At 43.4% G+C, this 275,305-nt stretch overlaps 2 protein-coding genes and 1 long non-coding RNA gene across 7 annotated transcripts; 2 read left to right on the top strand and 1 right to left on the bottom strand.

The window, feature by feature from the left end:
* The first annotated feature begins 33,272 nt into the window (after positions 1 to 33,272).
* On the top strand, positions 33,273 to 165,441 carry CYGB (cytoglobin). 2 transcript variants are annotated; one of them, XM_020806489.3, is made up of 6 exons: positions 33,273 to 33,399; positions 37,642 to 37,725; positions 94,455 to 94,617; positions 133,427 to 133,658; positions 140,365 to 140,528; positions 162,952 to 165,441. In XM_020806489.3, exons 2-6 carry the CDS (start codon positions 37,674 to 37,676, stop codon positions 163,001 to 163,003), a joined length of 663 nt encoding a protein of 220 aa, XP_020662148.1. In that variant the 5' UTR covers positions 33,273 to 33,399; positions 37,642 to 37,673; the 3' UTR covers positions 163,004 to 165,441. The 2 variants fall into 2 exon arrangements, with proteins under 2 accessions (XP_020662148.1, XP_020662149.1); XM_020806490.3 differs by having other exon boundaries at positions 140,365 to 140,496.
* On the bottom strand, positions 36,814 to 89,269 carry LOC140704551 (uncharacterized). Its single transcript, XR_012083801.2, has 4 exons — positions 61,732 to 89,269; positions 40,887 to 40,937; positions 40,231 to 40,417; positions 36,814 to 37,282 (listed from the first exon to the last, which is right to left on the bottom strand). It is a non-coding gene; the product is annotated as an uncharacterized LOC140704551 (long non-coding RNA).
* A 27,813-nt stretch (positions 165,442 to 193,254) lies between the features above and the next one.
* On the top strand, positions 193,255 to 274,363 carry RHBDF2 (rhomboid 5 homolog 2). 4 transcript variants are annotated; one of them, XM_072990482.2, is made up of 18 exons: positions 193,255 to 193,523; positions 230,179 to 230,331; positions 232,297 to 232,427; positions 238,244 to 238,436; positions 239,114 to 239,326; positions 240,821 to 240,949; positions 242,604 to 242,734; positions 243,368 to 243,553; positions 245,168 to 245,279; positions 247,002 to 247,076; positions 247,374 to 247,535; positions 248,626 to 248,735; positions 248,918 to 248,981; positions 249,685 to 249,779; positions 251,160 to 251,235; positions 253,725 to 253,825; positions 254,417 to 254,570; positions 272,829 to 274,363. In XM_072990482.2, exons 2-18 carry the CDS (start codon positions 230,203 to 230,205, stop codon positions 273,246 to 273,248), a joined length of 2,481 nt encoding a protein of 826 aa, XP_072846583.2. In that variant the 5' UTR covers positions 193,255 to 193,523; positions 230,179 to 230,202; the 3' UTR covers positions 273,249 to 274,363. The 4 variants fall into 4 exon arrangements, with proteins under 4 accessions (XP_072846583.2, XP_072846585.2, XP_072846584.2 ...); XM_072990484.2 differs by lacking the exon at positions 193,255 to 193,523 and adding an exon at positions 193,920 to 193,969; XM_072990483.2 differs by lacking the exon at positions 193,255 to 193,523 and adding an exon at positions 193,976 to 194,125.
* Positions 274,364 to 275,305: the final 942 nt, after the last annotated feature.

Genomic DNA, 275,305 nt, shown 5'->3' on the forward strand with positions numbered 1-275,305 from the left:
CGAATTCAATTCAGATGATTATCATATCTACTATTGTGGGCAAGAATCCCATAGAAGGAATGGAGTAGTCCTCATAGTCAACAAAAGAGTGGGAAAAGCTGTACTGGGATACAATCTCAAAAATGATAGAATGATTTCAATATGAATCCAAGGCAGACCTTTCGACATCACAGTAATCCAAGTTTATGCACCAACCACCGATGCTGAAGAGGCTGAAATGGACAAATTTTATGAAGACTTACAATACCTTCTAGAACTGACACCAACAAAAGATGTTCTTCTAATTATAGGGGATTGGATGCTAAAGAAGAGACTCAAGAATTTATGCTTTGAATAAATTACAACTGGTAAGTTTGGCCTTGGAGTTCAGAATGAAGCAGGGCAAAGGCCAATAGAGTTTTGTCAAGAGAACAAGCTGGTCATCACAAACACTCTTTTCCAACAACACAAGAGGCGACTCTACACACGGAAATCACCAGATGGGCAATACCGAAATCAGATTGATTATATTCTCTACAGCCAAGATGGAGAAGCTCTATACAGTCAGCAAAAACAAGACCTGGAACTGATTGTGGCTCTGATCATCAGCTTCTCATAGCAAAATTCAAGCTTAAACTGAAGAGAGCAGGAAAAACCACTGGGCTACTCAGGTATAATCTAAACCAAATCCCTTTTAAATACACAGTGGAAGTGAAGAACAGATTTAAGAAACTAGATTTGGCGGACAGAGTGCCTGAAGAACTTTGGATAGAGGCTCATAACATTGTCCAGGAGGCAGCAACAAAAACCATGCCAAAGAAAAGGAAATGCAAGAAAGCAAAGTGGCTGTCCAACGAGGCCTTACAAACAGCAGAGAAGAGAAGGGAAACAAAATGCAAGGGAGATAGGGAAAGTTACAGAAAATTGAATGCAGACTTCCAAAGAATAGCAAGGAGAGACAAGAAGGCCTTCTTAAATGAACTATACAAAGAAATAGAGGAAAATAATAGAAAAGGAAAAACTAGAGGTCTGTTCAGGAAAATTGGAGATATTAAAGAAACCTTTTGTGCAAAGATGGACATGATAAAGGACAAAAATGGGAGGGATCTAACAGAAGCAGAAGATATCAAGAAGAGGTGCAAGAATACACAGAGGAATTATACCAGAAAGATATGGATATCCCGGACAACCCATATAGTTTGGTTGCTGACCTAGAGCCAGACATCCTGGAGAGTGAAGTCAAGTGGGCCTTAAAAAGCATGGCTAACAACAAGGCCAGTGGAGGTGATGGCATTCCAGTTGAACTACTTAAAATCTTAAAAGATGACATTGTTAAGGTGCTAAATTCAATATGCCAGCAAATTTGGAAAACTCAACAGTGGCCAGAGGATTGGAAAAGATCGGTCTACATCCCAATCCTAAAGAAGGGCAGTGCCAAAAAACGTTCCAAATACTGTACAATTACACTCATTTCACTCACTAGCAAGGTTATGCTCAAAATCCTACAAGGTAGGCTTCAGCAGTATGTGGACAAAGAACTCCCAGAATCTGCCAGTATTTGAAGGCAGGGCCACAGTTTCTCCATTCTCGGAAGAGAGGCTTCTGAGCTCCTTACGAAACAGCAACAACTCCCATGGTCCATTTGTAGACATCCTGACAAACCCAGTTTGTATCTAAATGGAGAAATGTCGCCTCTGCCTCCCACCCACCCCGACCCGTCAGGACGATTGTTTACTCTCACGCAACATACACAGCACTGAGGTGATGTTCCAGACAGACTACCCTCTCCATTGCGTCACTCGACCTAATTCATTGCTCTCCGATACATCTGGTGGAGAGCTCTGGCAATTCGAGCAGCACACAAGCAGAAACAGCACGAATAGCCACCAGAAACTGTGCCACTCTTTGACTTCCCAGAGGGATTATTCCTGCTTGGAGTCTGCCAGCGTCCCAAACTACTTTATCTCAGCAGTGCAGAAATCTTTTTAATATCTGGGACTGGGAAAGATTTCAAGCATGCAGCACAACCAGGCACATAACTCAATAGTGGTGTGCATGCAGCCAGTTAGATAATTTGTTCTGAAATAAGTTTTTGTTGGCAGTCTTCGAGGAAACACATTAAAAAGAGAGAGAGAGAAAAGAATAAACTGCTCTGGTTGTGTGTATAAGGAGCTGTTTGTGTCTTCCCTTCTGCTTTTTCCTTGCCTTGTTCTAAATTCTTCTTACCCTGGATGCAAAAGCTACACACGGGGAAAGGACAAATTAGATACCTTTTTAAAAGGGTCTCTATGTGAAGCTCCTGTTTCATACATGACATGATGTGTGTGCACAGCTGGCCCTATCATTAAGCAGAGTGAGGCAACTGCTACAGGCAGCCGATGTCTTGAGGGGGCCAGCAACTCCCTGACTACGTCTCCTGAGTCCCAGGGGTATTCCTCTCTACAGGAGGACAGAGCTGTGTTTGCCATAGGGCCTGTCCTCTACCCCTATGGGCATTCTTGTCCTTTGGCTCAGACATAAAAACATGTCATGTCATCTCTGGAATCAGGATGAGGAGGAATGCTTCCTTTGCCAAAATCCAGTATTTTTGTGGACTACCTTTCCAAACACCCAGTTCTAATTTTTAGGCCAGGCTAGGTCATCTTAAGACCACAAGTAGTGCTGCCAAGCCAACAGCACCCCTTTCTCTGCAATCTTAGCTACGGGCAAGCCCTTGTGATGTCGGGCAGAGCAGACCCGCAACTACTGTATTGCAAAAGAGTATGTACAAGAGATAAATGGGCAAGGTGGAAATATAGGAAAGACCTTCATAGACAGTGAAGTGGTGCCACCAAGGGCCTGCTTCCCAGACCCTGTTTGGAGGGATTTGTGGGCAGAAGGCCTAGAATAGGAAGCAAGCATATCTTTAAAAGGGAAAGGAACACTGTTTTCTAAACTAAAGCTGGGACAGTAATAAAAGTGGATCTACTGCTAGATCTCTGGGGGATCCAAAGTATGTCAGGATGAGTCTTTGAACCAGATCAGGGTTGTCATGTCATCAGAATCCCATTCCTTGTGATATGAGACAGTAAAGCTGAGACTAAAAGAATGAACCCCAAAATCTGTGTCTCAGGGCAAAAGCCTGAGCCCTGGTAGCCCTATAGGGCTGTCCATGGCCTATCTGGTCCATGAGGTCCTTCAGTAAGACACTTTCAAGAAGCTCTGTCCTCTCAGAGAAGAGCATGAGGGTAGGTAAGTGGTTCCTGAGTCCTTACGTCAGCAGCTCAGTTGACTTTGCCTGCCACTTGCCCTTTCCTAGAGGAAAACACCCAACAATTTGGTCCTTGAGCTGGAAAGGTTTTCCCTCATAAATGGGGCGTTACAGACTTCTACCCAAATTAAGGGGCCAGGGCCAGACTGCAGAGAGAGAGAAAGAGAGAGAACAAGCTATGATGCCCTGTTTGCCCTTACTGCTTCACTTGGGAGTCTGTGTAGGAACGTGGCTGTCTGGTGTTGACATGAAGCCTAATAGGAATTTCTTGCATAAGGCCTCACAGGATTGCCAGTGTGTCGTTAGCTTTGCGGATAGCATGGTCAGCTTCTGCTAGAGGTCCCTGAGGCATTCTGTAATGGATGAATGAATGAATTTGCTATAACTCATCACTAAAGAATTAGCAACATAAAAAAAGAAAAGAAAGAAAAACAACCGACAGCCATTTGGATGAAAAGCCTCTATAGCACGCCAAGGTCCTGTCTAGCCCTTGTCATACGATCTGTACAAAACATAATGTGGACTCTTCAGAGAACTGGGTCTCAGTTTAACTTTATTTTCCAAGGTTATGTTAAGGGACACATAAGAGGTCTTTCCAGGACATAACTTTTTGGAGACAGTATATTACAACTAAATTATCGTGTAAGAAAAAATATATAAGTACAATGGAGTAAAACTATAGAGAAGCTCCTTTTCTTCTATACCAGCTCAACAGTCATGACTTCTTCCAAAGAATCATGGGAAGTGGGATGTCAAGAGAGGACTGCAAATTCTGTTAGTGATCCCAAGCTCTCTTACAGAACTACAATTCCCAGGATTCCCTGGAGAAATAGGTTCAACACCATGTCTGTGCTGTAGATATGATTTAGCAGCCTTATAGTGGCATAGATGGGCTTGGAGATCATGGCTAAAAAGACAAGGAATCTTGAAACCACAGAAGTGAAGAGCTGCCTTGCATAGTCTTGAACTGCCCACTGACCCACACTTGACAGAAGAAAATTGGTCTGCAAATTAGGTGTGTTCTCCAAACAAGTGATGCAAGTGGAATCAGAGAAGACAGATGAATGAGCTTTATTTGTGGGGTTATAGTGTGTTGCAAAGAAGCTCTAGGTACAGTTGGAGGAGGAGATTGCATATAGGCTAGGAAAGCTGGGTGCTTGATGGCTGTACCACCAGCAAGGGGGAAAAGCTGTGAGCAGGCATTGCAACAGCAGACATAGGAACCAGGAGCCGTAAGGTTAGCAAAAGACATCAAGCTTGTTTTGCTTTTATGGCAGCACAAACAACATCATTTCAAGCACTTCTGGCAACAGATGTCAGCCTTCCCTTCCCTTGTCTTTCCAACAAAAGCAAATACAGCAAGAGAAAGTGCAGCGCAGCTTAGAGGTTCTAAACGTCTTCAGCTGCTTTTGTCCTTTCACATTTTTAAGCATTTTCCTTTTTTTCCCACAGCTGTCATCTAAACAGTCTCGCTCGCCTAAGACGAAGAGGAGTGGGAGGGAGGGAGAGAAAGATGTGCTTCATGCGAGAGGGCTGATCTTTTCTGGCATCTGTGTTTATTTGCAAAGGAGAGAAGGGAATAACTCACGAGTGGCATCCTCCTGCTGCTCTTCTTTCCCCCCACCCCCTTCAATTCTGGGAGACAATGCCCTAAGGACCATCACTCAGCATAGCCATTTGGTAACCAGCAACCCTTATTTATGCTGTTTGTTCCAAGAAATCCTCTCCAGGGTTCGAATAGGAAATCTTCTTCTGGCTGGGTGCTCCGCTTTGGAGAATGTACAGCTTTGCCCTCTGGTTCCTCCGTCATTTAGGTGTATTTCGTGGTTCACTCTTATACTCGAATGGGGAGCCAGATTCAGTCAGGGACACTCTGCAGAAAGGCATCCCTGATCTTCTGTGGATGGACAGGAAGACCACTTGCAGCCGTAGTAGGAAAGGGTGGGAGCCTGAGGTAGCTTTTCCTTGAAGACCAACCTTTTTTCCCTAAATCGGCTATGGAAAGATGTGAAACCTTTTTTTCAAGCAAAGGCAGCACAAGCCTCAAGAAGCCAAATGCCAAACATGGGGACCTGAGGTGATGTGGTCTCCCAGCTGGCAGCCTGCTGCAGAAAGTAGGCCACAGCCTCATCGAGGATATTGCCCCGGCTAGGCTGCTTGCTTACACATCACCAAAAAGGAGGAGGAGTGCATGGCAAATGCTAATTTATATGGACAGATCCAAAATTAGAAACAATTTTAAATAATTTAAACAGAATTGCAATGTATCTCATTCATAGCCCTGAAATTGCAACGGCACAAATGATAGTTGCTAGGCTGAGGAGTGTGGAGGCAAAGGCAAAGGATGCAGTCTGCTTATCCGGTAGGAAGCACTGCTGGTCACTGGCTTTCCCTGGCATTGAGGCTTGTTGAACCCCTTAATACATCCATCAGGGCTTCAAAGCTGAATGTCAAGAGGTGGCTGAAGCTTCTCAACAGTGACAGTCCCAATGCCCTTCATCATCTCCACAAGTTGTACAGCTTATAGACAATTCTCTCTTGATTCAGCTTCGGTCAGTTGGCATTGCATTCATCTTTCTAAACATTTAGGCTGGGAAAACACAACCCTACATTATGATCTTCTTTTGTGGATCCACAGTCATATTAAATAAGAGAGTGGACCCTGCAGGAAGAAGAAGATTTGTCCTTGCCATGCTCTGTAGCCTCCTTTGGGGAGCAGTAGAAATGTTTAAAATCTGTTTCTTCTATACAGTACTTACCAAAGTCCTGCCAGCTAAGGAAGTGCAGACCTCAGAAAATTCAAAATTCTTCTGCATGGGAATTCTTTCTCCATCTTAACTCAAATCACATTTCACTTCCTTCCCTTTCTCCTTTTATTCAAACTAGCATTTTTCATCTGTGAATGTGCAGTAATGAGAGCTAGACACCACCAAATGGGGTTCATTTTGTACCATTCTTTAAGGCTAAAGCATAGGTTGGTTTTCATGATCTTAAAAGCATAAGGATTGCTGTCCTAATTAACAAAGTCTTGTGGCACCTAAAATGTTTATTTATTTGTGAGCTCTTATGGATTACACTCCTCCTCCTTAGCCACACAGACTTTTATCCAGCAATAAAGTGCAACTAGAGCAGACTCACTGAATCAGTGGAGATTTGGTAAGTCACCACCTCTACAAGTTCCACTGATTCAACTGGCCTACTCTAGTTGTGACTTACTACTGAGTTTTAGCCATAGAGTACAATAGCTACAGGTTCATCTACACAATATCATGGTTCTGGATTGGGGTCAGAGTGAAATGGGGTGCAGATTATAAAAAATGCATTATTAACACTGGTAATACACTTTCAAACCACTGATTACATAAACAAGCGAAGTGACTTGGTAATCCTAAATGTCATGTTATAGCACAACAGAAATTTAGTAAATATGAATTATATCTGCAGTCCATGTTGATATCCATAAACTTTTAAACAGAAAATAAGTCCTCAGCCAGACTAAAACCCCAGTGTTGAAACAGAAGGGTTTAGGGAGGAAACTGAGAAGGATTAAGCATTTTCAGACACCCTGAATATGGCATCAGTGTCTCATGTTCAGAGTATAAAAGGCCACCTATTTGATTTTGAGCTGGATAGTTCAGCAAGAGGCTGTGACAACATGGTCAAATACCAAGGGATTTGCTCTGCTTATAAAATAAGTGAATTGAAAGTATTATTTTTTACTGACTGTGCGACATCAAAGCTGATTTGAATAAGTCCAGCCTTTTTTTTTTGCTCCCAAGGTGGCTTTTTTTCCTCTGCTGCTGGGGGGCTTCTATCTTTTCAGATGGTAACGATTTGAACAGAATTTTTCCCATGTGGTTAGTTGTCATACGTTCTTGTAAATATGGAATGCTAGTGCCTGTAGATGGTGTTTAATTGACATAGGCAGTTGGTGTATGATGTTCAGGACCAAGGGAACACTCTGCTGTATTCTTTCCTCTCTCCAAATTGTTCTCTCCCCTTTAAAAAAATATCTCACATAAGCACTAGATTGCCCAATCACTTTATCATTGGATAATCATCATTATTATTCCCTGTACTGTATTTACATGCTTTAAAGGGATTGGCAGAGGCAGGACCAGAGGAAGGAAGGAAGGAAAGAAAGAAAGAAGGGGGAGCTGTAGGCTCCAGTATGAGTGGTGAACTCTCAAATCAATCCACAGCCCCTGTGTGAGCACTGACTTTGATTTGACAGGCTGTGAGTTAAATCACAACAGAGCCAGTGTACTCACATCCTTATCAAATACCTAACTGCAGGATCAGAGGTCAAGAGTTTGATTCCTCACTGTGCCTTCAGGGTGAAAAGCCAGCTTAGGGCCTAACTCTGCCCAAACTTACTGTTCCTGCTCCAGAGCTACCTGAGAACTATTCTTTTTGCATAGAAAGTTAGGGCATAACTAGACATATGCTGAGCCCCAAAGCCTTCCCTAAATGTGAACCACATTTAGATGTTTTTAGGTGTGGGCCTGTCAGGTGGAACTGCCAGAATGGAGAATGATGGGATTTGTAGGCGGTTTTTAAAACCCAAATGAAAATTCCACACTTCACTCTTCCACATTTGAAACTCTATAAGGTATGTGTGTGGGTGCTTGGAATATGCGCAGTTGTGACAGGGAAACTGGTGAGTAGAGAAAAATGATAAGCACTGGATGTTGTGCTGCCTTCTACTCCCTGCTCCTTTGTCCAGAAGCAGCTTTCCCTGCCAGCACTAATTGGGTGGCATATAAATTTAGATAATAATAATACTACAGTATATTGTTTTGCTCTACTATTTGAACAAGGAAAGGTAGTCTGAGCTTTCATTCCGGTCCAGTCTAATCTCACAGTTTCAAAATAATCTTAAGTGCTTCGGAGTGATAGGTGCAGTTGAAAATATATATATGAAATTATAGCAGTTTGATTTGAGTGCCATGCAACAAGGGGTGGGGGAAGAAAAGAGATGGTAAATGCACATTATATGGACTGAAAACCAGGCTTAGCTAGGATAAAAGGGTCAGCAGGGGCAAGCTCTCAGGGATATGTAAACATAAGCTGAGTGCTGCCAAAAGCCCTCTTGTGAGGATTTACTTATGATCCTTTGTGTAGTTAGTACCTAACTACTTCGTAATCTGTGAACTGGAACCATTCAAAATCCTGCCAAGTTCCTGCACGAGGGTCCTGTTAAAGGCGCTGATGGGAAAGCTAGAGCAGCTTTTTCCAACCCGGCACCCTCCAGACATGTTATGTTACGAGTACAACAGATAACAAATAATTAGAGCTGAAAGCTATTTGTGTTAGAGAGATGTGAATGAGAATGTCTCTTGTGTTTGAAAACTCAGACTTCAAAGGAATCCTGTGCTTACGCTATGAAGACCACTTGTAATACACAGCAAGCAAATCTGGAAATTATATGAGGTGAGAAACTTCTACCATGCACAGAGATGGTTTCAATGGTTTCCCTGTGCTAATCATGGGCTATCTAAAATTTGCCCTAAGTGATTTACAAGAATGATGCAATATAAATGTGACAGAAAAAAAATCATCCCTCTCACATTGTGTGGTGTACCTTTACAAAGTAGTTAACCCGAATTTGAGCACAGTGGTTCTATATTAGCAATGTTTTTTTTTTTGCAAGACCTTAAAGCTGCACTTTGAAACCTCCCCCCCCCCATTTTCAGGGTAGATTTTGTGTTACTTTTTTATTTTTTGTAAGTTAAGAAAATAGCTTGCACACCATCATATATGAAACACTGGTCAACTGTTTGATGTGGTCATCACCATATATATCAGATATAAGACTGACAATCATAAAATAAAGATGGGCCTAACTTCAAATAAAATCATCCAGGAATAGCCATCGGTAATAGAATATAACATATAAAGAAAGAAGCACTTTTTAGAAAGGTCATCAGCGCTGAACTGACGACAGGAGGCTTGATATATTTGATATATTAAGCAGACCATAAAATGCCAAGGTGTTCTCTCCTCCATCCCAGTAGAGGTGAAAAATGCCCTAAACCCATCAAATTAATTTGGCATACAAGCTAGAATGGCAGTGCCTGTCTCAGCTAAAAATATAATATTTTTCAAGAAGCACATACTGTATTTTAAAAGCAGTCTGGAACAACCATCTCTCTACATGGGGCTGCCTTTGGAAAGTGTTCAGAAACTCTGGTAGGCCCAAAACACCACAGCCAGATTGTTAGCTGGGTCTGATTACAAGGAACATATACCGGTAACTGCCATGTTACAGCAGTTTGACTGGCTTCCAATCCTTTTCCAGGCACAATTTAAAGTGCCTTTTTAAACCTATAATGCCCTAAATGGCTTGGGTCCAAGTTATCTAAAAATCCTCCTCTCCCGCAATGAGCCTGCATTAAGATTATTAGGGGAAACTTTTCACTAAGTCCCACAACCCTCACAGATGCGCTTGGTGGGGACACAGGAGAGGGCCTCCTCTGTTGCTCCTGCCAGACTCTGGAACTCCCTCCCACAGGAGGCCAGGCTGGGCCTCCTCCTTGCTGTCCTTCCGCAAGCAGGTGAAGACCATTCTCTTCAGGCAGGTTTTACCTTAGTGGCTCTCTGTCTAAGAGAGAGGTTTTTAAAATGGATGGCTGTGCTCTGTTGTTTTTAAATGTGTTTTAGTACTGGTTTTTAAAACAGTTTTTAAAATATAGTACTTGTTTAATTCTTTTTAAATATTTGCATACATACTGTTTTTAACAGAGTAGACTTTTGTCTAGATGGGTGGGACATAAATTAATTAATTAAATAAATAAATACACTTAAGAAATTTAGCTTTTAAATATTGTCTTTTAATGATGTAAGGGTATTTTAAAGAGAAAGGTGGGGGGAGGGAGGGAGGGAGGAAAGAATAAATAAATATATATGTGACGTTCGCACCTCTTGGCCCTTGCCTTTCTCCCCAAACACAGAGCACAGGAAGGCAAACCAATACTCCTTTTTACCCGCTGCCACCAGTTGACCACTAAATCAACACTACTTCACTGTCTCAAATAAAACTTCACTGTCTTTTAAATAAAACTTGTTTATTGATTACAGATGTTTGATGATTAATCGTAGGTAACTTCTACAAGTTTATTTATCATCTGTCTCAACCTTCTATTGGTTATCACAGTTCTTATTCACTCTTCACTCTAATCACAACTCAGATCTTCCAAATACCACATCTACAGTGGTGCCTCGCTTAACGACGTTAATTTGTTCCATCAAAATCGCTGTAGAGTGAAAAATCATAAAGCGAAATTTAAAAACCCATTGAAACGCATTAAAACCTGGCTAATGTGTTCCAATGGGCTAAAAACTCACTGTCCAGTGAAGATCCTCCATACAGCAGCCATTTTCAGTGCCTGTATAGCAAGGAATCCATCCCTAAGCACAGCGGGGAGCCATTTTGAGCACCCGGTGGCCATTTTGAAACCCCAATGATCAGCTGTTTTGATTGTCGTAATGTGAAGAATCGGTTCCCGAAGCAGGAAACCGATCTTCGCAAAGCGAAAAAACCCCATTTAGACCATCATTTTGCGGTCGCAATTGCGATTGCAAAAACATCGTCGTGAAGCGGATTCATCGTAATGCGGGGTAATGTTAAGCGGGGCACGACTGTATCTCCTTCTCCACTCTCCTCTCTCCTCTTTCTCTCACTTACTCTCTCTGACTCCGCCTCTTTATTACATATCTCTCAGCTCCGCCTCTCAGCAATATTAGTCTGCAACATGAATATGCATGACTACTCAACATAATAAGGGTGAACACTACGATATATTTCAGTACAGTAGAAAATATACATTCATGATGCCCTAAATCTGCTGCCTGTTGCCACTACCTCATTCAGTCAGGAAGGCCTTGACTGGAAGAAAATTATGAGTAAAAAAAATCATTGCAGCTGATGTGAGAGAAATTATAGGTCAAAGTGACTGGACCTGAAACTGTGCCCGAGAACAGGAAAACTAAGTCTGTGATTTATTGCTTTTAAAATTTACCCTTCTTATATGTGGGCATAAATAAGATCAGATCAAGACATTTAGTTGCTGCAAGTGACACAGCACACAGCAAATCTCCAGGTACATAACACCCTTACCTTGATACCTGGGGTAGAAAATCTTGCATGGTTTTCCTACCCACCCCTTCCCTGGCAGTAAAAATACAACAACAACAACAACAACAACAACAACAACAACAACAACAACAACAACAACAACAACAACAACAACAACAGATTAAATGGCAAACATTTTGCTTCCTTTTCCTAACAGATTCTAATCTGCTTCCTGAGGCAACCGCCTCACTTTGACTAATGGTAGCGCCAACCCTCGTGAGATGTTCTCCATCACTTTTAAAAGGAAAAGTAAACAGTAAAGAAACATGATAACAGCAACCAGAGAAACAAAACAAACCCTTTCTCCAGGGTTCAGAAAGGTTTCAAGATCAAGGGCATGAGCAGGGGAAGGAGACAAGCAGTGACGGTTTGGGAAAAACAAAATTGAAGGGAACATTTTGACACTGTCAGGAAACATGAAAGGCAGGTTCACAGTGGCAGCTCTGGGCTTTTGGCTCTTTTTTTTGTTTGTTTGTTTCATTTAAATCTTTCAGGCAGGGGCAAGGTGGATGAGTGGGTTGGAGAAAGGATCATTTGAAGGTGTGTTTTTCCCCCCAGATACAAAGCCCACAAGCTGGCAAAGGAGGCAGGGAGGGAGGGAGCAGAACCCCTGTTTCCACATCTCCAGGGAGCCCAGCCATTTCTTTTTTGTCTACAGCCTTTTGAATTAAGGTTTTGCCACAAAGACATTGGTTTACCTGGTTCCCCTCAAGCAAAGCTCTTTCCTTAGAAGCTGCGGTTAGAACACTCATCAAAGTGTGCTGAAAACAACTCCACCACTGCCCACAAAACGCTGTGAGGAAAAACCCATGACCGGAGCGAAAACTCAAGATGGTGGAGATGTTATTATCCTGCAACAATGTCTACAGCCACCCACAGTTTTAAAAGTCTGCTAACAAAACAAAGTTTTCTCCAAAGCTACAGATGGTTGGTTTCTTTCACAGTTCAACAGTATATACACCCCACCCTTCCCTCCCCCCACTTGTTTCCCAGAAACATTGGCCTCATTGAGGACTGGCCCTCACCACCTTCCAGAGCAGATCCAGTGTTAAATCAATTAATCTTCAAGGCATCCTAACTTTGGCTTTGGTATGTGAAGCATTTCTGGAAAGATGCACATCTGTTCAGAAAGGAAATAGGCTTTCGTTTACATGAGCTGAAGACTGACCAGATTGCCCTCCACTATTAGGCTCTCCAACCCAACTAGTAATTAAGCTATATAGATCTGGCCAGAGGATGTTATGAGCACAGAGCAAGTGCAGTGCAGGAAGCAAACATGACAGATTGTTCATGAACCCAGAGCTAGGCCTTGGCATTCTGCCACCTGAGGCAAAGTTCAAGAGGGCACTCACTTTGCTTTCCACATTGAAACCCTGAGTGGAACACAGCTGAAATATTGGCAGTGGAAGGGTACCTGCCACCACAACCTTGGGGAAGCAAGGATAATTTATGAAAGTATACAAGTTTTTCCTACAGAGGGGAATGAATACTCAAGAGGCTCAGAAGGAAGAGCCATGAAATTTCTATTGCTGCCACACAATTTCTGTCTTCTGAAATTGATGCCTCCCTCTACTCATCAGTCACACTGCCCTTGCCTCCACCTTTCATTCCTCCTGGTAGACAAAAGCCCCTTTTCAGCAGTAAGCTTGTGGTAGAGTTCGGACCCCTTAAAGACACATGAAACTACCATATACTGAATCAGAATCATCTGCTTTGGTGGTCATTGACTCCCCAAGGTATCAAACAATACAGCAATGCTGAAGACTGTAGTATTTTTTTTCAATTGAGCTGCTGCCCTCCATTGATTTCACACCTGCCCTCAAAAGATACTGCCAAGCCCCTCATTGCCAATATGGACGGGGGAGAGATGTGGAAGGCAGTGCCATGCTGTCAGTAGAATCTACGGTATGGCCACACTGTCTTCTTTCACATAAAATGGCCCTGACCAGGATTCTATTACTTCCACACCACCAATAGTCTCACACCTGTCATATACACTGTTCATGATAGTCTAAAAATATAAGTATCGGATGAATACTAGTCCTTGGTTTTTCCCTGCTTATTCACCATATCTCTTATTTTCCTTCCTGGAAAATGAGCCCGTGTGAGTTATACAATAGCTTCTTCTGCCTTTCTCACTTGCATCATCCCTTTTCGTCCTTCCCTCTTCCCAAATCCAAAGTAGCAGCAGTGATTTATAGGCTACCACCCAGAGATTGGTTCTTAATCTCTGTTTATTTGAAAAGCAAGACTATTAATGGAGAGCAAGAGGATTCCAAACTCCGGCACAGCAGGTGGAAGGAAAGGGGCCAAAGGGGATGCCAGAGCAAGGGGAGGGTGGTGGGAAGAAGCCATGATTGATGTGGAATCTTGGCCAGAGGTGATAAATGGATCCCAGAGGGTAGCTGCCAGCAAGGCCACGACCTGTTGCTCCACAAACTGGCACTGGGGACATCATGGGTGGCTTTTCATCTGTACTTCATAGCAATGTAATGTTTTTCATGTCAGCTGGAGTGAGGAGAGACTGGTATGTTTGAGTCAAAAGTCTGAGAAGTAGAGAAAACAGTTTTTCCGTCATTTTCAGCCCATATGTAAATGCACAAAACCTAGGGAAAAGATTAGTCTGCTGGTACTTTTCAGGTGTTTGGGACTACGTCTCCCATAAATCTCACATGTCAGCCAGCCCGGCTGGTGATTAAAAAAAAAAACATTTACTTGGCCTCAGGATTACACAGACATGGGTTGACGGGCCCAGGGTGGGGAGGAGGAGATGGTGGGGCAGTTGAAGTAGGAATGGGAGATGGGAGGAGGAGAGCAGGCCAGAGAGTTGGAAGGCCCTTGAGTCCAAGGAGGACTCAATCTAACAAGGAGGACTCAATCTAATCTCTTGACTACTCCCATGCCCTGCTGGTCATTGGAGGCCTTAGTGTCTGAAAGGGTATGCCAACCCCACATTGACCCACAGGAGGTGCTGGAGGTGCAAAAGGCAGAAGGAACAGCAGTGGCCCCGACAGGAGGAATTAGGGCCCCCCCCAAACTGTGACTGAGAGTCTGTAAAACAAGTCATCCTTACGGGGCATTGGCTGGCTGGGGCAGGTGTGGAAGCCAGGTTGCCTGCAGACCATAGAGACCCCAACCCCTGTGAAGACAACTTGGGGACTGGAAAGGACTGAGCAACCTGGGAGGCTAGTGATGATAACTCAGCTCACCCCCCCACCCCACCCTGTGGGAACTCACAGGTCTTCTTTCTCTGTACCCACTCCCTGGCCTCACTACAATCTGTAAGTCTAGACTTTATAGAAACTATGTCAGAGGACGGCCTGCCCACAGCCCCAGCACTTGGCAGGGACAGCATGGTCACAGATGTATACCGTATATGGTTATTATAATTATGATTTTACAGCATATGTAGATTTATGAATGGATGTTCCATGGCAGGTGGGATCAACAGGAAATGGCATGTTATACTTGCAGGAGAACATGGGGACAGAGGGAGGCAAGTACTTAGCAACTGATATGAAAGTTCATGTCCAACCCGTATGGCTTCAGTGTCCCACTGGTAGTACATAGCCATCAGCTGAGAATCACTAGCCTGGCCAATCTTACAAGGTTGGTTCCACTCCCCAACTTTTTTCTCCAAGGGTGACAAACCACCATGCTCTAATCAATGTCCCTGTATCTAGTTCCCATCAAACCATACCACCCACATTCTGTCTATGCTTCCTGCCTTGCAAGAAAGTTGTCATTATCAGAAACTTCCCACATCAACTTAGTTCTTTAGTGTTTGAACAAATGTTTTCTTTGTTAAGAAAACAAAGGGTCTTTAAAATTAGTTGCCTCAGGGCTCCTACCAAGCTTTCTGTAGCACTGTGACCACCTTGTTTCCTAATGTAGCCTCTCCTTTCCTTGCTAGGTGAGGAGGAGATGTCTCTCTCAATGTATCAATATATCTTTCAAAATCTTAATAGTAGCTGGGGTTTATCTTGACTATGACACAGGAGAGCGACAATTCAGGATGGAATCTTTCTTTACATATACTTTTTGTTTTTGGAGATTTAACATTAAAAAGATAGATAAAATAGATTAAACTAAAAAAGAGGGAGGAAGAAAACAAAAAAGAACAAAAATAACAACAGTAAATACAATAATATTAGTCCTCACTGTAAACCACCATTGTAAATTTGCTACATGTTTATAGTTGTAACAATCACTACATACATCTGAATTTGAGCATATAAATCAGTGTAGGCCTTCCAGATGTCCAAGTAAATGTCCTCATGAAATTGGCATTTGTGTGCTATATGTTCAAATGTAGCTAGCCTTAGCAAATCTGAGAACTGTGCAGCAGATGTTTATCCTTCTGAGCTTGGAGTATAAGTCTTTTAGCCACCGTAAGGGTTCATAAAGTCCAGTTTAACTGCCCATTTGTTAGACTCCCCTGTAGGACAGAGATATAATTTAAGAGAACATGTACATCTGCAAATATCAGGGATGTGCTCATGCATCCAGCAGAATTTTTTTCCTAAACTCCACACTTAAGCAGACACAAAGTGTGAACACATTTGCCTTAGGTCTTGCTGCTCCCTGTTGCAACTCTGTAAATGTCAACTCCCTTTCAATCACAAAAGGCCTATTTCTGCTTGGTATGCCTGTTGCTGGCACCTAGGAATCCCTGTTTCTGCCTATTAGCCATCTACATTTTATATAGCTCTCTTCGGCAGGTTTAGCAAATTGGAAGTGACTGAATTAATTATGGGGTTACATAAACATCACAAGGAATCTGCAATTGGAAGTCTGAAGCAAATTATAGACAGTTTTGGTTAAGAGAGTCTTGCTTTGAAATGTCTGGGAATTAAAAAGAAGGGAAATGGTCAAGAAAATCCTCCAAGGGATCTGCAGTAGGCAGAACAAATGATAATGTTTTCACTCAACATTAAACAAAGAGGCATTCAAGATTGCATCTGAAAGCACAAGTCAGCATTTGCTACAGCTTGTAGGGGGTGGGAAGAATTCATCAATCTTCCCTAGATTTCCGCTTGGATGCAAAAACCCAGACAAAATTAATGTAGACTTCACAGCAATTTCTCATCACTTCCTTGAGAGAGTTTTGGGAGCTGTCTCTCCCAGGAGATGCTGAGATGTCATAATATATAAATTGCTTAACCCACCTTCTCTGGGTGCTTAAATCCAGTGATATGCTTTAAAAGGGGAAGTTAGTTTTCTGGGATCTATAATTTTCTACCATACCAAAGAGATCAGGAACGCATGCAGTTGTGTCTGATTTTGGAATCAACTCTGAGTGCTCACTGGAAGGACAGATCCTGAAGTTGAGGCTCCAATACTTTGGATATCTCATGAGAAGAGCTCCCTGGAAAAGACCCTGATGTCAGGAAAGAGTGAAGGCAAGAGGAGAAGGGGATGACAGAGAACGAGATGGTTGGACAGCGTCATCAAAGCTACCAACATGAATTTGACCAAACTCTGGGAGGCAGTGGAAGGCAGGAGGGCCTGGTATGCTCTGTTCCATGGGGTCATGAAGAGTCGGAAACGACTAAACAAAACAAAGAACTTCTAAACCTTGATGGTTTAGACCTTGGTGGCCAAGCCACCAAGAATAACCAAGGTATTTCCAGGTTAAGCTAGGATCAAATCTTGCCTAAACAGTTTGAGAGCTTCTACCACTCAAAGCTGATGATGCCAGGTTAGATGGGCCAAGGGTCTGACTGAGTGTAAGACAACTTCCTATGTTCCTGTGATAACCTATGCCCTTCCCCACAGCCAAGATCCTCCTCCACTGCTTACACACATGTACCTTCCCTTCACCAAAAGGTCCCTGGCAATGCTAATTTGTAGCTTCTTCCTGGCCTGTTCTGCCCCCTTTTATCAGTTCCTGTTCAGGTGGTTTGTGGGTAAGGGACGAGCTGTTCTTTAATTAGATTTTGTTTCCTTTCCTGAGAAAGTACTTTCATTACACATTTCCTTTCACTGTTTTTTCTTTCATCCCCTTCTTTTTAGCAGCAAACGCTCCAGTAGCCCTATTCAGTTCTCCGTATACAGTACAGGCTTATGCTGCAATTGCATTTTCCTCCCCCCCCCCCAACAACATGTGATGAATTAGTTTTGGGGGGAAAAATGGTATGAGAAGAGAGGAAACACCAGGCTGCAGGAACCAAACTGTCTATAAAATCTGTAAGTGATTTCAGATGAGGCTTTTATCATATCATTGTCCTGGCTCATTTACTTAATTTTATTGGATATCATGGTATTTCACTCATAACATATGCTTGTTTTTCAAAGGAGACTTTTTTTCTTTCATCTTTTTTCTTATCACATGGAGTGTGTCAAGGGGAAAATGATCAAATGCTTACAGTACTGTGAGTGACCCTCCATTTGGAAACACCTTTGTTTGGGTAAACAAAGTATATTAATTCCAGAGAAAAGAGCTAATTGGAAGCAGCATAGGAGCAAAGTATTCTCACACTTTTGCAGTATTGTGCACACAAAATAATACATCTTTGCATAAGTACCTCCACTGCAAACCTGAGGTGGTTTCAGTCAAATGTCCAAGCATAATGGAGCACAATGCAGGGTGGAACACATGTTTTGCATAAAAGAAGCATTCCAACAGTTCCCAGTAGGGCTGGGGAAATTCCTGCCTGAAATCCAGGAAAGCCATTGTTGCCAATCAGACAAAGATGGCCTAAGGGTCTGACTTATTCTGAAGCAGTTTCCTATGTTTCCTTACCATGTTATGGAACATTTTTGGGAAGGCTTGCAATCTGACACCATCAAGGTTTAGAAGTTCTTCGTTTCGTTTAGTCGTTTCCGACTCTTCGTTACCCCATGGACCAGAGCACGCCAGGCCCTCCTGTCTTCCACTGCCTCCCGGAGTTGTGTCAGATTCATTCTGGTAGCTTCGATGACACTGTCCAACCGTCTCATCCTCTGTTGTCCCCTTCTCTTGCCTTCACACTTTCCTAACATCAAAGTCTTTTCCAAGGAGTCCTCTCTTCTCATGAGACGGCCAAAGTACTGGAGCCTCAGCTTCAGGATCTGTCCTTCCAGTGAGCACTCAGGGTTGATTTCCTTCGGAATGGATAGGTTTGTTCTCCTTGCAGTCCAGGGGACTCTCAAGAGTCTCCTCCAGCACCACAATTCAAAAGCATCAATTCTTCAGTGGTCAGCTTTCTTTATGGTCCAGCTCTCACTTCCATACATCACTACAGGGAAACCATAGCTTTGACTATGCAGACTTTTGTTGGCAAGGTGATGTCTCTGCTTTTTAAGATGCTTTTGATGTTTGTCATTGCTTTTCTCCCAAGAAGCAGGCGTCTTTTAGTTTTGTGGCTGCTGTCCCCATCTGCAGTGATCATGGAGCCCAGGAAAATAAAATCTGTCACTGTCTCCATATCTTCCCCTTCTATTTGCCAGGAGGTGATGGGACCAGTGGCCATAATCTTAGTTTTTTTGATGTCAAGCTTCAGACCGTTTTTTCCACTCTCCTCTTTCACCCTCATTAAGAGGTTCTTTAATTCCTCCTGACTTTCTGCCATCAGAGTGGTGTCATCTGCATATCGGAGGTTGTCCTACTGTACACACAGTTTTGTAAAAATTGTATTATAATTTGAACATAAAATAAGGTGGGGTTTTTTTTGCTATAAGGTTGGTGTGGTTTTGTTTTTTTTTTGCTAGATACAAGCTGGGCTGACTGCTCCCAATATAATGTTATGTTTTATTTCATTTTTAGAAATGAAAAAGGATGTTGCCATGAATCACTGGAGGGTAGCTGGGCTGAGGGGTCTTGGACCTCAATCCCGAGGTCCAGCTGTGAGTCTGGTTTGCTCTGTGACCCTATTCAAGTATTCAAAATTAGGTTGATTCGAATTGGGGAGTAAAGAAAATTCCTTTGCCTGTTATTGCCTCCAGGTGAAGGACAGTCTGAAGAGAAGCCAATCTGCTACACACAAAATGTCTCCACAGAATCAGAAACCCTGATTTTTCAGGATCATTCATTGTGTGTAGGAACTCCATGTATAGCAAGTTTCCTCTTCGGTTTCCTGGGGGTAACTGCAGCAGGCAGGAGATGGCATTAGAAGTCCCTTCCTGCACCTTCTCTCAAATCAAACCTTTCTGGAGTGGTTGAATAAAGCTTGTGCTTACTGCAGCAGAGAGCTTGATGATTATGGCCCCCATAGCCAGACCTCCTGTTAATCCATATCAAAAAATGAGTCGCATCAAAGTTCATCTCCACCAAGTTCAAGTCCTTGGTAAAGCTAATGGATGTCACTTTCTCATTTGAGACCAATGTGCTCCAAAACTGAGTGACTAAAAAGCTAAGTTCAGAGGGATCAAGGAAGTTCTTGAGAGGGAATGAAGATGGCATCATCATCACCACCTCTAATAAAAAAAGGGTCATGCTTCTTTGACCCTGTGAGCCATGACTTCACTACAACACTGATCTCAGGCAGAGAAACGCTTATGTTTAACCAGGCGAACTGCCAGCAGTGTTACTTTTCAGTTGCAAAGCAGACAAGTTGAAAGCTAAGTGTTCACAAGTCAGTCAGGAAGGGTAGCAGAAGAACTGAGGTCAGCATCCAAAAGCCAAAAGTCAGTCACTTAAAGGGGAGTGAGCTGTAAACAGAGTTGAAGATGAGCTACTCAAGGTTCAAGGAGTCTGAAACAAAAGATGTCCAGAACTGGGACAATGCAAAATGTGGTTATTGTTTCCAGCAAACAAGCTCTGTCTGGGAAGGCTTTTTATAGTACTTGTCCTCCTCTTTCCTCAGCCTCAGGTAATCTCCTCTGAGCACAGAGTTCTTCCCTGGGTATGCCTGCTGACTTGCTGTTTTTGCTCTAACAATCGGAGTTGTCATAATTCTTTGGGACATGAGCAGGGAGAGGTCTGTTATCTACCTTGCTTTCCTTCTTCTTGTTCTCTGGCTCACCATCTCCCCACAGCTGCCCTGGACCCTCCTGATCCTCTACTTCTGAGGAGGACTCATTCAGGTAAGTAACAGCATATAGTATAACCAAAGTAAGTGCCTATGTTCATAAAGGTGGTGAATTTAGAGGCAGGGAGGGGGGGAGCCCTCTAGTCATAAATCACAAGTAGTAAGGAACATCTGCATAGCCACCACACAGAGACACACCTTAGAAACTACTGCACTTCCTTAGAATGCCCCCCTTCACTTGTAAAATAGAGCAAGGGAATGCTGCCAAACTATGAAATTAAAAAAAAAACAACCACCAACCACAATCACTGTCCATTTTTTTGTCTTTAACAGCAACATAAGCCACAAAAAAGCAGAAGACAGAACTTTTCAATCTCTGGAAATAAGTGTGTCAGCACCAACCAATGTCTCCCTGCATTAATAAAAGCACAACTAGAGACTAAAAGAAAAATTGGTGATGCAGAGGTCTAAATTAAATGGGTAGCCTGAGCTAAAGTAGACACGGAAGAAATGGGATTTCTGTAAGTGTTGACTTGCTATTCCATAATTAATTTAATGGTTCGAATCCTGTTGGCTGTTTGCACACTTGTAAGAGAAATGGTGGAACGTGCTGTGGATCATTGCACATTACCAGCCTTGTGCTATGCAGGTGCCAAGCAAATGACCAGCCACACAACCAGCATGTGACTGCTGCCTTGCTAGTAAGCAACTTCTCTTCCCCACATATGAATAGTCAATGGGAGTCTACTCAAATTGGGATTTGCCAATGTATTTAGGCCAGTGTCTTACTCTAGGACAGCTTTCTCCACCCTCAAGTCCCCCAGAGGGATTTGACTATAACTCCTATCCACCTTCTACAGTCAGCATGGTCACGGGGATGGTAGAAACCATCATTCAACATATCCAGCAGGTACCAGCCTAGGCTATCCTAAGACGACGGCAGCTACAGGAGTCATTATTGACATAACCCATGGCAGAAGGCTTCTTCCATTAGCAAGTGGCAGCTCCTGATTCCAGCGAAATGAAGCGTTGGGGATCCTAGCCATGCAACTGTCAGGGCTTGGAAAGATTTGTTGAGATGAGAATGATGCCTTTTGATAACAACCAAGCTGCTGGAGATAATTCCTAGAACTGCATTTGGGTGGTAAACTGACCGAGACAGAGTTTCTCTGGTAAGTGAAATGGTCTCTGGATCACAGCTGGAAGCCACTGACCAGACAAGACACAACAGGGTGTGAATTATAGCCTAGACTGTTTGGGAGCCAAGTTACAAACAGCATTTATTCTTTAGGGCGGTGACCCCATATTTCTGTGTAATCTGAACGATTATGGGTTGTTCTTTCTGGTCTTTTAAACTTAATGAGGACAAATTAGGTATTGCCTGAACAGTGGTAGTGAAGCATGGATACTCAACTATCCCTCTATCTGGAAGTTGAGTCATGGCAACTGGACTTCTTTCTTATTAGGTTGAAATGTTTCACTACTCATCCAAGTAGCTTCTTCGGTCTGAGGAGAGTTGGTAGGAGATCCCTGATATATCCTCCACATTGGTTTCACTTCCCCCCTGGTCTGAATAGGCTCATTAGAAGTGAAACCAATGTGGAGGATATATCAGGGGTCTCCTACCAACTCTCCTCAGACTGAAGAGGCAACTTGGATAAGTAGTGAAACGTTTCAGCCTAATAAGAAAGAAGTCCTGTTGCCATGATTCAGCTTCCAGATAATCTCACCTGGACGACTGAGAATCTTCACAGATATCCCTCCTTTAGTTCACTAAAAATAAGGAAGTGTCAACCAGGGTGAGGCAAAATGGCACCCCATTTTGGAAACAGATACATTACACAATTAAATCTCTTAGAAATTTTGAATAGGAAAAGAATCCAGGTCTTATTCTGAAGTGAAATTTTTGGGAATACTTACAAATCACCACCAGAAAAGTCTGTCTCCTTTGTAGGTTTCAGGTTTTACTCCTGTGTAGAAGTAAAGAAGAACAGCCGAAGAATACTGCTGTGCTCTTACGTAACTGGGGGTAGGTCACTTATGCATTATCTCCCCAACCCCAAAAAGAGGAAACAGACCATGCACAGATGTTACTTGATGTAATTTAAACAGAAATATATCATCTCACAGCGGTGAGGAAACAGAACTTGGAAAAGTATCTTCCTGGGATTATAAACAAGTTAGCATGGGTATCTCCCTCCCTCCTAACATATGGCATACATTGTTTCCTGGCACTTACAGAAGTTATCATGGTTACCCAAACTAGAGTTGGGAAAAGTTCCCTTTTTTTGGATCACAACTCCCAGAATCACGGCCAGCATGGCCTACAATATTTAACCTCTTCACAAGCTAGAATGCAATCAAACCACCAGCTGGTGGTGGTAGTGTTGGAGTTTTGTTTGTAACCTTACATGCAGTCTGTACAGCGGTATCTCTGTTTACAAATGCCTCCGTTAACGTAATTTTCGGTTTACGAATGAAAATCCATTGAAAATAATGCCTCAGTTTGAGAATTTTTTCGCTATACGAAGCAAGTTTCCCCAGGATGCATTGTGCCTGGGAGGTTTATAGCACTGCCCCCGTGCATGTGTTCCTATGGGAAACCATGTTTCGGTCTGCAAATTTTTCGCAATACAAAACATCTGGAACAATACATTAAATTTGTAAACTGAGGTACCACTGTAGTTTGTATAATTGGGAGAGACTTTTCTTGGCTGGGATTGATCATCTATCCACCACTAATCAATTGTTCCTTCCAGCCTTTGAATTCAAAGAAAGCCCCATCTGAGTGCTCAGTGTTCTCCCCCCCCCTCTTTTTTCGGTTGGAAGCAGTCAAGTTGTTTTGTTTGTTGTTGATCTGCTGAATTGGTTGCTAAGTATGTATTCAGTAAAGAAAGCAGTATGTACAAGTCTATAATTTCAAACAATTCTAAGTAAAGAAATGTTTTTTTATTCTTTCTGCAACAAATGACTGAGAGCAAGTTATTGAGACTTTAGGTGTCAGTTAATGGGACGTGGTGGCGCTGTGGGCTAAACCGCAGAAGCCTGTGCTGCAGGGTCAGAAGACCAAGCAGTCGTAAGATCGAATCCACGCAATGGAGTGAGCTCCCGTTGCTTGTCCCAGCTCCCGCCAACCTAGCGGTTCGAAAGCATGCAAATGCAAGTAGATCAATAGGGACCACCTCGGTGGGAAGGTAACAACGTTCCGTGTCTAAGTCGCACTGGCCATGTGACCACGGAAGATTGTCTTCGGACAAAACGCTGGCTCTATGGCTTGGAAACAGGGATGAGCACCGCCCCCTAGAGTCGAACACGACTGGACAAAAATTGTCAAGGGGAACCTTTACCTTTACCTTAATGGGAAAGAGGTAGACTCTGAGGAACCAATAGCTATTATCCTTTATGGGTTTCTGTACTTGTCTTGCATAGCAAAAAAGGGAATTTTACTAGAAATTCAAAACTTTACAACAGGTAGTGGATAGGCAGCCCCAGCTGGATCACTAGGTAAGCTTGGGTGGTATTAGCTAGCATGCTGGTTGGCTAAAGCAGGGCTTTGCCCAAGCATTTCTAGCTGTCCAGCAACATCTGCTTCAGAGCTCTAGAGATAAATTCTCTTGCCTCCTGTGCAAATCCCAAACCAACCCCATATGAGAAAATCTGTTTCTAAACCTCAGGTTCTTCTATCAAACAGAAATGGAATCCTTCAATATTTGCATCAGCCATTGCTTCAATAGACCCAGCACAGCAGAGACCATGCTGTTGTCTGTAATCATCATCATCATCATCATCATCTGGCCTGATGAAGGGTTAGATCATTCATTAAAGGAAAGGCCATCACCTTTCCATTACGGCAGTAGCTATTTCCATCTCTTTAAAACTTGGGTAGCTATAACCTGGTCACCTGCCTGAGACATCAAACATGCAAACAAAGCCCTGTTGTCTCCCAATTGACCAGTTAGAAAACAGAAGCAAGTGTGCAGTAAGCCAAGCTTGTGTCAGAGTCTGTAAACAGTCTTCTTAAGGACACTCTGTTTCTAGATATGTAAACAAAGGTGTTCTGAAGAACTTGCAAGCTTGCACACTTCTCTAGAATTTTAGTTGGTCCTTATAAAGATGTTAACCCCCTTCCCTGTGGAAGCTGAAATGAAGTTCTTACCCCTTCATGCATCCTTTCCTCTTGAGTGTCCTGGCTATTGCAGAAACGTGCTATCCTGTATTCTCCTTGATCCTTCATCTGCTGGATATACGACAGTTCTGTTGGAATCTGATCTTCAGCTTTGCTAATACACCTGTCATCCTGCAGTTTGGCTCTGGTCTTTAACCTGCATTTATACTGCGATTGGCTTTTCTGATTCTGTTCCTAGCCAAAGATACTGTTAAAAAGCCCCTCTCAGTTTTTCCATGCTAGTTACGCCTGCTCCCCAACCAGCTGCACCAGAAGCTCTTTCCTTTCCAGCTTTTGTGGCCTGGTGTCTAGCAATCCATCCACCAGGGAGTCTGTACTAACATTAAGGGCTTGCACTCCAAAGCCATTTTACTGTTATGGGAAATGTAGTTAAAGGCTGCTGGAACTCATGGCTGTGCCTCTCTATCCATTCCCATAAACGAGAGCCATATAAACCTTACACTCTATTACAGTTGTTTTTAAAAAGTCTTGGAATTCTCATTGACTGTAAACATTTTCATCCTTGCTAGAGCATGAAGAGCTTTAAATGGAATGGTTAAAAGGTTTGGGGCCAATCACAGTTCTGATGTCATTCCAATGGGTCAGGTTCCCCATTATCATCAGTGATGAGTTAGATCTCTTTCAGCTCTTGGTTTTCCCCCCTCAAGCACTAGAAATCCAATGTGTGCTGTTGTTTCTCCAAATCCCCTTCCCCCTTTTGATTTACTCAACTAGATCAGGGTACATTTTACATCAATTTATGCCAAAGTCTGGTCCTGTAGCCCTTCTCTCCTTTGACTTTGCATTCTTTTTGAGGGATGGTTGACAAACCAGCCCTGACAGCTCACAAGACCTCCAGTCAGTGTATGTCTTTTTATTTGTCTGAAGGGTCAGGGAACTGCAGAGACAAAGGTCAGCTTTTGAGCTTCGTGGCTCTTTTTGCACAGAGCTAAGTGCAAAGGACCAAAAATTAGCCTCTATCATTTGCATCTAGTCATCTGAGAGGGTTAGTGAGCACAAGGTTTCATATCAAGGTGAAATCACCAGTATGACTGCTCATGATTTATTATGAGCAATGCTCTGCTATTTGTATATATATTCTGTAGCCTATATTAGAGTGGTATGTATTAAACTAATTTGAAAACAGTCTCCAAAAAAACTGCAAAGTCGTGAGTAAATAAAGCAAACTAAGCAGATGTTCATATTGGTTTTGGTTTGCAGATCATAGAAGCAATGAATGAGTCTTGATGGTGGTGGGGGAGATTTTTCATTATCTTATATTAGGCTACGTGCCATCAAGTTGGAACTGACTTATAGCCACCCTATTAGGGCTTTTGTTGGAGTTTTGTTCACAACCTGGTATGCTATCTAAAGTTTAAGTGATTGGGAGACACCTTTCTGGGCTGGGGTAACTGTCTATCTATCCAGTACTAACCAATTGTTCCTTCCAGCTTTAGAAATTCAAAGACAGCCCTGACTCTCTGTTGAGTGTTCTAATCCTCTCTTTTGTCATATGGTGGCAGTTGTTCATTGCTGTTGATCAGTTCGGTTAGTTGCTAATATGCGCACAGTAAAGAAAGCAGTAAACACCACCCCTTAATTTCAAACAACTACGTATAAATAATGAAATGTTTTATTAGTAATTCTTCTGCAAGTGTTTCACAGTGAGTTATTGAGACTTTAGGTGCCAGTTAATGAGAAAGGAGTGAACTCTGATAAACTTTGTAACTATTCTCCTCTGTGGATCTCTGTACTTCTACTGTGTAGCAAAAAGTGAATTTTACCAGAAAATCAAAACTCTGGAACACTTTCAAGGTAAGTGAGACATCTAAGATATCTACCCCCCTGCACACACTCCCCCCACCGTCCCTTTGCACATGTGCACGAGTGCCCCCCAAGCACCCTCACAATTTGTGCGTGCACGTGAGTGTGGGGGGTGCCCCGTCTTCAGGGAAACATGTTGTTGTTGTTGTTGTTGTTGTTGTTGTTGTTGTTGTTGTTGTTGTTGTTGTTGTTGTTGTTGTTGTTGTTGTTGTTGTTGTTGTTACATTGATTGATTGATTGATTGATTGATTGATTGATTGATTGATTGATTGATTGATTGATTGATTGATTGATTGATTGATTGATTGATTGATATACCGCCCATCGGGCAGCCAGGGGCATTCAAGTAATGCAAAATCTTATGTGTGCCTGTGATACATTATTAAAGGACAACATAACCTTTATGGACAGTTATTTCCCTTAGCAAATCATATGGAAGAGCTAGCTTCAAAGCTAACTTTCACATCAGCTGAAGCCAAATCTGTATATGTACTTGAATCCGAAACCATAAAGTCTGATTGATCAAAATTGCCAAGACAAAGTCCCACATTCAAAAGTATTATATTGCAAAGGATGGCTTTTTCTACTTCGTGGGGATTCAATGAAAGAAAAAAAAAGAAAAAAACTATGCTGTCTTTCTATCTAGCCATTTCCCACATCTTAGAACCTAAATCTGAGGATCAAAACTTTACATAATAGTTCAATTCTGAAGGATAGGGGCTTCAGTTTAAAGCCTGGCATTATGTTTGTCCCCTGAATCAAAGAAAGTAAGGCCACAGATCAGCTCTGTCTTCTCCTCTCCACCATTGGTTCCCAACCTTGGGTATCCCAGGTGTTCTTGGACTACAACTCCCAGAAGTCTTCACCACCCGCTGTACTGGCCAAGGTTTCCAGGAATTGCAGTTCAAGAACACCTGAGTTACCCAAGCCTGCAAACTATGCACTATAGCATAAACCCTCTGGCCATGCCATTCTTTATAGAGCACATCTCTAGAGATAACGACAACGTGAAATGAAACATCAGTTTTGACAGTCTGTATTTAGAAATGACAGATTTGCATCCAAGTCTTCTCTGTACTTATATAGTGTTTACTAGACCACTCATAGAATTGATCAATATTGATTGGGAGAAACCTCATTCCATTTAATTGGCTTTGTTTTAGGAAAGTAGTCCCCCCCACCCTTTTAAGGAGTTGAACAGTGGACTTCACATCTTGTATTTAATCGGATAGAAGTTAAGATTGGAAAAGGATCACCAGTATGTCCAACTTTTGAGTGGGGCTGATTGGTGGCTTGAGTTTCTCTACTTTTGGGGGTATTACTTCAAACATAACTTTCTGTTTTAAATGTTTTGCTTTACTCCGTCGCTGCTTGGAGTAAACAAGACAACAGGATTTACTGATGAGTACATAGAACTACTAAGCATGGCTAACAACAAGGCCAGTGGAGGTGATGACATTCCTATCAAACTATTTAAACTCTTAAAAGATGACGCTGTTGAGGTGCTACACTCAATATGCCAGCAAGTTTGGAAAATTCAGCAGTGGCCAGAGGATTGGAAAAGATCAGTCTACATTGCAATCCCTAAGAAGGGCAGTGTCAAAGAATGCTCCAACTACCGTACAATTGCACTCATTTCACACACTATCAAGGTTATGCTCAAAATCCTCCAAGGTAGGCTTCAGCAGTATGTGAACCGAGAACTCCCAGAAGTACAAGCTGGATTTCGAAGGGGCAGAGGAACTCGAGACCAGATTGCTAACATGCGCTGGATTATGGAGAAAGCCAGAGAGTTCCAGAAAAACATCTACTTCTGCTTCATTGACTGTGTGGATCACAGCAAACTATGGCATGTTTTTAAAGAAATGGGAGTGCCTCACCACCTTATCTATCTCCTGAGAAATCTATACAGTGGACCCTCGACTTACAGACGGCTCGACTTACAGACTTTTCGAGTTACAGACTTCTCTGGCTGCAAAATTTAGGTCCGACTTGCAGCCGGAGAATCGACCTACAGACCAGAAAAAAACCAAAATGGGACAAAAATGGAACAAAAATGGCTGGTTACAGGATTAATCTGTTTTCAATGCATTGTAGGTCAATGGAGATTCGACCTACAGACTTTTCGACTTGCAGCCACTGTTCCAATACGGATTAATTCCGTAAGTAGAGGGTCCACTGTATGTAGGACTGGAAGCAACAGTTAGAACTGGATATGGAACAACTGATTGGTTCAAAATTGGGAAAGGAGTACGACAAGGCTGTATATTGATTCCCTGCTTATTTAACTTTTATGCAGAATACATCATGCAAAAGGCAGGACTGGTTGAATCCCATGCCGGAATTAAGATTGCCGGAAGAAATATCAACAATCTCTGATATGCAGATGATACCACTCTGATGGCAGAAAGTGAGGAGGAATTAAAGAACCTCTTAATGAGGGTGAAAGAGGAGAGCAACAAAAATGATCTGAAGCTCTACCTCAAAAAAACTAAGATCATGGCCACTGGTCCCATCACCTCCTGGCAAACAGAAGGGGAAGATATGGAGGCAGTGACAGATTTTACTTTCTTGGGCTCCATGATCATTGCAGATGTTGACAGTAGCCACGAAATTAAAAGGCGCCTACTTCTCAGAAGGAAAGCGATGGCAAACCTAGATAGCATCTTAAAAAGCAGAGACATCACCTTGCAGACAAAGATCCGCATAGTCAAAGCTATGATTTTCCCTGTAGTGATGTATGGAAGTGAGAGGTGGACCATAAAGAAAGCTGACTACCGAAGAATTGATGCTTTTGAATTGTGGTGCTGGAGGAGACTCTTGAGAGTCCCCTGGACTGCAAGGAGAAAAACCTATCCATTCCGATGGAAATCAACCCTGAGTGCTCACTGGAAGGACAGATCCTGAAGCTGAAGCTCCAATACTTTGGCCATCTCATGAGAAGAGAAGACTCCCTGGAAAATACCCTGATGTTGGGAAATTGTGAAGAGGTGAAGGGGATGATAGAAGACGAGATGGTTGGACAGTGTCACTGAAGCTACCAACATGACTTAATGACTAAACAACAACGCAGAACTACATGGATAGTATATTTGATAAAACTATTAAACCTTTAGTTTTTGTGGGTTTTTTGGGCTGTTTGGCCATGTTCTGGAGGGTTTTCTTCCTAACATTTTGGCAATCTCTGTGGCCAGCATCTTCAGAGGACAGGAGTTAGAACTCTGTCTGTGTTCTGATGTAGTGTGGGATTGTTATTTGTAGCTGTGGGATCAGGTTTTGTTCTTTTCAGGAGATTGGGTCATTCCTCAGGGTGTGTTTTTTTGTTATGGGTGTTTTGTTGTGATAAGGGTGGAGATTATCTGTCACTGTGATTGATGGGTGTCTTTAGCTAGTCTTTTGTGTGCAATGATCGCCAGTCCTTGTTGGGTAGAGTTCATTGACCTTTTTGCAGGCTGTATTTTTCAGTGCTGGTTGTATTTTTCAGGCTTTGTTGATTTTTAGACTTTCTTCTTTTTTGTTGAAGCTGTGCTGGTGTTTGTAGATTTCAATGGCTTCTCTGTGTACTCTAACCCAACGATTGCACCCAATTTCCTGTAAAGAACAAAAACCTGATCCCACAGCTACAAATACGCAACATCCCACACACTACACCAGAATACAGAGTTCTAGCTCCTGTCCTCTGAAGATGCCAGCCACAGAGACTGGCGAAACGTTAGGAAGAAAAACCTCCAGAACACGGCCAAACAGCCCGAAAAACCCACAACAACCATTGTATCCTGGCCATGAAAGCCTTCAAAACATATTGAATGTTCCTTTGATAATGCAACATAGCATGAAAATGCAGCTATATTTTTCATGCTAGAAATAAACAGGGATAATCTTGTTTCTCTGGGAATATTTTCAAACCTAATCTCTTTATTAAGTAAGACATATGCTTAAAACATCCATTTCTATCCATCCACACCCAGTCTTCATGGTTAATTAAAGATTTTCACAAATTACAAATTTCCCCCCCAAAGACTAAAGGATGTGGCTCATCACCACCCCCATGCATTCCTTTAATACTCTCTGTTGAGCATCATATTTTCTAGATCATGTAACTCACCTCCAACTGATGGAGGTATGGGGAGATAACACAATTACACCATTTCCCATTCCCACCCATCTAGAGGGAAGTACACAAATCTTAGTCCAGACAGTAACAACTCAGGGTGGGCCAGAAATGTTTGCTCACACATATTTCTTTAAACCAAATCCACCCACTATTAGCTCAGTCTCTGGCTGCAAGTGGTCAAAATAATACCGGGCAGATTTCCCAGAGGATTGCTTTCCATGAAAGTGAATTAGCAAAATGTTGCCTTTTCTCCCCAAGTTTGGGGATATACTTTGCTTCTAACTTACTATTACTGAGTATAAGGCTGCCATTCTTGACATTAACACTTATGTCATGTGATCTGGGTTCCAAGGCAGAACCTGGCAAGAGAGAAGAGTGACTGGGAGTTACTGTCTGGACTAAAAAACATGGCACTCACATCTTTGACAGTTCACAGATGGAAGGGGGAGCTCACCCTGAAATGGTGAGGATGCTAACCCCTTTTTCTTGGTCTACAAGTCATCTTTACCTCACATAAAATGCTCTTTCCATCCACAACATTCAGCTATTGTATGACTTAGAAGTTCTCTTCTACCAAACAATCCACACCTGAAATCCCAGAAATCAACCTAGTCCAGACTGGAAGTGTGCTGTGACTAAAAAGCAGGAAGTAGCTTATTTTTCAGTTACAGAAAGCAGGCCAAGCCACAGACCATCACTCACATCATAGGCATTGTTTGGTTGAGGCCAATAGTTTCCGACATTTGATGAATGCACATAATGTCCCCTGCTACACAAACATAGTACAGTATCACATTCCCTCACTAGAGTTATGTCTGTGTAACAGGGCACATACAGAAAGCAACCGGACCCAGACTTTTGTGTCAGGCAGAGGCACAGCAGCAGAGTCTGACCTGGCTTGTGGGTTCTCCTAGGCTCTACCTACTGTTCTGGGTGTCTGCTGCCAGGGACAAGCTGGATTCTTGGAAGCAGATTTGTTACATTAGTTTATGTTATATGTCCTCAAGTCGGAACAGCCTTACTGTATATGATCCTAACAGAGTTCTCAAGTTATATGATGTATTTAAGGCATAACTTTACTGATGCTACCCACTACCCCATGAGTTTCCATAGCTGAGCAGGGAATTGAACCCAGTCCTAGCCAGTTATTTTATCCATACACCACACAGGGTCTCTAGTATTTTAAGTGGCTGTGAATTTCATACGTTATTTATGCGCTGTATAAGAAAGTATTTTCTTTACTTTTTATGGCATTGCGACCATAATGTTATAGTTGGTCTTCACTAGATAACACCCATTGTTTAACTTAGATTAACACAACTCCATATTTTATTCAATGGGTCAACTCTCACTAAGACGATCAATCAGAATTAGGCCATGATTTCATGACTGGTAACACTGAGCCCAAATTGTGAGCCTCAACTAGAATATGCTTATTGAATCAAGGGGGGTTACACAAGGGTGGTTGACTCAACAAGTCACATTCATTTAGCGGGCCAACTTTAGTTTGCAGTAACAATTGTTCATCAGGTTCCTCATGATGTTAAGAGGCCATCTTAGTTTGTTTCTTCCCAGTTTACAAACCTGCAAAATGGCAAAAGGCTTTGGCACTTAGGGTGCACTGTCTGATGATCATACCCGTTTGGTTGGGGCTGCCTGACACGCTAGGAATATTTGCAGGGTGATGGAGACACTCATTAACTGATAAGACTGGCATTCCCACCTTGGTATCTTTGGCTTTTCCATTAATCACAATGACTGATACAGACTGAATGAGTGTAATTCAAGCTCAGGTACAGTACAAAGCTTTTTTTTCAAGCAAATATTCTGGAGCCATGGTTGGTGTTTTACACCTTTATTTGCTTTTGTTTGTAATTATTATTTCAAATGCATGAATACAAAAAGAAAGAAATGACCTTCCCATCACCTTGTAAATACACAGTTATGAATAATGATTCAGTCAGAAAATGCAGAAACTCTTATATACACTAACATATTAGATTCCCATGTTCAATATTTCTATGAACAAAATGCATGAATTAACTCTCTTCATTAACTTTAAAAAGTCAAGTTTCGTTAAACTCTGAGAATACTGAGTGCCCTCTCTTATACATAGGTATTCTGTTAGCTTTGTCATTTTGACAATTCCCTGGGTTCTGTGTTATCTGTATAGACGGGATTATGTATTTAAGCCATTTATTGGCTATCTGTATTTTTATTCTTGCTCTTTTTAACAACATTCTACTTAAATATCCAAAATAAAGTAACAAAATCAAAATATATCTTTTATACTGGAGCACCCTCATTATACTGTATGTGGTCAATATTAACCAATTTTTGTATACATTACCAACATTGATCTTGTACAGTTTTATTTCATATACACATGGTGTTAGGAGCCTAGTATGTTTAAGCTACCGCCAGTCAGCCTTATTGACACAGTCTTTTAAGTGATATCAGTGCAGCAGATAGAAATGGGAAGAACTACCATATGCATCCAGCTTGGGAAGCATCGTGTAGAAAGGGGTGCCCCAGGCTACTTGTCCAGAGGGCATTCCAGACAGCCTACAGACAAGTTTTCACTGTCCATCTTTCTCTGCTTAGATTTCTATTTGCTATCTGCAGACTTTCTTCAAAGCCTGTGATTGCCTTTTAAGCTGCTGTTTTCTCCTCCCAAACTACCCCTAATTGGGTGCACCTTCTGTGTCCTCCTTTCCTCCCCCCACCTCCCTGATTGTAATGAGCTGCAGAAATGGAAAAGGCCCCGACAGAGTAGTGGCTTTGCTCCTTCCTAATGAGAGAGACATTATTTCCGGACCAAAAAACATCATTAAGAGTATGGAGCCAGTGTTGTAAGGACTTAATTACATGCTCCAGGAGGAACAAGAAAATCTTATTAAAAGAACTTGGTAGTCATTAAAGAAAAAGAAATCTAAGCCCTGAGTAAAAGAAGAAGTGAGAGCCTCTGGAAAACAAAAGGTAAGCTTTTATCAACCATCTCTTGTAGCTGGCTTTATTAAATAACACAATTGGTTATCTGCATCTAAGATTGCATCAGTAGCTTGTACCAACATCAGCCCTTGACACCACACCCTAGAGAACCTAGTTTGTACCAGAGTTTGTGAAACTTTATCACTGTGAGCCTCTGTCAGTAATAATTTGAGCCTTCCCTAGAAGTAATTTAGGATGTGTTTACTTTTTGCATTGCCATTCCGTTCTGTTAAAGCTGAGCTAAATGATAAGGCAAGGGGGGTGGGAATGTGTAACCCTTCAGATATCGTTGGATTGCAACACCAATCAGCTGGAGCCAGCACTGTCAAAAGCAAGGGATAATGGGAGTTCAGTCCAGCAATATCAGGAGGGTCACACTTCCTCCAAGCCTTGCTATAAGCAATCACTGGGAAAAAACCCAACAACATGACATCCAGAGTTTGAAAGACTGGATTGTGTGGTGGTGCACATCCCTACAGCTTGGGAAGGTTTGGCGGAGATACGTCGTCCTCTATTTTTCTGTTTCTACTGCGGAATTCTAACCTGCCACCCCCCCAAAAAAAACCACCCCAAACGAGCAAACACCAACCCCTACACTTTTAGGACTGAAATAAACTTGAAATGCGAAACAATTGTATACCAATCAAAGAGGATTTTTATATTTTGCAAAATGGTCTGCAGGTTTTTCACGAAGAAATGTTGGCAGAACATGAACTCTGAACTTGAGAACTTTGAAAACTCTGAGATTGTAACTCTGACCCAAAGGACAGGGAGCATATTGTTGGAAGAAGAGTTTTGTGAAGTGAAATAAGGCATCTGATTATCCTAGCATGAACTTGTTTGGTTTTGTCATCATAAGGAAAACATGTGCTTCATTTGCAAGTCTGATTGTACATTAAAGATATTGTATGCCTAGAAGGAAAACATAATAGCAGGAAATACACATCTTCCTTAATATATGATTTGACCCTTACAATTTTGCCAGTTTATGTCCTCCTTTATCTTGGTTAGTCAGTGCAGGCGTGCCTTTGCCAAGAAGGTTCACAAAGACAGATACAGTAGTTTGAATCCTGAACAGAATAAGGGAGGTAAGATTTTGAGTGGAGAAACATCACACAGAGGAAGTCTTAAGGATCTCCTACCTTCTGCTATGTCTTTATTTCTAACCACTTTCTCCTGAAGCATCTTTTTCTGTTAGATTCTAATGGTTAGAATAATGCTGCAGGCAACCGTAGCCACACATTTTAGTTATATGCATGGGCAGGCATGGAAAGGAAGACTGTTCTCTGTGAAAACATAATATAGTCAAGAAAGTTGGGTCAGAAGCTGAGATTTTTTTCTGTTCTGCTAAAATCAAATGGAAACAACATCAGCTTTACCGCTGTATAAAAGGATGAAGGAAAAGGACTTACTAGATGGAAAGGGAAGTGGGCGGGATGCAGCACACAGATTCAGCTTTCTCTCCCCTTAGGACCATATCCCCTTTGGGATAAAAGCAGCAGCCTAGTGGAAATCAGATAGGCTTGGGTTTTAATTCTGGGACAGCTTTCTCCAAACCAAAATTTCTAGACTGGCAGCAATAGCTCTGTTTCTCAGAGTAGACCAAACAGCTCTTCTGTACACACAGTTTCCTAGTTTGGTTCTGAGTTACTCAGTTAGTCAATGTTATAGATAAATACAAAGAGAGAAGTACAGGTTACAACAGGTAGTGGATGGTTCCTATTTTCTTAACTTTAGAAAATGCTGTTCTTCAATGCCCTTGCTTTACATCATTGGCTGTTATATTGATGATCCATAGGAAAAAGCTGATCTTGCTTCTTCTGTACTAGGAAGATGCTCCATTAACTTCTTGATGTCCTGGGATCTGAATGCTTATGCTGGAAGCCCTTTCTGAATTACTGAAACCTTTCTAGCAAAGCAGTTTTCCTGCTAGAGTGGAGACTGATGTAGCATTTTAAGAGTCATGCTCTTACTGAGTTCTGTACAATGAAATATCTATCTCTTGAGGCAGGTTCTGGGGGGCGGGAAGTCACATATTTCAGTTTGAACAGAGAAGTACATGGAATGCTACTTGGCTAGCACCTATGACATCACCCACACTACTTTGTTGAACCCCAAAGCAGTTTTGCAACTGTTTTTAAAATGTGTATGGGATTTCTTCCAGAAAATGAAGCATAAATCTACTGTACATACGAATAAATGTATATGCATTGCTTCCATTTGTTAAAAAGGACAGGTCACCTAAAGGATGAAAATGTCATATTAGGTTAAATGGCAGTGGATTGCTCATATATATCTTTAAAAAAAAATCTGTATTTTCCAAAGCACTGTTTGGAATTCCCAACCAGCACTTCTCCACATAATTTATACTAATACGTTTGCATGATGTCATTGAGCAGTGAGAATGCTGGTCGACAAGGAGGGAAGTTGAGGTTCCCTCCTTGTAGACAAAAACAAGGACCGAGAGAATTCACATCCACATCATAGTTTACTTTGAGCACTGTGCAACTCAGGTCCTTCAGATCTCTCCCACCCATTTTTCTTCTCCACCGCTGTAGCGATTGCTGCCTTCCACCATTCCCAGTTTAAACCAAACCACAATTTGCTGGTGTTGTACCAACTTCCAGACAGTGTTGTGCCTCACACCGAGAAAGGCAGGAGGAAACTACCATATGCAAGGGGAGGAAATGGCAGATGAGTCTGGAACGAGATTTGTGAGTAGTACCACCACATGTCTGAGTCCCACTGAGGACTATGCAGGGGCTAATTAACCCACTCCTTGGAAAACCAAGGGCTTTGCATGGAGGAATTTGATCCAGGAGGTTTGTGGAGGAACAGAATTGTCTCCAAACCTCAGCAGCAATGTCAGTACCAACCAGAGGCAAAGGAGGCCAGCTGGGCTTCAGTATGAAAACTGCAGATGTTACATAAGCTGTTGCAATCAGCCATCACAGCGAGATATGGAAAGCAGTGAAAAAATGCCGTATGAATTCTTCCAAGTACTTTTGTTCTGGGCAGGAGAAGAAACGGGTGGCTAAAGAACTTTGAAGAATGGTTTGGATGCAACATAAACATAACTGTTAAGAGCTGCAATATCCACATTTGCAATGGCTATGATACTGTCCAGCCTTCAGCAGGAAAGGAATGAGGAAAAGAAAGGAAAGAGAGTAGAGGGAGAATTATGCCTGAGAGTCCCCCCAGGCTGATTCACATCATACTAAACCATGATTTGGCATCAATGCTGAACCATCTCACTGCGTCAAGGGCACAGAACCTGTCCTTGTGGAACAGTTGAAAATTCAGTGCATGTTTCTCCAATCCCCTGTTTGATCAGGCATCTCTTACTTCCTGTTGATTCAATCGGAACCCAACAGGCATGCACTTCTAAAGTCACTAGGCTCCTACGACTAACGTTTATTTATTTAGTATTAACATCTTTGCAAGAAAATTAAATCCACACAGCACGCCGCTCCCCGTATGCAGGCAACGGAAATTTTCTCCTCCGGGTGCTCCGACTTCTCACCGCTTTGTGATAGCATCAGCTTTCATGCAATTCCTGATTTGTATCATGGAGGTGACCTCCAGCAGGCGCCTGCTGTCTCTTATCAGCCCTTGTACTTCTCAAAAACTGCAAGGAGTCTCTTTGGCACCTTAAAGGTCCAGTGGCCTCATTTCCTCTTTCCAAGGTCCTGCTGGAAAAAGGTGGCCTTTGTTAACAGGAAATTATTAAAACTCAGTGTGCTACTTTCTTTGTTACTGTTTTTCTGCATGGCTCCTGTCATTAGCATGAGGTTGAACATTCCTTTAGGCAAACTGAGATTTTTGCCATCAACAGAGCTTTTCACCAGAGCAGGGACCTGATCTCATGAACCTGAAATGCAAAGCAAAATGGGGAGGTTATAAAGATTTTGTGTAGGTGATATAAATGAAGAAGTCTCCGCATACGCTACTGTTTTCCACAGTTTGGAAAAGTTACTTTTTGATGGCCATGCTTCTTGCAAGTTTCTATGACCAGAGTCCAAAAAAGGTAACTTTTCCAAGCTCTATTGTTTAAACACAGGCTTTGTCCAAGTCACAACCTGTTCCCTGTGAAGCAAACTGGAATTCTCTGTAGGAAAGAGTGTGTAATAGTAAGAGTCCTACATAGGTTGTTGTTTATCTTGCATATTTCCTTTAGCATCCAAGTTAAGGTTTGTGACTCAATATGACTGTTTTCTCTGTTTGATGCAGGTGTTAACAGAAATACATAGCTGTGCAATCCTATGCCTACCTACTTAGTAGTCAGCCCCACCAAATACATTAGACTTCTGCCAGGTAAGCATGCATTGATTGTAGTCTGAGTTTAAAAACATAACACAAAGGGCAGTCCTTAATTTTTGTAAAAGTAAGATGCTTGCTATAATGCCCTGATTTTTTTAAAATTCAGCTCTAATATTTGGCCACTGATTTCTGGTCACTCTAGAGGGGTGGTTCCCAACCCTGGGTAGGCCAAGGGTTCTTGGACTGCCCCCATTCCCAGAAGCCTTCACCATCAGCTGTTCTGGCTGGGGTTTCTGGGAGTTGCAGTTCAAGAATACCTGGGTTACTCAAGACTGGGAACCTCTGCTCTAGAACAGTGGTTCTTAACCTTTGTTACTCGGATGTTTTTGAACTGCAACTCCCAGAAACCCCAGCCAGCACAGTTGGTGGTGAAGGCTTCTGGGAGTTGCAGTCCAAAACTCCTGAGTAACCCAAGGTTAAGAACCAGTGCTCTAGAAGATAGACTATATCTCTTGAATTAAACAGAAGCTTATTATTATTTATTGGCCAGAGGTCACTAACAAATAGGCCAAACAATAACAGGCTGTTGAATCTGTAAATTCTGTTATCTGAACAAAAAGCAGAGGAATTGAGATGAATGGGGAGTAACTAAGAAAAGGATGAGCATGTTACAGTAGCTCAACTCGTTGTTTGGCTTAGTTGATTGCACTAGAGTAGGCCCATGCAATCAATGGTATCTATGGAGGAGTTGACTCACCAAATCTCCACTGATTCAATGGGCCTAGGTAAAGGTAAAGGTTCCCCTTGACATTTAGTTCAGTCATGTCCGAGTCTAGGGCGCAATGATCATCCCTGTCTCCAAGCCATAGAGCCAGCTTTTGTCCGAAGACAGTTTCCGTGGTCACGTGGCCAATGCGACTAGACATGGAATGCTGTTACCTGCCCACCGAGGTGGTACCTATTTATCTACTCGCATTTACATGCTTTGGAACTGCTAGGTTGGCGAGGAGCTGGGACAAGCGATGGGAGCTCACTCCGTCGTGTGGATTCGATCTCACAACTGCTGGTCTTCTGACCCTGAAGCACAGAGGCTTCTGCGGTTTAACCTGCAGTGGCACCACATCCCGCAGCGCCACCACATCCCGCAGCGCCACCACATCCCGCAGCGCCACCACATCCCGCAGCGCCACCACATCCCGCAGCGCCACCACATCAATGGACCTACTCTGGTGCAATTTAGGGCTCGTCTACACAGTCTTCTCCACCTCTGTAGTGATGGCTGCCTTCCACCATTCCTGGTTTAAAACAAACCGGAATTTGCTGGTGTTGTACTGACCGGCAAAAAGTATTGTGCCTCAGACCAAGTGGGCTGGATCAGGCCAAACAGGGTCAGCAGGAGGCCTGGTACACCACTCAGTGTGATCCTTGCATCCAAATGGCATACAGAACTCAAGCAACCCTATTTGGTCCACAATAGCCTACTGTCAATTTGCCAGTATTGTGAAGTGGTTTAATAAAAGAGCCACTTCAGGTTATTGGCAAATTAGTCACTTCCTTGGCTCCATGGAGGGACCGAGGAAGTGAAGCAGAGTTTTTTAAAGTGTGTATTAGTGTGTATAAGGGCAGTGAATATGTGCTGCGCCACTTTTAAAAAAATAAGACTAATATTGAAAAGACAAATATAAAGCTTCCTCCTCGTATGCTTTTCTTTTAAAGGTTCGGCTGCAGGCTAGTTCTAGACTATACCTTTAAAAAAGCTAACAAAAGCTGAGGGAGTAATTAATTTGCCAATAGCCTGAAGTGGCTGTCTTATTAAGCTACTTCACAATATTGACAAATTAGAGGATGGTGTGTTGCTTTTGGTGTGTTTCCAGCAATCAAACATGCTAGAAATGGACCAAACCAGGATGATCTTGCATGCCTCCAAAAACACAAAAAAAGTAAAAGCGCCTGACAGGAGCCAGAAAGGTGCAAGCAGGAATGCTTCAGAGGCAATTTGGTTCACTTCAGCAAATACACTGTGTGATCGTTGTCAAAATAAGCAAACCAATCCGTTTCTGCAGCGATCCAAACAGTAGGCTAAATGCTAAATGCCCATCTCTTCACATTCTTACTATGCTAAGTAAAAGGATTTCAGCCAGTAAATATGCTGAGTATTCACTGGCCTGATCTGCTTGAATCTTTATGAATGCATTGCTCCTTTGGAGTCCATACATTTAAATGTGTATTTCTTACTTCTGCAAACCTGTTATGGCTACAGTCCTGGTGAAACTACTCCCGTTTGCAATGGGAAGGAGGGAAGTGTGTGCCTCTGAAGAGCAACTCTGAGAAAGTTTCCCCAAACTTGTTTTTCCAAAAGGGACACATTATGTGAAAAGTTATCACTTCTACCCTTTTCTTTTCCATCAGCAAAAAGTTAATGTTAATTAATGAAATGTTGTTCCATTCTTGGTTGATAAAATGGGGCTTGCTTATCTAAGGCCAATATTGAACATCCTGAAGATTTAATAGAAGAGAAATATGGTGCTTTTTAAAGAATTCTGGATATCCAGTACTCACCTTGCAGACACCTCTCTTCCTGTTATCCCCATCCTTGTTTCTCCGTCATCATGACATTAGAAAGAGGCTCTGAAGCTTTCACCAGTTGATGTCACTGTGCAGTGAAGCATTTATTATTTCTGTTCCACTCCTTACAGATCATATTACAGTAGCTCTTCTGGGAACTAGTGCTCAAGTTCTGGTTTCCCTACATAAAACACAAAAACATAGCATAGTTTACAGTTATTGCAACATATGCTCCTTTCTATAAAACAGGTCCTTTGCAGTTTTCTGTTGTTTCCTCCTGAACTTCTCCATGTTACAGCTTTATTTTGTAAATGACTCCAGTTTTATACAATTAGCAAGAACGTCTGCTCATAAATTAAACCCCATTGAGCTTAAAACTGTGAAATGCTCCCATAGAAGAGGGCACAGAGTTGCAACCTTATCTCTTAAAAATATCAGCAGCTGGGGTATGGGTGTTTCACTCCAACCCTTCATGGTGAGGCTGCTCCCCTGCTTTGGACTATAGGATGTTCCCCACTGACTGTGTTGATGGGGTTAGATAGCAATGGTGGCATTACGATAACATTTGACTCAACATTCAATCCAGCAAGAACATCTGCTGTGGGAAGTTCACTGAAATGAATGAGATTTAAGGAAACACATTATGTTACCTTGTGGTGGAGTATGACCCATCCTCTTGCCTGTTTTCCTCTGTTGTTTCGCTGAAAGATGGAAAGCATAGGGAGAGTGTTCACATGGATACATCTATCAAGGCAGCAGCTTGAACCTTTATGCAGGCTGAGGACTGGATGGCTCCCTCCTCTTGGTCCCGTAACAAATGGGAACTTTAGCATAATCCACATTCCACTCAAACAGATCTTGGAAATAACTGGTTCCAAATTATAACAGTTCCTTTTTACAACAAAGATAATACAAACTAAGCCTTGTGGTGCAGTGGTTAAACTGCAGTACTGCAGCCACAACTCTGCTCATAACCAGGTTCAATCCCACGCAGCTGGCTTCATGTTCACTCAGCTTTTCATCCTTCTGAGGTCAGTAAATTGAATACCCGCTAACTGAGCAATGTGTAGCCTGCACAATTAAATTGTAAATTGCCAGAGAGTGCTTTAAGTACACTTTTAAAAAACGTTATGATTAAGTGCACTAGGGATAACTTTATTCTTTCAGTAGTGTAACGTGTAATATTTACTTACTTTGGACAAGTGGTAGGAACTTTCTCTCACACATACCCTGCCCGATGCCTTTTCTTTTACCCTCCTTTCTCTGCCCCCTCATTTCCATTAGTCTTCCCCTCTTTCTACTCCAGTATTTGCCCAGTCTTTCACTCTGCTCCCTCCCTTTCTCTCTCTTTTGAAGCATTCAAAAGTACTGCAGAAGGAAGTAGTAGCCCCACTTTGCTTAATATTTTCTCCGTTGTGCTTCTGCTACAGTGGGGCTGCCTAAAGGCCCTATGACAAAAAGAAAATGCTTCTCATGGCTACAGCTTCCCCTCCACTGCTGAGAGAAGTCTTCCACCTAGGATCATTCTTGGAGAAAGAGGGGCAAGGCTTAAAAATATAATGTCAAATACTAACTAGGTTCTATTCTGCAGGCACACCATAAAAATCTCATTAAGAAGAGTCAGAGAACAACATTTAGATAAAAAACAAACCAAGGCCTACTCAGCAACTCAGGTAAACTAATTGAAAGAAACCCCAAACCAAGGGCAAGGGAAAAATCAGGATCTTACTGTTCTGGCAAGTAGGTTTAATTCCAAGTCGTAAACACAGTTTGAGGCAAACTCAGGGGAGATGTTTCCAGCAGCCTTAGTGTACTAGGATTGTAGCTTATGTTGTTCAGATGTTGAGATCACCATCCAGAGCAAAACTGTAGGGTTGTCAGCAGGTAAAGAAAGGACTCTGGGGGATGAATGTCCCCACGAGGCCCTATGGATTATCGAGTTCAGCCCCTGTTAAGGAGACACAGTGGGGAATCAAACTCCCAACCTCTCACTCCAGAGACCTAAACCACTGAGCTATCAAGCAGTTCTCCAGATCCCAGCAAAAATCCAGTCTCAAAGGCAATGCTGAGAACACAATGCTGAGATGCTTGAATAGACCCTTATGACCAAGGTTCCTTCTAAGGTGCATGGCTGCGCAAGCACACGTGACTCCGCCCCCTCCGTGCAGGGCTCCTCCTCTTCTGCACACCCACAGTGATAGGTTCCAGCCTCTTTGGTTCTATTCACAATGGAACCCTGGGGGAGGGGCAGAGTTGCGCATGTGGGGGAGGGGGGAGTTGTGCACACAAGAGGCAGTGCCCTGCCCAGCAGGGCTGAAAATTAGAAGAAATGTTGCTTATCACACAATTGAACCTAGCATCAAGACTATGAAAGGTATGCTTTTCTTATTTTTCCCCCCATTGGATTAAGATTAAATGGTAAAAAGGAGAGTCTACATGTGAGTATTAAACTAAGGAGAAGAAATCCTCCTAAGTAATGGACACAGAAGGGATTTTGTGTAGCCTCTGAAATCCACAACACCACTGCATGCAAAAGATAATTACCCCAAGGTGAGGTATAGACTTTCAATGACAACTGAATAATTGGTCATTACTGGCTTTCTGGGACTTCAAGTGCTATTAGCATCTATTAGCATTTTATAGTTGTTTTTGGCTCCAGGCTGCCAAACAAAGGACAGCTTCAAAATATGACTTCTTTCGGGATTTCTTCAGAAAAAGGGGTTGCCTCGTGGGGACATTCATCCCCCAGAGTCCTTTCTTTACCTGCTGACAACCCTACAGTTTTGCTCTGGATGGTGATCTCAACATCTGAACAACATAAGCTACAATCCTAGTATACTAAGGCTGCTGGAAACATCTCCCCTGAGTTTGCCTCAAACTGTGTTTACGACTTGGAATTAAACCTACTTGCCAGAACAGTAAGATCCTGATTTTTTCCCTTGCCCTTGGTTTGGGGTTTCTTTCAATTAGTTTACCTGAGTTGCTGAGTAGGCCTTGGTTTGTTTTTTATCTAAATGTTGTTCTCTGACTCTTCTTAACAGGATTTTTATGGTGTGCCTGCAGAATAGAACCTAGTTAGTATTTGACATTATATTTTTAAGCCTTGCCCCTCTTTCTCCAAGAATGATCCTAGGTGGAAGACTTCTCTCAGCAGTGGAGGGGAAGCTGTAGCCATGAGAAGCATTTTCTTTTTGTCATAGGGCCTTTAGGCAGCCCCACTGTAGCAGAAGCACAACGGAGAAAATATTAAGCAAAGTGGGGCTACTACTTCCTTCTGCAGTATTTTTGAATGCTTCAAAAGAGAGAGAAAGGGAGGGAGCAGAGTGAAAGACTGGGCAAATACTGGAGTAGAAAGAGGGGAAGACTAATGGAAATGAGGGGGTAGAGAAAGGAGGGTAAAAGAAAAGGCATCGGGCAGGGTATGTGTGAGAGAAAATTCACTCAGGTGGGTAGGTGATTGAAGAGAATGGGTGTCTGGGTAGTTAAGGAGAGAGAAGACCTCTTAGCTCCATTGGATGGAGAGAGAGCAAGAACTAGAGCAAGACATGGCATAGGAAGAGGTAAGAGCATAGTTTGCATATGTGCGTCTTAGGGCAGGGGACAAGTGGGAGACCAGTCCTATTGCCAGGCGCTGTTAAGGAAGGCAGGGAGGCAGGGGGAGGGTGGGAAAGGTCCCAGAGTCGCTACCACCCATTCTACGCAGTCGGTCCACGACTCGTGGACCCTCAGCATACCAGAGCTAGCTGGATAAAAAGGCAAGGCAGGCTGGATGTGGCCCATGGGCTGTAGTTTGGAGACCCCTGATCTAGAGAGGAAAAAACTTTCTAAAGGAGGAAACATATAAAGAAATCAATAACCATCCATTCTCATCAATCATATGATTTTTCTTGGATGATTATGGTTATAATAATGTTTTATTATGGTCATTGACCAGCAAAAGTAAGGAACATTATTTAAATTAGGAAACATAAAATCAATCTGAAAACACTAAAAACATCTATATACATATACAGTGGTGCCTCGCATGACGACGTTAATTCGTTCAGCGAAAATCACTGTCGAACGAAAACGGTGTCATGCGATATTAAAAACCCATAGAAACGCATTAAAGCCCAATTAATGTGTTCCTATGGGCTTCCAACTCACCGTCCAGCGAAGATCCTCCATAGTGCGGCCATTTTCGCTGCGGGCCAGAGTAAGAGCTTTGCGTTGTTTAGGTGTTAAGGGTAAGTAGAGATATTTAGCTGGTTTGGGTGGGAGCAGTGTGTTGTCAAGTATAAACCTATTTCTGATAATACCAAGGTCCTGCTGCCTTTCTGTCTCAATAATACGCTGCCTAAGATTACTCTTGGCCTTAACGTATCCCATTTGTTGGATACTTTCTACTGAATAGCCGTATCTATTGATTTTATGGTTTATTGCTCTCTTCCAAGGGGACTGATGGTTATCCTGTAATGCCAGTGAAGTCGGTCCAATTGGTTGAAAGGTTAGTTTTAGCCAAAAGTTAAAAATAGCCAGCCAAGCTCTGGCTTCAACCTTCAGGTAGATTATGGTTAGAGATACATTGTATTTCCTTTGTTAAACATCTTTACATACTGTAAGAGTTTTATTCCCCTAATATAAGTTTCCACTGCTTATTGTTTCCACTACTCCTCAGAAGTGAGATACTCAGACAAAACACGTTCAGCAGTGTTACTTGTCTGCAAGATCTGTTTCTCTCTGCCATGCAGTCTGTCTTCAATTGTGTCAGGGAGACCTACAGTTCTGGGTCATGAATCTTCAGTGGGTTTCCCTAAAAATCAGGACAATCATGTGCTGAGGATGGTGACCTGAAGATATACAGGCCCTGTCCAAGTTCTAGAGTCAGCAGGCTGTTAGTGCTGGTATTATCAATCAAATAGCATTATGCAAGTCTGTCTTTCCTTCCATAATCAATATTTCTGGTGCTAAGGAGGGAAAAACACTGACGAGGTATAAAATTACATATAGGAGGCCTAGCAATTGCACAATGAAGGTTTCCTCTGGGATTAAACCAACATGTAAGGAAATAATAGAAGCAGCTTTTTGCATAAGTGGAGTATGATTGTGATACCTATAGACAAAACTATTATTAAAGGCAATACTGAAATCCTCTTCTATGACTTATGCCATGTAAGGCTGATGGTCTGTGGTAATTTTTTGGAAATAAAAAATTCCTCTCCCACCCACACTGAAGATCCGAAGGCTCTTGTGGGATTCCTTTCATTTTGCGCAATTTATTGGGGACTGCAGTTGTGAGGGACTTCTGGAGTGGTTAAGTTTTGAAAATTAAAGACTTCTTTCCCTATCTCATATCCCGCAATGGCTTCCACATGAAGAAAAGGATCCCATGATAACCATGGGACAATTCAGTTCAGACACTGTTCATTTCTGAATAATTGTTACAGCTAATGACATCATCAGCCTTACATGGCATAAAGTTGTTCAACAGGATTTCAGCCACTGTTTTATTACTGAGAAGAACAAAATATTGTAACATAAAAAACAATTATCAAAAATAACGTCAATCTGTACTTTCTTTGCTGGGCTTAAATGAAATTACCAAGCAGGTGTCTTATACATTTACATATTCCTAGAATTCCTTCATGAAGGAATTTAAGAAGTTTAAAATTGTATACTTCATGTTATTTCTAGGCCACCCATAACGTGTAGCTCAGACTTGCAGGACTTACGCAGACATCAAATAGAATTAAACGTAACTAGGCCAACTGGCCAAGATATTTTGCTATGTGAGATACAACAGCAAATTGCACCTGTTCACATCCAGGTCAAGATTAACAGAAACCCATTGAGGACAGAAAATCCCACAGGTGCTCCCTGTAACATTTTATTTATTTATTTATTTATTTATTTATTTATTTATTTATTTATTTATTTATTTATTTATTTATTTATTTATTTATTTGATTTTTACCCCGCCCCTCTAGACCATGTCTACTCGTATACCGTACAGTATTTTTCTCTCTATAAGATGCACTCCCCCCCAAAAAAAAAACATGGGTGGGAAGTGTCTGCATCTTACGGAGCGAATACTGCAAAGCAGCGCTCCCCAGGGCCCAGTGGGGGGGATTGTGAGGGGAGCCTAGGAAGGGTCCAAGAGTGCCTTCCAGGACCCTTTGGAGGCTACCCCCCCACGGGGCCTGCGGGGGCGAAATCGCAACCTTCCGGGACCTTTCTGAGGCTTGGAATGCCTCAGAAGGGTCCTGGAAGCTGGCAATTTCACCCCTGCTGGCCTCACGGGGGGAGGGGGAGGGGAGACTTCAAAGAGTCCGAGAGTGCCTTTCAGGACCCTTCAGAGGCTCCCCCACCCCTTGCGGGGCCAGTGGGGGCAAAATCGTGACCTTCCAGGATCTTTCTGAGGCTTGGAAAGCCTCTGAAGGGTCCTGGAAGCTGGCAATTTCACCTCTGCTGGCCCCGGGGTAGTGGTGGTGGAGGGAGCCTCCGAAGGGTTCTGGAAGGAACTCTCGGACCCTTCCAAGGCTCCCCCCACCTCCACCCCTGCGGGCCCAGCAGGCCAAAATTGCCAGAATATTTTTTCCTGTTTTCCTCCCCTAAAAATGAGGTGTGTCTTATGGAGAGGTGCATCTTATGGAGCGAAAAATATAGTAATAACAGAGTAACTAACATTGGGTGTACATAACACACAAAATCTGCCTCATTTGCATAATTGTAGAGCTGGCGTTGAGATACTAAAAAAGATTCCCTGGTTTGTGCAAAACCTAAAAAGTTCAAGACTAGGAAAGTGGTAGTCATTATGTGACACGGACCAGCCAATGTGTTTCAAGTTTTAAAACTGCAAAGTAGCAGAGCTGTGGAAAAGCTAACCTAGAGTAAACAGCCATTTCATTATTGCAAGAAGAATATTTAATTTTCATCTGCCCAAAATTAGTCTAGCTAGGAACTCAAAACTCCTCTTAGGGTACTCTGAATGAGCAATAATTAGCAGTATATTGTAGACAACACAAAAAGAGAGGGCAGGCTTGGTTTTGCTTTCCAGGTGTCACTCAAACAATATCTGTAACAAGGAAGGGTGATTTTGTTTCCTGGGCTCTCTTCCAAAGTGGGGTTTGCTCTTTTGAAGGTATCAGGCTAGCTAAATCTGCTTATTTCTTACTCTCTCTTGCTCTTCTGTTCACATTCTACAACTGCCCTCAACTAAATAATCTCTCTCTTTTTTTATTTGAAAGAAGAGGTAAATTGGTAATCCAGGTTATGTGGACCTGGAATATGGACACTGGAAATCACTGGTGTAACTTAATACGACTTTAGCAAATGTATATCTTACTTGCTTCCAAACCTGGCTGACCTATTTCGTTAGTTCGTTTTTATAGTGTCCAGAAGATGCTGGTTTAAAAAGATTGCTCTGGGATGGACTAGGCGGGTTTTCCAAGAATAATTATTTCAGAGAGGGGCCTGACCACCTAGAATGGATGTGCAAGAGCCGAGATGGTGTTGTTGAGTTCCTTTAACTCATTTCTGCTAGTGATGTGCTCCAACCTCAAAATTCAATTCAGATCCCTATTCAGTCCTTCAGAAAACACTCCACTTTTCTCAGTTTGGAGCCAATCTACTCTGACTAGAGCCCTCCTGAACCTCAGAGGATATTCAGAAGTCTATAAATTCATGCTTCCCATTGGCTACAAATATACAGTGGGGTCTTGACTTAAGAACGGCTTGAGTTAAGAACATTTTGACTTAAGAACCACTCTCATAGGAAAATATTGACTTGACTTACATACTTAGATTTGAGTTAAGAACTGAAAAAAAACCATGTGGGAGGCAGGGAAAGTGCAAAATTGGAACTTTCAGTTAACTGTTGGCCAGTGAAAGGGGTGCCTGTCTGCTTCCTCACTCCTCCCAGCGTTTAGAGAGTGGATTGGGAGACAATCTTCGGACTGCCTGGTACTTTACTGCCTGGACTGTCTTTTCCCTGCCTTCCCTGAACCTTTCTTGACCTAAGAAAAAAAGAAACAAAATATCCCCCTCTAGTGGTCGAAGGTGGAATAGCAGCTTCCCATTAGTTTCTGTGGACGGAAAAGAGCAGATACGGATCAAATGGTTTTCAATGCATTCCAATGGGAAATGCAGATTTGACCTGAGAACTTTTTGACTTGAGAACCGCCTTCCAATACGGATTGAGTTCTCAAGTCAAGATCCCACTGTAACAACAAAAAAGCTATAAATTTTGTTCTCTTTATAATACTTTAAAGCAGTGGTCCTCAACCTTGGGCCTCCAGATGTTCTTGGACTTCAACTCCCAGAAATCCTGGCCAGAAGAGGTGGTGGTGTAGGCTTCTGGGAGTTGTAGTCCAAGAACATCTGGAGGCCCAATGTTGGGGACCACTGCTTTAAAGCACAGCAACCATTTGAAGGGGTTTGCAAATGGCAGACAAGTTGGTGCAGGTGGCACTTTGTACTATGCCCCTGTGGCAGGTTGGACAGCTGTGCTGGATGCAGCTCCTAGTCTGAAGCTTTTGTCATATCTAATGCTCTTCTCAAGAGTGTTGAAGGCTTTTGCAGTGTTTATGGATCTTTGTGACAGTGGTACAGACAAGGCAGGCATGCCCTAGCGGTACAGTTTTTCTCCAGCTGCCAATAAGTTCTTTTTAGTGGGATCAAGAAAGGAGGTTTCATCTGACCCTTTATATCTCATCCTGTTTGCAGCCCAGGACTAGAGCCAAAATTATCAAGAAGTGGGTTTAGGTGGCTGAGTTCCACTCCTGTCTGAACAATCTCTAAACAGGACTTTCTGTCCTGCAGCTTGTGAGTCTAGCACTCTTGGCAATGGACAATGTCAACGATTTGCATCCTTTCCCATTCTCTGTTCCGCCTTGTAAGCTCCTGCAGAACCTCAGATGGCTCTGGAACAGAGCTGAAGATCACAATGTCATAGATTGTGCTCTATGTCTCCAGTAAAACCCTTTTTGCAAGTTTTTTGGGAGGGGGAAGGGGGGGACACAAAATCCTACAAAACCTGTTTCCCTAAGTTTATCGTGGAATCAGGGTGCAAAAGATAGCCACTTTCATCATCACTTTTGGAGGGAAAAAAAAACACAAAGCATGTTATTTTCTCCCAGGCTAATTCATATGCCTTGGCCTAAAAGGTATAAATTCCATGAGAAGTGATAAAGTGTATGTGGAGTTATAATTTTTCTAATATAATTATGTGCCATCAAGTAAATTCTAATTTAGGGTGACCCTTTTTTTTTTCAGAGCTTTCCAAGTAAAGAATACTCAGAAGTGGTTTACCATTCCCTTCTTCTTGGGGGTGCCCTGGGACTGTGCAGCTGGCCCAAAGCCACGCAGGCTGGTTTTACCCACAGGAGGCTCAGTGGGGAATCAAACTCCCAACCTCTGGCTCCGCAACCAGATACCTAAACAATTGAGCTATCCAGCCAGCTAACTTCTGTACATCTACTAATTTCCATCCTAAGGTTATTTGCCTTCTTCATGCTAAAATGACTGTTGGCGGTGCAAACTTTGTGCTACTGCTAAATATTGTTTGTTTATAGGGGCAAAATACACAGAAGGCAAGATATTGGTAGCATCAGGAGCTATCTGGAAATACCCAATGAAAACATACTGTGTTCCTGTTCTTTTTCTTCCTTAGCAAACTGTTTGTGGAAAGGAAAGGGGGGACCCCAGGAGCAGCAGTGGGAAACCAAGGGAGGGTTATAAACTGAAGATGGTGTTGTCCAGACATCTTCCTTTGGATGAAAGTTCATGAAAGAGGGAAGAGGATCATATTATAAAAGTCTTATCTGGAAACAGCCAGTGGTGAAGATAAATGGAAGGAGAGACTGTGTTTTTCTGGCTTTAAGCATGAATATTAAAAAAAAAATTAGAATACCAACAGATAAGCAGAGTCACTGAATGAATTATTGCTGGGTAGCGAAGGTATCTGATTCTGAATTAGAGATTAATTACAGCCTAAAAATAGGTGTTTTATCTCCGCAGAAGAGCAAAAGCAGGTGTTTTATTATTACATTCCACACGCCACAGGAGAAAGCCCTATGGTGCACCTATTCAATCCATCACCTGCTTTGCTTTAAAATGCTTTTTTCTACAAACAAATGTCTTCTTTCCTGTCAGATTCCCGCCTGAGTTGGGCAAGCTGCGTAGATACACTTGAGATTTAAAAGGTAATGTATTTAACAAGCATCTTCTGTATTGGAGGACGTTCGGAGCTGGAAAACCAACAACTAACGATGTTGGCAACCCGGACAGTTGGTACTGCCTTCTATCCACCCCATCAGTGCATAGCCACAAACCTGTCCCGAGAAAATGGATGAGGAGAAAGGGGTGAAAGAAAGATAAAAGAGAGGGAAAGAAATAAAAGAAAAAATGAAAAGTAAATGCAGCTAAGAATGTGTTGCCGTTTATTTTTCTGGGATTTATTAGTAGATAATAATAATCTTAGAACTGCAGAGCTGGAAGGGGCTCTATGGATCATCTAGTCCAGCCCCTGTCAAGGAGACACAATAGAGAACAGAACTCCCAACCTTTGGCTTCCCAGCCAAAGATTCACCTTCAGATTTTAGTGACTTTGGATGTCCTGGACAAACAAATCTTCATTTTTCAGAACACAGAGGTGCCTCCCATTCATGATGCCGAAAGTAATGGAAGACTCCAAGCACCTTCCCTTTAGGGCTCTCAGGAGGCAAAATAACCCAGGAGCCAGAAACTACTGTATCTCAATTTAGAGGAAATGATTAGGGATTATCAACACCAAAAATGAACTGGAGACCTCCACTGGGTTCGTGTTCATGTCAATTGACCAGGCAAATAAATTCAATTGACCACCTATGGATCAAACTTGATGCCAGTGGTAATACTATATACAGTACGTCCTGCAAATAGCAATTTTTTACTTCTGAAGTGCAGGTTTTGCAGTAAAACATCCCTGGGCTATGACTTGAAAACTGGGCCCATTTTTTTGCTAAATGTGAAATGCATACGTGAGGAAATGTATATGATGTGACAGATGCCTTTCACCAATTGATGTCTTTCACCTCTTCTACTTCTGTGCCAGGTTTACTAGTTCAGTTCTGTATCTCTATTCTTTTTTCATAATAACAGTTATGTAGCTTTCTTGAAGTTTTGTGCGTTATATACATCTGTCAAACACACGCACATGTGCATACACACATGCACAGTTTAAATAAATTAATGCTTTCAATATTTGATTAATGTTTTCTAATTGGCAAAATGATGGCTAGTAAAGCAAAAGAGAACTTCAGTTTGCAAGAAGCTCTGACGGTCTGCTCTGTATCTCTTTTTCTACTGGCTGCATGCTGTCTTCCCCTATAGGGCCATTGCCATTAGGCCTCATGCGACTTAGTGGCAGAACTCCTTGTTTTTGGAACTAAGCTGTGTAGGACTGCTAACATCATTAACCATGGAGAATTTTTAGAAATTAAAAAAAAAATCCAATCCTTCCTCCCCTGAAGCTCCCATGGGGAAGCTGTTGAGGACCATGGGGGTGTAAAAAAAAAATCTAAAAATTCAAAAATTGCAGTTGCTAGTACAATCATCCCAGTTGTGGCAATTTGCATAAAGATTTGTGTTCCAATTCCACAGCCTTGAGTGACTTGCCCAAAATAAATGAGATCCCATGAGATCTTTAGAACCTTTTTGTGGGGGGTGGGGGAATCCAAAACTTTTTGAATGAACCTTGGAATGTTGCCACCTTTTCTGATACACTGTGCGACCTTTTCAAAACCAAGCAGCTTGACAATGAATCACAAAAAGATCAGCAGAGAAAGGCCAGAGGAAGACAGGAAAGAAGAGGGGCTCTGGACTAAAATGCAAATTGCATCGCATCGAGTGTGCATGCTGAACTCTTGAATCAATCCACAGCTCCCTGTGTAAGCATTGACTGTGAATCCAACCGTAATTTAGCCTGATAATTAAATCGCAGCAACATAGAATTTGAGCAATTTTGTTTGCCAGTATAGTTATAGCCTCAGTCCTCAAAGTGCTGCTTGTCACCTTCGTCCCACAGAATTCCACAGGAGCCACTTATAATCGTGCTTGGTCCCCATATGTGCATAATGCTGTCTTGGCTTCTGCTTCTTCTTGCTCACATGAAGAATGTGGCAGAAGACATTATCTGTTGGAGCAGCTTTCCCCAGTGTCATCTGCCTGAGCCACCAGATCTTCTGAGGCCAGGCTCCTCTGTGTAGCCATCCCAAGAGAGACCTGAAAGTCGTCTGTCTGCTAGAGGCAGGGCCTTCTCGGTGGTGACACTGAGGTTAAGGAATCAGATCCCAGAGGAGCCACGTCTGGCCCCATCCCTGTACTCATTTAGGAGGCAGTTAAAACACTACTTTTCATGGAGGCCTTTCACAGCAACCCTGTTGAATGCCTCGCCTCCTGTTCTGCTTTAGTTTGGAATTTGATTCAGCGCCACAGGTTATTTAAGCTTTTAGGCTGTGCTTTTTTAATTGTTTGCAATTTAGTGGGGGGTTTTGTGGAGTTGGTTTTAAAATGTTTGCAAACCACCCAGAATAGTGCTTTGGCACTAATGGGGTGGTGTATATATATAAATAAATGTAGGCACTAGCTTTTCTAGGACTGTGCTGAGGGCTTTTGACCTCATCATTAACCAGTTGGTTGCGATGCAGCCAGAAAGCACTGTTCTAATGCTTGAAACAGTAGCTGTTCTGTGCATCCACTAAAGAGATGGAGACCTGATGAGACCATATTTTGAAGGGAAGTATGGAATAGGTTGTAAGAGGCAAGAGATCCAAAGGAATGTAGAAATAAATCTTGACATCATTTAATTGCTGTTCCTCCAGTTTAAATGATGCATATCGATTTTCCTTTAACTCAGGGCACTTGCCACGTTCTCTTATATATATAAAAGGAACAAGAGGGGCTGAGTGAGGCACCCATTTTGCACAGGGGTCAGTGCTCTGTATCCCATCAGTCTTCTCTTAATGGATGATCTGCTTGACTGGCTGCTCATCTTTCAAAAAGATGTCTCTTAATGGAGTGATGAATAGGGGACTGTGATCCACACAGATGGAAAACAAAGTGGTATGCCTGCGAGGCTGCTATAACCTTGCTCACTGTGAAAAGGGATTTTAACAGAGAGGGTGCTCTATTTTCTTCTGCTAAAATTCTCTTTTGTTTCTTTAATACCTTTCTTCATCTTACGTTTCAGTTTCAACCTGGTGCAGCCCCTTGCTCGGATGCATTTCAATTAAGACCCTCCTGCTATGAGGCTGCTTCTCTAGCTTGATTCTTTTGGGGAAATGCTCATTCCGTGTGGGTGCATTTATTCATGTCTACTTCCTTCAGAAGGTTTGTAGCTCCTGTCTGATCCTTCTGTTGCAATGGTGGCTCCCTCTATGACTGACTCAATGAGTTAGAATTTTTCATTTGTTCATGTACATGGGGTGGTCATGATGGGTGGGTTTTAATTAGAGATGGGAACGTGCCAGTTTGTTTATTGGCTGAACAGGTGTTTGGTACTTCAAAGCTCCACCTCTTTCGGCAAGTGGCCAATTAGAGGCACTGGGCCAGAAGAGGTGGCGCATGGAAGCCGGGCCACTGCCTCCAAGCGGGTGCTCTCCAGAAAAGTCAGGGCTGTGAAGCACCAAACACTTGTCTGGCCAATAAACAAACGGCCAAACCACCGATTCGTGCCCATCTCTAGTTTGTTTTTATAAACCTCCCAAATTAGTGCCTTGCCTCTAGATGGGTGGCATAGAAGTACAATAAATAAAATTCAAGGCCATTTCCAGTGTTAGACAGAGAGGGGCTATTGCTTCAGACTACAAGTCTTGGCAGGCAGCAATACCGTTGACCTGACTGCTCCTGTGACTCAACCTTCTATGACTCAACGCTTTTACCTTCTATATGAGGACAAAGCAGCACATGATCCCTTCTTGGGCTCTATAATATAGCTTGTAGCCTAAGGCTCACAAAGGATGTATTTGATCACCAGTTTGGAAGTTAAGGTTCAATTGCTATTCTAGTTGTTTCTCTACCTAGAACAGGAAGAGGCCACCACCTTGTCCAGTGACCAGTTTCTAAATATTTTGGACTAGTGCTGCTCATACTGCTGTTTACTACTTTTTAACCATATTTGTTATGTATCTATTTCTATTGATATTCAATACAAATCACCATTGAATAGGAATAGGAAGTTTTTAGTTGGAAGGCCCTGAGCAGAAATATTAATGACAGGATCTTTTGGAGCCCATTATTTTGTCAAGTCAGAAGTGACTTGAAACCACCCAGCAACACAATAACGTTGTTTTATTCTCTTGGAACTCACCAGCTTTTGGAAAGGATAAATGTTTCAACAAACAAACAAAAACTCAATTATCTAGAGCAGGGGTCTCCAAACTTTTCACTGTGAGGGCCACATCATATATTTTCCACATTTTTGAGGGCCAAAGGAATATGCATGCGCACACTCCCCCTCGTCCACGCACACACATCGGCTGGATAAAAAGGTAAGGTGGGCCAGATGTGGCCCGTGGGCCATAGTTTGGAGACCTCTGATCTAGATGGTGACTATCTTTCTTTAGAATGAGAAATGTTCTTGCCATGTTATTTAGAGGTTTGTATTATTTGGTTTGAGCATCCAGGGCAACACACACTAAATAATGGGAAAAAATTATAGACATCCATGCACATAATTTTTTTAAAAAAAGGCAATGCAACAATAAAACAATGCATTTTAAAGAAAGCACAGCAAGCATTAAGCGATGCAGAAATCTAAATAAAATAAAACAAAACGACTTAAAACACACCATGACAACACCCAGAGTTTTAAAAGTCACCCAAAATTAAAAGGTGCTTGCCTGGCACTGATAAGGCGTTTCAGTAATCACCAGGAGGACCTTTTTAGGAAAGGTATTCTGTAACTGGGGAGCTATGGTGGAAAAGGTCTCCGATGTATGTGGCCCACCCACATCCCTCAGCATATGCAAGCGCTGTGTTTTGTGTCAAAACGAACAGCTCATATTCAGTAAGCTTATTGCTGGCACCACCGAAGGGAGAGGAAGCACCAGGCAGGCACTTCCCCTCATGACATTTCCAGCGAAGGGCCTCTCCCTTTCCCTCCGCCACGACTCCCTGTCATCGGGCTGACCATCTTTCCGTTGGTCTTTCATCTAGTTCCACTGCATGCTGAATTACTGTTTGCTGAACTTTGTAACTAAAAATCTCGTCACTTGACCCAAAAGAAAAGGGGTGGAAAGGGAAAGGAGCAAAGTGCTGTCATCTAACTTTCTGTTCCGTTCTCCAGTTTTGCCAAGCCTAAGAGCAGGGACATCTATTTCTGATCTTTGTGAGCTACTCATCTGAAGAGTAAGGTAGAAATGTTTTAAGTAAGTAATAACATGGAATAGGATCACATTGTGTTTTCCTTCCTTTAGGTAGCAAACAAAAATATAGGCATTACTGTACAGTATTTTATTTTAAAATAAACATATAAGTCCTCGATTTAGAAAATCTTATAACACGGCAGCTAACAAAGCTTAGAAAGTTTTTCTGCCTTGAGTCCTTTTGTGGAGAGAGATGAGGTAAAAACATTTGAAATAAATAAAGCTATAAAAACTTTTAAAAACAACAGAATAACACAACAAAATCAACACACTAATAAAAGCAAACCAGCATATAAACCACTAATCAAAAAAGGTCTTCTTGAATCAAAATATTTTCAAAGTATGTTTCAAAGCACAGGGAATCACTGAATTGAACCTCAAATCTCTCTTTCTCTCTTTTCTGCCTAGATTCTATTGACTCATGATTAATTTTGGAGCTGAGTCTAGGAATTCCTGAGTTGTCAATAAAAGAGAATTTGCACAGGATTTTCTGATACTAGTGCAGGAACTGTACTCGATCCCATACCTGCTTCCCCTGTTCTATAAATCTGACAAGGCTGGCCCTACTATTCGGCAGAGTAAGGCTTCGGATGTGATAAAAAGGCAGTGAATCCTTAATTATTTCTTTTGTTGATATTATATATTTATTGCCAAGGATGGAGGGATGAGCTCATATAATGCTGTACCTCAAGTAACTAAATCATTTAACCAGCCAATGGTGTAATGCCCACAACGACAAGGAGGCAGGGGGAGAATCTGCTCCTCTGTCTCAGGCAGCCAAACCTGACCTCAAAAGAGGTGTATTCAGTTGTTACCTCCCCCAGTACACTTGCCTCTCTTGGGCAAAGAGGCCAAGCCCCTCTCCTCTCTGGCGCTTTGCACACCTGGAAAGCAAGAAATCTGGAGCAAAGGCACCACTGCTTGCATGCAGGCTGTATACGTAAGCCAGATGAAGGTTCTTGCTCACATGCACAGCCTACGTGGAAGCAGGCACATCTCCACCATACCCAGGAAGAGATGGACACATCAGGTATGACGGCACGTTGCAGTTTGTGCCAGAATTGGCACAGTTAAATTTGATGCCCTGTATTTTCTGTTGTCTGAATGACATACAGCTAATCCAAGTAAGCCTGGTCTTTTTTTTCACTGGAGTTGTTGCTTTTTGTTCAGCTGGAAGGATTTGTTTTTAATTTGGAATTTCTGGATATTTGAAACTCCATTACAGTCAATATGAACACTGTCTAGTCATTATTTTCCCCTGGGGGGGGGGGGACACAAACAGGCAAATCAGTTTTCAAGGATTTCTCTGTGTTCTCTGACATCTTTCCAGGGATTGTGCCAAACCAAAAGATTGCACACCAATGGCTAGCAGTGCGTAGTTATTCGATAATGACTGCATTGGGCATACTGATTGAACCGTGAACAGTAGAAAAGGCCGCCAATTTTGGGGAAACAGAGGCCAGATTGTCCAGGGGAGTGGGCAAATACCCTGGGCAGCGCTGGCAGGCAGCCTGTGGTGAGTGGGAGCTGTGCCAACAACATGGGGCACAGCACAGTTGAATGGGTGAGCACAACATGGGGTAGCAGTTCGAAGAATGAAAGAGGCAGAAGGAGTGGGCAGCAGACTGAAGTATGGCATTCCTAGTCCTGTGAGCAGAGCCCTCTCTTAATTAAAGGGGCTTCAGGGAAGCCCAGAAGTTGACCTTAAGGAAAATAAGTTTTTCTACAGATCCAGGCATGAGCGGTGAGGACTGACAATGTCCCCTGACTGAGAGAGCATTATTTCCCTGTGAACACTAGTTGGTGGACAAGACAGCAGTCCCACTGCCACTTTGGCCAGACTTCCCAAAACAGACTCCTTCTCAGCTAAGTGAGACAAAGGGTCTGTCTCTTTCAGCTTGCAGTGCTCCTCCATGTACATCTCTTCCTTGGCCTCTGCCATGTCCTTCCTCCTTCCTCCAGTCTTTTCTTGAGATCTGCCTTTTTCATCCCTCTCCAAGAGTTCTATCCAGCTGCTCTTTAAAGAGTTGTAACATATTGATGTTGGCCAGATAGCTCAGTGACTTGGAGTATCTGGCTGTGGAAGCATAAAGTCAGGAGGAGTTCAGTTCTCCACTGGGCCTTGTAGGGAAACAGCCAGCCTGAAGACAGGACTGGAAAACCACTTCTTAGTACAGCATTTTATACCCAAGAGACCTAGTGTCATAAGTTAATAACACGTTGTTGTTGTTGTTGTTGTTGTTGTTGTTGTTGTTGTTGTTGTTGTTGTTGTTGTTGTTGTTGTTGTTGTTGTTAACTTTGTGAGAAGAGGGACATGGAGGAGACCCTCCCCATCAGTCTGCCATCCCTTCAGACTGGGAAAAGTATTGAAATAAAAGGAGAGGAGGCATTAATAGAAGGCATGCAAAAGATTGCTGAACTGACTTTGAAAGACGATGAAAACCCAGGAACTGAGGAATAGTTAGGGGTGGGAGTTTTGGCAGGAGAGGGGACAGATAAAAGGGAAAGAGGGGGAGTTGTTGGAAGGAGAAGATGAAGAAAAGAGAGAGTATAAAGAAAAAAGAAATGAGGTAGTAAGAACGGACTCCCCTAAAGAAGACTGGGTTACTATAGTCAAGGAGGATCCTTGGACTGTCAAGTAGGTCCAGCTTAAGGTGCCCAGAGAGGTCATCAAGCAAGAATGGTGGAGCAAATGAGTGCATAAGCCCCCATACTGGGGCGAGACAGTCAAGCAGGAGGCAAGAAAGATAGAGCAGATACAAGGAAAGAAAGAGAGGCCCACAGCCAAGAGAACCAAAGATATCCCAACCCTGGGAACAATCCTGATCAACAGTCTTCCACCTGCCACTACACAAACCCTCAGGCAAGAAGTTATCGGAGACCCATGGGGGTGTATTATCATTAGAGCTGGACCCTGAATAAACCAGGACCATCAATGGAAACATTTTGCTTACCTTACCTTTGACTGGAACTAATTTTAGTTATAATGTTCGCCCTTGAAGATATTAAGGCGGAACATGAAACCCTGGGAGAAGCTATCCCTGTGGACACTGAAGGGAAAACTGAATCAATGTGTTTAAAGTTATTGTTAAATAAATAAGTTGATATCAAAGATAAAGTTCATCCTGATGCTTCCTTGCTAGAAGATGGGGATGGAAAAAGTAGGGGGAACCTTCACAAACCTATTGGGAGTCAGTGAAAGCAACAGTTCTTAATTAACAGAAAATACTTTTCACAATAACAGGAATCCAATTGTTTGGTAGACTCCTAAGTAGAAAACTTTCTTTGTTGAACAACATATTGTTGATGCATGCAAAAGAAACCCCCTGGATACCCATTTGCTTGTTAATCTGTGGATGCAAATGGGAAGGGCATCTTAATTAACTTTGAATAGAACACGTTATCATCTCATCTATATAGCTGAGCTCAGCTATACCCAATTTTGGACTATAATTGCCTGAGGCAATATAGCTCTTTAAATGGCAATCTCACCCATCCACTTTCTGTCCAGGCTTGCTGAAAAATTGATTTGCAAAACCGCAGAAGCCTCTGTGCTGCAAGGTCAGAAGACCAGCAGTCATAAGATTGAAACCAGGCGACGGAGTGAGCTCCCGTCGCTTGTCCCAGCTCCTGCCAACTTAGCAGTTCAAAAGCATGTAAAAATGCAAGTACAGTGGGGTCTTGACTTGAGAACTTAATCCGTATTGGAAGGCGGTTCTCAAGTCAAAAAGTCTGTAAGTCAAGTCTCCATTGACCTACAGTGCATTGAAAACCGATTAATCCCGTAACAGGCCGTTTTTGTTCCATTTTGGTTTTTTTCTGGTCTGTAAGTCAAATCTCAGTCTGCAAGTCAAACCTAAATTTTGCGGCCAGAGAAGTCTGTAACTCAAAAAGTCTGTAAGTCAAGCCGTCTGTAAGTCAAGGGTCCACTGTAGATAAATAGGTACCACCACGGTGGGAAGGTAACGGCGTTCTGTGTCTAGTCGCGCTGGCCACGTGACCACGGAAACTGTCTACGGACAAAGACCGGCTCTACGGCTTGGAAACGGGGATGAGCACTGCCCCCTAGAGTCAGACACGACTGGACTAAATGTCAAGGGGAACCTTTATTTTACTTAAAAGGAAACCACCTCTGAGCCAAGACTCCTGTTTGCCTAGAACAGCTGTAATCTCTGCACAATTGTCTTGCAACCAGGGTTGTATGTTGCAGTGTGACAATGCCTTTAAATAACAAGGAATTTTCATTTTTAAAACTGCTTTACTAAACTTGTAAGAGAGAAAAAGTTTCAAAGTTTTAACAGTTGGCTTCCTAACTTTGTCCACCCAGATGAGCTTTAAAGCCTGTCTTTAATCCCGCAACTGCACCAGTGCCAAGTATGCTATTGTAGTCTTTGTACGTTTCCAGAGCTGGGGTAAAGGTGTTATGCCACCTCTTTCTTGCAAGCGGTGCGAGTGATTGCTCCAGAGGTTGTGCAAACTGCACAAATCCCTACGCAACAGTGTAATCCAAAGTAACGCCCCTAATGGAAATTTTGCAAACTCATCTACATACAATGTGAAAAACAGTTTTTGGCTGCAAGACGTTTCCGTTGTTGCCCATTCCCAAAAGATTCTGGAGAACTACCCAGCGTTTTGTGATACCTGCCCTTCTCTTTAACTGTTTAAGCCAGTAAACGTGGAAAAATGCCAGTGGCCCTGTTAGCGGGGTTCTGAGAGGCATGAAAGCAGGAAAAAAGAAAAAAGCCCAAGCTCTCCTTTAGGTAACCCTAATTATAGCTCACATGGTATCTAAGTGCTTGGAAATTAAGAAAACCAAAGTCTGGCTCTTGAGTTCTTTCTATTGCAATCATGATTTTACAGCGATCACAGATTAGAGGATTTCATATTTTTTTCTTGCAATGTTGAAGCTGCGTAATGGCTCATTCCAGCAAACAGAATAAAATAAAATACTGGTATGTAGATAGTAGCGAAAGACAAAGACAAGATTCAGTCACCTGGAGCTCACGTAATTGCCATGTTTCCCTACCCCAGTACTCTGGTATTGCCTCCGTCACCCAGATATGAAGACTTAAAACTCAATACCTGAGCCAGAAAGGGTAGGGTTATGCATTTAAAAGTCAAATCTTAAAATGTAAATAAAATATCAGAAATAAATACCAGCTCCTAATGCAAACCTAGTCTCTGCCAACAGCAAAAGGAATCTTGGCAAATAACTAAGAGGAGACACACCTTTTTAGATGTGGTCCTGTGAGCATGACAGAGAACTCAAATCCTTCCCTATCTTCTGTGGGATCTGGAAGATTTTGTTCTTCCACAGAAAGCCACGTCTATTGGGCTATGTCTTCCCTCAGTTCTTGACCTCTTCAGATTATTTATAGGCCAAAAAAAGGCAAATCATATTTGAATTGGCTGCACATGCATGGATATGTGTCACTGTCAAATCGTTCACCTTAGCTGATACTCTAACACCCTTTTTTTCTTCACAAGGCAGTAACTGTTGCACTTAATTTAAAAGCATAACCTACACTGTTATGAAAATGGTTAAAAAGAGATGGGAAATACAGTCCTGTATTGAGAGGGCAAGAGTAGTTTAGAATACTGGTCAGAACATTCAGGAATTTGATTATATCAATTTAAAAAGCAGAACGGTTGGGGGAAAACAAGCTTGGCCTCACCACAGCAGCCCCCCCCACACCATTTGCCCTCGAGTGTTACCACCCTGATTCTTTATCACAGGGGTCATCTAACAGCTGTACAGAAATTCTTCTTGGAGGGGTTAGTTGAGTGCCTGGCCCTTCTGCGGCAAGACACTCCTCCTTGTTGAGCTCATGAGACGCAGGAGAATTCAATCAAAGGAACACAGAGGTTAGAAGGAAACACAGCCATGGTTTAGATTTTTTTCCCCCAAAACTGACCCCAAAAGTTATTCTATCTGTACACATCTAATCTTTATGAAAGCATACACTACTACTACTACCACTTCTACTTCTATTACTGTAGTTGCTGCTACTACTAAAAAACAGACACTTTCCCTACAGAAGCAGAAGACCTTTCTTTATATCTGATGTGCTGCCACACAAACTTTTCTACAGTGAAGGAAGGACAGACATACGGTTCAACTTTGTTGAAGAAGTGTCGCCGCAGCAGAAAAAGCAGGGTGGAGATGACCAAGAAGGTAGTGCACATGATTCTTTCCCCATTACCAGACCAGGGGCATCCTTGAGCTATCTGAAAAGCAAAGAATAGTTTAACTCTGCTGTCTTCTGTCTGAGAGTGACTACAGAGGCCCTAGGCTATGGGGACTAGCAGGTAAAGCCACTGAGGGAAAGAGGCTGTTTTCTTCCCTGTCACCCGAGAGAGATCTCATGACTGTGGTAGGAGAGATTAGAGTGGGATAAGAGGTAATTAGTGGTCATGGAAACGAGGGCGCAGGCCTTCAGTAGCCTTCTGGAGAAAACGAGCTAGGGTAGCCATGCCTGTGGGCTTTTCCTGCTGTTTTTGTGCCGTGAATCATAAAGGCAGCTGCCTTCTAAACTGGGGAGCGCATACCCCGCTTCTCCCATGCACAACAGATCCTAATCTTTCCTTCCTATTTGTTCTGAAATAGTTCTGAGTTTTTCAGAGGATACCAGGAAGGCTATGAAAGTGATACAGTCTTGAGACCAGTGGTTCTTTACTTTAAAAAATAGGCTTGCAATGTTACAGAATCAGTTATAATGCTAAATGAAAGGATAGGTGAGAAGAAGATGAATCCATTACAATAAGCCTGTCATTCCTTGAAAGTCACTTCTCTGGAAAAAAAATTATCCACTGATATGTTATTCAGCTTGAAGAAGAGAACTTCCCGGTGACAGTTTTAGGAGTTCCTCCATCTGCTATTACTCCTGCCCCCCCCGCCACCGCTTGGTTACATGATTCGTCTCCCTCTCTCTGTCATCATGTCTTTTAAAACTAGCTTTCTCAGCTCTTCTAATACCATCTTTCCTCTCAACCCGCCACTGTCACCGTCACTTGATAATCTGTAAATCCCTCTCTGGTCTGTGCCAGCCAAATGATCTTTTAGACGCTGCTTCACAGCCTTCTCTTGCTTCTCCCTTTTGCCTGGATCTTTCTGCTGTGGTTCCCTGACAGGACACACAACAGTGGTACTACTTTGACATTGTCAAGAGTCTACTTATTCTTTCCCGGCCTGCCTTCCAGCCCTTCCTGTGTCACTTCTAAAAATGTGTTTCATATATAACAGTTTGTACACCCCAAGTTCTTTTCACCAGCACCAGAGCAGGAGCTGCTTGAAGAAATAAGGAAGAATACAAATCTTTCTTTGGAGCCAAATGGGAACAAAGCCCCAAATTATTATTTTTTTATTCACTGAGGTAAGAGATGCAAAAAATAAAGCTCCAAATATATAGTTTTTAAAGTCCTAAAATAAAATTCAAATGCAAATGCAAACACATAGAATTGTTACATGTATGCACCCTTCCAGTTCCCCTCCTGCACAAACATATTGAAACTCTACTACCTAAAGCAAGGTGGCGAGGGCCTTGTCGTCCTCCAGGGGATGAGCAGCAGCTCCCACGTCTTCAGCTCCCCTGATCTTTCTCACTCAGATCTTGAACCACAGGCCCTTCCTAGGATTTCCCCACCCATTGGGCTGAACCAAATAGTCCATAGGGGTTGCATTTTCCACATTAAAATACTGCCATTCCAGCAGATATTCAGTAAATCTTTAGGATGGAATTTTAAATGGTGTATTTATACTGTATCTGTAAATGCAATTAAACTTTGCTGGCTTGGTTCTGACTCTTCGAGAGCTACAGAGCATCTCTTTGCTTTCATTTGAATTTATTGAAGGAACTGCCATGCTGAGAGGACCAACAGCCGCAGACCCCTGTGATTCAGACATCTCCCTTGGAGTCTCCTCATGATGAGGACTTGAAGTTATGTCATCTTCCTCAAATGTAAGAACTAGTCTGCATTTTCCTGCCAAAAAGTTAAATTTGGATAAGACAATTCCAGTGATGTTTCCTCCTCATCTCTTGTTTGAATCATGGTATTCCTAGTTTTCTGCCTCATTCTATGGCTAATAGGGTTTTTTGGATTCTTTGCACCTGGCTCTTCTTCAAATGAAAAACTAAATCCACTGTCTTAACATATTCCTATGCAGAGTTTGATAGGACCGTCACCATCTTCTCCCTGAACTTTGTATACTGCAAGATTTTCATTCATTTGATTAAAAAAAAAACGGTGTGTACAACTGGTTCCCATCTGCCAGACAATTTCTACATTCCCTGTGACTCAAATTATGTACTAAGAGACTCCGTCTCCTGGTTCAATGTTGGGTTTTGTAACTTTGGGATCCCATCTCCTTTGGTTGGCTTGCTGGCACTTTTCACCCTCTTTGAAGGCCATGTCATAAGCATGACATAACCTGTGTTTTAAATCTGTCACATAATTCTGGTGACTTACTTTATTGTGTCCCCTGAGTTTTATTCCAAAACACAAAACAATAGGCAATAATGATTGTCTTTATGTACTTTCTCTGGTTAGTCTTCTTAGTTGTTTCCAATGTCCCCAACATGTCTAGGTGAGTACAGCTAAATCTTTCAAAAGGCTTTCCTTTAGGGTGATATGGTGTAATGCAGTGGTCCCCAACCTCGGGCCTCCAGATGTTCTTGGACTACAACTCCCAGAAGCCTTTACCATCACCTCTGCTGGCCGGGATTTCTGGGAGCTGAAGTCCAAGAACATCTGGAGGCCCAAGGTTGGGGACCACTGGTGTAATGGATGACATGGTCTCAGCAAGTTTGCTCAGCTCTATAACCAGCTCTGACTCAAAGCTTGCCCCTTGGTCACTTTGAAATCTTCTCGGGAATCCTTAGTGACTTATCAAATTTTTCCACAAGGATACGTCTGGTCATATTTAATGAAGTGATCAGGGACTACCAAAATGTTTTTAGGAGAGGCGTCCATGTCAGTCTGTGATAGCATGTCAGGCAGAAACAAAACAAAGGATGAAAACATGGCACCTCATAGACTAACCACTACACAGTATTTTAATGTGAGCTTTTGGGGACAAGTCTGCTTCTTTAAGTTTCTACAACATTTTTGGTTTTCTTTTTTTAAAAATTGTTGTGGTTTTTGCCTGACGTACCAAAATGTTGTTGATGCCTGTCGCATCAGGCTGAAGGGCCAGAAAGTCTCTTTAAATGAGTTCCAAAGTGGCATATATTTTAATATTAATTAATCCAACTGCTCTTTCCACCGTAGCTTTCTTTCATAGACAGCATTCACAGCTGCAGTACTTCTGCTCTACTGCTTGGGTCCTTCTAGAATGCCTTCCTTGTGAATTTCAAGGTCCTGTTTGCTCCAAAGTGACCCATTCCATCATGGATACCTTCTGGAGCTCTCTTCCTGTGGGTATAAGGGATCACCAGTTGCTCTACATCCTCTCCCCTCTGTTATACTTTCCGGTCAAGGGTATCATCTGTCAGGAAAAGCTTAGGCTACTCTCTTAGATACAGTCAAGTCTCATATTCCTCATGGTGTTTTATTTCTGCCCTCATCTTGGGAAGGTTTGTAATTCGCTTCCAACTGCTGTTGGCTATATTTCTTCCCTTTCCAGTTTGGTGGTATTCTTTACCAAAAAGTACAGCTGAAGGAAGAGGCAGCAAAAACAAGTGTTTTCTGGAAGAATAAAATGCAAGCTAATCTAGCAGTCTGTAGTAGTGCAACTATGCAGTCTCATTCTGGAAGATATTTGTACTTTGATTAATGTGGGTAATTAATGTGGGTAGTTAAATTAATGTAGGTAATTAGTGTGCTGCAATCAAACCAACTGCAGTAATATCTGTCACTCACTTGAACATACCTCACAAGGCCAAAATGATGAAAAACCTTGCTTTTTGGATTGTTTCTTATAGATAAAGCTAGGCTTCAGTTTGATACTCTAGCTGGGACACTCTGACATTGCCTCTTTTTCCACACCATGTTCGGCTTATCCTTCTTGCGTGCCCCATTCATTTTCATTTCCAGGATGAATGCCAGCTTCTTCTTCTCAAAAATGGCTGCTTCCCCCTCCCTCCCTCTTCTGTTAACCTGACTTCGCTACAGGCCTGCTAACTAGGAAGTTGTCCTCTTTGTCCAAAGAATGGTCTGGTTCATATGTTGAAGCAAAGGAATTGTCTGTTTGGAATTCAGGCTGTTAACTGCAATTGTTTCCTTCAAGTTCCATGAACCTTCTTTTGAGCAAATTTACTTTAAGGGGAAGTGGCGTCTCACATTTAAATCAAAAGTAGCCTCAACTCCTCATGAGTAGCTTTATTCTGTAGGCGGTGTGGTAATATGCTGCTTTGTAGGGCAAGGCTGATGACTCTTGAGATGATGGTAAAAGCCACAAAAAGCAATGCTGGTACATGGATCAAGTGTTAAATTCCATAGCAATAAACTAAAAGGGCACACTCAGACAAGCTTATTATCGGGAATAAGGGGCTGGTAAGACCAGATGTTTTTAGCATGTTCTGTTACATGCCACATGAACAGCTGTTGCAGAGGAGCTGTGGGAAGAAGAGGGGTTCAGCGAACAGTGGATAGTGGCTATGAAGCAGGCCTTTTTTACACAGGCTTCACTAGCAGATGTGAGCAGCAAAAGGTTATAGACAGGGTGTCTCATGATACCTGTACAGCGTATGTCATTTACCTTCAAATCAATATAACCGTCAAAGCTTCCACCAAAGATTCAGGGAGTAATTGTTTTAATGATGCTGAACATTTCCTGATTCAGAGATATGTGCTTCTTACAAAACTGCAGTTCTTAATGATTCTGAGAAGAAGCCATGATAGTTAAATGGTTTTAGAGTCGTACTGCAGATGTTCTGTAAGAATCATACAAGAAAGCAAGAGAACCTTTTCCTGACTAGTTGACTAAGGCCGCAAAAATTGGCCTGTACCCAATTTACTCCTGTTTATTTTTTTTTGTTTCTCAACAGAGACAGTGCTGTGTGAAGGACTGTGTTTGAATTGGGTTTCCCCACCCCCAGCATTTAAATCTCTGTTCAGCCAAAAACTTTTGGACTAAGCTGAAATACTCAGAATCCATTCAACCGAACATCCACCATTGTAAAACTAAATGGCTGGTTTTATTTGGACTTGGACTGGGCAAGGGAGAGGGGGGTCCTGATCCAAATACCCAGTGATTGGGAATGTCAGCTTACAGTATTTTCATACAGCTGAGTCTTGAGATGCTGAAAATCCTGAGCTGTGAAAAGTTATTTGATCACTATTATTAATATAAACAAACATTTATAAGCCCTAATACAGCAGGAAGCTGTCTGGATAACTCAGTGGTTTAGGTACCTGGCTGCAGAGCCAGAGGCTGGGGGTTCGACCCCCCACTGTGCCACCTGCAAGAAGAGCCAGATTTGGGCAAACTGCACAGTCCCAGAGCATCCCCTGGAAGAAGCGGATGCTAAACCAGTTCTGTGTATTCTCTGCCTTGAAAACCATCATACATTGGAATTGAGTTGACAGCACACAATACATGCAGCAGGAGGCTGGGTGGAGCATTGGATGTTGTTTGGAATGAAGAAAGCCAAGTAGATCTCCTCCTGAGTTCAGTTGGACAAATTTTGGAAGTAGCTGAATACCTATACAGTATTTTTGCTTCTGGTTGGCATTCAGTAAACTTAACTTCATGAAACAACATTGAGCCCAGAAAGAACAGATCCATTTCGAATATGCTTGACTGACACTAAGAGACCTCTAGTTCAAAAGCCTGTCACGTGACCTGCCTAGCTCATCCATCCTGCTCTAGATCCTGAGAGACCAAAGAGCACATGAAAAGCCAGCTTTTAAGATATGAACTTGTGACTCTTTCTGGGAGCATTAGGTGCATGATCTGAATATGAAGTACAGGCCTGGCTTTGAACCTGAGCTGGAATCCTTGACAGTGTTTGCTTCAAGTGCCAGGGCGAAACACAAGATGACATGAATATGATATTAGCCACCTGGCTTCTCCAAGCTTCTTGCCACATTCAAACCGAGCAACGTTTCAATGAAAGGCGGAGTGTGTGTGTGTAGAGGAAGTGCACAGCAAGGAGCATAATCTTGTTATTTACCTGTCTCTGTTAAGGCACCAAACTTGCAAAGGAAATTGCTGTTGTACATACAGGCTGTAAAAAGGATGAGGGTCGAAATATCAAATGATCTTCTGGCAGCTGTGTTGTGAGCCAAAGATTAAAAAACGCTCAGTTCCCTGCAGTTGGCTTCCTACCATCCTAGCCTCTCTTTCCCCCCTTCCCTTTATGTTATATTTATCCCCCTTGCTCTTCATCTTCACTAAGGATTCATCCTGGGAGACTGGAGCCAAAACAGAGTCCAAGGTATGCTTGTTGTTTACTGGAAGGTATTTCCAGTCTGTTTAAGGAGCAGCCTTAATGCAACATAGCTCAACAAGATGCTGTAGCCAACAATGACTTGGGATGTACTTGTCAAAATGAACTTAACATTTGCTTCATCTTTGCTCTGCTTTACAAAAAGGCTGTACTTGTCTAGTGGATTTAATGAAACATATCTAATCTGTTTCTCAGGCAAGGTGTAGCTACTTCGATAGCTTATTCTTCCTGATGGAAACTTTAGTCAAGAAACAGCATCTGCCAGCGCTCAAACCAAATCCAGACCCTTGAAGGGTGGTACCTGGTCCTCTAGTTGCTACTCCAAAGATAAAATGGGATGTAGACAACATGGCAAACTGAGCTTTTCTGCAGGCCAGTGGGAGCAGACTGTGTGTTGGATTGGGTAGAATGACCAATTGACTGTTCTACCCAACAGACTGAAAAGAGAATAGAGGGCTGCATGTCCTCATTTATGAATATATATGCAAATTTGGAAGCAATTGTTTTAAAAAATAGAAATTTTCTGAAGGGCTGCTATGCTGGTCTGGGATCTGTTGCAACAAAATCAATAACAGGTTTTGTGGCACCTTTAAAACTAATAGGCTTTCTCTGCCATCACCTTTCATGGCCTGCAAAGCCCTTTTTCAGCGGCATAAAAAATGGGGCTGCAGTCCATGAAAGCTTATGCCAAATAAAGCTTGTTAGTCTCAAAGACTCTCTGTTGGCCTTGATGTTAAAGAGAAATGTAGAACATCTCATCACCAAGTGAGGGGGGACTGTGGCCAAGTGACCTCTCTATCTGCTGAATCTACTATTCAGTAGCCAGCTGTTGAGGAGCCAGTCCAAGCTATTTCCCCCTCTAGTCTTACACTGGATTGGGTGGGACCAATCATTCAACAAAGGATGCTGTCAAAGGGAAGATTGTCTTTGTAAAACAGACACATTAGACCTGAGTACATTGCTGAGTCCTCAGCCTACCAGCTGCCAACCTTCCCCCTGAGCAAACATTAAGGATGAGCACAAATGAGAAAAATTTGTGATTTGATTGATTTGTGATTCATCAAGGTTGATAAATTATGAAGTTATGATTTTTTCCCCCTGAGGAATCAACAAATCAATTTGTCTATTCATTTTTTTACTTTAAACCCTATACAGTGCCTCCGCAAAGCACCTAGAGATACTAAATTCCCAGGGAAGCTTCCCCTGACTCTCTTCTATAAGCCTGGCAAGTTTGGTGAAGTTTGGGTTTCTGACATCCAAGATATACACCCACAAGGTGGGTCCCCCAAGAAATGTGCCCTTTAGTAGCTGGCTTGGGGAAACCTAATCTTGACCAAAATTGGAGATATAGTTTTATAGCCAAATAAACCAACAAATCAAAAATCGCTAAACATTCATTGATTCATGATTCATCGGGGACATTGATTCATATGAATATAAATTGATTAATCAGCAATCTTTGGTGATTCATTTTTTAATTCATGCCAATATCGAGGAGAGATCTCCAAAGGGGGCTCTCTTTGGAGATCTCTTGACATTCTATTGATTGATTCTGCAATCAATAGAATGTCAAAATATACCCTTTTCCTGCCACAAGAATGCAGCAAGAGGAACAGATATACCTACGGCATTTTATGCACTGCATGCACTGCAGTTATTGTTCCAAGAGGAATCTGCCAGAGGAAAAAATGGAAACCCCAGTTTAACAGACTTCCATGTCTGAAGGCTGCTCTAGCGAGAAGAGACAAAATGGAAGACAAACATTCTCACGTAGGAAAGGCAAGAAAAGAAGCACTCACAGAGTAAAGGAAAGAGAGCCTAGAGGTCAAATCACATTGTAAATGTGCATTTTCTTTTCTAACAAATGCAAGAATAGTTGATAGCTTTAACGGGACCACTACAAAAATAAAACAAATAGCTAGCTTTTGTGGATGAAATGCATTTCTTTAGTCTCTTAGCACACTTTCTTCATGGACAGTGCAGAAAAAAGGCCAGAAATTGATTAACTACCTAGAAGAGATTATCAGTTCTTGTGAGGCTGGGCCTCAATTGTCTCTGTGCAAGGTTTGGGATTTTTACACCGTGGCTCTTGAGACTAAAAGCTCTCAAAGTTATCCCAGCAGATGTGCATGTCTTTCAGAGCTCATCAGAAACGCAAAAAAAGCGCCATACTTCCCTGCTACTGACCAGTCAAAACAAAAAGCAACAACCCTTTCCTTTTAAGGAAACCTTCCTTCTAATGGTTTGTTAACTGTATTGTCTATACAGTACAGTATACGTAAGATACATGGGTAGTTTGTGAGTAGAGTGCGGTGGGGAAATGCCGCCTTCTGGAAGTTGGACGTCTCCCCTTCTCCAACTCCCAGAGCCGCTCTTGCCAATACAGTACAGCTCTATGGCATGGCTGTAATTGCCCACAAAATTGTTTCAGCCCCAGTGAGTGAAAGTGAAGGAGGATGGCGTGCAAACTCGCTTGATCTTTGAGCTGCTGCGCTAAAGCTCCCGTCTGCTGTCTCCCAAGCAGTTTGAAACTGACAAGCCTCTGATCCTTTTGCTCCCTGACAAGCGGCAGGTCAGGCTCTTGTCATCTCCAATCCACTCTGGGCCCGGCCTTGGCAGAGCATGCTTGGGTGGCTTTTTAAAGGGGCAAAGCATGGAAGCGAGAGACAGAAAGCGGGGCAGGGCGGCTGGGAGTGGGGAGCACAAGGAAACCGAGGGAGGGGGGGGTAGAGAGTGACAATCAGAGGCAGAGACCTTGATTATAAAACTCTCGGAAAGGCAGCCAGAGAGATAAACAGCGGCAGAGGGAGATAAATGATTGGGGGGGGGCAAGAAGGGAAACATCCAGGAGAAGGGGAGGGGGAATTTGGACAGAAAAGAAACAGGAGGGGTAATGAGAGAATAACATGAGCCATGGGCGGGTGTTTCGGTTTGTCTTTACCTCACTGAGCTAGTAAGGCATGGGTGGTCTGGCACGAATTACTGTAAGTCACTGCCTCTGTTGCATCTCTATCATATCTTACCCATAACACTTCCAGATAGCTTTTCAAAAAGGCCCGAGGAGGCCGCTAAGAGTCAGCCACTCGTGTTGCACAAGCAGGAAGTTTTATACTGAGCACGTTTGGGCTGCTTGGCGCCATTTTGACTGCCGTGGGTTGGCAGTTTTGGTGATGCGCTCAAAATTCTCTGTGGTGGTTTACTTTAGAGGAGTCCGCTCAAGCTCTGTAGGAGACAATAGTATGGCAGGAAATATAAATGACAGAATTTTACAGGAGGGACCCATTAATGTATCAATCAGGGTTGGGTATCATGTGGCCAATGGTTCACATGCAGCACCAGGAGCTTTTTTTAAACAGACCCCCCCCAGGGCCCCCTCAAATTTAAAAATGCAAAAAAAACAAAAACCACCCCACACCCCATATTCTGCTCTATTTTTACTCTAAGCGACCTGCAGTATTTTCACTCTTGGAAACTTAGTGAGGGCTTTTAATTTGGGGGCTTCAGCGGCTGCCTCGGAGTCTGCCACCTCTCAAATGGAGCCCTTCCAAAACTGGTAGTAACTCTCCAGGCACTTCCTATTTGTTTGTGTGTTTTAAATGGGTGAAAGAGGCTGGAGGCAAAATTTGGCCCATGGCCCACTGCAGTTTTCCACCACTGGTATAAGTGGTGTTAAAGTGTTAAAACTGTGTTGTGTACATACACTTTCGTAAGAGATGCTGCCCTGATGAGATGTGAATAAGATAAAATTAGCTTCAGCTTAAAGGGCTGTAGGCAATTTGTGAAACTTGAAGAGAACAATACAGTTTATGTGGGAGGGGGAGGCTGTGCTTGTAGAAAAAATGGCAGGAGGGATGAGGAAAACATTAGCTTTTTAAATGTGATTTTTTTTTTTTGGTAAACCCGTATGTTTCTCATGAATGAGAGTTGAAATCAATACGAGGAACTTTCTCCCAGACTGTTAGAAGTCACAGATACCAACAAATAGATTTAGTGCATGTCTCATAATTTAATTGATTGATTAATTGATTGATTGATTGATTGATTGATTGATTGATTGATTTAAATGCTGCCCACACTACCCAAAGATCTCTGGGTGGCTTACAACATTTAAAATACAATAAAAAGTCAAAACAATTAAAATGCAATTAAAATATAAACTCTAAAAATCGCCATTGGACCCACAGCTGATAAATGTTTCAATTAAAAGCCTTCTGGAACAGGAAGGTTTTGATCTGGCGCCTAAATGTCATCAGCGTTGGCGCCAGACAAATCTCAGGAGGGCATTTCATAGTCTGGGGGCAGCTGCCGAAAAGGCCCTTTGTCTACAAGCCATCCCTTACCTCCTTAAGGGACGGCTCTTTCAAAAGGGCCCCCTGGCTAGATCTTAACTGTCAGGTAGGCTCATATGGAAGATTTAGACCATCTTGCCCGTACAACATTTACTCAACCAAGAGCACAAAGTTAGACTAACATCATGTGGTGTGTGTGTCTGTGTGTGCATGCATAACAAAAGAAGGGGGGCTTATATTGGTATTCAATTTAACAGCATTTGATCTCCAAGGATCTGCCCCCACAATCCACAATGTCCTGTTGGGTGTTGTATGTGTGGTTTCCCTTAAAGATAGTCCAGAAGGTTTAGTTTGTATGAAATACAGAGTTAGAAATCCTATTGGCTAGTAGGAGAAATATTACATCCATATTGTGTGTCCCTCACTAGACCTGCAGATGGTTTCAAGTGCTGGTATTAAGCTATAAAGCCCCTCAAAAGCTTACCCATAAAAAGAACATGACAGATCTCTGGCTAGTAATGTGTGTTTGTGCGCGCGCACTTATTGCCTATATTTAGCACACATTGTTCCAATGAAAAAATCTTCCAAACTATCAAATATACGGCTCAATGATTAAGTCAAATTACAATGATAAAAGTCAAAACTCTAAAACAATTGTCATATAAAGCAAAATGAAGATATTCCAGATCTAAAAAAGTCTCAACAGATCTAAAATGTTGAAGCTAATAAAAGTGTATTCACATGACACAAAAAGGTGCCAAATGTGACACTGAGCAAGTGTCCCTGGGAAGAACACTCCAAAATACTGGGGCTGTCATCAAAAAAGGTCCCATGTATAAGCCAGCAGCCATCTTGTCTCCAGAGGTGGAGGTGACTTGAGCCTCCACTGATGATATTAAGACTCAAGCAGATAAGGTAATCTGGCAAGTTCCTGGCTTCGAAGCATTTAAGAACCAGAACTTTGAATTATGGTTGGCTACTACCTGGAAGACGATGGCATCTTGTCAGTCCATGCATGATTCCAGAAACTAGTTCAGTACAGTACTTGCATGGTGTTACCTAAATAAAATTAAAATACATGGAGTCTCATCAGCATTTTGGTGGTACCTCATCTTCAGGTCTCTAAGTCATCAGTTTCATGCTGATATGTAATAGAGTCCCGAACAAGCACATGGCACATTGTAGCATAACTGCCATGGAAAAAAAAAGCCCCCCCCCAACAACTTTCTGGGCACAGCTGTTAAAAGAGGACTAGAAATACTTCAGCACCGTGCCCAATCGCTATCCAAGGAAGTTAGTCCAGGTTCTCAATCAAAATTAATTAAGGTTGCAACCTTAGTCACACTTACCTGAAGAACCTCTTCTGCAAAGGCATGGAGTATAAATGTTTTCTTTTTTCTTTTTGTTTAATATGATACAATTAAATGGCATTTGAATTTCAGATTATTTACACTTTTGTTTACCAGTTTCCCTCATTGCCTCTTTCCTCTTCTACAAACCTACAGATACCGCTCATTAATCAGTTTGAGTGCCAGCACACACATTGAGAGAAATCCATTATTAGAAGGAATGTTCCCTCAAGTGGTAAAAAAAATATGTAACTGTGAAAATACAGTACATTAAAAGGAGAAGAATGTGTGTCCTTTGGATTGTTGTTGGAATGTATTCAACAGCTCTCTTTGAATGTCTAATCTCAGAATCCCATTTAACAGTGGTTCTTCTTTGTGGCCTCTGTGAATCACACTGTGGGTGATCAGTGCAAGCACGGAGCCTCATCAGAATATTCTAGAGCTGTGATAATTAATACAAGCCCCTCCCCCTAGTATATGTACCTTGGCGCCAAGGCTCTCCCTTCAATTTTTCTTCAACTGCTGCATTGAGAGCCTTGCTCGTAGCTTCTGTGAGTTTTTCTTTGAAAAAAAAACTATTACTATTTTCCTATTATTTCATTACTCTTTCTTCACCTAACTACTTGCTTCGGCCTTCAGGCCAAAGTCCCATTCCCCCCTGTCCCCCCCCCCGTCTTTGATTCTTGGCCCCTTCAGGTCCATTTAAATGTTGCGTGGTCTGTAATAATAAGATCCCTCTTTCCAACGGACACGCTAAGTGCCTCTTTTTTTTGTCTTGCTCAGGCTCATCAAACCTATTCCTGCCCCCACTGTAAAAACTTCAGGTTTGGGAACAGTCCCTCCAGCCAGGCAAATCTACGACACAACCAATGTGCACACCCATGCCTCATGCCAGAGCCATGGACAAGGCCATTTCTGAAACAATAAAACAATGTCCATTGGCCACCCTCTCCCATTCTGAAGAACAAGGGGCCCCTTCGGCGTTGACTTCAGCCCTATCTCCTGCTGCTCAGCCTTGCAAGACCAAACATTCAACATTGACTCCATCGACATCAAAACCTTCAGTCACAAAACGGAAGGTGTCAACTGACCAGCTTTCGGTGGCTGAAACTCGTCTACCAAAAAAGGCCAAGTCCTAGAAATTGAAGCCCTCCAAGGCTAATTCCACACTGACTTCACAGCCACCTTCCAAGTCTTGAGACCTTGTCTGCATCAGATCCCTCTCCAATGAAGTTGCTCCTCTAGCCCATCAGCTGTCGCCTCATCCCTCCCAGTCCCCTGAATGGGATCAGTGTTTTGACCAACTGGCTACTTCTCCACTGACCAGTCCTCCACAGTTCTCTAGATCCCCAAGTGAGTCGGTCCTCTGAGGCTGTTTCATCTGTCTATGACACTGCGGCACAGCTTGAAACTGTGCCATCATAGAGCGGGGATACTGCACAGAATCCCACCAGCTTCCTCTGTGGGCCTAGCACCTCAGCCTCCAACACACAAACATAGGCACCAACCTTATGAAAACGTTTGCTTGCCTTGCACGGACACTGCTTACCACCAGCACCATCATTGGGAAGCCCTTTGGCCCGATCAGTGCCCTACCGCAATGACTGCCAAGTAATATCAGCCAGCTCCCTCTCCCGGCATGTCAGTGGCATCCAAGCGTTTCATTCCTACAAGGTAACCTTCGGCATCGAAGTGATTGCACCTCCAGCATCACCCAGACTTAATCAAAAGTCTCATATCCATCAGCGCCAAAAAAGCCTTGGCGATCTGAAAAATATTCCGTGGCCCCGGCCACTTTCTCGGTGCTGACAAGCCATTATTTTCCTCCGCAGCTGGATGACATCCACAGTTTGTCCTTCTCGGCATCACCAGTGTCAGTTTACTCTATAGTAATCCAATGCGGTCCATCAGAGCCCTTGCCAACTCAGCAGGTCCTTCGATATCGACACCAGGCTCCGCAAGCTCCCTATCAGAGCCTGCTTCCGTGTCAACCTCATCAATGTCGATGATCCTCAATATTGACTTGTTATGGAGGTCCCTTCGACATGGACAATTCAACATCGACAACCCTACAATTCCCAATATCAGGCAGAGCAACCTGTTGACACTGATGTTGACTGACTTATTTCACAGCGCCCATCCTTCTGACCAAGGCTCGAGACCTCAAACACCATCGGTGCTCTTAATGTCACCGGACTCCGATCTTGCAGATCCAGACTCACCGTCTACAGCGGAGGACTTTCAGACTTATGCCCAGTTAATGGTTCGTATGGCTAAGTCTCTGAAGCTCCAGGTTCACAGATCCACTGCTGGACCATTGGACCATCTTTACGATACGATTTCGAAGGACAATACCAAAGCATTCCACATCTCTATGCTTCCCTCTCTTCTTAGGATAGCTAAATGTTCTTGGACTAAGCCAGCCTCATCTCATGCTGTCTCCCGGCGTATTGACAACCTCTATCGTGTTCTCAATCCTGATGCCACTTTTCTACAGTAACAGCCTGCTCCTAATTCCATCTTTGTTAAAGCCTCACAATCCCGCTCTTGACATTGACAAAACCTAATTCCACCTAACAAGGACAGTCAGCACATAGACCCAATGGGCTAATGGTTCTATTCCTCAGCTGCCTTTACCATGAGAGTTGCCAACTATGAAGGGGCTATGGGTGCCTACCAACACTTCTTATGGGACAATATGTCTACTCTCATTGACACACTGCCTGATGATAAGAGGGTTCTAGCACAGACCTTTCAGCAAGAAGGCTAAACAACAAATGTTGGCAGCACACCACACTGTGGATGCCACATCAAAGTCTATGGCCACCTCTGTAGCACTTCACTGTTTCTCCTGGTTTAGGACAGCTGGCCTCTCAGAGGATGCCCACACCCATATCAAAGACCTTTGATGGTGTCAGCCTTTTCAATGTCGAAATAGATTACGTTCTTGAGAATGTACGTACAGCTGCCAGGTGCTGGGGAGTTAACCCCACGTACCAACAATGCCCACAACGCACACAATGGTGTCGCTCCTACACCTCCTATTAGAGGTTTCAACACAAACCTCAAAGGCAAACCACTGGTGCTGCTTACTACAAACAGCAGTCTTACCACACCAAGACCAGGCAGAAAACTACACTGAAACGCCATGACCGCAAACCTAAGCATCAACTTTTACATCAAATCAGCCGAGATCTTGCTACTAAATCCTACCCCCACCCCTTCCCCTTGCTCTTTGGAGACACTTAACTGCATGGAAAAACATCACCACGGATGCCTGGGGCCTTTCCATCATAGAGCGGGAATACCGCGTAGTATTCCACCAGCTTCTTCCACTGTTGCACACTGTCACACCTCTGTTGCTAACTCTACAAAGGGAAATACAATTCCTATTACTCAAAGACACCATAGAACCTGTACCTCTGCGCCATACAGTCACAGTTTTTCTCTCTTGTTGTTTCACTGTCCCCAAAAAGGATGGCAGCTTCCACCCAATTCTCAACCTCAGAGGCATAAATCAGTACATTACCACCACCCAATTTCAAATGTTTACCCTTGAGTCTAGTCTTCCGCTACTCCACAAGAACGACTGATCTGCGGTAATCAACTTATGATGCCTACTTCCACATTTCCATCAACCCAGTTCATCAGCCTTATCTGTGCTTCCAGCTAGGGGCCCAGGCCTACTAATTCAAAAGACTCCTGTTCAGGCTCGCCACAGCCCCCGGGGATTCACCAAATGCATGGATCCCCATAGCAGCATACCTCCAGCTGCAGGGCATTCAAATATTCCAGTACATACCGAGGACTGGCTTCTCATAGCTCACTCTTGCTGTAAAGCACAGCGAGACATCCATTTCATTCAAACCCTCCTTCGAGATCTCAGCCTCGCAGTAAAAATTCAAAAAAATCTACCCTACTACCTACCAGACATATCCATTACATTGGAGCCTAGCTGGACTCCGACAAAGCTCAAGCATTTCTCCTTGACGACAAACATCTCAGCTTACTCCCTCTACTCTGCACCTTCACCCCTCATGCACTTGTTTCTGGGTTGTCAGTTCAACATGTCCTCGGCATGATGGCCTCAATGATCTCTGTAGTTCTGCCCACCCACCTGAAGATGAGATCCCTTCAGGCATGCTTTCTGGCCTGTTCAACCCATGTTTGACCTGCCACTTGCCCTCTTACTTGTCACTCCAGAACGTGCCTCCCAACTCTTGTGGTGGTTTCCCACACACAAAACCTGACAATGGGATGACTCTTCCAGCAATCCTGTCCATGGGTACAGGTCACTACAGAAGTGAGCCTTACTGGCTGGAGAGCCCACTGCGGATCCCTCCGGATCCATGCCCGGTGATCACACAGAGAGAAAGTACTTCACATCAACGAATTAGAACTACTAGCCATCATAAAGGCCTGCAAAGCGTTCAAAAATCACCTTTGCAGCAAAATGGTCCAGATAGCCCCAGACAATACCACGGCAATGTACTACATCCTCAAACAAGGCGGCAATCACTCTCCAAGTCTCGTATACCTCACTGTCGACCTTTGGGAGTGGTGCCTCTTGCGCCACATTTGTCTTACGGCATTTCATGCAGCCGGCCATGACAACAACCTGGCACTCTTAGCTGCAAAGAACACCAAGCGCATGAATGGGAACTAGACCAAACAGTCTTCCTCTCCCTCCGCACTCATTGAGGGACACCCATAATCAACCTACTATATCCACAACAAACCGGAAATGCAAACAGTATTGCTCCCACACAGGAGTTGACAAGGGCTCCCTTGGGGATGCCTTCATCAGAGGTTGGCCCAAAACGCTGACCTACCTCTTCCCACCATTCCCACTCCTCCACAAGGTGGTCATCCATCTCCGGCAAGAAAAAAACCCAGTGCTGTTCTAGTAGCCCCGTGGTGGCCACGACAACCCTGGTTTCTCACTCTCCACCAGCTGTCTTCTGAGGTTTACCATCTCCCCAGTCTATCTCACCTCCTCACCCAAAACAGGGCTCAGATCCTCCACCCAGATCTCCCAGTGCTTCATCTTGCGGCATCAACGATTCTGCCTCCTTGATGAATGTTATTCATCATGCAAAGAAACCCTCGACCAGTAGAGCCTACATGTATAAATGGAAAAAAATTCTAATCCTTCATTTCTTCAACAGTACAGTCGCCAATTAACCCTTCTCTCCACATTGTCCTACTTTTTTTTTCTACACCTTAAACACAAGGGACTCTCATCACTTAAAGTATATCTGTCTGCCATTGTGGCACACTAGCCACCAACCTCTCCAGCCTAAAAATTCTTCAGACATCCTACTCTCAAGCATTTTCTTAAAGGGCTAACTCACATATTACCCTGATACACGCTCTCCTCCACCTCAGTGGTCATTGACACTAGTCCTTCAACACCTTACAAGGGCCCCTTTCGGGCCCCTGGCATTGACGGACCTCCGTCTCCTAATCTTTAAGACCGCATTTCTCGTGGCAGTCACCTCTGCATGACGCACCAGTGAGCTTGCAGCCTTGTGGTCCAACTACCCATATTTCCAGTTCCACCCTGACAAGGTTCTACATTTTGTAGACATTTCATTCGTTCCCAAGATTGTCTCCTAGTTCCACCTCTGTCAACCACTGGTTCTTCCATCCTTCTTGCCATCTCCATCCACTTCTCAAGAGCATATCCTTCTCACCTTGGATGTGAGATGGGCTCTGGCTTTCTATATAGCTCACACAAAATGTATCCCACCAGATGGGCGGGATACAAATCAAATCAATCAATCAATCAATCAATCAATCAATCAATCAATCAATCAATCAATCAATCAATCAATCAATCAATCAATCAATCAATTCTGTGTTTAATTAGAGTTTTTGCCAGCTGCCAGCCTCCATCGGAAGGTCTCCAGGTCACCTCTCAGCGTCTCTCCAAGTGGGTTGCTTCTGCTGTCCAACTTGCACACCTTCCTGTGCCACAGCCTCTTCGCCCACACTCTTACCAGGGCATTGGTGGCATCCACATCTTTTCTACGAGGAATTCCCCTCCATGAGATTTGCACATCTGCTACATGGTTGCAGCCGTCCACATTTACTAATCACTGTTGGCTAGACGGTCATCAGAAGTCTGATGCAGTTTTTGGATGTGCTATACTTTCTTCTACCTTGGTATGACACCCTACTCTGGGTAAGCCAGCTTTTTAGTCACCCAGAGTGTGATTCACAGAGGCCACAAAGAAGAAGGTCAGACTACCTACCTGTAATTGTAGTTCTTCAAGTGGTCCTCTGCGATTCACACATCCCGACCTGGCCTCCCCACTGTCATGCCCTTACTCGTAAGTGGCGATTGACTTAACTGAAGGGAGAGCCTTGGCGCCAAGGTTCATATACTGGGGGGAGGGGGCTTGTACTACTGTATCTTTTCTGATCACAGAAACTCTAGACTATTCTGATGAGGCTCTTCACATGTGCAGATGACCCAGAGTGTGAATCACAGAGGACCACTCAAAGAACTACAATTACAGGTAGGTAACCTATCCATCACGTTGCGGGGGTAGAGGAGATGTAAGAGCAGGAAAGCCACATTTATCTGAAAGTATGTTTTAGTCCTTGAGTCGCCTGTCCCAAGCTCTGGCTAACTTTGCCATTCAATGGATTAAAGGGATGTGGGGGCATCAAGAAATCAACTAGCTAACTGCTATGAAGAGCACTAACCAACCTCTAAGCTATTAACCTCCTGAACAAAGAAATGGATGCCTAGTCATAGTAACACTATGTTCCTTTCTCCTACATTCGCGTCTCCTTGTTTGGTTTGGTTGTTTGGCTTTCACACAACTGGATCAAAATATCTACCTCTGGACGTGCTTACATATATTTGTCCAAGATCAGCTGACGCAAGTAGAACCGCACAGGATGTTTAACACTTGTGATAGCCATAGCAAAAGTTACTGTTACTGGAAATGATTTTATTTGCGTTCTGAAAGACAATGAGGTTTTTACAGACATCTTAAAGCCTCTTTGAGAAAGTTGCACTCAGTTACCAACAATTTCCAACTATAGGAAATTGCAATTTGGAGAGGTTTGGGGTTTGTTTTTGTTGTTGTTGTTCATTTGGTGAGTTAATCGTTCCTTAATGTGCTGTCAGATCAATTCTGACTAATGGCAATCCTTTTCAGGTTTTTCAAGGTAGAGAATACTCAGAAGTTGTTCACCCTTCCCTTCTTCTGTGGGCATCCTTTGCTCCCTGGAGGCACAGTCGGGAATTGAACACCCAACTCCTGTCTCCACAGCCAGATCCCTAAACTACTGAGCTATTTGGCTAGCTTAATAGTTCCTTAAAGGTCCTTTAAAGAAATGGCTTGCCTTTTAATGTGTCTTTGGAATACAGATTTAATTCAGTCAGATGTGCTAATTTGCTTGCCAAGATAATTTGCTACATTTGATCCATGTTGTGATGAGAAAAGGAGACTGATGGGAGATACAGAGAAGGGGCAGGATCTGCTCTTGATCATCCCATCGTGCAGGACACGTAATAATGGGCTCAATCTGCAGGAAACTAGATTTAGGCTGAATACCAGGGAAAACCTCTTAACTGTTAGAGCAGTACGACAGTGGAACCAATTACTTTGGTAGGTGGTGAGCGCTTGAGCTCTGGAGGCATTCAAGAGAAAATTGGACAACCATCTGTCCACCTCAATTATTCTATCATTCTATGATGAGTGTTGCTTGGCTGTCTGTTTTTGCAACGGCAGCAGGATCGGTGTTATTTGGAGTGTTGTCCTCTCATATTTTGTGTTAACTCTTGTTTGTTAAACAGTGGTGAATGTGTTGTTAAAAAAACCCCTGCAGATTGTAATCTGCCTTGGGGAATGAAGTACGACCAGTCATCTTTCTCTGAAATATCCCGGTCAGAAGAACTGTTCCTAAATCCTCCAGTTGCCATGAGAGCCCTGGCAGAAATTCTCATCCAGATCAATTAGAGTTTGGTTTTGTTTGTATGTTGTTGGGCCTGCCTTGACAGATTGTAATGATACCGGGTTTTCTTTCGGTATACAATTATTTTCCCAGTTCGTATCATTTGTATCTACTGCCGTGCATCTTCTCTTTGTTTAGGCAGTATGAGTAACAAAGTTTGAGAAACAAGCCTTTCCCTTAGCTCTCTGGAGCATCGTCAATATGCTTTTGGTTTATTGTCATGGCAATCAACTGCAGGCAGTATTTCCTCATTTATTTCCGTGATTTCGGGGACAGTCTTACATGTTCTTTCATAAACAGTCTCTTGTGCTATTTCCTTCTCTGTTAGCTGGATCAAATTTTGTTGGCTGAGTAACCCCATAGACTAATTTGTTAAAGCATGTATTTCCAAAAAATCACTTATTTCTTTAAGACTGGCTTGCCAATGTTTATTTTATTTTATGGGTGTGGGTGGGTGGAATTCATATTACATTTTAAAAAACTTCCCTCATATTTCACCTGCATTTTTGGTGGTTACTTAAGTGCACAGATCTATATAAATAGCTTCCTCATTTGGAAAGATATTCTGAAAGATGCTGTTTTTCCCAGACCTTTTCTCCATTCAGTTAAATATTTTATGTTATGCTATCTCATCTGGTTTTTCATCCATGGAGTTTTTGTGCTCCCCCCCCCATCCCATTTTATTTTCACAGCAAACCTGTAAGATAGGTGAAGCTGAGAATGAGTGACCAGGAATCTGAACACGGGTTTCTCCTGTCCTAATCTGAACCTCTTTTCATTACACAGTGCTGATACATCTGCCAAATGACTTCTCCCTCTCCCTGGGTCCTTAATAGTTTTACATAGATGAAATGATTAAGATGGAACATCAGATCAGATTCAGCTCTTTAAGTGATTGGGCATCTGCTGTTTGAAAGATGAAGTAACAGAAGTGTAAAATTGATCATTATCTCCTAGAAAGACATCCTTCCAACTCCTAGTTTGCATCTCTTGTTTCTCCGTTAAAGAAATGCTATGGAATTCTATGTAACTGATCAGAATTTTTTTTTTTCTAGTAAAGATATCCTGCTTGCATAATCCAGGCACCTAACATTTTCCCCCTTGACCCACTTAAGTGCAACTGGTTGATTAATTTTAAGTACTATTGTTAAGACAGGTTCCTGTGCTATTCCACTGGAAGATGTACAGAAATCAAACAACCACCTACCTACTGTACACATTTTGTCATGAAATGGGCATGCTCTATGGTTTAGGTATCTGGCTGGGGAGCCAGAGGTTGGGAGTTTGATTCCTCACAGTGCCTCCTTGACGGGCTGGATTTGATCCATAGGGTCACCTTTGAGCTCTGCACTCCTAAGATGATGGTGATATACGATCTATATGATTTCAGTTGTTACACTATGTCCAGAATGAATAGTACCTCATGATTGATCGTGCTGAGTATTGTTGTTCATTACGTTTACCACGTGTGCACAGCCATGCCACACTAAAAACAATTTTTAAAATATTTCACAGTTGCAAGGTTTGAATGAATACACAATGCCAGGGTTGATTCTTGACCCCTTAGTCCTGCCTTAAAGGGGCATGGCACCTGTCAAATTTAATTTGATGAATGCTAGTCCCTTATACTACTTATGTAGGCTTGAAGCTGATTTATTAGATATGGGCTGTAAGGTTGAGAAATATTGGAGGGGGTGTTACATGTATCTTTGTATCCATCCACAAACGTCCCTGGCCCATTTTTCAATTCCATTCAGCTATTGACTTTTCATACAGAAGACATACCACAGAAGAGTAGATGCACTGCAGGAGATATTCATTTGGATTAAATGTTCCAAAGTCCATGAGAATCCTTCTAGAAAATGAGAAAATTAATTTTCATTTAGATTTCAAATGAAGCATAAAGCAGCTTCCTCCACCTGCCACTGAATGTTTGTGTGAAACATGAATTTAGCAATTAATGTACATCCGAATAAGCCACTGCACACTTTCACCATGCTTCTCAGAAATGTACACATAATCTGTCCAAGGATTAGGAAAATGCATATTTTAATTAATTTATAATAGGTATAGGGGAACATGCATCTCTCAATAGGTTTTCATCTACAAATATATGTTGTATTTTTCTTTTGTACTCAGCAGATTTTTAAAAAACCTTTTAAAGCCATTTGAAAATACAGTATTACACTTTATCTTATTTATTGATTGGTTATATTTGTCTTCTTCTAGCCTACTGATTTTTACTGGTTGACTTAGGGTACATCTAAAGGGGGAATTTGGAGTGAACCAGGTTACATTTAAAAGGCTACTCCCTCATATCTGAAATAGCGCTGCATCACTGAGGACAATTTTTTTTAAGTGTGAGAAGAGAAAAATAGAGAGGGTTTCTCTACTGTCCTTTCTACTGTCACAATCCATTGCATACATCACAGGGTTGTCACCAAAGAGAATGTTGGCCACAGCTCTATTTGGGAGAGAATTAAGCAACCATACAAACTGCAGAAAGGGATCATCCAGGAATGTTCCCAATCACACACACAAAAATGGGGCCCTAGTACTGCACCAGATGGGAACAGAACTGCTTGCAAAAGGGGCAGGATGTTTGCAAGCAATCTCTCAGTAATCACATGTAATCACCAGAAAACAAGGTGTACCAAACTGCACTAAAAGTCAACAAAAAATGAGCTTATCTGATCTCCCCCCAGGTGATTTTATCTTGCTGTTAGCTGTCTTAAAAGCACCTATGCCAAAAAAATTAAGATTTCAAATGTAATAATAAGGTAATTTAGCAAACCTGAGTTGGCTAGCCACTGAGACCATAAATGGACTGAAGCTTACGCATGCATACAGCCTGACATACTGTATTTTCTGTTCGTTGTTGTTATTTTGCTGTGCGATATTACTTTCTTAACTTTTGAAAGTTCCTCCCATCCCACTGTGTTAATTTGGAAGAAGGCAGACTGAGGCATAGGAAAATAGATACAATAGTGAAAAAATGCTTTTAGTAGGGAATTTCCTGGCTACAGAATTTGGAATTTGATAACAAAATAGCTGGACTCCGCCTGGCGGTAACACTCTGTAAACCCCTAACTCTGTAATCAGCTCTGCATACCTTTGAATGAAAAACAAAAACATTGCCAAATTGTTGTTTTTAAACTGGCAGGCAAACTTTCATTAGCTTTCTAAGAAGCTAAACTTGTCCCGTATGGTGAGTGACCAGAAAGGGGGCTCTTTACTCACAATCAAATAAGAGATGTTGCACCAGTATTTCACCAACATTATAGGCAAAACAACCTTAAAAAAACAACCCAAAAATCATAAATCAGGCCACTTAAGTATTCAATAGCTGTAATAAAGAGCCACTTGTTTATTTTTTTTAACCATACAATAATTATTTTATTTTATTTTTAAAGAAATCTGTGGGTTTTGAAGTCTCTAGTCTTACATATCAAATCCAGTCATATGATAGAGGCCAACATTCTTTCTCTCAACATTTCTATCTTCTTCACCTTTACAGTATTTGCATTTCAGAAACACATCTTTAAAAAAAACCACTTTTCTTGCTTGTTTCCGAATGAAACTAGAAACTAACAGACTAAAACCAGTACTGTACCTTAACAAAAACAATTAATTGAACCTAAAATTTATCTTTTTCCCCTTATGTTGCAGATGGCATGTCTAATTGTATTTTTCCATTCATTCTCATGGATAATGATACAAAATGTATCACTGATCTAGTGCAGACCCCAGTCAAGGGAAAAATATATGCTCATTGAAATTTATAGACACAATCTTTCTAGAGTCTGTTACTTCTAAGTGTTAGTAAAAATAGGTACAATGGTTCTCCTGGAATTTCTGGCTGCAGTGAAGGTAGTTTTGACTCACCTTTTAAGTTTGACATATAACACACACATCCCATTTAAAAAAAAAACGGTGGCTTCTATTTATATGTGTTTCTATATAGTTTAGCCACATAACAGCCCTAGAAGATAGAATAGGGTAAGATACGACAAAGGCCATGCAGCTTGTTTCTGGACTAAGTAGCAATTGGACTGCTGCCAAGTGACATCTGGAATAGAGAGAAGTCTGCAGGAGGTGGCTTCTCATTAGAAAGAGCAATTGTCTATCTTCATTTAGTCTGAGGATGGGCCATGTGTCGCCTCCAACTAGCCTTTTTGTGGCACACCAGCCTTGGAGGCCAGGTTTTTTATATACAGTATATAAACAGATTTGCTGAAAAGGTCCCCTTGTGCCTTTTAGGGGGCATGGGAGCAATTCTGCCTTGTTTTGACAATGCCCGAGAACCCCTTGGGCACTGATATCCACCCCACATTGTTTTTATTTTATTTTCATATATATATGGCCACTAGAGGGTGTAAAGGGAGTTTTACAGTTTAAATAATAATAATAATTGTGTGCTGTCAAGTTGATTCAAATTATGATGGCCGCTTCCATGCTTTTCTGAGTAGAGAGGACTCAGAACTGGTTTCTTTCCCCTTCTTTTGTGGACACCCCGGGACTGTGCAGCTTGCCCAAAGCCACACAGGCTGACTCCTTTCCCTGGAGGCACAGTGGGGAATCGAACTCCCAAACCTCCGGTTCCATAGCCAGATGCCTTAAACCGCTGAGCTATTTTCAGTTTAAACCACCCATTTTTAAAAAGTAATACACATTTTTAGCAAAAGATAATTATAGCAACTTTCACAGCATATAAGCATTGCATTGCCTTTAAAAGTAATAAATTTAGCTTGTCAACCTTGTCCTTCCTCTTTAGCCGCACTCCTGCGAGTAAAGGCCTTGGTCTGCCATAAGATGTGCCAAATGTTCTTCAGCCCTGCTGAGATATCATACTCCAACCTAGCCTTTCTATAGCAACCCAGAATAAATGGCCATTTCTTGGTGATTTTGCATGGAAGATCATGATGACACTTTCTTCTCAATAGAGCAGATAACGGCCTTGTTTCCATTCACTCTCTCTGCTTCATCCTCTTGTAAAAACACCTAAATCTTCTGATGACCACATTTGTTCTGTCTTGGAAGTCACTTGCACTAAGAATAAATTTAGGTGGCTTGCAGTAGACTCAAAATGGGGCTGGTAATAGAGAAGAGGGAGATACAGTAGAAACATGCTTTGGTAATGCAAAAGTACAAGAAATGAATGTTTGAGGGGAACAGTTTAAAAAAAAACAGTCCTATGAGATATAAGCATGCTCTATGGTCTCCAGGAGTCGTAGATTTAACATATCAGTTGAAAAATAAAAATAAATGGATGTACACTGTTTCAGCTCCAGAAGAAAGAATAGGGCTGCTGAAGCCTGTAATAGCTCAAAACAGTCATTCCCTACTTTGGATAATCCAGGTGTTTTTGGACTGCATTTCCCAGAAACCCTGAACAGCACAGCTGGTCATGAAGGCTTCTGGGAGGTACAGTCCAAGAACAACTGGGTTACCCAAGGTTGGGAACTACTAGCTTAAAATATATCAGAGGAGGTCATGGCTTGCTGCCTATAAGCCTGAACCAGCACATTCCTGTGAGAAGCTGAGGATACACAGCAATAATTCATTGCAGCTCCCACTTACAGGTTCAGAACCAGCCTCCAGTATAATCAGGCAGCTGCTGAGGTCAGTTTTCTGTACTTGGGGGTGTGTGTTTGAGTTTGACAACTAGCCTGTTATGATCCTACCCAGTATTTTCAATTACTGGAGGTAACTCTCAGGGTAACAATGGAATTAGTAACTACAGAGTTATTTTTTAGGTATACAGAACAACATCCAATTTACTTAATAATAAACACCTAGTTGTTTTCAAAAGTAGTTTGTAAAGGCATTTAAAGCATTTTAGAGGTATTTTGGTAAGAATTGTTCACATTTTATTAATCGTAAATATCATTGTTTTCTGCTATCAACTCACTTCCAACTTACACTGATCAAGTGAATTAATGACCTCAGATGGTAAGTGACAGGGGAAGTATTGCACAGCTTTATTGCTCTGCAGCGCCAGAATAGGCCAGTAGAGGGTGCAGTATCAGAACAGGCCAGTAGAGGGAACCAGAGAGTTTCCCCCGTACTGTATTTTCTCTGGCCTTTTGATCACAACAGTGGAACATATTAACAATGTACAACACAGCCTATTATTTGTGCCATTAGAGCAACAGTAGTTACAGTGACAACCTTGGTTCTGAGAAATACTGAATAGTGCAACAGGTTTATTTTTTAAATGTAATATTCCAATTTCTGCCTTTATCAGCCATTGCCCCTTGAAGTCCTGGGGGTGCTGTTGGTCACTCACACATGCTCAGGATGTGACAGTTGTAGGCAGAGTTTTAAATGAGCTCCTGTTCCATGAAGGTTGGTAGTTAGCTGCCATCTTCTGTCTCCCAAAATGCAATACCTGATGTGAATATTTACAAATGAAACACCATAACACCTTGGAGACTTTATCTAGAAAATATGTGCTCTCTATTCATTTCTGAGTTATGATGACCCTACAAATTAATGCCTTCCAAATGGTTGTGTCATTTACAGCCCTTCACAGGTCTTACAAAATGAATGCTGTGGTTTCCTTTAATATACACACCCACACATACTCTTTAATATACTCTCCAGATAGTGATAGTACCCTTCCACATATGCCATACTCCTTTTAACTCTTCCTTGACTGTACATTCTTAAGACTGTCACATTCGCTCTGTGTTCATTTCCCAGTTGTGTTACTGGGGAAGGGTGGAAGCCAAAATGTTTTGTAGCTAAACAATGTTTTATTTACAAGTACAAAGTGAGTTGGGGCACCTTGAAGATTAACAGATTTGTTTCAATGTGAATTTTTGCAGACTATAATCCACTTCCTCAAACAGATTGTAGTCCACAAAAGCACACACTGAAACAAACCTGTGATTCTTTAAGGTGCCACACCTTTTTTCTTTTTCTTTTTATTAGGCATGCTGAACACACAAGCAGACTAACACAGCTGCTGCTTTGAAAAGTTACATATATTTTTTCCCTTTTTAACAGCCTCTGCCCCTCCCCCCCAGATACAGGGGAGGGGTATCAGGAGACAGGTCCCTACCCTGTTTCCTCGAAAATAAGACCTCACCTAAAAATAAGTCTTACGTTTTGTCTAATGGTTTAATTATATTTTAATACCTGTAACTTTGTGTTTTAGTAAATCTGTATTTAATTATAGTGTCTGTTGCCTCAGGTCCCAGTCTTTAGAAAAGATGGCATGTTAAAAGAATGGATGAATGAGTGAATGGATGAATGAGTGAAAAGGGATGGCCTTTTAAAAATACTTCCCAAGATTGGATGTCCACCTCGACTCCTCAACATCATCAGGTCCTTTCATGAGGGAATGAAGGGCACCGTAGTTTTTGATGGCTCAACATCAGATCCCTTTGCCATACGAAGCAGAGTGAAACAGGGCTGTGTCCTCGCGCCGACCCTGTTTGGGATCTTTTTTGCTATCATGCTGAAGCACGCCTTTGGAACTGCAACAGAAGGTGTCTATCTCCGGACTAGATCAGATGGAAAGCAATTTAATCTCTCTAGACTGAGAGCAAAGACCAAAGTCCAACTGAAATGCATGCGGGACTTCCTCTTCGCCGATGATGCAGCCATTGTTGCCCACTCTGCTGAAGACCTCCAATAGCTCATGAATCGTTTTAGCAAGGCCTGCCAAGACTTTGGACTAACAATCAGCCTGAAGAAAACACAAGTCATGGGCCAGGGCGTGGACTCACCCCCCTCTATTACCATCTTCACACAAGGATTGGAGGTTGTTCATGACTTTGTGCACTTTGGCCCAACAATCTCTGAAACTCTCTCCCTAGATGTCGAGCTGGATAAACACATTGGGAAAGCAGCTACCATGTTCTCTAGACTCACAAAGAGAGTATGGCTGAATAAGAAGTTGACGGCATATACCAAGATCCAGGTCTATAGAGCCTGTGTCCTGAGCACACTCCTGTATTGCAGTGAATCCTGGACCCTTCATGCATGGCAGGACAGGAAGCTGAACACGTTCTATATGTGTTGTCTCCAACGCATTTTTGGCATCACCTGGCAGGATAAAGTTACAAATAGACTAGTCCTAGATTGAGCTGGAATTTTCAGCATGTACAGTGGTGCCCCGTATAGCGAGGTTAATCCGTTCCGGATTAACCCTCGCTATACGGAATCATCGCTAAACGGGTAGGGGAAAGGTATTGGAACGCATTAAACTTCGTTTAATGCGTTCCAATACCTTCGTTACTTACCCGTTCAGCGAGGATTCCAGGTGCCGGCAGCCATTTTCGCGCCTTCGCTAAGCGAGGGCAGGGCGCGAAAACGGCTGCCGGCAGCCATTTCCGGGCTTCCGGCGGCCATTTTGGAACCGCTGATCAGCTGTTCGGCAGCTCCAAAATGGCCGCCGCAGTACCTGATCTTCGCAATGCGGGTTTTCCCCATTGCGAAGATCGGGTATGTTTCCGTATAGGGAAACATCGCTATACGGTGCACTCGTTAAGCGAGGCACCACTGTATACATTACTGAAACAGTGATGTCTACATTGGCTTGGGCATGTCGTGAGAATGGCTGATGGTCAGATTCCAAAGGATCTCCTGTATGGAGAATTAGTGCAGGGAAATCACCCCAGAGGGAGACCACAGCTGCGATACAAGGACATCTGCAAGCGGGATCTGAAGGCCTTAGGAATAGACCTCAACAGATGGGAAACCTTGACATCTGACCATTCAGCCTGGAGACAGGTGGTGCATCACGGCTTCTCCCAATTTGAAGAGACCAAAGAAGCAGTCCCCGAAGCAGCAAAATCAGGGAGCTGGACAGGGGACAGATTGCATTTGTCTTCAGTGTGGAAGGGATTGTCACTCTCGAATTGGCCTTTTCACCCACACTAGATGCTGTTCCAAGTCCTCATACAGAGTACATTACCATAGTCTCTCAAGACTGAAGAATGCCTAAGAAGAATGAGTGAATACCCTGTTTCCCTGAAAATATGACCTAACCTGAAAATAAGCCCTAGCATGATTTTTCAGGATGCTCGTAATAGAAGCCCTACCCAAAAATAAGCCCCAGTTAAGTGAAATCCCGCCCTCTACCATTGTGCAGCAACCAGATGACATGACTGTATTTGAATAAATATAGATTGTTGTACATGAAAAAAATAAAACATCCCCTGAAAATAAGCCCTAATGTGTTTTTTGTGCAAAAATTAATATAAGACCCTGTCTTATTTTCGGGGAAACACGGTACCTGCGTGCATAAGTAAATCATAAAGAAACACACAGGTGTACTGACAGAAGAAGGAGGTATATGAATGCAAATGTCAAGCAGCAAGAGAGCCCAGAAATTGTTTCTTTTTTGGTAATTCTGCCTACCAATCTGCCCACCCAGTCCTATTCCAGTTTCCTGCTTGAGAAAAATCCAGCAGTATCGCTAGCTGTGGCTAAATTTCAACTAGTAACAATAAAAGTTAGGAGGTAAATAGTCGGCAGTGGTAGAAGGTTTCTGGAGATGGCAGTGTGGCTGTTATCAATGTAAATACAGTATTCTTTTATCTTTGCTACAAAGATTCTGTATAAGAAAGTTTCAGTGTGTATGATTGTTTACATTTGATATGATCAGTTGACTGTAATCTATATTTTGACTGGTGATTAGAAACACAATACTGTATAAGGTTGTTTCTGTTCTTTTATGTTTATCACATAAACACATGATCAGTTCAAAACAGTAAAAGACAAATCAAAGTAAATAATTAAATGATCTGGTCGCCGTCAGTGTGCCTCAGTTCTAGGGCAACTGCTAAGTTTTATATACTGTATTAGTTTTATTTAGTTTTATTTATATGCGGCATTTCTCCCAACAAGGAACCCAAAGCGGCTCACAACATTAAAATTCACACAATAAAAAGACAATAAGATAGATATTAAAAGGTACGTGTAAAGCATAATTAACCTTATACTGAAAAACCCAGGGTGACTTCTTTCTATAATGAAATAGCCACCACTCATTTATGTTGAACAGAAGTTTAATTCTGTTGCAAATCTGCATATGAATTTTAACCTAGCAGCTTTAGGTGAGGGGTCCCCCTTTGAAACAATGGTGGGGGGGTGCAGTGGTGAAATATGACAGCTTTCCTTCATAGTATGCTAGGTAATTATCTTCAGTCTCATCAGAGCAGGTAAACTGGTCATAGAGGAGACAACTGACAGCTAGTAGGAAACATCCTTTTATCAAATGCTGGATTTTGCTCAGGAACTGATGTGAGACAAAGCTACAGTTGCAGCAATTTGCCCTCTAATCTGTGGCAATTAGAGGGCAAAGTCATAACAAGGCATACTTCCTGTATCTATACAGTAGTACTAGATGTTTTGGATTCTGTGAGAGTGACTATTGCTTAGAAGAAGGAAGCTGAAAGTCCTTCAACCCCAGCTCAAGGTAGCTTAGGAAAAGGCAGTTTCAGTTCTTCCACAGACTGCTAGATCTAATGGAAAAGGCGGGAGCAGTGCTACCCCTGTCCCACGAGGTGCTTAAGCTTGTGCAGTATAGTTGCTCCCACAAAATCTCACCACATTACTGCACAGGCTTAAGGGCCTCGTGTGACAGGGGTAGCACTGCTCCCACCTTTTCCATTAGATCTGTATTTCATGGGATCAAAAGCATGCAGTAACAGATGGGGTGTGTGTATGTGTAAAGTGATTGTGTATGTTCAGTACTCTGGTCACTGAGATGTGTAAATGTTAACAACCAGCACATAAGGATTAGAAGGAGACAGCACATTGGCCAAAACTACTGGTATTTTTGTGGAGTAAGTGTTTGTTGTTTGAAACTTGCAAAAAAGTCATGCTCCCTCTTTGTCTTCACTAATTGGCATCTCTACCAGGGTCAGACCAAGATATTTTGCTTCCTGACACATGGCAGTAAATAGCACCCCTCAAAGTTATGGTTCATAACATCCAAGCTGGCTAAGCATTTTTTTCGAATTTATCAGAAAATCCCCCTTTTGCTGGCAGTGGACACATTATGATTCTAACAAACCAAATTCTAACAATTGGCAACCTTTTCAGGACGCAAATAAAAATTAGCTGCTGTCTCACTTAACTGCTGGATAGCTCAAAGATGTAGGCATCTGGCTGAGGAGCCAGAGGTTGAGAGTTCAATCCCCACAGGTGCCTCCTTGACTGGGATGGGACTTGATGATCATTCCTTACAGCGCTGCAGTCCCAAGATCAATGGCGGAACTGGCCCGACCATAAGCCCATACTGTTGCTTATGCTGAAGTGATTTGGTTGTACAGTATAGGGTTGGCACTCTGTTGCTCAGCTGAATATAGTGAATATAAAAAACTAGCCTAAAATGTTTGGAGAGAAGCTACATTTCTCCGGACATGTTCTCTCACATCTCTTTTGAAAAAGAGACCCAGGGAACATTTTGAATTTATACAGTGTGTGCATACAGCGTACCCTTGCACATCTGTTCTTACATCCATATGTAGAGGGAATCGTTCACATCATTGCACACATCTCTCCTATCTCTCCACACACCTTCTAACATCACTTCTAATGCTGTGCAACCTTGGAAATTGACTGGACTCCAGTATTCTTAACCCAAATAAGCCACCTTGAGTCCCACCCACCCAGTCAGTCAGTCAATCAATCAAACTAGCAAGCGATCAAATCATGTCAGCAGCTAGAAGCCACCACTCTGTCTGGAGGGGGGGGGAATCTACACAGCATTCTCCCACAGCAGGAATATTATTTTCCTTCACTCCTAATTCATTCTTCCACCAGTGTCTGAGAAAGGTAGTACTAATTTCCAGTCTTTAAAAAGTCAACCAGTTAATGTGCTGGTATGTTTTCCTTCAAAAATGCTTTAAACTCAATTATACCTCTGGTATCTGATTCACCAATACAGCAATGGAAGGAAAAAATCTTTTATAATTAGAAACATTCCCTTGGAGGCAGGATATAATTCAGATCATGTAGATGATAAACATTTATTCAAAAGGCTTTTTTCCTCCCAACGCGCAACCCCCCCCCCCCCCATCAAATAAGAAAAGGAAAGGAAAAAGGACACGGGGTAGGAAGGATATTCTTGCTGTTGATCAAAACAATGTCTACTTAGAGGTTTTGTTTCTTGGGGGTGAGTGGTGGGGGGGACGTAAAAAAATCTCCATCTCAGCCAAGCCAGCTGTTAGGATAAGTTTAACTGTTCACTTCAGACGCTGCATTTTCTCTGAATCATTTAGAAATGTTGAGGTGGGGCGAGGAGAGAGAAATCTCAAGACACAAAATACTTGAAGCAAGAGGTTTTCATACACAGGAGGACCTCTCTTTCATTTCTCTTCCTCTCTCAGAGAGAGAGAGAGGGAAGGAGGGAGCAAGGGAGGGAAGGAGGGAGGGACGGAGGAGGAAGAGAGGGAGGAGGAGGGGAGGAGAAAGGAAAAGTGAGCTCACGTTCTCACATTGGTAAAGAGGCTGGTCTTGCAATGCCTTTGAATATTTTACTTTTTGCCAGTTTCCCCTCAGAGTCATACAAACACACATGCTGAGCTGAAGTGAACCATAGCAATGGGCTGCACTGGAAGATCTGAAATCTGATCACACACCATCTCTCTCCCTGATTACCTCTGTCACTTACCTCTGTCTGTCTATATAGACAGACACACATAGACAGAAAGGGGGGGCAAGATCCCCATCCCCATCAACAGAACACCTTGTCTCTTCTTGCTGGACAGGGACACGGACACACACATATCGCACACCACACCACACACGCGCGCGCACAGAGAGAGAGAGAGAGACTCACAAATCTCTTTCTCTCCTGGCTTCCCCTGGAAGATTTTTGCTGGCTGTTTTTCATGGAGAAAGTCCAAGGAGAAATGGAGATTGAGAGATGGGAAAGAAGCGAAGAGATGTCAGATGCTGAGAAAAAGGTGATTCAGGAGACATGGAGCAGAGTGTATGCGAACTGCGAGGACGTTGGGGTCTCCGTACTGATCAGGTATTTAAAATGGCACACCAGAAGCCAACATTTAATATTGATCAAGGGTTGGGTGGCAGAAACTGTTCTTATTTTCAGTGTATTGATTTTGTTTGCAAATGGTTTCACTGCATTTTGATTTCAGAACGCAACAGAAGGAAAGACAGGGGGAATACCTCTTGTATTGTACTTAGTCAGAATCAATATTTCAGCCAGAAAAGGTAATCTTATTCTGTGTGTTATGAAGCGGAGGGTTTGGAAGCAAGAAATCACTGTATGGTATTCTGCTCAGTAGTTCCCATGTAGACCTTTGGTGATGGATTTATATATAAACCAGATTCCTGTGTGAAATAACGCAACTTATGAGCCAAGATAAATCCCAAACAGGGCTGCCGAAGCTTGTCGGTACCATCTGCTCATCAGCTGGGTTGCAGTGTCAGTAGAAAATGTAATGTTGAAGTTGTCTCCTGGGGCTAGCATGAATGTTGCCAGCCCGAGGAATGGAGTGAGGCAAACGCTGACAGGTAAATGGACACTGCATGCACGGTGGCTTTATGATATTGTGGATGTCGTGGTGAAATTGCTTCATGGCAAGGGGTAGTGTCATAGCAATCTATCAGAAAGGCAGGGGAAACAGCAGTGTGCTTATGAACAGTATGCTCATCTGATTGATCTTTTAAAAATATGTTTAGATGTGGCCAAGCAAGTAAAACAAAAGGGCAGGAAGTCAATATCTACCATTTAACCCTGATGTGCAATTCTTATGAACATGATCTCCAAACCATTAAGTGGTCATAGCCTACCTTATTCTCTGTACTTAACTGTGCACTGCTCCTTTAACTGCATTTTTTTAAAAATTGTGGCCTTCTCCCTGCTCAAAGGTCCCTGAGGGTTATGGTGATATCTGACCTTGTTTAGTGATTCTGAAACTCCTGAGGATTCTCTTGGGCATGACAAAAATGCAAGGGGCTGGTCTCTGATCTTTTACAAAGGTCAGTGCAGAGGAGAAGAAAATTGGACCTCAGTTGAGGGTCAGAGATGGGAGTGAAAAGAGCAAGCCATAAGACCTGATAAAAGGCAAGTTCCTTGGATCTGATTTTAAAACTCCCGGGTAGCAGTCTGTTTCTTCAGTGGATCCATATAGCAGGTTGAGGGGAGGGGAGAGAATTGATTGAGGAAGTGCTACAAGGGAGAGATTTAATCTTGCTGGCCAGTACTTTTGCCCCAGTTGAATTCAGGTGGGGTGTCCTACTGCTGCTTTGAAAAAAACAAGTGAGGAGATCTGTCCACAGATCCTCCCCAGCAGCTATGGTTTGGCCTGAAAACATAAACAGCCAGCCAGTATCCTACATCCTGTAATCGAACATCGTACTTAATTCGACTGTATGGGGTTTACATTGCTTAAAATGCTATGCAAGTTTGTAATATTTATTTAAGTAATGTAAGAGAAAGCTGTTTAGGATTTAACAGGGTTTTTGGGGGGCTGGAATCAAGATGAATTGACTGTTAACGGGAAGAATTTAGGGTTTTGCAGTGATGTCAGCATGTTAAAAATTGTATGAGTGCAAGTTTTCCTTTTCTCTAAAGTTTTTCCCAAATGTTTTTCTGTGTGTCACTGGGCTAAATGTTAGTACAGTCCTCCTCGAATGAGTTTGAAGCCTGCAAGCTTTACACAGACCTCAGATTTGTTGATCCGATCGACTCAATGGGATAAAAGTAGATTTGCAATAAAACTCTTTATATATACTAGACATACTCTGATGGAGAAAAACCTGGCAAAAAAATAAATAAATGTTTTCTTTTAGATCTTGAGGTGTTTGGAAATGTCAGGAGCTTATTTCAGAGTACAAGATGCCCCTTAAAAGGCATGCTCCATTAAAAAAAAGGCCTTGTAGTAAAATACCATAGTTCCGTTGAGCATCTGGTACACACAGTGCTCCTCTAATGTTGCTTATGTTTGGAATACTAGCCAATCAAGTCACATTTAAGCACTTTACCACAAGACATCATCTCAGCGCCAAAGTCAACATGCATCACCAAGAGTTAATGTCGGCTATCCAAAATGAATGGAATAATAGCCATATTTTTATTGTATTTATATCCCGCCCATTTAGTCAATTGACCACTCTGGGCGGCTAACAACACATAAAATAAAACAATTTAAAATATAACAACAATATACAGCATTGGAAATCAATTTTTCAAGATGGAAAAGGAAAAAAAAATAGATCAAATAGTGGCTGGAGGGAAGGCCTGCTTAAACAGCCACGTTTTTAATATGCCCAGAAATGTTTCCTTTGAATGTAGACATGATGATCTGTTTTAGATTGGATGCATATATGGCAGGACCCTCTAGGTGTAAGATGTCCTGTTGTACAGCCACCAGTTAGGATTCAATGTATTATGACTCTTCTGCCAATATGGATGATTCCTACCCCAACCCTGCCTTTGAGAGGGGAACGGCAGACAATGTATGGGGTATTTCTTTGTGAGTGATGCCCAAATCTCAGTTAGGTTTTTCATTTCATTCTCTTGAATGGGAAATACAAAACCACTCCTTTTTTGTAGCTCAAGAAATTAAGGTGCAGAACAATTCTTTGCCAGCATTGCTCAGAGAGGAATGATTATTTTCAGAATAGCCAGAAGTCATATGCAAAACATCTTATCACTCTTGGGCATGCCTAAGTCCCAGAGCAAAACAGTCTACATAGCCTATGTCAAGGCTTGTCTCCAATGACACAGCCATTTGCATTTTCCTAACCCTCTACTGGTATCTATTGCTAATTGAATGTTTCCTTAACAGCTAGTTACCTACATGTGCAGACAACTGTACAACCATTCAAGTGGACTATTTTTTAAATCCAGATCTGTTCAGTAGTCACATGGCAAATTGACAAAAATGTAGTCATCTAAGTGTAGGTTTGATTATTGTCATTAGGCAATGAATCAAATATATAGCAAGACTGCTCGACTATTCATTACCTTATTGTCATCTTGAGCATTGCTTAAGGAACACACATGCACAAGCACGCACGCATGGACGAACGAACGCACGTGCGCGTACACACACACACACACACACACACACACACACACACACACACACACACACACACACACACACACACGTTTACTTTCTTTGCCAAACACAAGTGCTCTGTGATTTTGAGACTCTGCTCATAATCAGAATGTCACAGTTAGGTTTTGTGTCCAAAAGGCACAGTTTCTTACAGGATCAGTTCCCTGTCTATTCACTCACAGCATCAGGGTTTCCTCCTTATGAAACACCAAACACACTCAGAGAAAGAGAAGATGGAGTAAACTTTAGCCATCTTGTACACACAAATATATCCTTATGGCACCAGAAGATCCCACAGACTGCCTTTTTAACAAAACAGTTTGCGTCGTGGGTCATGAAAATGAGTAAGTTTGTATGTTTAGATATGAATAAAATGTTTTTTTAAAGGAAAAAAAAGATGAAAATGAGTAACAACTGCTTTCTTGATGCATAAAGTCACAATAACCTGGGACAAAATGGTGCAAGCCTTAGTGACTCTAATCCCAAATTCCTGGGTTCTGGATTCATAGATTCTTATCAAGCAGCTAGTTTTCAGTGGCATTATGTCAGATGCAAGTTATGTCAAACAGCAGCAACAGGTCAAATTTATACTGCAGTATGATAAGCTGATACTGTAAGCTGATCCATATATGACAAATTGAACCCCCACCTCCAATTTAAGAGGGATGCCTATTGGTGTTGTGGCTGAGTTCAAAACAGAAGTGTCTGTTCTTAGTAAAGAAGTTTGTTTACTTTTTTGTCGTACAGTAGTGAGTGGGGGTGGGGTGGGGGGGGAGAATCAATGTAGCTGCCTCAAGCAGGGTGGTTGTTTCATTCAGCTTAAAGACTGTTACAAAAAAAGTAGGGGAGAGAACACTATCGAAGTAGGAAATCTCTCCTTTAACTTTTGCATGTGTTTGTGCATTCCGTTTCTTTAAGATATCTAGAGAAAATCCGGTGAGTTATCCCAATTGTCTTTGCTTTTCTGAATAAAGTCTGCATACATGGAGAAGCATATGTGCTCCTTTGGAAAAAAAAAAAACATTTACAGAAACTAATGCATGTTACAAAGTGGTGTGTAGGTTGGTATTATACATGCACAGATGTATATGCCAACTTGTGAATTGTATGATAATATCTGCTGTGTTTTGCTCACTTGCCCAGAAACATGAGTACATACAGAATTTAAGAAAGGAAGAGCAATGTTGGATTTGCAAAGATATGCAAGTACTTTGTCCTGGAAAGGGTTGACTATAGACTTTGTAACTACCATTTTCCTGTTTGTTATACCTATTAGGTGCTATCTCCTTATGTGGCCCAATCTATCTTTAATTACACATGACCAGCTTGGTTATTTTGTGCATCACAATGACCATCTCATTGAGAATCATGTAGGGATGACAAAACATTTGACTTTACATTTTCCTCTACCCAGTTAATTCACACCTCCAGCTGCCAGTTCTTCCTCCCAGCCTGCCCATCCACAAAAGAAGTTGGGAAAAACTGAAAACTCAACCTGGCAGTATCCTGCAGCATCCTGACTGCACTGGGCTTGCCTGTCAAGCCAACACAGTGGACACTGGGTTTATAGTGCCTGTATAAATGTACAGTTACAAAGAACTGGCAGTGAATTCCTTCAAAGCCTGTGCAAAATGACTGCAGTGTCACAGCTAAGGATGACAAGAGGAACAAATGTAAAAATGATAGAATAACTCAAGAAGAAAGAATGGAGATGATAGGTAGGAACATCTCAGCCTACTTTGTTTCTTAACGGCACTCAAGCCATGCTGAAATGAATTTCGAGGAAAGGTTGCACTGCATAGTGAGGAAGGTGAATTGATCATCAAAGGCTATGTACATCATTACACAATAAATCTAAATATCATTTAGCAGAGGAAGGCATGGCAGGAAGAAAAATATGAACCAGAAAATAATCTGCACTTTGTCTGGATCTCTTAAATACAGATTAGGGGCTTAAAAAAACAGTCCTCTTCCTCTTCTTCCATAAAAAATAATGCTCAACGGCAATAGCAATACAGGTTTCCAGTCATTGTGCCATCAAGAAAACTGTTCCCATCAAGAAACTGACAATCAAAAAAGGAAAGAAAGCAAAATGAGATTATTCCATGTACAGCCTGGTGCAGAGGGGGCAACGTGCGATAGTGGGTAGATGTTTCAGGCTTTAGCTCAAATCACATTTGGTTTTAACCACTGTTTTTCCTAAAGGGTTATCTATGAGATTAGAATCAGGTAAGCTCTGAAATAATGCTGTCTAGAAGTGGGATAGTAAATAATCATTCTTAACTAAAGAAGATGTTTTTCTCCAGCTTTGAGAGACTATCTACTTTCTACTCCATTCCAAACAGAACTTGTTTTGGCATAAGGTTCATTAGTAACAAAGTCCAAGAAACATCTTTCCTCCAAAGTGCGAGGCAGGAATGTCTTACCAATGAAGTCAGTAGTTTTCAGTGCAGTTCATAATTTTGCCTCAGACGCATGACAGTGATAGAGATGAACTTTTACATAACTTTTGAAAAATTAAAGATTTCTTATTAACCACTAATACATGCAATGTGTTAATGTGCAATCCTGAGGGCATAAATAACTGAAAAATAATTCTCTCTCTCCCCCCCCCCATACTAAACAGTTAATTGGTCTTTCCTAACTAGATTTTAAAGAAAACGAGTATTCCCTATGACTGATTCATTTTCCTTCTCATAGTGTGATTTCCTCACAGGGAGCTTGTCAGCGATACTCCAAAATGGCTATGTAAAGATATTAAACCTATCATGACGCCCTATCCATATAGGCTTTACCTGCAAGGAAGGGAAACAAATAAGCATATTAGAACTCTCTGTTAGCATTTTTGTCAGCCTCCTTGAGTTCATGATGAGCTTGCACACTTGAAAACCTTTTGGATCAAGTGTCATGGTGTAGAGCTCTGACATTTTCACCAAATATGAGGCAGACAATGAAAATGGTGACAGATAGGGTGGTGCCATTTCCCCCACTCTCTTATCTAATATGTAGAACTTGCATGGATAAAAGTATTTGAAAAGGACTTCACAGCATTCCCTTACTGAATAAGTTTTCTGACTACTGATCTTCTTCAGTAGCTCAAATACACAGGAATAATTTTAGTCTTTTTTCATTAATTAAAATACCGGTATATAAGGAATCATTCTTCATAAGGAGTACGATTTCATATCATAATGGCATTCTCATTTTCTTATATCATTTACAAATATGATTTTGAGAAGACCATAACAATAATTTCACATTACTGATCAGCTAATAATATCAAATTATGAATTATAAAAATGTCTTTGGGGCAATGTAAATGTAGATGTTTTATAAATATGAAGGACCAATCCTGATCCGAAGCGGAGTGAAACAGGGCTGTGTCCTCGCGCCGACCCTTTTTGGGATCTTTTTTGCTGTCATGCTGAAGCATGCCTTTGGAACTGGAACAGAAGGTGTCTATCTCCGGACTAGATCAGATGGAAAACTCTTTAATCTCTCTAGATTGAGAGCAAAGACCAAAGTTAAGCTGAAATGCATGCGGGACTTCCTCTTCGCTGATGGTGCAGCTGTTGTTGCCCATTCTGCTGAAGACCTCCAACAACTCATGAATCGTTTTAGCAAGGCCTGCCAAGACTTTGGACTAACTATCAGCCTGAAGAAAACCCAAGTCATGGGCCAGGCGTGGACTCACCTCCCTCTATTACTATCTCCATGCAAGAATTGGAGGTTTTCCATGAATTTGTGTACCTTGGCCCAACGATCTCTGACACTATTTCCCTAGATGTCGAGCTGGATAGACGCATTGGCAAAGCAGCTACCATGTTCTCAAGACTCACAAAAAGAGTATGGCTCAATAAGAAGCTGACAGCATACACCAAGATCCAGGTCTATAGAGCCTGTGTCCTGAGCAAACTCCTGTAGTGCAGTGAGTCCTGGACCCTTCATACGAGGCAGGAGAGAAAGCTGAACACGTTCCATATGCATTGCCTCCGACGCATTTTTGGTATCACCTGGCAGGACAAAGTTCCAAATAGAGTAGTCCTAGAACGAGCTGGAATTTTTAGCATGTATACATTACTGAAACAGTGACGTCTACGTTGGCTTGGGCACGTCGTGAGAATGGCTGATGGTCGGATTCCAAAGGATCTCCTGTATGAGAATTAGTGCAGGGAAATCACCCCAGAGGGAGACCACAGCTGTGATACAAGGACATCTGCAAGCGGGATCTGAAGGCCTTGGAAATGGACCTCAACAGATGGGAAACCCTAACATCTGAGCGTTCAGCCTGGAGGCATGCGGTGCATCACGGCCTCTCCCAATTTGAAGAGACCCTCACCCAGCCGGCTGAGGCAAAGAGGCAGTCACGAAAGCAGCAAAATCAGGGAGCTAGATGGGGTACAGATTGTATTTGTCCTAAGTGTGGAAGGGATTGTCACTCTCGAATTGGCCTTCTCAGCCACACTAGACGCTGTTCCAGAGCATGATATCATAGTCTCTCGAGACTGAAGGATGCCTATAATGAATCCTGAGTATCATAGCACTCAGAAGATCAATGGAAAACCCTACATAGCACATAGACATTTGTGAAATTGCTGTCTGTAATCTGATTATCAATCACATTCACATTCCCCTTCATGATGAAACTACATGGAAATCTGTCAAAAATGATTATATTTATGCAGAGTCATCATTCAGTCTGTGATGTAAAGACTTCTTAACTCTATTATCTAGATCGGTGGTACGAGTCAGACAATAGAAGTTTAGCATACAGTATTTTGACAGGTGTAGAAATGTCTTCTTTAATGTTGTATACCCAATATAAACAGGGGTACAAATAAAATGCAATGTAGTTGTGCCTATTTCTGGTGGTCTCCTCAGGGCAGAAGGAAATAGAGACATTGTTTACAAATATTTCCTGCAGAGCATGATATGATAAAATATCTGCTAAGCAATGGTATTGCATATTTTGACCATAATATTTACGAGTACTGTGAGATAACAAATATATGGGGGGAAAACATAGGGTTTGCACAAACACAAACTTTTGTCCTTGGTTCTTAAACCAAATAATGGTGGTTTGGTGCTCCAACATTTGTGGGGGGGAGGGTTTGATGATAATGATGATGATTTGCCATTTCATTCACATATAAAACCTGCAATTTACTCTGGTACCATTTTAAAAAGTTTTACAGCCAAGTTGCTGCTGTTCCAGGACAAGTACATTAAAAAAAAAGAGAAACTTGAAAGGTCTTCTTCACCATCACATCCCAGTTGATGTGAGTATGTGTAGTAGCTTTGCCACATACTGTATCAGGCTTGGCTGTGTGATGATATCACTTAGGAAAAATGAAGCCTGCCTGTAGCCCTCACTGTGGAGATCATGGTGGTGGCAATTGCATTCTTGCTGTTGCTGCAGAACTAGACTTTTCCTCTATTGCTCATGGCTGGTTGCAGCCACAACATGAATGGTATGTCTGTTCAGAGGCATATCTGAATGTATGTCTCAATCAATGTGATACAACAGCTTTCTAATACGTACATATTTTTAATATGTATTGTTAAATTGCAAAGGGGCAACATAGTACATCCTTTAGAAGAATAGTCTTGAAATTATGTTTTGTTATACCATTATTGCTCCTAAGGCATGGATTTGAAACAGAGGGTGTTTCCTCTCCTTGCTTCCCCAGGCACCCCTGCATATCCCCTGCAACCACAGGCTTCTGAGTTCACCTACACACCCTAAGAAGACAAATATGTCCCCTTGTCTATACATAGCCGGGATAAGATCAATGTTTATAAAGGAATCAAGGAATAGTATCAATAAATTAGAGACCTGTTCCAGGTAAACTGGTTGGAAGCATCATTAAAGCTAGAGTTCTTAAACACATGGGCCATTGTTGAGTTTCCACTGAGAGCACAACATTGTGATGTAGGATTATGCCATTTCAGCCAGTGTTGCTGTTGTTGTTGTTGTGAAAGTAGCAATCTATAGAATAAAGCCAAGTCTCCATTCATGCTTTGGCAACAAGTCCACACTTGGTGTTACTAGACTGTCAGGACCTTCAATTCCTGGCGATGGAAGAACAAGCCTTGCAGAGGAGGAATTAGCTCAGCTCCTATGAAATGATATCCTTATTAATCTACCTTTTTAATGATATCTTATTCTCCAGAAATGATGCCTTGGGAACAAACTGGTTTCTTTTGACCTTCTGATACTGCTTTGAACTTTGATTTTAGCATGATGTGGATGAATACAATATAGTAGTTACTTCTGGCCATTTCAAGACCATTTGCAGCCCAGACACAAACTATGTAGCGGGGCAATGGAAGACATTGTTATCACTTGTCGTCAGACATGACAATAAAAGGAAGCCATCTTATTTAGATGTACTATGGCCACAGCAGGGAAAATTACATTATTGTAGTCCCCAAAAGTAACTTTTCTAAGATCTGAAAATATCTTGAATATAAGATCCTATAGTTATATAATGTGAAAGGAGCTATTGACTTCATATCCTATTTTTGGCTTTCCAGAAGCATTCAGCTTCCCCTTGCTGGAAACATATTGCTGGACTCAGTGGACTCTCAGATCTGATTGAGCTGTGCTTTTCTCCTATTCACAGCCCACTGTTCATTATGCGCATTCTCTTTCATTTCATTTCAAAGAACTAAGGGTGGCATAGCCACTTCTTTCACCCATCCCAGACCACGGAGGGAGATTGTAGGTTGGAGGGGATGTGGGTGGGGTGGAGAGCAGAGGATGAGGAGAGAATGAAAGAAAGAGCATCAAGAAATCCTAATGAAGAGATGCCTCCCAATCCCTTCCTCACTCCCCTCCTTGAGTAGCACTTTGGAACTACTCTAGCAAATGCATGTGCACTCTCAAAGCAGGATATCTGTGGCCTGAAACTAACAGTACCTGTGACAGCAGCTCTCGCCCAGCTGGCTCCTTCACTCATGCCTGCATATTTCGCAGCTGGATAATTGATAATCGCTCCCATCCTGGAGAACTAGGTCATGTGGAGTGGCTGTTGGGAGGCATATCAAGAGCAGAGGCGGTCAGAACTGTACTCGGCTGGCTTTTTCAGTTTCCCCATCAGTGAATAATGAAACAGCTCAGCTACTATAAAATTGGGAGAGTTTGTTGCCCATGTCATTGGATCTCCTCCATGTTAGTGTTCCAAAAAAGATACGCTGGCATGGGCAGCTTGACTCCAAGGAGAGAGCCATGCCAAACACTGGGTTCAAGTGTTATGTCTACCATAGAATCACATTCTTTTCTTTATTCGTATCAGAGCATTGAACTATTTAAAATTATGGGCATATATGAAATAGAGGTAAAATTAAAAACAAAATGTAAAGATACTTAGACTGTTTCTGGCCAGAAGCTGGCTACTTAAATAGTGCTATCTTGACTATTTGCTAAATCTTCCTTTATACATAGGATGGGACATAAATTGTGTGCACATTAAGTGCTGCCTTGATTGAATTTCTCCACAGTCACAGAAAAATTGTCCTATATCCAAGTAGCCCCATTTTACTTGATTATTCTTTGATCTTCCTACTTTGCTTCAAAGTCTATTAAGTGACTTCCAGATGGTCCAGCTTGTGTCTTGTCTTAGTGGGAGACACTTTTCAGATTCATCCATTTGGCAAGATGTGTTGTTTTTGTTCTTTATAGGTTTAGCCTAGCCTCCTCCAGTTTAAAATTTAGAGCTCGAAATGTGTGCAGAAAACTTTTCTTTGATTTTAACCATCATCTGTAGGGCAAGGATTCCCAACATTGTGTCCCCAGATGTTCCTGGATGACAACTCCCATAAATCCTGGATATTCCAGGAACATCTGTGGATCCAGTGTTGGGGACCATTGCTCTAGGGGGGGTTGGTGTCCATGAAGTTGGTGGTTTTGGTGCCATATTACCTTGTTTTGTTCATTATTTGCTAGCATCTCTCAGGGTACTTCTGGAGGGAAAATGCCAGCCCAATAGTAGACTTTTTCAATGGGGGTATGTTTCAGGCAGCCAGAATAATCCTGCAATAGAATCACTGGGTTGCTGCGATCAAGCCACTATTCTTCAGGCCTGGTTCCCTCACTTGAAAATGAAGAGTGACTGACAACAACTATCCCAGTTCATGGGGTTTCAGTGAGAACAAATGAGAAAAGGATCATGATGTACTTCACCTTGTCCCAGGCTAACAGAAGTGGTATGAAAGGCCATATTCAGAGAGCAGTTTTTTTCTAATGTCACTTCTGTTGTAGGGCATTTAGCCTCCACAAAGCACACAGGGACTGAATCTATTCCTGTGGTGATCCCAATTACCCGAAATGCCAGACTGGAGGATTCTAGTGGGGTGAGTAGCATAAAGGTGGCATGACAGAAATGCAGAGATTCATAGGGGTTGTTTTGCTGCAGGCTGTGCACTTCCTGGAGTGCCGGCTCAATAGGTTTATTTCTTCCTGCATTTCCAGTTTAACAGAAAATTGTACAGCAAAAAATATTCAGTTGGGGGTTCAGCTGTGTAGAAAAGTGTTTATGTCAGGATAAACCGAAGCATATTATGTGTAATTATATAACTAGGCAGATTTTAAAAATAATGAATGGATTCCAAGGAGGCTAAGAAAAATTTATAGAAATGGGAATATAGGCATACAAATGCAGAATTCCAGAAATGTTAGGCTGTCCTCAAATCGACAGCCATTGGAACCTGGTATTGTCTGATGATGTAGGAGGGACTTGGTCTGAACTGTTGCCAACTTTCCCTACAGAGCTGGCTGATACTGACAGACTGACTGACAGACAGAGAAGATATCTCTGCTACATTCACAAGGCTGGCTAATGATACTCATAATAGCCTAATCCTCACATGAGAAATTCTTTTGATATATAAATACCTGATAAGCCTTCATAAGTATTTAGTACACTTCAGTTCATGACCAATCACAGTTGTGTCAGCAATAGCAAAAAAAGGCGTCTCTGAAAGATCTGGTTCTATATTACCATTTGTTGAAATCAGGTTTTCTTTAATGGTCTCTCTTAAACAGTAGAATACGATTTTTTCCACTGCCAATTCCAAAAATATTTGAAGTAATTAGATACCCAGTGTGGTGTAGTGGATAGAATAGCAAACTAGAATTTAGGAGGTGTGGATTCAAATCCCTGCTCAGCCATGGAAGCTCACTGGGGGTGTGGGACTGGTAAAACCACTTCTTAAATATCTCACTTACCTAGAAAACCCTATAAATTGGTTCTGACTTGACGGCAAAGAACAAAAAACAACAAAGAACTATAAATGCCCTTCTCCTTCCACAGTATCGTATGTCCTTTATGTAAGTTTAGAATGTTGGACCTAGGATTCGAGAAGTGTGAATTCAAATCCACACTCAACCATAGAAACGTATGGAGTGTATGGCAGTGGTAAGCTGCTCATTGAACTTCACACATACCCTGAAAACCTTATAGGGTTGTTGTAAGTCAAAAGTGACTTCACGGCACAGAGCAATAATGTAAATTTACAAACTGTGAATGGTCATATACTGGATTCAGGAAAGCTTTCTTAAGAAAAGGCCTATCTGGAAGGATATAGTTACTATTGAATTCTCTTTCATGTTTCACCAGGTATTAATAGCTGTTCATTTGTTTTTTAATTCGCTTTTGTTTTGCCCTCAAGTAATTTCAGGGACTACCATCAGGGAGAGACATGGTTTTTCCATTTATTCCCACAACAAGTGTTGTAACCCCTAATGTTTCATGACTGAAAGTAGGGACATTTTGTTTTATGTATTTCTTATTAGATTTAGTCATTATCATGTTTACATTTTCCCCACTTTTCTACTAATGCTTATGGCAGTTGATAAACATCATTAAAAACCAATTAAACCCTTAAGTTAATTAGAACAATGTCAAAGGCCAGATCTTTCTTTCCTTGTTCATATCTGAAGCATGACAGTACAATTAATAAATATAATCAGATAGTTTACACCAAACAACGGGCAACATCAAGAACATTTGGGGCAGCTAACATTGTCTTCCATGGTACATATTGAAGGGCACTGAATAACCTGACAGGTGTGAAGTTGCCTGGTTTTTCCCTGCACTCACAAAAGGTTGTCTCAGTATGAAAACTCAGTTTTCTTAGGTTCACTCTGTAGCCTATTAAGTGACTTTCAGACTGAAAGGCCAGACTGAAAAAATTCATCCTCACATACTCCCTAAAACCAATGAGAATCAGAACAAGTCGCATCTCCATGTGAGAAGTGCCTTCTGCAATCTGGAAGCAACACAAGAGAAAACCCTCATCTCTCTGGCTGTCGGATGGGCCTCGGCTGGTGATAATATTCTCAAGAGGGCTCTTCCTGAACATTTTAGCGACCGTGCAGGTTTATAAGAGGAGAGGCTTAGACAACCAAGGCCCAAGCCATTTAGGGCTTGAAATATTAAAAACAACGCTTTGAATTAGACCCAGAAAACAAGTAGCAACCAGCTCAAGGGCCATGTTTGGGTTAATTGTGTTCTCAGACCTGGTAAGCCAGGCTGGTTCTATGAGGGAATCTCTTCAGCTCACTTTGCTGAGTAGGCCCCCAGGACCTCTGCCCAAAGTCTTTTCCAGATGGCGTGGTTGCTGCCATTATGACATATTTTGAAAAATGTTCATACTTGATTGGAAGCTGCATTAACTGTTTCACAGTAGCCTGCCCTCCCTTGTTCCTGTAACAAAGCATAAATTTAGCATAACCATAATTGTCCTACACTATGGGATCAGCAAATCAAAACACACCTCTGTACTAGTCAGTGTGTATGAAATGGCAGGCCGCTATACCATAGAGTTCATGTGCGTGCACAATCTAATTACAGTACAGTAATTAATTTCCAGGAACCTAGAAACCAGGGATGGGGACTTGCAACTCAGACCCATATTTCCAAATTGTGAGTCAGGAGAAGAGCAGCAGGACCCCTCAACAAGAGGGCCTGCTGCCTTCCAAACCATGGCTGCAATGGGGTGCCCCGCCCCTGGGCCACAAAGATGAGCCTAGAGGCAACCTGTAGCACCCCCATTGCCCTGGCAATGCCCACCTTGTTGTGGTCACTAGAGTACTCTGAGGAGGCAGGTCTCCAGGCAGTCCTCTGGGGTCCCCAGGCATATACATTACTTCCTGCATGGCAGCCTAGCTGCATGGCAGCCTGATGCCTTCCCAGAAGGCATCAGGCGAGGCTTTCTCCTGGGCTTGACTTCCAGGCCACTGCCATTTTGCCAGGCCCTCCAAGAGAGGAAGAGGAGGAAGATGCCAATGCCACCTCATGGGCAGCACTGAGTGAGGGGATTGGAGGGGGAGTAAGGCCTAGAATCCCCTGTGCTGGCAGTTGTAGTCCAGAAGATACTCAAGTCTGTATTGTCTTAATAGGGACCTGACACTCAGATTCGAGGCTTGGGACTCGGGGACCCAAAGACTCAGACTTGGGACTTGGGACAAAAGACTTGCCAGCATCCCTGCTAGAAATCTTCCTGGGGAGGGAAGCAAACCCTGACGAATAAACAATGCTTGCAAATCATAATAGTAACAGAAGAACGCATCTCCTCAGAAGGGAGAAAAAAATACCGACACAGTAGAATACCAGAGCATGGAAACGTTTGGAGTATGTATGTGTGCATGTACTGTCCCAGAATTCCCCAGCCAGTGTTGCTATTGATCATATTACCCTGGGGGCTTTGGTGAACTGTAGTGCAGAAAAGTAACAAAGCTCCCAAAATAATGCCAGAAAAGAGATACTGCCTCCCTGGCAGTTATAAAGTGTTGGAGCAGATGTCCTGGTATGAACTACAATCCATACATCCTAAGGTAGGCACACTAGGCATTGTAACTTAAGGTAGCATCACATAGTCCTCTTCTCCTCTTCTGTCAGTAAGAGCATTCAGTGGCTGGCAGGGGACCGGCTTAGAACATTCCCACTGGTAGAAATGGAAGGGATTGATCTTTGCCATTTCCCCTTTCCTCTCAAATTCCCCAGTACCATCCCTCACCCCCACTGTTTCTCATGGTCTCCCACATCTCTGCAACGGATTTGGTGGGGAGGGGGAAGCCCAGGAACCAATGAAGACTGGTCAGCTAACCAACTAGCTAATCCCTCCTCCATTCTGCTTAGGGTTTTCAAGGCTCAGAACATTGATTGAAATCTTTGGTAGGACAAAGGCCCACATCCTCTGATAACCTCACAAGAGCCCACTTCCTATGACTTCACAAGAACTGGCTGTGGTGTTAGGTATTGGCCCGAAAACCACAGGGGATATGAGGCTGCTGACCTGGCAACCCTAATTCTGCCCTTTAGATGCTCCCCACCAGATCAGAAGCCTCTCCTCACTGAAGGAGCAATTTTTCCTGAAGGAGACAGATTTTGGATCTTGCCCAATGTAATATGAACAGAACATTGCAGCCCTAAGCAAACATTTATAACCTGAAGGCAGAGAGGAAACAACTGTTCCTCCTATCGAGGGCTGGACACTCTAAGCAGCAGGTTTAAATTGCTGGGAGGAAGATCTAAATTAAACATTAGGAAGAATGTTTTGGCTGCAATCCAGTTCAGCCCTAGGTGCACTTTTGCCCATTAACTTCACTTTCATCTACTTTGAGGCCTGTGACTGGAAGACCAGTTTGCCTGCTACAGGAAGCTACTGAAAGGTTAAATGTCAGGCTATACCAGAAGCTGTGGATTGGCCTCCAAAAAAAGTAACTTTTCTAAGCTCTGGTTCAGCACAAAACTGGTCTGGTACACATTTTCTATTCAGTGTTTATGCATTTTCTGTTCAGTTTTGGTTAGCAAAACTGTTGATTGTATTGTAAAATCTTAAGAAGATACTGCTTGTGTTCATACAACAACCAAGGTGAGATTGCTCCTGCTGGACATGATTAGTATTATCACTGTGTAACATTTAAACAGCAGTTTTAAAATACTGTACAAAAGATGCTATGGGGGTAGATGTTCTATCATATTTATCTACCCATCCTCACCATAAGTAGTTTGCCTTATCTCATTTGTGCATCCATGAGGTAAATTCAAGAACACAGATGCCCCACATACTGTGGCATTTTACCAATTGTGATGAATTCCTCTGTGAAAGAAAAGCAAGTGATAAATCAATTATACAAGCAGTTATCCTTTTATTAAGACCTCTTCAGTCTTTGTTAGGAAGTAGGTTAAGCTTGGAGGGGATGGGGAGGGAGAACCTTGCCATGGTTGCTAAGTGGGCACTTGTCATTTAAGACATTTTAAAAAGCAAAAATTAAAAAGCACTAGGAATCAATATGGATAATGTAAATTGTGACATTCATCTACATAGGGGTTTAATTTAAGCATTTCCGTCTTTAATTTAAGCATTTCCTGGAAAGCTGTAACTGTTTAAGCAAATCCCAAGCTCCATGGCACACCAGAGGATTTTGAATCTGGGTCTTGCTTGGTCTGACTCAGAGTACACACCCTCCTGCTCTTCCAGCCTGCTTTATTAGATCACAATCAAGTTTTCAAAGCTCTGGGACTTCACAAAAACCCAAAACTTGGGAAAGCCCAACCTTGCTACATCCTGGCACTGGCTCTGCTGCAAAGCAGCAATGGTGCTTCTTTGTAGGAAGGCAACAGAGTGATGCCATTACTCACAGACATCATCCAAATAACAGAGCTGTGTTACCCCAAATGGGTTCCTGTTCTTTATATCCTGGGGAGAGGGACCATGAGAGGAGAGAGAGAGAGAGAGAGAGCCCAGCCAGACGACAAGAAGACCATACACCAATAATTTTGGGTTAAGCACTATTCATGTAACCTTTATTGATGAGACATAAGACATAGGATAGAAGACAAAAGGTAGCAAGAGGCCTCTCTTTCATACTTCCCATTCACACAAGATACTCACTCGTCCAGAAGGCCCTTCTCTGAGAGTGATGAATCTTCAGAAAGAGTGATGGAGGTCATTCCAGTGCTGTTCTGAAGCCCACCTGTATTTTCCTGGGTCATCCTCCTTATAGGTCTTTTCCTTGTGGGCTGTGTTAATGGGCTAAACCTGGGCTGGCACAAGCACATGGGGACAGACCCTGGCTTCCTTGGGCAGATACAATCTGTTGTCATGTAGGAATGCTTCCTTTGACATGTACACTTTCTTCCATCTGCCACAGACTTGGCTTCAGCTAGCCTGCTTCCTCTTTCTTAAGCTTGCTTTGTCCAGTTTTGGTTATATTTGGACGTCTTGCTCCAGTTCATTTCCCTCTTGTCTGGGCACAACAACGGCAAAAATCCAAACCTTTGCCCTCACAGCAGTCTCTTATTAAGAACGAAACTGTCTCTGTCTGCAACTTGCATCTTCTTTTGGAGCTCTGTATTAGACACACTATCCCATCTTCCCTTGCAATTTCTCCATCTTCTCCTCAGGTCCGGGGTGCTGGACTTTCTGGAACCCCCACACACACACACTGTCACACTCTGTCACTCATAACAGCTGGAGGGGAATTGTACCCTCATACAAACCTCACTTGATCCACATTTTCCTTCATTCAGAAGTCCATAGTGGTTTTTGCTTCTTCTTTTTTGGTTAAGCTGAAGCCAGAACTATTAATGACTAGACCTAAGATGTCAGCATGCATACCTTCTACTAAACACATGGAATCTGCTGTCTGTTGCTGGAACTGGAATCCTCCATGGGAGGCTTCTCAAGCCAGGGCTTGGCTGGCATTCAAGTAATCCCTGTTGAGCCCTAAAGCTCATTGGGTGGCCTTCTCAAACTCTCTTTCGAATGGTTGTTAGTCACTCTAAGCTCAATGGGACAAGAGCAGGAGACACATTTAATGGACTGATACATAGATTAAATCATTAATAAATAAACATTATTTCTGACTAAGTAACTACAAGGAAGTATGCAAGTAACTGGGGGGGGGGCGGAGTTGGTAGGAAAACCACCATGAGAAATCAGAGCACCTCCTCCCCTGGGAACATGAGAACAGTCTCTGTGTTTCACATTATTTTCTAGCCACTACAACTTAACCCTTCAGAAAACAAGCCTACCTCATACTGGGGAAGCTAATCTAAGGGCTCTATGTTTGAACACAATGGACCTCACCAACACAGAAAAAAAAAGTATCTCACACACACACACACACTTCTTCAGTTAAATATTGATGGGAAATGTTTGTAATGCATAGAAGATTACGGTTCAGAAGGATCCTTTTAAATTGCCATAGCATTTTTTTTCTATTGAATTTTTATGAGGGTCAGAAAATGGCTTCTGAATCCTTTCCTCCTCCTTTAAAAACAATGTAAGTTTTATAATCCGTGTACAAAACAGACAGCAGTTGGAAGATTTCATAAACATTTTACAGCTTCCATTCCAAGAGCAGAGATTCATCAAAGAAAGACCTTAGAGGGGGATTTCCCTTCCATGGCCACTGGGATGCTCTCCCAAGACCACAAGACTGCAATCTTAAAAAGCCATCATCTGGAAGTTGGAGGGGTGAAGATTGGCTACCACTTCCAAAACTGTCATTTCATGACGTATGTATTAGAGGTGTGTTATGTATGACAGAAGAGAGAGGGGGAGAAAGATTCCTGCCCCTTATCTTTGCTGGGGGAATTATCCCTTTGCTAGCTCCAGACAAGCATGATTGCAGCACCCAGTCTTAGGAAAATGGAAGGGCTTTAGATCCAGTGGATCCCAACCCTCATCCAAATTCCTCTGTTCTGGGACTTTTCAGTGGTGAGACCATTACTATTAGGTAGTTGATTTATGCTAATACAAATTTCTTTGAGTATAATGGAGGCCTCTGGTCTGCTGTGATCTTCTCAGAAAGATGGGAACCTTTGTCCCATTCAAGGCACTGGCTGCCAGTGCATCTGGAGAGTAGGATAGTTCTGTGAGTCTGAATTCAACTTGTTATATTTTAGAATCATGGTGTGTTAAAAATGGATTTATATATTTATAAAAGCCCTATTCACATGTAACTGAATCTGCCATCCTGAACATACTGTATTTAGAAGAAAGTACCTAGCCTTTTCACACTCCGTCTTCATGCCTTCATACTCTGGTTTTCCTTCAGATGGTATGAATCTTTCACCTTCAGCACCCAGTCTGAAGAGGAGAGGTTCCTTCTCACAGGTAGGCTCTACACATGATAAAGACCACAGATTTTCCAGGGCTCTTCCTCATGTGCAGACCCTGCAGATGAACAGAAACATCCGACTGTCTGCTGAAAAGTGTGAAGGATGCAGAGTTCAACATTCCTCTCCAAGCCTGCTCACAAACACTGCTTTTAATAACACCTGAATGCGGCTGTTGTCAGGAAGGGCTGCTGCTGCTTCATTTTCAAAATAAACACTACATAAATGTGCTGAAAGTATAACTCTTGAATGACACAATCAAAACTATCCCTGCCACGACAGCAAGCTGGGGCTTTAATGTTTTATTTTATTTTATTCTGCAAATCCATGGGGTTAAGCAGGGCTGGGAAACTTTATATGGACCAGCTGTTGGATAAAAGATGAAAATAGCTGATGTGTGTATTTTAAGTGTTAAGCATCCAGCACTTTTAGATTATGCCGCCTTTGTGGGCTTTGTGTTTAAATAACAGGCAATTTCAGTAACAGTGGAATATAATAAGCTTAGATTTCTTTTTGGCTTGATTTAATGTTTATTAGGAGGTTCATTCTCATTGCGAAAGCTCTTCAGAAAAACAAGTCACCAGGGAAAACACACTGGAAAGTAATGAACAAATATTACATTTAACCACAAGTAGAGTGCCTTGGCCAGTCTTCAGTTTCTAGACCAGTTTTTCACAGATCCGAGTCAATCTAATTCCCTCTATATTAATGTAGTACATGATGTGCATAACTTGAGTGGTGATTCTGCTGTAGATCTTCGTGCTCACCTTTTTTGGCCAGACATGAAAACCTCTCCCAAGAAGCAGTGGCAGCTGGTGACTCCAATATGGGAGGTGCTGTGACTCCATTCTGGATGTGAGTCTGCACAATACAGGTGCAATCAAAAAGGCTCAACCCTATCCCCAAAATAGGTTCAGTGTTTTGGATAACTCCTGTAAACCATAGATTAAAATCCAGCGTGGATCCCCAGCACAGTCAGCATTGGAGTCAGCAGCCACCACTGCCAAGAAATCAAGCTCAGGAGCAGCCCAATTTTTATAGAGTCAGCACTCTGCATCAGCAGACAGGAAAGAGCAGTGTGGTGGTGTCCACCACACTGCATTTCCTGTCTGGCAGTGCAGAGTGATGACTGGCTAGCTCTTGTGGCAAGCATGACGCCAACCACTCCATCCCAGAACATGTTTCAAATTACAAGTAGGGGACAAGGGAACAGCTTTTTAAAAGAAACCTGCAGAACAAACATTTAAATGGATGTTGTCATTGTTATGTTCTGTCAAGTTGCTTCCAGTTCATGACAACCATACAAATTAATTACATCCGGAAGATCCTCTTGTTAAGAGCCCAGTTCAGGGATATGCTATGCGTACATACAGTGGTGCCTCACTAGACAATGATAATCCGTTCCACTGAAATTGCTGTTTAGCAAAATCATTGTCTAGCGAAAAGCATTTCCCTATTGGAATGCATTGAAACCTATTTAATGCGTTCCAATGGGGAAGAATCATTGTTGTCTAGCGAAGATCGGCCATAGGAAAGCCGCTTTGCGAACCGCCGATCAGCTGTTTAAATAGCTGTCTTGCGAAGCTTAGGTCCCAAAAACACCATTTTGCGAGCGCGGAGGGAGCTGTCAAAATCGTTGTCTAGCGAAAATCGGTTTGCGAAGCAGGGACCAAACATTGTCCAGCAAAATTCCCCAATAGGAATCACTGTTATGCGAATCGCTATAGCGATTGCAAAAAGTCAATGTCTAGCGAAAAAATTGTCATGCGGGGTAACTGTCTAGTGAGGCACCACTGTATCTTGAAAGCCAAAGGTTTGCTCAAAATTGTGAGTGAGTTTGGGGACAGAGCTCAACTTGTTGATGGTTTCATGTGGTGTTAGTGCAATGAGGAGGCAGAGCTCAATCTCAGGAGGAAAACGATAACAAAGTTTGAGTAGCTCAGAAGTAAAGCAAAAGCACACAAAAGAACAGAGTGAATTTTATTTCTAACCCACCACCAGTTTTATCTTTTTATATTTCTGACATGAAATCAGCTCATCTGGAGTAAAGTGGTAGAAATCTGGAAAGGTTGGTGAAGTTTGTGCCTTATGAAGCCAGAGAACATCAGTTCTGCAGGAGTGCTATTCTTTGTGCTGGCTTGGAATCACACACACCATTAGATAAAAAAGTGTTTCTGAAGTTACGTTTGGCTCAAGGACTACAATTCCTCATCTCCTAATTCTATGTACATCTCTACTGCACATACAAATACATTTTAAATTTGCTTAATTCTGCCAGTTCCCAAATGAGCAACTCCGATCAGCGCAGCTTCTATGAGGGTCTTGGGGTCTCTAGCAACAATTTCCCAGGTTATGGTGGGGGGCAAAAGCAAAACATTTAGTTGTCAATAGGTTTCCTAGTGCCCCTTCCACAACTTGCTGTGCCCTCCAAATAGCCCTGACTAGCAATGAAATTGCATGTCATAGCCATTGGCCATGATGGTTAGGGGTGATGGGAGTTGTAGTGCAAACACATCTGGAGAGCATCAGATGAATGAAGGTTAGCCAATCCCAACTCTGTGCCTTTGTTGGGGTGTTATTGTGCTAGTTGTAAAACTGCCACATTGAAAATAGAGTCCAAAAGGAGTTGGACAGGAGGGGGTGGAAATATGCAAAGCGAAACGCAAGTGTCAGCAAGATTTTGGGGAGCAGGAAGATGGGGTTTTGAGCATGAGAATCAGATCATTTCTGGCCCAGACTACACAGATTGTTGCAATGCCTCTCACTGCAAGCACTGGTCACATCCACAAAAACTAAATAGTGAGGACAATGGTCTTACAGCCAGAGCCACAGAGTGTGAAGCGTTAGATTTATGAATCAAGGAATGCTTGGGTTTCTGGCAATAGCCACAGGGATAATGAAGAGAGAGTGAATCCGAGGGCCATTATGCTGTCGAGTGGGATACATTGCCTGTGGTGGTGAAATGACTACAGAGGACAAGATTCTGTAAAGCTGGTAATTACTTCAGAGCACAGCGGTGGCCTCTGCTCTTTGAAATGAGCATCTCTGAAAGCCCCTGATAAATCAAAGCTAGAGCCGCTGAAATCAAGATAACAATGTTACAGAAAGGACAGAGTGGCTGTCTACAGAAGGTCAACAGCAATGGCTTAATGCACAAGCAAAAACGGAAACCGACTGTCTGTTGCTAGGCTGTCTCTCCCCTCCCCCCCTTTTCTTTTTCTAGGTGCCAGCTTTTTTGGAGAAAGGACACTAAAAGACAGGTGGTAGAGAGAAAACAGTTAGAACTGGATATGGAACAACTGATTGTTTCAAAATTGGGAAAGGCGTACAACAAGGCTGCATATTGTCTCCCTGCTTATTTAACTTATATGCAGAATACATCATGCGGAAGGCTGGACTGGATGGATCCCAAGCTGGAATTAAGATTGCTGGAAGAAATATCAGCAACCTCCGATATGTAGATGATACCACTCTGATGGCAGAAAGTTAGGAGGAATTAAAGAACCTCTTAATGAGGGTGAAAGAGGAGAGCGCAAAAATGGTCTGAAGCTCAACATCAAAAAAACTAAGATCATGGCCACTGGTCCCATCACCTCCTGGCAAATAGAAGGGGAAGATATGGAGGCAGTGACAGATTTGACTGCAGATGATGACAGCAGCCACGAAATTAAAAGACACCTGCTTCTTGGGAGGAAAGCGATGGCAAACCTAGACAGCATCTTAAAAAGCAGAGACATCACCTTGTCAACAAAGGTCCGCATAGTCAAAGCTATGGCTTTTCAAGTACTGATGTATGGAAGTGAGCGCTGGACCATAAAGAAGGATAAGCACTGAAGAATTGATGCTTTTGAATTGTGGTGCTGGAGGAGACTCTTGAGAGTCCCTGGACTGCAAGGAGAACAAACCTATCCATTCTGAAGGAAATCAACCCTGAGTGCTCACTGGAAGGACAGATCCTGAAGCTGAGGCTCCAATACTTTGGCCATCTCATGAGAAGAGAAAACTCCCTGGAAAAGACCCTGATGTTAGGAAAGTGTGAAGGCAAGAGGAGAAGAGGACAACACATCCATGCCCAGGATTCCCCCTTCTGCCTCACTTCCGCACCCACTGCCTGCCACCCACTGCCCACTGAGTTGGTTTATTTTCCCCCAGTTTGGGCATTCGGGATCAAAAAGGTTCGCCACCACTGGTCTACACTGACTGACAGCAACTCTCCAGGGTTTTAAGGCAGGATTCTTTTCTAGCCTTACATGAAGACTCTGAGCATTGAACCCGAGGACTTCTGCATGTGGACTAGATGCTTTATGGCTGTGCTTTGTCCCCTGAAGCCCCGGAGAATTGTTCCAAGTCAGTGTTAGTAATACTGGGTTAGATAAGCCAAAGAAGTGTGTACAGAACAACTTCTTATGCCTTCCTGTGTAGTTCATCCTCCCACCCCGGTCCATTCACTGAGAAAAACAGGAAACATTGCCAGCGACAATACAAGGAACAGAAGATATGCTTAGTTTTTGATTGGCACCAATTTTCACAAGCCAGTAGCTTTTCTTACTTAAACTGGGAAAATCAGTGCTATGCTCCCTGAAAGTAGGTCCACCTGTGTAGCTTTTTCAGCAAAGCCTGAACCTTGCAAGACTCACAGGCCTCTTAACTTTACATCTGGAACATTGTTATTGGTTGTTGTGGGTTTTTTGGGCTCTTTGGCCGTGTTCTGAAGGTTGTTCTTCCTAACGTTTCGCCAGTGTCTATGGCCGGCATCTTCAGAGGACAGCACTCTGTGCTCTGGTGTAGTTGGCTTGGGAGTGGAGTATTTATGGCTGTGAGATGGGCTTTTGTCTTTTTCTGTAGATGGGTGATTAGTGTGTCTTGTTGTGGGTGTATTGTTGTGATAAAAAGGAGAGATTATCTGTCACTGTGGTTGATGGGTGTCATTAGCTGGTCTTTTGTGTGTAGTGATCCCCTGTCCTTGTGGCTGGGTAGAGTTCGTTGACCTTTTGCACACTGTATTTTTGAGAGCTGGGAGCCAAGTTTTGTTGAGTTTCAAACTTTCCTCTTTTTTTTGAAGTTCTGCTGGTGCTTGTGGATTTCAGTGGCTTCCCTGTGCAGTCTGACGTAATGATTGCTGGTGTTGTCCAGTATTTTGGTATTTTGAAATAGAATTTCATGTCCAGTTTGTTTTAGGGCATGTTCAGCTACTGCAGATTTTTCCGGTTGATTTAGTTTGCAGTGTCTCTCATGTTCTTTGATTCTGATGTGGATGCTTCGTTTTGTGGTTCCAATATATACCTGGTCACAACCGCAAGGTATCCGGTATACTCCTGCAGTGGTGAGGGGGTCCCTTCTGTCCTTTGCTGACCGTAGCATTTGTTGTATTTTTGTGATGGGTTCGAATACTGTTTGTAGGTTGTGTTTTTTTCAAAAGTTTCCCCATGCGGTCCGTGACCACTTTGATGTATGGTAGAAATACTTTATTTGTGGGTGGCTGTTTTTCTTCTTCAGAAGAAGAAGAAAAATCTGCAGTAGCTGAACATGCCCTTTCTTCTTCTTCTTCTGAAGAAAAACAGCCACCCACAAATAAAGTATTTCTACCATACATCAAAGTGATCACGGACCGCATGGGGAAATTTTTGAAAAAAACACAACCTACAAACAGTATTCAAGCCCACCACAACTGCCTTGTTGCCTGGACCTCAGCTTCCCTGCTGTAGATCCAGTGCTGTTTGTTACTTTGAATGAGATTTAAAGTTTGGATTTGGTTGAGGGTGGTTCTTCACCAATCCTTTAAGTTAAGACACGGCAAATAAAATATTTTGAAAACTCCTTTATAAGTGATGTAGCACATCAGCAATGGTATACCAAAGTCTGATTTTTAAAAAATTTTCTCCTTCCTGTCAAATTTGTAGGATTTATTTTAAATTGGAAGTGAAAACTTTCACTTTTAGACAACAGAAGAGAAAGGAGGGGAATGTGCATGTTTCAGCCTTGATACATAACTAATTTTATGGCAGTACAGTATTACCTGATTTTCCTTTCTGCCAACAACATAAGTAGTAATATAGTGGATGATTGTAGAGAATGGTTTGGGTCCAGATTTAGGGCTCATTCAGATGGGCATTTGTCCCACTGTTTGGTGCATTGTGGGAATGGATTGGTTCACTCTTTTTTCTGACAACCACATGACATAATCATTAAGAGAGTATTCATTTGCCCCAATTTGCCTCCAAGGCACACCCAACCTGCACCTTTTTGAGCCCCTGTCAAGGGCTTCTACTTTTTTGGTGCAGCTTGGTGCACTCTAGTTTAGTCCATTCCAGCACATACATCATCTGGAAACAAACCAAGCCTTGCAGCTGTCAAAACTGCCAAGGCTCCTTCTGATGTCAATTTCTGGTATCAGGAAGAGGCTTAATAAATGAGCCACTTCGGAGGAGCAGGGAAAGGAGGGAGATTGTTTTTTATTTTACTCTGCTAGACCATCACTCTTCTGGGGAATCATTTAGATTACATTTTTATATTTTTGAAAAAAAAATCTTTGCCTTTGTATATGGTGCTGATTGAAACCGTGACTGCAGGCAGTTTCTCAATCGGCACTTCACGCAAGGCAAAGAAAAAAATGTTTACATTTGATCTGAGTGATTCAGTGCATAAGTGATGGTTTACCACAGGCAAAAATAATAATATCACTTCACCTGCCTCTCCATGGAGGAGTAGGGGATGTCTTCAATTAACAGCAGAAGGAGCTGCGGGGTGGTGGTGGACTCTTCAGGTCGAAATGCCACTGGGATGCAACCAACAATCATTCCAAATAGTAAATCACTCTTCCCTTTGACCTCAACCAACCTTATATAAACCACGCCAGCCCACATCAAAAAGGTCAGTATAGACATACCCTTAATTGTACAGAGATTAACCCACTGGAATTAGTAGGATTAAACTTAATCATGTCTGTCCTGTTGATTTCAGTGGCTCTACTCTTAGTATGACTAAATCTGGATACAAGCCAATGAGTTGTGGACAGCAATTGTGACATAACAGCAAAACAAGCTATCCCACTCCCAGTCTTGCTTACTTTAGAAAGGAATACTTCCTTTTTCCAAATGTGATGAACACATTCCAACCCCCCCCCTTATGCAGCAATAGTAATCCCAGTTCAACAAAGTTTGTTTCAATGTCTGTTACCAAAGCTTGGAAACTTTGGATGGGGGGCACAACTACTAGAGTCCCTCAGGAAGCATGGCTCCTAGTATTTAGATTTCTGGGAACAATAATCCAACCCCTATACACTCCCAAGATTTTTTTTAGCTCGGACTGTTACCCTAGTGCTCCCCAGGTGGATGTGCAGAGGCTGGCATCCAGATAGCTCAACAAGGAAAGTAATTATACAATAAAACAGAAATCCTAGTGGTTAGAGAGAAACTTACCTGGTCTTGACAGGGTTACACTCCCCCTGAAGGATTAAGTTGGCAGTTTTGGGGTACTCCTGGACCTGGCACTCTCCATTATGGAGACTCAAATATTGGATGTGGCCAACACCAGTTGATTGCCCAGTTGCATCCCCTACCTGAATAAGAAATACCTAGTAACCGTAGTTCATGCATTGGCAATCTCAAAAATAGACTACTGTAATTCCATCTGCATGAGGCTGCCCTTGAAAATAGTATGGGAACTTTACCAGGTCTAAAATGTGTCAGCCAGACTGATTTCTGATACTAGTAAATTTGAACCCAAAGTATATCCCCAATCTTGGCACACCTTCATTGGTTCTCTACTAGTTTCTGTGCTCAATTCAAGGTGCTGGTTATGACCTGTAAAGCCTTAATGGTTTAGGAGCTTCATACTTGTTCAAACATTTCTCTCTGAAATCAGCTACAGTACCTGTTTTACCTGCTCCTCTCCATCCATGATGCTAAAACTGGCCACACCAAGTGAGGGCCAAAAGGCAATGTCAAGGAATTGGGCCTTTTTGGTGATGGCCACCTGTCTTTGGAATAAGTTACCAACTGATATACGCCAGGCTTCTTCCCTCCTTATGTCCAGAAAATCTGTGAAAGCAGAATTATTCAAAGCTACCTTCAACAACTGATGCTATTAATGTTCAATTTAATTTTTTTTATGGTATGACTTTTAGACCTACACTGTTAGATTGCGATTTTGTTGGGCATATTTTGTTGTGTGGGATTTTGTGAGGCTTAAGTTTTAATCTGTAAACTGCACACAATAGTGCTTGTGGTTTACAGGAGTGGTATATAAGAAAAACACTGAAACCACTATTTATATTCTTGTTACATGCCTTCAAGTCACCCCAGACCTATGGTGACCCTATGAGTGAGCAATCTCCAAAATGTCCTGTCCTTAGTAATCCTCCTCAGCTCTTGCAAACTCAAGCCTGTGGCTTCTTTTAGGGACTCAGTCCATCTCATATTTAGTCTTCCTCTTTTCCTGCTGCCTTCAACCTTCCCCAGCATTATTGTCTTTTGCAGAGAATCCTGCCTTCTCATCATATGCCCAAAACAGGACTGTGTCAATTGCAGAGTTCTTACTCTCCACCTCTCTGACAGCAGAAATTAAGCTCCCATGCTTTAATCTATAGCAAACATTTCATGTGCTGTACCTTTGTGCAAATGCCTTTAAGGCCTTGACAGACATTTCTGTTGATGTTTTCTCCCTAGCTCTTTTTTATGCAAACAAACATTACCATGATCTGGCCCTATCAATACTTTAAGAGGTGGCTGTCCACATCCAAGAACAGAATAGCCATGATGATATCTGACTTCCTGTAGGAGATGAATGAGAAAAAGAACAGGCAGACAACAACTGCCTCAATCCCTACCAATGCTGAGCCATGCCAGGCAGAGCTAATGGGAATTATAATCTACACTAAAACATCTGGAGGGCCTTTGATTCCCTCACCTGGCACTCAAGATGTGTGGATACTGATGGCATTAAGATGCACACTTCAGTGAGTTTCCTGTAGCCAGATTGTAATGATAAATTAATTAATAAAATTGTTACCCAAATTCTGTGCCAGAAAGGATACTGAATCCTACAGTATTTATTTAAGCAAAGCTGCAGCAGTTTGCTTCTCTTAACTTATTCATGGTTGAGAAACAAAGCACTATCTAGGTCACTCTGACCAGGAGTAAGCCAATATATGTAACCCATGCATTCATTTCAGGCTCTGTGATTTTACTATGCACTGCTGCGGGCAGCACATAAGTAACTTTCACATGCACATGCATTCTCAGGAGGTTTCACTCTACAATTCCACCCACTGGCAGCATAACAACAACAACAACCTCCTAACAACCTTGGTTTGTGGTTACAAAGCCTTGTTTTAAGAGGCTGATAGAGTCAGCTTTCGCTCAGTCTACCAAGACTTACTCGGATCCATTCTAAAGAGCTCCAGATGCATTGAACAGAAGAACTAAGATTGCCAAATATAGTTCATCCATTTATAAACTTGCAAGTGTTGGAATAATACTGGAAAGATGACAGTGATGCTAAACTCCGTTCCCTTGACAAAACATTTGATAATGAATTTTGCTTTGCAGGCATATTGAACAAATCTGTGATTCCAAACACATGGAGACCCAAGAGTGTGTTTCCAAAGCTTACAGCAACCTTGCACCTTAATAAAACACTTTCCAAACTTCTGCTGCTCGTTAAGGGCACAATCCAGAAATCTGTTTCCTGAGCAAGTTCTCACTTGTTGAGCAATAGCATAGTTTTTATCTTGGTCCAACTTATTTTAAAATGTGCTTTCTATCAAAAACTGTCCCAGTGAATTGTGCCCCAAAAGTATGGCTTGAGTGCCCATTATAGTTTGGGCAGTTTTTTTTAATTAAATTTATTATTAAAATTGTTTTGGCATTTTTGGTTGATATGTATAGTTTCCATGGGCCCAGGGTGTAGAACATTAGACCACAGATCAGTCAGCATAGCCTGGCTCTGCTCTAGAACTAGCAGGGTTTGTGGGGAAAGATGGGACCAAACATTTTCCTTCTATTAATTTTAATTCTTGTTGAGATACAAGTTGGATCTTGCACTTTGATTTATTTCCTTACTGCTCTTAGCAGCTCTACACATATGCCACATAAGTCGAGTGAGTTTCAAACATTCCAGAGTGGCTTTAGTTAACAGAGATGAGGGGAGAAGGGATATTAAACTTTTCTTCTCTTACCCTTGTTCAGTTATCTTAGGATAACAAGCCTATGTTCTGAAAATACTTAAAACATAAGGGCAAGGGAAGGCAGAATAGCATTAAAAGAGGTCTTGTCCACATTTGTCCAGAGGTACTTCCAAAAAGGGAGGGCCAGAATGGCAGTAATCAGAAAAGGAAATTCATGAATCGGTATTCTAGCATCTGCTTTTTATCAGTTTTAGTTGTGCACATTTTGCCATAGCAAATATTAAATTTGCGGGACCATGCAACGATAGACAATAATATTTTTTGGTGCCCACAAGCCTGTGTTTGCATCCCTCTTTTCTCCCATAATGTGACATTATTTCCCTACTCCCATCCATCTGATGGTGAAATCCACAGGCACACTAAATCAGGGCGTCAGTTACTCCCTGGTCATTGCACAACATAACAGACTGATACTAATAACTCTGAACTCAGGAAAATCAGACTCATTTAATAAGAGAAGAAAACATGCTTGCAGGGAGGGGGTTTGAACAACCTGTTAAGGCAAAAGTCTGAGCAGATTTTGCCTAAATATAATTGGTGTCTGTGTGTCTACCAGCATAATTCAAATGGAAGACAGGTGACACAAGATACTTGTAAACATGTTACATCTAGCCAACACAGCTGATTCCACATCTTCTCTCAGAAAACAAATCTGTAGGAAGGCAGGACCTGCACAGCCAGGTGACCCCATCTGCTGGTCCAATCCTGTTCTGAGAAGAAAGGCCAGAGGAGAGTTTGTGGTACCTGGAACTCCATTCCCACACACCCACTGCTACTGGTTCTGAGCATCAGATCATTTCCTCCATGTCTGATCTTTGAGCTGTGAGTGGTGTTGCTGAAGGAACCAAAACATCACCCCACCTTCTTGTATGAGAGGGAGCTATCCAGAGGCTTAGAGCAGCTCCAAAGTTTACAGAATTACAAAGTAAGCAAGAAACCAAGGGAGGGGAACCCCACAAACAGCCCAGTGAGGAGGAATGAGTGTATTCATTAGACACAGAGTGCTGACTACTGGAAGGGGAGTCAGACGGGGACAGGAGAGGGAGTGGCAGTGGAATACAATGGCTAGAGTCCTGAACTGGGAGCCCTCCACGCTGAAACATTTTGTGCACCCTGATATACACCTCTCCCTCGCAATCCAGAGATGCTGGTTACTGTTTACAGTCAGTGCCGGTTCTCTGTTCCTTTGTCAGGTGTACTGTGATAGTTATATGCTCAGCATTTATCATTCCATTTGTAGGAACGGATGCACTGTACAAAACTAGAAGTAGCTTTTCCCCCTCATAGATCAGCCGAATGGCCCCTTTAACCAGTGCTGTGCAACCTGTGTGACGGTGGCTCTCCAGTGTCTTTAGCAAACATTCTTCCAAGATGCCAGGCTGATGACCTAAGATTCACATTGAAACATAGAAGTAGCAGGGACTGACTCTCACCCTGTGTGTATATATATGTTTAAAAACATTGACACTTAGCAAGGGCGGGAAATTGCAATTGCAGGGCAGGCTTCCTGGATGTCATGCAGTTTCAAGGTATACTTTGGAGGCTTCTAGTTTATTACTGCAGAACTAAAAAAAGGAACACATGTTGCTCTGGAATGAATAATAGTAATCGTGTGTCATCAAATCAATTCTGACTTATGGCAACCCTTTTCAGGGCTTTCCAGGTAGAGAATACTCAGGAATGGTTTGCCGTTCCCTTCTTCCAGGGAAGCCCTGGGACTGTGCAGCTGGCCCAAGGACACACAGGCTGGCTTTCCTTGCAGGAAGTAGAGCAGAGGAATCAAACTCCCAATCTAGCTCTGCAGCCAGATACCTATCCAACCAGCCCTAGAATGAATACATTCATATAAATTAGGATGGCCATTTTGCATGAAATGTGCATATGCATGAAATGCTTTGCATGAAATATACATGTGCTAATTCCTAAGTATAGTCACACATTTATAAATAATTACTCTACTTTACTATAGTACAGTTAGTGTATTTAAACAGAAACACAATTCATTCTACCATAGAGAGGAAGACTATGGCTGTGTGAGACTTCTCAGCTTGCTCAGTGCTGCTGAACGTTGATGGGCAACTTCAAGGCCACTGCCTCATTCTTCCTTCTTGTGGTTCTGTATTTTTGCAGCAGCTCTCTAGAGCGAGAGAAGCCATCCATTTTTAAATAATTTTTTAAATAATTGTTTTTAAGTACAGTGGGGTCTTGACTTGAGAACTTAATCCGTATTGGAAGGCGGTTCTCAAGTCAAAAAGTTCTCAGGTCAAATCTGCATTTTCCATAGGAATGCATTGAAAACCATTTGATCCGTATCTGCTCTTTTCCATCCATAGAAACTAATGGGAAGCTGCTATTCTGCCTTCGACCACTAGAGGGGGATATTTTGTTTCTTTTTTTTTCTTAGGTCAAGAAAGGTTCAGGGAAGGCAGGGAAAATACAGTCCAGGCAGGACAGTACCAGGCAGTCTGAAGACTATCTCCCAGTCCACTCTCTAAACGCTGGGAGGAGTGAGGAAGCAGACAGGCACCCTTTTCACTGGCCAACAGTTAACTGAAAGTTCACATTTTGCACTTTCCCTGCCTCCCACGTGGGTTTTTTTCAGTTCTTAACTCAAATCTAAGTATGTAAGTCAAGTCAATATTTTCCTATGAGAGCAGTTCTTAAGTCAAAATGTTCTTAACTCAAGCCGTTCTTAAGTCAAGACCCCACTGTATATAATATATAGGTCCTCAGCCACGCATATATATGTGTGTGTGTGGCTGAGGACCTGTATATTATATACAGTGGTGCCTCGCTTAACAATGTTAATTGGTTCCCAAAAAAACATTGCTATGGGAAAACATCGCTAGGCGAAACACCATTTCCCTTAGGAATGCATTGAAAACCGGATAATCCGTTCCAATGGGAACGGTTTACCGTCCTTAAGCGAAAATCGCCATAGGAAACATCGCTAAGCGAAACAATGTTTCCCCCATTGGAATGCATTGAAGCCTATTCAATGCATTTCAATGGTTTTGACAGGTCTGTTTTCGCTATTTTTAAAGTGTCTTAAAATGTTCAAAAACTGTTTTAAATGCTTGGGATCGTTAGTGCACCTTGTAAAACCTTTGCAAACTTAATTTGGCTTTCTTCTGACTCTTTGTTAATTTTTGGTGAATTTCCCCCCCCCCCATTGGAATGCATTGAACTGTAGGTTTGACAGCTGGCAAACCTACAGTTCAATGCATTCCAATGGAGGGGGAAATTCACAAAAAATTAACGAAGAGTCAGAACAAAGCCAAATTAAGTTTGCAAAGGTTTTACAAGGTGCACTAACGATCCCAAGCATTTAAAACAGTCTTTGAACATTTTAAGACACACTTAAAATAGCGAAAACGGACATCGCTAAGAGAAACAGGGGGACCTAAACTGTCATCGCTAAGCAAGGCAAGGTCCCGAACATCGCTATGCTAAATTTCCCCATAGGAAACATCGCTAAACGGAGCACAAATTCGCTCCAAAAACCTCATCGCTAAGCGAATACATCATTAAACAAGGCAATTGCTAAGCGAGGCACCACTGTACTTAAAAACAATTATTTAAAAAATTATTTAAAAATTGATGGCTTCTCTCGCTCTAGAGAGCTGCTGCAAAAATACAGAACCATAAGAAGGTGGCTGTATATTATACCTGATATGTATATATTTATAATTTTTTAATTTTGTTTACTTTTAAGCTTCTGATGAAGGCCCTGCCAAAACAAGTTAAGCAAGGAAGTTTTTAAACCTTTTCACCACATGATAAAGACACTACATATTGTTACCTATCCCAGACATCATGAGATGGTTTCTCCTTGTACTGTATCTATTTTTGCAGCAACTCTCCAGAGAGAGACAAGCCATCCAGAATGTATTATCTTCCAGATGCCATACATTACAACATCATGCTGGGTGGCAGTTGTAATCTATTATGTCTGGAGGGTACTACTTATGAGGAAACTTTCCTGTAGGGTTCCTTCAAGTAAGTATTGTCCTCTATAAAGCAGTAGGTGGACTACTAATCTAGACCTGACAGTAAACATCACCAGAATACTGGCAATGAGCTGAAGCAAAACAAATCTTATTGCAAGACAGTTGTGTTGTAAGTAGGGCAGATATATTATTATATTTGAAAATCCAGACTCAGAATTTGATTGAAAAAATTGACATTTGAGATAATCTACCCATTATATATGCAAACAAGCTGCCTAATCACTGCTCAGATTTTACTTCAGCCTCACATTAATGTCAGTTAGGCACTGTTTCTCACCTTCTAACAACCCACTCTTCTGTCCTTAGCATAATGGACCCCAAACGAAATCTTACAGGATTGTGGTAGAGACTGATGAGATAATATACAGAAACTCCCTTGAGACCAAAGAAATGGACAAACACTGACCAAGACATTACTGAAGCCCATGAAACTTCTAGGTTTACATTAACTTCATACCATGCCCAATGGTGACTGTTACTGATAGGCAATGTAGCTCTGGATTTGAACTAGGGAGTGACTGGGGTTCAAATCCATATTTGACCATGAAATTCACGTGCTGACTTTTGGTAGGTCACAGTCTCTCAGGTAGACACAGGAAATCAACTTATAACAATAGGTGGCTTGGGTTTCTTGAGAGGGTGAATTCCCCCTCCGTGAGACCATGACCTGCCCCAACTTTTTAATGTGAAGTCATTGATTCATCGGCCTAGTTGTGGCTTGGTATCACCCACTCTGAGTGACAGTAGAGATGGAAGCAGGAATCCTTCTGAGGCCTCCTCAGGGAAACAAGGGATGGGATCCAGGACTTTTGCACATGGCAGATGTGTTCTACCTGTTGAGTCATTATCAACAAGGGCAAAACACCATTTTGACATCCAGGCAGCAACTTAACAGATGATGTGCACTTTCATTGCCTGTCACTACGACAACAAATGGAAGGAACTCCAAAGAGATGTCAGATACCAAATTCTACCATTTCTACAGCTACCATTCAAAAGTGCATGAGCTCTGTTACTTATGTAAACCATTTGTATTTCACCTTCAATAGCTCAACTGCCTCCCTTCCTTGTTGAATGTGGGAAGAAGGTACAAATTTTGAATGCAACTGCTGTTTTGGGGTGTATGTGTGTGAGGCGGAGATATTTATTTTGTTTTTACTTTGTGAAATGGCCTGGGGGAAAAGTTCAGTAGGTCTGTAACAACAACAACAATGTGCCACCAAATCAATTCTGGCAATCCTGTCCATGGTTTTCTAGGTACAGAGTACTTAGAAGAGTTTTCCCATTCCCTTTTGGGGACACCCTGGGACTGTGCAGCTTGCTCAAGGCCATTCAGGCTGGCTCATCTTCTGGAAGCCACCGTGAGGAATTGAACTCCCACCTTTTGTCTCCACGGCCAGATGCCCAACCCACACATTTGTGGAGTCCGGTTCAGCCAAGCAGCAGAGAAAGGCAGCTGCCTACGTAATCGGTTGTTATGTTTTCCTGTTTGCTATTTCTGCCTCCTCCTCCTGCATAAAAGAAGAGTGAGTGATACAACAAGGGTATCCAGAATGCACCCCATACTGTATTGTTGTTCCTTTCAGAAGAGCCTAGGTTCTTCAGCTACCTGTTTCCTGGAAAACAGGCCTGTTTTACAGTCTCTGTATTGGAGATGACTCATTTTCTTGACTGGAAAGTGGAGGGAAGCTGTATTCTTGAAGGCTGTATTCTCAAAGTTGAGGGAAGCTGTTGAATAAATCAGAGAACAGTCCTGAGCCGGAGTGTTTTCTTCTCATGCAAATGCACCTGGGGGGGGGGAGACCGTAAAAAGCAAACAGCTCCTGATATATGCACTCTTTATTCTGCCTGAAGCAAATTCAATAGATTGACATTTGGATTTAATCTGGAGGACGGCAAAGAAGACAGGAAAGCGAATGAAACGGAATCTTCCTCCCCAGCCCTCACTCTCTAGCCTTTCTCTTCCTTTTGCTACCACACACTTTTCACACATCAAAACCTATTTTAGGCTGGCTGATGAGTCCCAGATGTCTAAGGAAGGCAGCAGGAGCTACGGTTATTCCATTTGCGGCTTCACACGGCTTTCCTGGCAACCTCCTGTGTGAGATTCAGCCAAGTGGGAAGAGCATAACAAAGTGGGAAGCAAAAGAAGTCTACTTTCCAGTGATTGTGTGTGTGTGTGTGTGTGTGCACGTGCTCAAGGGTGCTGTAGGAAGAAGTCATGAGCTCAAAGAGCTGAAGCGATGTGGGAATTGCAGAGTGTGGTCCACGCATGTACCGGTACCTTTTTCTGGTTGCTCCCAGATGAAACTGGAGATGAGGCAGGTGAGTCTAGCAAGCAATGCTAGATTGCCGGAAAGGACAACCTTTGACACTGTGGGTAATCCATTCCAGGTTGTCTTCCCATAGGCAGGGAAAGTGGCTGCAGCTGTTCGGGGCTTTTTTGGTATTTGGAATAGGAAGGATAGCTGAGGGAGACAGTGGCAGGAACTCTGGAAATATTCTAACACAGTCAGATAATGATCTTTTTCAAGCACTCAGTTATGAATATCCCTGGGGTCCTTCCAGACAACGCTTTCACCTTGCAATAGCCTTGCTTCAAATGCAGAATTTTACAGGAGTGGCCCAGTGGATGCCACCTTCCATTTGTAACCTTCCTCTTTATGGTTGCTTCTTCTTCCCCCCCATCTGTTACAGAGGAGAAGAAGGCTGTACAAATGGCTTTTAACTAGGAGCACTAAGAATCACATCTGTGGAAGCCCTCTGGGTGACCTTGGGAAAGGCACTATTGTCTCAGCATCAGCTAACTTGCAGGGGTTTTGTGAGACTTAACGTTCGAGAGAAAACTAGGTATGATATGGCCAGGACTGTTGGACAGGTGACGACTGCCATGTTTCTGCTGGATCCTTGCCCTTCCTGGCTTATAAAAGCTGCCAGAGAGGGACTGGCAGCAGGACAGGATCCCAGCATGCTTAGAGGAGGTAGTAATAAGATCATTGTTGGTTGGGGGGAAGACTCCTTGGATCCCATAGTATTGGATAATTATTGGCCAATCTCTAATGTTACATTCTTGGGCAAGGTGCTAGAGGGGGTTGTGGCTTCCAGGGGATCCTGGATGAGACAGATTATCTAGTTCTATTTCAATCTGGCTTCAGGTCTGGTTATTGGACAGAAACTGCTTGGCAGAAACGCTGTGCCTGGAACTGGACAGGGGGACAAGGGAAGGGCACTATCCCTGTTAGTTCCGTTGGACCTCTAAGCGGCTTTCGGTACCAGCCACGATATCTTTCTGGGCTGGATATCTCTCTGGGATGAGACTTGGAGGCACTGAGAACTCAGAGGGTGGTGCTGGGGGACACGGCTGTTGGCCTGTGGAATCCCTCTGGGTTCTGTTTTGTTCCCTATGCTATTTAACAACTACATGAAACTGCTGTGAGAGGTGATTTGGGGTTCGGGGCTTCAGTGTCACCAGCATGCAAATGATACCCAACTCTATCTCTTTCCCATCAAAATCCAAGGAAATTCTTTCAGTTCTAGGTCAGTGTCTAGTGTTAGTAATGGATTGGATAAGGGCGAATAAACTGAAACTTAATCCAGACAAGGACAGAGGTGCTCCTGGTCAGCCAAAAGATAGATCAAGGAATAGAGATGGGGTTACACTCCCTCTGAAAACACAGGTGTGCAGCTTAGGGGTCCTCAGCAGTGAGCAGAAGTGCATTTGCAGAATTAAAACTAGTGTGCAAGCTGTGCCCACTCCTGGAGATGTCTGATCTGACCAAAGTGACGCATACTTTAGTTACACTTTGGCTGGATTATTGTAATGCACTCTATGTAGGTCTGCCTTTGGAAAGTGTTTGGAAACTCCAGTGGGTCCAAAATGCGGCAGCCATAACATTAACTGGGGCTGGTTACAGGGAACATATAACTCCCTTGTTACAGCAGATTTATAGGCTGCTAATCCATTTCTGGGCACAATTCTAAGTGATGGTTTTAACCTATGAAGCCCAAACATCTTGGGTCCAAGTTATCTGAAAGACCCCACCTCCTGTTATGAAGCCACCTGGGTATGTATTATCATCAGGAGAGGCCTTTCTTCCGGTCCCATCACCTTCATGGGTGCGTTTGGTGGGGACACAGGAGAGGGCCTTTTCTGTCACTGCTCCCAGGCTCTGGAACTCCCTCTCACTGGCAGCCAGGCTGGCCCCATCTTTGCTGTCCTTCCACAAACAGATGAAGAGTTTCTTTTCAGGCAGATTTTCCTTTAAATGACTGGTTGACCAAGGGGGTATTTTAAAGGGATTATTTTATTCTATGTTTTACTTGTGTTTTCAATATTGCTCTTATTATGAGCTTTAATTTGATATCTGTTGTAATGATTTTTTTAATATTGTTAGAATTTATTATTTAGCTTTAAACTCTGTATCTTTTAATACTATAAGACACATTGGATCCTTTAGGATAGGTGTCCACAATCCCCTAGGCAGGAGCGGGCCATAGACATAGAGCAAGCGCCCTGCGCATGAGCGCACCACGCCCCCACACAAGTGTGCCACGCCCCCACTCGCACAGGCCCCGCCCCCCAACTGGTCCACAGTTGGGAAAATGTTGGGGACCACTGCTTTAGGGGAAATGTGGCATATAAATATAAATAAGTCATTGCAGGAAAGACTAGGAATAAAGGTAAGGTAATAACATAAGTAAATGGGCAGAAGGCTCTCATAAACTAAGTGGCATGGTTGTGTGAGACATCTTCCACTTGTACAACTACTGTATTTGGTAATTTTCCGGGTTTTCCCCCCGCACACGATTTTATAATGGATATAACCTCCTTTTAAAATTCTTACAAAACTGATGGTGACATCATTAGATAAAACACTGTTTCTGTTAGCGAGGAGTAAATCCCTAAGAGGAAGAGGTTGTTTATTATACCACTCAATGTGGGATTCTGTGACTTGAAATTGTATGTGCAGTGTGCATTCACCTAAAGGCAAACAAACTTAAGCCTGGTCTCCAGACATCACAGAATGAGATGGTAGAAGAGAGCATACGTATAATGAAATGTGATGCTATACAGATGTTCAATTTTTGAATGCTCCTCAATGTAAACATGTTCCCCTGGACTCCAGAGAGTCCTTAATAAAAACCTGTTGTGGTTTTTCTTTTGTTTCAGTTACTTGATTCCTGCTGGGTTGAAAGCTGTAGTACTGGGGTTAAAACTTGCAGTCTGCCCTGGAGAAGATACAGGTAGTCTGGTCCCTAGCCTCTACTGTCAGAGCGTCTTTCCCCCTGCAGCCTCTGCACAAGCATCTTAATAGGTCTTTGTTAAACCTGACTTGGCTTTTCCTTCAACTATTTCTTTTTTTAAAAAAATGTATTTTTACATATATATTGTTTTCTTTCTCTCTCTAACTGCATGGTGCAGGTTTTTTGTCAACTTCCCATCTGCCAAGCAGTACTTCAGCCAATTCAAGCACATGGAGGACCCACTAGAGATGGAGAGGAGTCCACAGCTGCGTAAACATGGCAGGCGGGTGATGGGAGCAATTAACAGTGTGGTGGAGAATATCTATGATTCAGAAAAAGTGGCCTCCGTCCTAGCCTTGGTGGGCAAGGCGCATGCCGTCAAGCACAAAGTTGAGCCTTTCTACTTTAAGGTAAAGCCAAACTCACACTTTTGGTCCTTAATGGCGGAAGGGAAGACAAGTGAAGATTACAAATAAAACAGACAAGTAACCCTTTTCCACCCAAGTTGCCCAAAACAAAATAAAAGCAAAGCAAAGCAAAGCGTGCTGCTTATATACCGCCCCATAGCGCTTCAAGCACTCTCTGGGAGGTTTACAATTTAATTATGCAGGCTACACATTGCCCCCCTCAGCAAGCTGGGTACTCATTTTACCAACCTCGGAAGGATAGAAGGCTGAGTCAACCTTGAGCCGGCTACCTGGGATTTGAACCCCAGGTCGTGAGCACAGTTTTAGCTGCAGTACAGTGGTTTAACCACTGCGCCACGAGGCTCCTTGATAAACTCAGCAATGAATTTGAAACTTGCCTCCACGTCACCCCGGTTCACTTGCAATTGATATAGAATGGCTGTGAATAAAATATATAGAAATAATGACTAATAGTAGTTTGCAGGTGCCCTTTTATGCTGACCCATAGGCAAATGAAAGTGTCACACACAATGGATTCCCCAATTTCCATGCAGATCCTGATTCAACATTTCCTCAGTTCCCCTTCAGTGAATTATTACCGTATTTTTCACTCCATAAGACGCACCTTTCCATAAGACGCACCAAATTTTTAGGAGAAGAAAACAGGAAAAAATTATCTGCTTTCTTCTCCTAAAATTTGGTGAGCCTTATGGAGAGGTCCATCTTATGGAACACACCCTAGGGTCCTAGGGTGTGTTCCAGGACCCTTTGGAGCCTCCCCCTGCCTCCCTCGGGGGCGAGAGGGGGTGAAATCGCCACCTTCTGGGGCTCTTCTGAAGTTTCCCAAACCTCAGAAGAGCCCCCAAAGGTGGTGATTTCATCCCCTCTGGCCCCCAGGGGAGGCAGGGTCAGTCTCCAAAGAGTCCTAGAACACACCCTAGGACCCTTTGGAGACTCACCCTGCCTCCCCCGGGCGACAGAGGGGGCAAAATAGGCAGCTTCCAGGATCTTTTCTGAGCCTTTCCAGGCTCAGAAAAGGTCCTGGAAGCTCTCGATTTTGCCCCCGCTGTCCCCGTGGGGGTGGGTGGGTGGGAGCCTGGCAAGGGTCCAAGGGAGCCTCCCACCCCCCCATGGGACCAGGGGGGGTAAAATCGCCAGCTCCCGATTTTACCCCCCCTAGCCACGTGGGGGTGGGTGGGGGGAGGGTGGCATGGGTCCAAGGGAGGGTCCCTTGGACCCTTGCCACCCTCCCCCCACCCCCCCATGGGACCCGGGGGGGTAAAATCGCCAGGTTCTGGGAGTGTTTGGAGGCTCCCCAAGCCTCCAAACACTCCCAGAAGCTGGCGATTTTACCCCCCCTGGCCCCGTGGGGGTGGGTGGGGGGAGGGTGACATGGGTCCAAGGGAGGGTCCCTTGGACCCTTGCCACCCTCCACCCACCCACCCCCACGGAGCGGGGGGTTTTTAAAATCGCCAGCTTCTGAGTGTTTTTGGAGGCTTATCAAGCTTCCAAACACTCCCAGAACCTGGCGATTTCTCCAGGGCTGGCCCCGCGGGGGGGTGGGGGGAGGGTGGCAAGGGTCCTGGAAGGCTCCCTTGGACCCTTGCCACCCTCCACCCACCCCCCCATGGGACCAGGGGGGGTAAAATCGCCAGCTTCTGGGAGTGTTTTGAGGCTTGGGAAGCCTCCAAACACCCCCAGAACCTGGCGATTTTGCCAGTGCTGGCCCGTGCGTGGGTGGGAGGAGCGTCGCAAGGATCTGAGTGAGCTCCCAGGACCCTTGCGACGTTCCCCCCACCTGGAAGCTGGCGATTTCGCCGGTGCTGGCCCCGTGGGGGCGTGGGGGAGCCTCGCAAGGGTCCTGGAAGGCTCACCCGGACCCTTGCGACGCTCCCCCCCACGGGGCCAGCAGCGACGAAATTGCTGCATTCACACCATTAGACGCACTGACTTCCCCACCCACATTTTGGAGGGGGGAAAGTGCGTCTTATGGTGCAAAAAATACGGTACTTTCATCAGTTGTTATTGCTTCCCTAATTTAAATATAAAATAAAAAGATCACCATTCCATTCAGGTGTGCATGTTCAAAATGCTGGGTGGGTGGCGGGACAATGAGTGAGGGCTGGCTTGTGGGACGGAAAGAGGCAAACAGAGGAAAGGGGGTTCCTTTTAGAGGTACAGTTGTAACCTCTAAAGTTAGAAAATGTGCCTGTTTATGATACGAAGAGCTTATCTCACCTGTCATAAATAACAATTATTATGTACCATAGAGTCAATTCTGATTAGAGATGGGCATGAATTGGAAAAATGGGGATTCATTTTGATTTGTGATTCATCAAGGTCAACAAATCACAAATAACAAATTTACATTTTTTTCTAATGAAACGATGAATTCAATTGTCAATTTGTCTTTGCCTTTAAAACCCTATAAAACACCTCTGCAGCACCTAGAGAAACCAACACCACAGAGAAGCTTCCCCCAATTCTCCTCTACAAGCCCTGCAAATTTGGTGATGTTTGGGTTTGGGACATCCAAGTTAAACACTCACAAAGAGAAACCATCCTGTTCCTGGACAATTAGGCTTGGGAGCAGGAGGGGGAGGGGGAGGCAAGGGAGTTTAAATGTCCATATGATCACACCAGTCAAGAGAGATGAGGGCTGGCCCTCCTAGCCCCACCTGTGTGCCACACCAAAACTTAAAAATAAATTGAGGAGGAGGAGGAGGAAGTGTCTCATTAGCACTAATCAACACACAAGACTCTCCGAAATTGATCTTAGGGCTTTGGAAAACTGATTCAGCATTTAGGTTCCATGAGCCCAGGTCTTGGTAATGTCCTAACTTCATCCACAATTAGAAGAGAAAGAAACCAGCTGTTTTTACCTGCTAGTTCTGCCTGCCTTTTTTTGGAGTGGGGGGAGGGTTCAGGATATGATGGACAAAGTTGAACTCAGTGCAGAACATTTAAAATTCCACTCACTAGATAGGAAGGGAAGTTTGTTTATCCTAATACTTGTTACAAAGAGTGCATACCAATATGATGCCATAAATGATGTAAGTAAATTATATAAGCATGAAAATCCATAAACACATTTAGAAAGTACATAAATAAAGGAGCCAAATGTTCAGAACCAACACTGTAGGCAAAGATATGGTTCAGAAATTCATGGATGCAATCAACTATCTTGCCAGAAATAGTTTCAGTTAAATTGATCTAATCCATTTCAGGTTCTGGCATACATAAAAAGCTAGTTTAATTCTCATCATGGGATCAATGCATACTTTTTAAATGTGGTCATCAGCCTTCAGCTTACTAAATCCACCACCCCTGTTAACTCTCAGGAGCACTTTAGGTGTAAATGGTTGCATAGAGTATCTATGGACACTGAAATTCTTGCATTGGTATTTGCTCTGGTTGCCTGTACAGTATACTGAATTGACATGCTTTCCTTTTCAAGTCCAAGCTTTAGAGCCGATTCCTTGCATACATGGGGGTGGAAGATGAACTGGTTGCATCTGAGGGAAAGGACAGAAGGGAGTTGGGCTGGAATGATACAGTCTCCTGTTTGTCACTACCCTAAATGGAGCCAGCACAGCCAGGGTTGAATTACCTTCTACCTGCCCACCCCCATATCTAGGTTGTATGGGGATAAATGGTAAATTTTTCATTTCCAGAGTCTGTAATCAACCAGTCAGTCTTCCCAGCCTTCAATTAGCTTTAAGGCCAAGATTTTAGTTCCACACACTGATCTCCAGAGGTGATTATTCTACATCTCCTTGTTGTGTGCGGATTAGGCTCAGTAGGAGAGCACCTGCTTTGCATACATACTGTTGAAATTCCAAGTTCAACCTCTGGCATCTCTAGGAGAGCAAAGAAAGAAGCCCTATTCAGGTGTTTAGAAAGCAGTTGACAAGTCTCTCCTTTGCTGTTCCCCGTGTAGTTAGCAACCCTGACTTTTCAGGCTCTCCAACTGCATGGGATGCCTCCATGTGGGGCCAGCTCTATACCCAGAGAATGACAACAGAGGGGCAACGGCTATCCCTTTCTCCTCTTCACAAGGCCAGTTTAATCCTTTTCTGAATACCTGGACTGGATCTGAAACACTGAAAACCTCTTGTCAGATGGACCAGATGGAACAGTGGTTTGATTCAATATAAGTCATCTTCTTGGTTTAAATTTTACTATGTTCCTACATCAGTAAGAGCCATGTCAATAATAGCTTCTTTATACTATAGTCCCATCTGGCTCAGTCCTTGACTTCATGTTCCTACATATGCTGAGCATATTCCCCAGTTTTGTCCCTGGCTTTAATTGCTATGCAAGACCATCCTTCCACTCTACTACACATCTGTTTATTCCAGTTATTGCAATCTGTTTTCTTTTCTTTTGACCTCTGATCTGCCATCCAGGCCACATTTCTGCTTGTACCCATGGATTGTTAATTGATGCCATTTACATGGCAGATGGGTGACTGTGATTGTCTTGCATCATGTACAGATTCTTCTGAAGCATCAAAGAAGCACACCAATAAAAGGGATCATAGAGCCATCTAAGCTAAACCTTTGCTCACTAAGTTTGAATATTTCAAGTGCATATACTGTAGATCAGCTCAGGCATCTTCAGATTGTAGCGTGCAGAATGCAAAGAGCAGGAGTGCTGCAGAACAATGTTTGTAAAGCAGTCAACTCCAAATAATACTTGTGAGCTAGCCTCACACTCAGGATTGGCAGCATCTGGTTAGCTGATATACTCAACCATTTGTCCCCACACCGCAAGTTACCTGTGGCTTAAAACCAACATCACTCTGCTGTTGACCATAAATGCAATAGCAGTTTCTTCTCTTCCCGTACCCTTCTTGGAGCCCTCTGTGACACACAAAAGACAGCTGAGAATGGGTGGAGGATTCTAGTTATTGTTTGGAGCAGGTTTTGGAGGTGTGTTGGGATTTTTGGAAGGAGGGGCATCATAACTGACCAAAAGAGATCACAGCTGGTAGAGGAACAGGTGAAAGCAGTACTGCCCCCTTTGGATGCTAGTATATGTGTTTTTGTAGACAGTCAAAACAAACATATTAATTGAAATCCGGGGATGAGTCACTACTAGAGTAGGTCCTCTGAATCAACTGGGCTTACAGATGAGTTCACACCAAATCCCCACTACTTCAGTGGGCTTGTTGTCATTGTTGTTATGTGCCATCCAGTTGCCTCCGACTCATGGTAAAAGCTTTTGTTGCAATACCTTGAACATCACTTTGCTTGCATGAAAAAATAAAGCAATGGTCCTATAGTTACTGCAGCCCTTGGCATCTCCTTTCTTAAGACCTACTCTAATTCTGACTTCTTATTAGATTCCAACTATTGTTACCTTGTTTTACCATTCCAGTCTCCATCTAAATTCCCTTCCTCTGTTAACTTTGAGATTGTGAGTGTCTTCCAAGCACAGGCACATTGGTGGTGTAATGACAACATAGTAGCAGAATCAATTAAAAGCATTCCCTGAGCTTAATTCTCTCTGGATGTTGTAGTCTATAGATCCCAGCATCTCTGGTCATGCTGGTATCAGCTGTGCTACCTGGAATGGATGAGATTTATAATCCAAACCATATGGAGGCAACAAGATGGGGAAGGGTAAGCCTGTGTCATTACTTTTGAACATCATAATATGGCATCCAGCTGTGCAACATGGTCTTGTTTTCTACAGAATTAAACTTTAACTCTTTTTTTTCCTCCCATGAATAACTAATTGCTATTTTATGTGTAGGGAGAAAAGACTTTAAAATATGCTTATGATAATTTGCTTCAAGACTAGGAAATGAATGTATGCCTAAATCTTTCATGACGGGGGAAAGAGATCCCAATATACCTATTTTCACCTTCTGATGAGAATAAGAAATACTATAGATTTTAGGACACTTTTCCAAGGCAGCTGTAGACTACCCAGTATTATAGTATGCACCAACATCAGCCATGTCATCAAGTATTCATATACCTTACTCATACACCAATATGACAAATGGCATCATCTTTTTGTGTCAGGCTATCTCTGAAAACAACCCAGAAACTCTGCTTCGCACAGAACACACCTACTAGGATACTAACTGAGACCAGTCCCTAGGAAAAATCTCACCTGTGTTGGTTAAGAGTCTGTTCCCAAGCCCAATTCATATTATGGTTTGGAATCTAGGTACCCAAAGGAATGCCTGCTTCCATATCAATCAGCCCGTTGAGGTCTATATTTGGATGGCCTTCTGCAATTTCAGATAAGATGGGTTAATGAGGACCATGAAAAGAAAGGAAGTTCCCCTCCCTTTTCATGGAGCTCCTCATTTATGAAATTCTCCCTACTTCTGTGATTGGACAAACACCTTTTAATTTTTCTCAGGCTTTTATTGAAGACTTCGATTAATCTGCTTTTATTGCTGCTTTCACTCTGCTTGTTTACGTGTTGGTAGCGTCTTTGCCAAGTTACCTTTACTTCTACTGCTATCAGTACTGCAACAACTACTACCACCACTATAAACCATCCTGCAAATTGGCACACTGAAGGACAGTATGGAACAGATAGGAATAAATTGCCATTTTGGCAGCTGGCAGCCAGTAAAAATACAGAGGAATAAAAAAAAAAAAAAGGCTTAGGGGAGTCTTATTTTCAAATGCTAGAGGAAATTTGAGAAACTGGTCCTGATCATGATTGCCTCTTCTCTTCCCAGATTCTCATGGGTGTTATATTGGAAGTGCTTGCAGAAGAATACACCAATGAGTTCACCCCTCCAGAGGTTCAGAGAGCCTGGGCCAAGATGAAGAGCCTCATCTGCACTCACGTGACTGCTGCGTACAAGGAGGTGGGCTGGGTGCAGTATCCGAACTCTACCATGTGAGCGGCCAAGGGAAACAGGGCTGGGAGGGGCCGGGGCTTCCTTTAAGGCTTTGTTGCCTACCACTCCGCATCACATTTCCATTTGACTCACAGCTCCCTAGCCTTGTAGTAAGAATTCTGCCGTGGAAATGAGGAGAAGCAGGAACACTCTCCCCTCTTCCCAACCATGTGCTGGGAACACACTTTGCTTTGTAGTTCAGTGTGGTTTCACAACCTTGCCTAGCTCCCCATTGGAGAACCTAGTCAGAGGGAATGACAGGCACATCTCTTAGGCCACACAGATGTGGAGTTAGCTGAACAATTAAAAAGCACATACTGTATACAGGCCGCAGAAGCGGTAATACCATGGTTTAATTTTCCATGCTTGGCAGTCCCTAATGGGGAATTAAAAAGTTACCTGCACTGGCTCTTCTGATATTTGAACTGGTAGAGAAAGTATCTTCTTTCAGTAGAAAGGATGTGATTGTGCACATATCTGATGAAACCAATCCCAGATCCCAAGACAAAAGAGGCCCATTCGCACCACTGCTTCTGGGCCATCACCTGGAGATGTGGACAGTACTGAGAAGAGACCAAACTATCTTTCTAGGTTTTGTTTGTGTGATGAGGGATGAGGGGAGGGGGAAAGGAGGGACTGGGGTTACATGACTGATAGGTTCATCTTGTAAATTCTAGGGCCTATTTTACTATGAGCTCTCCCATCATAGTGCTTTGCGATTTAAGATTAATACTGTAGCTTTTGCTTCCAGCTACCTTTGCTCCGTTGTTCTGTGCCAAATGATTTTCTGTTGGTTTGAGGATTGGGTTGAGTAGAGTAGCCTCACATAAAATCTTTGTATGTGGTTTTAAAATACTTTCTGTTCTCCTTCATGAAAAGCTTAACCAATTGTTCGCAGACATTTCCTGCAGTGGAAAAAAAAATCATTATTTCATTTGACACCCCCTTATCTCTGCAATTCAGATTTCTTAGTGAACATATGTGATGTGTGTGTTCACCATACATAATTTAGGCAGTGAAACAGAAATTATTTATTTTAATTCAGTTCCTGTTGTCCTTTAATGTTCTCCCTCCCTCTCTCTATGTGTGTTGTATTAATCTCTATTATAATAGTGTTATGCTATTGTTAGTTTGCATTATCTTATCGTGTATATACTCTTATGTGAGTGAAGCAAAAAGGCAGTTGAATCTCACATGCTTTTTCCCCTGTCCTAAGCTTGGAAAAACTTTTTAAAATTCTCAGTCTAGCTTTGATTCTCCTGTTTCTTTTTCAGTCTGTAGCAGTATAATATATTTCTTAATTAACTGCCACCTCCTCCTTTTTCTTCTTAGTCCCAGTCTCCCCCACCAGCCGTGAAATTCATTCTATTACAGTTCCAATGAAATAAATACGTGCTGGCCTGGGGAATTCTTAACAGTAATCTAAGCTTTCTCTCTTGTGCTGTCGCTTTGCATGTATCTGCATGCATGTTTGCTGAATCCTTAAGGGATGTATGCACCTTTTTCTCCTTATGTTAAGTATATACTAATATTCTTCTGTTGTTTCACATCACTAGCTAGTAAAACCAAACTGTCAAAGCACGTAGTCTTTGCGCCTTCTGTCATCTAGTACCTGAACGGTCAAAGCATGGAGCCTTTGTTGTGGCTCTTGTCATCCAGGGCTAGGACAAGCAAAGTAGAGAGCCTTATGGATCTTGTCACCTAGTACTCAGTCAAAGCATGCTTCAGAGGTTCTTGTCCTCTGGTTTCTTAGTACTCAGGCCACATAGGTAGCTATGACAACTCCTGTTGTCTGGTACTCAAAGTCAAACGGTGCCTCTGTTGGTTTTGTGGCACCAAAGCCTGTTTTTGGAAGATCTTAGCATGAAGTAAGTCTGATGAAACAAACTGAAAGACCCATTGATTTCAGTGTTTTCTTAACAGAGCTCTCTCACACTGGAGAGAGAGAGAAACAAACCCAATTGTGCAATAGCTCTACCAATCCCTAGGCACCCTAACCCAGCTTTAACTGACCCAATGGACTCCAGATGTTTTATGTGTCAATTCCCAGAATCTCCCAGGCAACATATTGGCTAGAGATTCTAGAAACTGGAATCCAACCCCTTTGGAGGCAGCTAGGTCAGGGAAATCTGCCCTAAGTTATCCATCTTGTAATGATCAGGTCCAGGAACAAACTTTTGTTTGTGCTATCTGTTATGAACAAAACCTTTAATTTATGGGCAAATTTTAATTTACCCAAGCCTTCCTCCATCAAGCCTTAAGCTCCCAGTTAAATCTCCCTGGTCTATAAATCTTGGATAATAAGGCATCTGCCCATTGAGTCATCCAGCCTCAACTCTCTCCAGGGCTAGAGATATTTTTGCTCTTTGTTGATGCTGATTCACTTGCATAATTTTTGGAGCCTGTGATTCACCTCAGCTATTTGTCTAGATGGTAGGTGATGCAGCGCGTCAGTTCTGGCCTATTTTCAGAAAGAGCTCAGGGATATTAGAAGAGGATGCAGGGGGATTCCCTCTCCAATCTTGATTCATACTGGGCTAGAACAAAGGATTAGTCAGACAGATTGAAGCAGAAAGGATTTGCCAAGGAGCTGGAGAATGTCCCAGAGGCAACCCAGTCTAAGCAGTGAATCAGCACATAGCAGGCAAGCTCAGCGCTTTGCCAGGGAAGCAGATAGAAAGGTAATCGAGGATAATGTGTGTGTAATGATGGCGTTCTGTGGTTTGGTTCTTTCTGAGCTGTGAGAAGACCTCTCACCTGGCAGGGAGGCTTGTCTCATGGTATGTCTTATGAAGGTGTTAAGAATAAAGGACTTCCTGCTTTACTTTAGCTATGTCATGAAAACCAAGAATTTAGATTTTGTTCTCATGCGAGCCTGAAATTTACTAAAAAGCCTTTTAAAACACTAATCAAAATATTGATTTCGTTAAGCAGAGTAGCAGAGAATAAAGCTTTTTACTGGATTTTTATATCTATAGCAGCAATGCAAGAAAGAAGAGGGCAAATATTAGGCAAAATATATTTCCAGAAGATTATCTGAGAGCATGGAGACTGTTCCAGTTACATTAATTTTTATCAGCTAAAAGAATTCGAATGACCTTGCAAGCTGACACCAAGTGTTTGTCAGTGTGGCGCTTCCTCCAGTGGGTCAGCTAATGGAAGTTTTAAAAGTATTTCTGCTGGCCTGGGTTGTTTCAAGATCAGACACACTTGGGGGGGGGGAGGGAACAACCCTGTTAGAACCCTTCTGCTCCTTGGTCTCCCCACCCTTCAACTCTTTCAAACTACAGAAGCTTGACTGAGGCATAGACATTCTGGGTAGATTTGAAAGCCATCTGATTTCCAAATCATGTAAAAAGGGGGCAGTGCAAAGTCTCTTGCTGCCTGAAATGGAAGGAGAAGAACTGTTCCACCCACAGGGCATGGAACTGGGGTGGTTGATGCTGCGACCTTGTTCCCAACACTGTCCGCCTCCCCCCACCGCTTCCGCCCATATATGCTGCTAGAAAAGAGGAGGAGGAACCACTGTCCCAAGGGAGCCGTTGCTGCCTCTGCTACTCTAAATTCTCCTGCTGCTTCCTAAACTTAATGGTTTTTTTCAACAGGTGGTTATTTTATTTTATTTTATTTTTGGCCACTGGTCTCACAGTGCCTTTGGCTTGGAGCACTCCTGGGAGCTATGCATTCATTCAGAAAGCTGTGTGGCTTCTGGAAGAACATGGGGAATCTGGAACAGAATGGGGGAACAGCAAGGGCTACTTGGCAGAGAGACAGGTTTGCCACCTCTGCCACTTCTGCTGCCTGAACCAACTGCCTCTGTTTGGTTAATGGTGAGGCCAGCCCTGATGTGAGATGAAAACACTTGGATACTGTACAGACTTTCCGTTTCTAATAATGGGTTATCTGTAATTATCTACAGGTTCATTTTCTGCCCAAATTGTCACAGTCATGCGAATGTAAATCTTTGCTGTTGTTATTGGAGGTGGTGAGAACAATTTTTTTCAAAGGTTTCTTTTCCAGGTGAAATTAGAAACATGCATTTTTCTTCCATTTTGATACTTAAAACATTTTGCACAAAACCTTGCATTTTTTAAAAAAAAACGTAATTTGCATTTGAACCCCATGTAATTCATGCAAAATACAAGATTTTCAGTGTAAAATATAAGGTTTCCAAGCAAAAATCCCACAAGCTTCTACTTTTTCCTAATGCCGATGCTGCTGAAAACCACACACTGATCTCTTTGCTCTCTTGCAGGAGCACACCGTCTCCCAGCAGTTGACAATTTTTTCAACAATGGGCTTTGATTTTTGCCAAGGACAAGCAAATTTATAAATATTCATTCCATCTTTCATATCATCTGAAATCCTCAGTGGCAATATGTTAAAGGCACGGTAGGCAAATGACAAAAGAAACTTGACTGTAGAAGACAGTCCTACAGTCAGGTCTCCACAAGTGCTAGGAGAACAGAAACAGTGGGTATGACTTTGGGTGTAGATGGGTGAGAGAGAGCTGGTAACTTTATTCCCGGCAACCTAAAATTCACTATGATGATAAAGGAAAAGAACCAAAACATGAATCAGAAAAACACAGTGCTGTTCTCTTGTTTTAAATCCTTTGTCAGCACCTAATTTATTCTGTGATTCTAATAGCTGGCTGGGAAGCTCTGAGAGTTAAGTATCTGGCTGCAGAGTCAGAGGTTAGGAGTTTGATTCCCCCCACTGTGCCTCTTGGGAGAGGAGCCAGCCTGTGTGGCCCTGGGCAAGCTTCACTATCCCAGGGCACCCCCAGAAGATGGGAATGGTAAACCACTTCTCTACTTGGAAAATCCTAGAAAAAGTTGCCATAAGTCTGAATTGAATTAACTTTAACTTCTTTTTCTTCATCATCATCATCATTATTATTCAAAAACACCAGGCACAGTCAATCAAGATTATTAAAAAATTGATTGGTATCATATAACAGATACAAGTTTTAACCAAAAACCTAATTATATGTTTAATATCAGCACAGTATGTATGCTGTCCCTAATATTGCCATTTTTGTAGCTCTGATGGTGTCATTTCTGAGATCTGCAACTGCCTATAATTGCTTATAACTGCAACTTTCTTCTTCTTATTATTATTATTATTATTTTTATTCTTATTCTTATTCTTCTTATTTTTATTCTTCTTCTTCTTCTTCTTCTTCTTCTTCTTCTTCTTCTTCTTCTTCTTCTTCTTCTTCTTCTTCTTCTTCTTCTTCTTCTTATTATTATTATTATTATTATTATTATTATTATTATTATTATTATTATTATTATTATTATAGCTGGGGACACTGGATACCTAGACTTTTAAATCTGTGTAAGTGGGAGACCGCTCAACCACAGTCACTGAGTGTTTACATATAAACCGTATTTTCCACAAGACATTATGTTCAAAGTAGTTCTCAAACTCATTGCAAAACCTGTAATATTAATCCACTGCAACATTATGTTTATCTCAATTTACAGTGTCTTTCAAACATATCAAACGAGCGTAACACCCACCAATAGATCTCTAATCACCAATATGGCATATCAATAATAGCAGCCCTATCATTCCATGAAATATTTCACTAAGCAGTTTGTTTTGCTGCTTTGACAATAAGTTACAGCAAACCAAACCAAACCAAACCAATAACCACATTGTTTGGAGATATAATAGACTAATCAAATAATCTCATGCATTTTTTCCTTTTATGATGTTTTGGTGTGTATGTAGATATAAATTACGGATAATAGGAAGGAAGGAAGGAAGGAAGGAAGGAAGGAAGGAAGGAAGGAAGGAAGGAAGGAAGGAAGGAAGGAAGGAAGGAAGGAAGGAAGGAAGGAAGGAAGGAAGGGAGGGAGGCAGGCAGGCAGGCAGGCAGGCAGGCAGGCAGGCAGGCAGGCAGGCAGGCAGGCAGGCAGGCAGGCAGGCAGGCAGGCAGGCAGGCAGGCAGGCAGGCAGGCAGGAAGTCATAAGACATTTCAGATGGTGGAGTCTTGAGGGACAGAAGGACACCTTTCCTTGCGATGATCCTGTACCAAGAAAGAGGAAGTCAGAGTCTCAGGAGAACTCCCCTACTTTATGTCTCTGTCTCTGTCTCTTGGGACATCGTTGCCATTAGAGCAGGCCCATTTGAATCAATGGAATGAATGACTTGACTCACCAATCCTCTGTTGACTCAAAGGGCTTACTCTAGTCAGACTTACCACACTAAGCAACAATATTTCAGCTTCTAAGTAGGGAAACATCCTCTCTGGGCAGATGTCTTCATGAAGTTGAAGACAAGAGGAACACCTTTACAACAAGTACCTGTGAAATTTCCTAAGGTTGAGGGTAGTGCAAAGAAGGTGAAGCAGCTACATCCTGGTGGTGAGCACAAGAATCACTCTCCTCTCCTGGTGACTTTGCCTGCCTGTTTCCTCCCAGGCCAGACCTGGGCAAAATGCAGTCCTCCAGACGTTGCTGAACTGCAAATCCCAACACTCCTCACTATTGGCTGTGTGGGCTAGGATTGCTGGGAGTTGCAGTTCAGCAACATCTGGAGGGCCACATTTTGCCCAGGTCTGTCCCAGGCCCTGCTGTCTGGCCCCTTCCTTCTTTTCTTTGCCATGCCGATACCTTGAGGGCCACTCATTATAGCAGAGGACTGAGGCATACATAACAGGATAGTGATGTACAAACAAGAGTAACAACTTGTCTGCTTGTCTGCTCTTCCAGCTGGGAATTTAACATGATACTCATATAATAAACATTCAGGAAAGGGTTAGCCACTAGAATTAGATATTTATATTTGGGCAGTTTGGCATAATAGGTTAAGCTGAGAGCAAGAGGGGGAAGTGGGAAAATACAGTTTTAAAACGGACAAGGGCATCAGAAGTCATTGCTAACATACATAAAATATTATAGTGAACTGATAGACAGTGAGTTGAAATAGGGTGTTTGCTCAGTCTGAATGAGCAATACAATATGGAAGTGCTCTCTGCCCTTAGAGGCAAAGAACCAGAAATTCCCAGCTTAACGTTATTAATACCATGATTAATTTCAGACTGTAATTATTGAGGACAGTTTTTCAGTTTATGAGGTAATTTTGCCTCTCCCAGTTCAAGCAAGGGTAGGCATGCAGTCTCAGGGGTACTTATGAGTAATCTTGAGACACTTTTTAAGGAATGTAATACATTTATTTTAAAAAGTCATTTTCAGGACCTCAGTTTATTATTAAGACAGTCTTGACAACTGAATGGCGGCATGAATTGAAAGACCCAGAAGAAGCCAAGACCTGGTTTTCACAAAATCCTTATGAGGAGAAAAGCCTTTTTCTGGGCTGATCGCTTCTGAACGCAGAGAGGGATTGACTAAGGCAGATGTGTGGCCTCTTTTACAGAGGGTAGGCTTTTCTTTCAAGAGTTGCTAAAGGGCATCCTTGTTTTTTAAATATGTCCTCCATTGAAGCACTGTCCAGCCTTGCTATGATTTAAACATTAAAAACACTATGGCTGAGGGCAGGATCAGGGATCTTGTAGTAAGCAGACGAACAGCCGATTCAGCCATCACAAGGATCACCCACTCATCACAGCCTTCCCCACTAAGATGAGATTTATCAGACACAAGTACAGTATTAGTGGAGATTGGCCGTTTTGAGGACTCCTTTGTTAGCAGTTTAAAAATCCAGAGCTGTAACTCTCACATACAGGAAAGGCTCCCTCCTCTAAAGACTTCCAACCAGACTAGCAATATTTAACATCAAGAAACACTCACAGAGATACCAATACCCATGGCATAGGGAACTATGAGAAGGGGTTGGGATCAGAACCCAAAATATTAGGAGGCCTTAGATGAAAATCCCTGGGTGGTCCTGAACCTATGCCATATTCTCATGGCATCTTTATTTACAGTGCTGAGAATTTTCCAGAAAAAATAACAACTGTGGAGCAAAACGCTACTATAATTCCAGCCAAACATACAGCCAGTGTAAAGGCATTTGAAGCAATAGAACATCAAGGGAGACTGAAGGTTGCCTGAAGTGTTCACAGTTGACATGCAGGACTTCCAAGGGCTCTCATCCATCATAATGACAGCTGCTGGAATCTTAGATTTCAATAAAAAAAATAATAAATATTTCCAGGAGAACCTTCTAGCTTTTCAGCTGGATCCCAGTATCCAAGGAGTGTTGAAATGCTGCCGTCCCTTTGACGGCGTCTTATATGTGTGAGAGCTGGTTCTCTTTGAGCAGCTCTGGTATGGTGGGGATAGTGTTAAAATGACCCAGACATGGGGTGGGGATCAAGAGGAAATTGTGCAGATCCTTCCCACGAAGTCAGCTCTGCTTCAGAAGGAGAGGGCCAGTTATGTGGGAAAGACCTGCCCAGATGACTTCAGAAACATGATTGGGGCATTTGGACATTTTTCTCAGTTGCACAGAAGATAATCATGGAGAAACCACACGTAATAATGAAGTTTATTAGAAGTTTAATATTAACTGTTCTGATCTAATAAACGTGGGAGTTTATTAGATCAGAACAGTTAGGGAGGGAGGTATGAATAGCAAAAAGTTATTCTATGGCCAATTAACTTTGATACCCAATTCTGTTTGAAATCTTAGGGTCAAAGTATTTATCTACCATAGGAATCTAGTGACTTTCATTTATCTTGAACTATATTTCTCTTCATTTCTATCCAACATATTCAGTGATCAGAGATCTGTAGTCTAGAACTGTGGTTCTCAGCCTTGAGTAACCCAGGTGTCCCTGGATTGCAACTCTCAGAAGCCTTCACCATTAGCTGGGGTTTCTGGGGGTTGTAGTCCAAGGACACTTGGGTTACCCAAAGTTGGAAACCACTGGTCTAGAACATGGTTTGGGCAATAGACACCGTGCAAAATATCTTGAAGGCACTGGGTTTTCTACCCATGCTCTACAACAACATGAAACAGAATTTAGTATATGAGCATTTTAGCATCAAAGCTATGGAATGGCATCAAGGAATAAATGATGTAGGTCTTTGGAAATGGGTATATGGCCAGCAATACTGACTTTGCTGCTAGTTGCCACAGTGCAAGGGTAAATTTTAGATCTCCACAAACACATTTTAAGCAGTCTACTGGTGATAATGTTTGGCTTATTGTCATTGTCATTGTCATTGTTATTTTTCACTGCTGTTATTTCACAGACATTGTTTTTTTACTAATCCAGATGTCTGCAGCTGCTATTCCCTCAGTAACAACTCAGTAAGCAAATCTGAAAAGTAGCAAAATAAACGTGTATATGCAATGTTTACAATTATCTACATTGTCAAAAATAAATTTGGATTATTCCAAACAATGGTATCATCATAATCACCATCACAGTACTATAAGCAGTTGCAGATCTCGGAAATCGCACCATCAGATCTACAAAAATGGCAATATTAGGAACAGCGTACATACTACGTTGATATTTAACAGATACTTGGGTTTTTGGTTAAAACTTGTATCTGTTATATAATACCAGTCAATGTTTTTATAATTTTGACTGTGCCTGGAGTTTTTAACAACAACAACAATGTGCCATCAAGTTGATTCTGGCTTGTAGTGACCATTTTAAGGTTTTTCCAGCTGGAAAATGTTCAGAAGTGGTTTTCCATTTCCTTCTTCTGGGAGCATCCTGGGACTGCACAGCTTGCTAGATTGGCTACACAGGCTGACTCTACTTGCAGAAGACACAGTGAGGAATCAAACTCCCTACCTTTGGTTCAGCAGCCAGATAACTAAACCACTCAGCTATCCAGCCACCTATTATAGAATAATGAACAGACCTATAAGACCATCAAGTATAACTCCCTGCTCAATGTAGGAACCCAAGTTAAAGGAAAGGACCTGCCTCTTCTTTGTTTTCTGCAAGTCTGTGTCCTTCCCAAACATATTCTTTGAGAGAGTTCTTACTTGAATGTATCAGTCATAAAACATCAAAGTAAAAACTGAAAAGCAGGTAATTTTAAAAACAAAAGAATGAAAAGTGAAGGGGAAGAGCAGAAAAGAAAAATGAATCTTGGCACCCATTCATTGTGGTTCTTTCCACACACACACACACACACACACACACACACACACATTCACACACAGAAATGAGGCAGAGAAGGGGGACAGCTGGATCGTGTTTTGTGCAGGTCTCATATCTGGATCCCAAGCTTTTTCTCTTGCTCTCTATGACATCAAAAGCAACAGATGTTTCAAAATGAAAATTATTGGAAACTGGATTTCATTTATCTCTTCTGTTTCCCGTGTGCCAAGTAGATAATGTCATAAATTGCATCACACCATGTTTACTCTGCCTAATGCCTTGCATACTTCTAGTGACTTGAATCTAATACGCTTTGACTTGAACTAATTAGACTGTCCAAGACCCCATAGGCTGTAATTACTCAAGCAAATTACAGCCCTCCAGAGGCTAAAAAACATCCCTCAAATGTCTGTGTGAGACGGAGAGTTGGATTCCAGTTCATGCAGTGGTTGATAGAACAATCAAGCAAAAGGCTTCCATACAAACAGTTCAAGGTACTGGGGAATTGTGGGTATTAATAAACAATATACACATCATTCCCCAGTCTTGTCAGAGATCATCAAGAATAGCTATTAATCAGGACATTGAACAATGGGCTGGACTGAGTCCCCACAACCCAAAGGTTGTCTGTGTGACAATTGCTTTGTGTGATTGCCAGCTCTATGTATACTATATATAGTACACCATTTGTCTGTCACGTGTGCATTTTAGAGATAAGGTAGGCTTCATTTTGAGGCCGAGGTGTCGCTTTGTCAAAACCATTTCAGGTGCAAGCTAAAGTGCCCACCAAAGCTAGGACAAGTATGTTATAACTGTACAAAATAATAAGATTACCTGTTCAAATATATACCAGAAATGATGTTACAACAGAAGCCTAGCAATCCATGGAATATAGCAATCATCCTGCAGAATTTCACAGCTTTTTGGAATGTCTGGGGTAAAATATAATCAATATGCTAATGAGGCTCAGCTCCCCCCCTCCCTTTTCCTCTGATCCATTTATGCCCGTTTCATTCTTTAGCAAGGGAGTCTGTGGTCAGTGGATAGGGAGCAATAAACTGAGGCTGAATCCTGACAACCTGGGTTTATGGCAGTGGATCAGTTAGGTGGGAAACACCTACTCTACTCAAGAGCTTGGACATATTGCTTTTTGGATGACAACTTCAGAGTCCAGCTCCTTTACAGCATCTGCATTATATTGGTTACAATTCCATTTCTAAGCCCAACTCAAGGCACTTGTGTTGAGCTCTGGAAGCAGGAAGACCTGCAGATGGCCCATTTACACACACTGTGTGTGTGAGGCTGTCTTCCGCTGTGAGCAGGGTTTCCTCAGTGACCGCCTTCAAACTCAGTTATGAGCATTGCCATGCAAGCTTTTTCTAATCTGTCCCCTCATTTCACTGACCTGAAGACTGATACAGACATTTTTATTAAGAAACTGCAGCCAGCCTTCTGAGATTTGATGCTTTAAGGATATACTGCTACAGCAGCCCCCAGCACCACCATTTGATTTTCTTTCTTTTTCTAAATTATATATGGCTGTTTTGTATTTATATTTTAAACATTATCATGGTAAAACTAGTTTTGATTTAAGCCTTTTAAAAATTCTAGGTGAGGTATAGTAAGGAAGTAGATTAATAAAAATGTACAAATAAGTAAGTTAATGTAAACCAACAAATAAGTGGGATTACAGCCCTGAATTAATTTTAGAACTAAAATCCAAAACATCTGATAGCCTTGTGCTATGCTTATTGTGCACTCATGAGAGCTGCAGTTATTAATTACTTCCAGGCACCAGAATCCTGTTTGTCTTTTCACCATGTGCATAGCTGTCTCTTACTGTAGGTACATTGTTCCTCCTTTCCCAATGCTTATGCAAAGGGGAATCCACTAATTCCTTACACAAATGGGAATCCACATTCAGTCAGTAGGGTGATCTCTGCCTTGAGTAACTACAAGGTGGAAATCATCACAACAAAGGTAGATTACTCTGCCCATAGAGTCACTATACTCTGTGTCTGCAAAGAGAATTCTACCAAGAACATTTTAATTCTGCAAAGTGATTATCAGTAATTGCTTCTGAAAATGGGGAGCAAATTTCAATCATAGTATTTTTTTTGTTGGTAATCAGAATTAAACAAGTACCTTGAATATGCAATTATTTACTAATTATAATACGGAGATTGTCTGTCTGTCTGTCTGTCTGTCTGTCTGTCTGTCTGTCTATCTATCTATCTATCTATCTATCTATCTATCTATCTATCTATCTATCTATCTATCTATCTATCTATCTATCTATCTATCTATCTATCTATCTATCTATCGTTAAAAATTAGGAACATCATTGCTCATTTCCCATCTTAGCTTTTGGGACATCAGAATAAAAAAAAAGACAATTCTTAATAGCTCTGTGCTCCATTTTAGTTCTACATCCATTCTTTTAGCTGGGATATTTTTGCTCCTTTTACAACTGTCTGAAGGATGCATCTTTTGATATTTATTTTTAATTTTTCTGCTCCCCAAGGTCTGGGCTCTACTGTAGACTCTCCTCTCAACCTTATTCAAATAATCCAGAGCAGGAATTGTGTACTATAGTGTATACATTTTAACTGATTTATAAAATACTTTATCCTGCCCTCCGGTTCAATTAGCAGTCAAAGTTTTGCTTACAAATAAACAATTTTTAAAAAGTAATTTATAAAGAGGATAATAGTGATCAGTTAGTAGCATCCTCCGTTTGTGACATCTGTGTCTCATGGTATGTGGAAAGGGGGACAGAAATAGCTCTTTAGCTTGCCTTTTTGCATGAAAATAGTGTTGATTTTCCTTACCCCCCCCTTGTCTATATATGTTATGCATTGCCTCTTAATTGGGGTGGGGATATAGGGTAGGAAATAAGTATTTAGGAAATTATGTCAGATCAATCCTACCACACTTGCCTGCCCCACCAGTCTCACATGTGGCCCCTTGATATGTGATATGGAAGGATGATGGGAAGAGATTGAACAAAAGCCTTTAATTGTGAGATATGGCTTCTACAATAGGTGGCAACACATGGAAAGAAATGTGTAGTCATCCAGTTGTCATTGGATTTCAACCCCATCATTCTTCACCACCAGCTATGCTGACTGGGGCTGATGGGAGTTGCAGCTTGGCCACACATTGCCTATTCCTTCATTCTCAAATGGGCACGCATCCAAACAAGATATGCTGCACGCAAACTCTGGGAAACAAACCATATGCAGTGGAAGAAGTGAGAACTGGCTATATTATGGCACATAGGCAAGATTTCTGACTGTTGCTTATCCACCTCCAAAACTCCCTCCTATACACACAGGTCTCAGTGTATTCAAGATGCCTGCTTGGGATTTTGTCACCATCCTGTTTAACCTCTTGGTGGAGAGGTGCTGCCAGTCTGTGTAAAGACAGATCATTCTTAAGGGCAGAAATACACATTATACAGTAGGTAACTATCACTAGAGCTGAAAGCACATTAGTGTTGGAGAGATGTGATTCAGGCAAACGTACTTGTTTGTGCAATCAAAGTTAAAAGGGAACTCATTATTTCTTCTAATAATGGATTATTCGTAATGGCTGTTTCTACCCTCCATAACTTTCCTTGCTACTCTGGCTTGTTTCATATAGTTATGTTCTTTGGTCACTATTACATGAACTAAATCTCTGCATGTGATATTTGGGATTTGATGTGGGCTCAAGTCCTTTTACGGAGTTTGAGGAAACACCCGGCAAAGTGTCCTCTGCTGGATTTCCTCCTTTGATGATGATCTTGGTGGACTTTCCTGGCCTCATCAACCATTTCCATGATCAGCCAGAGAGTGCACAGGCTCCTCCATTCAATAGCAGAGTCCCCTTGTCATTTGTGAAAATGGAATTCCATAGCTATAGCAAATTATAAAGTAATCACTCATTTTTGTTCTCCTTCTTTCCCATGTGCCAATGATCTTCTCTTCTGTAAAGGCAGTAACAGATTGTACAGCCAAGACAAATGAGTGAGTCAACAAAACATCCTGAAGGAACCATCCATCAGGGAGTGGGGAGAGGAATGCACAGCATTAGAAATTACCCAGTTAAACCTGTATACTTTTTTTGCATATCCCTGTAAGGCTGGGAAACAAAGCATTTCCATACTATGAATGTGTTTAGTATGCAGATGCACTCCTTCTGGTGCTCACCACATCCTGTGGGCCATTTCGACACAGGGAGGAAGAAGATTAACATCAAAAGCTCTCAGATTGCTAGGGGAAGGATATTTTCATGGATGGGAATAAGAAGGCTCAAGGGAGGCTGTGTTGGGATGGGAAATTGTTCCCACATAAACCACTGATTTGGATCCAGCTGGCATCTATGGAACGAGAGGTCAATTCACATCACAAACTACCATGAGATTATCACATTAGTCACAAATTCATGCATCCATCATCTGCACAGAAGATCCTGACGATCATCCAGCAGTGTGGCATGTACCAGTGTATTACCACATTTCCCTGAATTGTTGACCATGGAAAGTGGGTTGATTAGATTTGGTGGATAAGTCATGCATACCTTGTTCATAGAGTAGGAATACCCAATAATTTGAAAGTTAAACTGTTGTATTAACACTTGGGGCCAAATGAGATTGCACATTCTTCAAAACTGCTAATTGTACAATCAACATGAAAATAAAGGTCCATCGTTTATAACTTCCTGATGTTCAGTCATCAAACAAAAGCAAGCTGACGTGCAAATTGTGGAGATGTGAATCCTCAGTGGAGAATAATTGAATGTCCTTAACTTTTTGAGCCAGTTCCTCAGCTAATTGCAAACTTGTCATGTTGTCTAATTTGGTCCTCAGATGCACAGATCTCGGAGTGTGAAGTACGACTCCTAATGTAACAAAGAATAGGCAATACAGATAAAACAAACTGCTAAAACCTCATATCTCTCTTTTTGAGTGCAGTGTGCCCAAGATAGCTGGCAATGACATTCCATGCCCTCTCCCCAAATCCTTCCAAATGCCTTAACATTGCTAAGGAAGAAATGGTTTAAAAGGATAAAGCCTTCCTTTCAAGTGTGTGTGTGTCTGTTTAGTGCTGCTATATTTCTAACTTCAGTGGTGGGAGGCAGCAGAAACTACAGAAACAAGTTGGGGCAATTTATGGCCCGCTCCTAGTTAAGGTACCCTACAAAATGGCTGTTCTTTCTGTTTTCCTTTGATGTGCCTCCCCTTCTGCCACATAATAAACATGGTTGTCCAGATAGTTTGTTGGCTATAATGACATATGTTATTGCTCAGGAAACTTCCCCCTTTTTGGAAGAAAATTCCTCAAACATGACCAATAATCCAATTTTTTAAAAAAAAATATTTCATTTTCCTTTGGGTAAGGGAAAATCATAGGGACTGGAATTTGGAACAGGGTACTGGAATAAATAAAAATACAGAATGTGACAGAGAACAATATACCATATTTTTCTGTGTATAAGACTATACTTTTGTCTAAAATCTTTAGAGTAAAAATTGAGGGTCGTCTTATACACAGAAGTAAGCTGAGAAAGAACAAAAACAAGTGGGGGAAAGCAGGGATCAAAGCGATCCTATATCTTATATCTTCTTTCTCATAATTGTAACCCATTCGTGTTCTCACCTCTCATCCAACTGTACAGAACTCCCCACTTTTTTCTAGCCACAACAATTTCTTTGTCTTTTAATACTTCAGTTAAAATATCCACCTCTGCTGCTTTGACAAAAAATTCTGTTAACTCCAGGATTGTTGGAGTCTCCTCTTTTCCCCACTATTTGTTATATAAAATTCTTGCTGCTGTAGTTACATGTATAATCAAGTATCTTTTTTCTTTTTCTATCAAATCTGGTATTATATTCAATAAAAACAGTTCAGGTTCATATGGAATTATAGAAGATAACATTTTTTTTGTAAAAACTCATGGACTAGTTTCCAAAAGCTCTTAACTTCCATACAGGTCCACCACATATGATAAAAATTATATACTCCCTCACCCTAAGAAAAGCCACCCTAAGAAAAGTATCCTGTAGGAACCAAACAAACACTCAGTGTTTTTAAAGAAAATGTTGGGGTGGGTTGCTAAGGTGGGCTACAAAAATATTCCACTGTGGTCTCTAGAAGGGCTTGTTCATTTGGGAGGGGGGTTAATTAATATTTTGAAGGGGAGGAGTACTTGGCTAGTAGGTCACATTTGAGGCCCTGAGGCAACATGTAGCTGTTCTTGCAGGCTTCCACTAAAAAAGGGGAAGTCAGAATGGTTTGCAGATAAAATAATATTGGTGTCCCTGAGAATGGCATGTTCAAATGCCCTCGGGCTTGTACTTTGGATGGTATACTGAAAATAGTAGCTTCTGTCTGGCCTGAACACCCATATTCTGTGAATTAAGCAAAGCATGCAGATGATGTTGGATAAATATACTAATTTGTGGTCTTTATTTAGTTTGCAAAACTTTTGCCAAAATGTCAGTGGTGGGTAGGATAAATTATATTCAAACGGCATATTATGCCCAACTAGATACATGAACCCTGATGGCCCCTATCTTCTCAGAACACTTCCAGTAGATTCGCAAAATCAGCCCTGAAAACCTGGGGGTGGGGGAGAGAGGCAACTGTTTGGTGCAGAGAGTTTCTGAGGAAACCAAGCTGATAGGGAAAGAGCCTCCCTTTCCTTTCCCTCCTTCTTTGCTGGAACTTTCCTCTCGCAAGGAAACTTTGTGGAAGAGAATCAGCCACCAAGGGAATGCTACATACAGCGGCGGCAGCATAGCAGTCAGTTTGGCCGTTGGAGTTCCTCATGTGTGTGACCATAAGGCGAATTTGCATTGATGATAATCTTCTCATCCATACCACCAGTTAGTGATTTGTCCTCATGAGAATCCCATCCCACATCCCAGTCGTGGTGTGCTGAACAATCATCTGGGTAATACACCATTATCTCAAACACTGCCACTTGGCTTAACACCACCAAGGTTTGTGGTGTTGTGCAACTTTTCACATTCACATCATGACTGAGATGATGGGCTAACTATGCAGAAACGAATGCACTTTTATGTCCTGCTTGTGAGCTTCCAGGGGCTTCTGGCTGATTACTGAAGTGAGAGTGCTAGGCTACAAAGGCCTGTGATGTGATCCAGGAAGTCTCTATCCATTCTTAAGCACTGACAGCATCGGAGCAACAAAAAAGAACTGCCTGAATCAACCAATTCAGATCATTGCTGGCTTGCATTTGCTAACCAGTTTATAATTATAAAATCGCCCATTGCCCATTCGCCACTCTTTGAAGTCTGGCTGCAAAAAGAAGAAGCAGGTGCAGTTTTAAATGGGAAGTCAGCATCTACTTGAATTCAGAATTTAGAATTATATGGCTTTCTACCTCAGCTCCCTTCTCTGTGGAGCACATTGTAAAGAAATATAGCTCAGCTGCTATGAAGATCAAATGAGATCAAGATCCTGGAAGGGCTTGTGAAAGATTCTGCTTTCTGCATTTTCTATGCAGGGAATACAGCCAACCATCTACTGAATGGCTGTCACTTGAAAACATTTTGCATGTCGAGAGTTCATTATCTGGAGAGTTGATTATCCTTGTGATCTATTCATAGTGGGCTGATTGCCATATCATATTAATTCTTTTTTCATGTCGGCCATTCAACTCATCATGTGACCAGAGCTTAAATAAACAATCAGCTCCCCATGAACTTTGAGTAGCCACTTGGGTGGTTTCTAAATGACCACCATCTGGTACTAACAATGAGGAGTCATCTGCTTCTGATCCATGACATGGCTAGCTAGGGAACTGATCCTGAAGGATTTCTTGGAGCTGGGAGGAGTGTAGAATTTCTTGGTGCCAGGGGAAATAAACGACATAGTCCTGGCAAAATACAGATACAGCATGAAGATGCCCCTGGGTCCAATCCCTGGCATCTCCTTTTAGGGCTAGGGAAGACTGCATCTGAAACCGAAGAGTCCAATCAGCGTAGGAAAGACTGAACTAGAGGGACCCTTGCTCTAAGACAGCTTGTTGAAATTGTTTGTCACCATAGGCCAATGGTCCAATTGTCTAATGGGTCAAGATAGGAATGGAACAGGAAATGGGTAGATATACCGATCTGCCTCCTGTATGTGGAAGACCCTGAGGAACAACTGACACGGCTTACTTTCTTTATCCCTCATTGCAACACAGTGGTGCTATTTCTGTTCTCAAGGACTATCTGCTTCTGCAGACAAATGGTAGATGGTCCAGTTTCATCCACACAGAATGTGTACTTCTTCATCTCTGGATTGGGACCTTTGTGGACCAGCCTGCTGTTAAGGTATAAACAGTCCTGGTTTCACCGATTAAACACAGAAATCCACATCCACTGAGGATTTGAAGAAAGAAAACAGATTTCCTGCTCTGATACTAATGCAAGAATGTGGGATGGCCTTATCTGCCTCTTCTTTATCTGCTCAAAGTGATAGGATGTATCTGACACATGCATAATATAAACTCTTGTCACCGAGATTAATTCTCCAGTGTTTGGCAGCAAATAGATTAAATAATGGGCAATGAGGAGGGAAACATTTATTTATTTATCTTAAAATGGAGGGGGCAGTTCTCATCTTCTTTTCTTATTACAGCAACACAAAAACAAATCCAAAATGGGATGTGTGTGTGTGACTCACAAAAAAACAGAGATAGGAGTGTGGAGGAGTGGCAAGAAATCTGTCTTTGGCGTCTTGCTTCCTACTTTGTCCTCTCGCACAGGGAAAGCTGGTTAATGACAAAAAATTACACACCACCAATCTTCTCATTTCACAGAGAGATGGAGCATGGAAAATTCCATTTCCTCCCCTGTGCAGAACTCCTGCCAACATTCCCAGGGGATCCCGGAGTCACTAAATATAATACAATCATCAACCTGTAGTATTAATTGACTCAGTAAGTTCCTTAATCTTCCCTCCCCGTACACTCCTCTCCTTCCCAAAAAGAAATATTCATGCTTGTAATAAATTTGACCTCCTCCCCTGTGTTTTCATTAATGGCATTCCTTCCAAGGACCCATTCATCCAACAACTTCTTCTCATTTTGAACTGGAAGTGTGAAGGGGTTGAAAAATAAACAAACAATGGAAGCATATTCTTTTCTATTCAGAAACAGGTCTTGTAGAGTTTAATGGGATGGATTTCCTGGTAGGTGTGCATAGCATTGTATCTGAACTCTACTAAATCTAGAGACCACAGAAGACGCTGGAGATCTGCTGCATTTTTGTTAGTTCAGTTTGGCATAGACTTTGGCAGACACAGCCAATGTCTTCAGTGGAAGACAGTTGTTCATCTGAACCAACAATCTGTGCCCAGGAAAGCTCACTGGAGGTTACATCTGCTTGTGTTAAAAGTGCTACATAACTGAACATGCCCTGAAACAAACTGGACATGAAATTCTATTTCAAAATACTGAAATACTGGACAACACCAGCAATCATTACGTCAGACTGCACAGGGAAGCCATTGAAATCCACAAGCACCAGCACAGTTTCAACAAAAAAAGGAAAGTATGAAGCTCAACAAAACTTGGCTCCCAGCTCTCAAAAATACGACATGCAAAAGGTCAACGAACTCTACCCAGCCACAAGGACAGGGGATCACTGCACACAAAAGACCAGCTAATGACACCCATCAACCACAGGAACAGATAATCTCTTCTCCTTAGCACAACAATACACCCACAACAATACACACTAATCACCCATCTACAGAAAAAGACAAAAGCCTATCTCACAGCCACAAATACTGCACTCCCAAGCCAACTACACCAGAGCACAGGTTGCTGTCCTCTGAAGATGCCGGCCACAGAGACTGGTGAAACATTAGGAAGAACAACCTTCAGAACACGACCAAAGAGCCCGAAAAACCCAGAACAACCATATTCCACATAACTCTTTGTTGTTTTTTCTGCATCACATTAATACAACTATCTAGCTGGAAAAGCATTGTTACTACTATGCATTACGTGTAATTTTAAACAACTGAGCAGACCAAAAAAGAAAATTAGCAAAGCATTGTAAACTTAGCAGCTGCTTTCCCAACCATGATACTAAAGGAGGCTTATTAGCTGGATGCATAAAGCTTCCACCTGCAAATTTGTAGGGGGTCCCTCTTGTGCCCTGGTTGTGAGGTTATGCATGAGACCTCAGCAGCTCTTTTTCTTGTTCATGAATGTGTTCTGTCAGGTGCATATTCACATCTCCATCCTGTTTATTGTCATCAAATGGATCTTTCTTTTATTCCTTTTTTAAAGTACTTTCCAGGAACAAAGCCAGTGGTTCCCAGATTTCCCTGAATTTCTGTGAATTAAGTTGCTGTTAAACATATAGTCACTATGTTTTATTCATTATCAAAATTTGTTTGCTTATAACTATCCATATTTAATTCTTCTCAAGAAGCCTCGAGGCACAATTTGCCAATTGAATGTAATATGGCTCTCTTGGGACTGTTTTAGGTTGGAGAAAGCCTTTTCTTCAGAAACTGGAACTGATAACATCAGTGTCTTACAAAGGCTAATGAGGGATGACACTTATGCAAATTATTCCCCATCCCACCCCGAGACTTTGGGGGGGATGCAGTTTTGTGTTTGGGATATGATTATTTTTGAGGGATCAGAAGGCTAGAGGGGATTTGGGGGACCACTTTCCCCAACCCAATTTAAGAGCCAGTATGAACTGGGTGACATAACAGCAAGAGTGGCTGGACTTTGTTAAGGCCCAGAGAACTGTATCTACTCAGAAGGCATTTTCAAAGAAATAGTCATGTTGGACTGTTACAACAACTACAACAGAGACCAAAACAAAAGCTTGGTGACACCTTTCAGAGTTACAATTTTATTTTAGTGTGAACTTCTATAGGCTTCTCCGGACACATAAAGCACATTATCTGGACCACAGGTTTATACACCGTTGACATTGTCGTGGTGACAACATGTAGGTAAGGGTTAAGGTGGGTGTGGCACCACGCAGGTGGGTGTGGCACCACGCAGAATGACAGTTGCATATTAACATCTGCTAATAAAGCGACATAATGGCAATGTCATTACTAACATAGGTGGCGAACTTTCAAGGTATTGATATCATTAACTTCCTGGCAATAGGAAGGTTCCAGGGATGTGGATTCTTAGATCTTGACCTTTAGGACCTGAGGTTTCCGAATTAAAAGCCCCAATCTTTATTAATATTATGGATAAACATGGGGCTTATGACTCTCAACTCACTTCAGCTGTGTTCCATTCAAATCTCCATTTGTAATTCCTTTTTTCTGCAATGCCCCTTTAAAGATCAGTGACAGTGTTCTGACACAGGCTCTGTCTGTTTTTGTATCTCATGTGACATTCGTGTCCATTTCTTCTCTTGCACAGAGGCTCTCCCTTGTCTTGCCCTCTGTAGAACATGGAGGGGAACTGCTGACAGGGGATCGCATAGGTCACATTAGAAGATAAGTGAATGGACTCCTGGTGGTATGAATAATATTGGGACCAGTTCTAGTGGTGCCAGAGTAGATACGGGGGCACAGCTGGTCTCTTATGTTGGTCTCTCTCTCTCTCTCTCTCTCTCTCTCTCTCTCTCTCTCTCTCTCTCTCCACATTATCTTGCTGGTTAAGAATCAATGCTGTTTAAGGCTGGGGAAGTGGCTCTCTGTAAGTAAGCACAGACCAGCCACAGTCTGTTCCCCATCACCATGTACAGTATAATAACCTGTGGCTAAAAGTCCCACAGAAAAAAAACGTTTTTGTCTCAAAGACACCACAGTACTTTTTGTTTTTTACTCAGGAGGCAGAAATCTTATACATAGTACCTGGGAATAAATCCCACTAAACACAGTTGGATTTATTTAGTGTATAGACATATTTCTAGGACTACATATTGAAATAAATTAGTCCTCTTAGCCCAGCAATGTCTCTCTACAACTTCTATAAAAAAAAAAAACAAGATATGAATAATCTCTGTCCCTCTAAAGTATTCTTGGATTACAAATCCCACCATCCCTGACCATTGGTTCTGAGGGCCTGGGGGGCCCCAAAAGCCTCTGGACAGCCACAGATGCCTTATTCCTGGTGTCGCGGGAAGGGATCCCATTCTGCCATGCATGATGTGAACACTCTCAGTTATTCATAGGGCACAGGTGACCAGATGCAAAAGAGAACCCAAAAAGTTGTAAAGAAGAGGAAATTGTAACTAGTAGAAGCCTGTCCAATAAAAACTCCCTTTTCTGAACACCAATTGACTATTCAAAAGTCTTTGCCCTCTTCTCCATCTGGCGGCCCTGTTGTGAGATCACATTGCTGCTCAGAGATGGGAAAAGTGAATGACGCTCTGCTTGCTTTTTTTCAGGAACCCCCAGGTGACGGCGGTGGCAGCAGCAGCAGGAGCAGCAGCCGAGTGACAGAGCCCCGACCGCAGACCTGAAACGCTGTGGCTCAAAAGAACAAACGTCACCGGAACATGATAGCACCCAAGAGAACTACATCTGTCTCCTTTAATTACCCCATGTACATATTAGTGAGTGGAAGTGCTTTATGATTTCTATAGCTCCAGCCAGCAAAGCTATAGAGTCACAGGTGTGCGTAAGCACTCTCCCCAAAGTATAGACAGGCAAATTTAAATCATGTACACTGTGATGGGGGGGAGGGAATATCCTTAATTTCCCCAGGGAGAAAACAATGAAATAGATCACGACTGTTACAGTTCCTAAACATGTATAGCTTTGGAGACTTACAATGTTTGTCTGCCTTGCAGAGGACATTCCATTAAATGGCACTGAATTTGTTTGTTTCCATTTTTTTGTACTAAAGTTACAATTTAAGGCTCTAATATTTGAACTCTGCAAGTACTTTTGTGCCCATATATCACAAGTAACTCTGTGTCCTTGTTTTAATCAAAACACTAGCAATGTGTGCATAAGTGCTTGCAGGATCTCGGTCCAAAACTGTATCCGCATGATCCATTCAGAGCCGTGTCCTTCTGGGATAGGTTTGACCACAGTAAACGTAGCCTAGATTTTGAAATCTTACCTATGGGTCTGATTCTAGTCTTGTCCTTCGTTCCTGCTTTTTCTCTGCTGTTAACATCTCTCAACTGAGGTTTGTCTGGAATTATATCAACAGTGTTTCCAACTCTCACTGTTTTGTCGTAAGTCTTGTATTATGATCTAGTGTTTCCCCCCAGTTACAGATCAAACTCTAGGAGTCATGAGGTTACAGGAGAGTCTTTCAAGGAGATTAAGCCAAAGCTTAAACATGTGAAATCATTGCAACAAAAACCAAATTATAATAAATTCCTTTAATAAGAATCCCTCATCCTTTTGAGGCATTATAATGATATGTATGTGTGTGAATGTCTGAGTCATGGGTTTTAATCAGTCTTATTGATTTAGTCTTATGGTTCATTGAGATCCCGGAGGGCTTCCTTATGAATAAGTATGCACAGAATTAGAGATTGTGTTGCACATTTAGGTCATGATCCCTGTGGCTAGTTATAAGTGAGCAATTCCCATGTTAACAAATGAGGCTTATGCAAATTTAACTGTGCATAGGGTTACAGCCGGCAATACTGTACCAGGAATTTTAATTCTTTTTCTTTCAAGTCACTATAATGAATGATTTGATGTTCACCAGGAATGAACTCCAGTAAATAGGTTTGCCATTTGATCAGGAAAATGAAAACACACACACATGGATTCCATGTTTCTGTGCCTTTAATGGAGGCTTGAGCTACAAAAATCCGAAGGTGAATCTTTCCTTCAAGGCACAGAAGCAAGCATTATTGCCTGTTAACAACTACCAACCAATCTGCTGTTAAAGGGTATGTCCCCCCCACCTCCCAAAAAAGCTGGCAATTCTCATGTTTTCTACCAAATATTCATCGTTCTGCTAAAAATCTACATTACCAGCACCATTTTAAAAATTGTTTAAAAGCGATGACCTTGGTGGCTGAGATCAGAAACCGATCCCGAATTAATCTATGATTGTATGCCATAATCTAAATGTACTTTAAACTTAATTTTCAAAGTAGATGAAAATAACATTTTTGACAGAGAAATATAGACAAGCTGATTAGGCTTTGATGTAATACTTCAGAATTCAACTTTCAAGCCCTATGAATTTTAATCCAGAACAACCCCTCTTGGCTTCTCTCTTTTTTAAAAATGGTGATGGAGAAAGTCTGACTGTTATATTTCTATATATAGAAAACAACCCACCATGTCTCTCTCTTTCTCCCCCCCCCCATATATATAGATAGAGATATAGATAATTTTGACTAAATGGATTTCATTATACATGAGAAATAGCCAAGCACAAATGAAAAATGGAAGCAAAAATATTGTATCTTGCCTGCTGTTAAATCACAGATGGAAAATTAAAAGTGGTGGAAGGCAACATAAGTATTTAGAACTAGTGCCAGTAGAATACAATGAAAACACAGGATGTAGCTCTTGACTGACTCTCACCCATCAACTCCATTCCTTCTAGGCCTGTTCTAAATTGCAGGGGTCCCTTGGGGGTGGGGGGGCAGGAAATGGTTAATCATCTGGATTGTCTGTTAACAGCCATGCACAAAAAATGGCACTGTATAAAATAATAAATATTAATACATATGATTTAACTGTGTATTTTATAAAATAGGCTTTTTGGTGCTATGAAAAGTGATTTGTGAATGTTTCCTTCTAATCGTACAAAATCCTCTTGTTTATTATACCAACATACTAGTTGATCCCTATTGTACTTTTCCTCTGTATTATTTGTATGACTTATGTATGCTGCCAATATGCTGTCTTGTGGTTTTCTTTACTCTTTATACATCTGTTCCTTGTTATAAGTGTCACCCTTCTGTGTTTGTTGAGTCTCCATGTATCACCATCTAGTAGGCTGGGGTGGGTCAAAGGATGGGCAATAGACTAGTCCTGGGGTGGACATTTACAGCTCTCCGGATGCTGTTTGATTTTGGTTCCCAGCAGTCCCAATGGGCATGGCCAATGCTTAGCAATGATGGGAGCAGTAATCCCTGTCAAGAATCTCAGCCAACCAACCTAAGGTTGAGTACTTAATGCTCTGTGGAGATTCTACCTTATACAGTATTCACCAGTTTGTGGTTTTTAAAACGTCTTTCCCAAATCAGTCTTCAAAGATACGAACGTTTTCATACAGGAGAGTTCTTCAGCTGCAGAAGGCTTTGGTTCCATTGAGCAGCTAAACTCCTGCAGAACACTTCTGAACATCCAATTACATTATCTGAGGAAACTTCAGTGGTAAGAAAATGTTACGTTCTGCCTATTTGACTCAAGGTCTGCAAGAACACTAAAAGTCAAAAGTGGTCAAATAGCTATACAGCTGCACCCACACAAGTTGATGACCCCTACTGATTGTCTTTCAGCTCCCACCCCACTCAAAAACCATGGCCATTGCACAAGAGTATCTGCTGGGCTGGCTTCCAGCTTCTGCTGAAGCAACTTATCTTGGGTCTGAAAATGCAGGGCACAAATAACGGATGGCCACTACTCAGAGATGGAAATCTTTGTTGCCAGGTGCTAATATTCCATTCCCTCATGAGAGTACATAGCTGGCCAGTCTTAACTGAATGTTGCATTGGATGAACTCTACTCCAGCATAGCAACTCTCACATTCTTACCTTTTGTGCTCCTGAAAGTTAGGAAAGACAGTGAAAAAAATAGAAGATGGTTTAAAGGGCCCAATTACACATTTGATAACACTGAATCCAAGGGAAAGGCTGCCACGTTTGCTCTGATATTAAAACTTCAAATGCCATGCAAGGCTGCAGAAATAAACCACAGGGTAGGCAATCTCTAGAGTTCTGGATGCTGCAGATGTCTGTCATTGGAGGGCTACACCCACCCCTGAGATCCCCCTGACCCTATGTCTTGCAATTATTTTTAAAGCTCCTTGCACATCCTGCTAAAAGTTATAAAGCGGAGTCCTTTTCAAAATAATGAAAATTTGCCGGCCATGTCCCCTAGAGGGCGCAAGGGGACTTTTTGAGCCTTTTAAAAAAACTGAGTAGCCTGACAAATATTATTGTGACAAATAAACTAATGAAATGCCAAATAGGCTTGTTTAACTAAAGGCTGCTCAGTCATCAGAATATGAATTCAATGTTAGCCCATTGTTGTGGGAGTTAGCTTCCTGTTCATCCTTTTTTCAACACTGTAGCTCTGTCAGTCTGCTTCAGCCCAACACAAAGGTAAAAATAATTGAATAGATTTATTTCAGTGGGAGCTTTTATGGATTACAGTCCACTCTGTGAATTGTAGCTCATGCCAGAATAAATCTGTTAGTCTCAAGTGTGTCACAAGTCTTTGCCTCCCCCCCACACCCCAACTTTTTGTTAATGTTTACAGTATCTTTTTGTTGTTTAACGTCACCAGAGGAGCACTCCTCATGAAGAACATGTAGAGAATCTTTCTTAAAATCACTTTTTAAAAAAGTATAGGAATGTACTGATTTGCAATATGTGACCAAACCTTTTCAATTCCAATGGTGTCATAAGAAAGATGCTATGTCATCTCTGCAACTACATATCATTCAACAATCAGAATAGAACAATTCAAGCAGTGAAGGAACAGAAGTCGGGCAGTGATTATTTTGCTCTCAGGCACAAAACATCTGAGTGGTTCAAGGGCACAGAAGATACAATCACCCCATGACTGATACGGCAGTTTGAGAGAAGATATATTCATTAACTGACTGCACAATAAACAGATGCAGCTTATAAATCGATAGTACATGAGTTCTCTGATCCATGTGATAGTCTAAGACATTTGATGATTCAAGTCACCTCTTGAAGATAAATAGATATGGCTCTGAGCAGAGTCTAGATGAGAGATCATGGGTCAAATCACACATTAAAGGAAACAAATGTAAGAGTGGGTGATAAAAATTAAACAAATTGTAAACCTTTGTGGATAAAATTCCACTTCTTCAGGCTTAGCACAACTTCCCGATAGACAGTGCAGAAAAACTGTACACCAAAGTCTAGAAATTGATGGTACATATCTGTGAGAAGTGATGTAAGTCCTCTTGAGGCTACTGTCTTGAGTCTGGTTGGAATTTTACACCCCTGTTCTTAAAACCAAAGGTTTCCAATTAAAGGAAACATGTACCGTATTTCCTGTTTTTAGAACATATGTGATTTCAGGAATACGAATTCATTCTCTCCACATATGTAACTCCTTCCATGTACCATATCTGAACAATTATACTTGCAAATAAAGCCTGTCTTTGCCTCTCAGTGACCAATCACACATGAAAAAAAGCACCATCTAATTGCCAACAAGGCAGAATAAGACAAGCTCATGGTAGAAGAAGCAGAATCTTTTACCTGTTAAAGGAACTCCACTTCTAAAAATGTGCTAATTGCATCATCTGAGATTGAACCATGTTTGAGCTCCTTGAAGGAATAATGGAGATGCATGCATGCATACATACATACATGCATACATACATGCATACATACATACATACATGCATGCATACATACTGTACATACATACATACATGCATACATACATCACCAACAACAGTAACAGATGAATACATAACAGCAACCTTTCTGTGACAGATGAGTATCTTGAGAAAAACCACAAGTAGACTATGAAGTTAAACTAAGGCAAAATAAAGTTTGATGATGGCAAAGATTCCAGTGTCTTAATAATGTGCATTGGGCAGAGCCATCAGGTCTTGGGTTTCCCAACTGTGCTTGGCTGTTATAATGTGCCCCTTTGGCACAGTCAAAGCTGGGTTCAGGGTGGCTGAATGAAGAAGAAAGATCTCTTGTACCTTTAATTGTTGCCTCAAGAGAATATTTTAGCAACTGTATCTGGTCATTCAGCCTGCTGAAATTCCCTCCACCATACAACTGTCAAAGGTGGAGGAACCCTGACCACTGCTTTGGATGGCCACCTTTTGTTGTTGTTTAGTTGTTTAGTTGTGTCCAACTCTTTGTGACCCCATGGACCAGAGCACGCCAGGCCCTCCTATCTTCCACTGCCTCCCGGAGTTGGGTCAAATTCATGTTGGTAGCTTTGATGACATTGTCCAACCATCTCGTCCTCTGTTGTCCCCTTCTCCTCCTGCCTTCACACTTTCCTAACATCAAGGTCTTTTCCAAGGCATCTTCTCTTCTCATGAGATGGCCAAAGTGTTGGAGCCTCAGCTTCAGGATCTGTCCTTCCAGTGAGCACTCAGGGTTGATTTCTTTCACAATGGATAGGTTTGTTCTCTTTGCAGTCCAGGGGACTCTCAAGAGTCTCCTCCAGCACCACTTTTGAGCATAACCTTGCTAGCGTGTGAAATTGAACGGTAGATGGAGCATTCTTTGGCACTGCCCTTCTTTGGGATTGGGATGTAGACTGATACTTTCCAATCCTCTGGGGTGTCCACCTTAACTACGTTAAAACAGCTGCTTTATTTAATCAAAGTGTAAGCTTATCCTTTGCTGTTTTGCTAATTTCCTAAATTCACATTCCCAACATAGCAGAGGTGGGGTGGTGCAAAAATGCCTTGGCACTTCCTGCATCATGATCCTTGCTTCCAAAGTGGTGGAAGATAATTTAGTGCTTCAGTGGCTGCAGCTGGATGAGACTGGCTGGCTGGCTGCCTCCTCTCACCTTGGCATTGTTTGTTCCCCAAGAGACAGTCAGTGATAATTGACTATCGGGAGGCCTAGACTGCGGACTCAGGAAGGAGGGGGCTGGTGTGAGGGCATTTTAGTGAGGGAAACTGACAGTGAGAGGAAGATCTGCTTGAACTAAAGCTGTTTTTTTTTTCAGCTGGATCACACAAGGGAACAACATGGGGTCCCTTAAGAAGTCACCACACTCGCTTGCTAGATCCAGTGAAGTGCATTCATCTAGGTCAGCATCTGTTGCCCACATTAGCCAGCTATTTACCTCTAGCAAGAACACACACCAACAGCACATAACATCATAAGTCCTCTGTGCTTGGCAGTCAAAGCTATATTCCTCTAAACATGTTGATACCACTCAGCTCTCATGGCTATATAACAGAGCTGCAGCGTGATGCAGAGGTTAAGAGTGTCAATCTGGGACTTGGGAGATTCAGACTCAGATTCCCCAGAGAGCTGTGAGGCTCACTGGTGGCCAAGGGTGAGTCACTCTCTTTCTCACAGAGATTTTGTGTGTGAGAGAGAAAAGTCGAGGAAGAGAGGCAGTTATGCTGCTTTAATGTTATTGGAATAAAAGGGAGGATATAAATTTAATTTATTTATTCATTTATTTGATTTATACCCCGCCTATCTGGACTGCTCGTCCACTCTAGGCGGCTTCCAATATAGGATAAAACAATAAAACACCAGAATATACATAATCCAATGACAATTACAATAAAAAGAAGAAAAATAAGAAGGGAAAATAGATAAGAATCAGGTATTAACTGGAGGGAAGGCCTGGATGTACAACCATGTTTTTAATTGGGTTTTAAAAATGCCCAGCGTAGGGGCCGCGCGAATCTCCGGAGGGAGATTGTTCCAGAGGCGAGGAGCCACCGCCGAGAAGGCCCGGTTTCATGTCTTTTCCTTCCGGGCCTCTCTCAGCATCAGGCTCCTCAGCCTCACCTCCTGACTCGCACGGGTGATCCGGGTAGACCTTGGTAGGAGTAGACGTTCCGCCAGACATTGAGGTCCTAAATCGTTTAGGGCCTTGTAAGTAAGCATTAACACTTTGAAGTCGATGCGGAAACAAATGGGCAGCCAATGCAGTATGGCCAGAGTTGGAGGAATGTGTTGGAACTTTCTCACTCCATTAAGGAGTCTAGCCGCCGCATGCTGCACCACCTGAAGTTTCTGCATCAGCCTCAAAAGTAGCCCCACGTAGAGTGCGTTACAGTGGTCTAATCTTGAGATTACGAGCGCATGCACCAAGGTAGTGAGTGCCCCCGTGTCGAGGTAGGGCCGCAGCCGGGCAATCCGCCAAAGGTGGAAAAAGGCGGTGCGGACTACCGACGCCACCTGCGTTTCCATGGTGAGTGTGGGGTCCAAATGTATGCCCAGGCTGCGGACCACTCTTCGCAGCCAGGGTCACCCCCCCCAAACAGGAGAGAGTCACCCAAACCACTAGCCACAGGGCCTCCCACCCTCAGAACTTCTGTCTTGTCCGGGTTCAACCTCAGCCCATTCTCCTGCATCCATTGCAGTACGGCCCCCAGGCAGCGCTGAAGGGACAGGACGGCATCATCTGCAGTTGGTGAAAAGGAGATGTAGAGCTGGGTGTCATCAGCATATTGATGACACGATGCCCCACATCCCCTGATGACCCCTCCCAGAGGCCTCATATAGATGTTAAACAGCATTGGGTAGATAATCAACCCCTGTGGAACCCCACAATTGAGACTCCACGGGGCCGAGACACTCTCCCCAAGCTGCACTCTCTGGGGACGGTCCCCCAAGAAGGAATGGAGCCAGGCATGTGCCGAGCCACCGATTCCCAACTCGGGAAACTAATAACCAATCATACTTAATCATGGCTTACAAAAAGCTATCTGAACCTGCAGTTACTACTACCACATCTTGGCATAGTAGGTTCCATAAATCATGAGAGAAATGCTTCCTCGTGGCACAGCAGCTAAACAGCAGTATTGCAATCAAGACTGCACAGAAGTTTCATTGTGACAAGCTCAGGTAGCTGACTTGAGGTTGACTCAGCCTTCCATCCCTCTGAGGTTGGTAAGTTGAGTACCCAGCTTGGTGATTGGGGGGGGGTAATATGTAGCGTGCATAATTGAATTGTAAACTGCCCAGAGAGTGCTTTAAGCGCTATGGGTTGACACACAAGGAACACACTTCACTTTGCTTCATTGCCTGAGTACTTTGCTAGCCGGAAATTAGGCAGGCCTATTTCTCTTGCCAACTCTTTCTGTCCATATACAACGCACAAGTTGGGGGTGATCTAAAGAGGGAAATCTGTTCACTCAGATAAGTCTTAAAGCATTTAGGGTTTTGAATGTCAACATAAGAACCTTGAAGCATATGCAATGTAGCCAAAGCAACCACACCAGGACAGGTGGGGTGTGGTCATATTCTGATGTTCCTGACACCAGCCTGGCTGCTGCCTTTTGCACTTGCTGCAGCTTCTAAACCATCTTCAAGGGCAGCCCCATGTGGAGAGCATTGCAATAGCCTATCAAAGATTACCAGTGCATGAACCAGTATAGATGATTGACTTTGGGAGAGGAAAGTACTTCTCCACAAACTGACTGCATTTTTAAAGAAAAACCAAGGAGATGGGCACAAACTCCAGATAAAACCCAACTGACAGGTGATATGGCAGCCCAGGCCAGGGTGGGGGTGGAATCATTTTGGCCTAGCCAGGCATATGACTAAGTGTGCCCAGTATCTGCACCCACCAGCTTTCTTTCCCCCTGCCATTCCCTTTTTTTGGAGGGGGGGGGTCCTGACTCTTTGGTTTGCACAGGCACAACATGCTTACTAAGCCAGGGAGACCTAATGTCGGGTGGGAAGGAGTGGTAACGGATCCCCATACTTTAAAGACAACTCACATCCAAAAGAAGGAGAAGGAGAAAAAGGAAAAGGAGGAGGAAGAAAAAGAGAAGGAGGAGGAGGAGGAGGAAAGCCTTATCCTGCAGCATTGCTTGTCCTGGCATTTGCCTCCCCACCTGGAGACCCAGAAAAACTTAGCTGAGACACCAGCTCATGCGCTGAGAGACCTGGCATCTCTACCCAGGTGGCAGAGGCAGAAGTCCAGTTCAACACAGAGTAGCCAGGCTGGCCCTGCAGAGAAGCAGAGGGCAATGCCCTGTTCCAGACCTCACTGGGAAATGGTGGGGAGATGACGTCAAGGAGCTATGTCCACCTGATAGAGCAGTGGTCAGAGAACAGGTGTAAATTACCCCTAATGGGGTAAACATGAAAATCCTGGGGGTAATGAGGACACAACCCTAACACCCTTCCCTCCTCCTCCTCCTCCTCCTCCTCCTCTTCTGCCTGAAAGGGGGGCCCGATTGCCCCCTTCCCACCCCCTTCTCTGGCCCGGCTGCCACCGAACCACGGCAGATGGCGGCTGGCGATGGGCCCCGGCTGGTGACAGATGGCAGCCAAGGCGGTGGCGGGGCTGGCCATGACAGAGGGCAAGGCCGGGGTGAGTGGCTGGAGCGCCCCAGCCAGGAGGAACCTCTGCTTCCAGTGCCTGGAGAGGTGGATCGCGGTAGAGTAGGGAGGGCGTGGCCATGACGGCAGCCCAGGCCAGGCTCAGCCTCCTGCCGCTGGGCTGCCACCCCACGCCCCGTCCCTGGAGGAGCCCACTGGGCAGTAGCGGCACTCGACTGACCGCGTGTGACCGAGATCCTTCTTTCAAATCAAGGGAGTAATGTTGGCGTATATAAATTTTTAGGGGGTAGAAGGTAAAAAAGTTCCCTGACCCCTGTGATAGAGTAACATGTTATCAGATAAAAATAAAATAAAATGTCTGTGCCTTCTTGTTTCCCTTGGCCATGATGGCGGTGATCTCTCTGCTTGGCCCAGCAGCCTGAAAGCAGTGGGGCAAAGGGGGAAATGTCATGTTTGTCATGTTGACAGACGTGCACAAGTCAACAGTGGTGCCTCTGCCACCTCCTGCACACCCTGTCTGGCTCCAAAGCAGTAAGGGCGCTTGGAGTGCCACTCACTATTTTCATTAGCACCTTTGATTACAATGTTTAGCTACAGCTATCTGTCAGACAAAATTTGATTTCTCATTTGAGAAAAGGCAGTGAGGGAAATGAACAGGCAACAAGGCTCCTGTGTGGGTAAAATGTATTTACATAGCGTTCCTCTCTATCTGTTTCGTGTCTCTTCATGACTAGGACCTGTCTGGCTCATTTAGACTCAAATGCTCAGTGGAGAAAGGAAATCAGAAATCAGGAGAAAGAGGAAGACTGCAATGGAGCTTAGAATAAACCACCAGTCTCTGCAGTGTTGGTTTTTAAATGGGTGGTGGTGAGAGAGACAACATGTGCCCTTCAGATCTCATAAGAGTAAAACTCCCGTTATTCTTAGCCAGCATGACCAATGATGAGAGGGGATGGGAATTACCTCCCAACCACAGCTAGAAGGCCAGAAGTACCTCATCCTTGGAAACATCCTGAGTTGACCCCAGTGGATCAAGTATTTGTGCCACTCTCAAGTGACAGACCTGGAGTTTCAAAGCCAAATATGGAGTTGGAGGTTGCCTCAAATCATGCCCTGGACACAAACCAAAGTTGAAACTGGGCATGTCTTTAGGACCGCAACATTCACCAGCAACAACGCCCACCACCATTACTTAGGGACAGGTCACCATCCTTCTCTGTCCCTGTGTGAGCCTTCCCTTGCTGCTATCCAACGGAGCATCTAATATGAGTGGCTCACAGTTTGTTTTCCACCCCCAATTGCCTTTTCTTTGATCCCTCTTGCATGGGAAGCCTTCCCCTGTTTATCCCTTCCCAGCAGAGCTGCCTCCTGCTCCTCTGCTCGTCTCCTTAGACTGCCTTCCTAGAATTCTCCTGTTAGGTTTGTTGGTCTGACTTAACATTTCAGGGGTTAAGTCTTCCTTCCTTCCAGAAGAAGAAAAAGGCAAGGGTAAAGGGCCAACATTGAGGGCTAATGTATTCTGACCTGAGAAGAGCTTTGGCTAGGAGCTGAGCTTCCATAGCTCTCAGTTTCCACCTTAGAGCCTGCGCCAATTTTTGCAAGGTGCCACTAGGTACCACACTGTACACCACCAGGCTCCAATCAAACAAGCCTGGCACCACCTATCATCCTCCAAGCTATCCTCCTCCATGTCTTAGAGTCTAAGGTTCTTCTTCATGGCCTCTCTGAATGCACACAAATGGGTTTAGACTGCGCAGGACCCCTGCGCATGCATGCCACTAGGGAACGTCCTACTAATCACATGTTTTTCAGCTCTAGACTATTCCGAGGAGTCCTGCGCAGGCGCAGTCTAAACCCATTTGTGTGCATTCACAGAGAACTACTCTAAGAACTATGGTTACAGGTAAGTAACCTCTCTTTCTAGACACTTGGTTTCCTTATTCCCAATCTAATAAGGAAACTAATCTAATGTCATTCAGGTCCTTGAGTGGATGCTTGGGTCAAACTTTCCCATGAAAAAAAACAGCTCAGCACAAAGAAGTCAAAGGCCAATATCCTCTTGCTAGTCCCAATGAACGGAGATTCACATTTGTATTGTTTTATTGTTCAGTAATTTGATTCAGCAAGTCTTGTCTCAGTTTGAGAATAACAATAAGGGTTCTCGAAGGCTTTCACAGCCAGGATCCAATGGTTGCTGTGGGTTTTTCGGGCTCTTTGGCCATGTTCTGGAGGCTTTTCTTCCTAATGTTTCGCCAGCCTCTGTGGCCGGCATCTTCAGAGGACTGGAGTCGGAACTTTGTCAGCCTGCTTGGCACTTGTAGGGACCCAGAAGTCTGAATCCGTCAGGGGCTTCAGTTTTGCTTTTAATTAAAGGCCTAGTTGCCTCTGGCTCTATCCTGCAACCGTCCTCGTCCCTTCCCTTCCTGCCTCCAATTCCCTCTGTAAGACTCTTTCCAAGGAAGTGAATTGTTTCTTGCTCAGCTACTGTGCTGATGATAAATGCTATCTTAATCTTCACTGACAAAATACAGCTGAGGTTCTGGATGTGCACCAGGGCAGAGAGAACATCCCCCAAGCCATCTAGGGTGGTGGTTGGGGAAAGTATTCAAAAATCTCAGCTCATTGCAGGAGTGTGTGTGTGTGTGTGGGGGGGGGGAAACCATTTCCTTTCACAGGTCCTGGAAGATTGCTTTGACTGAAAGCTTGCTGGAAGTCACCAATTGGCCCAGTGTACTGAGGAAATCTCTTTCTGTTGCTTTACATAGGGCTAAGAGGTATGGGGCATTCCAGATGCTCCTGGATTGCAACTTCCATCAGCCCTAGCTAATGGGGTGAGGAAGGATGGGAAGTGTAGTCCAACTACACCGGGAGGGTCAAGGATTGCCTGTCTCTACTCTAGCTATTATATATATATATTAGTGCTTGAAGATGTGTGCATTCTTATTAGCTGAATATTTCCTAGGGGAAATGGAAGAAAAATACAGATAGGCTACATGAAGAGAGATTGGGACAGTTCCTTTTTCGGACACCACCCGAAATGTCCCAGCCAGTACTGCCAGTGCTCAATGCTGGCTGGAGGAATCTGGGAATTGTGGTCAAAAAATAATAATAATGTTACCAAACTTGGTATATGACTACTTCACACACATGGTGATGAACTACAAAGTCAGCAGATCTGAAACCTCCATTTGTTGGTTCTTATTTGCATTCGCTAAAGCATTTCTGCTCTGCCTTTCAGGCCATATCAAGACTGCCAAGGTGGCTCATAACAATAAGGAGAACTGTAAAACTACTTTAAAAACAAGAAAAAGAGGGGAAAATACCCAGAAAAGTACGATTACAATCACTAGAAGTTCAGTGGGATAACTGATTGGGAGTGGGAGGAGCACTTCAGAGATGGCACAAAAACACAAACACACAAACTGAAAGAGAGGGAGGGAGGGAGGGAAAGATGGATCTAGGAAGTCCTTCAGCTAATTATGCATAATTCAGACACAGACAGGAGGAATTCCAAAGGGATGGCTTAATCCTTGCTCTGTCAGTCAGACAACTCTGTGCACCAGGAACTCAAAAGTGCTAGAATTCAGAATTATCAATACAATAGTAGCTGTGCAAATTTATCTGGAGAGTCCCACTGTGTTCAATGGGACTTAGTCCCTTGTACAGTATGTACAATCAGTTCAGCCTTGGAAGCCACACCATGCTTAGAGGCTGACTATCTGAGAAGCAAAAGACTCCATTTTACCTTTGACACAGCAGATGGCAGATGTATTTCAAGGATGCCCATTGGGGGCCCACAAATCACAACTTAAGAAATGTTAATTTTTGGACTGTGACTTACAGAGTTCCCAGGCCTTGCTGGCTAAGGGATTCTGGGAGTTACAGTCCTGAAGGAGGAACTTCCTCAAGTTCTGATACTAACACTCACATCAGCAGATGAAGTGGGAGAAACACATGGGAAGAGTATGAGGTAGTTATATGCTGTGGTGGGGCACCCAGTCAGTGGAAGAGCCCCAGCAAAAGTTCGTCATTGACCACAAATCCTCCTATGTTTCCTGATGTGCATCTGGATTCCAAACATGCTGCTTTAATAAGCACTCAAGGGACTAACAGGGAAGAAGGTTTTGCCTTCTAAGGTCCAAAGTGCTCCTCTGTCTGGAAGAGGACAGAACACCCCACACACCATTCACAATATGCCAGCAGGTTTCCGCTTTATGTGGGTCCTTGCTCCTCTTCCATTTCCCATCAAAACTATGTGGATTTATCGCTTATCCTGTGGTTCACTTCAATCTGGGTGCAGCTTATTGGGACAAGGCTGAGTGCTTGTATGGCAACTATCTGTAAGGTACATTTGGCTGAGAGTAAGTCTGTGTAGCACAGTGGGGAAATCTTAAACTAGATGTCAGTGGAAGTGGATCTTTCCTAGAACTGGACTGGTGCGTCGTTGATAGAGCCCAAGGCCACCCGTTTGGCAGATGAAGCCCATCGTTACCTTCCAGTGACTAATGGCAGAGCAAGGTAGGTTTTAATATGAAATACAGAGATGAAGGAAATCACCTATCTATGGCAAGCAGATTATCTCTCACCAGTTGAGGGATCACCACCTTCTAAATATGAGCTGAGAATCAGTTTGGCCTTACTTTGTCTTTAGGATTGGACTACATAAGTCAAGGCTGGCTTTACCATTTAGACAAAGTCAGATAATAGCCTCTTTCTGAAAGAGCAACACATTGTTATTTAATTTATTACCATTACTTTATTGATGGAGGGAGGAGATCCTAGGTAGATTTTATACCTCAGGTAAATTCCTGTGCACCTTGAGATGGGGGGGGGGAGACACTTTCTGTTCTCCCTCAGTCCAAGACTCAAAAAAGGAAAAGTTCAGAAAAGTTGCTTTTCTAAGGTCTGGGCGGCAAAACATATTAAAGACAGTCTGTCTGTTTTGCCCCACATCTGTATGACCCACCAGTGTTTGGGGGCTTTTTAACAGCCTTTTTGTTCATAATCTCCTTGCTACAGCCCAGAATTTAAGAATCTGTCTGCCTCCAACTTTTTGCAGTCCCAGAAGGGCCAGAGGCTGCTTTCTGTGACCAGCCAGAGGATCTATTTATAGCCACCATGTCTCACTGAACAGACATTTATGTGGGAAATAAAGATCACAACATCTAAACCATGATCCAGCAATGGATGCCAGGGAGAGTGCAGTGCAGCTTCATAGGCTAACTGACTGGCCTTCCTGTTTAACTGAATACTAGACTCTCAACATCCCTGGCACATGTTTATCCTTCAGGAAGGCAATAAAACAAAAATATCCCACTAGACAGCCTGATGTAGCTCCGTGCTGCAATCAATGAATATGGTTAAGACACATTCTGCTGCTTTTGTCCCTGATGTCTTTCGCAAGCAAGAGTAGGAGGCAGGACCAGGCTGGCCCTGTCATTGGGACAAACAGGCAGTGTCCATCTTGCACGCAACACATTTTGGACATAGAAGGGTAGAAAGCTCTTAATTACGTACCTTAATTTGTACAGTATTGCTGTCTCAGGGAGAACAGCAGGTGGCGGCCTCACCCTGGAATAAGCACCTCAGGTAGAAACTGCCTGCAGAATTTTCTGCCTCAGGTGATAAAATAATTTGACCGGCTTTGGGTAACGATGCGCCTTGATTGAGGCGTGTGAGGGCTCTGTTTTCTGTTTCCTCAGGCAGGAAAATGTCATGGTTTGTCTCTGGCAGAATGTTGAGTCTACAGGGCTAGGAATGAGTCTAGGGCCTAGATGCTAGACCGAGTTCAGCACAAGAAGTAGCTGCCTGTCTGTGCAGGGAGCATTTACAAGACAATTTTTTATTAATTAAGAAAAAAAATAAACAACTTGTCTCTTAAACAAGACCTGAATCTCAAACTGCACAAACATGTTATTCTTTTTTGTGTTTTGACAAAGGGGTGTGATGCTACCAAAATGGGTTGTCACCAATGGGCGGCTTCCACTGCATGTTGCTTTTTTTAAAAATATGAAATCAGGTATGCCAGTTGAAGAAGTATCTCCCACACTCTGATGAAGAACATGGAAGCACAGAGCCAAGCAGTCCACGAAGCGTCTCAGGGAAAGGCAATGCTCGTCCCTCTTGGGCAGCTCAGAGCACCTGGACACAGAGGTTGCATGGACCATTCCTGCACCACAAGCACCATCCCAACAGGTCATGAATTGGAAACATCTGATCTTTTAAGATGTTTTGGATTACAACTCCCATCATGCTTAATTTTTGTCATGCTGAGTGGGGCTGATGGGAACTGAAGGCCAAACATCAAAAGGGCCAAAGTTTCTCCATCCCTGAAATAAAATATGTGATCAAAACCACGATTAACATCATTGTGTATGTGTGTCCGCCCCAGATACTAGGAGTGCTAAGACAACACACTCAGTTTGGGAAGCCCTACATTTCCTTTAAGCTAGCACAGAAAATGGAACATTAAAACTCGGTAACCAACTGGAAAACTAGTTGTGCAACTTACTACTGATTCAAGATTATTTATTGTTTTCTCCTTTTCTGTTTTTACTTGATAGTAAGAACAGTAAAATCTCATTTATATTCCTAGCTATGCAAGCTGGGGGACCTTGCTCAAGTTACATTTGCAGCATAGAAGCTTCTTAGGGTATGAAGGCAATGTCATTAGCCTTGGCTCAATGGAGAAGTACTCATCCCACCTACCCGTTCTATGGTCGCCACATAAACAACACCAAAAAAGGATGTCACACATCAGAAGAGGGGGGAGAGAATGATGATGACCAAGACAAAGAAGACAGAAATGTACATAACCTTGCATGTGCTAATTTGTATGTACTGATGCAAAGATAGAAATTACTTTTGTAGCTGAAACAGAAGTGCAGCCTATCTTAGTTGTGACTTGGACTGAACAATCATTTGAATCAGTGGTTATCAACCTTGGGTAACCCAGGGGTGGTCTTAGACTGCAACTCCCAGAAGCCTTCACCCCTAGCTGTGCTGGCCAGGGTTTCTGGAAGTTGCAGTCCAAAAACACCTGGGTTGTTGAGAATCACTGATTCAAATGAAAAACTTTCGAAAAGAAGATTGTTCTCTGTCACCCTAACTTCCTTCCTGCTTCGTTTCTGCCTCTTGTTTTCAGAAGGTGAGATGTTAGTGGAACAAGGATCCAGCATGAGACCCAAGGCTGTCGTGTATCTTTGCAGCACAGGAAGGAACTGTGTTTTCAGGTGAATAACAAGGTAAGGGGTCTCAGGTTCCTGAAGCTGTAGCGGTGTTATAATTCCCTGGATGCTAAGATGATGCCATAGATCAGGGGTGGGCAATTAATTTTTATAGGGAGCCACATGAAAAATCTGAACTGTGTTCAGGGGCCAAACCAACTTTACTTAAAAATAAAAGATAAGCAACTGATCAACTTTAGACAAAAAGCTATAAATGGTTTTGATGTTCATCTTGTTCAGTGAGAGAAATCCAGTCTGTCTTGGGCTTGAACAAGTGCTTGAACACCGGACTGGAGCAATGACCGGCGGGCCAGACAGGAGCAGCTCGCGGGATGTATGTGCCCAGGTCTACCATAGATCAATCTCTCATCCTCAAGAGGTTGGGGCTTACAACAGCCATCTGCATTTCCCAGCATAGCCAACAGCAAGGTATTGGGGAAATTGCAGTCTAAAATATTCCTGCCTAGAGAAGGAAGAAAAAATAATAATCTATGTGCCATTTGACTTTGATGGCAGGTTTTTGGCTGATCAGTCCCAAGTTACTGCCCCCCAGATATTTTGTGGAAAATGTTCTGGAAAAGTGAATTTTTGTTGTTCTTGTTCTTGTTGCATCTCTCCACAGAGCCTTTAGGTAACATGTCATTCTAGCAGGAAAAAAAAATTAGAAGATCAACATTTACAGATTCTTCAGCCAGAATTGCAGTAGTGTCAGGGTGCTCTCTACTGTCCAAAGTTGGGATACATGTGAAATGGAATAACTGCATGGCTTAACAGATGAGAGCACCTTCTTTCCCCCATTTCACTCTTCCTCACTCTTCCAACATGAACCCTCTCTACCTAAACCTGTGGCCTATTGAACTCCTTACACTCCAAGTATCTGAGGGAAAGGGTTGTAATCCACAAATGATCACATCTTTTAGTTTGTAAGCCCCATCCTTTTTCTTTTTCCTATACAATGTATGAGCTGGCTGGATTCAGTGGTTAGGTCTCTGATTGCAGAGCCAGAAGTTGGCTGTCTCCTGCGAGGACAGCCAGCCTGGGTGGCCTTGGGGGCCAGCTGCACAGCACCAGGGCAACCCCCAGAAGAAGGGAAGGGTAAAACCACTTCTGAGTACTCTCGACCTAGAAACCATAAAAAGGGTCACCCTAAGTGAGAATTGACTTGATGGCACATTTTTTATTAAATAATAATAATAATAATAATAATAATAATAATAATAATAATAATAATAATAATAATAATAATAATAATAATAATAATAATAATAATAATAATAATAATAATAATAATAATAATAATAATAATAATAATACAGGAAAACAAAAACAAAAATCTCTTGTGGCACCCTAATTGCTAGCAACATTTAAGTGGCAGAAGCTTTAATTGGCTGCAATCCAATCCAGATCACAAAAGCTTCTGTCAAATAAAAGAGAAGCCAGATTTCGCACCTTAAGGACGACAAGACTTTTAGTTCCTCTTTTTTGCCAGAACTGACTAGCACAACTACCAGCTAGATTACCAGAGAAAATATTAGTCTCCAGGATGTTGCAGGACTCTCTTGGTTTTGTGGTGACAGAGAAACACAGCTATACCACTCTATGCCTTATCGGCCTGGTTCTTAGAATGATCATACAAGAGGGGATTATGTCGGAGAGCACTGTCAGCATCCTCCCTTGAGCAATTATGTAGTGGAGCCATGGCTTGCTAGGTTGAACCAGTTAGATTCTTTTATCAGCAGGGGCAACTGCCTCCACCCTGGTTTCCCTGTTCCTTCTCAGCCTCGCTACAGTCTTCAAAGTAATGGGAGCTGCTGGGTTTTCCCAGCAACAATGTATTGCACTTTCCTGTTGTGACCCCAAGCATTTGGGGATGGCTTTGTCTTGAATGGGTTATTAAGAGTCCATAGCTTTTTAAACTGTCTACTCTCAGTAGAGAAGAGAACTGCTGGAACTAGCCTGTGAATGTGCATCAACAGAGTTGCCTTTGTTTTTAGAATGGGGACTGTTATGATAATGTGTGTCCATGCTGTACCACATGTGACAGTGTGTGATATTCCTCAGTGTATGATGTTCCTTAAATACACAGTGAAACATCCTGTAAAGGCATGCATTGTCACAGGCTTCATTTCAGCCTGGGTCCCCAATCCAGCTGGAAAAGTAACCCAACAGAAAACATTAAGATCGTAACAGGGTACTATCCAGGTAGTATATGCTGCAGAAAGCCAAAGGGCAAATGTGACCTCAGGAACAATGCAAATCTGATACCCAGGGATCAGAAGCAAGATGCTGGATTGCATGTCAATTGAATATGAGTTTTTCCAGCTGGCTCTGTAGACCTGGATCTTGGTATAAGCCAGTGGTTCTTAACCTTGGGTTACTCAGGTGTTTTTGAACTGCAACTCCCAGAAACCCTGGCCAGCACAGCTGGTGGTGAAGGCTTCTAGGAGGTGCAGTGCAAAAACACCTGAGTAAACCAAGGTTAAGAACCACTGGTATAAGCCGTCAGCTTCTTATTAAGCCATACTCTCTTAGTGAGTCTAGAGAACATGGTAGCTGCTTTGCGAATGTGTTTATCCTGCTCAACATCTAGAGAGAGAGTGTGTAAGAGATCGTTGAGCTAAGGTACATGAAATCATGAACAACCTCCAATTTTTGTGTAGAGATGGTAATAGAGGGAGGTGAGTCCATGTCCTGGCCCATGACTTGTCTTTTCTTCAGGCTGATTGTTAATCCAAAGTCTTGGCAGGCCTTACTAAAATGATTCATAAGTTGTTGGAGGTCTTCAGCAGAGGGGGCAACAACGGCTGCATCATAGGTGAAGAGGAACTCCTGCATGTGTTTCAGCTGGACTTTGGTCTTCACTCTCAATCTAGAGAGATTAAAGAGTTTTCCATCTGATCTAGTCCGGAGATAGACACCTTTCCCTCATGAAAGGACCTGATGATGTTAAGGAGTCAAAGTGGACATCAAGTCTTGGGAAGTATTTTAAAAATGCCATCCTTGCTAACCAAATCAAAGGCCTTTGTAAGATCTATGAAGGCCACAAAGAGTGGCTGTTGTTATTCCCTACATTTCTCCTGCAATTATCTGAAGGAAAATACCATGTCAATGGTGGATCTATTAGCTCAAAATCCACATTGTAATTCTGGATAAACTCTTGTCTGCAAGCACCTGGAGCCTCTTCAGCACAACACGGGTAAGCAGCTTCCCTCCAATGCTGAGAAGAGAGATGCCATGGTAGTTATTGCAGTCTCCCATCACCTTTCTGTACAATGTGATAATGTTTGCATCCTTCATGTCCTCTGGTACTCCACCTTCCCTCCAGTAAAGACAAAAGATTTCATACAGCTCAGTAGTGATGATCTCTTTACAGCACTTCAACAGGGATGTTATCCTTTCCAGGTGCCTTGCCAGAGGTGAGGGAATCCAAGGCAGCTTTTATTTCTGCTAAAGTTGGCTGCTGTCCAACTCTTCCAAGACAGGGAGGCACTCGATGTTATTTAATGCCTCTTCGGCTACTGCATTCTCTCTGGAATATAGCTCAGAGTAGTGCTGCATCCAGCATTCCATCTGCTGTACTCAGTCCTGGATGATCACGCCTGTAGCAGACTTTAAGGGAGCAGATTTCTTCTGTATTGGACCTAAAGCCTGCTTGATACCGTCATACATTCCCTTGATGTTACCTGTGTCCGCTGCTGTCTGTCTCTGAGAGCAGAGCTGAAGCCAGTAATCATTAGAACATCTCCTGGCAGTCTGTTGGACTTTGCTATGAGCAACTCGAAGAATCTGCAAGTTCTACTCACTAGGACAGGTTTTGTATGCTGCTAGAGCTCTCCTCTTTTCTTCGATGGCTGGCATCAACTCCTCCAAATGGGCTTCAAACTGGTCTGCCGTCTTTTTGGTCTTCTTGCCAAATGTGAACAAGGCGGTGTTATAAACAGCATTCTTGAAATGTTCCCATCGTTCAGGTGCATTTGCACCGGCCGGGTTTGGAAGAGTTTCCTCAAGCGCTTGGGCAAATTCCTCCACTTTTCTCCGATCATGAATCTTGCTCATGTCAATACGTGGTCTTCCTTTCTTTTTCGTATGATACAGTCTCTTTATTTGCAGTTTTACTCTGCTACACACCAGAGAGTGATTAGTATCACAATAAGTGCCCTGATAACTGTGTGTGCTTGTAATACTAGGAAGGCTAGAGAGTCTAGTGAGGATCAAATCGACCTGATACCAATGCTTTGATCTTGGATGTCTCAAAGACACTCTGTGTTGAAGCTTCGTATTAAAGAATGTGTTGCTGACACAAAGACCATAATAACAGCAAACCTCCAGCAAGCATTGGCCATTTTGTTCATTTTCCCAATGCCAAAACAGCCTAGACAAGTGGGCCAAGAATTGTGATCACCACCAACTCTAGCGTTAAAGTTTCCGAGAATGAACAACGTCTCTCTCTGGGATTTTTTTGATAGTAGCTGCCAGATCATCATAGAATTTGTCTTTGACTTCTGCTGTAGATGGCAGTGTTGGTGCATATGCACTAATAAGAGTGACCAGTCCTGCTGATGAGTGGAGCTGCAGAGACAGGATTCTTTCACTCCCCACAGTAGGTGGAACAATGGATCTCAGCAGAGTATTTCTAACCACAAAGCCAACGCCATATTTCCTGGTCTCATTCAATGGTTTTCCCTGCCAGAAAAATAAGAAGCTTTTTTTCTTTGACAAATCCCGAGTCTGGCAATCTCATCTCTTGCAGGGCAACAATGTCCATCTGCAGCCTACTCAGTTCCATGTCGATGACAGCTGTCTTGCGCATGTCATCTATTTCCTGCAGGTCATCAGAAAAGCCAGGAATTGTCCAAACGTTCCAGGTGCCCAGCTTTAGGGCAGAAGTTTTCTCGTGATTGTTGCATGGTGCAGGGTTATTGATCTGCTTGCCAGCTTTCACCCTAAACCTCACGCACCCTGTGAGGTTAACAGACCGTGCCAAGGCAGCACCTTACTGGCTGGGGGCTGCTCAACTTAAGGCGGGCAGTAGCTACCTAGTGAGGTGCAATGACCTCTCCCACCATTGGAAATAGCCCCTGGCATCATGCTCTACGCCAATCGAGCAGAGACTTGTAACCAGTAACTGCTACTTCCTGTGTCCTCTCCAGAGCATGAAGCCTGTGTAAAATAATATGGAGGATAGACTGTTAGAAAGCAGAAAATCCCCCCTCTCCACAACACTGAAGTAGTCCAATGGAAAGGCAAGAGCCAATAGAATTAGTTCCAGCAGTGTCGCAGGAGTTGCCTCCGGGACTCCAGCTCCGGATTTTGCCTCTAGGTTAACTCCTGAAACCTTTTCCATCAGTGGATATAGCCACAAGGCAGTGGAGGTTTAAAATCAGAGTTTTCCTTCTCCTAGATGGGCTGCCTTCCATGGCTGACGAGCCCCACCTACTTGGTGCATAGATTACAAACATAGTGGTAACAAATAAGGAAACAAATCTCATATAAGTGTGCTGAAGAACCCTCAGTTCTTGGGCATAAACTGGACAATGAATGACATGGTTATGAATTTTTAAGGTTTAAGTATATGAATTTTTAAGGGTTAAGTATGCACAATCCCAGGGTGCTCCCAGAAGAAGGGAATGGTAAACTACTTCTGAGTATACTTAGAGAAACCTGGAAGTGGTTGCCAGAAGTTGGAACCAACTTGATGCCACATGGTTTATTATCATAGAAAATGGACAAAAACATAAAAACCTCAGCTTCAGTGTTAGAGCCTGGGTGGGAATAGGGTCTGTAACCTCTCCAGAATTTCTCCTGTAGAAAACCCACCAAAATGAACATGTTTCATTCTCACCTGGGTGTCACAGAACATATTATGAGCTGTCTGCTTTGGGTAGCCTTTGTGGCTTTAAGGAGAAGGCTAAGTTGCACGGTATGTTTTGTCTGATTCTGGTTTTAGAATCTGTTGTTCAGATGCAGCTATCCGATTATCATGTTATTTAAGTGTGGAAAATTGATTGGGCATCATAGGAGTTGCAGTCTGTCACATCTAGAGAAAAGTCAGGGGGAAGCCTGGTCAGTTTTAACAGTGAAAGCAACACTGCATTATTGGATACTCCCAGCAGATGGTGGCATAATCCTGCTGTTTGACCAAAGGAGACTAACAAAACTGTGTTTAAGATAGACCTGCCTTTCAACAATGCATCTCAGCAGATGCCTTATGTGAAGAATTGGACTCCTCTACCACCCTGGGATGTGCCATTTCACTCACAGCAACTTTCCAAAATTGGGGTTTTGTTAATATTCTAATATTTATCATACAACTTAGACTGTATATTTGGGGGCAAGGAATAGGGAAGAAAAATTGTTAATATAATTCATTTAACGTATCTCAAATGGTATCCCATATTCTCTCCCCCATGAGTTGATGGCAGTATACATGCTTCTACTCCCATGACTGGGTTTACACCAAAATCAGTGAGGTTGGTTATGCTGGGATATCATGAGTGGCTCACGGTGACTCAGTCACCTTCCCAACTGAGTAGTATTTTAAACTCTGTCTCTGCCAGCCCTAGTTCATCACCATAACCACTACACAACACGTTTGTGATCATAAAGAGTACAGTATGCTACTAAATAATATGTGGCACATAGACTCATTGAATCATTGCCCAGCCTGGCATGCTTCGATATCAACTCCTGTGCTTCCCAAACCATGCAAAGTAAATACTACACTGAGTTCACTGAGGCTTACTTCTGATTAAGTATTTGCTGATTAAGCATTTTAATTAAATGAAGCAAATGCAAAAATATGGATTGCAAAAATACATAAAGACAGCATAACATTATCCTTATGTTTACCTTTTTAAAATAGATTACAACACTCTACGAATGTCTCTCTTTTTAACATACTGTACACTGTAGCCGTGTTCCCCGTGTCACAGTAAACCATAGCAAAGCAAAACAAGTGGGAACTCATTTGTTCCCTTTCCCTGCACAACACCCCTTAAGCCAGGAGAAGCTGGCATGGTTTGCTTTCAGTGTCTCTCAATCTCAGTTTGTCATATCATCTGGATCAGGGATTGTAGTTTCTCTTAGAAGGAGGGCACCTCCTCTCTGCCCATACTCATGATTTTCTAGCATTTATCATTAGCATTAGAGAAAAGCACCTCCACCCCCAGCATTTCTCTGCCATTTGTCTTCTGCCACTCGTGATTTACAAATGTAATCAGACTGGTGTTTTTGACAGAAATTTCCTCCCTTGCTTCATAAGGTATGTGCTCATTTTATGTACTCTACAGCCTCTTCACTTCTTTGTAATCTTTCAAAGGTTTTGACTCACCTCATCCAGTAAATGTTGGGGGGGGGGGGAACGGGAAATGTCTTTATCCAGGCCTAAATCTAATTGTGAGTTCCAATACATATGTGTTGACTGACCAAGTTCCTCTACATTCAGTGGGTCTAACCAACTGAGACTAACCACTGGATTTAAGTCTAAAAATAATGAGTGTGTGTGTGTGTGTTATGGTTATCGTTATTCAGTGCAATGCAATACAGTACAATAGTTGTGACTCCAAACAAAACACAGTGATAGCCACAAGGGCACCATCTATTTTCCAATTGCTAAAATGTAACCTTTGCCATAAATGATCAATGTTATTCATCTTGTTTGCTACCAACTTTGGTCTTGGATGCTCAGAATTTTATCACAGTAGGTGCCAATTTTCCAGGACATTACGTATTATGATGAGTGCCCTGGTCTGAGTAGGCACTATATCTTTGAAGAGGTTTTAAGTGATGTGTAATTGTGATTTTTAAAGTATCCCTTCAGAGATAGATCTCATTTCCTACTAATCTTATATAGGATATTTTATTTCTTTTCATTCATTCATCTTTGCTGTCCTTCCGGAAGCAGGCGAAGACTTTTCTCTTCAGGCAGGCATTTTCTTAGTGACTGCCTGTCTAAAAGAGTATTTAATATGGTTGTATTTTGTTGTTTATAAATCTGTTTTAGTAATGCTTTTGCCTAACATTTTAAATGTAGTATTATTAATTATTTTAAATGTTTGAATGATTTACTCTTTTTAAATGATGTAAGCTGCCTTGGGTCCTTTTTTTTAGGAGAAAAGGAGAGTAAAAATCTTTTAAATAAATAAATTATTATCAGTGTCTTGCCTTTCAAGGCACAAGGCAGCTTAAATAATTTAAAAACACATATAAATAACAATTACAGCATGGAAACACTAATTAAACCATCTGGGATTAAAATTCTCTGAGCCCAGGGCAGTCTCATCTAATAATAATAAATGAAGCAATCCTAGTTTTTGCAAGCAGGGGAAGGGAGCACAGAGTCCTTTGCTGCTTTCAGAACTTTTCAAGCTTGTACTAGCCAAGGAAGTAATTCTGGGGGCAGGTGGGTATCAATTTGCATGCTTTGCAGCCTAGCAGATCTTTATTCTTTAGAAGTTTCCTCCCCATTAAATTCCTTCCCATTAGGAATCCTAAAGTCAGCCAACCAACCATCTGAGGCCATTCGGACTGCTCATCCCTCCTCACCTATTTATCCTTACAAATAATCCTGTGGGGTAGGTTAGGCTTGCAATCCAACCCAAGAGCACCCAGCAACTTTCAGTGGCTCGGTGGGGACATCTATGTAGGCCTCCTCCCTCTTTGTTCTGCTTTCTGTACCATGTCTGGAGGTTCACTGGGTCTTCTAATGTTGGGGACTACACGACTCATGACATTATCCATGGTGGTAGAAGTAGATGAGCATTCTAAGCTAAAACATCAGGAAGGCCCCAACGTTCTTCATAGCTGATTCATCTCGCCTCTGAGCCTGTACCTTCTGTGTTGGACTATGGTCCCCATCGTCCCCTGTCAGTATGCTGAGCAAACGTTCTTGTTCTGCCTTATTTTTGTCCAGTTTTCTGCATCATCCTATTGATTGATTGATTGATTGATTGATTGATTGATTGATTGATTGATTGATTGATTGATTGCATCTATACCCCGCCTATCTAGTTGAACGACCACTCTAGGTGGCTAATTGAGATTTTGATATATCTTTCAATGCTTAATATCCAGAAAGAAGAGAGTTTGCTACATGACTTACATGGGGGAGGGGGAATGACATAAAAAATAGTTTATTCACTCTTAACATCTTCAGAGGAAATCGGGCATTATAATTTATAATGACATCTGATGTAATTCCACGAATCCTGTTCTTTACATCACAGTGAAATATTTCAAAGTAAATCAGCCTAAATCTGCTTGTTTATACCAACTAGAATGGACCCACTGAATCTATGGTCTTCTCTGTTGTTCATGCCATAAGCAATCCAATGGGGCTTCCAGAACAGAAGAATCAGCGGACCAGATACTGTTGTTGTTGCCCAGGTGATACCCAAATGTATTCACAGTCCTCACGTCCTTTGGAGCGGCTCTTTCTGTGCCCTCTCTCGGGGGTCTGGTAAGCAACACTTGTGTAAATCCCTTTGATTCAACAAGGTCTCTTCTAATTGCAGGAACCATTCACTTTAGGCCATTTTGATTGTTATCACAACCTTCATGAAAGAAACAAATTTTAGAAGAGCTTGCAGGATTTAAGAGTAGGGATTATTATTATTTGAAAGGCACAAATGGTGATGATGAAATCATCTGCCCCGCCCTTCAAACTTCCTTGTTCTCTCTGAGCTTAGCTGAAATCTTTACCAGAGCTGTGAGAGATGAACAGGGGTAGACCCATTCTACTGAGCTGTCCCTCGAATAGAGTATTTTGGGGTAGCTAAGTCCTGAGTGTACAATTCTCTCTCTCTCTCTCTCTCTCTCTCTCTCTCTCTCTCTCACACACACACACACACACACACACACACACACACACACACACACACACACACAGACACAGACACAGACACAGACACACACACACACACACACACAGAGGGGAGACTGGATTTTTGAACTTGTGGGGCATGGCTACAGGAACTTTTCCAATGAGTGTACTTTGAGGGGAAAAATTACCAATGTACCATTGCCTAGGATAGCTGCTTAGTCTGGGTGAGAGTTTCATTTCTGAATCATATGATCTGTTGACAGCTCATACAACATTTGCAGGTTTCTGCTAACCACTGAAAGTATGACTTCAAAAGGTGCTAACTAGGTCCCCAAGTATTTTCATTCATTGTTTCCACTACAGTGGGATTGTGAGAGAATCCATACGGGCTGTGGCTGGCCTTGGAGTGCAATTGTCACATACAGAGAAGACAGCACTTTAAGAGAAAAGCATGGTTTCTAGCACTGTTTTGGAGATGAGGGCGTTAACAGAGTATTACAAGAGCAATATCTTTCGTTTTAATTAACCATCTGAATTAGTACTACAAAAGACAGGAAGAAAATTTCCTATGCTGGCTGAAAGAGGAATGCAGAATTGTCCCACTTTTGAATTAATCAAGCAAACCGATGGCATCTGCTCTTTCTGGGTAAAAGGGCTATGAATGGTAAAAGGGCTTTGGGTAAGTAATGAGGTCACAGACCTAGCAGGGATGGTTGGAGCTCTAAGAAGCCACAGACCTGCAGAGTGCAAAAGGGAAACAACACTCCAAGTATAACCAACCTTGCTCAAGCTAACCTTGCTCACTGTGCATTTGTTAGCTGAGAACAGGCCTAGGCATGAGCAAAGCCACAACATTGTGCTATATCCCTTTCAGTCACACCTCCGCAGCATCAAGGCCACTCATGTTATCCAGGACCAAATACTGTATATGTATATAGGGGCTCCTTGCTGGCTCTCTGAAATCAAGCAGCAATTTACCCTGTTCCTAGGTTAGAAGATCCATTGTAACCATTGGCAGATATAAACTAGAGCTGCAGAGGTGAAGAGAAAGAGGCACACCTACCAAGAATATTCTGACAAAGGAAAGACCAATCTGGATCCTCCCACTGAAAAGGAAGTAACAGCTGGGTCTCAGGCTCAACTTTTTTCTTCCTTCCTCTCCCCTGCCCCGCCCCACAGCCCCATGTATTGTGTAAATGGGACTGTAAACTTAAAGGCAACAGCTGTCTCACTTGTCACTATCTGCACAGTGCTTAGAAACCCAAGGGCCTTTCAAAATGTCTATTTACCGTAGTTATTGCCGTACAAAGTGCTTTGCCTTCAGCCTGCTGATGGCGATGCTGTTCAGGTTGTCACAGGCCTCTGTTCTTGTAGTTGAAGCCATGCTGCCAAATCCAGGGTCTGTCAGCTGAAAAAGTCAGTCCCAGGAAATTTGAAGCAGGCCAGGGAGCAAAGATCCAGAACCTTGAGCATTACATGTTTTTGTAAAAAAGGAAACTGACCCTTTCCATCAGGGGTCTCAAACATGCGGCCCGGGGGCCTTGCCTGCCCCCCCCCGAAGCACCCACACAGCCTCTGCTGTCAAGAGTCAAAAAAAGCCTCGCCTGGCTCGCTGGCTCTCTCCCAAGACAGCGCCTCTTGCACCCTCCATCTGGAACTGCAGCCTGCCAGCCAGCCCGCCTGTCTGCCAGCTGGCAGGCTGCAGTTCCAGATGGAGGGTGCAAGAGGCGCTGTCTTGGGGGAGAACCGGCAAGCGAGGCGTGCTGCCGGCCCTTTTCCCTGAGCGCCTGATCCACCACCAAGCGATGCCTGAGAGTGGAGCTCGCTCCCGGCCCATCCTCAAAGAGTGCCTCCAAGCCGCTGCCACTGCCTCTTCCAGGGAAGTGTCTCTTTGGCTCTCTTTCTCTCTTGGCACCCCCAGCAGCAGCCCGGCCAGTGGCCGCCTCAGCACCCAGCAATGCCTCTTCCTCCTCTTCGTCCCGCTTCAGCTGCCTCAGCTCTGGAGGCTGCCTGGGCTCGCCTTGCAAAGTTTACTCTGTCGTGGTCGGGGTAGCTGCTGCTGCTGCTGAGTGCGCCTTTTTTGAGGGGGGCATTCAGAGGAAGGTTGCCAGACCTCCATGTGTGTGTGTGTGTGTGTTTGGGTGCATGCGCGCACCTGTGGGTGCCTCCACCCTGTTCTGTTTCATTTCACAGGTACCAATTGGGGCTCTTCTCCTTTGGCAAAGAGAATTCTGTGTGGGTTTTTTTTAAAAAAAATATGTCGTGCCCTAGGTGCTAGGCGGTCGCTGGCACTCCCTCCCTTCTCCTCTTCGTCCTGCTGCTGCTGCTGGTGGTGGTAGTGAAGAAGGAGCTGGAGGGGGTCGTGGCCAGCGGCGAGGGCTCGTGCGCCCCTCCTCCTCCTCCTCTGAGCTCCAGCTGGGCTAAGGAAACTCCTGGGTGGCTTCCTCGGGCTCTTGCTCCGCTTGGCAGAAAATTTATGTGGCCCAGCCTCACCCAGACTCTGCCTCCAGCTGCCCCCAGGTAAATTGAGTTTGAGACCCCTGCTTTCCATGCACTTTTTTCTACCCAGAATTGCAGTCTTGCGTATTCTCTCGTCAACAAGCTGCTAGTGGAGGATGAGTCCCGGGCCATTAACCTTGAATTTCTTTCCCCTCCAAGGTTCCTGGTGCACAAGCCTCTCAAACTTGGGCTGCGATCCCGCCTGTGTTTATTTGGCCATCAATCCAATTGAAGACACTAATTCTCATGAAACCTCTGCTAATTGTGTCTGTTTTTCTCTAGAAGTTTCTTGTACACGATCACATGGCCCCACAGGACCTATAGCCCTCTTTCTCAAGCTTGTCAACGGCTAAATAGAAACTTCCATTTTTTCCCTACTCTCCTGCCAGTTTTCAGTGGGAAATTACATGCAGAGAGACGAGTGAGCGCTTTTCATTTCACGGGCTGCGATTCCGTCCGTGGTGTGTATCCAACTTCGACCTTAAGCAGAAGGCAAACCTATATAATACAGTAATGTGGGAGGAGTGGGAAAGAGGGCATGGAAAGGGATCGACTTTATTTTGCAAAAAGTTTTAATCATCACGTTTATATTATCCATAATACAAGCTTGATAAGAGACGGGGAACGTTATTTTATTGTTTCGTCCCAAAACCTGCCGTCGTGGGACCGTCACCTACCATCCCGTGATCATGCCATTGTTTTAAAGTCACAAGAGACCCAGCCGTCGCCGCCCGAAACCGAATGAAGTGGTGGGCAAACTGCTTTTTGAATATCTCTTTTTAAAGGAGAGCTGCCTAGAGACTTCGCCCCAGAAAACAGAATACAAATATTATACCTCAACAGAAACTACCCTATGCGATTACGAAAGGACACAGGACTTTTTCCTGAGGCGGTGTGCGTGTGTGTGTTTGTGTAGAAACTGCCTAGACTGAGGGTAGTTTGTCAGAGATGATTTCAGGCGGGGGAGGATCCCTGGCCTTCCTTCCTTCCCTCTCAAACGGCCACTGACGTGCCTTTTAGACGCAAGGAGCCCGGTCCGACGGAGAGGGAGGCCCCGCTCCGAGTTCGGCGGGACTTCCTCGCAGCCAAGCAGCCGGACCGCAGCCTCCGCGTCGCGCCACTCCCGGGGGACGGAGCGGTCGAGAAAAAGGAAGCCTCCAGCCCCCGCGGGCCCGAGGCGTCTCTCGCCACCTGCCTCCTCCGACCGAGGGACGCCCCGCCCCGCTCTCTCTTCCTCCGCCTACGGGGCGCTGCTCCTTTCCCAGGTAAAGGAAGGGCGTGCGAGAGAGCAAGCGAGGGAAGGCGCGGCGGGCGGGCGAGTGGGCGTTCTCTCTCTCTCTCCCTCTTGAGGCTGGACGGGAGGCGCGGCCGGGCTTCTGGTGGCCCGGCGATGGTCTTGACCCCGGGTACGGCTTGTTCGGGACTGCCCCTTTCTGCTCCCCGGGTCCTCAGCGGGGCTCGGTCCCAGCTTCTGCCGCCTGGCCTTTTCCCCACCCCACTCCCGCCCTCTTCCGCCGGCCAGACGCCAAAACCCGGCTGGCGGTGAACGGTGCCAGGGTGGTGGATCGGAAGTCGGTGAGCGGACGCCCCGGGAACCCTGGAGGAGAGAGAGAGAGAGAGGGAGAGGGACGAGGTCGGCCTGGACTTGCCACGGGGTCTTCCCCACCCTCCCCAGTCTCGGGTCCCCAAACTCCAGCGGCGCGGCGTCCCCGTAAGCGCGGGATCATAACGCTTGGTCTCGCTTCGCCCCGGCGTGGTGCTCGCATGCTTCTTTTTTTTCCTGGTTTCGGGGGCGTCTTCCTCTCCGTTTCCCGCCTTCTTTTCCGGTTGGCTTGTCTCGGTGATTTCCCTCCCTGGAAGAGTTTAAGTGAGTACTGTAGGTGGGAAATGCCTGCTGTGTCCCGCGTCCTTCCCGCTCTTTGTTTCCACACTTCCTTCTGTTTCTCTCTCTTCCCCCCCACCCCTCCACCCCTCTCCCCCCCCCGCGCCCGTTTCGTCTTCAGCGCGTGGTGGCGCGTGTTTCTTTGCCGGTTGCAAAACCGGCTCATGGGTCCTGAGGTGATTCCTCAGCTTTTCTGAGGGCTGACTAACCATATACTGTAGGAGAGACGCGGGGTTAAAAAGCTTCCAGTATTCTGTGGTGCGGTTTTTTGTTGGCCTCTTCAAAAATATTGTACAGTACTTGAGGTTTTGTTCTCCGGCATGTGACTCCCAATCCCGCCTCCGCGACCTGTTCATTGATCGTTTCTTAAATCCGTGTGTAACCTCTTTCGGTTGGTGCCAGTAGTTCTCAGTGAGACGAAAACCATGTTTATTTGTGTGTGTGTGTCGTTTTTTTCATTCATCCTTGTTATGACCTCTTTCAATTGAGCTGTAAACCCTCTTTATTCAGAAATGTATCTTAATTGTTTTCGTAGCGCCTTACTTTCAGGTAAGTTTACAGGGTTTTTGCGACTCTAGGTGTATTCAGCCAGGTGTGTATTCAATCTATGAATTAAAATGCTCTGAGGAATGTTAGGCAGTCTGTACAGGAGTATAACCATGCTGTCTTTGACATTTCTCTCAGCCAAAGTTATGCGCTCATAAAGTATGGCAAAGAGATGCCTGGTATTGCCAAAGTGAGCTTCATCATCTCAAGAAGCAAGGAAAGGTGGTTGGCAGGGCCAGCCTGAGATATATTGCTGCCTGGGGTGGAATGACACTCCCATCCCGATCAAGACACATAGTCAGTAGCCAAAGCCAGTTAGGAGTGCAGTCCTAACTAGCCAAGATGACTAAAAGCTGGTTGAGCTGAGAGTAGGCTATCTGAGGTCTGAGGCAGCTCTTTCACGTTTACTGATGGTGGCAGGGCTTTGGTCTTGTGGAACTCTGAAGACTAGGAAATTTATTATGGCCAAGCATGTCTCAACATATGAGTCAGTTAATTTAAAATGTGTACATTACCTCGTCAGTTCGCACTTATGGCAAACATAAGAGCCCTGCTGGATCAGGCCAAGGGCCCATCTAGTCTAGCTTCCTGTATCTCACAGTGGCCCCACCAGAAGCCTCTGGGAGCACACGAGACAACTAGAGACCGTTCTCTTGATACCTCTTCCCTGCATCTGGCATTGTGAGGTACCTTCCGTCTAAGCCAGGAGATGATACATCCCCATCATGGCTTGTAATTTGTGATGGACTTTTCCTCCAGGAATCTGCCCAATCCCCTTTTAAAGGCATCTAGGGCAGATTCCATCACCACCCCCTGTGTCAAGGAGTTCCACAGAGTAACAACACACTGGTGAAGAAATATTTTCTTTTGTCCTCACTCTCCCAACTCTCAGTTTGAGTGGATGTCCCTGGATCTAGTATTACATGAGAGGGAAAAGAGTTTCCCTCTAAACACTTTATCCAGCCCCTGCATAATTATATATGTTTCAATCATGTCCCCTCAGGCACCTTTTCTCTAGACTAAAGAGCCCCAAATGAGTGCAACCTTTCCTCATGAGGGAGGTGCCCCAACACAGTCATCATTTTAGTCGTTCTCTAATGCACCTTTTCCAGTTCCACAATGTCTTTTTTGAGGTACAGTGACTAGAACTCGATGCAGTACTCCAGGTAAGGCCTTACCAGGCTTTTGTACAATGGCATTATAATATTGGCTGTTTTATTTAGCATGGAATTGGTCTTCATTGCCGCTGCACACTGGGTTGACACTTTCATCAAGCTCTTTACCAGCACACCAAGATCTCTTTCCTGATCCGTCACAGACAGCTTAGAACCCATCAGCTGATAACTAAAGTTTTGATATTTCGCCCCAGTGTGCATTACTTTACATTTTCTTATACTGAAACGCATTTGCCTTTTTACCACCCATTCTTGCAATTTGGAGAGATCCTTCTGGAGCTCTTCACAATCCCTTCTGGTCTTCACCAGCCAGAAAAAAATTGTGTCATCTGCAAACTTGGCGACCTCGCTGCTTATCCCTGTGTGAGGTTTTGCTATTCGCCTCCAACTTTTGCTCAAATGAAACAGGAGTCGTTTTTAAACCAAAATCCAAACTGGTGTTTATTTCTTTAAGGTAAAGGTAAAGTTTCCCCTTGACAATTTTTGTCCAGTTATGTTCGACTCTAGGGGATGGTGCTCATCCCCGTTTCCAAGCCATAGAGCCAGCGTTTTGTCCGAAGACAATCTTCCATGGTCACATGACCAGTGCGACTTAGACACGGAAGGCCATTACCTTCCCACCGAGGTGGTACCAATTTATCCACTTGCATTTTTATATGCTTTCGAACTGCTAGGTTGGCAGGAGCTGGGATAAGCGATGGGAGCTCACTCCGTCGCGTGGATTCAATCTTACGACTGCTTGGTCTTCTGACCCTGCAGCACAGGCTTCTGCAGTTTAGCCCGCAGCGCCACCACGTCCCTTTTAGCACCACCACGTTCCTTTTATTTCTTTAGTCAACGGAAAAACTTCTCTTAGTGAGTCATTCTGTAACTTCTCTTGTGGATCCAACGGGGCTCGCAAGGGCAACCAAAGTTCGGAATCAAAAGGGTTTAGGGATTTAACCTCTCAGGGTCCTGGAACAAACGGATCATAACTGGGAACATCAGCTTCTATCCCTTCATCTCTCAATAGTTCCTTCATCCCCGTCCTCTCTCCATACCGGGTCTCCTTCTCCCGAAAGTTGTCCCCATGGTCCCGGAGGTACATCATTCTCCATGACTCCTCTGCATGCCATGCCCAACGTTCTTCAGCTTCCTGGGCCACTGCTTCTTTCTCCTCTCTCAGCTGTCTTTTCAACTCTCTTGCCTCCCACTCACCCCAGTAAGAAGGACACTGGGGGGGGGGTGTCCCCTCCTACAGTGATAGTCTGCCTCTTCCCTTGGCACCTTTATCTTTTCCTATTTCCCGGTCCAAGGGTCCTCAACCCAGATGAGTTCCCAACCCCCTGGTATGTTGTCATGTTCCCTATTTATAATCCCAATTCCCACCTCTGCTACAGACCTCACCTGTTCCTCCCTTCCCGTCAATTCCTGCTCCATTTGTGTTGCCACCGTCAGACCCCGTAGACTTATTTCCAGCTCCCATGTGTCTATTCCCTGGTGTATCTTTCTTGGAGGGGTTGGTGGCGGAGTGGTCTGCACCTCTTTAGATGTCTTACTTGGGGACGGCACTCCGACGAGAGCCTCTATGCTCTCGTCCTGCTTATCACACCCTGTCTCCAGGTCATTGATGAACCAGTTGAAAAGCACCGGTCCCAGGACAGATCCCTGGGACACACTGCTCTTCACCTCTCTCCATTATGAAAATTGCCCCTTGACACCTACTCTCTCTTTCCTTCTGTGGCTTTCTAGTTATAAGGTACCTGGGAATACTTCATCAGTCCCTCCTTTGAGTGGAGCTCTGGGATTGTGCTGCTTGCCCAAGACCACACATATGTGACCGGTGGATAAATCCCATTGGTCACAGACACTCCAAGGGATCTTGGCTTGTCCCTTTCCCAAAAGTTGCAGTGGGGATACACTCTCGCAGCCTCTACAGCCATACACTCCAACTCAATGAGCTATACTCGCTGTTTTGTGTTCATGTGTGGAGATAAATTGTATCAGGTTTGTCAATCTTAATGTGCCTCAAGTCTCTTTGTTTTCAAAAAGGATTAACCGAATGACTCTTTGGGGAAATGGTTACCATCAAGGCAAGAAATATAAACTCTTTGAGATTAACCAGTGCTTTGTTAAAAATTGTGTATAGCAGAAGAGTAATAACCTCATTATGGAGGAGGGAGGGGATACCCCAGCACACTGGCTGTGTTCCGCTTCGTGCTCTTATTTCATAAATTTAGGTGCTTTCTGATTTATTTAGGATATAGTTTTCATTTTCTCTCCTTCAAAAAGAGCAAATTCAGGAAAAGAGTGCAAAAATGGGCAATAAAGTATAGTGAGAATGGAGTAAAATTTACTTTCAAAAGTAAAATTTAAACTGGAGGAATTTTTGATTACACGATGGGTAATCCTGAAAAGATGCAATGAAATCTGTCAGATATGTAGAGGCATGTAAAACTGAACAGTGTGAAGGGTGTAAAAATGTTTTACTAACATGGCCATCTAAAGGAATCAACTTGTGTTTTTTTTATTAAGGCAGGCATAAGTAAGAAGTGCTTCATACACAGGTTGTAATCAGCTTATGATTTTCCTTGGCTTGTGATTCAGCAACCAAATGAAAAAATATTGTAGAAGTGATTGGGGCCCACAATTGGTGGCTAAATTCAGTATGCCTGGTAGCCAAACAATGGAGATGCATAACTCATGGTTTTCTCATTTATGGTTGTCTTATAAACGTCTGTAGCATATATGGCAGGTTGAGTGTTGGGCTTCCAAGTTCTGTTCTGATTTCAATCTGTTTTCTTGGATTTTATCTCCCAAAAACTAGCCAGCATAATTGGGGCAAGGATTTTGCAAATTCAAGTCCAATGCCATTTAAAGAAGCCACCATATTAATTCAAGAAAATTAAACCCTTCTGTTTCATTGCAGAACATAGTCAAAAATAAAGGTTGAAGGCTTTTGATGTGTTAATAAAAGAGAAATAGATAGGTTTCCAGTATGAAAGTATTTCAGTGGATGAACCAGATGAAAACATTGCAACATCTTCATCTAATAAAGGACCACACTGGTCCAATTAAAGAATATCATCTATAGGAACATCTAGAAGTAGTTCCTTTGACAGCTTCTATCTAGTTTAAATTTTTGTTGAGAAGCTCTGACTTAATTATTGAGGAAGTGAAAGTTGATTGTGAGCCAGTAACCTAGTGGTGAAGAAACAGGGACTCACCTGTCTCAAGAAGTTGCAAAAGTTATTTTTCCTGCCCTGTTATTAGAGAGAGGTATATTTGACAAAAGAAATGAAGTAGAACTATTGTTGTGCAAATTAAGCAGAAAATGACAGCAGCTGCTGCTTTGTTGCATGATTTAGAACCACCCGGGACTGTTGTTTGGTTGTGGGTTTTTCGGGCTCTGGCCGTGTTCTGAAGGTTGTTCTTCCTAATGTTTCGCCAGTCTCTGTGGCCAGCATCTTCAGAGGACAGAAGTAGCACACTGTTGTTTGCTGCTTCTTTGACAAGCAGCCCATCATCTGTTTTTGCTAAGTAGGTGCATGTTGCATCTTAAAAGGAAAAGGACACCCATTTGCAGAGCCAGTTTGTGTGTGTTGCAGCAACTTGAGGGGGTGGGGGGGGAAGGGCTTCTTGATTTGTTCGCTTCTGGAGGAAAGGAATTTTGGGAGGGTGGTCTTGAAAATGAGACAGGTTAAAGTAATTAGTTCTCTCCCTATCTTTGGTCTCCACAAAATAAAATACTGTATGTGGATGCTGGTCAGTGGAAGTACTTTGTGTGGTGGAGGAATAAATGTGTTCCATATGGTATGAGAAGTTCATACTTTGGTAGGCATGAAACTGTTTTTATGGCTCCTTTTGCCCACCTACAGATAGAATGTTTGGACTTAGCTCTTCATACAGACCTCGTAAATATACAGTATTTTGATACTCCGTTCCTTTGGTATGTGGTGTGTTTTTCTTTAATGCTTCGCCACTTAAAATTTCAGTACACACTTGTAAGAGTGAGACAGATTCTGGCACCAAACGAACTCTCGTAGTAAGGTCATACTGAGGGATTGCTGACGGACAACTTTTGACCCAAATTCCTCTGGTTCTGGTTACTTATCAGTGTAGGTTCCTCTTCACTTTCATTTCGGAAGTAAATGCCACAGACAGCTGTGTAGATATACTTAGGAACTCAGCTGAGAAATGATCATTCTTCCTCTTTTGTTGCAAAGAATGAGGGAAGGAGAAAAGGAAGGGAAAAGTTGTGGTGATGAAAACAGATGGCTAGCCAGTTGCTCACTTTAAGGGGTACTTTGCCCCCCCTCCACCTGATTGGTTCTTCAGCATGGATTACTGTTGAAATTAATTGGTGCTCTGTTTTATTGAGATAGTACCTTCCACTAAATGGTCCCATGAACTAGAGAAAAGCTCACCTCCTGGATGATATTTAATGCTGTGAAGGGGCACAAATAATGTCTAGTTGTTAAAGTACAAAATGGAATAGATTGCTGTGCCAGTGGAGCAGCAGTTGGAATGGGGTGCTGTTGCTGTTCTTCCGCCATAGAACAGTATGTGTGAATGCCTGTTCCAGCCTCAGTGTCCTGTTCTGATCATATCTTCAGGGACAACTGTGGAATCCCACTGTGCCCTAGAAAAGTTTGCATTAAGTGTGTTGCTGTCAAGTGTTGCCAGGTTGCTTCTGACTCTGCGAATTAGTGAGTCACCTCCAAGATTTCTGACCATTAACGGTCCTGCTGAAGTCCTGCAAACTTCCTGTATTAAGTCAGTCCTGCTCGTGAGCTGTCTTCTTCTTTTCCTGCTGGGTCCAGTTTTCCCAAGCTTTTTAAATCTTTTCTAGTGAGTCTTGTCATGTCATAATGTGTCCTAATTATGCTAGTCTCAGTTTTGTCATTTTTGCTTTTAGAAATTGCTCTAGGCTGATTTGATCAAGCACCCGTGTACTTATTTTTCTTGCAGTCCAGGATACAACAGCATGCTGGTACTCTTATGCTAAAAATGTCACCCTTGTCAGGTACATCACTATGGCATCATGCAGAAGTCTTTGGCAGAGCTTGGAACAGAAATGGCATAGGACCGAGTATTTCTTTTATGCATCTTATTAGACACACTTTCCAACCACTGTGGAATTAGGAACGTTGGCACAAATCTGCATCCCTTACATCAAGGATGGGGAATGTTTGTTGCTGTTGGACTGCAGTTCCCATAATCCTTCACCACGGGCAGCACAGACTAAGCCCAGTTGTGCTGGCTGTGGCTGATGGGAATTGCAATCCATCTGGAGAGCTTCATGTTCCACCCTCCAGCCTTTAATATAATAACAAGCTGTCTTGGGGCCATTGCAGGCATGTTTGCTGGTTTCATAGAGATCAGTGGTGCCATCTAAGCTGTTCCCAGTTGGGATTTGACTTATGTTTAAAATGGAAGTACTAATGCCTAACAGCTGTATATTGCTTTGTGGTGAATCTTGTTGACCTTATGTATCTGCTCTTGGATAAAATGACAGTTTCCCTAAAGAAAATGGAGGAAGAATATCTCATGCTAACAAGGCACTAAATTCTGACTGCTGTCCTTTATGAAACCTGATACTGTATAATACATTATTCTATTCCCAGTTGTTGTCTGCTGTAGTTCGCTTGCTGCAGCTTACTGAGTTCGCTTACTGCAGCTAATTTGCCCTTTAAACAGGCTGCTCACCACTGGTATGTATCTGTTAAGAGATAGCTACACTCTCTTCAGTGTGGATTTACAGGCAATAATGGAATTTGTTGCTTCAAGATGGACAATGGTACAGCATCCTCCATGTCCAAGCCTAAAGGCAGCAGGCTAGTTTAGCATAGCATGGCATGGAAGTGTTATATTTAGGACAGCCTGGCAAGGGGATTTTTTGAGTTGTAGTCCAAAAGTAACTTTTCTATACTCTCTGTAAAGGATAGGTTATGCACACCTCACAGTTCTCTCTTCCAACACCTGGCTGCCACTGCCCAGCATCTGATACCTGAGATAGCTGCCTTCTTCTGCCTGCTTTTGGGACTGGCTTGGGTTGCTCTCTTTTCCAAGGAGTGAATATTTTGTATAGCTGATAGATTGTGGAATTGTAGAGCTGGAAAGGAACTCTGAGGTTCATCAAAGTCTAACTCTCTGCTGAAGCAGGAAATGCTGAAGCATCCCTGACAGGTGGCCATCTGACTTCAGTTTAAAAATATTCAATGAAGCTTTTTTATGTTTAAAAATGTGTGGTTTTGTACTTTGTTAAGCAGCCTGGTAACATTTATTTGCAAGAATGTGTTAATTAGCACAACTGACACAACCATTTGTTTTTCATTTTTAATTTTTTTAAAGACAAAAACAAAAAACCCAATTCATGAATAAAGCAATAACAATTACATAGTATTGCATAAAAGATTCAAATCAAACCTACTAGTTCAAAGCATATCTCCATATATCATCAAAGATGAAGCCTGATTATATGATCAGGTTTGCAGATTTAATGAAGGGAAACCAGTTGTTTTTTAAATTCATTTAACTACAATTCTTGAAATACAGATTTGAGATGTGAATCTTTCCATGAGAGCGATGTACAGTACAATACGTTGATTAAAATCCTGTTGGTGCAGGTCTGCATGCATAAGGCATAAGGATAAGGATAAGGATAATAATAATAATAATAATAATGATAATAATATTAAGGATAAGGATAATACAGATGATTATTAAGAAATTTTAATTATTAAAAGAGTATTGGGAGTATTTCCTCATACAGTTAGCTATGCAATCTATGTTCTCTTGACTACTCTTTTCTAATACAGATTTATTAGATTGATCAAGTGATTTTCAGCTGTGAAAATTATAAACCTCAGACACCTTGTTGGGACTGTGCTGTGAGGCTGTCCTGATCAACCACCTTGTGTGAGATTCCACAAGGCTCACATCTGATAAAATGTGCTGTGAGAAAGTGGTGTGCCCAAGATATTTACATGAGGTTTGGTCTGATACTGTGCCTGACGTGGTGGTTTTCTCAGTCTGCAGGATTTGGGAAATGAACTCATAGCAACAAACGGCTATTGTGGGTGGCGTGATACAGATGAAAACTCCCTTCCTGCCATCTGGCCAGGAATTTTGCTGCATGTTTGCGTTTAGCATCTGATTGATTTGCCTATAGCTAGGATGCACATGGTAGACGGCTGGCCTAGGTGGGGAGGGTGCATGCACTGGGAAGGCGTAGATCAGCAACCTCTTGTTAAGAATAATACTTCAGTGATTAATGTGTGAAAGGAGCCACAACAGTTTCTTTGCACCGCAACAAAATGGTCTTTGGGTGGATGCTGTTTCTCTCATTAATTTTGGAGCCTGTGGTTTGTGCCAGTTTATTGGCAATTTATATGGAGGAGAAAAAGCTGCCTTTTTAGTCTATTTATTTCCATGTCAAATAAGCCTGTAATGAGCAGTTATTTGGCTATTAATGATGATGTATCATGAGTGTTTCTGCTTGACAAGATTTGACCTACTTATTAGCCTAGCCTCTGCAGACTTGTCAGAGTTGAGGGGGCAAGATTGCTCTTGGATTACTTGGGTATGTTATGTTTTTTTTTAAAGTCAACAATATTTTAGTTCTCCTTTATAATGTAGAGATGACTGGTTTGTGTCTAATCTAAGCCACCTTGGGTCCTTTTGAGGAGAAAGGCAGGAAGTGAATGAATGAATGAACTAACGAACTAACTAACAAACTAACTAATTAATAAAGGCTTTCCGCAGAATTTTCTACATTTGATAAAATGGGTACTAGTCTGTGAAAGCATATGTTGGAATACATTTATTAGTATTCCATGTGCCACAAAATATGCTTCTTTCTTCACCCCGTCCCCCATTCTGCAGAAGAGTCCCCTTACCTATAGACTCTGAATTATTTGAGAGGTTCAGTAACTTTTTCTTGTGTTGTACAATATTCATAAAGGACAGCAATCTGGAGCCTCTGTTCTTTGTAATATTCAGCTTACCACTTTTCATTGAAAGTTCAGTGACCATGCGGCTTCCTTTTCCAACTTCTGCTGTTATGATTGCCAGTGACATCCACCCAATTGTATACAGTCAGCTGTTCATTGATTTTGGCACCTTTAAAGGCTGAAAAAATATTACGTATTTGGCGTAAGTTTTCATTGATTGAAGTATCTCAGAAATAGCATGAAAGCTTATGCTAATAAAGTTCTTCGGTCTTTATTTAAAATGCCACAAGATTTTGTTTTTGCTGTAAGAGATTAATGTGACTAGAGTGGAAGCTAATTAATTGGGTATCTTGACCAGATTCTAAAAAAAAATTAATTGGCTTTTTAAAAAAGATGCCTACAATAAAATGTGGCCACTTGATTCTCACCAGGAATTCAATGACTGAGAGATGGGATGAGAATGATTTGATGACACAGAGAGTGTTTAGTAATGCCAGCCACAGGACATCTAGGCAAAGTATACATCAGTAGTGACAGCCAGAGGCTGTGATCACCAGCTGTTGCCTAAGGATGCTGTTTTATCCATTTTCATCACATGCATAGTGGAGATACATAGCTTCTCTTCCTGATTAGCTGCAAGTCAATGTTCACTGGGATCAGATGGAAGAAAATGGTTTGCCACAAAGCTGGAAGATCAGCTCTCAAACTGCCAGTCTTACATGATGGGGGAAGGGGAGGGGGGAGGAGGGAGGAGAGTTCTCAAACTCCAAAGGTTCTACTAGTGCCAAGCCCTGATTTGTCTTTTATGCCCAAAGAGAGTTGGCTAGACACCAGAGCTCTTCTGTGGCTCCTCTTCAACGAAGGGCACAGCCAAGGTATGCATGACCAGTGCCAATCTTTGAAGGGGTGCATGGGTCCATGGGAGAGGTTGGGCTTGGATCTTGGTCTCCCAGAACAAAGCTAAGGTGTTTAATCTACTAAATTGCCTCTGTGGAACATGTGAATGGAACAAAGTTCAATGTATTGATTTATGTTGAAGCTCAGAGCACTAATAGAGAGTTTGCCTGCTCCCCCATATACTGTCACCTGAATTTGAAATTGACCAGATGAGCATGTTGCTTGTAGCTGCTGTGAGGTCAATAAGAAGGGTAAAAGCCAGTTGTTAGTTGGCCCTTCCTTCCTCTGTTTCTTTGTCCCCTGATTCTATTTCCAGTTGCATGCTTTTTCTTAGACTTAAGAGTTTTTTGTTATGTGTATCAAGAAGCTTCTGACTTCTGACTATATGAATTAAGGACTTCCAAAAGGTCTTGTTGCTAGTAGTCCTGATCAGGTCCTCCAAATTAAAAGTAATGGTTTCCACTGCTAAGTCAGAGTGAATAACATGAGTGATATATCCGAAATCACCCAGCGGGGAGCCTGTTATGTGGTTGTCTTGGAAATAGGCTGATCAGTCTGAAACTGGCATTATCTCAGTGGTTTTGCCACTGGGCAGACTACTCAGGGCAACTCCTTTGAAAATAGGACGAAATGAACTTGTTAATATAATGATGAAGAAGATGTTTTTTGTGTGTAAAATGGAAAGCAGCTGGTGTGATGTGTCTGCTTATTTGTGTTTGGAAATTTGTTCTTGAGGGATCGAGTTTAACATGAGTTTGAAGGAAACATTGCTGCAAGAGCTGTCAGGATATGCTTGCCAGGCTGCTTTCTGCTTTTGAAAGGGCTCTTTTCATCTCTTGGGCATAGCTTACAGGACACTGTTTGCTGTGTGTGCAGGCGGGTAATCTTATGTGGCCAGGAAAATGCTCCCCTGCAGGTTATTAGAGGAAAGATGAAGAGAGGGGAACGGACCACACTTCCTCCATCCCGTTGGTTCTTTTATGGCATTTTGATGACCTGCTAGCCTGCGGATTTCTACTTTGAGTTGCAAGTGAGTAAATAGTGCCTTTTTCTGGAATGTATGAGTTGGCCATGGTACAGGAAGAAGAAAAAGCCCTTGGTTTTTATTTTTCACTGATGTTATTTGTGAAATATAGCTCAAACACAGGGAGTGGTTTGTAACTGTGTTCATGGACTGAAGAGAAACTGCTTTATGTCAACAACATCTGGACCAAATTGATGCCATCAACTTGCTCTCTTGGTTGGACAGTGTCACCGAAGCGACCAACATAAATTTGACCCAACTCCGGGAGGCAGTGGAAGGCAGGAGGGCCTGACGTGCTCTGGTCCATGGGGTCACGAAGAGTCGGACACGGCTTAACGACTGAACAACAACAACAACTTGCTCTCTTGGAAGCAATACATGGCACAGGAGAACCCACAAGCAGGCATGGATAAGGTTTATGCAGTGTTTCCTACTTTCAGATGTATATCATCGTTCCTTTCCTTTTCTATTGTTCAGGTTGCGATTGAGAGTTCCTTGTGTAACCAACACCCTTGCCATCTGTGTACAAGAAGGAAGCCTTGTCCAGTTTGAGGGAAATCGAGAAGGCCAATTCAGATGTTATAGACTGAGAGCCAGAATGGAAACAAGAGAGGCAGTATAGCGGGATGGCTAGGAGAACCTAGGTTCAAATGCCCTAGTCAGTGACAAGACTCTTATGATGCTTCTGAACCAGTCACTTTCTTTTAGGGCATCTTACCTTACAGCATACTTTTAGGGGGTGAGTTGGGGGTCTGTCTGTGGAAAAGAAGCATGTATGGTTTCCCAAGTTTCCTGGGAGGGGAATATGAAAACGTAATAAACATATGATCTGCAGCTGATGAGGCTATAAATAAAGGACCTGTGTGTACATAGCATAGGATTTATCTTTATTTTACTTTGTATATAGAAATTGGGTCTGAAACAAAGACTGAAATCCAGAAGTAAGCTGCAACTAGAGTAGGCCCATTAAATCAATTAGGATTTGGTGAATCAGTTCTTCCCCAAGTTCTATTTATTCAATTGGCCTACTCTAGTTGTGACTCACTTTTGGGTTTCAGCTAAAATGCTGCAGTTTGCAGAGCTCCTACTCGTTATTTAAGTCAACCAACCAGTGTTGCCCTCTTCCATGGCATTCTGCTTCATTTTTGCTTTTTGCTTACTTATCCATTCTCCCCCCCTGCCCAACAGTCTGCATGCTGTGGCCACTAAGCACACACAGTCCTCACTGGTCTGTTTTGGGACAGCCCCTCCTCCCTCTTTTTCTCTTTTTCTCCCCCTCCCTTTTTGCAGTTCTGCTGATTTTGTTGCTTTGGGGGCCCATCAAACTCGTGTGGTTTGCTCACTCAGAGGTGGCTGATTATAGGTGGTGGCCTTTGTAAATACGGTAGGAAATGGCTAGTCCCCAGCTCAGTCAGGTTGATCAGAGAGTAAAAAGAAACTCCAAGATGGGGCTGGGAGGTGGGGGTGGAGAATGAGAGGGAGTCCAGGTTTCGGTGGCCAGCCACCTGCAGTGAAGATTCTTCTCTGTCTAATGTGTTGCGCAGCTCTGCTTTTCTAACTGGTTTTTCAGCCTTGCTGCGAGTCTGACTGGAGTGCCACCGTACAAGTGGCTTTCTTCCCAGTAAACCAGACAATGTCTTGGAGACCTAACTGGCAGAAAGCTGATTCAGTACAGACATGTCATTGTGTAAACTCGGTATCCTGGGAGCATGGGGTGAGAGGACAGGCAGTACTCTTTGGCATATGAGAGGTTCTGCATTCCATCCAGAGCGCTCTTTGATTATGTGGTAGAAACGTGAATAGCTATCTTGATCGTCAAATCTTTACCTAATCGTGTGTGTGTGTGTGTGTGTGTGTGTGTGTGTGTGTATGTGTGTGTGTGTCAAGGGAAACCAATACCAGAGAGCAGCATATTTCTGCAATGAGCTTGCTCATGAGTTGCACTGTCAATATAGTATTTTTTCCTTTATGAGAGAATATTTACAAAAATAGGACTATATGAAATGTGTGAATTCTTCTGTGTCAGAGATCCATGAGTAAGGATGGAGGGACAGGGATCTCGTATTTATGTCCCATCATGTGTGTTTGTTTATACCATGTTTCGTGTATCAACTTTATTTCTTGGAGGATAAGGCTTTGTCAGAATCAATCTTTCCTGCCCATAATAATCTACCATTCTGCTGCTTGTGTGTTTTACAATTGCATTGCCTTTATTCATTTCCCTTACTATTTAGAACTGCTGGATAGTTCAGAGTTTGGAAGTTTGATTCCCCACTGCACTTCCTTAACAAGGGCTGGACTTGTTCACCCATAGGATCTGTTCCAGCTCTGCTCTTCTAAGCTGACAATTTCTCCATGGCTCACCCTCTTGATCCAATAAATTCTTAGCATCCTTCGATAAATCCAGATTTCAGAGGCTTCTATCTTTTTTCATCGTTGCTGATGTTAAAAGCCTAAGAATACATAGTGCAATATGTATTCCCCCATTAGCCTTCTAAAAACATGCATTGAACATCTGAGTTGCTTCCCCCCCCCCCCCGTTCACTTCCTGGTAAACTTGGAGCTGCCTTTTACCTCAAAACTGCAAAACCAGCCTGATGATACTGTACAGTATTATGTATGTTATTTGTTAGGAGGCTAAAGTGTGGGAGATTGTCTCGTTGCTTGCCCTTGCCAACTGCCTTGCAGCCTAGTGTGTCTATAAACAACATGTACTAATGGAAATTTCAGATGTGGTGGCGGTTCCCCCCCTCCCCATACCCTTGCAACAGCTGTTGGACGCCCAACAGCTGTTGGATGTCTCATTTTCCACAGAAGTGGGTGTTGTCTGGCATTCTGCTGTCAGATTGGGAACGCGTTTGTCACACATTCGCGGAGTCGCTATTCTGCTCAGTTGTCCCCTGTGTCACTGTGGGTTGTGGCGCATCCAGTGGACTTTATAAGCCAGTGACACAAGCTTGTTGGGTGTTCACACAGGTTTTGGGAGGTACTATTGATTTCCTCACACCATCCCCTTTTAACACAACTAGGGCCATGTAGTGAATATGTTTATATGGCAGTTTGTTTCTTTTGGGGGCAGTGATCCACACTGTAACGCAGTCCTCCAAACAGTGAGTTGTGGGGTGGATTGAATCTCCTTTTGTGAAACAGAACTAATGGGGAAAAGCAAAAGAAACTGCTGGTACCTAATACGGTGGGGATGTTCTAACAAATTTTTACGAATTCAGTATTTATAATTATACTGCAGTGTTTTTGGTATATGTGATTCCTAGTAGTGGCTGCTACCAGACTGCAGATGGTGAGATGTAAAGTGTAAATTTACACATAAATATACATTTACATTTATATAAATAAAAATGTACATGCATATACATGTAAAGTATGAACTATAAACATATGATATAATGTAGTGTTTCTAAGACCACCTGCAAAACTGAAAATGAAAGTCAGACTCTTTATATAAGCTATTTTCTTTCAGAATTCTTTTTGCTGTTAAAAAGTACCTTTGAAAATAGTGCTGAATTTAAGATGTATGTGAAACTTTTCCTTTGACTTTACCACAGAGGTTCCATATGGTGAACGTTAGCTCCCATCATCCTTAGCTAGCACACTCACTCAAGCGTTGCACATTTTCTACCCCTGCTGTACAGTACTGCATATTGAAAGGCATGAGCAAACATTGAGGGGGACCAAGGACCTTTTCTGTCCCATAGCTTGCTACATACTGTATTTGCAGGCAAGAAACGAGATTGCACCAAAATATTAAGAAGAAATGCATTTTTTAAAACCGAGGTTGGGTGGTCCTCTGTGGGGCATGCTTTAGCTGTGGATCCCTTGCACTGTGGGGTGGACTTCAAGACTCTCTGCATCCCTCCCGGCTTTACAGTTCTGTAGACACAGCCTTCTGTATCCATGTTTTCTGCTGCTGACACTAGAAAGCCCCAAAGAGAAGACCCATCTATCCTGGCTTTGATAGTAACCTAGTTTTGAGCAGGGTGAGGAAATTGCCTTATGCAGTAGCATTAGGATGTCTTGAATGGCAGCAGGTTGTGGGTTATTGTAGCTTTCCAGGCAGGGAGAAGTGTTTGTAGGTTTTGCTGTGGCCGGAATTGTTTGGCTTTATGTACTGTGTACCTAGCCGTACGTGGGTGGATGGGGCTGTCATTTGCTGCTGTACCTCAAGCAGCAAAATGTTTGGGGCTAATCCTGGCCTTCAGGAACATTTTAATGCTTTTTCCCAATATGTTATTGTCATGCAAGTGGCTAGTCTTTCCCTTTGTAGAGATAAAACATGTTGGTTGGTGTCTTAGTGAGGAGGAGAGCTTCCATTCCTGTCTACTAGTATTCTGGCTAAGAAACACAAAAGTGCTTTGTTTCTACTTCTTCTTTAATTCCTCTGGATAGGAATAATATTTAAAATAGACTAGACTGTTCTAGAGTTACCTAGAATATAGGTCTCCAAATGTTTGACCATGAAGCCCACACCGGATATTTTCAACATTTTTGAGGGCTGAAGGAACAGGAACATGCACGTGTACGCCCGCCCCTGTACATGCATGCACCCCCTGCCTGCCCCCGCATGCATGCACACACGCATGCTTGCCTGCCCCCCGCACGCACAGATGCCCGCTCACATACACACACGTCCCCCCATAAGCATGTGTGCACACGGGCTGAAGGAAACAGGCTGGATAAAATGGCAAGGCAGGCCAGATGTGGCCCGCAGGCCATAGTTTGGAGACCCCTGAGAACATTCATAAACTAGGCAGGCCTTTCCTGTGGAAAGACTAGGACTAACTAACTGTGAGACTTTCTGCTTTTGTCCTGTTCTGGGCCTAGTGAATGTACACAGAAATCAAGCATTTCTCCAGTTTTAAGTATGATATTTCAGAGTACTGTGTAGATTTTTTTCCCAGCACCTAGCAAGAAGAGGAAAGAACATGTGTTACGTGAGAGGAACGTAATTATCAAACCACCGGCGCTGGCAGGTAGCCCAGAAGCAAGCGTGGCACTGGATACTTCCAAAGGGTTAGATTTCATCTGCTGTGTTTATGGGGTTCAGGTGCAGCATGAAGGCGAAGGGACGGTCAGGTTTGTCTTTGGTACCGTGTGGCTGCCTGCCCCCACTCTACTTGCTTGTCCAGCCCTTCTTCGTCTTACTGTCTTCTTCTTGGGTGTATACAGAAGGGCGTGATTTCTGTGGCGGAAGAGAGTGAAACGGCACTCCAGGCAGAAAAGTCGCCAGGTATCTCGATGGGCGGCCAGTTTCCCCACCAAACAAGGCTGTTACCTGTGTATTTTAGGGGAGGGGAAGGGAGGAATTGAATAGGCTCCGGCAACAGTTCTGAGGTGGACGGACCTGTTATTACTGCATCACCGCCTGAGCTTGCTCAGTAAATGTGGATTGAACAGTGAGATAAAATGTGTTGAAATAGTTACTTTGTTCATGCTGTCATGCATAATTTCACCAATGCAATCTGTGCAAATTAATCTTGAGCCACTAAAGCTGCAAACCGGAGCTTGCTTACGAGGGAATGGCCAAAGTGTTGTTAATGCTATAGTGTAAATGGTATACTTGTGGCTGCAGCTTGTCTTACAGGATCAGAAATCAGTGTAGACATTGTCCAGGACTGTGTACTGAGTCCTACAACTCAGAGCATTACAAATAATGTTGACACTGACTTTGTCATTTACAGCAATTTACTATCAAAAGTTATACTAGCCCAGCATAGGATCCTGGCCAATAATACAGTGGGGTTACATTTAAATAAATATGCACAGGATTGTGCTGTTATGTAATGACTGCTTTTCTTCCCTACATCCCACATTTGTGATACAAGTTCACTACCATAAGTAATTAAGTTTATAACAAAGTCCCAGTTATGAGTCTCAGTCAGTCATCAGAACAGGGGCCAGTAAGGCAATCCAAGTAAGTTTTATTTTGACTGAAATTACCTTTTGAGAGGTGTAATATTACTGGATGTCAATCATGTTGTGGGCACGAGTCCACAACTATCTGGAAGTATCCTATCCAATCAGAGACAGGGTTTGATTACTTTATTGCTGGTGCTGTGGATTGTCCGAGATTATCCTTGTAATTCATGGGTTTGCATGAGTTTAACCTTACATTATTAGCTCCGGGCTAAGTATTGTCATGTGCTGCCTGTAAATCTAGCTAACTGTTGGCCTGCCTTCTTTGCCAAAAGAAATAGTTTGGAAGTAGAGAGAGAGAGTGTGTGCAAAACAATCTGATAACTCTATTCAGTTTCTCCAGAATTGCTTTGGAGGATCAGAGGGTGGAAGGACAGCTTTAAAAGGCCATCTGTGGTTACCATGGGCTAGAAGGAAACTTGGCAGAAACTGACTTCTGACAGTGGCGGCCTTGACTTGAACTGTGACATGTTGTGTCAAGTAGCAAAAAAGAAGGCGGTTCTCACTTGGGGATGCCTTCTTTTGTGCTGCCCTTGCCTAGTCAGTCATGGGCTTCAAGATTTAGGGATTGTGGATCTTGGCAGTCAGAAGGCTATCACTCTCGGCATGAACCAGCTGCAGGCACCAACAGGCCTCGACTTGTGTGACTGTTTCACAGGAAAGATGAAAAAGAGCAAGGCCAGGCCTCCCTTGGGGCAAAGAGATGCCGCAGGAGTTGTCGCCTCCTAACCATTCTTTCCAGGCTGTCAGTGTCTGAATGTAGTATTTAAAGATGGTGATAGGATGGTTGGAGAAAGGAATAGGAACTCTCTTCTGGTGCTGCACACGATCACACTGTGGTTTCCGGCCTCTCCAGGTTTTGGAAGGTGGCCTTCCAGCTTTCTCTCCCTTCTCCTTGAAAGAACCCAGAAACTTCAGAAACAAAAAACTTGAACCTTGGAACTTGTCTGTTCTGGCTTTAAGGCAAGGCAAAGGCAGCTTAAAAATGGTGATGTACGTAATATAGACAAAATACTAGATAAGTACTACTCTGGGCTTTTATTTATGACTCCTGAAACTTCTCTCCCCCCCCCTTTCTCTCTTCAATAAATACCATGCTGGTATTCATCTCCGGGAAGTGGCCTGAGAAAGGTGGGTCTTACTGAATGCTTCAGTCTCTTCCTGGTACAGTATTGTCACAAGAGGGAAGATGGTTACTGTGTTTTTAGTTTTATATTTCAGTAGAACAGTTTTAACTGGGAAAAACTGGGAGTTCTGACCCAATACATTGGAGGTGTTTGCTGAAGGACATTGATATCTTGTTCCTTTGCAGCTGATGCATACCTAACTGACCTGCCAGAGAAAATATTAATAAATAAAATTAGTGTTATTGTCAATAAAGAACCTGTATTCTATTTTTGTCTAAAATACTTAGGTGCATTGAATGGAGTCTTTAAGTCAATTTTGGGATGTTTCCTCTTATTAACACCCCCCACCCATTACTTTGGAATTATTTAAAACACTGGTTCTCATCCTTTGCCCTGGCAGATGTTTTGAGATCCTAGCATCCCTGACCATGTTGGGTGGGATTTCTGGGAGCTGAAGTCTAAAACATCTGGAGGGTCTTATCCTTCCTCTCCTTTCGTGACTCAAACATTGGGGGAAATTGCAATATGTATGCAATTTTCTGCTTGAGCAAAAGAAGTATTGTACACATTTAGATCCAGCTCCAGATCATTTAGTCCAGCATCCTGTTTCTTGGGAGTCCACAGTAGGGTGACAAGGCAGTGTCCACCCCCATCTCATCTTAGTAAAGTTTGGTGATCTGGATCTGGATTTTCATGGCCTGGGGCATAATGTCTGCAGAGGGACAGGTGCTCACTGTTGTCTTGGTGTTGATCTAATATGAGTGTTGCACATGCTGTCTCATATGAGGACTGGCTTTATCACGGTCAAGAAATTTCTCTAAATTCTAAGCTCCAAATTCAATTTCAGGGATGTTATTTGCAGAGGGGGTACATTCTAAAGGCAAATGCATTGGGACCAATACTAGCATATTTATCTTAAAATTTTAATTGCCAGTAATTAATGCTTAGTGGATGAAGTTCAACGTTTCAGAGTAAGGACAATCTCATGGAGGACACATCCTATGAGGATTCTCAGAGCACTGTATTTGGTCTCTATTATCATTGTCAGCTCCAGAGAGAGCCCAAAGTTCCTTGACGTTGGACAAACACATTCCAGATTTGAACCCAAGAGTGACTAGATGGCCAATATGTGCCTTACTCTGAGTGCAGAATTTTGTATTTACTCTGTGTGCGAGTATAACTCATGTAAAAGTTTAACAGTTTTAAAAAAATTGTCTAGTTTACTTTCACAGGTAGCTCAGTAACTACTCAGTGGCAAGCTTGAATGTTTCCCATACTAATAGGAGAACCAATTACTTGCTGCACCATCACTCTTTCTGGAAAACTGTTATCCTTATCTCATTCTGAAGACTTGTGTGCTAAGATGGAACACCCTCTTACTTCTGTTTTAAGCATTTCCCAATCTGTCTGACTCTAAGTAACTGCTACTTTTTGTCTCTTAAAACTTCTCACTAAGCAGCAGGCCTTCCTCATTCTGGTGATGAAGCCACTCTAGGATGACGCCTAATAGAGCTGGGACTTGAACGGCTCAGTGGCATCCTCTTTCTCAAACGAATTCATGATTTTGTGTCCACGTGGACAGTTGTCCTCCTCCCCTTCTTCTGTGTACTGTACTGTGAGTTAGGCAATGGTGACCTTATTACCGACTCTTTGTCTTGTAGGTTATGATGAGAAAAGAGAGATGTATTGCCAAAGCTTCATTAACATTCCCCTAATGATATACAGTAGTTGGAGAAACGGGCTACATATTAAAAATATCAATCAAGAAACAGCTCTATTTGCATTGGGAACCTTATTTAGACATTGTGATGGCTGTGAAAATCAGCCTTCTTATACTTTCCTTCTTGTCAATCACCGTTAGAATGGAGTAGGGGAATTGGCTATGTCACAAATAAAATTCAGAGGAGAAGTTGTACTAGCTCACCTAGACGGGCAAGGATGGGTGAGTTCCTCATGGGGAATTTCCATCTTCCTGGTGAACATGACAGAGCCTAATTGTGAAGAACCAGCTATCTTGCAATAGCTATGTCTCTAGGGATGCTCTCTGACAAAGGTGCCAGATTGGTGGTAGTCATGGCTATGGGTTGGGTTGAAAGACCATTCTAGTGCTTTCTGCATTATGTCTGTGTCATTGGTTTCAGATTTCATTTGGAAATCCTGAAATGTTCAGCCTACTCAACAATGACCCCACCCCAAAAAAGCAAAAAACTTTTCCAAGAGGTAGCTATATAAATCCTACCCTTAATGGTTTCTCTCTGAGGCATAGTAGGGCTGCTGCTGTTAACATTAGTATTAGCTAGACTTTCTGTAAAATGTTCCAGGCAGTCCTTGAAGGAAGTCAATGCCATGCTTGTCTTTGAGAAATAAAGATTAGTTATGTTGATATTAAGATCGAACAGCATCAAAATCAGAGGTCAGAAGAAAGAATGGGAAAATTCTGGGTCCTGGAATACTGAGCTCTGCCGACAGCTGGTGTCTTGGAAGAGTGCTTGTATCGCCTTTTCCCAAGGTGTTTCTAGAAGCTGGATCTTGACTCTAGTGGGATGGCAGCTCAGCCCACTGAGTGTAGAGAAGAAATGGCTGAAGCAAGTTCTTCTTGTGCTTTTCCCAGTACATGTCCAGATAATGATGTGAGTCAGATCTTTGCTGATGTTCCCTATCAACACTCCAGAGGGATTCCAAAGGATTTGAAGTGTCCACCTAGATCCCCCTCTTTAAGTCACTTCTCTTTAAACAGAGGTAGGTTGCTTCTAGGCAGTCAAAGGCTCTCTTGGAGAAACAAAGATACTAAGGGTTTTGCCCTGCCAGCTGACTACGCCTCATGCTGGATTCTGCTCTAGATGTTCTAGTTGGGATAGGGAGGTAATCTTCCTGGTTCTTCTCTACCTTCTTACCTCCCTCAATGCCATCTCTCATGTGATGGTCGTGGGTACTACGTACTTTCTGACCAGATTACAAGGGAAAGGAGGGTGCTGTTGGCAGAGGGGAAATCATTGAAGATCATCATCTCCTCCCTTATTCCAGCAGCAGAAACACCCTGCTGGATCAGATGGCTTCCAGGCACAGAAGAAACCCTTCTGTCCAGGACAAGCAGATTCTGGATCCAGGCCAATCTGAAGCTAGCAGCTTATATTAGCTTGCAAGTAATTATACCAATTAGTGGTAGGAGATCTTGCTGATTACGCTGTGTGGATTTTTGTGCTGATTACTCTTTGCTGGAGTTGCGTACATGCTAAATAAGCTGCTGCTTTGGGCTGAAGTTGTTGTGGGTGTTTTTTTGTTTTTGTTTTTTTAAATCATAGCATTTCAGGCTTGGGATAAAGAGCCTCTCAAACTTGGCATCGTTTAGGGCGTCATCATGTCTTCATTGAGCTCTTTGTGGGAGCATGAGGTGGAGTCAGCAAGATGACGGAAAGCACTGGCAGTGGAAGTTTTGCCATGTCCAGAAATATGTACATATATAGCTTAAGGAGGAGGGGCAAACACACAAGGGGAGAATTTGTGTTGAAATGTTAGCACTGACATCACCACCGCTAAGTTTAACCACACTGAAACTTCCTCCCTTTTTTTTTGATCCCTGGAGAGAAAGAAAAAGGCTGGCTAGCTAGACTTGAAAGCCTCCTTTGACAAGGCAGCCTCTCCGCCACTTGCTCTTGCCTAGATTGCCTGTTATCATTGAGAGCAGAAGCTTGGTGATGAGACATGTGTGTCAAGGAGGCCCTCGACAGAACAAAGACAAGTGGTTCTTTGGGAGCAGCTCACAGAGAATGAATTTGACAGCGGTGACGGTGACGTGCGGGCTCACTTGTATCTGTTTTGTCCCTTGTGGCCAGGGTGGTGACATTTTTTTTTGAAAAAATAGCTTTTCTGGCTGCTGGCTCTATTTAACTTTGCTTTGCACTGACTTAGGTTGCAGGAGAGGGGAACGTATAGCGTCTTTCCTGTCTTTCCCGTTGGTTATCGTAGCCTCTTCCCCTTTTCTCTATTCCATATCTTGCTCCAGCACATAGAACGGTGGTAGTGGAAACCTGCTATCTTCTGTCTGAACTGTGTTTTAAAGCTGAAATTTGTCAGTCTCTTGCGGGGTAGAAATAGTTAATGGGAATAATGTTCCATTTGCTCCAGATACTCCATTTAATATTTGAGGAGGCAAAGGCGGCGGCGGGGTGGTGGGTGGTTTATCATTGGATTCTTTCAGTAATCTCTCCTTATCTCAGTAGGCATGTTGAACTCTTTTGGCACCGTGCTGGCAGTGACATTTATGCAAACAGTTGAGGCCAAGGGAAGTTATAAACAAAATGTACACTAAATAATATTTGGATTGTAATCATGTGTAGTTTCCTGAGCGGATGTGCCATTGGAAGTGTTGACACTTGCTTCTGAGTAAATGCTTGCTTCTGAATAGACATCTGTAAAATTGCCGTAGTGCTATGTACGTGAGGAGAAAGGAATCGGTGCAAAACTTCTAGTTATGTAAACTCCCCTTTCCCTCCTCCTCCTGCCATATGACCACAGGGGAAAAAATAAAGCAGCCTTCTGTTTCACTTTGCCTGGTTCTTGGCTTGTCACATACAAACCATGAATTGTGGTTTAAGGCCTAACCCAGTTTGTTAAACGAGTCGGGTTTTACACTTTGCTTGTTCAGCGATTGACTAGTTTGTTTTTAAAACATAATCCCTGGTTCCCATATAAAGACAAACCAGGAATTTGACAAAAGGAACATTGGTTTAATCTTTCTCCTGCTTTTGAAAGAAGAAGAGGGAAAGTGTGTGAAGATAAGGGGTTGCTTGGACTTTTTATTGCTTGGGCTCATGGCTTTATCCGCAGTTGCTCTGACAAGAAGGTTCCTTTTGGTGGAGATAGCTTTGCATGCCAGTTTTCAAACGGAACATACCTTGTGCTGCTGCTGATGGAACCCACCTCAGCGATTTTAAACAAGTCCTCCCTCTCCCTTTGTTGGTGGACGAGGTTCCAGAAGCACTTAGCTTCAGTACTAACAGGAATGAGCAGCCACCATGGTCCATCTGAAACTGACCAGGAAAGGTGAATAATTTTTAAATGTGGGCACTGACTAGTGGATAGGATTAGAATGGATTCTCTTGGTGGCCAGAACTGTTGGTTTCTGTTGCAGTGCCAGAGTTTGCCAACATTAGCACCCACCAGACCTTTTAATCTGGATTTACTGGGGCATTTCAACAAACAACTGGTACAAAATTTTGCATTTTTATGATTCTCGGATGGTAGTTTCAGAAGCAAATGTCTATTCTCCCTGTCCCACCAACCTCCCACTCCCCAAACTCTGATTGGTCAAAAGTACACAGGGTGTTTTTAATAGAAGCTGGGAAACCAATATGTTCTACTAAATATATTGCCAGGAGTTCCAAATGTATCCTAAGCTGTATGTGTGAGAGTGTGTGTGAGAGAAATGCTTTTATTATGTTCTGTCTCAGGAGCTCATATAATTGTTAGCTTCGGGGCATTGTGCATCCTGATTTGAAAGAGCTGCGGGCACCCTTTGCTATTTTGCTTTAAGCAGCAAAATCATGTAGACCAGTCCTGTTGGTTGCTGATAAATTTGCTTACTGATTCGATTGCCTTTCTTCCTTTCTCCAACTATCCTAAACATTAAACAGAGCAAATAAAACATGGTCTGAAATCCTGTTGCTTAGTATAGTTAGTCGCACCTAGGGTTGGCCCATTGAATCAGTGTGGATTGGACGAGTGAACTCTTCCATAAGTTCCATTGATTGAAATGGGCCTACTGTAGTTGTGACTTACTAAACTGAATGTCAGCTGTAAGATCAGTAAAGAGCAGCTGAAACCTAGCAATAAAAAAAAATATAAAAACCTTGTCTAGCTAGTGAAATGACCCTTAAAAATGACTTATTTAAGTTTTGGTAATGTTGCTTATCACAGAAAATCTATTTACAGAAAATACTTCCAGGGAAACATTTTGTGTAATCATCACTGCCTGCCAACTAAGGCTAAGATTTTGTTTACTTGATTAAGTGGGCTCTGACTCATGAATGCATATGCCAAAAAAATGTGTTAGTCCTTACGGTGCCACAGAACTCTTCAACTGCCTTCTGACCTTCTCTCGTCCTGGCAGGTCATGGTCCAACAGATTATTTCTAGTTGTCTTTTGGCCAGAGATGAGAAAAATGAGTCTTCTGGACTGCAGCTCCCAGAGTGTCACAGCCAGCCTGGTAGAGGCAATATTGGTTGTGGAGGACTGTAGTCTAAAAAAGGAACTTTTCCTACCTCTGCTTTTAGCTCCACTTCTGGACCTTGGTATGTGTGAAAACAGCCTCCATTGATGTATGAACGCACATAATAATCATACTCTATTGGGACCCAGCTTTCAGAAATTTATGTCCAGCATGTGTATGCTTGTAGGCCTGTTTTCCACGCTCACCCAATGCACAGAGGTTGGGGAGGCTCAGCACATAATCATGATCTCTTTCCTTTAGTTAACAAAAGGTATGAAAAGAAGTGTGATAATAGCATTATGATCGGAGATAAGAGAAAATATCTTTATTTAGGTGAAATATCCTAATGGCTTGATACATGGCCAAGTACAGTTAAATCCTCTTGACTAATAACTGCTTTTGACCAGGATTTCTTAAAATGCTTCCTTAAAAACACACACACACACACACACACACACACACACACACACACACACACACACACACACACACACACACACACACACACACACACACACACACACACACACAAAATGCTTCCTTAAACACACACACACACACACACACACACACACACACACACACACACAGAGAGAGAGACAGAGACAGAGACAGAGACAGAGACAGAGACAGAGACAGAGAGAGCAAACAAACCTTTTCATAAGCGCCATCTCAGAATTATTTTTGAGATCTGTGATTGTCTGGACTGTGGTACACAGAACTATTTCTGCTTAGCATCTTCTGGCTTGTCTCATATTTTATGGGTTAGAAAAGTAAAACATTCAAGAGTCTTAGAAGCTTTGTGTCAGCTACTTCAGTTTGCATCTCTCACATGTTCTTGGTAATAAATAGTACTGTGCCCAAACACTTGTCTAAATTTCATTTTGACAACTTGTTCAAGAGAAATGCTGAGTTGCAAACATAAGGCCTCCGTTTGCTTGATAGAAGTGTTTCTGTGGTATGTAAATCTAGGATAGTTTATATAGTATTCTGACAGTGGGGGGGGTGCATTTATTATATAACTATGGTGTGTGTACATTTCTGGCTCAAAATAATAACACTCGGTAGTATTTCTCACACCCCTTCCAGCAGCATGATGGAAGCTTGAAGCTTCCCTGTCCTCTGGCAAGGACAGGCCAGGAATGCTTCCCTGGAATTTCTTTCAGGCTATGTAAACAGGTGTAGCAACTCCAGTTGGCTCCTGAGGGAACCATGTCATGGCTTGTTGAGCGAAACCTCTAGTGGGCAGGGATTTCAACTGAATTCCTTGAGGTAATGAGAGGGAGGAGGAGTGCTTATCTTTATTACTTTGAAAAAGTAAACCCAGTTGCTTTCCATTGATAAGATTTACCATTGCTCTTTCTTAAAAAATTTCTGGAGCAGATTCCTGCCTTGGCATAGATTGTCACTTACTGGGGCCTCTTTCAAAAAGAGAAAAGTCCACAAAAAATATTGGCTGTTAGTTGTGCCTGTAACTCCGAACGCTCATGATTTGGGAAGGATGAGAAAGATTCTGCAGTTACTAAAGATTGGGAACTTATTAAATAGTATAAGGTAAATGATAAGATTGTGACTGCTGCATAAATGGTGTGATTGTGCTGACCAGCCTCTGTGGCAGATGAGCCTAGATGTTTGGGAATATTATCGAACTTGGAAAAGTTACTCTTCTTAAAAATTTTCCGCTTCCAGAATCCCCTTGCCAGAAAGGCTATTGGGGTTCTAGTAAAAATAGTAATGTTTTCTGAGGTCTGTGAAGTGGGAAAGTCTTGCACTGTTCACAAAGCGCCTGCTGCCTCCGTCCGTGCCCTGTTTCCTACATCCCAAACAGATGTCCATCAGCTGCACATCAAGGTATTCCCTGTTGCTGTTTTTCCAGAGGAAGTTTGTGGTAGCCAGTCTGTGCATCACTTTTTTCCTACCGGGAGAAGAGTGGTGGTGGATGTCATAAGACAGTTGGATTTCACAGAGGACAGAAAAGGAGCCTAGCTGTTCGCTTATGAACATTTTGCCTTCTCTCAAGACCTGGACAGGGAAGTGAGTTGCTGAATGGGCAGGGCCAAAGGAAGAATGACGGTGAGTGGCCCCCGCGCCTTATGGAAAATTCAGACTTTGTCAGTTCAACAGTCATGGGGCAGGGAAAGTTTGGGAAAAGACAGTAATGTATGTAAGGTAGTCACTTAATGATTACATGACATCAAGTTGAGTCCGACTTATGAGGACCCTTTCCAGGGTTTTCTAGGTGTAAAGTAGTCAGAAGTGATTTTCTGTTCCCTTCTTCTGGTGGCATTCTTGGACTGGGCAGCTTGCCCAAAGCAAGAAGGGACAGTGGGTAATTGTAACTTACAAACCCTGGCTCCACAGCCAAATGCTCAGTTCACTGAACTTATCTAGCCAGCCAAAGTGACCACATCACAAAAAAAGAACAAAAGGTAACAGTGATACACATGCAATTGCATCCCCTGATTTATATGTGCAGGTGCAGAATTAAGGGATTAGAATCAAGGAGGAATTACAGTGCCTCTCCATAGTAAGGAAGACGATGAGCACATGAGCTGAGTGCCTTCTTGAATCTGAGGTTTCGGTGGTCCTGACTATCTGTGAACCATGTCAGTGCCCATGATCCTAAAGGTTTTTTAAACAGAACTTGGCTCTCTGGGGTATCTTCAGAAGAAGGGTTTCCCTGTGGCAACTCTTGAAATGGAGGGCTCTCCTCCTTAAAAAGACACTCAACCATCCTAAGTATAAGGTTGAGCCTTCCATGCCTCACTGATGGGACAGAGGAGGAGGAAGAGGCAGCATCCCTAAAAGAGTGGCAAAGTGCAACTTGGGGAATCACCTCTCTTTATGCTTCCTGTAAATAAACAAAGAATTGGAAACAGAGCAAAGACTGGACCTTTAGCCTTCCCCGTTCTTTCTCTCTCTCTCTCACATCCTGTACCTACATCGTCATATCCCTCTCCCTCCTGGTGCCAGAAGGAGTCGTTCAGGAGTTCTCCCCATGGTTCCTTCTGCTCCTCTAGACCACATGTGGGCAACCTGTGACCTTCCAGCTGTTGGTAGACTTTGACTCTCATGATTCCTCACCGTCACCTCTCCTGAGGCATAAGGGCAGCTGCAGTTTAGCAATCTGCAGGGCGGTTGGTTTCTGTTACCCAGAGCAGAGTTGGGTTTGCCCTGAAAGACCATGGTTTCCTTTCCAGCAGGATTAGCTCTTCAGAGCTTAAAACCATGGGTTCAGCCCCAACTAAGAGGAAAGCCTTGTAGTGCTACCTCGCCCTTCTCCTTGTCTGTGGTTAATTTTTGAGGAGAAAGAGTGGTAAGAGGCAAAGATTGGCCCAGAGGGTTATCTTTGGGGGGGGGGGGATTACAGCTATAATTCTGAATGTTTTAGGCCTAAAAAGGAACTTCTCTCGCTTCTGCTGTGTACTTTACTATAGTGTCTCATCCCTCTTAGCAGCCCCAGACCAATTGCATCCCCTGACACTTTTGGACTCGTGGAGCTTGGAGTCGTGGTCTTCACACACCTGTGGCTGAGTCCTCAAAGACTCCAAGATGTAAACCAGCCCTCACAAGAGTGAGTGGCAACTGGCAACCATACAAAGATTGACTGGCCAAGCACCAGCTGACATAAAACAGCTGGTCCTGGAGTGCATTCCTCTGGGTTGCCACTTCTTGGTGCCCTGTTTTGAGGGTGTGAGGCTTTCGTTTGTGCTGTGGGTCGAACATCAAGTCAGGCTTTATATGCTTTGTCTTGCCACCCTGTCGTGTTTGCTTGCCTCCCACAAGTCCAGGGACTTTGTGTGGAATCTTGTATATTACTTTATATGTTCTCTTAAGCTGGCCCTGCGTTCACTGTCGTGGCTCGCTGCAGTGAACAGGGTAAGCCTTTCCATTGTTATGGAAACCAGCTGAAATATGTCAGCAATGTGGCAGCATGGGCAGGGGCTCACAGACATCTGCTGCTGACCCTGTTCAGATGAACTGCCCTGTGATCTGTTGTTGTTTTGCCTTGAGTGACCTTCTCTCTCACCGCCCCTGCGCCTCCCAGCTCCTTCTCTTGCACCAGATTGCAGCTGCCGTATATCTGGCTTTTTTTTTCTGCCTTCCTTGCTAACAGAGAACAAATCTCTCTCCCCTGTCTCCCTCCAGGAATGGTGAAAGGTAAACTTCCTCTCCTGTTTTGATGCTTTCCACTCTCTCCTCCTTTTTTTTGCTGCTGGGTCCATGCCAAGCTAGTAGCTCTACAGTATGTAAGGAGAATGCACATATATCGAGCACCGAGGGTTGCGTGTGCATTTTATTTTTCTCTATATTACTTGATCGTGCAGCTTTGAGGAATTATTGCCATCAAAGTTCAGCAGCCTTGCTAAGTTTTTGATGCATGGGGCCAAGTAAAATGTCTTTGCTTGATGGTTATTAACCATCGGCCAAAGCTTATGAATAGTCCAGTGGCTGCAAACCCTTGGCAAGAAAAAGCAAAGGAAGCTTGGGAAATAAAGATGAGTAATAAAATGCAGTGTTGCTTCAGAGGATTAACAACATTAGCTTGTAGTTAAATTCCATATGCAATCTGAAATAAATATTACTTCCTGATTTATCCTTGCCATAATTAAATAATAGCACCCAGCAGCAAATTCTGTAGTGGTTTATAATAGCCACTGCCTAATGAGCTCTGTAGACTGCTTGCAGACCACCTGTCAGACTCATGCTCCAATGCAGCTTTCACATTTTTTTTTTTGCTTTATTGCTCAGTTGTTGGTTTTGAGGCTGAGACACATGGCTTGCCCACCCCAGGTACTGCTCTGCACAGCTGATGGTTACATTATGAAGTTCACTGCTGTTAAGACGCATTGATGGCCGCCAGTGTGGTCAGTGTTAAAAGGGCTAGACAGCTCATGGAGGATAAGGCTCTTAATGGCTGCTGGTCAAGATGGCTATGTATTGATTGTCTCTGGTGTGAGGGTCAGTAGATATCTGAGTACCAGTTGCTGAGAAAAATAATACCCAGGGAGGACTGCTGTGTTTATGTCTTACTTGTGTACTTCTGTAGACAAGGGACAGAAAGCCTTTTGGCCCAGCATGTGTTCTGGACTACACCACCCATAGTCTCTCACCATTGGCTGTGCGGACTGTGGGTTCAGGGATTTGAAGTCCCAAGATATCTAGAGCACCAAAATTTCCACATACCTGCCTTTTGACTACTCAGTAAAGAGAGAGTCTTAAGCTAGACTGGCCTTTGCTCCAGCAGGGTGCCTCTTGCATCCTTATAGATTTAATAGATGAGTCTCTAGTCTAGAGCATGTAGGGTTGCATAAAAGTTTGTCGCCAGAACCCACACCTGACACCCAAACAACTGCATGTACACAAGTCCCTGCTTTTTCTCACATCCTAACTATCTGGTAACAGGAAGCCAGACATGTGGGAAAAGGCATCAGGGGAATGGCCATTGTGGGCTTGAAGGCCGCACATGTTAAAAGCTACAGGAGTGCATCTATCTGGTCCTTCAAATTACCTCTGTGTTGGGTTGCAGCCTAAGTTGAGAAATAGCTCAAGCACCACTTGATTTTTCTTGTTACATTTCTGTTCCCTTCATCTTGTGAGAAAGCCCAACTCAGGAAAGTGCATGTGGAGTTGTATTTAGAAAAGCAGTGGCGCCTCTTGCATCAGTCCCGAGGGCCCCCAGTATTACAGGCATCGGTTGCATTCCTCTTTGTGGCTTGGTATCGACTTGCATAAACATTTTCTTTCCTTCAAGACTCAATGCATTATAGATGAGACTAGCAGCTAGTGCTTCCATCCCTTGATGCTTCCTTGGCAGGAGCACCGTTTGGTTGCCTGCCCAAAAAGCTTTTGACTGTTTCGATACAGGATACCTGTTCTGAATGCTTGCAGTGTTTGATCATCTATTAAATACTCCCCTCCTGAGAGGCACCCCCTTACACATGTTATGATTGCATCTCACTTGATATTGTTAGGATATCTGTAAGTTGCTCCCAAGAGATACTAGCTTAAAAATGCTGTGGATCTGCTCCAAGGGAGAAGAGGGGATCTTGCTGTAAGATAGTTAGAAAATCAACAATGCTATTTCATTTGTTTGTTTATTTGTGCGATTATTTATTTCAAAAATGCGATCAGGAGCATTTAAAATAAAGCATTTGAAACATCATAAAAGAACTAATCTATTAAGATAAGCTTTAAAGGGCAATTCTAGAATTATTATGTGCCGTCAAGTTGCTTTTGACATGGATCAGTCCTGTAAATTAATGAATTCCAGAAGGTCCTGTCATTAACGGTCCTGCTCAGGTCTTTCACACCAAAGACCATGGCTTCTTTTAGTGAGTTAACCCATCATATATTCAGTCTTCCTCTTTTGCTGTTGCTTTCCTTTTCCTCCCCCTGTCATCTGTATGTCCAAAGTATTGACACTTTGAATTTAGTCATTTTAGCATGTAGTAAGAGTTGCAGCATCTAAATCAGGGGTCATCATATTCCTCTGGATCTCCAGATTTTATTGGACTACAAGTGCCAGTGGTCATAACAAATGGAGGTGTGGGTGAGGGGAGATACAGCCCAGCAGTATTGGCTGCGCCACATATTTCTCTAAGTCTGATCTAAATAAACAGGTGAAAAAATTTAAAGCTAAAAACACCAGAAAAGCTGAGGAAAACAAAAAAAAGCCAGATTGGTTGTTGCGGGACCCTCTTTGGGAAAATTATTCAAAACCTGAAACACCGATTTGGGGGGGGGGGGGGAATCCTTTTCTTCAGGAAAGAAGAATGCTGCACAGATGACTAAAGCTGCAAATGGTCAAGTCGCCCTTCTTGACACATGACTATACGCACCATCATCTCCACCCTGCACAGGCCACGCTGAGTGGAGATGTTGGGACTGTCAGGTTGTGGAAAGTTGGCTGAGGTCTACGTAGTAGTGGAAGGAAAAGAGAAACATTTGGGCTCAGAAGCTGTGCCATGAAAACCATGGTTTGATCCCTGACATTTACAGCCGTCATAACAAAGCCATCTGCTTATCATGTTTACATTTGAACTTTACATAGAAATACTACAGGGTTGTACTTGGCCTTGCTGTTTGCAGTTTTATTCTTCAGTACCCACACAGTAAGACTTGATGGTGCCACAAAAAATAGTTGTTTATATCAGGAGACTAGCCAAGAAAGCATAAAGAGTTTGGTGCTACCCTCTCGTGGCCATTTCTTTCATTACTGATGATGAGTTTGCTTTCAGGTCTCTGTGGAAGGAAACAACAGGGAAGGTGAAATTGTCTTTTGAATACACTCTTTTGCAATTGATGACTCAGAACTTTTCCATGCAAATAGCAGAGGACAAGTTAAATGTTGTTATTTTACCTCATTCTTGCCTCCCATTTGCTGTGTCTGTATCTTACGTTATGTGCCTGTCACTCGATCTGTCACTCTATCTATTGCCCATTTACTGTGTCTCAAAAGTCAACCGTTCATGCTGAGCAGCCTGTGTGATGGGGCTGGGGATACAGGTTGCCTCTCTGTATCTTCTTTTCTGCATACCTGCATACTGCTGAAATCAGAAGTGGAAGTGTTTGGGACAGAATCCCACAAAATGCTCTGTTCTGAAGCCTTACAGGGCTGTGTGTTGTGAAGGGACTCTCTTCTGGCATCCTTCTGCATCATAGTGCTCCCACAGTGGCCTCCAAAGTTGGGGAACAGCTGCGACAGTGGAGGTAGGTTTTGCCCCAGAAGATTTGTAGGGGGACAGTGCAGTCCCCTAGTACCATGAAGTTGTCCACCCATACTTTATGAGAAGCATCCTGGTGGGCACATGAGCAGTATTGCAACACATGAGTGGTAAGAGACCTTGAAATCCCTTCTCGAATTTCTAGATATTGCTGTTGTTTGGATGTCCAGCAGGTTCCTGATTTCAGGACTTAGCCCTACCATTAGGTGGAATGAACCACTTCAGTCTACAAATGCTGGAGGAGAGGGTACTTGAACCATCCATCCATCAGGAGTTCCTTATTGGTATTGAACAGAGCTTTCATATGGAGCTTTGGTACAGCTGACAAATTGGAGCAAGTTCAGGGGAGTGCAACAAGAATAATCAGTGGGCTAGAAACCAAGCCCCCTGATGATCCTTGAGAAAGTCAGCCTTGAGAAAAGACTGAAAGAACTCGGCATGTTTAGACTTTAGAAAAGAAGACTGGGAGGAAATATGGGAACACTTTTCAAATACAGTACTTGAAAGGCTGTCATACAGAGGAGGGGCAGGGTCTGTTCTCGGTCATCCCAGAGTGCAGAACGCGCAACAATGGGCTCAAGTTACAAGAAGCCAGATTTCAGATAAATATCAGGAAAAACTTCCTGTTAGAGCAGTACAAAAATTGAATCAGTTACCTCAAGAGATGCTGAGTGCTCCAACACTGGAGGCATTCAAGAGAAATTTAGACAATCACCTGGCCGATATCCTTGTATTCCTGCATTGAGCAGTGGGTTGCACTCAGTGGCCTTATAGTCCCCTTCCAATTTTAATCTATGATCCTATGAACTCATCTTAGACCCCTAAACAATCTTTTGGCTTCAGGTACAGTGGAGGACAATTTCTCCCATAACTATGTTGAAGTAAGATGCAAGTTCCTATCTTGTTAGCTTCTGCGCACGGAAATGGGAAGGGATCATCATCTTGTCTTTTGCCTTAGGCAGCAAAATAACTTGGGTTGGTCCTGAGCAAAGTAGCCTGTGTTGGTGTTTCTGTTGGGCCTTCTGTTTGCATTATATTTCCATACTTTCCACACTTGCTCTCTCCCTTTTTTTTGGAAAACCATAAGTCCAGAAATTCAGTAGTCCCAATTTCTAACAATGAATTTCGCCTATTAGACATGAAGCTTGTCTGGGTTTTAATAGTGGAAAAGCATGAGGGCCAGACCTGGTTGGAACGGCCCAACTGAAAGGCTGAATGGAGTGCCCTGATTGCATTTTTGATGCAATATTGAAGCCACTGCCCACAGATAGTAGATCTGACCGTTCACTCTCCTGAATGGCTCTGTCTGCCTTTCCACAGTTTCTGAAGTTCAGGCTCAAGAGCGATGGCCTACTGGGGAGGGTTTCAGCCTCGTACTGATACTGCTACAGTTCCTAGGTTTTTTTTTTTAAATCTATCAGTTAACTAACAAATCATGAATGATGATGCCAAATCAGAAATGCAAATCTTTCGCTTCCAAACTGGTTTCAAACCATGTTTACAATAAAGTTTTCAAATTGTAGGTCTTACGCTAGGGATAACACAAACATTGTTTGATCCGTTGTGGTATTTCAGTGGAGGCTTAGAGGCAACTGTGTCCATGATCTGAAATCTACAGTAACTAGATCTCCATCAGCTTTGCTACCCAAAAGATTTTGTGGTCTGGCCACTAATGTAACCTGTCTCCTTGGGCCAGCTGTGCTGGTGTTTTGGCCCTTTTTGTGCTACTATTGACAGGTCGTTGGGCTCTTAGACAGCCTAACCTAAATAACTCCAACTGCAAAGTGGTGAGACCGTTTAAGAGCTGTACTGTAAACCCTAACTGACCTACTGCCTACAGCTAATCCTGTCCAGAGCCTTCTCAACCTTTTCTCCACCCCCCAGCCTGTAGCCATAATAACCTTATTAATATGAATCTTAGCCTGTTGATTGTCCCTTACACCTGCAAAAACAATGGGATCACCAGCTAACCTGAGTAAGCTGGGATAAGCAAAGAAAGCACCTGGGGTTTCCTTGTGTAAACCTGCTTGGACTGATTGGGAAAGAACTTTTGTCCTAAAAATAGTGCAAAAGTGGAACCCATTAAAATTGATTTGGGCCCCCATTTTGGCAATTTGGAAAGCCTTTTTGGCTTAGACTGCTTGAAAGGTCTCCCAGCATGAACCAGAATCTCAGAGACCTTATTTGTTCCTATTGAATGTTATTTGGGAAATCATCACATAACTATAAGACAAGACAATTGTCTTTATGCCAATAAAGGTTTGTCTTGTCTCATACAATCGCAATAACGATTGCAAAAACATCGTCGTGAAGCGATTTCAGCATCAAGCGGGGTAATCGTCAAGCAGGGCACCATTGTAACTATAACATCTGCTCCTCTCTTCTGCCCTGCCCTCCCTCTTTAGCATTAGATTAGATTTGCAAGCACAGATACGTTCTTTCAAAGGATTGAGGTCTGCTAATATTCGGACAAATTGGTGTTGGTTTTTCTGTGCAAGAGTTTTACAATTTGTATGTTTTTTGGGGAAAGAGATTCAATTAGCTCCTTCTTTGGTGACAGTTTGTATGAACATGACAAATGGAGAGGGGAGTACAGAATTTCAAAAAGCTACATTCAGGAAGCTGTTGCTCTGAAGTTGAGTTTTGTTGGTGATTTTAAAAAGATGGGGCCCCCCAGGCCTTAATCCTATTGATATTTCCAGTCTTGGTAGACCTATTGAACCAGTTGTTGAATGGCAAATCAACTCTTAAGTGAATCTTCTCCTAGCAGTGCCTAGCAGTAGGATTGTGACCTAAGAGGGATGTGTGTGTGTGTGTGCATGCGTGCGTGTGTGCGTGTGTGTGCGTGCACATACATACACTATCTGTCTGTCTGTCTGTCTGTCTGTCTGTCTATCTATCTATCTATCTATCTAGTGTGTGTGTATGTGCATGCACACAATGTATGCATATTTAATTGTACTGTATATATGTATGCTTTGCATGCACACACACAAACACATCATAGAGGTGTCCGTCTTAAGTACACTGTAAATATTCAGAACAATAGGCACAGTGGCTACAGAGTTAAATTGAATGGCATTCAGTTAAAGATCGTATATCATAAAGTTTTTGAAGATGCTGGACACAGAATATTGCGCACGACACATATGCCACTCACCACAAAGAGCCCAGCAGAAGCTAAAAGGACTATAATAGTGAGAGATGAAAATAAAAATGGGAAATGTGTGGTCCTCTTGATGGCCACCTCCACCAGCCCTAGCCATGATCTCTAAGTAGCTCAGTTCAGGAGATGCGTTGATCCCTGAGACACCACAGAATCCTTAACGGTTTCTGCTGCCACAGATTAACATGGTTACAAGTTGTCTTTGAGTGATCAGTTTATTTTTAACCCGCCTGCTTTGGTTGAAAGTTTGGCTCAAGAAGCTCTGTGGTGGTATATAACTGAACTTACTTTCTTCACCTCAGGCTGACTAATTCATCCTGTCCAAGATGGCTGACAGTGACAAGAACGGAAGCAGCCGCTCGAGTACCAGCAGCAGCCGCCTACAGAGCAAGAAGCCCCCCAACCTCTCCATCGTCATTCCACCCATGGAGGGAGAAAGTGAAAGCAAAACGACGGTATGAATGACTATATCTGTGCAATCTGATCAGGTTTTCAGTTTCCATTAGTAGGAGACGTGATCTGTACCCGAGGTCTGTGATGTTATACAAATTTCTGTTGGGGTGGGGAAAAGATTATGAATGGAGTGGGGAAAGTAAATTTATTTATATTTATTTATTTATTAAATTTATACCCCGCCCCTCTAGACCATGGTTATGGAGAAGGTGGAGTTACAGAATTCCCTGGTTAGGTGACCTGTTTACTCCAAGCCAATACAAAAGTCATCCTTCCACAGTCATAAACATACAACTCTAATAGTATAATAACATTGCAGTAAAGTTATGGATGTATCTATAACAGCTGAAGAGAGAGATCAGGCTTACAAAGCACTCTGTATATGTACACTCACAAACATTTACTCCTCTCTTAATATATGTTTTTGTATATTCAAAACATGTATTAAGAGAGGAATAATATGTTATAGACATATAGAATATCTATCTATCTATCTATCTATCTATCTAGATAGATTGATTGATTGATTGATTGATTGATTGATTGATTGACTGATTGATTGATTCTAAACATAGACATTTAGAATATGTATGTTATAGACATAGCGTTTTTCAGCTCTTTTTTCAGCCATTTCATAGACCTGTTGGATGAAAAGGAAGTCTTGTGAAGCTGTCTAAATAGAATTACAAAAATATTTCTCTGAAGATGGCGCATGTGTCTAATTTCTATGGTTACTTAGAATATGGAGAGGATGTCTCTTGTTGCTGTTAGGTATCTTAAAAGTTTAGTCTGAGTTCATTGTTTAAGATAGCGATTCCCAATCTTGGGTAACCTAGGTGTTCTTGGACTGCAACTCCCAGAAGTCTTCACCAGCAGCAGCTGTGCTGACTTGGTTTTCTGGGAGTTGCAATCCAAAAACGCGCCTGGGTTACCCAAGATTGTGAATTACTCATCTAAGAGATTGTTTTCCCTCATCTCCTGTCTTAATCTTTAATTAAACTCAAATATAATATACAGTGGTGCCTCGCAAGACGAGTGCTCCATTTTACGACGAAATCACATTACGACAAAGTTTTTGTGATCGCAAAAGCAATCGCAAAATGATGTTTCCTATGGGGGAATTTCGCTTTGTGATGATCGGTTCCCTGCTTTGGGAACCGATTCTCGCAAAACAACGATTTTCCTACAGCTGATCGGCGGTTTCAAAATGGCCGCCGGGTTAAAAAAAAAGGCTCCCCGCTCTTTTCTGGGACGGATTCCTCACTGCACGGGCGGCGAAAATGGCCGCGCTATCGAGGATCTTCACTGGACAGTGAGTTTCAAGCCCATAGGAACGTATTAATCGGGTTTTACTGCCTTTCTATGGGCTTTTTAATTTCGCTTTACGATATTTTCGTTCTACAGCGATTTCGCTGGAACGAATTAACATCGTAATGCGAGGCACCACTGTAATGCAAGATTTTCCTTGCACCAACACATAAAGAAACAACCAGATGTCCTCCCCATTGCTGTCTGGAGGTCCACCAAAGCCCCCATATCTTCTTACCCAGACATATTTCAGTATCCTCCTTTCTGAGGATTTGGCTGTTCAGAGGCTAATGTGGGGTTCAAATTTAATACTTAAGATTTATTAAATCAGCTTTGGAGCTGGGCAACCAGACTTAAGGAGGAACTTAAGGAAGAACAGCTGACTCTGTCAAGAGCCATGTTTGATGAGATCAGGCTTACAAACCCCTGTGTACGTACACTCACAAACACTTACTCCTCTCTTAATAGAAATTTAGTGTGTCTAGCTAAGGACTAGAGAAAATCCTTCTGTTTTTTTCTCTCCTTGATTAAAAAAAATATGATCACTGCTCCATGGTGGACATTTCATAACAGTGTTCCGTGTCTGTCACCATTACATTTCTCTCTCTTTCTCTCTCTCTCTCTCTCTCTCTCTCTTATGGTTTCAATATGTCTTTCAGCTTTTGAAGAAAAACCCAGTTTTACAAAAGAGTGTCAGCCTCCAAGAATCGAGGGTGAAAAGGCAAGACAGCAACTTTGAAAGACATCCTGGCTTACACAGGCAAACCTCGCTATCCCAGAGCATCCGCAAGTAAGGATCTTTGGGCCACCATTTCAGTATTTCCTGGGTTGATAATTTCTTAATAATTTATGAAAACCTTAAAGGGATGTGCTGTTCATGTGACAACAGAATGTTGGATGGTCTGATATTGCTGTTTAGTAGGGGGGTGTATTTTCCGACAGCCTGGTACCCCTTTTTATTTGACTCCAAAACTTAGAGGATGATGCCTCCTTTGCCCTTTGAAAAAAAATTATGGAGGAAATCATGCTGTCAGAAGCCTCTGGAGGAGTGCAGTTTGTCATTTTTATGAATGTCACTTCCCAGGTCCTGTTCTAGGTGAGAAAAAAAAGATTTTTCCAGTATGGGAAATGAAGAAGATTATGTATTCTCGAAGGCTTTCACGGCTGGGATCTGATGGTTGTTTCAGGTTTTTCAGGCTGTTTGGCCATGTTCTGGAGATTTTTCTTCCTAACGTTTCACCAGTTTCTGTGGCTGGCATCTTCAGAGGACAGGAATTCTAGTGGTGGTTTGTGTTTGCTTTGTTGAATTTCCAAGATGCTTCCCCACCACCATTATGTTAAAAAAAAACCTGGTTGCTTGTCTAATAATAAGCATGGCTTATATGACACATGTTGGATACCTGTTCTTCGTCGTGGTCTTCTGTGAATGCACACAAAAGGGTTAATCCAGCGCCAGCGTCGAACCTCTCGGAATATTCTCGAGCTACAAAATAAAAGTAACAATTGTAAGGCTGCTTGTACTGCGCATGCTCCGCCCGCCTCAGCCTCAGTTCCATTTTTCCGCCTAGCGGTTCGGAACTTCTCTTTCGAGCTCCGTGCTAATTCTAGTTATTTCTCCTATTATTTGGCTTTTTGAACTCGGACTGGACTTTGGTTACTGCGACTCTCTCTTTCCCTTGACGCGGACTGTTTTTGGATTTCGCTACGTTTGTTCCTACTTCGGATTTGGCTGCTCTGGTTTTCCCGCCTTTTTGTCTACTCTATACAACGGCTGGCCTATGCCTTCAGGCCCCTTCAGCCGCTGCGTGATCTGCTCTAGGAAGATCCCACACCAGGACCCACACGATCGTTGTCTTTTTTGCTTGGGTCCCTCTCATCTTACCACCTCTTGCAAACATTGTAGGACCTTCACCAGAGCAGCGCTCAAGGCAAGGCAAAAACGCCTTAATTATCATCTGTGGGAGTCCACTTTGTCAGTGACCAGACCCTCAGACTCCGAAATGGTGTCTCCTTCGGCAACCCCACGGTCCGAAGCTACCACCTCTCCTCAACCGGGCCCCTCAAAACCATCATCCAGGCAGACCAAGCCACCCCCGGCCAAGAAGTCGGCCGCTAAGGCGGTCGGATTCCTCCTCAAAGTCGGCGAAATCAAGTAAGGCGAAAGCCCCGACTAAGGCTAAAGACTCGGTGGTCCACCTTCCACCGATTGATGAGTCCCTCCCTTCTCCCATCTTAAAGGATTCATCGAGGGACAGGGAGTACTTGTCGGAGACAGCACCATCTCTGCCTTCTCGACAAGTTGAGCCGGTCGTGCCGCTGCGCATTACTTCCCTGACTCCGAGTCAGCTCGTTGGCGTCACCACGGGCTTGACTTCGGCCCCGCACAGCCCATCGACACATGGGCGGGGATCTCCGGCTCCATCGACCTCGACGTCCACCTCGCCGCGCGGAAAGCGCACGTCGAAGAGGAAGCATGCGTCGTCGACCCGACGCCGAAACAAGCATCGGCGCCATAGACGTTCTTCTTCTTCGTCTGACTCTGAGTCATCTCGTCGGGGCCGACGTCATCGACGTCGCCGACGCTCGACCACCACAAGTTCTTCCTCGACGTCGACCGACAGGCGACGCAAACGTAGGCGGATCAAATATGTTTATGTGTCCTCCTCGACAGAGTCGTCCCCTCCCCGACGTTGACGCATCGAGGCCGGAAAACCTGATGGGCCCCCGCCTCAACAACCCTTGGTACCGTCTTCGGCACCCCTTTCAGTGCCACAACCTTCGACGTCGACCATAGTGGTCCCACTGGAGAAACCTTCGTGCAAGAGGAAAAGGGACGTTTTTTCCTCCGACCCCGATGAGGTTTCGTCCGTCCTGTCTTCTAATTCCGATCAGGAACTGCCCCCGCAAGGGGGTTCAGGTGCCCTCCCAGAAGGGGAGACGGTGGGATCAGATATTGGCGATGCCAACGTATCTTCCCCCTCGGAGGACTTTTCGTCCTATTCTCAGATGCTGTCACGTCTGGCTAAGACTTTGAAGTTAGAGGTGGATCAACCTGCTCCTGCGACAGAAGATCTCATGTTTGGTGACATCAATCGGGAGAGATCTGCCCCACCCAGCCTTACTTTCGTCCCAGCCATCATGGACATTGTTAAAGAGTATTGGGGACAGCCATCTGACACGCCTTCCTTACCGCACAGAACAGAGAACTTTTATCGGGTACATTGGCCAGATACTAAGTTCTTGACCAAGCACCTGATTCCTAACTCTTTGATTGTTGAGACTAGTTGTACAAGGCCCACTGGAAAGTCTCATGTTACGCCTACCAACAAGGAAGGCAAGAAATTGGAAATCATAGGACGCAAGATCTATTCCTTAGTCGCCTTTTCTCTCAAGTTGGTTAGCTATCAAACTGCCCTGGCTGCTTACCAGAAGCAATTATGGTTGAAGGTTCTTCCCGGGCTCAAACTTATTCCGCAGGAAGTCAGACAAACCTTTCTCAATTTCTATGAGGAAGCGCAAACAGTCTCAAAGCATCAACGACTGTCAACCAGGCACGCCGCTGAAGCCACAGCTAGAATTCTTATGTCAGCTATTACCATCCGCAGGCATGCTTGGCTGAGAGCCGCCAACATCTTGGAAGACGTCAAAACTAAGGTGGAAAGCCTCCCCTTTGATGCTACAGGCTTATTCAACGAGAAGACGGATACGCACTTGGAGGAACTCCACAAGGCCAAAAAGACAGCCAGGTCCTACTCTATTCAGCCGCAGCCTCGGTTTCACAGATACCAGTGGCGCAAATCTTATGCTCAGTACCAGCAGTCGTCTCAACAATTTAGGGGCTATAAGAACTTACCTCAACATCGATCTTCTCGGGCTTCTTCTTCTGCTCCCAGCTACAGGTCTCAGGCTTCGCAGCGCAGGCAATCCTTCAAAGCTCCTGCCAAGAAATCTAAGCGTTATCTTTGACTGTCACAACATCAGTTTCTCAGGTTTCACCGGTACAAGGCTTTTTCCCTTTCTTTCAAATTGGCGCACCATTACAAGTGACTCTTGGGTTTTGAGCATCATCGAACACGGTTACACCCTGGAGTTTACAGAGTTACCTCCACTAGGGTATATATGTCACACCTCTTTCGATATTGCCCTGGAGGACGAAATCGCCTCACTCTTACAAAAGAATGCCATTCAGCCCGTACCCATAGAAGATCTAAGCAACGGGTTTTACTCCAGATATTTCGCCGTGTTAAAAAAGGACGGAGGCATAAGGCCCATCCTAGACCTAAGGTCGCTGAACACTTACCTTCATCCTCGCCGCTTCCGCATGGTAACACTGGAATCCATCTTGCCCCTGCTGAAAAGAAACAACTGGTTTATGGTCATAGACCTCAAAGATGCTTATTTTCACATTTCCATTCACCCACAACATTGAAAATATCTTCGTTTTCTGTTTCAGGGAACCATTTATCAGTTCCTGGCGCTCCCGTTCGGGCTGTCAACAGCTCCCAGGACGTTCATGAAGGTGATGGCGCCAGTAGCGGCTTATCTGCGTCTTCGGGGTGTTCACATCTACCCGTATATAGACGACTGGCTGCTGGTGTCTCAGTCACGGAGGCAAGCCCTCAGGGACGTCAGCTTGGTCCTCCAACTGTTGCCACAACTGGGACATACCCTGAACACGGACAAATCTCATCTTGTACCATCCAGGGTGGCTCACTATATAGGTGCTCGTTTGGACGCAAACAGAGCAAGGATATTTTTACCCAAAGAAAGTATTCGTAAGATTCAGAGGGCTGTGTGGAAGTTTCGGCCACGGGCGCATGTTACAGCCAGACTTGCTCAACATCTCTTAGGCCTTATGGCCTCTACAACACCTGCAGTGTCTCATGCGCAACTCAAGCTCCGATCCCTTCAGTCATGGTTCCTCACCCTGTTCGATCCCATGACGGACAGTCAGCGCAAGCGACTTTGGGTGACCCTGGAACTTGCCAAACAGCTTCGTTGGTGGTCCCATTCTCCGAATCTGAGCATAGGCAGACCCTTCAAACCACTGCGTTTAATGGTGCAGGTGACCACAAATGCCAGTACAACAGGCTGGGGGGCCCATTGTGGCCAACATACAGCTCATGCTCTCTGGACCAAACAGGAGATAAACTTGCACATAAATCATTTGGAGTTGGTAGCTGTCATAAAGGCCTTGCGAGCGTTTCTCCCCATGGTGCAGGGTCGTGGTGTCCAGCTCATAACAGACAACACCACGACCATGCATTACATAAACAAACAAGGGGGGACGCACTCCCAGTCGCTACTTCTTCTCGCTGTCCATCTCTGGGAGTGGTGCTGCCTACACCACATTTTTCCTGTGGCGGTGCGTGTTTCAACGAGAGACAATGCCCTTGCGGATCATCTCAGTCGTCTCCCGTATCAAACGCACAAATGGGAACTGAATCAACAAGTGTTCCAGGATCTGTGTCGTCGATGGGGTACCCCAACAGTAGACATCTTTGCATCTCATCTGAGTTTAATAGCTCTTAATGAAATAATATTAACAATTAAGTTTTAACGAACTAAAGAATAATCAGTTGCAGGATCACATCAGCATAATTCTATAATGTTCCCCCCCGAAAATTCTCCCGCCCAAGAAGAGTCTCCTCCGCTCTATAGGTACTCCTTGCCAACACTATCTGTTCTGGCTGCTGTTTATATCCTTTACCAATGTTATCTTTCCCATCAGCTGTCAGCTATTTTATTTTGCTAGGCTGGTAGTTTATGGTCCTATATAAATGGTCAAAATATTTTAAGTGGAAAAATTTGCTTTTTTTAATTTTTACCAGGGTGGCAACGTACTAACCCTGTAAATTATGAGGCTGGCGAGTTGCCCCTATGGCAGGCACCAGCTTTTGTTCAGGTGAACTGGATTAGTGCACCTGAAAGATAAAAGATACTATGCCAGTGTAAAACTAAAGGGGTACCGTATTTTTCCATGTATAAAACAACACTTTTTCCTAAAATAATTAGAGGGAAAATTGAGGGTCGCTTTATACACAGAAGTAAGGAGGGAGGGAGGGATCAAAGTGCCTTGAAATAGCTTTCCCCCTCCATTTTCTTGTGAGGAAAGTGCTTTCCCCCACCACTTTCTTTGCAAAAAGCTGCTTTTCCCTCACAGAAAGTGGAGGGGGAAAGCACTTTCCTCTCAAGAAAGTGGAGGGGGAAAGAAGGAATCACTTTCCTCCTCCATTTTCTTGCAGGAATAGTGCTTTTCCCCTCCAATTTCTTTGTAAAAAGCTGCTTTCCGCCTCCACTTTTTGTGAGGGGGAAAAGCAGCTTTTTGCAAAGAAAAAAAATGGGGGTTAGAAAAGTGGGGGGGAGCATCTTATACATGGGGGCGTCTTATACATGGAAAAATACGGCAAGTCATAGGTCCAGCAGGTATTCTACATCAGCAAATGCCGCCTACTGGTTATTTTAACATATTGCAACATTTCACGTAATACAGTCCAAGTGCCACTTCAGTACTGTTACCTATGCAACACTTGCAGTCTTGACATAGGGTTACTTCTGAGCAAGAGTGTTCAAGTGAGTCCTTTGTTTTCTGTTTCCCATTTACAGAGGGGCAGCCCAGTGGTTCGGAGTCAGCAACAACTGGGATGGGAAGCGGCAGCACTGGCAGCGCATGAGCCTGCAGCACTGCAGCCTACGGTATGGAAAACTCAAACCTGCCTACCGAGAAATGGAGCTGCCCAGCCAAGAAGTCCCTTCCTTCCAAGGCACAGAGTCTCCCAAGCCAAAGAAGATGCCCAAGGTAGGCCAGTTCATGTGAACGTGGTGATTGTCCTCTTGGGTGTCGTTGCCAAGAGAACCAATCTGGTGCATGGGTGAGAGTGCAGGGTTCTGGCTTGGACATCAAGCTTCATGGTGGACGTGGAGGTGGTGGCTTGGCAGGGGCAGGCTGTTGAACTTCTGTGCTCAGAATTCGGCTCTCTCTAGTAGAATGCATGCCTCACAGGCAGCAGCTCATAAATTCCATCCCAAGTGTCTTCAGGTAAAAGGCTCAGGTAGCAGGGGATGCGAAAGATCTACCTGGGACACCAGTGAGCCACCGGCAGTCAGAAGTGGAGAGCTTAGAAAAGTGTCCTTGTGCATCCCAACTCCCAGAGCCACCAGCCATGTAGGCTGGGGTTAGGTGTTGTTCCAAATAGTTAACATTTCCAAACTCTGCAGAGAGGAGAGCACACTATGATAGATGATGGACCAACAGTGTAACTTGATAGAAGGCAGCTTCCTGTGTCCATCTATGATGTTGTACTTGGCCTTAGGGCTGAGAGACTGAGAGTGATTTGATGGATCTACCTCACAAGACTGCTGTTGTGCTTCAAATGCGACCCTTACATTCCAGGGTGGGGTGAGGGCAATAAAACAGGATAGCAGCAGTTAACTTGCTTGGGTAGCTTTTGGCTCAATAGCTTTGGTTTTTTCCAGATTGTGGACCCTCTTGCCCGAGGCCGGCCCTTTCGGCACCCAGATGAAGTGGATCGCCCACGTACCCCACATCCTGTTGTACCTCCTCTGACCCCTGGTGTCATCTCCTTGACATCGTTTGGCAGCACACGGTCTGGCTACACTCGCATGCCCCGCAGGAAGAGGGAGTCGGTAGCTCACATGAGTTTCAAGGCGGCTGCAGCTATAATCAGAGTGAGTTTTCTGTTCTGTGGCTATAAGCTCCTATCTTGAACTCTGCCCGTGACCATACTCTTTCAGAAGGAACTGTTTCTCTATGTGTTCTGTCTTCTTATCCTTCTGCTCCTCAACAGTGAAACGTGACATTTGAAAGTAGCTGGTATGTAGAATTTCATCCTGAGTGGAAAATAGAATGGCCATCTCTCTCCAATTCTTACAAGGTACATTCTGGTGATGCTGTAACTCTCTGGCTTCATACTCAACTGAAAAGGGGGTATTTATTATTTTGTATTTTGCTATGGATTAAAAGTTTATAACTGTTCTGCTGACATCCGAAGATATGTTCACACAAAGGCGAGCATACACTTTTTCAGTGCTGAAATTTTATCGGTATACTCAGCGTGGACAAAAAAAATAAAAAGTTGTTTGTAAGACTGAAGCAAATATTCAGAGCAAACCCCTAGTTTGCAAGTGATGTCATTAATTTTTCTGAATATTCAGCTGGTAAAACTTGAATTCCACACTAAATCCTAATTTTAGTGAACGTTGATGTAGTTTCAGTCATTTTTAAAAAAAAGGCAAATTTGATATCTTAAGATCTTATTTCCAGTCATCACATACTAAGCTCACATTTGACCAATGAGACTGGAGTTTCTTATTCTCAACTCCCTCCTGTGAGTAGAGCCAGCCTGTGTGGCCTTGGGCAAGCTGCACCGTCCCAGAGCATCCACAGAAGAAGGGAAGGGTAATCACTACTCTGTTATTTATATGAGTGTCAGCCTCAGATGTGTTCCTTACCATCAAACCTACACTGTCTTCATATCATTAGACATACCTGTCAGGGATCCCATGACAGGTACACAGGTGAGAGACCAGTCACCGTCTCATGAGCTGCCAGGGCAAGCGTTATGAGTAGGGCACCAGGTGGCACTGTTCCATGGCATGAAGGAAATGTTGCCAGGTGGGATGGAGAAGAACTGGCTCGGGAAGTTGTTGGATTTTTTTTTTCCTGTGCCAAACTGCTGACCAATGTTTGCATAGTTGGTATGAATTTATTTTTAAAAAACATATTGATAATCCCACTTTTTTTTCCTGTAAGGGACCCAAAGTGCCCTTGGAAGGCAGGTGGCCTAGGAGAGGCAGATCTGGTGGAAGAGGGGGCTGCTCTTGCTTTGTCCTGGCGTCCGGCAGCTCTGTGTGGTGCCTTACTAATGACACCAGACTTTTTCAGCTTTGACATGAAATCTGGCTTCCTCCTTTCCACGCCTCTTCTTCCATCAAGGCTTATTACATTTCCAGCAGAGGAGGGTAGTGAGGGGAGCGGAATATTTGGCCCTTCCGGTGTTTGGGTGAAGAAAATGCCTGCAATCTTGTTGGCCACATTCTGGGAGCTGGCAGCCGAAATGTCTGCATGACCTCTTCTGCAGTGGAGTGCTGTAGAAGGACCGAACTGAAATCTCTTGCCTGCATTTGACTGTCCACTCTTCTCGTGTGTTTTCTCTGTGAAAGGGGCGTCCTGTCCTGGAGTCCTCAGCACCAAAGCGGAGGTGCAACAAAAGGAGCTTTCTTTACCCCAGTTTCATGGACGACGACGTGGTGGATGGCATGGATACTTATGACTCCTCCTTCTTCAGTAAGGCAAGCATGGTTCCATGGCAGTCTTGCCCAGCTTCCTTCTCAGGCTCCCATGGCTTTCCTCCCTTTCTCTTGGGACACACACACCCCCCCCCCCCGCTTCCCCTGGGAAGCAATGTTGTGTTATCTCAGCAAGCCCCTCTGGGATTCTGATTTCTTCCTTCCTAAGCCTCCGTCTGGCCCTCTTCTCCAGTGTGGAGTGGTGTTGAACAAATTAATTGCTTGTTATCCAGTGCAGGGTGCTTTGCTCCCTGGAAGACACTGGGGGGCAGACTTTCCACTACGACTGGGCTGTGAAATGTTGATGATGCAGCAGGAGAGGAAGGGAAAAAAAATCCTCTGCAGGTCGCCTTAAAACAAGGCTCACAGGGAGCACTCATGTTGTTTACAAGGAGAGAAGCACCATAGGGGACTTCTTGCAAGCACTCATCAGCTTGGAAATAAGGCAGGTTCTCCCCATGTGCTTGGCTTTAAAGGCCAATTGTGACGGCTTTTCCCCAGTCATGGCCAGTGGTGTGCAATTTGTCTGCAGGCTAGCTGGTGCCTCTGGAGAATTGTGGGAGAGCCTGCAGAGCTTCCACAGTCCTTTGCACAAGCTGGTGGGTGCCTCTGTTTATTGATGCCAGCAGAGCTTAGGCTTGGCTCAGAGAGGTCCTGAAGGACACCTCCTTGTGTGAGCGCTGGGAAAGCCCTTCCACCCTTGGAATGGAGCAAGAGGGTTCTGCCCGAGATGTTTTAAGACAATTTCTGCTGCCCTTACTGTAGCTCAGCAGGAGGAGGATGTGGCAGATATATAAGGAAGTGCAAGACGAGGCAGGCACTGCATGCAGCTAACAAGTGGTGTATTTCCCACTCCTGATTTCACCGGTCGGTGTCTGGCATTTGATGGTTTCCCTTGAAAGGGCCCTAATAGTAGCACCGACTGAGCTCCCAACGGCTTCCAGCCTCCTGGAAATTCTAGCTCCATCTGCTCCTTTGGAGTGGATACAATGAAGAGGTGCCCTCTCTGTGGCTGGCATCCAGTCCTGGGGTTTGCCCTTGGGCTTGAGCTGTTTGCAGGATGATATTGTCTCTCTTCCTTTTGGTATCAATCTTGTTGGTAACATTGGGGTTCCCTGCTTAGAAATCATCACGCAGTGCTTGCCTCGCATTGATCTTTGCTTGTTCCTTTCATAATAATGGGTAGCTCCCCTGTCCCCTTCCACAAACATCCCAGGCTGAACTCCCTGTTTGAGTTCTCCTTGTCGGAATGGATTGTATTCAATGGCAAGATGAAAACTTTCACTGAAAGAGAAGACAGGAGTAATCATAAGTAAAGGAGTAATGCTAGCCTTTTAGCTGTACTGCTAGGATCCTCTCAGAGATATATCTTTCTCTCACAGCCTATAACACAAAGCGACATTCAGTTCCAAGCAGTGATGGTGGGGTGGGGAGGGGGGAGACACTTTCAGTCCATTTTTTAATCTGTAAACCTCATTATGGTTGTCGCCTTTGCCATTAAATGTGTCCCTGAGATGTGGCTGATGTGAGCAAATACAGGAAATGGTGGTCACGACAGCGCCTGGGCTGGCCGATCCCAGAAGCCATTTAAGAAGGATGAGGCCTTCTTGAGGGCCCATAGCTAGGCCTTGACAGCCTTTCTCCCTCTTTTTCAAAGGTGGACATTCACGACGAGATGTGCTCCATGCCCGATGATGTCTTTGAATCCCCGCCCCTCTCTGCCACTGGCTTCCGAGGGCTTCCTCAGCCAGAGGATGGCAAGTCGCCTGAGGCTGAGCATCCAGTGCAGTGAGTCTTGAATTCTAGTTTAAAGGAGCACCAAGGCAGGGTTGGTACTGTGCTAGTTTTTCCAGGTCTGAACTTTCCATTAGGGTAGCCGTGTTAGTTTATTGCAGCCAAACTGACAAGAAATCTTGGGGCACCTGAAAAATTAATAGACTTCATTTGGCATCAGCTTTTGTAGACCATAGCTGAGGCTTCCGAAGGTATGGGCTTCCATCTACAGATTTATGTGCCAAATAAAACTTGTCAATCTTTCACTTATCATGAGGCGTTTTGTCATATCTGAGCTATTACCATCAACTTTATGTGGAAACCAAACAGCTGCCTAATCCTGCTGTTTGAGATGTGACAGGTGGCAGCCAAAGAAACTGCCTTTTTGGTGGTAGCACTGTGATTTTGGAGAGCTGCCCCCAGAGGGATGTACCATGTGCCTACTAGAACTGTGGGCAGGGGGAAACAACGCTAAACCCAACTTTGGTGCCTGAGTGTAGGAAGTGTTAATAAAATGCAGACTTCTTGATGAAACCTGCGTCTGCATGCATGAGGTTGTGGGAAGAGAGTCATCCGTCGATGGGAATAGATGGTGCCCGTCTTTCTCTGGCTCCTGTGCCTTCAGTCCAAGAACTTCTTCTCTTGCAGGCGTGCTGCATCTGCTGCCATTCCCAAGAGGGGCACACGGATTGCCTCTCGAGTCAAACACTTTGCCTTTGATCGCAAGAAGCGCTACTACGGACTGGGGGTGGTGGGCAAGTGGTTGAACAGGACGTATCGGCGGAGCATCAGCAGTGTGGTACGCTCTCAGCTGGAGATCGGAGACAGCCACAGGTAAGCATCAGGGGCTGCTGTTCCGGCTGCAGGCTAGGCAGGGTCATTGGGAAGCCGTGTTTTGTTCCAGAAGTTTTTTTTTCCCATTAGCTTCTTTGCAACACTCATCCAGCAGAATCCCTCCTGAAAGGGTGGAGCCTTCCTAATCTCTGCAGTGTCTTTGCAAGGTTCACTGCAAATGTACATTTCTCCTAATCCGAAGGACGGACGACTGATCTCTTGGCACCTTTCTTCTCCCACGTTTTTTACACATGTTGGATTAATCAAACCCCCTTTTAATGCTGCGGGGTGGCATTGTGACTAGCAGGCTAAGAAAGGCATTTCTTTTAAGTTCTGGGAATCACCTCCTTTGTACCTTCTGTTCTCATTAAGCGTAATACTTTCTGGTGCTCTTCGTTTCCGGGAACAGCCACTCTTCCACAGAATGACTGAAGCTGACCAGTTCAGACTGTTCAGACTAGTTCAGGTGATTTTTCTCCTTTGCCCAGTAGCTTATCTCACATATTTCAGGTAGTGTCCCGGTAGTGCCGGGAGGATAACATTGGGGAGGTGGGGGGGGGGGGACACTGTTGTTTGTATGGCCCTCTAAAAAAATCAGTGTAGCTTAACAAGTCATTGTGTTTAAATACACATATTCTTTCTGTTGCCCTGTGTGGTGGGTGCCACTGAAAGTTAGTATAAAGGCAAAAAGAGCTGTGAACCAAGAAATACCTGGTTCTTCTCTTGTTTTTGGCATGAACTTACCAGCTATCCTTAGGCTGACACACACACACACGTACACAACCTTTGGCTTAAGCTCTTTCTGTTTCTACTGGGGCTCTTCAGCAGCCTTGTGAGGGAAGGGTATTTTGAGCATCCCCTAAGCAGCCCTTCTTAACCTCCTTTTTCACCATGGCCATAAACACAATATGAAAGAAATCAGGATTGTAGAAGTTGCGTAACAAACCTTTTAAGATGGTGTGGGAAGAACCTTTCCCAGTCTGTGGCCCCTTCAAATGTGCCAGGGTCCCCTAGGGAGGTCATATGGCCCCCATTAAGAATGGTTGCCCTAAAGCATTCTGCTGATGCCTTGTTTCTGATTAGTGAATTCCTAATTGATAGTGATGATCAAATTCCAAAGGGGAGTTCATCCAGGAACGGGAACACAGACTGTGCTTTCCTGCCCCTGTCACTCCATCACCAAGTGCTGCCAGATGGTGCCACTGCTTCCATATGTCTAATGGACGGATCAGTAGCTAATCACTGATAGTGGCCTAAGTCTCCTCCTGCTCCTTCTCCCCCTGGAAATCCTGAAGGTAGCCACCAATATGGTTCTTCCAGCTCTAACTGAGCAGCCTTACCCACTGTGGTTTTTTGGGAAGGAGGAGATTACTGGGCGGATGATGGATAGATGCCAGTGAAAAAACACATCCGTTCCAGCATTAGACAATGGGGACCTTTTGTTTGTTTCCTTAAGATGCTGATATTGCCCGTCTTGCTGCATCGGATATGCAATGTTTTTCTCCATTTTTCAGGCACAATCTTTTCCCTAGCAATTTATACCTACCTAATTCTTCATTATGAATTCTGGTCTCTAATGCTTTCTTCCCCCTGCTTTATCCTGGTCCACTGTAGGCCCTACTTCACTTACTGGATCACCTGTGTCCATATCATCATCACTCTCCTGATCATTTGCACCTATGGGATTGCGCCCGTTGGCTTTGCCCAACATCTGACAACAGCCTTAGTGAGTCTAATTTTATCTTAATCCTCCTCCTCCATTTTTTTTTCTTTTTTTGCTGAAGCAGCCTCTGAAAAGCCTTAGGATCGTTGACAAGGTTTTTGAAAATCAAATGCATAGAATACATTCAACTAGGGCCATATTTTGGATTTGGAATTTAGTCAGGAAATGAAGTGAAGCAGGGGTATTTTTCTGTTTCTGTGCTGATCCAAAGCAAAGTGCGTAGACCTGAAGCAATGTTCAAATCAAATTTGGGCTCTCCAAAGTATCGAATAAGCTGGCAGGATAGCTCTGCAGAGCCAGAGGTTGGGGGTTCAATTCCTGTGAGCAGGGCCAGCCTGTGTGGCCTTGGGGGCAAGCTGCACAATCCTAGGGCATCCCCAGAAGAAGGGAAGGGTAAATCTCTTCTGAGGATTCTTCTCTTGGAAAACCCTGGTAAGGGTCACCATAACTCACAATTGACTTGATGGCATATGTTAATTATGGAAGCATCAACTAATTCTTCAGTGCTTTCAATGGTTAAAAATCCAGAGTAGCAGCTTTTTTGGGGGGGAATCAAGGGCAACAGACATAGGGTGGCAAGATGGATTCCTGTGAGGGAAGGAGCTGAGCAAGGAGCAGAATTAGATGCAGCAAAAGAAGGGGGCTGCAGTCTATGAAAATTTATCTCAAATGCAGTTTGCCAGCCTTCAAAGTGTCAGAAGACTTTCTGTGGCTTTTGCTACAATAATGTCAGGTTCTAATAAAATGTAATGAGTACCGGCTTGGTAATAAACTTAATCTTTCCTCATAATGCTCACTGGAGGGACATAATCCTTAACCAATTTTCTGAAAACAAACCCTGGCAGATCTGTCACACTTCTTTAGAGAAAGATGTTAAAAACAAAGGCGTCCCCATTGAGAATCGGGCCGTTGGTCGTGTAGGGGAGCAGAGCAATTCTGGATGACGTGAGCACACAACACGGGGGGAGTTCTGCGAAATACTCTAATCCCAAGCTCTTTTGGACTTAACTAGGTGATATCCTGTACACACAGCTCTATACATGTAACGGAGGTGGTATCATTGCTGATTAAAGGCAATCAGCCACTAATTAAGGGGGATTTCAGTGTGTATGTGACTTATACACAATGTGACAAAGGTGCGTATGCCCCGAAACCTTCAAAGGAAGCCTTTAGTCAATGGCAACGTGCTGCTGTTGATGCCATGGTCACTGCTGTGCACATGGAGCTGCCACCGTGTCAGAAACAGAACCTTGAATGGTGTATGAATACATGATGGTTCTCAGTGTAGATCTCCGTGAGCCTGTCTAGTGTTTCTCCTTCACAGCCATCTGTTATCAGCGAGGATGTGGCCCCTTTCGGGCAGAACTGAAATTTATGGAGAGTCTTCCAAGAAATCTGTCTTTTGTGGTGGGAATAAATAGCAGAGCTCTGTGTAAAATGAATGGGGCCACTAAAAGCCTGGCTGGGTGTCCAAGACCTAAATCTGCAGCTGGAGAACCCGATAGCCACAGATATTTCTGACAGGAGGACAAAATGTGACAAGTTCAAGTCAGGGTTATTTGGATTAATCGCCTGAATGTATGAAGCCGTAGTTTGATATGTCTGTCAGGGTTAAATTCAGTCTCTCGTTCGCATCAGAACTTTGCAGCTGGAAAACAAAATCCAGTCTGAATTTTCTTTCAGAAGGTTGATTAGTAACTTGTCAATTTCTCCATCCCGTTACAGGTGCTGAGAAACAAAGGGGTCTATGAGAGTGTGAAGTACATCCAGCAAGAGAATTTTTGGATTGGACCAAGCTCGGTAAAGGCTGCACTTCCTTCTTGCCTGCATTGTTCTCACTGAGACAGTGTTTCTCATGTTTAGAGGAAATTGAGTGTCTACAATGTAGGGAAGAAAATCACATCTTACCGAAACAGGAAGGCCTTGTGATCTTTTGGTTTTTGTCAGTTGCAACAGCCTACAGACTGAAATAAAATTTAGTACTTAGCTGGCAGTTGATGTTACTGACCACTCACCACGATGCTGATTTGGTCAAGCTTGAAAGAGAAACCTTTTTTTCTTTACTGAGAATTTTTCCACCACCATTTTGCCTTTCAGATTGACTTGATCCACCTCGGGGCCAAGTTTTCCCCTTGCATCCGAAAGGACCAGCAGATCGAGAAGTTGATTGAGAAAGAGAGAGACCAAGAGCGCAATTCAGGCTGCTGTGTCCAGAATGATAACTCTGGGTGTGTTCAGACTCTGCGCAAGGATTGCTCGGTGAGCACGACAGTCCTGAGTATTGCTTTGGGCATGGCCAATTCCTTTGAATCTTGGTTTGAGGTTGCCTTTATCTCCCTTCATGAGCCTGCTCGAACATTAAGATCATCTCTGTCTCGGTCCTGCCACCTCCAATAGTGCGTTCGGTGGGGACACGGGAGAGAGGGCCTTCTCTGTCACTGCTCCCAAACTCTGGAACTCCTTCCCACAGGAGGCCAGACACGCCCCCATCTTTGCTGTCCTTCTGTAAGCAGGCATAGCTTTCCCTGAGTGACTGGCTGCCTGATTGGGTCTTTTTTTTTCAATGGGCTGCTGTGATTTATTCCTTTGAAAGTGTTTTGGTCTTGCTCATGGTTTTTTGTATGATATTTGCTTGATTTTTAAAAGTATTTGAATACCTACTGCCGCCCAGAATAGACCTTTGGTCTAGATGGGCGGGGTAGAAATCTAACTAACGAACGAACTAAATAAATAAAAATACTGCTGTTAGCTTGAGAAGGCTGTGCCTTTTGCTGTTCTGCCTCCTCCAAAATGTCTTGCCATCTCCAATGGGTGAGAAAGCAGAGGCATCCTTCTGAAGGGCAAGTTTGAGATCTTCCACTGAACTACCGGCAGCTCGACAGATCTCTCGTCCAGAAACAAGGAAGTGACCATTCTGCAAATTACGTGTATATAATGTTGGAGTCAAAAATACCTGTTGCGCTACAGCTCTTGCCACAAGTGTTGCTTGCATTTTACATGCCAGCCATAGCCCAGAGAAGTTAATCTAATTGCTTTAGGGATATGAAACCAAGCTTAAAAGATCTCTAAATGTCCTTCTCAATCTTGAAAGAGGAAAAGCCTGAATTAATTTCCCACAATTGATACGGCTTAGACAACATCTCCATAGGTGACAAATTCAGAAGGGAAGTCCTCATTCAGCCCTGCGAGTGAGCTGGGATTGAGGGGGATTCTTTGCCATCTTTTTTAAACAATATATTATTGTATTGGCTATATTAGGTTTGAAGTACATACCATACATTGTTATCTCCAAAGTGTTACCCAATGAAATATTATGACCAATACACTGAGAAAGATGTTTCCCTCATAGGAAACACTGGCTACTTTTGTCAAGTGGCCAGACTATAACCCGCCAGCTGTAGACCCCAGCAACTCCAGTGTGAAGAGGACATCCGGTGCTGTGTGCTCTCAGGACCCCAGGTACCTGTATGTTCATGTGTGTCTGTGGATGTGTCAATCTCTCACTAAAGGGACAGACTCTGTCCTATGAATAAGACACAGAAATAAAAGTGAGAGGCATAGTATGTTAGAACTTGGCATGTTGAAGTTTAAAACTCTGGGAGTCTGCTTCAGCTCCTCATTGCTGTCTGTCTGTCTGTCAGGACTTGTGAGGAACCAGCCTCAAATCAACCTCATATCTGGCCAGATGATATCAGCAAGTGGCCGGTAAATATTTTTTCCCTTCTTTCAATTATTTACATTTATTTTTGCTTTCGTTTCTGGGGTGTTTTTTTTTTTGGATGTGTATCTGCAAAGATATCCCAGAATGCAGTAACAAGTGGATATTGTTATTCATTTATGTTACAATTTATTTATTACTTATATTCCCATGTTTCCATTGCAAGGTAGCATTCTTAAAACATAATAAAATCCATGAAGACAAATTGAAGTGTAGAGTCATTAGTAATAACTAAATCATTAGATAAAACAAGACAATAAAAACAAAATGTTAAAGTCATCACTATAAATTAAACATTGTCCTATGCCAATTTAAAAAGAAGGGTCATGTCTTCACACTGTTCCTAAAAACGGCAAGAATGAAAATTGTTCCCACCTCTAAGGGAGCCATGCAGGAGAAAGTTCTCACCTGCACAACTGTCCAGCAGGTCTCTTCAAATCCTGGAATTCTCAAGCAGCTTAACTTCTAGGCAAGTTCGTAATGAAATAGGGCAGTTTCTTAGGTAGCTAAGCCCCAAGCCATTTAGGGCTTTGAAGGCCAAAAACAGCACCTTGAATTGAGCCTGGTCAGCAATTGACAACCAGTGCATTTCAGTAGTATGCACCAGTTGACATCTTGCATGAGTAAGATCAATTAATATTCAGAGTAACATCTTTCTTTTTCTAACTCTACGTCACCTTCTGTTGACAGATATGCACCTATCAGGCCAAAAGCAATCACTCTGGCCTCTTGCATATGGATTGTGACATCAAGGGAAGACCATGCTGTCTTGGAACCAAAGGCAGGTAAATAGTCACCATCCCAGGAGTATCCAGAGCTGCTCCAAAGTGTGTTGCTTTGGGAGCTGTTGCGCCCATTCCAGCTTGGGGAGGAAGAGCCCCGTCTTAGAGCCAGTCTGTTTCACAAAAAACTCTTCTGGTTTGGATTCCATCAGCTTCCTGAGCAATGCTACTGTCGAAACATATGTGAACTTACTGGGGCAATGTGTAACAATATATATCTCAATAATGTAGTTTTTAGCTCTTAGGCTGACATGAAATAAACACAGACACAATCCAAAATCTACATTAAAAACAGTAGTGTTATAAAGCAATCTGTTAAAAGTTGCAGAGGTTAAAAGAGGCTTTTGGAGAATGGTGAAAGGTGCTTTGTGCCACAGAAGACTCTTGTGCCTCCACTGCAGAGGTGAGCAAATTCCCAGCAGTGAATGGGTCATCTCACTGCACCCCCAATTTGGATTGTGTGCTAAGTGGGTGGTGGCAGTAGCAGCATCCTTTCCCCCCATGTTACCCACCTCCTTCTGGACCCCTCAGAAATAGTGCATTTCTCGGCAAGGGTGGAATGGGGCTGGGAACCTGATTCTACACTGGGATTTAAGGCTGCGCTGTTTTCCATGGTGGCAAGGGCCCTTTGGTTAGTGGGCCACAAAAATGTTGTGGAGGGAAGCTATTGTGGATGAACTCTTCTTTTCTGCACTGAGAGGGGAATGCAATGGTAGAAGAGAAGATTGTCCAGAAATTAAAACATCAATCTGTTGGTCTTGTTTCAGTTTAGGTGTGTTCATTTTGCTTTCATTTCAAATCATTAGCAGGTGGATAGCTGGAGACACAGTGTTGCTGAGCTTTCGCTGGTCAAATCCTGTTACATAAACTACATCTCCATGAGGATGATAATTATGTGTGGGGAGTAGTAAAAGAGGTTCTGTTCCAGTTCTGGGGCTTGGCTGGACTGTTGTATAATAAGTCTCATTACACTTGAGTAGAGTGAGCCTCATTATTGAAGAAAGGACCTCTGCTAGAAAATCTCACTAATGGTGGAAACTGCCAGTAATTAAAGAGTTCTTCCTTCAGTTACAGAACAGGATTTGTTTGCTGCTAAAATATGTGAATTGTATAGGACAGTGGTTCCCAATTGTGAGTAACTCGGGTGTTCTTGGACTGCAACTCCCACAAACCCCAGCCAGTACAGCTGGTGGTGAAGGCTTCTGGGAATTGCAGTCCTAGAACACTTGGCTTACCTAGGTTGGAAATCACTGATATAGGAGACAAAAGCTTATGCCGTGAAACATTGCCAGTCTTTGAGGTACCACAAGACCCTTTACTACAGATAAGGAACAGATACGATACTAGTGTGACTGTATTTCTGTTTTTGTCCATTTTTACTAGCTGTGAGATCACTACTCGGGAGTACTGTGAATTCATGCACGGCTACTTCCATGAAGAAGCAACACTCTGTTCACAGGCAAGTGATACTTTCCAATGTATTAGAGAAGGCAACACTTTTAAAGTTACTTGTCAAATCTGGTGGTGTACGTTCTAGGAAAAGAATATACAGCAAACCACTTTGACTATGCACCAGATCCTTTTTTGAAATGAGAAGCTAAACAGGATTGGGCCCAGTGAAGGTTGGTGGCTTCTGTTTCAGCGGGCAGTGAATCTGGTTTTAGTGTGAAGTTTGGAAGAATTAGCCAAAGTGCTGATTCTGTTTTGGAGATAGGGTTAAGCACCTGGGATAGCTTCTGGAAAGTTTGGACTAAAATCCAAAGCACATTAATAGTTGCACTAATATCTCCATTCTTGAAAAAGAGGCCACCAGATAGGGCTGGGAAGAACCCGTAAAGAGCCACTACTGCCAATTAGTGTTGCTGACTATGTGGGGCTTAATAGACTCAGTATTTCACTCAGGATGAGGTAGCTTCCTGAATTTCAAAGTAGACCTTTAAGAAAGTAGCCGTACTGGCTCAGCTTTCCTCTTTTTCTCAGCAATGAGAAGAGCTTCAAAGGCAGGGCTGGCATCAATGCTAGAGATCCGGTGCTTCAGCCAGGGTCTATGGCTTCCCCATCACGGATTCTCTCCTCTTTGAAAACAAAGCCCCCCTAGCCTGGTGTGCCAATCAGGAGCAAGTAGCTGAGTCTAACAACCATCTCCCTCTGCAGTATCCAGGAATATTATGTCAGGGCAGCATGGGAAGCGAAAACCCAGCTTCCCAGAACTCCTTGCAACACTGCTGCCAAGTAAGCCTCCCGTGGTTACCAGCAGAAGGAAGGAGGGGGCTTACGACAGGGTAACTGAGAGCAGGACCCCTTCACACTCAAAGCGAGTCCTAAGCCAATCCTTTTCATGAGTGGTGGCTTGTGTAAGTGTATGGAGAGCCTGAACTTAGTGTCTCTCACCATACTATTCAGTCCTTGCCTATACAGTAAACTGGTTGCTCCTCAGAGCCCCTTCCTAGTTGTTGTAAATCCTTAGGAGACATTAGTCTCCTACTGAAGGAGGAGAGGGAGGTGGGTGGCACCCCGGGTTAAACCGCTGAGCCACTGGGCTGTCGATCAAAAGGTCGACGATTGGAATCCACGCGACGGAGTGAGCTCCCGTGGCTTGTCCCAAGTCCTGCCAACCTAGCAGTTCGAAAGCATGTAAAAATTGTGAGCACATAAATAGGTGCCACCTTAGTAGGAAGGGGACTGCCTTCTGTGTCTAGTCATGCTGGCCACGTGACCACAGAAAGTGTCTACAGAAAAAAACACCAGCTCTTCGGCTTACAAATGGGGATGAGCACTGGCGCCTAGAGCTGGACATGACTGGATTTAATTGTCAAGAGGAGTCTTTACCTTTACCTTACTCAAGGAGGAAAACGTCTGAGACCTGCATGGCTTTTTATATGCATACGCTCACTTGGTCTGCATTCCTTCAGCCTCTCTTACCTGCTCTTTGCATTTAGAGATTGAGAGAGAGAGAGAGAGAGATTAATCTCTTTGAAACTCTGCTCATTCTTTGAGCAAAGAAAGCTGGGTGTTTTGTTAAAGTGTGATGCCACCTGAGAACAGACTGTGGTTTTCCTTCTCCTGGCTAAGAAACCATGCCAGCATTATCCACAGCAAATGTGCTTGTGTTATCTTCTTTGCATCTGAGTAAAAGGCTGTATAGCTCAATGGGCAGAGTGCATGTATTGCATGCCAGAGGTTCAGCCTCTGGTGGTGGCAATAAAAAGGAGTTGTGGGGGTTTGAAGGTGGTAGAAAACCTTGAGGATTCAAAAGGTGTCTTGCCTGTTAGAATGGATTATGCTGACCTTGGTGGGCAAATGGCATTTCTTCATCACACAGCTGTTTCAGTTGTTTTGAGCGTTCAGAGGCCCAGATCAGCAGGGGGAAATGGCTGGTTCCTTCTCATCCCCGGCAGCATCCCTTTAATGGCGTGTTCCTCCCATACCTCCTCAGTTCCCTAAAATCTCATCTAGTTTATGGAAATGTTTAAAAGAGGAGGCTCTTTTTATGGCAAATGGTTGTCAGAAAAGAGCCTGGGGCAGAAGAGGCTGCTTGCTATCTATTATGAAATGAAGGATTTTGTACACACTCAGCTCCCAAAGTCTTAAGAGGATCAACCATTAATGGGGGCACTGAAGCAGAGTGGCTCCAAAGGCTTTTATTCTCTCCAATTTCCACTTGTGTGCACATTGTGTGCTATTCGTTTCCTTCAATTGTATTATACTTTTAAACCAATATATTCAAGGAAGTATACATGGGTCTCCCCGCCCCAAGACTATCATTACAGCAGATTTGTGAGGTGGGTCAAGCTGAACAAGAGAGTGGGATGGCTAGTCACCCACTGAGTTTTAAGGCTCAGGCAAGATTTGAACATGTATCTTCCAAGGCCCAGTCCAACCTTTTAATGTCTGAGTCCTGCACCTCCGTTCTCTTCCTCAGTCTTCTCTTGTTCTTGTTCTTCTCAGGTACACTGCATGGGTGAGGTGTGTGGCCTCTTGCCATTTTTGAACCCAGAGGTTCCTGACCAATTCTACAGACTCTGGCTGTCTTTATTCCTTCATGCTGGGTAGGTAAGAAGAACGGCCACTCCCTTGGGAGAGGCAGCCTTAGGGCAAGGACTGTGTTCTGCAAAGATGCTTTGGCTTTGTTTGTTGTGGGTTTTCCGGGCTGTTTGGCTGAGTTCTTAAGGTTTTTCTTCCTAACGTTTTGCCAGTCTCTGTGGCCGGCCTCTTCAGATGACAGGAGTCAGAACTCTGTCTGTGCTCTGTTGCAGTTTGTTTGGACAGTTAAGTATTTATAGCTGTGGGATCAGCTTTTGACCTTTTCAGGAGATTGAGTGATTATGGTTATCAGGGTGTTTTTTGTTGTAGGTGTATTGTTGTGATAAGGGGGAGAGATCCAACTCTACCCAGCCACAAGGACCAGTGATCACTGCACACAAAAGAACAGCTAGCGACACCCATCAATCACAGTAATAGAAAATCTCTCCCCTGATCACAACAATACACCACAACAATACACTACAACTTGTCCTTTGCCTCTGGTGCCTTAGGTTGGCCCTGTGGATCTGAATGCAGTTAGGAAAGAGCACTGTTTGCAGCATGGAGGCATTTGTGTGTGTGTGGGATAAAGGCTTTTCCCTGCCTCTTCCCTGCAGGATCATCCACTGCCTGGTGTCTGTGGTTTTCCAGATGACTGTCCTCAGGGACTTGGAGAAGCTGGCTGGCTGGCTGAGGATCACCATCATTTTCATCCTTAGTGGCATTACAGGCAACCTGGCCAGTGCCCTCTTCCTTCCATACAGAGCAGAGGTAAGGATGATGATTGACAACTCTGCCTTTAAAAAAAACAGAGAATAAATAGTACCCATTATGAACTTAAGTAATAGGTGCACCAGCTGTATTCAGAACTGGCTGTTTCCTGCAGCACAGAAGATCAGGAACATTGGAACGTCTATAAAGACAGTGGAGAGCTTGCTCATTCTAAGCTGTCAGCAAGTCTGTTTTTCATCTGTGTGCCGGAGAGTGACAAGAATGTGGCAAAAGACGATCAGTAAGGATTGGTGTATTGAATGGATCTGACTTTAGCATCAGATTTCCAGTTTCTGAACTATTTGGCAAAGGAAAGGGTTTAACAAGTTAGATAAACAAGTCGGGAACTTTTTATATAGTGGAGAAAAAGCTGAAGATAAGAAAGCTGCCTTTTAATGGTCCTGCTTCTGATCAGTGGAGATTGAAGCTCCTTGGCCTGAACTTTATCCTCTCATCTCCTCCCTTTCTTCTGTTTGGCACATGGCAGAAGCAGCCTGAGCAATGAAGGTGGTGTGAGGGCCTGTGGGTGATATTGTTGTCTGTTGTGGGCCAGTCTAGCCAGCTGCCAGGCAGTTCTCCTGGCTCAGTGCAGGCAGAGAAAGCCAGCCTAGAGGAGTTTGGAAGGAACTGAGTGATGGGGCGGTTGGCAGGTGGAGCAGAGGAAGGGAGCGACTGCTTCAGCTTCCTTGTTCACTTGGTAGGAACAGAGGAAATGGGAGCCAGCCAGGTGGAGCCAGCGCTTACCTCAGGCTTAACATTTCGCTTTGGTAAAGTGGGCTGGATCAGCAAAACCTCAGATCTCCAATTAAACATAAGAGATTTTCTTTTTTGAGAGTCTTTTATTTCGGCTTCTGATTGGAAATCGGAGATTCTCCCTGCTTACGTGCCATTGATGCTTCCAGGACTGCTTTTAAAAGCCTAATTGCAAAACTGAAAGGAACAAGGTGGGGCCACAGCTTCCTGTTCTCCAACCATCTCTTGAAAAATGCTACACATCATATCCAAGAGGAGGGCCTTACATCAGTACTGGTGTCTGCGATCTGGGTGGCTCCCGTCCACTTTGAGACGTGCTTCTCCAGAGACAGTTCTGCCCACTGACTCATAAAGCAGGCTCCCCACCCCTACTTCAGCTCAAATGATGTCTTTTTATTTATTTTAAACCAAGGTTGGTTAAAACACTTGCTGATGCAAGTGTAATCTTTGCTCTGGATCAGATGTGCCTTTCTGTTACCGTGCGGAAGCTCTCAGTTTAAATGGCATCTCAGCCAGGACGTTCACAGGTAGCTCTGAGGAAATCTCTCTCTCAACATACCTCACAAGGGTGATGTGAAGAGGAATGTTGTTGCTCATAAGCTTTTTTGGCAGGGGTTCCCCACATTTTTAAGAGATTGTTTTGCCCCTGGAATACTATTGGCATTTAGTACATAGCTCTAATGTGCCCTGCCACTCTTAACACAATGAAAGAAGTTTAGTTTTGAAAGTGATAATTTTAACAAATGAATTAAAAAGATACATATACAGAAACTTACACTTATTTATTTGTTAAACTTGTCTAAACACTACTCTGGGTGGTTTACATCCAGCGATGAGTTAAGCGTGAAGCAAAACAAATCATGAATATAGTGAAATACAAACACAACGTATAATCAGTAAAACAACCATCAAATAAACCGCTGAAAACCAGACGATGCTGAGCAGGCCATCTAAAAGTAGTCAGTCATATTACGCTAACAAGAGGATGTTCCCAAAGGCTTCAGTAAACCCCCTTGTCTTGAGCATCTTCTTAAAGGCAATCAGGGAGGAGGCCAGGTGTAGCTCCACCAGTGGGTCTTTTGCTAAATGTTTACATCTGTGAGTGTTTAATGTCTTCTCCTCGTTTGGCTGTTTTAGAAGGTGGGAGGTCATCCAAAGACCCTGAAGTAGTCTGGAGTCTTAGAGAAGCATTTCAAGTGTCTTCCAGTGGGATACTCATATGGTTTTATTCCAGTAAAAGTAACCAAGAGTTGGGTGACCCCTTAGAACCTGGAGGACATCAGCCCATGATGTCAGACACCTCCGATGATGTGGCCTGTAGTCTGTGGATGCTGGTGCTAAGTAAAACGTCTTAGACTTCAAAGTACCACGAGACCCTTGACTGTTTTTGCTGCAGTAGATCTTTGTTTCCTTCCTTGGCTTGGCGTTGAGAACGCCTCCCTTGCGTTCTGTGAGACACAACCCAGGCAGGATGAGGCTGGAGTGAAAGCAGCTCTCCAGCCTCCTCATGCTGAGCTGGCACGTGCTGGCTGCCCTATTTGTCCACACGTGAGGGCACCCCTTTGGAGGGATATAGCAGGCAGGTGGCTAATCTGAGGTTCTGCCAGGCTCAGAAACAATCACTCCTCTAATCCTTTGGACTACATCAGCAGTTTCTTGATGTGTCTGAATAGAGGTTGCTGCAGCCGGCTGTTGAGTCACCGGAAGGCCTTCAGCATACCTACCAACAGAAATCTTCCCTAGCATGGCTCATTCCCACCCTTTGGCACATGGGTCTTGGGGTGGCCCACTTTGATTAATGCGGAATCCGGGGTGATTTTTATACAGTGGGGTCTTGACTTAAGAACGGCTTGAGTTAAGAACATTTTGACTTAAGAACCACTCTCATAGGAAAATATTGACTTGACTTACATACTTAGATTTGAGTTAAGAACTGAAAAAAACCCACGTGGGAGGCAGGGAAAGTGCAAAATGTGAACTTTCAGTTAACTGTTGGCCAGTGAAAAGGGTGCCGGTCTGCTTCTTCACTCCTCCCAGCGTTTAGAGAGTGGATTGGGAGACAGTCTTCAGACTGCCTGGTACTGTACTGCCTGGACTGTATTTTCCCTGCCTTCCCTGAACCTTTCTTGACCTAAGAAAAAAAGAAACAAAATATCCCCCTCTAGTGGTCGAAGGCAGAATAGCAGCTTCCCATTAGTTTCTATGGACGGAAAAGAGCAGATACGGATCAAATGGTTTTCAATGCATTCCTATGGGAAATGCAGATTTGACCTGAGAACTTTTTGACTTGAGAACCACCTTCCAATACGGATTAAGTTCTCAAGTCAAGACCCCACTGTATACTGTATATTGGCCTACAAATCCTGTAGTTCTCCATTCTGGGAGCTCCATCTGACAGATTCATACCTAACGTGGCTCACTTGGAGAAAAGACTTTGTTGGGGAGGCTTTGAAGCTTAGCCCAGGCCCAGCTCTCCACCAGGAGCTTCATGTGCAGAAACGGAAGATGCCCCACGGCTGGTTGGAAGCTTCTTTTCTCAGCAGGAGATGAGGGCAGAACCCTGCCTGTGCTAAACCTAGAAGCTTTCCCAACAAGGTCTTTTCTCAAGGTGAGTCACTTCTGGGTTCCTTAGGTGTGGGTCTGTTACATGGAACTCTCAGAATGGAGAACTATGGGGTTTGTAGTCCAAAAAAAAGACCTCCAAAATTCCCCATGCCTAGTGCCAGGTAGACAGTACCTCATATGCGGCAGAGGTGCACAGGGTAACAGAGGTGTGACAACCCCAGACCTACTGGAGGATGCCACAGTTTCACTAAGCTGCCACCAACCATTCCCTGTAAGAAGTCACACAGACCAGGGATGGATTTTTAACAAATAAAAGAATAAGGTTTATTTAAACAACACACAGGGAAAATAAAATGATCAAGTGAATAAGATACAGTAACGTGGCTTAGTCTCAATCATACATACACCAGTTTGGTTCACACAGAACACCTTTCAATAAAGCACAGACCCTGAACCTATCAGTTCTGGCTTCCCATACAGACACCTGAACCTATCAGGCTGGTACTGACTGACACACAGTAGTACCCTGTCTGACACACAGACTCCCACACCAGCTTCTTCTCTCAGCTTCCTCCAGCTTCTTCTCCACACAAGCTCCACATATATATACAGTACAGCCCCTCCTCCTGATGTCCCGCCTTCCACTCCCCATAGGATGGAACTTTCCCTCCAAACCCATGACAGACAGGTAACATCAGTGCTGTATGTAACACCTCCCCTCTTTATAAGTTGTTTTGTAGGGGGAAAGCTAACGTGCTTTTCTCCAAAAAACAACCTGGATCCAAAACATACAAAAACAGTTATAAATTAACATACAATACCATACTTACTTATACTTACACTAGGATAAACATATCAATTAGGCATTTAAACATTTACCATTTCCAATACATCAAGTTACCTTTATTCATACAAACCAAGCATGTTTAATAAACAGGTACATTTAACCTTTGGTCACCAAAATATATACATAGTCCATGTTTCTTTCGCCGTCTTCATTCTTCGGGTCTTCTTGACAAGGCGTCAGCAACACAGTTCACTGACCCTCTGACCACCTTCACTTCAAAGTCATAGTCTTGCAGATTTAAAGCCCACCTCATAAGTTTGCTATTGTGGGTTTTCATTGTCTTTAACCATTGCAGTGGTGAATGGTCAGTGCTCAGAATAAAATGTCTTCCCCAGATGTAAGGTTTGGCCTTCTAGATCGCGTAGACTATGGCCAGGCACTCCTTCTCCACGGTTGCCAAATGTCTCTCACCTTTCTGGAGTTTCCTACTCAGGTAGGACACTGGATGCTGGTCACCATTTTCATCCTCCTGGCAAAGAACTGCTCCTACCCCGCTGTTAGATGCATCGGTGTAGATGATGAACTCCCGGTCGAAGTCTGGAGCACGCAGCACTGGATAGTTGATGAGGGCCTCCTTCAACCTCTGGAACGCCTCCTCACAGTCGCTGGTCCACGGGATGCGGTCATCAGTCTTCTTCCTCGTCAGATCGGTCAGCGGAGCCGCAATCTCGCTAAACCTCGGGATGAACTTTCTGTAGTAGCCCACAAACCCAAGAAATGATTTGACTTTTTTCTTGGTGTTGGGCCTGGGCCAATCACGAACTGCTTCTATCTTGGCCTCTAGGGGTTTTATCACTCCTCCCCCTACTATGTGACCCAAGTATTTTATTTCTGGGCTACCCAGCTGACACTTGCTCGCCTTTACTGTTAGCCCTGCTGCACTTAACCTCTGCAGCACTAACTCCAGGTGTTTCAGGTGATCTTCCCAGGTATTACTGAAGATCCCTATGTCGTCAATGTAGGCCACAGTAAAGTCACTGAGCCCTGCTAAGGTCTGGTCCATCAGCCTTTGGAATGTGGCTGGTGCATTTCTGAGACCAAAGCTCAGGACTCTAAACTCATAGAGACCAAAAGGGCTGCAAAAGGCGGTCTTTTCTTGATCCCTGGGATCAATTCTTAATTGCCAATATCCCTTTACCAGGTCCAATGAGGAAATGAACCGACAACCCCCTATGGTTTCAATCAGGTTGTCTAGCCTGGGCATTGGGTAGGCATCAGGAGTGGTTACGCGGTTTAATTTCCTGTAATCTACACAAAACCTAATGCTCCCATCAGGCTTGTCCACTAGGACTATCGGAGAGGACCAAGGACTAGAAGAGGGGACGATTATGTTCTCCCTAAGCATCTCGTCCAGCTCCTTCCGCACCTTGTCCCTATAGGGTCCCGTCACTCGGTATGGGGATACTGCTTGCGGGGGTGCATCCCCTGTGTGGATCCGATGCATCACTCCCTTCACTATCCCCGGCTTATTGGAAAACACCTTTTGATATTTGATGAGCAGAATTTTTAGTTCTTGCTGCTGGTCTTGGGTGAGTGCAGGACTGATCTTTACCTCCTCTGGGTTGTATTTTACTTCCCCTCTACCCTCCCAGAAGGGTAATTCAGCTTCCTCACTCTCAGCTGCTTTTATCGCAAATAAAACCCTCTGTTCCCCTCTGTAGTAGGGTTTTAGGGCATTCACATGTACCACCCTCCTTGCTTGGTTTTCCTCCTGCTCTATAAGGTAGTTCAGATCTGACATCTTGGAAATGACCCTATATGGTCCTGCCCATTTGAGCTGCAGTTTGTTCTCTCTGCAGGGCCTAAGCCAAAGCACTTCCTCCCCTGGGTCAAAGTGCCTCTCTCTGGCTTTGTGGTCATACCATGTTTTCTGTCTGACCTTCTGAGCTTGCAGGTTTTCTGCTGCTAGCTCTAGGTTTCTCTTTAGGTCATTCATCAAGGTGTCTATGTATGTCACAACGTCTTGTGGGTCATCCTGGGTGATCTGCTCCCAATTTTGTTTGATCAAATCAAGGGGCCCTTTCACCCTTCTCCCAAATAAAAGTTCAAACGGACTGAACCCGGTACTGGCTTGTGGCACTGATCGATAAGCAAACAAAAGGGATTGCAGCTTCTGGTCCCAATTGTTTGGATTCTCTGCCAAGTAAGCCCTAATCATGCGCATTAGAGTCCCATTGAACTTCTCAGTTAACCCATTACTTTCAGGGTGATAGGCAGTGGTTTCCTTGTGTTTAATTCCACAGATTTGCCATAACCGTTTCATGAGCTTCGATGTAAACGATGCGCCCAAATCTGTGATTATTTCTGAGGCAAATCCCATCCTGGACATATACCCCACCAAGGCATCTGCCACTGTGTTAGTTTCAATGTTAGTCAAGGGAATGGCTTCAGGGTACCTCGTGGCATGGTCCACAATGGTGAGAATGAACCGGTTCCCCCTCTTTGTGGCCTTGGGCAAAGGTCCCACAATATCCACCCCTATGCATTTGAACGGAGTGTCAATCACAGGCAAAGGGCACAACTTTGCTTTGGTCCTGTCAAGGTTATTCCCCTGCCTCTGACACACATCACATTGTTTACAGAACTCTTTGATCTGCTTCCCTATGTCAGGCCAGTAAAAATTCTGTGTGATTCTCTGCTGTGTTTTGTTCACCCCTAAGTGCGCGGCAAACACGTCAGAGTGCCCCCTTTGTAAGATCATGGGGCGATACTTTTCAGGTACCACTAGCTGACTTCTGATCCCATCTCCCCCTTTTGAGATATTCCTCAGGGTCTCTCTATATAAAATCCCCTTTTCTTCACGAAATCTCACTGGGGTTTCAGGTGTTAGCTGGGTGTCGGTCACCTGTTCAAAACACTTTTGGAGAGTGGCGTCTGCCTTTTGCTCTTGGCCAAATCTGCTGTCCGTGGTCAAGGTTTCCACCACAGCCTCGGAACTCCCTTCACCTGCTTCCGTCTCGGGCTCATCAGTACCCCCCTGAACTGTCCCTGTGGTGGCTTGTGAACGTGTAATCACTAGCACCCGTTTCACATGTTCAGCCAGGTCATTTCCCACGAGCACGGCTGCTGGCAGAGTCGATGAAATCGCTAGCCGCCAAACTCCCCTCCAGCCTTGAAAGTTCACAGGTACCTCAGCTACTGGCAGCGAGATCACCTGTCCCTCAATCCCTGCCACCTTTATGCTCTCATTTGGGATTACATACTCCCTAGGAATAATATCTGGATGGCACAGGGTCACCTGGGAACAAGTATCCCTTAACCCCCGATACTGATGGTCAAGTATTCCTACGTCCACCCCTGCTGTTTCAAACAACTGTGAATCTGTTCTCACAAGTAAGCAGCGCCTGACCTCCACAAGAGGACCATTTTCCTCAGCCTGATCAGCAGATGTAACTGTTCCAGATTGAGTCGCCATGGCAACAGGCTCCCTCTGTGGCAAGGAGCTTTGCTCTTTCTGGACACAGAACACAGCTTTTGGCTTGGTTCCACTCAAATCATGAGGCACAATTCCTTTTAGCTGCTTTAATTTCTCACACTCTGAGATTAGATGGCCCTTTCCTTGACAGAAATAACACTTTCTGCTGTATTTTGAGTCTTTCTCATCTTGTTTTGGTTTTCCCTCTAAAATCTGAGGTCTTGGTTTCGTGTCTGAGGGCTTCCCTTCACCATGGGCCCCTCCCACTTGCTGGTTTCTTCCTGGTCCCTGAGAGTACTTGCTGTAGGTTTCTTTGGGTCTACCTATCGATTTCCCCTCATCACCTAAGGGCTTTCTGATTTGATAAATAAAATCTGCAATCTCGGCCGCCTCCGCCACAGATTTCGGTTTCCTTTCCCTCACCTGGAATTTCAGTTCCCCATGCAGGACTGAATAGAACTGTTCCAGCGCTATCAAGTCTTTGAGCTGCTGAAAGGTCTCTGTCCCCTCCTGAGATAGCCATTTCTCTAGCAGCCTCACCAGTTGGGCCCCCACTTGGGTAAAAGTCTGCTCTGGTTTCTTTGTGAGTGACCTGAATCTTTGTCTCAGCTGTTCCGCATTTATCCCATGTCTGGCAAACACCAGTTTTTTAAACTCTGCGAAATCTTTTAGCAGTTCCTCTGGCATCTCTGCATAGACTTCTGCCAGGCTGCCACTGATTAAAGATCGCATGATGGTCATCTTCTCAGTTTCCCTTACTGAGAAGTCCACAAACGCTCTTTCCACTAGGGAAAAGAACACCTCAGGGCAATCTCCCTTGTGGTATACAGGGAATTTCTTCAGGTCAGTTTTAGACAATTGGCCCCCCTCAGAATCCCTATTGTTATTATTGTTCTGATTCAACAGTTCCAATTTTCTCAACTCAAACGCCATTTTCTCTCTCTCCAATGCCAATTCAAATTGTCTGTGTTTCTCTCTTTCCCTTTGCTCCATTTCCCTCACCCTCAGTTCATGCTGTTGGGCTAGGAGCATTTTTCTGAGTTCTGGGTTCTGTTCTCCCGTGCTGTCATCCTGCACTGAGCCAAATTCATCCTCAGAACCTTGGTCTACTTGGGGTTCCCTCGCTTCACCCATTTCTGCCATTTGGCTTCGAGTCAAGGGCATAATCCCCCCCCAGAACAGGCTGCTTTCAAAAGTCAAGCCTCAGAATAAAGCGACCACTTTTTTTTTCTTTTGCCTCAGAACCAGCCTTCTATAGATTGCTGCTGTTCTTCAGCACTAACTTGCAACTGTTGCCAGCCAGAGTCCACCCCCCTCTGCTAGGCCTCTCAGCAGACAAGCTAGATCACTGCTACTTCACACAGCTTTGCCTCAGCCTTTTCCCGCCAAAACAGGTTGCCTCAGAGCTCCCTAATCTAGTCTCCCCAGTTGGCACGTTCTTCCACTAGCGCACCTCCCCGTGAGGTACGCCTAGAAGATTACCTACGCGCTCTCAGATTGTCCCTGACTAGACCCCCCTTGCTCTGGGCACACTTGCCAAGGCTTTGCTGGACCACTGGACAACTGGACCAGTCGTATCCCACACGCTGGACACCAATCAGTGTGACAACCCCAGACCTACTGGAGGATGCCACAGTTTCACTAAGCTGCCACCAACCATTCCCTGTAAGAAGTCACACAGACCAGGGATGGATTTTTAACAAATAAAAGAATAAGGTTTATTTAAACAACACACAGGGAAAATAAAATGATCAAGTGAATAAGATACAGTAACGTGGCTTAGTCTCAATCATACATACACCAGTTTGGTTCACACAGAACACCTTTCAATAAAGCACAGACCCTGAACCTATCAGTTCTGGCTTCCCATACAGACACCTGAACCTATCAGGCTGGTACTGACTGACACACAGTAGTACCCTGTCTGACACACAGACTCCCACACCAGCTTCTTCTCTCAGCTTCCTCCAGCTTCTTCTCCACACAAGCTCCACATATATATACAGTACAGCCCCTCCTCCTGATGTCCCGCCTTCCACTCCCCATAGGATGGAACTTTCCCTCCAAACCCATGACAGACAGGTAACATCAGTGCTGTATGTAACAAGAGGCTCTTCCCATAACACCACAACTTTTTTAAAGAGAATTTTTGGAGGTGTTGCAGATCTCTTAACACTCCTTGCAGCTTGTACCATTTCCCAGACAGATGCATTGAGACGAACATGTTTAACCTTTATTAGTTTTTAGTTCATTTCAGGGTGAAGATGAACTGCAGTCTCCCATAAAAAGCTGTGGGGGAAGAGAGTTGTCAGTGTGGCATGGTCCAAAAACGCCTAGGCCTGTGAATGCCTTGCAGTGGAGTGGCCAGGCCAGGTTCTCTAGGGCCGTGGTGACTAACCGGGGGGGGGGGGGGTTGGGGGTTGGTGCAAAAGCCAGTCTCCAAGCCTTCCCCTTTCCCAGGGGCCACAAGAGGAGTGGTTTCTGGAGCTTTTCTCTGTACAAAGCAGGTGCTCCACCCTCAGCCACTGCTGAAGGCATTCCCATTTGGCACCATGCATGGCAGGCTTTAAACCACCAAGCTCTGCTATTACTGGAGATAACACAGTTTAGGCAGCTGGTGTTGCTGGTTACATTCTGTCAAGTTGGAACTAATTTATAGCAGTCCTAACCAGGGCTTTCAAGGTAAGTGAAATATTTTAGGAGTGGCTTTAAGAGTTCCACATCTCCAGCAAGCTTCCATGACTGGGCAGGGATTTGAATCCAGGCCTCCAGAGCCCTAGTCCATCACGCTGTCCACTACACCACACTGGGTGGTGTGCCCATCCAAAATTGGTGACAGTTATCTCAGGAAAAAGGGAGGATGTTAACCTGGCGTTTGTTGCAATAGAAATACAGTATTGTTCTTCAACGTGGTCTCTATGAATCCACACTAGTGGGTAAAGACAGCGCCTGCACTGGCCTCTCGGAATCTTCTAGAGCAGTGGTTCTTAACCTTTTTGAAAGAAACACCCCCTTGAGCCGTTGAGGAAGTTATTGCCCCCCTCCCCATGGTGATGATATTTATTTATTTATTTATTTATTTATTTATTTATTTATTTATTTATTTATTTAAGACACTTAAATCCAATGACGCCTGAAAACAAAATTAAATTCCAAGAAAATGAAATGCCCCCCAAAAAGTAACATCTAATGATTTAGTTGCAAGTGAATTTTAAGACACAAAAAGAAATATAAAAAGGGCATAAAAACAAATGGAGGAACTAAAAATTTCAAGACAAAAAGTCTGAAACTAAATTAAAATTGGAGGAAAATGTATATTCATGCACACTGTAAAAAGGCTGCAGCCATCTTCACAGGTTTTGCTTGCTCCAGCGCCCCCCTACCGCCCCCCTTCTGCTCCAGCGCCCCCACGCCACCCCTTTTCGTTCTACCACCCCCCTGAAAAATGAAATCGCCCCCTGTTAAGAACCACTGTTCTAGAGCTATAGGGAAAAGTAACAAAGTTTAAGTTGCCCTGTATTACGCATGCTCCGCTTACCAAACCCCAGTTCCATTTTTTCCGCCAGCGGAGTTGGAACCTCTCAGTTAGAGCTGTGTTAAAAACAGTTTATTTCTTCATCATGTATTGACCTGGAATTGACTTTCGACTTCCCTATCTCTGTTGCCCTGATTACGGACCGTTTTGACTTCTCTTCTGCCTCTGGCGATCGTGCAAGTACCTAAATTGCTCTTAATTGCTGCTTATTTACCGCCCGCTGAGGCGCCACGCGCCTACCAGACTTGTTCTATTATCACTTCAATTGCTACCGGGCTTGTTCTATTATCGCCTCAACTGCTTGTTTGGCTTATGTCACCTAAAAGAGGCCCATTTAACCGCTGTTCGTCCTGCTCTAGGAAACGTCCCTTCTCAGACGGACATTCTCTCTGCGTTTTTTGTTTGGGGGAGACTCATTTAACTACCCACTGCAAACACTGCAAGGAATTCACTAAAGCTACCCTCAAGGCTCACCAACAAAGCCTAAAATACTTTTTGTGGAATCAAACCCTATCTGCTTCACAACCATCGGGCATCCTCGGTTCGTTCTGAAGTCAGAGTGCTTTCTCCACCTTCTCCTCAGCCTTCTAAAGAGAAGCCTAAGGAAAAGCCGGCAACCAAGAAAGCACTTACCAGTTCGTCTGCTCCATCGACATCCCAGGAGCTGAAACAGAAGAAGACTGCGGTTAAACAAAAAACTAAGTCCAAGAAACTCACTTTGGTCATACCTCCAGTCTCAACATCTCTTCCTTCACCCATACTAGAAGACTCGTCTCGGGATCGAGATTCGACATCGGTGATGGGCGCCTCTTTACCACCTCGACAGGAACCTCCTGTCGACATCGAGAGGTTGCCAACCGCTAGCCAGCTAGCACAAGCCTTTGCTGGCATAGCTAATACCCCTACTAGCCCTGTTTTAACCGGGCGGGCATCTCAATCCCAATCTTCAGCATCGGGATCTCTTGGCTCCAAGTCTCCTCCTCCACCTCGAGGGAGACCAGAGAAGCCTTTGGATGTTCCCTCTCCCCGACGTCCTTCAACGGATCACGATGAGGGACCTCCATTGAAAAAACCTCGACGCCGACACAGGCATAGACACGGCTATGGCTTCGATGTCGAAAAACGCAGGAAGCATCGACACCAAGAGGATACCTCCTTCTCTGATTCAGATGACAGTGCTGAAAAAAGAAAATCACACCGTTGACGTCGGAGGGATTATTCGTCTGAATCGTCCTCGACGTCGAGGGACCGCAGAAAAAGAAGAAAGAGGACACGCCATACTTCTTCTTCATCCTCACTGTCTGTCTCACCACCGAAAAGACATTGACACCGAAAACATCTTGGTGTCGACACACAGGGTCCATCGACGTCGACAGGAAAAGGACATCCACGTCGACGGGTCACAAATCTAATGATCAGCCTATAGAACCTCGTCCATCTCAGCCTACCAAGCCTCAGAGACCTACCACTGAGACAGAAAGAGGACAACATCCTAAGGTTTTTCCTGTCTCTGACGATGATCACCAAGTCTCTGGAGACTCTTCCGTTTAGGAAGAGGAGGTTACATCTGAGGCTTCCCTAGAGACACCTCTATCGGGAACCCTTGGGATCGGATGCTGCGGACATCCACCCTTCATCACCGTCTGAGGACTTCTCCTCCTACACTCAGATGGTTTCTCGGATGGCAACCACCTTAAGGATGGAAACTGAAAAATCACCCTCACGTGACGATGACCTGATCTTTGGTGACATCAACAAGGAGAGGTCTCATCCTGTCAGTCTCTCCTACGTACCTGAGTTACTGGACCTAATTATGGAATACTGGGAGCATCCTGCTAATTCTACTTCCATGTCCAGAACTGAAAACCTTTACCGGATTCATGGACCTAAAACTTCCTTCTTATTAAAGCGTCCAGCTCCAAATTCTCTGGTAGTGGAGTCCACTGCTTCCAAAATTCCTACTAAAGGACACGCTACCCCTTCCAATAAGGAGGGTAGGAAGCTTGAAGTTTTGGGTTGTCGCCTCTACACTATGACTACTTTTGTCCTCAGAGCAATTAACTACTTGGTAGCCATGGGGGCTTACCAGAAGCAGCTCTGGGCAAGAGTCCTACCAGCTCTGCAAGTCGCCCCAGATGATATTAGGCAGCTGTGCCTCAATGCTCATGCTGAGGTCCTAACAGTTTCTAAACATCAGCGTTTGGCATCCCTTCACATTGCTGATGCCACCGCGAAGAATTTGGCCTCTATCATCACTTTGAGGCGTCATGCCTGGTTGAGATCAGCCAATATTATGGACGACATAAAAACCAGGATAGAGAATTTACCTTTTGACGCCTCGGGCCTATTTAGTGAAAAGACGGACAAAAATCTTGGAAACCTACACAAAAGTAAGAAGACAGCAAAGTCTTACTCCATACAACAGCAGCCAAGGACCGGGAAGTTTCAATGGCATCTCAAATATTCTCAACAACCATACCAGCAATCCACTTCCAATACTTACCGTTCCTTCAGGAACCAGGGTCAGCCAAGGCCCTCTCAGGCATCCTCATCCACTTCAAGTTTTAAGGCACAATCAAACCTCAAACGTCAATCCTACAAGGCACCTGGTAGGAAGTCAAAACAATATCTTTGACTTCACCAGAATCCTCTCAAGTGTCGACCACACAATCCGCCTGTCTCCTCATCTTCACAACTGGCTCAAGATAACTAAGGACTCCTGGGTCTTAAACATTATAAGCTCAGGCTACCGGCTGGAGTTTATAGAATTGCCTCCTCTAGGATGGGTCAAGCCTACATCGTTCGATCCCATCCTAGAAGAAGAGATTCTCACTCATCTTGCAAAACAAGCCATCCAGAAGGGACCAAACCGGGACATACAAAACGGGTTCTACTCCCGGTGCTTCACAGTACCCAAGAAGGACGGGGGCTTAAGACCAATTCTGGATCTGAGGGACTTGAATACCTACCTCAAACCACGCCGTTTCAGGATGGTCACTTTAGAAGCAATCATTCACCTGTTGAAGAGAGGAGACTGGTTTGTTGTTGTGGATCTAAAGGATGCATATTTCCACACCACCATCCATCAAAAGTACAGGAAATATCTGCGTCTAATCTTCATGGACACCATTTACCAATATGTGGCTCTTCCATTCGGCCTCTCAGCAGCTCCTAGGACCTTTACCAAAGGCATGGCCCCAGTAGCAGCTTATCTCCGTCTACAGTTAGTTAGGCATCCTTCAGTCTCGAAAGACTGTGGTAACGTGCTCTGTATGGAGGACTTGGAACAGCGTCTAGTGTGGCTGAGGAGGCCAATTCGAGAGTGACAATCCCTTCCACACTGAAGACAAATGCAATCTGTCCCCTGTCCAGCTCCCTGCTTTTGCTGCTTTTGTGACTTCCTCTTCACCTCGGCCTGCTGGATAAGGGTCTCTTCAAATTGGGAGAGGCCGTGATGCAATGCCTACCTCCAGGCTGAACGCTCAGATGTCAGGGTTTCCCATCTGTTGAGGTCTATTCCTAAGGCCTTCAGATATTGCTTGCAGATATCCTTGTCTCGCAACCGTGGTCTCCCTCTGGGGCGATTTCCCTGCACTAATTCTCCATACAGGAGATCCTTTGGAATCCGACCATCAGCCATTCTCACGAGGTGCCCAAGCCAACGTAGACGTCGCTGTTTCAGTAATGTGTACATGCTGAAAATTCCGGCTCGTTCTAGGACTACTCTGTTTGGAACTTTGTCCTGCCAGGTGATACCAAAAATCCGTCGGAGGCAACGCATATGGAAGGTGTTCAGCTTCCTCTCCTGCCGTGCACAAAGGGTCCAGGACTACTGCAGTACAGGAGTGTGCTCAGGACACAGGCTCTATAGACCTGGATCTTGGTATGTGTTGTCAGCTTCTTATTGAGCCATATTCTCTTTGTGAGTCTAGAGAACATGGTAGCTGCTTTGCCATTGCGTTTATCCAGCTCGACATCCAGAAAGAGGGTGTCAGAGATGGTTGAGCCAAGGTACACAAAGTCATGAACAACCTCCAATTCTTGTGTGGAGATGGTAATAGAAGGAGGTGAGTCCACGCCCTGGCCCATGACTTGTGTTTTCTTTAGGCTGATCGTTAGTCCAAAGTCTTGGCAGGCCTTGCTGAAACGATTCATGAGTTGTTGGAGGTCTTCAGCAGAGTGGGCAACAATGGCTGCATCATCTGCAAAGAGGAAGTCCCGCATGCATTTCAGTTGGACTTTGGTCTTCGCTCTCAATCTAGAGAGGTTAAAGAGCTTACAAGGCTCTGTATCCGTCTACAAGGGATACAGGTTTACCCTTACATCGACGACTGGCTGATTGTGTCCAAATCCAAAGCAAGAGCAATCAAGGACACACAGTATGTTCTTCACACCCTACAAGCACTAGGCCTGTCAATAAACTACGAAAAGTCCCACTTGGAACCATCTCAAGTGATGGACTACATCGGGGCAAGACTAGACTCAGTCCATGCTCGCATGTTTCTACCACCAGAGCGCATACGAAAAATAAGGGCAGTTCAGAATTGCAAGCCCCAGGGCAGAGTGTCAGCAAAACACGCACAACATCTTCTGGGTCTCATGGCATCAACAACTTGTGCCTTATCCACACTCGCCTCAAGATGCACTCCCTTCAGTCTTGGCTGCTTGCTCTATTCAATCCTCTGCAGGACAGTCAGCGTAAGCGTCTAACAGTCACACCAGATCTAGCAGAACAACTTCAGTGGTGGACATTCCTACCACATCTTCTCATAGGCCAACTTTTTCTACCCCTGCAGTTGACACGTCAGGTCACAATGGACGCCAGTCCCCTAGGTTGGGAAGCCCACTGCGAGGGACACCAAATTCACGCCCTTTGGTCCCCTCAAGAAGCTTTGCTTCACATCAATCACCTGGAGCTGATAGCGGTGATGAAGGTGCACAGAGCATTTCTCCCTCTGGTGAAGGGCAGAGCGATACAAGTGGTCATAGAAAACACTATGACCATGTTCTATGTAAACAAGCAGGGAGGAACACGGTCAAAGTCCCTTCTGTTCCTGGCAGTCCACCTGTGGGAGTGGTGCTACCAACAGCACATCTTTCTTGTGGCCATCCATGTCTCCACGATGGACAGTCAGCTGGCAGACGAGTTGAGCAGCTGCTCGTTTCAATCTCACGAGTGGGAACTTGATCAGAAGGTGTTCCTCAGTCTGTGCCACAAGTGGGGACATCCATCCATACACATGTTCGCGACACAGAACAAGAAATGTGACAAATATGCTTCCCGTGCAGGAAAGGGCAAAGGGTCCCTAGGGGATGCCTTTACGGTCCCATGGAACAAACACCTCTATCTCTTTCCACCAAATACCCATCATTCAAAGAGCCCTAGTCAGGGCACTTCAGATGGAAGCGGAGGCAATCTTCATTGCTCCTTGGTGGCCACGACAACCATGGTTCTCCATGCTCCTGCAATCAGCAGTGGACAAGATAAGGTTACCCCTTCTTCCACATCTGATCACTCAGAACGACGGGAACATCCTTCATCCGGACCTGGAATCTTTCCACTTGACAGCGTGGAGGATTTCCCATCAATAACAGAAGTTATTGAGAAAGCAAGGAAACCGGCCACTAAGCTACTCTACAAATACAAGTGGCAAAACTTTCTCAAGTTTACTGAGGAGCGCAAACTGCAGTCTTCACCTGTGGCTTTGTCTACACTCCTCCTCTATCTTCGGCATCTGTTTGACCTGGGACTTTCCAAGTCTGCCTTTCAGCCCCATGGCTCTGAGTCATCCAGGTGGTTTTCACATCCCAACTAAAAGCCTTCTTCAAGGGTCTGTCCAACATGAGACCTCTTCTAAAGAGACCTGTACCACAATGGTCACTCCAAATGGTGCTTCATTGCCTCACTCGCCATCCGTTTGAGCCCATGGCTTCCTGTGACCTTCGGTTGCTCTCATTCAAGACTTTATTCCTGGTGGCCATCACTTCCGCTCGTAGAGCTAGTGAATTGGCAGCACTTCATGTGGACTCCCCATACCTTCAGTTCTTCAAAGATAAGGTGGTTTTACACCCTGATGTTTCTTTCCTCCCTAAAGTGGTTTCCGAGTTCCACGTTAACCAGCCTTTAATATTACCAACTTTGTTTCCTGATCCAGTTACCGACGTTGAGCGCATGCTCCACTCTTTAGATGTTCGGAGAGCATTGGCTTATTATATCACTAGAACTAAAGACTTTAGGAAAGTACCAAGACTGTTCCTCTGTTTCTACGGTCAGCGTAAAGGTTCCGCTGCTTCTTCTTCTACTCTGTCCAGATGGTTGGTTTCCACCATTTCTCTGGCCGATGAATTGCAGAACAAGCCTCTCCCTGAAGATCTCAGAGCTCATTCCACCAGAGCTGTTGCCACATCCACGGCCCTGCTGCGAGGAGTTGACATCCAGGACATTTCCAGAGCAGCTACATGGTACAATGTGTCTACCTTTGTTACACATTACAGACTGGACCTCCGGGCCAAGAATGAGACCAAGTTTGGGAGAGCTGTGCTTACATCAATTCTACAGTGGCGGCCCTCCTTCCGGTAAGTGAGCTTGCTAGTCACCCACTAGTGTGGATTCATAGAGACCACGTTGAAGAAGGACAGGTTACTTACCTATAAACATGGTTCTTCAAGTGGATCTCTATGAATACACACATCCTGCCCAACCTCCCCACTGTCCGTCACTGTATGGTCGAGTCCAACTCCAACTATGTGGCGGGCGGATGGAACTGTGGTTTAGCGGGCGGAGCATGCGCAATACAGGGCAACTTAAACTTTGTTACTTTTCCCTATAGCTCTAGAAGATTCTGAGAGGCCAGTGCAGACACTGTCTTTACCCACTAGTGTGTATTCATAGAGATCCACTTGAAGAACCATGTTTACAGGTAAGTAACCTGTCCTTTTTGTTCCTTGATCAGCAAATCAACTGTGATGGCTTGGGTGGAATTAATGGTAGCTTTAGAATTTGAAGCTGTGAATTTAGACAAGACCATGGTGGTTAAAGCTTCATGATATCTTCTGGATACTGAATGGTTTGACAATCAAGTTGAACTGAGAGGACAGTGCATCTTGTGATAATGTGTTTTTACTGTTTCTCTTCCTCCTTAGGTGGGGCCAGCAGGATCCCAGTTTGGCTTGCTAGCCTGCCTGTTTGTGGAACTGATTCAGAGCTGGCAAGTCCTAGAGAAACCCTGGAAGGCTTTCCTGAATCTTTTTGGGATTGTCCTTTTTCTCTTTATCTGTGGCCTCCTGCCATGGATCGACAACATTGCACATATCTTTGGCTTCCTCAGTGGCCTCTTGCTTTCCTTTGCCTTCCTGCCTTATATCACCTTTGGCACAGTAGACAAGTACCGCAAACGGGCCATGATCATTGTCTCGCTGCTAGTCTTCATTGGCCTCTTTGCATCTCTTGTGATCTGGCTCTACGTGTACCCGATTAACTGGCAATGGACTGAGTATTTAACCTGCCTGCCTTTCACTACCAAGTTCTGTGAAAAATATGATTTGGACCAAGTCTTGCATTGATGAAGTTGGGAGGCTGTTGAATGGGCTCAGTGGAGAATTGAAACATGCCAGATTTCGAAGAGCAAAGGATGGGCAGGAGGGCAATGCCTGTGGCCCAAACTAAAGTATCTTTGCTCCCAGCCTCCCTTTGGAATTCCCCAGGAACCGCTCATGAAACATCAGGTACCAAGTGCTGAAGCAGAAGCTGAGCAAATCTCCTTACTATCTGGGTGGGAGTGAGAGAGTATTAGCAGACTGAAACACTTATACCTTCCTCTGTAACACTTCTGGACATTAGGTAGCCTTTATCAGCAGGTATTACTGTGGAGCAAGATCATTCATGCAGTGCTGCCTTGACTCTTGAGCTCTAAATGGCTCAGAGTTCACCTGTTACCGGAAGCCCTCCCAGTGTAGTGCCTGCAGCAGATAATCAGGTCTGCAAAAAGTTTGATGTCAGGACCACCTCCCCAGAGTTTGCACTGTAGAAGATAATCAACCATCAATGTCTTTTAAGTCAAGTCCCATCTGATGTGCTGGCATGATCCAATGACACCCTTCATCTGCGGAGCTCCTCTGGCCCTTTCGGGGGGCAGATACCTACCAGGAAGTGACTTTTAAACAGCACCTTAAAGTGAAGTACCATCCCATTGAAGTGCTTATATTTACCATCTGCAGGGTTCTGTGGTCTCCTTTTTTTAAAATGCAATTCCTGGTTTTGGGAATTCTTTTCCTAATACTTTTTTGGCATAAGTTGGTGCTTGGACTTCACGGCAGTCTTTGCTGCATTTAGTGCCTTTTTTGTGGTACTAGGAATTGTACTGTGAAAACAATCCCCCTTTTTTTGTCCCAAGGGGTATTTTTGTATATGGTTTGGTTTTTTGTTTTTTTTGTCTTAAGACATCTACAATCTATGTGTGTTACTATAGCCAAATATGTTTTTTGGCAAAAGAGCACTGATGTTTTCAAAGAAATCTTGTGCCATCTGTCGGAATTGCCTCTAGCCATTCCAATATCTACGAGGAGCCTGTTGGAAGGAGAGCTTCTCTTGAGGGAGGCCAGACATTTTCTAGAGTGACAAACAACATGGGGTGGGGGGCATTGTTTTTGTTTAGAATAAATACATCAATTTCAAACAAGCCAGTGAAAGTGATATTGTTTCTTTATGCCAGACCACGAATTGCTTCCATGCAGGTTAGTCATCTAAGAAAAACTGGGCAATCTGTATGTATTCCACTATTGCTCTGGATGGTTTTAGTAAGGAAAACAGTTATCTTTTATTTAATCCAAATTGACATAGTACATGCTTGGCATTCAAGTATGCAGTGGAAGTCAATGTTTTGAGTGCTCCAAACATTGGGCTGAGTTACTCTGGTTATATTGATCAGTATTAATCAACCCAGCCACAGCCTTCCTTTAAGCATATGGACGGGGTGGGAAACATGCACCCTTCAAGTCTTGTTGAAATACATCATTTTTCATCTTGGCTGTGCATTGCTGGCTACAGCTGATGGGATTGGTAGTTCAGTAACGTGGTGGATCCACACATTGCCCTTTCCTGGTTTATGAGGAACACTGGCCATTTGGAGCATGACTGACTCAGTATATTGCAGCTGAAATCCTGCTGGTGTAACTACACTGGCAGAAGGTTGATTATGTCATCAGCAAAGATGATTGTTCAGAACTTGAGCATTTCTTACTTCTGTCCTGTGGCTCCTGTGTAATCTGTTTCATCATAGGGAAGCTGTGGGGCGGAAGGAAGTCTTTAATTTAAAAAAAAACCCACAGCACTATTATGATAACATTACCAGTGGCAGCTGTGTTCAGTAGTTAGACTTCCTCCACCCGTCCTGCAGCTCCCAGACATTAGAAAAATGTATGGCATAGAAGTAGCAAGTAGTTAAGTTTGAAAAAAAAACCCATTCTACAAATGACAGCATCAGCCTTGTACAAATGTTATGCTGACAGGGTTTCAGCAAGTCCATTACAAGTTTATCAGTCTGCCTCTTGTCCATCATATTTTACTTTCTATTAAAACTCAGATCCTGACATGTTTTTGTGCTAATTCAAAATGTCCAATA

This window comes from Pogona vitticeps, chromosome 2 (genome assembly GCF_051106095.1).
Source record: "Pogona vitticeps strain Pit_001003342236 chromosome 2, PviZW2.1, whole genome shotgun sequence".
Classification (NCBI taxonomy): Eukaryota; Metazoa; Chordata; class Lepidosauria; order Squamata; family Agamidae; genus Pogona; species Pogona vitticeps.

Bases quoted from the DNA above. Each gene is read 5' to 3' on its own strand.
- RHBDF2 (XM_072990482.2), top strand. From the start codon at position 230,203: ATGGCTGACAGTGACAAGAACGGAAGCAGCCGCTCGAGTACCAGCAGC. The intron at 230,332-232,296 runs GTATGAATGACT...TATGTCTTTCAG, and splicing joins AAAGTGAAAGCAAAACGACG to CTTTTGAAGAAAAACCCAGT. The intron at 254,571-272,828 runs GTAAGGATGATG...CTTCCTCCTTAG, and splicing joins TCCTTCCATACAGAGCAGAG to GTGGGGCCAGCAGGATCCCA.
- CYGB (XM_020806489.3), top strand. From the start codon at position 37,674: ATGCCTACCTACTTAGTAGTCAGCCCCACCAAATACATTAGACTTCTG. The intron at 94,618-133,426 runs GTATTTAAAATG...TGCATGGTGCAG, and splicing joins GGGGTCTCCGTACTGATCAG to GTTTTTTGTCAACTTCCCAT. The intron at 133,659-140,364 runs GTAAAGCCAAAC...TTCTCTTCCCAG, and splicing joins TTGAGCCTTTCTACTTTAAG to ATTCTCATGGGTGTTATATT.